At 40.7% G+C, this 239,642-nt stretch overlaps 4 protein-coding genes and 1 pseudogene across 6 annotated transcripts; 3 read left to right on the top strand and 2 right to left on the bottom strand.

Moving 5' to 3' along the window:
* Nucleotides 1-3,543: 3,543 nt before the first annotated feature.
* FIG4 (FIG4 phosphoinositide 5-phosphatase) lies at nt 3,544-102,935 on the bottom strand. The gene is made up of 23 exons (XM_081093863.1): nt 101,776-102,935; nt 88,207-88,305; nt 86,098-86,221; nt 83,186-83,342; nt 81,057-81,107; nt 77,503-77,651; nt 74,192-74,320; nt 72,315-72,415; nt 70,939-71,101; nt 70,448-70,545; nt 66,485-66,618; nt 64,928-65,044; nt 62,449-62,494; nt 61,621-61,769; nt 60,478-60,644; nt 55,671-55,809; nt 49,560-49,618; nt 47,719-47,866; nt 44,706-44,789; nt 42,735-42,930; nt 41,581-41,663; nt 37,511-37,597; nt 3,544-3,871 (listed from the first exon to the last, which is right to left on the bottom strand). Exons 1-23 carry the CDS (start codon nt 101,839-101,841, stop codon nt 3,694-3,696), a joined length of 2,724 nt encoding a protein of 907 aa, XP_080949989.1. The 5' UTR covers nt 101,842-102,935; the 3' UTR covers nt 3,544-3,693.
* Nucleotides 102,936-110,154: 7,219 nt separating this feature from the next.
* On the top strand, nt 110,155-209,155 carry AK9 (adenylate kinase 9). The gene is made up of 40 exons (XM_081093563.1): nt 110,155-110,278; nt 112,879-112,942; nt 114,580-114,632; nt 114,727-114,823; nt 116,970-117,082; nt 122,741-122,929; nt 123,786-123,914; nt 125,850-125,924; nt 128,179-128,277; nt 132,994-133,133; nt 133,215-133,395; nt 138,795-138,939; nt 146,010-146,093; nt 146,184-146,282; nt 151,283-151,387; nt 152,746-152,882; nt 155,935-156,091; nt 157,220-157,334; nt 164,376-164,452; nt 167,654-167,803; nt 170,383-170,463; nt 170,953-171,156; nt 171,511-171,632; nt 176,434-176,646; nt 178,471-178,731; nt 180,024-180,148; nt 182,178-182,397; nt 182,857-182,922; nt 188,265-188,468; nt 188,832-189,050; nt 193,254-193,467; nt 196,660-196,861; nt 198,759-198,905; nt 199,014-199,234; nt 201,797-201,993; nt 203,007-203,176; nt 203,386-203,484; nt 205,494-205,596; nt 207,951-208,065; nt 208,466-209,155. Exons 1-40 carry the CDS (start codon nt 110,162-110,164, stop codon nt 208,666-208,668), a joined length of 5,712 nt encoding a protein of 1,903 aa, XP_080949689.1. The 5' UTR covers nt 110,155-110,161; the 3' UTR covers nt 208,669-209,155.
* A 2,695-nt stretch (nt 209,156-211,850) lies between these two features.
* Nucleotides 211,851-231,027, top strand: ZBTB24 (zinc finger and BTB domain containing 24). Of its 2 annotated transcripts, XM_081094382.1 has the most exons (6): nt 211,874-212,028; nt 212,925-213,907; nt 216,234-216,401; nt 216,893-216,976; nt 218,012-218,192; nt 228,743-231,027. In XM_081094382.1, the coding sequence occupies exons 2-6, from the start codon at nt 212,953-212,955 to the stop codon at nt 229,461-229,463; spliced, it is 2,109 nt and encodes a 702-aa protein (XP_080950508.1). In that variant the 5' UTR covers nt 211,874-212,028; nt 212,925-212,952; the 3' UTR covers nt 229,464-231,027. The 2 variants fall into 2 exon arrangements, with proteins under 2 accessions (XP_080950507.1, XP_080950508.1); XM_081094381.1 differs by lacking the exons at nt 216,234-216,401; nt 218,012-218,192; nt 228,743-231,027 and having other exon boundaries at nt 211,851-212,028; nt 216,893-217,039.
* On the bottom strand, nt 222,202-227,968 carry LOC308521504 (phosphoglycerate mutase 1-like; annotated as a pseudogene). Its single transcript has 2 exons — nt 227,957-227,968; nt 222,202-222,969 (listed from the first exon to the last, which is right to left on the bottom strand). The product of its transcript is annotated as a phosphoglycerate mutase 1-like (transcript).
* A 3,370-nt stretch (nt 231,028-234,397) lies between the features above and the next one.
* On the top strand, nt 234,398-235,650 carry LOC308521807 (large ribosomal subunit protein uL29-like). The gene has a single exon (XM_081094914.1). It carries the CDS (start codon nt 235,169-235,171, stop codon nt 235,616-235,618), a length of 450 nt encoding a protein of 149 aa, XP_080951040.1. The 5' UTR covers nt 234,398-235,168; the 3' UTR covers nt 235,619-235,650.
* The last annotated feature ends 3,992 nt before the right edge of the window (nt 235,651-239,642 follow it).

The raw sequence follows: 239,642 nt of genomic DNA, 5'->3' as shown, positions 1-239,642 counted from the left end.
CCCTGCTACCCTCCTGTAGGTTGCCAGGGCTCGTATGCCAGGGAAGACCCCAAGCTCAGGTGCCGGGTGCCCGTGAGGAGCCTGCCCCGCACCTGCACAGCCTCTTCCGGGTGAGCAGGGCTGCAGCCACTGGGGACTGTAGGGGCCGGTCGGGCGCCCTGTGGGTTTGCACAGGGGCTGGTCTGTGAGGCTGGCCAGGAGAGAGCATGCTGTCCACCTGGCTTCTGTGTGGTGCTGGGTGGCCCAGTGGCCCACACTGTGCCCGGCCTGTAGCATCTGGCTGCACTCACTGCATCTCTGCATGGGGACTCGGGCGCCGTGACTCAGGTGGAGGGGGGTGCACGGGGGGCCGGGGGCCCAGGTGCTGCCCAGGGCCCAGTGATCAGCTGGGACCTGCCCTTCCACGCCAGACACTTGCACTTTGATCGCCGGCCAGGCCTAGGGACTGCATCCGTGCACATATTTCGTGCACCAGGCCTCTAGTTTGAGATATAAAAGAATGCCAATCATTATTATTATTGTTATTTTTTTAAAGTTACTTTTCACACACAAAATAATGCTATTTGACATGTGATGGGTTTATTATGTTTTGTTATGGAGAAGTTATTTTTTATAAAAATATGCTGTTTATATTAAGATGGGTTGGGTTTATTATTATCTTAATAAATTTATACATATTTCAAAGTATCACTTTCAGTTTTTATATGTGATAAATATTGGTAGATAGGACCCATATAAACAAGAGCTCTTTGGGATCGTCAATAATTTTTAAGATTGTAATGGGGTTCTAAGAGCAAATGTTTGAGAACTACTGAGTGAGCCTATTAGGTCCTTCATAATCTCACCTGACTTATCTTTCCAACTGTATTTGCCAACCTCTCCCTCCTCATCTATCTTCCCCTCTTTCCTCCACTATCTCCATGCCCAGCAGTGACTAATGACTTTCAGGCCCCCTAACAGTCTGCTTGTTTCCATGGTTCTTTTGCATGCCTTCTCTGCTACCCTATGTGTCAAGTTTTTAGTCCTTCTCTTACAACCAAGTTCAGTAGAAATTCCCCTGGAAAGTTAGTTACACCCTCCTTGGGGCTATGTGCAGAGCAGTGATCTTGAGAAATTATTTTGTATGAGATTGTCCACAAAACTGCTTTCTCTCTATGCTGCTGAGTCCTCAGGGCAAGAAGCAGTCTTCCTCCCGCTTAACTCTAAACTCCAGCAGCCAGCGTGGCTCCCAGTACATGCCGGTGCTCAATAAAGTCAAGAAAAGAAGAAGCAGGGAGGAATTTCAACTCTCTCCTGCTCTGACCTAATGACTCTGGGTCAGAAGGAGGGATCACAGTGGGTAGTGTGCAGGGAAGGCACTCCACAGAGATGAGATGTACTAGACAAAACAGCAGGTGCACACACAAACCCTAGCTGCCCAGCAGACACACAAACCTTCTTCTTTGCCCCAAACACTTCCAGAAATGTCTTCTAAGATAACCAGAGATCCCCTCTCACACACGTGAGCATGCACCCCCTCCCCTCCCAACAGGAAATCACTCAGAATCCAGCTGGTGTAGCCCCAGGTGGCACCATGAGGCCACTGCTCCCTGAGTGCAGGATCTTTGGAATGCACCTGTCTTAGCTATTCTGCCACCTTGGGACCAGATGGTAAATTCTATCACCAGCCCAACCACCTCTAAAGTACAATTATTGTGGTGCAGGGGTAGGGGGAGGCAGGGGACAAGGGAAAAGAAAACTTTATATTTAAATTATAATTCCCATTTTTTTAAAGGAAAAAAAATGATGGTAGGGGAGTGCTGGAATAATTTGCTTTTTAGCAGGAAAGAAAATTGCAGACAGAGGCACTTTCCTTATTTCTACAACTAACCTGGAGGCCAAAGTGTTTGTGACCCTCCCCCCCATCATCCAGGCCAGGTTTCTCTTGCTTTTCATCAGCATTCTAGCTGCTGCCTAGTTTAGCAAATCCTGTTTCCCAGTCCTCTTTCTCTACAAGCTAATGCAGGTGGTTTAGTTTTGTGTTTTTCTTTATGAAAAAAGTCTTCTTCAACTACTGAGGATGAATTTCAGACTACAGTTCTTATTTACCAACTGGATGGCAATTACATCAGAGTCCACTCAGATGAATGTACCAAAGAAATGAACCCGTACAAGTATTTTGTGTGGGGGTAGTAGTTAAATGATAGCTGACTGTTCTTTATTAGTAAACTAGTGGCCCTGTGCATGAAATTTGTGCACATTAAAAGGAGATTAATTAAAGGAAATATTTTACTATTGCTATTTGCCCTTTCTCTGTAGTACACGTGCCATTTCCAAAATAATCTACTGCCTCTTCCAAAGGGAGCCAATTCAGTCTCAATAGGGAAGTAAAATAGATAATGTTCTCTTCAATAAAGGATCCATTTAACTGTACCAATCATCAGTTAGCTCTATTGTTTGTGAGGCAGGAGAGATTGAGAAAACAAATAAAAAATGCCAGGGGCAAACTAGAAAGAGAGAATATGTTTTAAAACGTGAATGTATTTTAAATGAGCAAAACATGACTTCAAGAAAAGCATGTTTGGGACATTGGGCCAGTTTCGCCTCCTCTGGCCACGCTAAGCAGTTTTATTCTGAGCAGACAATTTGGTGTCTGAGCAGACACCAAATTCCTCTTGCCTATTATTTTGCCATTTTTTCATCCTGGCTTTTTGATGGCATCAACCAAATGTGTCTATTCTTAGGGGCTTAACTTTTATCTGCAATGTAGAATCTTCCACAGAACCCCAGAATCTCAGGTTTGCAGACACCTTCAAGGTCACTCGGATGATCAGTTTCCTTCTCCCATTAGATGCTTGGTTTTCTTCTCTATTTTATTTATGAGGAGGGAGAACTGAGACAACTTGGGGGAAAAGCATAGACATAATGAGATCAAACCATTTGTGTTAAACTACTAGAAAACGCTGAATGTTGCCCGTGCGATGTTGAACTGAACAGGAACAGACCGTATGTGCACGTGATGAGTCAACCCCGACTGGACACCCAATGTCAAATCCTGTAACACAGTGGCACACTATAAAACTTATGCAGGTCACTGCTTTTTCATGTTTAATTTTACATAACTTCATATCTATAGAAAGTTGGTCGGGATAGTTCAAAGACCTCATGTTTACTTTTTCCCAGATTTACAGTGACTAGTATTTGGCTCATTAGAGAGCACTTTGCTGACATCTTTATCCATAAATATTTAAGGGCTTCAAAGTAATACACTTTTTTATCAAAACACAAAGTTAACATAAAAACCATCAGAAGAAATTTTAAATACATGTTAACTACAAAGAAAAATAATCTGACTTCATTTTGCAGGAATTTATTGGTCTCTCATTTTTTTTTTATTTTTACTGTGGTTACTCCCAGACCCTACTACAGTGCCTGGCACACAGCAGGTGCTCAATAAGTACCATTAAATTAATTTCATAATGTGATGATGTGATACTATATTGACCGCATTTCTAAGCAAAGCATTTTTAAAATAAAGCAAAGACAATGACAGCAAAAATAGTCAGTCATTTCTTTATAACCTATAATTTATAATTCACCAGTTTCAAAAAGAGGAAAACCCTTTAGATGAAAAGGACTGCCAGGAAATCACCCTTTTAAAATGAGACAAAGCAGATGACAACATAAGCAAACAGACTTGGTTGGCCTCTCTCCTCACAGGTAGCGGTTTCGGATGTACTCCCGGTACACGAAGGAGTCTTCCTTCCCCAGGGGCTGCATGATACCTTCACTGGCCTGGATGTGGGCCTGGAAGATCTCAGTAGATTTTCTGTCCACTCTTGGTGGTTGAACTTCATAGATATTATCTTGTGAGAAAGCTGAGATGGGTGTTCTACAACAGAGAAGAGAAGAGAAGATGGCTACATTAAAGAAAATAAAGGAAGGACCACAGGGAGCAGGGGTCTCAATGCATCTGAGAGCTGCTGACCTTGAACATGCGGACTTAGCAGTAACGAGGGGGCTAGAGTGACCTCTGTCCCTCTGGGCTGGCTTCCTCCCCTGCCTAGAGGACAGAGCTGGGCCAGCACCTGCCCAGGGAGCCTTTCCTGAAGCACAGGCTGGGCAGGCACCCTCCTCTGTTCCCACAGCTGTGGGCACACCCATGTCTCTGCACCCGTCTCCCCCCTCACATGACTGGAGAAACTTCTGGTGGGGGCTGTAGGGACCATTTGCTCCTTGGCCACATACAGGCACTCTATCATTTTTTTGTATGTGTATATTGATTCTGTATTCTGCAACTTTATTAAATTTTTTTATTAGTTCTAACAGGTATCAATAGTTTTTTAAAGGAAGATTTAGTAGGAATCTGTGAAGTAGAAGATACTAGTAATTCCCATCTCACAGGCTGGTAAGAGGAATAAATGAGTTTATGCGTGTGAAGTGCTCCATTAGCACAGTGCCTGGCACACAATAAGTGCTCAGTAAACGTGAGCCATTGTTAATAACTATAGGTACATAATTCCTTGTCTGCAGTTCTGAAATCCTAAAAGCTTTAATGACCTAATGTTACTTTGCTGGTAGAACCTGACCCAATGGAAACTCATTTGGAGGCACAGCCTAACCTGAACTGACAATACTCATCTCACTTCTTCATGGGACTGTTACGGTATATGATGATCAGACAAGGCCTCGAATCACACTGGGGATATTATTATAAGGCCTATGTACCATCTTGGTATGCGAACATCCCCCAAATTCTGAATTCTGAAACACATCTGGCCTCAGGCTTTAGGATGAGGGATTGTGGATCTGTCATAGGCAGCTTCCTTCCTTTCTGAGGTGATCTGAAAAGCACCCAAGAATCTCTCTATTCAAAAACACTCCTCCATTCCCACCCACCTAGACCGCTATAGTGCGTGAAATTGCCATCCACCCCTTGGGGAAGGCGCTGCCTCCAAAAAGGCCTTGTCATAATGCAGCCAGGAGTCTGTCACACCCTCCACTCAAAGAAGGCTGGGCACCCACTAGTTATTACATTCTTAACTAGAGGCAGGTCCTCAAGGGATGAGTCAACCAAGTCAGGTGCGATGCGGAGTGAGTATGTGCAGAGGGTGGGTGGAAGGTTACGAAGAGGCCACCGATGGGGGAGGATGGTCATCTAAAACGGCGCCGTGAGGCACGGGGAGTGCAACTGCAGCACCCTGGACCGCTCAGCCCAGGCTGGGCCTCCACGGGGAGGGGAGCTCTCCCCATCAGGGCACCAAGATGACACAAAGACAAAGTCATCTTTGTCCAGGCTGGGGTCCCAGGAGCTAACCTCCGTCGTCTGCACCTTGGTAACATATTTAAACTCAAATCTGATATATAGTTTATGAAATACTCCCTTTTTTTCAAAGCACTCTTGGTAATGTCACGTAATCTCAGACTGGATCCTCATTTAATTAAACAAAAACCAAAGGATGAAATGGTTTACTCACAGTTTTTTTAAAAAAATCAATGGCCAAGGTGAAAGAATCCTGAGATTCTGAACCTCAGTCTGTACACCAGCCTGGCACCCCTGCTCTTCTTCAAGATAACAAAAGTCGCTGCTATTGTAATTGCTGTGGCTGACACATTATAATGGTGAGTAATTAGGATGAGTAATATATGAACTCTTCTCAGTTTTCCCTCACAAAAACACAGCAACTCTACCGTCATTTACATAATTCAAAGTGAGATGCTAGAATCCTTCAACGATTGATAATATTCAGTCAAATCATTGTAACCTGACCTTTAAAAAGGAGGCTCCACTAGCCTTTAGAGAGATTGTCATCAGAGCGCCAGCCACAGTAACGCCTCCTGAACCACACCCTCTCCGCCTGTCTGTCTCCTCCCTCTCACATCCCTCACATATATTATTTTGATTTTCGCACCCATCCTGGAATTATACTCTCCATCTTACAGATGGGACATTTAAAGTTCATTTTTACATAGGACGAATGGTTTCTATCCTGTCTTTGAAGCCAGGCCTTTGCCAGGAACCCTCTCTGGGTGAAATCACACCAGACGTCCAATGAATGGAGCAAGACACGGTCTGGGAACTAAATCTTAATGTAGCCAAGAAGGGAAAATGCCAGGTCACCAAAGGCCTCTGCTGAAGACACAGGCAGGCAGGCTGCAGGAGGTAGAGCCTGGAGCCCAGCGACTGCCTGGCCACGCACGGCCAGCACAACACAAACAGGGCCACAGACCAGCCACTGCCACCGGGTGCCTGGGCTTTCAGTGAGCAACCAGGAGTCCTCACCCTAGTTCTCAGTAAACTGCTTCACTGCGCATGGAGTCAAACCATTACAAACACTCTAAATACGAAATGCCGAACATGGGCCTTAAATGGCACCAGGCTGAGTGCTGGTGGAGTGTGTGTGTGTGGGGGGGGGAGGGGCGGGGGGGCGGGGGAGGGGGCGGGGGGGAGTTTCAGGGCTCCAACACTACCTCATCACAGTTTCAAAACAGTGTAGGGAGTCAGCAAATGTATCAACCTGCCCGCCCCCCCCACCCCCCCCCTCCTTTTTATTCTTCTAGATTCAGAGTCTATATTAAATAACAAAACTGTAATGTTAAAATGTTTATTAATGGATTTGGGCCAGAAAGAAGCTTAAGGCATATCTATAATGAGAATGAGATCCTCAGTCTTTTTTCTTTTGTTTTTTCAGAGAGAGGACAGGAGAGGGAGAGAGATACAAACATCCATGAGAGAGAAACATAGATCAGCGGCCTCCTACATGCCCCCACCTGGGGATCGAGCCCGCAACCAGGGCATGTGCCCTGGCCAGGAATCGAACGGGTGACCTCCTGGTGCATGGGTTGACACTCAACCACTGAGCCACACCAGCCGGGCGTGTTCCTCAGTCTCACGACAGCGGTTTTCCAAGTGTGGTCCCCAGACCGGCAGCATCACCTAGAAACTTGTTAGAAATGCAGGTTCTCAGGCTCACCCAGACCCACTGAATCGGAAACCCTGAGGGTGGGGAGCAGCAAAGGTGAAACAGGTCCTCCAGGTGGTTTTGATACTTGGTAAAGTTTAAGAATCTTTGGTCTAAGGAGACCAAAATTATCTAAAATGCCACACACACAAAAAATCTTTTTGTGGACAATGAGCAAAATTGAATATTTTAAAGCAAGGTATATCTTTTTGAATGATATATTATAACTAACTCTACTGAGAAAGCATCATTTAACATTTGTAAACATAACAATTATAACAACTATAAAGAGAAGCAGCAATATTAGATTCACCACACATTTGCTAATGATTTTTTTGTTGGCTTACACATATCCAAGGTGGGGAAAAAATACAAGAACATCCAAGACCCTCATAGGGCCTGCTGGTTGGCATTTTGTCTCTGAAGACACTGGGCAGAGATGGAAGTAAAACCACTAACATTCCCAATACTACTTGGAATTGCCTTTTTATTAGCTTACATGGCATCTGTTTCTGTATGGAAAAGAAAAAAAACAACAGTATTTAAACACTAAATGATGTGAAAATTTTCAGGCTCATTTCTTTTTATCTACAACTAGAGGCCTGATGCACGAATTTGTGCACAGGTGGGGTCCCTCTGGGTGGCCTGCAGGGATCGGGCCGAAACCCTCAGTCTAATGCTGCCTGCAGCTCCTATCAGCCGCTCCAGTCCCAGTCAGGAGAAGCTTGTGCTGCTGCAGCAGCACTTACCAGCCATGAGCCCTGCAGTCTGGTGTTTTCCCAGTGGGAATGGCCTGTGGGATGGGGCTGAAATCAGCTTTCCAATATCCCCTGAGGGGTCCCGGATTGTGAGAGGGTACAGGCCAGGCTGAAGGACCCCACTGGTGCACGATTGGGCCGGGGAGCGACCAAGGGAGGGCTCTAGGGTGTGTCCAGCCCATCTCACTCAGTCCGGATTGGCCAGACCCCAGCAACAAGCTAACCTACCATCTGAGCATCTGCCCCCTGGTGGTCAGTGCACATCATAGCGAGCGGTTGAGCAGCCTTACCATATCATTAGCATGTTACACTTTGATTGGCTGTTCTGTTGTTCTGCCGTTCTATTTGCATATTATCCTTTTATTATATAGGATACCTAGGTCCATCTTTGAAGAGAGCTCTGCATTTACCCTCAAGGAATGTTACAGTCTTGTTTAGAATAATGTACTTGTCAGCTCATTTGTGGGCTGCTTACCCCATACTGCTGGGTGCATTCAGACAGTGAGGCTGGATGGCACTTAGCCTTGACTGCAGTCCCCATTCACAGAAGGGCAGCCCTTCAGACAGAAATCCATTAGACACACCACATGTTTTTAAATAAAATCTTACTGGTGCCCTGCCATGCTCTTTCTTAAATGTGGTATTACTCACTTGGTTAAAATCTGACCATGTCTGATAATAACCATATCTCACACTTGGATGCAGAACTAATATTTGAGTCCCTTGTAAAGTTCAATTCCTGTTGAAGTAAAACTTTTTTTCTGACTTATACCCGGTAAACACATGTTGGTTTCACAAGAAAATATTTAATTGGTCAGATTGAAATGTCTTCTGAATTTAGTAATGTCATGATGATTTGCAGTTGGTAACAGAAGAACTAGATAATATTTGTATAATTTCAATAATTTTATATATGGTATGTGATACTTTTTCATATGTTAAAATCGTGCACTTTTCCTATCATTAGCATTTTGGCATACATCAAATCCCATGTGGCGTTTCCAGAAAATTGAGTAATGGTTCTAAATACAATATATTTCCCTTCGAGTGGTCCCTTCTGTTGCTACAACAAACTCCAAGTTTTCTCCCAACATGGCTGTTTTCACCTCACCAAATCATTCTTTGTCGGTCATGACCAAGTCACAGAATCGAAAGAATATCATAGCTGAATAAGACCTTACAAAATACCTCGGCCAACTCCTTTATTTGCAGATGACGGTCATCATTAGGTCATTTCTCTTGTTACTTTCTAGGAGAAAACTATAATTAAGGCATGTTCATGGCCATCAGATGCTGTGGGCTCAGTGGAACAAAACCTCAGCAAATGCTTGACTAGTACGAGCCCTTGATCATGAGTCTATTTGTCTTTCTGCCAGTTTTGTAATTTCTATTAGGAAATAATAACCCTTATCATCAAACAGGCAGATGGGCCTATGGTACACATTGCCATGAAATGGTTTTCTCTCTTTCTAGCCTTTAATATTTCTCAGGCCCTTGAGCCCTTAGTTTGTGGATGCCATTCTAACAGCTTATTTTTGTGACCATCCATTGCTTCTTTTGAGTCCCCTTGTTAGGATGCTTTTATCTTCACAAGTTACACATATACACAGAAGTCTAGTCATGAATCTATTCTACCAAGGTGATATAGTTGCTTTTTCATGTTGAAAAAAAATCAAGCTAATGTGCTTAGAGGTGGTGCCTGTAGGGCAGCAGAAGTACAACTAGCCTTCGGGACATTAAAACATGACTGCCAATCAGCTATACTGTTACTGCAGCGCATGGGAGACGGCTAGTATACCAAGGACCTTACCCCACTATCCAATTCGGGTGCTTTACTCATTCTTGCCTAATGGAATTTCATCGCTGCTAATAGCAATGGCAGTTGTATGTTTCCCATTCTCTCCCTTTTGGAATGAGGGTTTTTCTCTCCTTTTGCCATTGTATGTTGGGAGCAGACAGGCAATCTTTTTGTTTATAGGTCACTAGATTAGAAGCCCTCATCTGGGCCTGGTAAAGACAGCTGCATTAACCCCAGAGATCCTGGACTTTGAGTGGGATGCAATATCTTAGTGGGAGGGGGAAGGGGGTTCTACTTATAGCAAGAACATATTCATGGATAATTGGATAGTTAGAGAGGTAGACTGTGACAGATAACAGATTACTTTTTTAAAAATTCTTTATTGTTTAAAGTATTATATATAGTATTACCTATGTCTCCTTTGACCTCTCCCTGACCACCCCTACACCCTAGCACATGCCCTCACGCCCCTAGTGTCTGTGTCCATTGATTATCCTTATATGTATGCATACAAGTCCTTTGGTTGATCTCTTACCCACCCCACTCCCATGCCTTCCCTCTGAAGGTTGATGGTCTGTTCCATGCTTCTCTCTCTCTGGATCTATTTTTGTTCATCAGCTTATGTTGTTCATTATATCACACAAATGAGTGAGATCATGTGATATTTATCTTTCTATGACTGGCTTATTTCGTTTAGCACAATGCTCTCCAGGTCCATCCATGCTGTTGCAAATGGTAAGAGTTCTTTCTTTCTTATAGCAGCATAGTATTCCATTGTGTAGATGTACCACTTTTTTAATCCACTCATCTGCTGATGGGCACTTAGACTGTTTCCAAATCTTAGCTATTGTAAATGGTGCTGCTATGAACATAGGGGTGCATATGTCATTTCTGATTGGTGTTTCTGGTTTCTTGGGATAAAAAATTGAAGTTCCATTTTGAATTTTTTGAGGAAACTCCATACTGTTTTCCACAGTGGCTGCACCAGTCTGCATTCCCACCAGCAGTGCACGAGGATTCCTTTTTCTCCGCATCCTCACCAGCACTTGTTGTTTGTTGATTTGTTGATGATAGCCACTCTGATGGGTTTTGATTTGCTTCTTTTGGATGATTAGTGACTTTGAGTATTCCATATAATAAAAGCCTAATATGCTAAGTGTCCGGTTGTCCATTCAACCAATCAAAGCATAATATGCTAATGATATGCTAAGGCCGCTCAACCGCTTGCTATGATGTGCACTGACCACCAGGGGGCAAACACTCTGGTAGGTTAGCTTGCTGCTAGGGTCCAGCCAATCGGGACTGAGCGAGGAGCAGGCCCAAGCCATCAGTCGGACATCCCCCAAGGGGCTCCCGGACTGTGAGAAGGCACAGGTCGGGCTGAAAGACCTCCCCCATCCCCAACACACACACACACACACACACACACACACACACACGCATGCACAAATTTCGTGCACTGGGCCTCTAGTGTTTTCATGTCTCTTGGCCTTCTGTATATCTGCTTTCAAAAAGTGTCTATTTAAGTCCTTTGCCCATTTTTTGATTGGATTATCTTCCTTTTGTTAATAAGATGTATGAATTCCCTATAAATTTTGAAGATTAGGCCCTTATCGAATATAACATTGGCAAATATGTTCTCACATGCAGTGGGCTTTCTTATTGTTTTGTTGATGGTTTCTTTTGCTGTGCAGAAGCTTTTTATTTTGATGTAGTCCCATTTTTTATTTTCTCTTTAGTTTCCAATGCCCTAGGAGCTGTATTGGTGAAGAAATTGCTTAGGAATATGTGTGAGATTTTGTTGCCTTTGGATTCCTCTAGTATTTTTATGGTTTCCCATCTTACATTTAAGTCCTTTATCCATTTTGAGTTTATTTTTGTGGGTGGTGTAAGTTGGTGGTCTAGTTTCATTTTTTTGCATGTATCTGTCCAATTTTCCCAATACCATTTATTGAAGAGACTGTCTTGATTCCATTGTATACTCTTGCCTCCTTTGTCAAATATTCATTGAGCATAATGGCTTGGGTTGATTTCTGGGTTCTCTGTTCTGTTCCATTGGTCTATATGTCTGTTCTTGTGCCAGTACCAGGCAGTTTTGAGAACAGTGGCTTTGTAATACAGCTTGATATCTGGTATTGTGATCCCTCCAACTTTGTTCTTCTTTCTCAGGATTGCTGCAGCTACTCGGGGTCTTTTTTTATTCCAGATGAATTTTTGGAGAGTTTGTTCTAGGTCTGTGAAATATGCCATAAGTATTTTAATGGGGATTGCATTAAACAGGTTAGATTTCTTAATAGCCACTTGAACTCCCCTTCTAGCGTGCAGAGGCTCTAAAGCAAAAAATAATTTTGTTCCCTTCAATTCAGGTTCAAAATTTGATTTACATTCTACCCACCACTTGTACTACAGAAGGCTAAGATTTGGAACTGAGTCTTATGTAGAGAAGCAAGATGTACAGTGTCCGTTTTGCAGACTGTGGCAAAGGTGACAAGGTCCTGAGTTGGCCCCTGCAGTGGCAGCTTCCTGGTTATGGCTGGGGTGGCTGGTTTTTCAGCCAGCAGCCACGGTGATAGCTTCCTGATCAGGGCAGATGTAGCAGCCACTTCAAGAGTTTGCCACGTGGTTTTGGGAGTTGTTCCTGGAAGTTGGTCTACAGTCGGTTTCTTTGGCCCTCCTGTGATTCTGAGAACCACCTAAAACCCTATAATAAATCACTTTCTGTATAATAAACTACCTGGAGTTGATTATTTATTCCTGCAACTGAATTCTGACCACCATAGCCAGCCAAAGAGCAAAGCGAATCAGCTCCAGCTCTCTCTTGCTTTACCCAGGAGCAGGCAGCCAGGCTAGTGGGAAGGGGCCACTTGCAGCTACTGAAGGGACAGGCTGCCACAGCACGTATATGGATGGCAATGGAATACTTTAATGTCTAATGTCTTGGCCATAGTCATATATATTTTTATTGGTCCAGGTACAACAAATGACAGTGGTTTATATTCTCTTTGAAAACGAAAATGTTATTTGTGTTTCTAAAACAAGTTTTGGTTTTAGGGAAATAAAGCAGAATGCCTTTTGGACTTGAAACAGGTAAAATGTTGTCAATTTAGAGTGCAATTTATAAACTGTATGGTTTCCCTCCATCTGCAGAGCATATTATCTTTCTAGTTGTAAAATGAAATGCAGTTTTCCTCTGTTTTCTGTTTTGATGACAAAGACCGGGGAAGTGGCCAACAGTATCTGGTGCCACTGGCCACGGGGACTGGTTATCTTACACATCCTGGGTCTTTTCTGCCAATAAGGACAGGCTGCACATCACAGGCATAACAGCTGTTCTCAAAGGACAAAGAATGAGGAGAGCATCCGAACAGAGGACAGACCCAGGTGGGGAGTTAAAGGCTGAGGGGTCAGCAGGGCTCCATGTGCAAGGGTAGCCTGAAGAGGTATGTTGGAACCTGAGCAAGAAGAGACAGATGTGGGTATCCCTATGGGGGAGGGGTCTGCAGCCCAAGGGGATGAAGCAGGCATTCATGAGGGTGGGTGTCTCGCAATAGAGTCAGAGCCTGAATGGAGGGCATCCACATTTGGGAAAGGGTGGATGCAGTGGAGATGGGAGACTGGGTATGTACGGAGGAATGAATCAAATAAATAAATATAATATGGGTAACAGGAGCTCAATCTCTCACTGGAGAAGAAAACACTAAAATGGAAAGGAAAAAAGGTAGAAAAAAATGCTGGATACCTATAATTAGAGGTGTCAATATGAACTTAGAGATTTAAATATCCTCCTATATAATAAAAGGGTAATATGCAAATCAACCAAACAGCGGAACGACGGGTCGCTATGATGCACACTGACCACCAGGGGGCAGACGCTCAACGCAGGAGCCACAAGTCAGGTTGATGGCTGGCGAACACAGCAGCGGTGGTAGGAGCCTCTCCTGCCTCCGTAGCAGCGCTAAGGATGTCTGACTGATGGCTCCTGGACTGCGAGAGGGTGCAGGCCGGACGAAGAGACCCCACTCCCAAGTGCACAAATCTCGTGCACTGGGTCGCTAGTATTATATAATATACTATATATATACACATACACACACACATACATATATACACATACAAATATATAGTATATACATATATATGTACATATTTACATATACAGGTCTGCATATACTTACATATATATGTATATGTAAATGTGTGTATGTTCTATGAATGGTCCTGGCAACAGCAATGCCCCAATGCAATAGGCAAACCTAATGCCCAGATCTTGGCTTTATTACCATTTTCCACTAAAAGAAACCAGAGATCCTTAGAAAAATTACTGATTTCAGGGTTAGAGCAAGTACAGGACATGATGAGATTAGAACAACTTGTGCCAGAAATCAAGGATGTGCTCAAAAAATGATGAGGACATGTCCTAAGCACACACTAGCCAAGTTTAAGGCATCTTGTGAAATTTGGGACAATTTGAACATCAACATAAAAAATGATAGCAACAAATTATCCCCCATTGAATAACACAGGAGACCAAGATCTCACAATCAGAAATATAAATAAATAAATAAATAAATAAATAAGTTTAAAAGATCGATGAAGGAATATTTACATAGTTTCAAATTAACTCCCATAAAATATTCACAAATTAAAAGAGAAAATAAAAGAGAAACTGCAGAGTAGAAAAGCCCAGGAGATATCACTTTAATCAAGGGACTGAAATAAAGACCATTAATAATGGGATGAATTGAAATTGTGTGTCACCTGATAGGATGCAATGAAAAGAGCCCATGCTGCCAACTGGTGTGGCTCAGTGGTTGAGTATCAACCCATGAACCCAGGAGGTCACAGTTCAATTCCCGGTCAGGGCACATGCTGGGTTGTGGGCTTGACCCCCAGTGTGGGGAGTGCAGGAGGCAGCCAATCAATGCTTCTCTCTCATCATTGACGTTTTTTTCTCTCTCTTCCCCTTCCTTTCTGAAATAAATAAAAATATATGTATAGAAAAAATAAAAATTAAAAAAAAGAGGCCAGGATCACTTCTGTGCTATTCCTGCCTGTATTCATTATGTACTGTAAGCCAACAAACACTTATGTCAGAGTTTCTGGGGGTCAGGAATCTGGGAGTGGCTTCGTTGGGTGGTTCTGGTTCAAGGTTTCACAAGGTCAAAGTTAAGTTATTTGCCAGGGTAACAGTCAACTCAAGGTTTAACCGGGGCTGAAGAATCTACTTCTAAGCTTACTCAACATGGTTGGCAAGGCCTCAATTTCTCACTGGCTGTTGGCTAGACGCCTCAGTTTCTTGCCATTTGGGCCTATCCAAAGGGCTGCTCACAAGATGAAGCTTGCTTCCCCAAGAGCAAGTGATCCAAGAGATCACTTTTTAAAAAAAATATATTTTATTTTTTCTATCACCTTTTATCCCCTCTAGGTCCTCTTCCACCTCACCCATCCCCCTCTGCTAGAGATCACTTTTGTAACCTAATCACTTCTGCTATATGCTCTTGATACAAAAATGAACTCTGGCACGACGTGGGAAGAGACTGAGGGTGTGATAACAGGAGGTAGGGCCCATCTGAAGGCTGGCTAACACACTGCCAAAGACACACTGAAGCATGGTGGCAACCATGCCTGGTGGGAATTGCTGCTTAATATTTTAACCCTGCTGACTTGGCTTCTGTCGTTATTTGCTTGCTAAAACAATAGAAAAGTTACTTTGATTTTCTGAACTTATGTGTGCTATCCCAATCGATTGAATACTCCATTGTTGGTGGTTTGAATATCCCATTGATTGTGATCTTACTGGTTATCGAAGCACATTCTTCTGTACTTGGAAACCAGAACAGCACAATTATTCTAAATTGCCTCAGTGGCTCCAGATAATGTGTTTCCGTTGATTCAGTGATCCGAAGACCCAAAACTATAATTAATCTTTATAGATAACTAACTTGCTCAATTTTGCTTCTGTAACTGCTTTGTGCAAACCAGGTTCCTCATTCCAAACCCAAAGATGTAATCAATACCTTTGTGATTTTTGCCTATATAAATCTGGTGTTGCGGCTACTTAATCACTACGAGATTTGCGAGAGCAAAATGCCCCCTCGTAGTCCCGGATTTGAAATAAATTTGACTCCTTAATTCGACTTCTTGAGGCATCCTTGTGTGATTTGCGGGGTACATTACAACAACATAACCTGAAGATAATCATGGCAAACCCAGATTGAGGGCTATTCTACAACATAATTGGCTTGTATTTTTCCAAGTGTCATGGTCAGACCAGATGGCTTCACTAGTGAATCCTACCAAGCATTCAAAGAAGATTCCTGTCTTTCTCAAACTCTTCCAAAAAATTGAAGAAGAGGCAATACTTCCTAACACATTTTATGAAGTCAACATACCCCTGATACCAAAACGTGACAAGGATAACAAAAAAGAAAACTACAAACCAATATCTCTGATGAATATAGATGCAATAAATCCTAAACAGAATACAACAATATATTAAAAAAAATAATATGCCATGATCAATTGGGGTTCATTCCAGGGGCACAAGGATGGTTCAACATATGCGAATTGATCAATGTAATACTCCACACTAACAAAACAAAGGATAAGAATCATATGATTTAACAATAGATGCAGAAAAAGCATTTGACAAGATACAACACCTATTTATGATAAAAATACTCAATAACATGGGTATAGAAGGAAAGTATTGAAAGGGGGCAGAAATAGAATGTTAGGGAACCAGCTAGTATTTTAAGAAATATTAAACATGCTCTGTTAACTGTGATTGTTTTATTCTGATTAAAGAAGACACATTCTACCCTGGCTGGAGCTGACCTGGAGATACAGCCCTTCCGCCCCATTTGGAGCTGCCTATTATCATGGAAAGATGAACAACTTTGCTGCAGAAACCAGAATCGACAGCCCTTTGAAGGTCCCCAGCCCTTTTTGCACACCTGCAGGCCTTTGCAAACCACCGGCCTGCTTACCTGTTAATTGTCCATCTGGCACTCTCTTTGGCTATTTCCCTGTGTAACCCCAGCCCTTGCATATCACTAAGCCCTCTGAAGACCCCTAGTCCTTTTGCATATCTGTAAACTGCCCTTTTGCCTACTTTTCCTTTGAATTTCTATGTGTATATAAGCAGCTGGCTAATGGTGGGCAGCAGAGCAGATTTTTGTGGATAACCTGCTGCTCTCCCATCCTGCCAGCAGTATTGGAATAAACGCTCATATATGATTCAACCCTGTCTCTGCTTAATTGGCTCAAGTAGTGACAGGCAGCATGGACCCATTGTTTGTCCGGTTACAGTATCTCAACATAAGGTCATATATGAAAAACCCTTAGCCAATATCATACTCAATGGTGAAAAACGGAAATCTTTTCCTCTAAAATCAGGAAAAAGACAAGGATATCCACTCTCACTATTCTTATTCAACATAATTCTGGAAATCCTAGCCAGAGCAATCAGCCAAGAGCTGGAGGTAGCACACTGCTGGCTTCAAATTATACTACAGAGCTACTGACAGTTTTAGTTTGAATTTCCCTAACAACTAGGGAAATGCAAATCAAAACTACAATGAGATACCACCTCATACCTGTTAGAATGGCTATTATCAACAATATGGGTAATAACAAGTTGGAGAGGTTGTGGAGAAAAAGGAACCCTCATTCATGCTGGTGGGAATGTAAACTGGTACAGCCGCTATGCAGAACAGTATGGAGGTTCCTCAAAAAAACTACCAATACAGTTACTATATGACCCAGCAATTCTTCTTCTGGGTATCTACCCAAAAAACTCAAAAACACTTATTTGCAAAGATATGTGCACGTCTATTCACTGCAGCCAAGATATGGAGACAACCAAAGTGTCCTTTGAGAGCGGATTGGATAAATAAAGTATGGTACATATATACTATGGAATACTACTCAGCCATAAGAAAAAGTGAAATACTGCCATTTGCAACGACATGGATGGAACTTGAGAACATTATGCTAAGCAAAATAAGTCAGTCAGAAAAAGCTAAGAACTACATGATTTCAGTCATATGTTCCATATAAAACTGAAACTCAGAGACACAGATGGACAACAGAGTGATGGTTGCCAGAGGGAAGGGGGTGGGAGGGTAGTAGAGGGTAATGGAAGAAGATTTGACTTTGGATGGTGGGTCCACAATGCAATGAATAGATTATGTGTCATAGTAATATATACTCGAAGTCTATATGACCCTGTTAGCCAATGTCACCCTAATAAATTTAATTAAGAGTCATGGTCCTGAAAATCAGGGAAGACTGGGGGACTGTTCCAGAAGGAAGGAGACTACAGAGACATGACATTTAAATGCAACATGAGATGTTACACTAGAGCTTTTGGGGATTAATGATATTAATGAAACAACTGGCATAAACTTGAATGGGGTTTCAATAGCTTCATCAGAGGATTGGCTGGTAGTTTTGATGTTAATTTTCTGATTTTACTAGATTGTATTGTGATTTTGTAGAAGAATGTTCTTATTTACAGGTAGTACCGTAATACCTACTCAAATGTTAGGGAGAGACAGAATATGAGGTCTACAACTTACTCTCAAATTGTTTGGGGGGGAGGGGAATGTTCTTTGCTCTGTAATTACAGCTTTTAGATAAGTTGGAGATTGTTTCCAAATTTAAAATGTATATAAATGATAAAGACCTATGAGAGAAATTTTTTTTTTTATATATTTTATTGATTTTTTACAGAGAGGAAGGGAGAGAGATAGAGAGTTAGAAACATCGATGAGAGAGAAACATCGATCAGCTGCCTCCTGCACATCTCCTACTGGGGATGTGCCCGCAACCCAGGTACATGCCCTTGACCGGAATCGAACCTGGGACCTTTCAGTCCGCAGGCCGACGCTCTATCCGCTGAGCCAAACCGGTTTCGGCCTATGAGAGAAATTTAAAATTGTCTAAGTTAAAGTAGAAAATCGTACTTCTATTAGGTAGAATTATGTAACATTGATATTTTTGTAGGTCAATATGTGTGCATATTGGTAATTTCATATGGTTCAACTTAATACAGAAACTCCCAACAAACTAATCAACATCAAAGATAATGAAATTACGGATTTCAAAAAATGTAAAACAATGCTTTGTCCAGAATCCCCAGCATCTGCATCTCTGCAGCCCCCGTTCCGTCAGCACAGAGAAGCTGCTGGAGACTCAGATCTTAGAAACAATATCTTAATTTCATATTCCCTTTCAGGTCCTATTTCTTTGTACCCCTTTATAACATTTTTAAAAGAATGGTTTCTACTCCCCATGTCCTCTCAATCACTTCCCATTTTTTCCTAAATTCACTCCAAGTGGGCTTGCAAAGTTACTGCCCATAAACATTTCCTCATAAAGGCCATCAACAGCCTTCCAGTTAATTTTTCTGTATTCAACAATGCTGCCCACACCTTCCTTCTTTTTTTTTAAAATCCTCACCGGAGGATATGTGTTTTTTAAATTGATTTTAAAGAGAGAGGAAGGGGGGGGTGAGAAGAGAGAGAGAGAGAGATATGTTAACTCCCATGTTTGCCCTGATGGGATTGAATCTTGAAATCTGGGTATGTTCCCTGACCAGGAATCAAACCTGCAACCTTTTTAGTGTGTACGAGGAGGACGACGCTCCAACCAACTGAGCCACCAGGCAGGGGCCCACTCCTTCCTTCTTGAAACATTTTCTTCTCTTGGCTTCTGTAAAACCACACTTCTTTTCAATTTCTTATTTCTCTCTTTGTTTACTTCCTTGCCCCCTATAAGTTATCCTCCAGAAAGTACCCATAGTTATCTTTTAGAGATGTGAATCAGAGCCTTCCACTCTTTACCGAAAATCCTTCAGCGTCTTCCCACTGGACAGAATAACGGCTAAGCTCCTGAGGGCTCTGGCCCCTACCTGTGCCTGACTCCATCCATGCACACTCCTCTGGGCCTCTCATTCAGCCTTCTGCTTGCATCTCAAACATGCCACGCTGGCCCTTGCCCTGGTCTTTTTGTGCATGTTCTCTCTGCTTCGAACACTCTTCCCAGTCATCTCTGGCCTCCTTTTCATTCAGGTCTCAGCTTGAACGTGACCTCCTCAAAGAGACTTTCCTTCACATCCTAATCTAAAACAGATCACTCTCACATATGAAAACATGCTCAAAGTCACTAATCATCCGAGAGATGCAAATCAAAACAACAATGAGGTACCATCTCACACCTGTCAGACTGGCTATCATCAACAAATCAACAAACGTCAAGTGCTGGAGAGGATGTGGAGAAAAAGGAACACTTGTGCACTGCTGGTGGGAATGCAGACTGGTGCAGCCACTATGGAAGACAGTATGGAGTTTCCTTAAAAAACTGAAAATGGAACTCCCATTTGACCCTGTGATCCCACTTCTAGGAATATATCCCAAGAAACCAGAAACACCAATCAGAAAAGATATATGCACCCCTATGTACATAGCAGCACAATTCACCATAGCTAAGATCTGGAAACAGCCTAAGTGTCCATCAGTAGATGAATGGATTAGAAAACTGTGGTACATCTACACGATGGAATACTATGCTGCTCTAAAAAGGAAGGAACTCTTACCATTTGCAACGTCATGGATGGAACTGGAGAGCATTATGCTAAGTGAAATAAGCCAGTCAATGAAGGAAACATACCACATGATCTCACTCATTCATGGATAATAGAGAACATTATAAACTTTTGAACAATAATAGATACAGAGGCAGAGCTGCCTCAAACAGATTGTCAAACTGCAGCGGGAAGGCCGGGGAGGGTTGGGGGGCAGGAGGTAGGGGGGTAAGAGATCAACTAAAGGACTTGTATGCATGCATATAAGCATAACCAATGGACATAAGACACTGGGGGATAGGGGAGGCTGGGGGACTGTCTAGGGCGGGGGGATAAAATGGACACATATGTAATACCCTTTGTAATACTTTAAGCAATAAAAAAAAAAATACTAAAAAAAAAAAATAAAACAGATCACTCTCTTCCATCACCCTGGTTTGTGTTGCTCAGGGCATTTATTGAACATGTAATTGTCTTCTTTATTAGTTCAGTGTTTGTCTGCATACCCCAGAACATAAATCCCCTGAGGCACCTTGTCAGGCTTGTTCTTTATCGTATCTCCACTGTCTCTAAGAGTGCCTAACACATAGCAGGTACTTAATAAATATTTGGTGACTAAATGAATCACCTATTTTTTTGTTTCAAACTGCTAATGATCCCAACCACCGGATGTCCCATGGCTGTGACACTGGTAACTGCAGAATCTTAGCGATGACCTTCCTTCCGAATCATCTTGTCCAACCTCAGGTCAATGAAGAGACTCTCCGCAGCAGTGCTGACGGGCCATCCAGCCTCTGCTTTAGGCCGCTCGGCTCTGGGACAACTCATGCCTTTGACCTAATGGAAGGTTTACACACCATTGTTGACAGCTCTACTTATTGAAAGATTTTCTCTTCAGTGGCCTTCAATCTTCCTCCCTGTATGTTCCCCATACAGGTCCCAAAGTAACTCAAAAAGGCCCTGCCTTCACCTATTACTTGAGGGACTGATCACACGATTTCTAATTCTCTTTGCTGAGGTAAATACTGCCAGCTATCTCAGCACTTCACGTGACATGAAAAATGAACCAACACTGCACATGAGAAAGGTCTCCAAAATTTTAGCGGCTTAGTTCTAAAAATAAAAAATAAAAATAAAATAAAAATTTTCTAAGCATTTTATCTAAATAATGAAGTGTAAGAGTGCTTTTGGGTATTCGGAGAGCATGATCTCATTTCTCTCGACTGTTTTTCTGTTCTCTTGATGGCTGGCTTCTCTACAGCACACTCTTTAGAAGGGCAACAATCACACAGCCAGGCCCACAAGCATTTTTCCTGAGGACAAAGACTTATCTTTTCCAGAATACAATTTGTGGGTCTTCATTCTCACCTCTGAATACATTTTACATTTTACTAAGATGAGAGAGAACCCTCCCCAATGTAACTGTCTGCTAATGAGCTTTGCGGAGGGCATTAAACAGTTTATTCTACAAGTAAGGAAAGTTTGGATATTACTTCTCTTTGGGCTTTCAATGCATGCCTAGTGCAGGAGGAAGCACGTCTGCTGTGGTTAGGCATCTGGTGCAGATCTGTATCCTGCCTGTGACTTCCACAATAAAGTAAGCACTCTAAGTATTATAGCATGAAGGAGTTAGTGGGTGAATAAAGGAAGCGATGAACCAGAAGATGTCAGAACGAGTGCTCTAGTCCAAGCCCTCATTTTACAGAGGGAGCATGGGAAGGACAGGGCAGGACCATCGCTCAACAACGTCAGATGTGAGATCAGACCCACTGGCTCCCGATTCTCAGGCTCTGGCTCCTTTCCATAGGTTCGTGCTGCCTCTCCTATGGGGCACCTGTGCGAATGAACTAACAGTTTACTGGGAAAGTATAAAATTTGGGGGGGGGGGTTGTTTTCAATAACTAAATCATTGTGAATGACTTCTTCACATCCAGGTCCCCCAGCATGATCATTTTAAGCCAATCACAGCCCATGGCCCTTGGCAATGACAAGTTTAGGGATGAGCACGTGACCCAATCCTGGCCATTGAGGCATGAGAAGTCCGCTGGGCAGACGGTGGGACTCCTTGCTCCCAAGGAGGAGACACAGGGAAAGTGTCCCTTTCTCCCTTAGGCACGGCCGTGTCTGACTGTGGAACCTGGGCCTGCCCTAGCCATCCTACTAGCAGTCTGAGGACAGGAGAGCAAAGAGATGGAAAGACACTGGGCACTTTATGATCCTTTGAAGCTCCTGAATCAACCAGCTCTGGAACCTGTGTGTAATCTTCAGTGAAGTCAAAGCTGTACATTATCCTAGAGGTGAAACCAGCTGTTAGATGTTCTGTTATTTGGAGCAGAAAGTATCTTACGAGGCCCAAACAATTTTTTGATAGAAGCCTTTTAAAATAATATTTGCTTCTGCAATTCCTCTAAATAAGCATAAAAAATAAACATTGATTCAACCAGTCAAGAACATCGTTTTGCTGGCAAGGACTGAGACAGGCTAGAATGTGGTAGTGCCTTGGCTGCCTCAGTGCTGCATACTGACATAAATGGTCACCTATTCGATGCCTTTTAGTGTCAGGACACTTTATCTCTCAAAAACATTACCAAGGACCTCAGTAAGCTTTGGTTTATGTGATGTTGTATCTACTGAAATTTACTGTATTAGGAATTTAAAAATATTTATTAACGTCTTTAAAAATAACAATAAGCCCAAAATGGACATAATGTGACATATTTTAAAGAAAAATAACCATATTTTCTAAAACAAAAACAAAAATTAGTGAAAGGGATAGCAATGTTTTACATGTTTGCAAATCTCTTCAATGTCTTATTTAATACAAAACAACCAAATTCTCAAATCTGCTCTGAAATGGTCATGACATGTTGTTTTGGTTAAAGTATATAAATTAAATCTGACTTTAGAGGGATATAGCTGGAAAAGGAAGCATTTAGTAGCCCTTCCAAATGACCGTGGATACCTTTCTTTGATATTACACCAACATTTGACATGTTTCTGAAAGGTTAGTTGCAATGTGGAATCTGAAACCATACCAATAAACTTTTCATATGATTTTATCTTAAAATCCACTGGTCTATCTTGCACTTGGAATACATTTTCTTATCCATGGATGATTTTTAAATAGCATGCATTGGTCATTTGAACAGTATTGGTTCATGGAGTTATGAACATCTTCCAAATGGTAACAATTTCATTATACAATACTAGAGGCCTGGTGCACAACATTCGTGCACTCGGGCGGGGGGAAGGAGGTTGTGCTGCTGCAGAGGTGGGGGAGGCTCCCACCACCACCGCTGCGCTCACCAACTGTGAGCCCTGCTTCTGGCTGAGCAGTGCTCCCCCTGTGGGAGCACACTGACCACCAGGCGGCAGCTGCTGCATTGAGCATCTGCCTCCTGGTGGTCAGTGCGTGTCACAGTGACCGGTCGTTCTGCTATCAAGCTGAAACTGGCTCTCCAACATCCCCTGAGCGGTCCCAGATTGCGAGAGGGTGCAGACCAGGCTGAGGGACCCCACTGGTGCACAATCGGGGCCAGGGAGGGATGTGGGAGGTTGGCCAGCCAGGGAGGGACTGTGGGAGGGCTCCAGAGTGTGTCCGGCCTGTCTCGCTCAGTCCCAATAAGCTGGACCCCAGCAGCAAGATAACTTACTGGTTGGAGCATCTGCCCCCTAGTGGTCAGTGCACGTCATAGCGACTGGTTGACCAGTCAAGTGTTTGTCCCCTAGAGGTCAGTGCACATCATAGCAAGCAATTGAGTGGCCTTAGCATATCATTAGCATACTACACTTTGGTTGAGCAGTCGACCGGACACTTAGCATATTAGGTTTTTATTATATAGGATTTAAAAAATCACACTTATTAAGATTGCTACCAATCTCATCAGAAAAACCTTCAAGTAGTGTTCATGATGGTGGATACAAGTTTTACAAAATTTTGATTTTGGCTTATCGTTGTAGACAAAAACTCTCAATTGGTTTTCTTAAAGTAAAAGGCTTATTTTGTTCATTTCTTTAGAAAGTGTCTGCCAAATACGTAAGTCTGAAGAACCACAGCTTGTCTGTCATCATTACTTCAATTGGTGTTCATGAAAAAAGTAGCAAGTCCAGCTCACAACTTTGACAATCTTACAAGTGCTTTTCCTTGAGACAACCATCATATTTTGATAGTCAATCAGAGTATTTTATGTAGTATGTTTCCTGTTTTGTCACAATAAATACTAAAAAGACATGCATTCGAGAGTTGATACTTAATTTTTATTGCTTCATCAAGGACTTGTCAGTGGCTAGCCTGCCTCCCTCCCTTCTCTCTCTCTCTCTCTCTCTCTCTCTCTCTCTCTCTCTCTCTCTCTCCTATAAGTGTGTAGCAGTGAAGATAATGATCGCCCACTGAAAGGGTCTCAAGACCCCCAGGAGTTTGCAGATCATACTTTCAAACTCACTGCTTTATGTTTATCTTTCCCCTTTTTTCTTTTGGTGACAACCAGCTAGATGTCACTATTTGTTACTGTCCATGCCCCTGTGGGAGGCTCCCCCAGTTTTAGCTGCGGCCAATAGCAGTATGGGTTGGGGAAATTCCAGCTGTCTGGCTCAGGAATCGCATGTTATTGCACTTAGTGTTTAAGTCTCAAAGAAATGAATTTGAGTCCTAGCTTTGTCATTTAAAGGTTTTATAACTCTGAGCTGCTGACCTATTCCAGGCTTTATTTTCTTATAAAAATCAGAGGACTGAATCCAAAGATCTCTAGGCATTTTCCAGTTCTCGGATGTGATGGTCCTGATAGGTGCTAAACGCATGCTAATAAGATATTCTCAGAACAGCATCTAGCCCCTCTCTACACAAGTTTGATTATATATTTGTATCTCTAGAAGCCATTATAGGCAGGCTTTGGGAAGAAAGATGTATATGAAAAATCCAGATGATACCAATTCATGTACTTATTATAAGACTGTTGAGAAACACCCAAGATTCCAAATGTGTAAAAAAAAAAAAAAAAAAATTAAAGGCTAAGCTGAAATAATAAATTTAAACTAGTAAACAATAAATTCAATTTAATTATATCATCAACATGATCTATAAACAAACCAACCAATAACTGATTTTGCTTCAGGAGAAAACTGAGAAGAGTATTGCCTACTGTGTTAAAAATGTTCAAAACAAGTAAAAACAAAATATTTGGGCCAATAATAATGAGTTGAAAGCATGTGTGTGGGACAAAGTTACTAGTCTGAGAAACTTCAAATATAATCCTTTTTAGAGTTCCCCAAAAGATACCTAAAATAACATTTTAGTTATCTGCCAAATAACTTCTCCAATCTGCTAAATATTTACTGATGCTTCTGAGATTATCAGAATGTTTTTCCTACTTCTATTCTATTATTAAAATTAAATGTATCCAAACACACTAACTGTTTTAGTCAATCTATTTTCCTGTTTTCTCACCACCTGATAAAGAAACTACCAATTTAGCTATTCATCTTTTGAAACAAACCTAAAGGAGTTTTATTTTCAAAAAGTATTCCTTTGATGTACAATGCTTAAAAAGCACCAACTGACTTTATTTTGACATTAAGTAATGAATTTTAATAATTATAAGTGACAAAATAAAAAGGTTAACAATATCAGGATAGTCTCAATCCCTCTTTGTTTTTTTCTAGATTAAGAACAAGATACATTTTATTCAGATATTTTGGGGCTTAATTGTGTTTGGGTGACACCATGCACACAGAATAGACACTGTGACCCTTCACTAATGGATGTAAACCACCTTACAAAGAGTGTTTTGCAAGCTAATGAGAAGTGTGCTTGAGAGGGAAGATTTTTAAAAATGTAAAAATTTTCATTCTTTGCAACTGAGATCAAACTGCCATAATTTTTTTATTATAAGATTTCAAGCGTAAATTACATATAAAAAATAAAGCAAAATTTTTAGAGCTTCTTGTATTTGGAAACAACAGGTAAATGAAAATCAGGAAATCAGGGTTTTAATTCTAGGTATGTTGTTCAAGGGACTCCGAGAGCTAGTTACATTACAGGGGAAACTAGATAATCACATGTAAAATAATGAAAACAGACCCCAAACTTACACCTCACACAAAAACTAACCCAAAAGAGACTAAAGACTTAAATGTAAGATGTGAAACCATAAACTGCTTACAGAAAACGGAGGGGGAAGGCTCCTGGAAACTGGTCTTGGCAATGAATTCATGGATATAATACGAAAAGCACAAGCAACAAAAGCAAAAATAAACAAGTGAGACAACATCAAATTAAAAAGCTTCCGTGCAGCAAAAGAAATGATCAACAAAATGAAAAGGCAACCTAGAGAATGCAAAAAACCCCCACAAAACTCAATAGCAAAACAACAAATAATCCAATTTAAAATTGGCAAAGGACTTGAATAGAAATTTTTCCAAATAAGACATAAATGGCTAACAGGAACATGTAAAGGTGCTCAACATCACTAATCATCAGGGAAATGCAAATCAAAACCACCATAAGATATCATCTAACAATTATCCAAGTAGCTATTAGAGAGAGAGAGAGAGAGAGAGAGAGAGAGAGAGAGAGAGAGAGAAGGAACAAGTGCTGGCCAGGATATAGAGAAAAGGGAACCCTGTACACTGTTGGTGGGAATGTAAACTAGTACAGTCACTATGGAAAACAGTATAAAGGTTCCTCAAGAAATTAAAAATAGAATTATCATATGACTCAGCAATCCCATTCCGGGTATTTACCCAAAGAAATAACACTAACTTGAAAAGACATATGTACCCCATGTTCACTGCAGCATTATTTACAGTAGCCAAGACATACATGGAAGCAACCTAGGTGTCTGCAGATGAATAAATGGGTAAAGAAGATGTGATATATGTATTACTCAGCCATAAAAAATAAGGAAACTTTGCCATTTACAACAACCTGGATGGACCTTGAGAGCATTACGCTAAATGAAATAAGTCAGACAGAGAAAGACAAATACTGTATGATCTCACTAGTATATGGAAATAAAACAAAAACCCAAACTAACAAAAACAGAGAACAGGTTGTTGACTGCCAGAGGCAGGGGTAGGAGACAAGGAAAATGGGTGAAAGTGAAGGTGGTCAAAGGGTACAAACTTCCAGTTATCCTATATAGTAAAGAGCTAATATGCTAATTAGACCAAACAGATGACCTTCCAGACAAAGCCAGGGCTGCGAGGGCCGGCCGAGGCTGCGAGGGCCGGCAAGGCTGTGAGGGGCTATGAGAGCTAGCCAAGGCTGCAAGGGCCGGCTGAGGCAGCCGGGGCTGCAAGGGCTGAGCTCCTTGCACGAATTTCATGCATCGGGCTTCTAGTAAGATAAATAACTTCTCAGGATGAAACATCCAGCATGGTGACTACAGTTAATCCTGCTGTCTTGTATATTTGAAAGTTGCTAAGCAAGTAGATTTTAAAAATTCTCACCACACACACACACACACACACACACACACACACACACACTATGTGAGGGGATGGAGATATTGATTAACCTTCTTGTGGTAATCATTTGGCAGATATCCATACTAGAAGCCCAGTGTACGAAAATTCCTGCACTCGGGGGGGGGGGGTCCCCTCAGCCCGGCCTGCTCCCTCTCACAGTCTGGGACCCCTCGGGGGATGTCCACCTGCCAGCTTAGGCCCGCTCCCCTGAGGGATTGGGCCTAAGCTGGCAGTCAGACATCCTTCTGGCAGCCCAGGAGCCTCGGAGGATGTCTGACTGCAGGCCTAAGCTGAAGTCAGACATCCTTAGCGCTGCAGAGGAGGCGGGAGAGGCTCCTACTACCGCCACTGCGCTCGCAGCTGTCAGCCCAGCTTGTGGCTGAGTAGAGCCCCCCTGTGGGAGTGCACTGACCACTAGGGGGCAGCTCCTGCATTGAGCATCTTTCCCCTGGTGGTCAGTGTGTGTCATAGCAACTGGTCATTCCCAGTCACTCTGCTGTTAGGGTCAATTTGCATATTACCCTTTTATTATATAGGATATCACATCATTACATTGTACACCTTAAACTTACACATGTTATGTCAATTATATCTCAAAAAAAGCAGGAAAAAATTAAATTTAACTTTAAAAATCATGATCATATTTTAGCCTGTCCTAACATAATGTATAATCTTATATAATAAAAGCCTAATATGCTAAGTGTCGGACCGTTCATTCAACCTTTGGACCAGTCTCTATGACTCGCACTGACCACCAGGTTAGCTTGCTGCTGGGGTCTGAATGATCAGGACTAGGCGAGACAGGCCGGACATGCCCTGAAGCCCTCCCACAGTCCCTCCCCGGCCCCGATTGTGCACCAGTGGGGTCCCTCAGCCTGGCCTTTGCCCTTTCACAATCCGGGACCCCTCAGGGGATGTCTACAGGCCAGTCCGAGGGACCCCACCAGTGCACAAATCCATGCAACAGGCCTCTAGTTAACTAATAAGGACAGCAATAGTTGGTCAATTAAAAAATCCTGAGATACCTGCCAAGAACTCTGAGTTGTTACATCTACAACTGAAAATAAACTACAGTGAAATAAAAACTTAAAAACATTTATCATTTGCCTTGCCATTTGCTTCAGTTTGTTAACCCTGGCATTTCTCTCTTTCTCCTTCACAATTAATTTTGTACAATATTCCTCCAAAGAGGTAAAAATATTGAATATCAAATATTACTCATTTGTAATTTACCTAATGCTTACTGTGTACCTGGTATTGAGCTATGGTCTAGGGATACAAAGCCCTGGACTTAAGTAACTTAAAGTCTTTTTCTATTTGTTTTAAATTTAAAATACCACATAGTAGGTTCTAATCAAGGATTTCCTATTCCTATAAAATTGGGAGGGATGACAGAAAGATGTTTATAGAATATGAGCAGCCTTTTAATTATGGAGACAATACAATTAATTTTCACAGTAGTATTTCTCAATTTTTTTCATAAGACCATATGAAAAGTAAATAGCAATATTACAATATTAAACATGAAAAATTACTTATACAACATTAAAAGACTATCGGTGAATTTTATTTATTTATTTAAAACATATTTTTATTGATTTCTGAGAGGAAGGGAGAGGGAAAGAGAGATATAAACACCAATGATGAGAGAGAATCATTGATCAGCTGTCTCTTGCATGCCCCCTACTGGGGATCGAACCCACAACCCAGGCATGTGCCTTTGACTGGAATCAAACCCAGGACCCTTCAGTCCACAGGTGAATGCTCTACCCACTGAGCCAAACCGGCTAGGGCAAAAGACGACTGGTGAATTTTAAACACAATTAGGACTTAATGGGATTTGTATTTTATTTCTAAAATCATGTTTACAAGCCCCAAGGGGTTCTGAGTCACACATAGATGGTAAAGCTACATTTAAATATAAAACTGAAATGTCTTTTTCTTTATTGTCACCAAAAATTTCTCTTAACTGTAAGACTTCTCGTATATGGTCAAAGAAAACAAGGGCAAAGAACATATCATACCTGGGCACACATCTTCATTGTGCAAAAGCAATGCTTGCCGGGAAGCCACACTGACATAGCACAGCCTCAATAATTATTCTATCTGCCCCAAATCTTCCCACCCACCTTCCATACATAAATGGATGATCATTCAGCAAAGTAACAAAATATCAAAAGGTTAAACAGTTACAAAATGTGTTTCTTGTATACAGAGCTAAAAAAACCAGTGAGTAATACCCCTCACATGCCATATCAGCTATCCAAATCTGTTCCCACAGGCTTATCCGGCTTGCTCAGATAAAAAATAAGAGTGTTTTATGGGCTAAAAATACACTTAAAACCATAATAAGTCCTTCTTATCAGTAATTACAGGATTGTTTTCCTCTTTAAACTGACTGTGAATCTCCAGGAAATTTCAAAGCACCTATAATAATCTATTTAACTTCGACCCTCTTCAGAGAAAGTTAAGAAATTCCACTTACTTGCTTTTTAAATCAAGAGCAGAATAAAACTCAGTTACTGAATCTGCTTAATCTAAAACCTCTTTAGCTCCAGAAAATCATGCCGGATGTCCTATAATCGTCACAAAAAACCACCTGAGCCCCCAAGTTTGGTTTGTCATGTATTTCCAATCCTGGTGGGTGACCCATCACCATAGCTAGTTAACGAAGCTAAAAAACTCCTGCCTCTCACATGTCCTTCACACACAATCTATCACCAAGTTTCACCCAGGCCTACAGCAGCGGTTCTCAACCTGTGGGTCGCGACCCCTTTGGCGATCGAACGACCCTTTCACAGGGGTCGCCTAAGACCATCCTGCATATCAGATATTTACAGTACGATTCATAACAGTAGCAACATTACAGTTATGAAGTAGCAACGAAAATAATTTTATGGTTGGGTCACAACATGAGGAACTGTATTTAAAGGGCCTGAAGGTTGAGAACCACTGGCCTACAGAGTGTACGTTTACAAAATAGCCCCTTTCTTTATTTCAACTGCCGATGGTACTCTAATCACTTTGTCCCATTTCCTACAGATATGTTGTTTACCTCCCTGCCTCCAATCCCTTCTCCATGCTATTTCCAGAGTGACCTTTCTAAAATGCAAAATATAAGCCTCTCACTCCCCTGATTAAAACAGGCTTTTAATAAAATAAGGGTCACTCTCTCTCACTTAGCACCTCCTCCTGATCCTGTTCCTGCCTGCCTGCGTCTCTCGCCTCCTCCTTGATTATCCCTGGTGTTCGACACACAGGATTGATTATGTACGGGTCTCAAAGTGGTACCCTCCTAGCCTTCTTCAACCAGACAACTTCATCGTCCCCTTAGGCTTCCCCCTGCCCAGGAGCCTGTCTGATGTGTATTCTTCCCGTAGTCCCACAGCCTGCTCTGCTGACACCGGCACACCTCCCCACCGCCTGGAGTAACGCCGATGGAAACCCAACAATGTACACCACAGAGGCAGGAGCTTTACCTCATCCAACCATGTCTCGGAGCACTCAGCCTGGCACGGAGTGAGGAGCGCTCAATAGCTACCTGTCATTCAGTGCTTTTAGTGTCTTACCAGTAAGGCAAGTACATCTTACCTCACAGAGATCTATGCTCCTGAAACAACAACAAAAACCCATGTTAAGGGGAGGGGGAGGGGGAACCTAAGACCTCCTGTGAGCCTGTGACAGCTTCCCTGAATGGTATGCTTTGTAGTCACCAAAATAAAACAGGCAATACACGAAATTAAAAAAAAATATATATATATATATATATATATATATATATATATATATATATGAAAGTCATTGTAGATACCTTCAATTAATAACACCAGCACCTACAATTTAATTTACATTTATTATTCCTTATAGGCTAGAAACCTTTCAGGATAGCCCTCCCTAAAAGTTACAATGAATTCACGGGTTCACTAAACTTACCTTGTTTAACACAGGATGCAGATGCCATTGTAGATAATATTCACACAAAGCAGCATTCACTTTATGGAATAGCTTTTTCGTTCTGACTTCCAGCTGTAGCTCCCTGCTACCTCCATCCGGTGCATGCTCATCCCCGCTCTCAGTTCACGCTGAGTCACGAGTGTGTTTCCTAAGACCCACATTTATTTCACCCACGATGGACATACCACAGAACCCTCTTGTCTCTTCCTGTCCCCCGTCCTGACCTATCTTCTCCTTTTCCAATTATTCCCCATAGGAATCACTCACACATACTTTCATTCAATCAACAAACATGTGTTAAGTGCCTAGCTGCCAGGAGCAGACCCTAAGTTTTTAAACTCGTGTGGTTCCAGAAAAGATGCATTCACATAAATCCAACCGGTGACTGCCACCCAAAGTAAGAACTGCACTTCCCATGGCAAATCGGCACGCACCTCGTTATGTGTATGTATTGATGAAGCTGCATTTATGCACAGAAACAAAATTTCATGCAATAAGGCTTAACCATACTACATGCCACACACGGGAACTTTCTACTGGATTTAGTCCGTTGTACCTCGTTGCACTGTGCGGAGGCCTACTAAGTCAATTTCATGACCCACTAATGAGTCAAGAATGACAGCCTGAAAAGCAATGTCCTAGAATACAGGAAGGAAACTTGTGTTTTTGGAGATATTACTATATTTCAAAAACAACAACAATAAAAAACTTGCCGGAGGGAATGGAGAGAGGATGGTGAGGAGAAGGAAGGAAAGAGAAATAGAAGTAAAAGAAATGGGTTGGGGGAGCGGGGATGAGACAGAACAAGCTAACTTAGAAATAGAAAAGATAAAAGGGAAAAGCCAGAGAGGGTTAAAGAGAAAGAGAAGAAAAGTAAAAGCCAGAATGAAAAGAGAGACAACTGTTGAGGTAATTTCTGGGGTGAGGGAAGACATCACCACCTCCTTGGGCTGAGGACTGCCACCTATCAGCTCCTGCCTGTGGGGGGAATTAGCAGATTAATCATTGATCATGGCCTCCCAACTGCTCTAATCCTTAAGCCTTTAAAGACTGTACTCCCTGGTGTCTGGGAAAGATAACAAGGTTTACCCATTAGGGTAGACATGATTCTGCCTGCAGCACAGAAGCCAGAGCGCTGTCTGCAGAGGACTAGAGGAAATCAATGGGCGGGGGGGGGGGGGGGGGGTACCCACAGTGACTTGGGTTTGGGGCACATTGTTGGAAATGCTTTCACGACGAGTGAACAACGTGGAGCTCATCAGGGCCCTGGTGTGACACCCATCTCAGCCGTGTGTGCTAACTCTGCCTGGAGTTAGCACACACTAACTGACTCATGACACACTTCCTGGCGAGAGCCCATCCCCAGGGGCATGCACTCTGTAAGGTGTACTTAGGGAATAAATTCAATGTTCAATCCTATGACATACTTATGTACCTTATATTACCTTTCACCTCATCCTGCATTGGAAAAATCCTAAGTTAGCATTTATCCAAAATCTACGTGTCACATTTTGAACCATTTCTTGGAGATAATTTCTAAATGAGTGAGACATATTCCTGGAAAAGGTGAGCCACCAGAATAGCAGGCACTAATAATATGTGTGCTCATGTTCTTTTTAACCTATAATGATTGGCATGTGTTGCTTGGCCAAAAACTCCCCAAGAACTGGTAGGAGTATAGAATGAGCACAGGTTGGTCCCGCCCGCCCCTGCACAGCAAGCCCTGCCACTCAGGCCTTCTCACTCTGCACTTGCTTGTAGGTGCAAGTGGAAGCAGAATAGAGAAAGAAAAAAAAGCTACGCTCAACCAAAGGACTTGTATGCATGCATATAAGCCTAACCAATGGACACAGACACCAGGGGGGTGAAGGCATAAGTGGGGGGGAGGGGGGAAGAGGGAGAAGGACACATATGTAATACTTTAATCAATAAATAAAATAAATAAAAAGTTTTTTAAAAAGCTAAAAACTTGGCGTGCTTTTTTTTCTCTCTCTTTTATCAGAAGACAGTAGGGGAACCAAAAAACAGAAGAGGGCAGAGAGTGATTCTGAGCAGAAAACAGAATAGGGGAAGAACTAGAAATGTTCAGGGTTGAGGGTGGGAGGAAGGAACCCCTAGAAGGATGGCTGAAAAAAGGGAGACACTGGGTGAGGTTGCTTTCTAGGGATGCTCAGGGGGCCTCATACAGACTGTGACAGCAATGGAAGGGATGGGGGAGGCGGGAGAGATTCAGTCCATTTCAGTAAATATTTACTGAGCCCTCAATTTCAGGTACTCTTCTGAGGGCAGCAGGGGACACAAAGATGGGCTACCCTCTAGGAACTTATAACCTATAACTAGGATGGCAAGAGCCCTAAATAGCAGCACTGTTCTAATGATGGCTAAGCCAGCTCTACACCATGTCCCGAATCAAGCAAAGTATGCTTGCCCAGAAAGTGTGTCCACATTAGGGACAAGATGCTGGGGACTGGGAAAAGAATAAGGTATATACTACCTTAAAGTTTCTTTTAAAAGTCAAGATCAATAGAGCAAAAATATTGTGTCTGCATATAGATCATGTCAGAGAATCAAAGGGAGAAATGTTCACACTAGTGATAAAGTATTTTTACCATTGTGGTTTTAAAAGTAACTGCTAACCCTAGGCATTTATAGCTTAGTGATGGAGAGCCAGCCTGCCTGAGTTTAAATCTGGGTTCCTTCACTTGCTGTTTGACCTTGGGCAAGTCACACACTTCTCTGTGCTTCAGTTTCCCATTTGCAAAATGAAGGTAATAGTAAGACTTACTTGATGGATTATTGTGAGGGTGGAGTTAATACAGGTGAAGGTATGTAGAACAGTGCCCATAACACTGAGTGCCCTGTAAACGTTGGCTGATGTCACTTCTCGCTGATCACCAAGTGGAATGGATCAAAGGCAGGGGTCACACTCAAACAAAATACAGCTCTGAGCAGCTGACAGTGCAGACAGTGTTTGGGTTTAACATCTACTTCTAAAACATGTCCTGCAAGACCTTGGGTGATAGTTCCCAGCTCCCCCATCCAGGTTTCTGTACCTCTGTTGCTGTATTTATCTCATATTTAGAAAAAAAATAGTGGCTGCCTCATGATTTCAAGAAAAATTTGTTATATTATGAATTATCCAGAAATGAGTAGATACATCCTATATAATAAAAGGGTAATATGCAAATTGACCGAATGGCAGAACAACAGGTTGCTATGACACGCCTGACCACCAGGGGGCAGATGCTCAATGCAGGAGCTGCCCCCTGGTGGCCAGTGTGCTCCCATAGGGAGCAGTGGCGGCAGCGCTAAGGATGTCTGACTGACGGCTTAGGCCTGCCTCACCAGGAGCGGGCCTAAGCTGGCAGTTGGACATCCCCCAAGGGCTCCCAGACTAGGAGAGGGCACAGGCCGGGCTGAGGGACCTCCCGAGTGCCCAAATCTTGTGCACCGGGCCTCCAGAAGGTATATAAACTTAAAATAAACTTATTACCATTTTAAAATCTACTAGAACTTAACACGTAACAAGATGAGAATTTTGATTATCTCATAAATCTTAATTCTCTGGGTTTTGTCATAGCTTTAGAAATCTAGAAATTATTAGTTGACATTTTAAGAACTAATTTGCAGTTTCAATTTAAAGTGTACACCCATGCACACACACAACAACACTCTTGAGCAGTTGCCATGACAACATAATGCCGAGCCTACCAGGCTCTCTGTTATCTTGCTGCTGATGCTGTGCAAAAACACACTCACATTAGATTCTTTACCAAGTAATTGGAAAAGGTTAAGAAAATCTACATCTACTAGTACATGGTTCTCACATGTGTTAGAACTCAGAAAAGCAAGTACTAAATGTTTTAAGAGAAGAATTTAAAATTAGTAACTGCAAGCTCAATTGTGGATCAAAGTAGCCCCTATGTTAAAGAGAACGGGGAAAAGGCTTTTCTTGTATTTTGTATGCTATATCCATTTCATCAGCTCCTCCTCCTAAATTGTGCCATATTTTAATGGAATAATCAATTTGTATAATACAATTTGGTTAACAGAGTCTCTTATTTTACTAACACATTTAAATACTTTCCTTCTTTGGCCACATATATTTCAATTCATATGGGAGCCCACACTTCCAAATGCTAGTTAGACATAAGAAAGAAAAACTGTCTCTAAGTTAACTGGAGTCTGTATGTTTATAAAAAGAAGAAAAAAGTAAAAAAAAAAAAATAGTGTTGAACAGACAGTCAAACCTCAGAGGGAAGGCAGGGGAGGGTAGAGGGTAAGAGATCAACCAAAGGACTTGTGTGCATGCATATGAGCATCACCAATGGACACAGACACTAGGGCAGTGAGGGCATGTGCTGGCGGATGGGAGTGGCTGGGGAGACATCAATGGGGGAAAGAGGAGACATATGTAATACTTTAAACAATACAGGATTAAATTAAAAACAAACAAATAATTAGTGACAGGGAGAGAAAGAAGGGATAAGCAGCCGTTTTGAAGGTTGTGATAAAACACTGCCTTGGTTCTCCTCCCCACCCCCACCGGTTCTGCCTCCCTTGCAGGTCTCTGTCTCGACTGATAGACCCAGACCCCTCAAGACTCAGCTATAGCTCTTTTCTCTCTCTACTCTCATTCCCGAGGTGGTCTCACCCTTAGACAATAGCTTCAATGGTCCCCCAGGTGCATTTACAGCCCCAGAAGGCTCTCTGTGAGTTCCAGGTCAGCTGAGTCAACTGCTTCCCAAACAGTCCACTTGGAGGCTACTTTAAAGACAAACCGGATCCTTCTGTGGTGCTCCGTACCTTGGCAAATGGCAGCTTTGAATGGTCCTAACACAGGTATACTCTATACCTATCTGCTAAATGAATAAATGGATGAATGAATGAATCAATGAAACCTGTTACACAAACCAAACCACCTAAGGGGCATCCTTGACACGGCCCTCCTCCTCCATGATGGGTCAGTATCCAAGTCCTGTCCACTTCACCTCCTAAACATTCCCCAAACCCCTCACACCTCCAAACTCCTCCCAGCCACTGCTCTCTCAGGCACCAGCCTCTGCCTGGATTGCCACAACAGCCTCTCCACTCTCAGTCAGCAACACACGATGTAGTACACAGTCAAGTTGGGCTGTTCCTATCTGTTACATAATTTAGTGAACTGGTGAAGTTGGTCAAGAAAGGGGAAGCTCATCTTTACTGAATGTCACCTATATGCCAGGCACTGATCTGAACACCTCGCACACACTAATCTCCATACGGACCCATTTCCTGAAAGACCTCAACGGAGCATATGACATCTGGAGCCTCTCCGGGCCACAACCTTTGCTGTGTCCGGAGCCAACAGGCAGAGAATGATGACAATGATGATCACTGCTTATGGAGAACTTTTTCCAGACACTGGTCTAAGTGCTTGGTATTCTTTCATTAAGCCCACCTACAAAGCAGGTGTGATTATTGCCCCACTTTGCAGATGAGGAAACTGATCTACACAAGACTGTTATTTGTTCAAGGTTAAAAAACAACACAACAACAAAACAAGTGGTAGATCTGCGATGCTGTGATTCAGGATATGAAACCAGTTCTGTTTAAGAATTTACTGAACACCTGTTTAACTTACAGTAAGTTATCTGAACTGGTGAGGATATACAGTTAGAAGAGACAGGCATCCCTGCCTTCAAGGGTCTTGCATCAAACGTGAAGAGCCCGTCTGCAGGGTCAGAGCTGCTTTGTCATCTCAGCTCTCCCCATTGGAGAGCAGAGTTCATAGAGAGATGCCTCCTTCAACTCCAATCTCACCTCCAAAGGGTGCACTTTAAGTTGAGGCTGCCATCTCTTCTCCGCCCGCACAGCTACCCAGTTTTCCTCAGATAAGGTACCAGGAGAAGATGTTTATGCTTATACTAACATGGTGACAAGATGTTTTTCTTACAAAATCTTTATAAAAAAGCACCGTGAATGGCATGAATATAGGTGTTTTTTAAAGGTCTAATCTAGTACTCACAGTTTTATAACTCCATCTGGGCACCTGGAACAGAGCTGCTGGCTGCTCTTGTCCTGCGGATGTTGACTCTGACCCAGCTGAACGAATCTACAAATTACAATGGATAAAAAGTGAGCTAGGGAAGAAACTATTGGCAATACAGTCAGTAAAGCATGGGATGAGCTTTCAAAGGACAACAGTGTGCTTATGTCAGAAAAGCCCACAAGAGCACCCCATGTAACACAAGACTGCTCATAGATGGTTGCCTGATTTTAGAGTGGGTCTGTGAAAAGGAAGAGAAATTCTGCTTAAAATATATCAGAACCATAGATATAAGAATGATAAGAAATGTGTACTACATTGCATTTCTATTTATTTAAACATAATTAAAAAAAAAAACACAGAACCAATTGTTCCTGAAGCTAAGCAGCTGATCTCTCAGGGCCTCACATACCTGAGGGTGGCCGTGGCAGGAAACATGGGGAAACAAGGGGAGAGGTTTGCGGTGAGACAAATGACAAGGACAGGGCGGGACCAGGCTGGGGACCCATCCCCTGCAGCAGATGCTGCTGAGAACCCAGGATTTGGACTCAGTTTCCACAGTACCACAAGAATCGCCAAGTATTCCCCAGTCACTGCGAAGAGTACTTTTAACACAGATGGAGAGGACTGACTGCCACTGTATACCACCCCTCCTTAGAGAAGACTGGGGCAACACCAAGCCTGTCTTAAGGCTGAGAGCCACAGGGAACTGCCCGGGGCCTCAGCCCGGTAAGAGGATGCCATGATGGCAGAGGGCCCCCAGCTATTTCTCAAGAGCAGACCTGCCTGAAGCGTGACCTGCAGTTTTGCTCTACGTGCCCCGAGGAGGTCACAGGGCAGGATACAGGGCTGATTCCCTTTTCACTTTTCTACTATTTGAAATATTTTCTTTTGATGGCTCAGGATACTTTTATAATTTATTTTTTTAAGTAGCTTTTTTAAAGGTCAAGCAAAGTGCTGTAGAAACCAGCAATTATTAAATCACGGGCTACTGAAAAACTTTTAAATAGCTTACTTTTAGCCAACTTTATACTTTTACCAAGCGAACATTTTGGATGCATTTTTTAAAAAAGAATGCCACATAGCATTTAATATTTGTACAGAACTTTAAACTTAGCAAACCATGTGCACGATCATGGTCAGAATTAAAAAAAAAAAAAAAAAGATTTGGCAAAGGTCTGAGGCTTTGAGGAAGTCAGTAAACTTCTGAGTCTGGTCAAAATAGCAAACCAAAGATATCAGAAAAGATGTGGGCAAAGGGAGGTACAAAGAATAGGGCTCAATAATTAGAACAAAGCTATAAAACCGAGAGATCTTCAGGAGTCTGAAGATGGTTGAGGGTCAGCATAAGAAAAAAAAGGCAGGAGAGCAGGTAGCAGGAAGATGGGCCGTAGAAGCCAGTTCTGGCTGCATCGCCTCCCTCCCCACAATGTCCTGTGGTCGCCCAGGTGGCGGCTGTGACAGGCAAGCCAGGCGACCGCACCATCTTCGCATGCACAAACTCTGGTGAGTCAAGCCGAGTGGGTGCAGAACAGCAGTGGGAGAGGGCGCCTCACAATACAGGGCAGAATCCATGGGCTCTCGCCCTGCCCTGGAAGCTCCACTCTCTGGGTCAGAGGAGGCAGGAAGAGCCCCAGGACCCAGCATCATAAGCAGAGGCAGCTGATACGATCACGAGAATGAAGAGAATGGCACAGACTAAGATCACAGACACCCCAGAAGCACAGGACAGGTCTCCTGGGTAGGCCACTGCATGGCTCTTCCCGTGCCCTCAGCCTTTAGAGGGATAATAACATCTTTTCAGTCTACTACAGAGCTGTCTAAAGAACAGGTAAAACACTGTGAAGTGTTATACCCCTCAAAGGAGGAGGTGTTGAATTTCAGAACACCAAGCATAGAATCTCATTCCAGAACATGGGCTCCTTCCTTCCTGCATAATCACTTCCCCGCAGGCCTGCCCTGGCACCTTCTGAGACTGTTTCCCAGGGGTGCTGTGGCTGAACAAGGCTGGATCTCACTCCCCAGAAGGGAGAACTAGAAGTGGGCCTCAGGGGCAATCTGAGCTACAAAGGCTGCAGGTGGAAGTCATGCCTGCAGCAAGAGACACTTTTTGCTTAATTCACATGAGCCCACATTTCAGTCCTTGACATGTGCACTCACGCTCTCTGCACTAGGCAAAGTCATATTCATTCCTAACCCCCCAGATAATGCATTCTTCCAGCCGTGCTCCTGACAAAGGCCAGCCTCAACCGGTAAACAGTTCAGCTGCACTGCTGACAATGTGAGGAATAAGCCACTGCATGTCTGTGTCGGGTGAGGAGGGTGTGGCTGAGTCCTGAACGACTCAACTTGCCTCTGGTAAGACAGCGATGCAGTCACACCAGTGCCTTTGCGGTCAAGAAAGACTGTGCATTTTTGTATTTTACATGTTATATCAGTGATGGTGAACCTTTTGAACTCGGCATGTCAGCATTTTGAAAAACCCTAACTTAACTCTGGTGCCGTGTCACATATAGAAATTTTTTGATTTTGCAACCATAGTAAAACAAAGACTTATATTTTTGATATTTATTTTGTATATTTAAATGCCATTTAACAAAGAAAAATCAACCAAAAAAATGAGTTCGCGTGTCAGAGGTGTCATAGGTTCGCCATCACTGTGTTATATAGCAGGTCTTACTAGCTTGAAGGAAAAAGCTGACAATATCTGGTACAACGGATTCTATAAATGCAATACCCTCCTTAAAAAGGAATGGTAGGTCAGTGCTCATATATAATACAGAGTTTACATATGTCAAACTTATATGAATGAAGGACCTCTTTATAGAAGTATCATAGCTCTATATTTAATGAAAGCCACTGTGCTTGTGTTTTGATTGGAAATTCCTTTAGCGTCAGATGTTTAAAAGTTAATAATATCTGCCACTGAAATTCACATCCATAGAAATGTTATAGTTTCACAGAACTTTGTTTTAAGAGGCACTGTGCATGCAGAGTTCATTTCCAGTTTGACAGAACTGTATTTAATTCTCTATTATCCTTCACTTTTTAAGGGCTGTCCTCTAATGAGAATATGTTCTATCTTATTGTTAAAATCTAATTACATCTGCTTTAGAATTTTCTAAGACAGACCTTTGCGTCCTATACATGTGAATTTTGACACAATTTCTACTAATAAAATTCCACTGAAGCAGTGAAAAAAACAAGCCTTCTCAAGGCTTGTATTAGGCTGAGGGGGTGTTTACAGTGGACCCATCAGTTTCCTGAGGATTTCCAGGTGAGGGATTCCTTTGATTTTTTTATAGAGAGGAAGGGAGACGGATAGAGAGTTAGAAACATCGATGAGAGAGAAACATCGATTAGCTGCCTTCTGCACACCCCCTACTGGGGATGTGCCCGCAACCAAGGTACATGCCCTTGACCAGAATCGAACCCAGGACCCTTCAGTCCACAGGCGCTCTATCCACTGAGCCAAACAGGTTAGGGCAAGGTGAGGGATTCTTTTGAGAATCTCATAACTACTAATCTTCTCAGAAAAACACACTTACATGCAAAAGTATGCATGTGATTTCAGGGAATGCCTTTTGGGGAATCCTCTCCCCCAGCTGGACCTGCCTACCCAAGGGCTATAACATCCTGAATCAGCTCCCTTATATCGTTGCTTCCTTTTTCCTCCTCAGACACCCTTCCCACCAGCAGCCCAGAGCTAACGTGACTGCAAGGTCCTCAATCGGCAATATCCCAGGTTTATTTTGTACCTGATCTTGAGGACTGTTTACTGTAGAACTGTGTTTGTACTTCAGTTTACAGCTTATATGTGGGCAGTGAAAATACATGTACTCATCATAAATTTTTATCTCAGGCAGTAGGTCCTATTCAAATATAAATCAGTGTTTCTGAATTTGACCTTCTAAATGCTTTTACTATATTCCAGATGGAATTCATTTCCTTCTGTACTGACTATTTTAATTTTTTAAAGTTATACTAGATATATTATTGCAGTGATACATTTGCATTTTTTTCTCAGTCTCTACATGGAAGTAGTTTACCTTGAATAAATGGAGAGATCTTCCTCTGAGATACCATCGAAGAGGTTAATCCCATATACCTCTTTCATGGGCTGGACCACATTCTGGGGTTAAAAAAAAAAAAAAAGGGACCAGGAAAATTTTTAGACATCTAGAATATAAATTATTTCCAAAGATGAAGAAAATGAACCTGTGAATTTTCCCACTAAAGGAATCATAATGTTTCTTCAATCTATTCATTAAACTTCTCAGTTAATGCTTTTTTAAATTTGATTTTATTTCCACTAAAAATAGTTTGTTTTAGGGTAAAAAATAAAACACTGCTAAATAATTATTAGTGGTGTTTATATAATAAAGGAGTTAGCAAAAATTTCTGCAAAGGGCCAGGTAGTAAATATTTTATGTTCTTTGGGTCATACCATTTCTACAGCTACTCCTCACCTCTGCTGTTACAGATAACATATAAGCAAGTTAAAATCAGTGCCAATAAAACTTCATTTACAAAAACAGACAGTGGGCTGGATTTGACCAATTGTTTGTAGTTTGCCAACTCCAATAAAACTTTATTTACAAAAAGAGACAGTGGGACTTGACGAGTCATTTGTAGTTTGTCAACTACTAGGACAATAGATTCAGTTCTTGCATTATCACACTTTGTCATATCGACCTCTAACGACTTCCAGCTATGTCTAAAAATCAAATTTCCCCCAAAACTAGATTAGTTTCTTTTGTTGTTTACTTTTATTTTCCCTTACTGTACTGGTAAATATCAAATTGAGCAGGATGAACTGCCCACTGGGGCTACACAGAGATGGTGAGGCCCAGGTCCAAACCCTGCATCCCAACAGTGTGCTGAGCAAGGGAGTGAACGAACCGCAAGTGGGTGGGCTGCCCAAAGAGGCACAGGATTCTCTTAAAAACTCGGAAGCAATAAGAATTTCACTGTTACATCTGGGAGCAAAATGGCAAAATGAAGCCATTTCCATTTTGTCTGTCTATGCTGGATGTCTTTATCTGCGCAGCGCCTCCAGCACCACACATTACACGTGATCTCATCTCAATGGTGTGAGTGAGATAATGGGACCTTTTCTCGCTCTCAGCCTTCCTCCTGAGTGGAACTTGGGGATCGTTCCCCAGTGCCTCACGCTGGACCACGCGCGCTCCTCTCCCCACACCTCGGTCACTTTGGCGCTGTCCCCCGTGTCAGTCATCTTCACTGGGGTGGAGCGCTGAGACACAGAGCCCTCCTCCTCCCGGTCGGTCCCGGAGTCGTCATCAGAGCTGCTGGACACGGCCTCCTCGCTGGGGGGAGGCGGGGCGCTGGCTGCTGTCTTCCGCTGTAATACAGCCTCTTCTCTATTGCTTTTGTTCCTTTGAAACGATAAGTATGAAGGTGAGCATCTTTAAACAGAACCCTCAACATTCACTGTGCATCACTCTGTCCCAAAACCTTGGTCCTGGTGAAGCATAAGAAAATGACTGTGAGAAACTAGTTTCTGAGATCAAGTTGTGCTGAAGGGAAAACCTTCATATTTTACCATGTACAAGTATGGGCCCTATATGAATTTCAATCCTGTTATAAGTTCTGGAAGAAAACAAGTACATGCGTGCAAACCTCTGCAGAAAAGTCTTCCTGGCCCCTTGGCTATTGTGCCTTCTTTTGGTAACTGAAATCGGTACATTCAAACTTTATGGTACAGTAATAGGCTATATGTGTTGAGATATTAGCAAAATTACCTATAATTTGTAAAAGCTTCAAGAAAAGGTCAAAAGCCAAATCCATGTATATTTTCTTCCCTCCTATGATTTCTCTCAATCACAGTATCAGCTAATTATTTGAGAATATGAATAACTGATGAACATGAACTAAATTTTAAAGTTTATTGTGTTATTAGTAAATAATTATATTTGCCGAACATCCCTTCTAAGAGTAGGGAATAGATTGGGTGGGGGGAACAGAAAAACTGACACATAAAAATATTTACTTTTATTTTACTTCCAAATTTGAGAATTGTAAGAATATTGTTTTAATTCAGAAAATATTTTATAATAATATTTTGGCTGTTATGAAAAATGCTTAATATTTCACTCTTTGAAAAAATTATCTACAAGGGACTTAAAATACCATAATATTCTGAAATGTTCTAGGACAGGCCATGGGTTAGATATTATAGAAAAATTAGTTTCTGACTTTCTGCAACTAAAAATTAAAGTTGCTAGCACTTCTGTGGCATACACTAATATAGCTGCTCATTTATGTATTTGTGCCAGGAAGTCCTTGAATTCTAAACTCCTGAGGACATCCTTTCTTTTAAATGCCTTAGCATCTGGTCCAGGGTTTAACATGTAGCTATTTAAAGTTACTTATTTTAAGCCACAGAAATGATGTGTCTAAAAAATACTAATAAATACCCAATTTTATAAATCACATGTAGCTAAAATCCAATTAGGACCCCATGCACACACTAAATACAATTAGGACTCAGTATCTACAGTCTGGCCAGGGTTTCTGGTCAGAGTCATGAGAAAACCTTATCACTGGGATTATTCAGGTCCGTGGCAATAATAGAGATTCTTATGCTAGAACACAACACATTTCGCTCCAGTCTCTAAGCATGAAGATATAAACATGATTTGTCCTCTTCCCTGAGTAATTGGATATAAAAAAAAATAACTGTCTTCCCCAAAACAATGCTACAGTAATACACAGAAAATCTATTAATCTCTGAGCATTTTGTTTTAATGCTTCTTCAGGATGCAAACAAAAATAAATACTATGAATAAAACAAAAAACAAATACTATGACTATAAAATTTTACCTAAGTATTTTATGTTGAGGGAAATAGAGGATGCTGAGTTACTTATAGGACATAACACACAATATCTGCTACCAGTCTTTATGCCATCTGTGATAGTCCTAATTTAAAATAATGAAATGCACCATGTTGCTAAAATTTCCGTAAATTCTACTCTCCATGTTGAACACTTTAGTGATCCCAGTGCTATAAATAAACTACCTGTATAGATGCAATAAATGGACTGTGTCCCAAACTATGTGAAGTTATTAGTTTTTGTGGAAATTATATTGCAAGTGCTATATTATTTTACATGAATCTTTAAAATTTCATTCTATATGCAAATCTTACCCCAATACTGATTTTCCAGTTTCATCTGGTTTACGCACAGTAAATGGACTTGGATCAATGCCAACAGTCTTAGGCATAAAGTCCCTGAAGAAAGGGGAAGAAAATTCCAAACAAATCACTATACATCCAGATAAGGATGACTTCCATTCAGATCACATTTTTATACTATTCCTTCTTAGCCTTTGCAGCCGCATACAGGGGTGGGGCAAAAGTAGGTTTACAGTTGTGAGTACACAAAACAGTTTATTCTTGTGCCATTATTTATTAATTATGGTATTTATTTGTATTATAACTATAAACCTACTTTTGTCCACCCCTATATATTCGGAGCCAAATGTTCAAGGGAGCCTAGGTGATCTGGGTCATAAAACCCCATGAACTAATGGCACTTGGTGACTTCAATGGTATCGATCTTCAGCGTGAATTTTCTTTATGATTCTGAGGCCCAATGGTTATGGCTTTAAGATTTTGTTTACTGGAACAGAGTTGATATCTGAATTACTGCTAAGATGTATACCTTCCGGTTATGGATCATGATTAATTTTCAGGTAAAATTAAACTCATAAAAACCAATGATGAAACACTAAGCCACTCAGTTTATGGACAATGTTTTTATTACACTATCCCACCTAAAGAGACTGACATAATAATAAAAAACACAGTGGTGTGAATTAAGTATCAACTTCTACACCATTAGGCTACGGTTAATTCATTAAAACACCGTTGGAACTCTTCAAATAGAAACGTTTAATTTACCACCAACTAAGAAGCTGAAGCTGGTTCCTCACCATGGATGTCAGGCCTACCAATCACTGCTGAGGCCAGAACCCCCTCCTCACTACATGCCAAAAAGGCAACAGTTATTGGCAAGGACGCTGCGCCAAGTATGACCCAGCATTACATTTTTTGAAAGAAAGTCATCTTGAATCTGACTCAAAATGTCTCTTAAACAGTTTGATAATATTTTTAAAAATTTAAGTGGTTTAATATTTCTTTCTTTTGAACATATACAGTTGATCCTCATTTGTCGACTCCATATCTGAGAATTTGCTTACTAACTAAAACTTATTTGTAACCCCCAAATCAACACTCAGAGCTTTCATGATCACTCCCAGACATATGCATGCACAGAACAGTGGAACATTAGAGTAACCCAACACTCATGCTCCCAGCTGAGGCCGAGCAAGGTGACACCCTGCCTTCTTATTTTAGCTCTCATGCTGTAAACACGCATCCTTTCCATAGTCTACTTGGTGCCATGTTCTTCATATTTTTGTGCTCTTTGTGTGTGTGTGTGTGTGTGTGTGTGTGTGTGATCTCACTGCTAAAATGGACCCCACACTTAGTGCGGAAGCTGTCTTGTGTCCCTAAGCATAAGCAAGTTGTTATAGAGAAAAGAGTGTGTTGGAGTAGCATCACTCAGGCATGAGTTGTAGTGCTGTTGGCTGCATGTTCAATGTTAATGAATTGACTATTAAGTAAGGTATCTTTAAACAGATACACACAAAACACGGTTATGTATTGAACGGCTGACAAAGTGGTGACCAAAGGCTTACAGAAACCTAACCCTATTATTTCTAGGAGCAAAGGTTCATTGTTCTTTAATTTAGTATCTGCAGGAACTTCACAGAACATAATTCCTGCAAATAAAAAAATCAACTGTATATCTGTATGTACACATGCATACAACATCCTTCATACTTCCTTGAACTTGAAAACTTCTAGAAATGACAATGACCTTACAGTTAAAACTGCTAAACTTTAACATGTTTAATTGAAAATCAAGCAAGTAAGAATTCCAAATTTCCCATCTAAAACTGAAGCAAAATGTAGAGTAATTTCTAGAAAAAAAACACACACATAAATTATGTTTCTACAGCCCTAACTGGTCTGGCTCAGTGGATAGAGCGTCAGCCTGCGGACTGAAGGGTGCCAGGTTCGATTCTGGTCAAGGGCATGTACCTTGGTTGCGGGCACATCCCCAGTACGGGGTGTGCAGGAGGCAGCTGAATCGATGTTTCTCTCTCATCGATGTTTCTAACTCTCTATCCCTCTCCCTTCCTCTCTCTAAAATATCAATAAAATATATTTTTAAAAAAATATTATGTTTCTATATGTACCATGTGAGGCTTAGGTACATATATGTCACATTTGAAGAGACTTTAAATACAAAAATATAAACTTTAGTATTAAACATAATAATCAAGAAGTAATTTGCTTTGCCTGATTTTCTTATTGTAGTCTCATCATTTTTTCTCAAAGTCTCCCCGCACCGCCCCCAGCCTAAAAGAGACACAGAAAACTGAAGTATGTTCAAAGGTGACAGACCAGGATGGAAAGTCTGAAAACATGTCACATGAGTTATGAAAAAGAATGAGGACTATTTACCTGAAAAAAAATTGGTTCCTCAAGTATTGTAGAACTGTCATATAGAAGAGGAACTAGACTTGTCCTGTGCCTAATAAAAACTGTAATATAATGATAGCCACCATTTATCAGTCACCCACCTGTGTCAGGTACCATGTTAGGCACCTGGTATATGTGTGAATATACATGTGTGGTGTCACACGCATCCCTATTGATATGAAATGAAGGAACTGAGACTTAGATAAGTTGAATCATTTTCTTAAAGTAACACAGGTAGGCAGCGGCTGGTCTAAGATTCATATCCTGCCCTTTCTAGTACCAGCGACTATGGTTTTCCACTAATTTTGTTTGCTCTCAATTTCGAGGTTCACATTTAAAAATTGAGTTTATTTCAAATGACAAACTAGGACCAATGGGAGAAAGATTTCAACTTATCAAAGGGAAGAAGTTAAACCCAGTTTTCTAATAATAGAAAGGATTGCCTCCTGAAGTAGTTGGCTCCCAATCATGGGAGGTATTCAGAGGCTGAACAGCCACCTGCTAGCAGGCTTCCAAAATAGATTTCTGGTAAAGTAAGACAGATCTATATAAACAAGGAAAAGTATACTTCCCAAATCCTTACAGTGTCAGAGTACTCACAACATACCGTGCGGAACTTGTCATAGCCAAGCAAAAGGTATCATCAAAGCTACTCAGTTCATATGGGCGGAAGAACTCATTGTGGATGTCAATCTCTTCTTCGTATCTGTGAAATTTCTTCACTATCAACTTCTTAAAGTTCGCAGCACAGATAACTAAGAGAGATACTGCCTGTTACTCTTGAAGCCCTTAGATTACACGCGGCAAACATTTCTGTAACATCAACAGTGTTCACAGAAAGTGCACTGACCGGAGTTCAGCTCCTGCCTATGGCACGCACACACTGGGAAGAGAAGCGATATGGGCACAGAATATACAATGCAAAGCTGAGCGGGACAAGGAGGCAGGAGGGCCTTTGGGAGTCAGGGTGGAGGAGGCAGTTATTTTAGAAGCTAAGTTACTCAGCTTTTTAAATTATTTTTTGTTCTTAAATACCCTCTCCCTTCTACGTAAAAATCATGTAGTTATTTCATTTAATTTTCCTTTACGTTTCAAATCCTGTTTATGACCAATGTTAGTTAGACTGTTAAAGTCCTTTCCATTGTTCTAGAACAGGGGTGGGCAAACTTTTTGACTGGAGGGCCACAATGGGTTCTTAAACTGGACCGGAGGGCCGGAACAAAAGCATGTATGGAGTGTTTGTGTGAACTCATATAAATTCAAAGTAAACATCATTACATAAAAGGGTACGGTCTTTTCTTTTTTTTAGTTTTTTTCATTTCAAACGGGCCAGATCCGGCCCGCAGGCCGTAGTTTGCCCACGGCTATTCTAGAACAACCAAGCCTTCATAGCAATGAGTTATGATTTTATTCGGAATTTCAGGGTTACAAATAATTTAAAAATCAATGAACAATGTATTAAGAACAAAAAATCATTTTCAATCTTTCTATTTCATGGACTTCACCACCCAAAATTGGAATGGTTGACCATGACTAGACGGAGTCCTCAACTCGAGTGTTCCAGGTTGGCAGTAGATCTTACAAGTAAGAAAACAGGCTAACCCAAAGTCCGGGAAATCAGTCAGAGCCAGGATTAAACTCTCCTTAAAACTGGGCAATTAGCCGAAACCGGTTTGGCTCAGTGGATAGAGCGTCGGCCTGCGGACTGAAGGGTCCCAGGTTCGATTCCGGTCAAGGGCATGTACCTGGGTTGCGGGCACATCCCCGGTGGGGGATGTGCGGGAGGCGGCTGGTCGATGTGTTCTCTCTCATCGATGTTTCTGACTCTCTATCTCTCTCCTTTCCTCTCTGTAAAAAATCAATAAAATATATTTAAAAAAAAAAAAAACTGGGCAATTATTTAAATTTGGAAACATTATCCTAATGTACTGTACATTTGAGGGTATTCTTTTAACACAAAAATATTCCTGCCTTTCTGACAAATTAACAAAATGTAAACTTTAGTGACTAAAATGTACTTTTATACACACACTTGTACCTTTTTTCACTGCTTAGATATAGGAAAAGTTTTTATTTCTCCTTGTGAATGGTTTTCACTTCCTCCCCATTCTCCCCAAATATCTAGAAATATAGTCAGTACTAATTTAAAATGACAAACTAGTATATCTTGTAAATATTTGAGGGACATATGTAATAATTGAAAGACACAATACAAGACTTTGACCAACTTAGTAGACACAAGAAGTACAGCACAATCCCTGTCCTTTAAAAACTGAGATCTCAGGATATCTTAGCTTATCTATTCTAACAGCAGCATATGATACTGAATAGGCATTCATTGCTTTCTAATAAGAAATTATATGCAAAGAATTTAATGCTTTGAGCTCATTTAGCAATAATTCCAAAATACGTTAGTATAAAAACTAAAAGAGAAAACAGTGTACCTACCTTCATCATAAGGCAGTGGCAAATATTTTATTACCTCTGGTGTCCACCAGTGAGTATAACTATAAAATAAAAAATAAGATAAGATGGACCCAGATGTAAATGTTGGTTTTCTACAATTCACTGGATAAAAGGAACTGAACAGCCTATAGTGAGATGCTGCCTCATATGTCAAAATCAATTTCTTTTTCTTTTTAAAAATGTTTGTGAAGCTTTTGGCACAGTGAGTCTTCAACATGTCAATTCTTGTCCCAACCCCTTTCTTGTTTCAAATGTGTCACAGATCTATAAAAATCCATAAACATATCGGAGGGTCAAGATGCTCTGATGTACTTACTTTTAGATGAAACAGATTTGGGTTACTCCACCAGGCTCTGTGAGCTGCTGTGTACCCTCCCTGGGCCTGTGCTGCATTACTCTGCCACCAGGTGAGGAGCAGGCCCTGTCCCAAGTCCCACAACCAGGATTCTCTTGCAGGTAGTTCTCTGAGAGTTAGATTACTTTTCTGTTCTGCTCTATGTGTGTGGGTCTGTGCACAGTTAATTAAAGGAGTTAAGCAAAGTCATTAAGTGAATGGGTAGCCCTAGTCAACAAGTTCCTCAGAAACTAGAATAAGCTGTGCTAACCTCCAGTTCTAAGTATTCACTACGTGACCACAGAGGCCAGTCAGAGGGAGGTAGGGAATTTCAATCATACAGATTTTTGCTAGAACACTCATCCAACATGAGCAGAGAATCTGAAAGAATCCTGAACTGCCTTCTCTCTGACTTATGAATTTAATTCTAAATCAAATTCTTATGAAATGAGTATTTAAGGGGTAAATGCTATATCCAAGTTCATAAGGGCTAGGCAGGGGAATGATATGAAATGGCTTATCAAAATTTTCAAAAGGCTCAGAAAAAAGAGCCTATAGCCTAAACTGCTAAAAAAAATGTAATTTTAAAATAAATGAAAGGCTTTCTAAAAATAAAATGCTGACATCAAAATTTTGAATAACTCCAATTATGAAGAATGGGGAAGTATTTAAATGAAATAGGCAGCACAGAGAACTCCCCTAGAGATGGCAAGTGGAATACATAACCACGGATGACGAAGAAAGAAGCCTGAAGCCTAATGAACTGTGAGGGAGGAAAATGTTGCAATCACAGGAAAGGCTCCTAAAGTTTTGCTTGAGATTAAAGTTGTGCTTTAGAGCAGTATCTCTCAAAATGCAATGCACACACAAGTCATTGGGAGAGACTGTCAAAAGGCAGGCTCTGATTCAGCAGGTGGGGCCTAAGACTCTGCATTTCTGACAGCTCCCAGGTGATGTCAAAAGGGCTGGTCCTCAGACTGCTTTTTGAATAGCACGGCGCTGGAGCATGAAAAGAACAGAAAAGGGATAAGTCGGCTGCTTGCAGGCTTACTAGTCTTTCAACATTTATTAAACACCTGCTTTGTGTCAAGCACCACTCGGTGTGTTAGAAAGGCCATGTTAAAAATAATGACAGAGAAAGTAGAGCTGCTCAGCTCCAGTACTGTTTCTATCTTTACCAGCCATGATGAGTTTCATGCTGGAAAGAGAAAAACACAAGATGAGCAGGAACCATACGCAGCCCAAGGGACAGAAGGAAGCGATAGGGCATCTCTAACAGCATTCAAGTCTTGGTACAGTTGAGATCAATACTCTTCTAAGGAATAGCAAAGAATGGGATTTAACTGGAAACGGGCAAATGTAGTCTTGATGCTCAGAGGCAAGAGGGTGATACATTCCAAAAGATAAAAAAATCAAGTATTACCCTAACCGGTTTGGCTCAGTGGATAGAGCATCGGCCTGCACACTGAAAGGTCCCAGGTTCGATTCTGGTCAAGTGCATGTACCTTGGTTGTGGGCATATCCCCAGTAGGAGGTGTGCAGGAAGCAGCTGATCGATGCCTCTCTCTCATCGATGTTTCTAACTCTCTATCCCTCTCTCTTCCTCTCTGTAAAAAATCAATAAAATATATATTAAAAAAAAATCAAGTATTCACTAGAGATATTTTGTGAGTAACCTAAAATGATGACCAGTGACTTCTACGAATCCACATAAATTTACTCAAACAAGTCACACCAGGCTAATCTCATTTCTTTTCTGGTAGGAGAATCAGACTATCAGATCAGGGGAATGAAAAAGACATGGGTTAATTGTTTAAGAGGGGTGTGTGTGTGTGTGTGTGTGTGTGTGTGTGTTTGTGTGTGTGTGTGTGTGTGTGTGTGGAGAGAGAGAGAGAGAGAGAGAAAGAGAGAGAGAGAGAGAGAGAGAGAGAGAGAGAGAGAGAGAGAGAGAGAGATCTAAGTTCTATTTTCCAACCTCGGCAGATGAGGAAAGCACAGAAAGTACCAGCTAGTATATGAGGAATTTACTAAAGAATTTTGCTCACAATTGTCTTACTTACAAAAAAAAAGAAACATTATATAAAAATGTGTTTTAACTCAAAATGCACCATGTGGAGAAAAATAATTAAGAGAATTGTATTAGCGATTTGAGGCCAGGCCACACATTTTTAAAAAATATTGCTAAATTGTGTTTCCCTAAGCAACACAATGCAATGTAACAATACTTTTTAAAAGTCCAACTCCTCTGAGTGGGTCTCAGAAGCAAAGAAGCCCAGGAGAACTGCCTTCCCTGGGGGAAGATGAGCGGCGTTGGGTGGAGGATGAGAACATCTGAGAGGACTGAACCTGGGGCGGGGAATCTTCAGTACCTCCACCATCGGGCACTGCACCGGGACAGAAATCTGCTTTGGGACCAGGGGTCAGAGGACAGAGACGCAAGTTGGTGCTCCTTCTTCCTTTGCATACCAACAAGTAAGCGTCTTTTCTCTTTTTCATTCCTTAGTACTAAGAGTGCTCAATGCCACCAGCACACATGGGAAGGTTAGGGAGATTGAAAAGACCAGCATTTGATTCCCCTAGCTAGCTTGAGAGTCCTCTGAAATAACGTATATGGACTTTAGCAAAGCAATTGGTATCTGTGAACAAGATAGAGACATGTGGGCAGAATGACAGCATGGTGAAATGATGACAATATAGTAAGTTACAGCTGTTTAAATGATTGCAACCAACTATTATGAAACAATTTTAAAGTGGAAGAAGGTGTCTGGTGCTATCTCACAGGGGCCTGCCAGCTACCCTATTCTATACGACACTTTCCATCCAGGACTTGCATTAGGATTAAGATGGCCCAGCTAATTAAATCTCAAGAAGCGCCCTAACTGGTTTGGCTCAGTGGATAGAGCGTCGGCCTGTGGACTGAAGGGTCCCAGGTTCGATTCTGGTCAAGGGCATGTACCTTGGTTGCGGGCACATCCCCCATGGGAGGTGTGCAGGAGGCAGCTGATCGGTGTTTCTCTCTCATCAATGTTTCCAACTCTCTATCCCTCTCCCTTCCTCTCTGTAAAAAAAGCAATAAAATATGTTTAATAAAAAAAAAATCTCAAGAAGCTACAAATCTAGAGGTGAACAACTAATAAAAAGGATACACATTTCAATACTTTTGTTTGGAAGCAAGCAGAGCGTACATGAGCATGACACAAATGGTACAGAGAGAAGGTATGGCAGCAGGACATGTTAAAAAAGACTTGGGAGTTCTGGACAGGGAGCTCAGAGAGTTAGCAATGTGACCGCAAGACACTGAAAGCAGCTAACGGAAATCTAACACTTAGTGATAGAAACAGGATACCCAGGACAAAGGGAGAAATGGTCCCAGTGCCCACAATAGTTGGCACAAATCAGACCAAACTCTACTGTCAGACACAGACCTGGGGACCACAGTTTACAAAGACCCTGGTATTGACTAGAATACATACAGGAAAGGGCATTCTGAATGCTAAAGAAGTTATAAGTTAGAGAAGGTGAGATTTTGAAAATGTGTGAACTTGTCTTCAAACAACATTTCCAGGGGTTAAATAACAGGTCTAAAGTCACACACTTACAGAAATTCCAACTCAGCTCTACAAAATGCTGAAGTTCACGCTCTTGTCTTGTTAATGCCTTTGGTAAATTGTTCATTTCATCTGAGAATTATAATACTCATTTAACTGTCACTAAAATAACCAGTATAGGTGAGTAACACTAGCAAGTCCAAAATAAAACACTGAAATTTATCTTACAGTATTTATAAGTACTGCTTATGGGTAACATCAATTGTTGATACCATTTTGGTTACTAACATTCTGGAGGAAGAAAAGCAAAAACAGGAAATCAAATCAACTGAGAGCCATATTATCTACTTTGATAAAATTTTGTTTTCAGTAGCAGGCTTATAGCTGATGCTTACTGAATCCTCTAACTAGCTGAATAATCTCAGTCAAGGCACATTCTCTCTGTACCTCAGTTTCCTTTGTTTTAAATAAAATGGATGTAACACCAGCTTCTTTTTATCCCCACAAATAAGCTCCAATACTGCCTGCCTTAGGAATGTAACTCAAGATAATATCCTGGTTAATTTTTGCAGTAGAAAAATCGAGTTTTGGTTGTTCCCAAGTTGTGTAGTAATATCTTCAATACTTTAAAGGCAGTGATTTTCAACTGATGAGCCATAAGAATTTTTCTTTTTTTCTTTTTTTCCGAGCCACAAGAATTTTTAAAACATGCAATACCTGACTTTTTAAGTCAGGGTAACTGATTTATTTTCCCTTAGATTGTCAAGTTTTAAAAAAATGACAACAGCCAATACAACAATAACTGTCTGGTGTGAATGAATAAAAATTATCTGTCAGATTGGCTAAAGATGTAACATACTTTTTGGTGTGCCACAGATTTTTAGTAATTAGTTTAGGTGTGCCATGAGATGGAAAAAGTTGAAAACCGCTGCTTTAAGGTAAATTTCAGAAAATGAACCACATTTGCTAAGAGTCAATTGCATCACCAAAGCTAAATACAGGTATTTACACTCATCTCTCATGAAATAAACATAATTAGTTCTAAATTTTCTATCAGCAAAAATTCATATAGACAAGCATTTATTAATATTAAAGTGAATGTAAGAACCAGCTTGCTTCATTAATAGGGAAAGTAAGCTTAAATATTAAATTGGTTATTTCAATAACAAATTTGAGAAACATATAAATTCTGACACTTCCTTAATATTTTAAAGATTCCTGAAGTAACAGAATTTGATAATAGCTGTAACACCAGCACATAATTAGCACAGACTATCAATGACCCCTCTCGTGTTTAGGAGGCATCGGCACACAAAATAAAGGCTATGTCAAACTGATGCTAGGAGAGAAGAGCATTATTTTAGAGAAATTGACATGTGAGCAGAATGGACCAGGCTCCAACCTCATAGATGTGAAAACGTTGCTCCTGTGGCCAAATGGATTATATTAGTACATGGCAACTCATGAACAAGTCTTCTCACTAAATCCTCACAATGACTCTGTGAGGTATGTCCCAACGTATTTTGCAGACCACGAGAAAGGTTAAGTAACCAGTCCAAGATCACACAAATACAGAGACTCCAACTCAAGTCTACCTGACCTTGAGGACCACGCTACAGGGTGTGCTGTTAAAATGTTTCAGGTAAACTGTTCATTTGTTTTGAGAATATTAATTCCAATTTTACTGTCATCAAAATAACCTGTACTGGTGAATGACTCCAGAAAGCCCAAATTCAGTGGTAGGGGTGACGGGCGTGGCATCTGCCACGACAGTCACTCTCTCGTCTCCTGTGCTTCCTAGAGGAAGGAACACCAAAGTGATGGTACCGAGACCCCACACTTGAAAAACCAAAGACTGACTCCCTAGATGTCAGACTTGTGTAGAGTCCCGAGTTTGTAGGAAGCACTCAACGATGATGTTGATGGTTGGCTGTAGTGGAGCTATAACTTACATTCACGGATGAAGTTCTGGAACTTTTTATCTTATGGAAAATGCAAGACACCAACTGTTAACGACAATTTCCCAAAGCTACTATAAGGGCCTCAAAGGTGCCAAATTTCTCAGGGCAAACATGTAGGACTGCTCACTACTTAGCCTATGTGATTACTTCTCACACACACACACACACACACACACACACACACACGTGTCTCATTTTCAAAATAATGTCAAATCTCTGAGTTTACATAGTAGAGCAGGAAGAAAAGTACCTTCTTCTTGTTGGTAAAAGTCTCATGGTGTTTTTATGATGCAGATAGAAATCTGTTGGGAGTTCCCAGAGATGAGGTTTTCCTTCAGTGGGATGGAAAACTCCCAGGAACAGATTAATGGAATCCTGTCTATCAGCATCTAAAAAGCAAAAATATGTATTTCATAAATTCCATTGCCGACATATACAACTCAGAGAATGTTTTCTCAGGAGGATATGGGAACAACTGTGATTTCACAGAATATACCTTTGAAAATAATACTATTTATACTTCAAAAGTCACACACACAAACAAAAGGTAAACCGTCACCAAGTTTTTGAGGAGAATTCAAAATTTGCTTCAAAATGTATCCTTTTACTCCATACCTCTCATAATATAGAGGATGGTGCATAAACACTGCTTTTTGAATTTTGAGAGAGTCTTAAAAATCTTTAAACACTGCCATAATACCATAGTGATTTTATTTTTAGAATAAAACATATTCTCACCATTTATTAGTTTTTTGAAACAAATACATCTGCACTTTATTGCAAAGACAAGCAGAGATAGCAGAGACTAATAAAATAACCCAATTACTACCCATATTCTGTTGCACAACCTTGAATGAGTTGGTTTTGCATAGTTTCCACTTTTAATTCTCGGAAAGGCATTGTTCATTTCTTTAGCAGAGAATATGTTTATATTTTCTGTTTCTCCCCCACCTCCAGCTGTCGACCTGGGCCATCCCTTTTGTGTTTGATAATGAAGGCAGAGTGGGCACACCGATAATAGCCGCGTTCTAACTATTCAACCACTCCATAATTACTGCAGAAAAAAAAAAAAATATATATATATATAGTATTTCCTCTTCCTTTTCTAATTAAGTCTTGGTAAAAATGATGCTAAGCACTGAGGTGATCTCATGAACCACCCTTCCCCTTCTGCACTCTTTTCTCCTAGCATCTTTCATTCTTTCCCCTCATTTCCTTCTGTCCATTCTTGTCTCAGAGCCCTGTGTATTCAAGTTTGGGGCAGGCATCCACAATGCAAATAATGACCTCTTTCTAAAAATGAGCACGGAACTCAAAAGATAGCACTGCAGTAATGACTGCTTTTGAAATAACATTATTTCATAAAATCAACTTTCTTCCAACAGCAGTGTTGAACACAGCTATATCTGAAATTAGCAACATTGTTCTCATTGGGCTATTTGGTCGTTTCAGTAAAAGCAATAAATGAAATACGGTACATCAAGCATGTATTCGAGTTATTAGTATTTTCACAGGAAGCATCCCATTAAAACACCACTTACCTGTCAGGCTAACACTAGTACGTAAAAGGCATGTTTTTATACACTGAATACATTTGGGGGATTTTTGTCATTTGTTGGGAGAAAACATCAAATATTAAATGATGCAGGCATTCTCGCATCCTCTTTACACAATACAAAAGTAAACATACTGCTCTCACAGTCCTTATGTTCTTTATGCTTCTCGAATAGCTTTAATGGCTCTTATCAACTCATCTATGCGGTATCTCAAAATATCTTAATTCTATCTAGAGAAGCTTTCCGTTTTTCAGTCATGTTTTCAAGGCGTTTCTTTCATCCTTTAAAACTAATAGTAGCTTCCTTTAATTTTAAGCAAATATGATAAAATGCAGGATGTGAGAAAAATAACTAAATAAAGGATATTCTTTCAAAGGTTCATAATGAAGACTTCTTGAATGCACTGCTGGTTGGTTTGTTTTGTTTTTTACTATGGAGTTTATGGTTCCTTTTTAAGCCTCAGCAATCACACCAGCCCTCATGAACCTGAGGATCTTTTCCTGGCTACTTTCAAATGCAAACAAGACATTCACCCTCAGGAAGACAGTAGTACATTGGATGTGGACAAGAGTTTAAAACAGATAGATTCTCAGTAGGACAAAATGATTATCTATTTGTGTACTCAATCATGCTTTAAAGGAAAAAAAAAAATATGTGCCATTTAAACTCCATTCAAACAGCTAAACATTAATCAGTTTTATTATGCACTGTATCTAAATCAGTGGTTTAGATGCCGCGACCCTTTAATACAGTTCCTCATGTTGTGGTGACCCTCAACCATAAAATTATTTTCGTTGCTACCTCATAACTGTAATTTTGCTACTGTTATGAATCGTAATGTAAATATCTGATATGCAGGATGCATTTTCATTGTTACAAATTGAACATAATTAAGCCATAGTGATTAATCACAAAAACAATATGTAATTATATATGTGTTTTCCGATGGTCTTAGGTGACCCCTGTGAAAGGGTCATTCGACCCCCAAAGGGGTCTCAACCCACAGGTTGAGAACCACTGATCTAAATAGATCAGGCTTGCCATGATTGGTGTGGCAGTGGTTAGAGCATTGGCCTGCATACCAAAGGGTCTCCAGTTCAAGGGCACCTATGTGGGTTGTGGGTTCACACCCCGCTCCTGGTCAGGGCGAATGCGGGAGGCAACCAGTCAATGTGTCTCAATTCCAGGTCGGAGCATATGCCCGGGTTGCAGGCTCCATCCCCCGTAGGGGCATGCAGGAGGCAGACAATAATGTTTCTCTTTCATTGATATTTCTCTCTCTCCCTCCCTCTCCCTTCCTCTCTCTCTCTAAAATCAATAAAAGCATATTTTTAGAAATGGTTGGTTGTTTTTAAAAAGTGCATGTGTTTTAAGCTACTAAGCTTTTAGTAATTTTTTATACAGCATAGAAAACTAATACACTTGAACAGTTGTACAGAAACTGGCTTTGCATTTTCTCTGGTCATGAAAAAAATATTGAAAGATGACTCTTTTGTGGCTGCTTCCATGCCCACTTCAAAATTTCCCATCACCAGAGACTCTCTTACAGTTCCCGTGGTGTGGGCACACGCATCTTTTCATATCAGTCAGTTTCTTGCAATTCCTTCTTTATGAATTCAGTGGTCACCCACTGGTTCTTGCTGCTAGGTCCCTCTGACCAGGACTTAGGCCAACCCCATGCCAGCAGCCTCCCCCGTGGCCACCAGTAAACATTCAAGGACCCTTTGGTCCAACCAACTTTATGAGGGTAGGCATTTCCAGCAGGGCAGCCCTCTCCTCAGCCTGTCCCTCTGCTCCAGCTTTGCTGCACAGCAGCGCAAAGCCAGCAGCTCCCTGGGGTCCCTCCAACAGCAGGACGCTGCAGCCAGCTTGCCAGAGTCCTGCTGAAGCCTGGTCTCTCCAGGCTTGCGGTAAAGGAGTCGGGCAGTAACAGTCACTACATGGCAACCGTTCCCTTCAAAGAGTGTCTTCACCAATCTTTCTTCTCCACATTCTGTACACATTTTTATCCCTGATCTGGTTCATGAGCCTAAGACTCACAGAATCAGTCACTGCACATGCTTCTGTAAATTCTGTGCATGGGGATTTGCCTCACAATCACTTTAGTCTGTGAAATCTATTGCATTGGAAATTCCATCAGCATGGAGGCGGGAAAAGTGCCATTTTAACAACTTGTTACTTTTAGTATTTGCAAGTCATTAAATAAGAAAATAACTTAGTGTTAATGTTACCATTCATTTCTAGCTATTTTTTTTTTTAAATCCATGATATTTACATTCTTAGGCAATTGTCAAGACTATGAATCCCATGTAAAAGATAATGATTTACCCTGGTCGGCATGGCTCAGTTGGTTGGGTGTCAGTTTGATTCCCAGTCAGGGCACATGCCCAGGTTGTGGGCTCAATCCCCAATTGAGGGTGTGCAGGAGGCAGTAGATTAATATTTCACTATCATCTCTCTCTCTCTCTCTCTCTCTCTCTCTCTCTCTCTCTCTCTCTCTCCCTTCTCCCTCCCTTTCTCTCAAAATCTATTTTAAAATCTTTTAAAAATAATGATTCAATGCCCTCAAACATTTTTATCTACATACTAGAGGCCCAGTGCACGAATTTGTGGATGGGTGTGGTCTGACTGGACTGGCCCTGATTGGGGCAGATCTGAACTGGGCTTGTCAGGAGGAGAAGATGGCAGGTTGGCCAGCCGGCCCACCCCAATCGGGGCCCAATCGGGGCCAGGCCGGCTGGGGGCAGGGAGGGGCTGCAGACCGATTGGTGGGTGGGGGCCGGTCAGGGGCGGGGCCATTCAGGGGGAGGGGCCACGAGCCAATGGGGGGGCAATCGGGGGCAGGGCCAGGCAGTTGGAGGGGCCACCAGCAGTTGGCCGGCTGGCCCCACCCCTAATCAGGGTGGGGGGGCCGATCTGGGGTGGGACCAGGCAGAGGGAGGGGCTGCAGGAGGTTGGCCTGCCAGCTCCACCCCCTATTGGGATAAGGGGGCAATTGGGGGTGGGGCCAACCAGGGGGAGGGGCGGTGGGAGGTTGGCCAGCCAGCCCCACCCTGGAATGGACCAGTTCCCTGGCTGCAGTGGGTGTCATAGAGACTGGTTGTTCCGGTTGTTACAGCATTCCTGTTGCTGGCTTTTTATATATATATAGATAGTAAACAGAAATACAGAGACAGAAGCCAGGGAATCAATATATTTTGTAAATAACTTTTGCATTATGTAAAAGTTCCAATTATGGGTGGCAAAATGCAAACATGCCCTATTTAAAATACAAAGTTTATTCATGCATTTATTGAACGAATGATTATTGAGCATCTTCTAAGTGACAGATTCTATTTTACTTAAACTTTTTAAACATTTAATTTTGAATTTTACTTAACCAGATAGCTAAATAAAAGTATATATGTATGTATACACACACACACACACACACACACACACACACACGGAAAAAATGCCCACTGGGATAAGTCTTAGAAGTGCCTGATACTACAGAATTACCTGAAAAAGCATTGCTGTAATACCTAGACAGGGTCTGCATGATATCTTTTGAGTGTTGGGTCCATGGCGCTATTTTCCTGTAGGTTTTTACACGATGAACAAGTTGAGAGCCACCATACTGAAGGGACAGGGTATCCCCATGATCTTCATAGAGTTCCTCAAATAACCTAAGCAAAAGAAATACAAACACTAAAGAATTTTAGAAAAAGTACTATACATTATTCACTAAGTCACAGACTCAAAACAAGGCTTTTACTGTATAAATTCTCTGAACATTCCTTTCAAGTAGACCCTTCAACATTTTGAAGAGAAATACAAATGCAAAGTATTTTATATTTTATAGGAATTATCTAATGAGCAACAAAGTCACAGAAAACACTAAAAAGGAAGCAGGGACACCAAGAACAACCCACCAAAGCCAGACGGTTCTACCTTATTACAAGATGTCTAACTACCTGCAGCCTGCCAGACCAATTTACCTCCCACGGCAGAATTTTCTGTTCTCTCTGAATTGCCTTTTGAGAAGAACATGTTCTGGTCACAGACAGATAGGCCATATTCTTTCATGAAACTACATGTTTGAAACGTATGTTTCTTCAGGTGCCTCTTAAAGACTTTCAGTGCAGCGATGCCTGCGGATCTGGCTACTTGTAAGCTGATCACTTCCCTTGACAGCCTTTCTGACTGTTGCAGATGACCAATAACAGCTCTCACTGTATTTTCAAGAAACAATACTTTATGCAATGCCATGGATCCAATGCACAGTGAAGACAACAATCCTTAATGAGGAATCAATTATTTATATGTCTTCTATTTTAAGTTCACAATGTATGAAGGCACATTATTATTTTTCCTAATGTAGTCTGGATTTGTTTTTGTTTTTTTAAAAAAAACCATTAGTTAGGATTTATTTACTTTGGATTTGTCTAAAGGACACAGTGTTTATTGATAATTAACACACAAAACAACCCATACCAACAATACACAAGTATTTAATAGAAATAGTACAGAATTAACTTGAATAATTAGCAACATAATTTTTGAGAAGCTAAAAGGACAAACAAGTTCAAAAAAAGTCCTTATTATTAATCAGGTTTGCTTTCTGTCATTACCAGCATTCGAAAGGCAGAAACTAAGGCTTACCTGACTGCATCTGTATCAAACTGCAGGTTAGGCTTGTCAATCAGTCCCAGGGAATACAGCTGATAAGCCAAAGCACATTTTCCCACCATGAACTGTGCCGTGTTGGTGCGATCCAAACAGTCCACACAGTTGGTTCGAAGAACACCAGTCTAAAAGAGAAATACCTTAAGACTTTTAGTCATTATTCAGTCAGCAAAATGACTTCCATCCTACTTAGATCTCTTTTCTTTAAGAAGTAGAAGAAATCTGTAGGCAGGGTATTATTCCTGAATAATGAACACGTCTTAAATTATGAAAGCCTATAGTTGCTGCTCACTTATTGCTGCAACAGCATCATTACACCTTCCAGTCTATATTTGAATTTTCTTCCTTAGTTTAACAAAACACATAACAAACGTTTTCCACATGTACCAATTAGTAAAATATGTGCTTTTTTCCTGATATGTTTCCTTTACTGTACAAATCAAATATTCAGTGGTTGAGGCCATATTACCCTTAAAGCAGAATTAGTGTATATAGTGATCATACCTGGATCATTTTCCAAAGTCATTCTAACTTATTCTTTTCACATTTCGGCTATGTTTCTATTTCCAATAATAAAATTTATAATATATAGAAAAAATCTGTAGGCCATTATTATTTTAGCTGTACATATCCTCTGCAGCTTTGTAGGAGTTAAACACCAGCAGTAAGGCTTTTAAAAATTACTCCCAAGTAACTAATAATTCTGCATTAAATAAGAAGTATGTCTCTCAATGGTTGCTTTCAGAAAACATCATATACTACGATACAGATTCTATTCATTATTTATATAAAAGTTGTCTGTACCTGCAGGCGACCAGTGGGGATCACACATCCTCCCAGATCATTCCACCTGTTTAAAAATACATGCTTTTAAAAAAATTTAATACTATAACCTGTATTCATTTTTGTTCCTAGATCGTTATTGAGAATCAAACCAACAGAGCTAAATGAGCCAACATCATCAGCTGATTCTGCTTACTTTCATCTTTTGGGAAAGTTAATATGCAAATTACTGAGATGGAAGGCTCCCCTCTAAGCAAGGAGCATCTGGCTTGTCCCACGGCCCCACACTCCGGCGTTCTGTCACCCATCTTCAACCAAAACTTCTCTTGCTTTAACTGAAGCTGATTTCTTGCTTGCATCTATAGAGATGAGTAACAATTGCAGGGCATCTTTCTGATAAACTAAAAATAAGCTCTTCCAAGCCTGTCTTCTCCCCTCAATGTGCGGATTCTCTACCTCCTCCAGCTTTTCTTCATGGAGCTTCGTTACATTCCGTTGGTGGTTTTTGCAGACTTCCTTATTATTTTCCTTCCCGCTTCCATTCTTCTCCATGTGCTAGTGACTGCATGGGCATATGGTCTAAGTATGCTATCATGATATCAATATTTTATTTTAATTATTTAAAAGAAGACAATGAAGAAAAGAGTTAGCATAGCAGGCCTGACTGCTATCCTCAGAAAGGCCTGTGTTGGGGGCCAGATGTAAGCTGGCAAGGTCCTTGCATCTGAAGGGGCTAGCAAGGCTGGGGGGACCCTTACCCACACAGTTTTCCCAGACTTGTTTGGATGGCGGTTATCAGTAGAATGAGAACAGCCTTTCATGGCTTACCAAGAAGTCTGTAACTATTTACTGAGATATGCTGTACCGAGAACTTGTCCTTCTGCTGTGTCTCTCCCGGAGAGATTAAGAGGAACAAAGAATACATTCCTCTTGACAGACCTCCTATTCAGTGTCTTGTGTATAAATAGGATTGTGTGGCTAATAAACTTGCTTCAGTTCCTCGAGAGCTGCAGTCCTCCCGATCCTTCTTTCCTGTCTTTCTTTCTTTTCTCAATTCCCACCTCCCTGCCTCAGTCCGGCTCAACCTGTCAAGCTGGCCCTGACAGGCCTGCTTACAAGGTTGGCCATTGGCTGGTTTTAGAGAAGTTGAGTTCTCACCATCCCAAAACAGACATGAGTGACTCACTGGGTCTAAACTGTTTGTAGAAACAATATGGTTTTGCTGAGTATCCCCTTTCCTTCTGGGAGTCTGGAATGTTGGTACATGCAAAGTAGACTGCCTACGGAACCAGCCTCCAATACAAACAGACAGACAAAAAACCTGGCACTGCTTGGTCGGTGTGGCTCAGTGGTTAAGGGTCGATCTATGAACTAGGAGGTCATTGTTTGATACCTGGCCAGGGCACATGCCCAGGTTGCAGGCCCGATCCCCAGTGTGGGGTGTGCAAGAACAGCCGATCAATGATTCTCTCATGGTTGATGTTTCTATCTCTCTCTCCCCATCCCTTCCTCTCTGAAATAAAAATATATTACAAACAAACAAAGAAAAACCTGGCACTGAGTCTCAAATAATCTATCCTCATTGGCAACACATGCTGTCATAGTAAGCTGCCTGGGGAATTAAGCATGTTCTGTGTGACTCCCCTAGGAGAGGACTCCGGAAGCTTGCGTCTGATTGCCTCTGGATTTTGCCCAGATGTCTTTTCCCTTTGCTGATTTTGCATTGTATCCTTTCTCTGTAATAAGTCACAGTCATAAGTATAATGGGCTAAGTCCTTTGAGTTCTTAATGATGAGAGAGACTCATTAACTGGCCGCCTCCTGCACACCCCCCACTGGGGATCGAGCCCATGACCTGGGCATGTGCCCTGACCAGGAATCAAACCATGACCTCCTGGTTCATAGGTCGATCTCAACCCTGAACCATGCCGGCCAGGCAGTTGGTTGTTTTTTTTGCATTGTTTTGGCTTTTTTTTTTTTTTTTAACCGTTATAATTAACTTTGTTAACTGAAAATATCTAACATTGGTTCCTTAAAAGGTAAATTAAACATAGATCCTTGATCTGAGATGTTCACAAAGTATTTTAGTACATAATGGTAATGAAGAAATATTTGTGAGCAAATGACTAACTATAGTACAATGATAAGTATTATTTTCATAAAAATATTAGTACTTCATCTATAAGAAAAAAATTTTCCTGCTCCTATTTAATACTGAAAAATAGAATTCTCTGTAGAAAATTTTACTTTACAGAAATATTTTATATCATGTTTATTCCATGAAGCAAGATACAAAGACTCCATGGCTCCCATGTCAAGGCATAGAGCCCTTGAGGAAATCTGATGCCCACAGTGAGCATCCCTTAGGACACTTGTCTCATCTCCCCAAAGGAATAAGTTCACCCATCTTCCAAGTAGTATAAACTGTTCATATTTAGCACATTGTAACCCGTAGAGAAAAATTCTTTAATGTATTTTAAGGTTTTAAATGCCATACATACTTTTCATCTGGCCGCAAAATGCTACAGTAAGAATCGGGGCGGTTTACAAAGAAACCTGTTTTCTTCACCACATTCTCTGCGATCACATTCAGTCGATCAAGAACATTACACAGCTTGCTGCGGACAGGAGGACGAATGAAAAAAGTGAGAAGAACCCAAGTTTTAATACCTATTTATCCTCACATCTAAAGCAAATAAAGTCTATAGTAATGATATTCAGGGATTTCCTCTTAAAAATCTCTGGTGTGTACTCAATAGGGACACTGTAGCAATTTCTAGAATATAAAGTATATTCAGTAACTAATAAGATTTGGTACAAAGGGACATGAAGGGCCTGTACGTTAGTATAAACTATTGGCAAACCTTCCTCTTGGCATAGTACATCCCTGCAAGAGCTTCCCCAAAGCCTCGCACTCCTCAGATCAGTCACATCAATGCGTGTTCACAAAATGACTACAATGACTGTGAAGACAGCACAATGCATAGTGTGGGTGGCGGGTGAGGAAAAGGCTGGGAAATTAATTAACATGAGTGGCACCACCCTGTAATCAGGCTTATTATTATACTTAGGGAAAGTGTGTTGTGGGTGCATCCAACTACATTTAGAAAAAGGTATTATTTAGAAAAAGGTGTAATGAGTTAAGTGCAAAACAATAAAGCAATATTTTTTTTAAAGACCTCAAAACAAACCCACTGTGTATGATGCCTAGTAAATGAGTAAAAAGACAATGCAAAGTTAATGAAAGAAAGTTCCTTGGAGATGTTCTGAATCAGATCTCGACAAGGAACAGACGTGGGGAAGCACTCTTGGTAGAAGTGGAGGAAAGGGAGGAGGGGGAATAACAAGAACAAAGACTCAGGAATGAGACCCTGGCTGCCGCATTAGGGGCAGAGCATGAAGTTCAGTTTTTCAGGAACAGAAGAGCCCAGGGAATAAAAACATTATTACATTCTGGAACCAACCCGGTGATGGGTTTTAACATTACACCTAGGAGTGTGGATTTACTATAAATACTGGGGAGCTACTGCAGGTTCATCCATGAGTGAGATCATCTGAAAGGTGTCAGAGAAAGTGACTAAACAGGGCCAGAGAATAAAATAGAAAAAGGTGAAATGAGTGCCTTTATGGAAAGGGAGTGGAGTAGAGATCTGAAACAACTAGCTAGTTCAAAGAGAATTTATAACTGGTATAAAATGTGGGCCAGAAGCCCTAGCAGGTTTGGCTCAGTGGAAAGAGCGTAGGCCTGTGGACTGAGGGGTCCTGGGTTCGTATCTGGTTAGGGGTACATGTCCGGGTTGCAGGCTCGGTCCCCATGGGGGGAGGGGATGTAGGAGGCAGCCAATAGATGATTCTCTCTCATCATTGATGTTTCTATCTCTCCCTCTCCCTTCCTCTGTGAAATCAATAAAAATATATATATATTTTTTAAAAGTGGACCAAAAAAATAATCGGTCTATTAATTTAAGCTCTCAATAGCCTTTCAGCAGGTTCATAAAAGGAACTGAAAGAGTTACGTTTACTTTACCATAGAGACCCATTTTCTGCTCTCTGCTCACCTTTTGGTGTACTTGGCCATATCCCAGGGAATGTAAATAATGGTGTGCTCAGGAGGCAGAAACTGGTTGAGGTACGTCACAGCAGCTACGAGTTCTTCACTCAGAATTCTCTCATGTTTTCTTTTCTCTCGTTCCTTTGTCAAATATTAAACATTTTCAGTGTTCTAATTACTTTAAATCAGAGGAACGGAGTTTTAACATTTTTACTTTTCAGACAAGACAAGACAAAAAGCCTACATCTTAAATATAGTGACATGAAACCTACCTGAGAAAATTGAAAGGCTGCAGTACATTTACACAATGGAAGACTATGTGGCTGTGAAAAGGAAGGAGCTCTCACCCTTTGTGAGAGCATGGAGGGACCTGGAGATTATTATGAAAAGCAAAGTAAGCCAGTCAGAGAAAGGCAACTATCACATGCTCTCACTCATATGTGAGTACTTTTTAGTTGTCATGAAATTAATTAGATGACCACTGTGGAAACCAAAAAGAGTATCTATTTTGTACAGCTAAATAAATCAAATGGAGAAAGTAGAAAAGAGTTGATTTAAAAGAGTGTTATATCAGTTTAGGATACACATATTTAGCTTATTTTTGCATCTGAGAAAATGAAATTATATATCTGGAATTTTTCTCAAAGCACTTACATCAACTAGGGAAACAAAAACTTTTTAAAATTCTTATGTCAAATCTGACATTTTATGAGATGGAGAGAAAAGATTATTTAATCAACCTTTGATCATCTTTATGCAAAGAATCTGCTTTATGCACTGTCTGCCCACCGTGGTAGTGGATGGGCTAGTCAACCTCCTTAGGGCACAGACCCCTTTAACAACCAAATGAAAACTTCACATATCACTTAGATTTTGCATCACATTTCAAAGGATTCAGAGCCCCTCCTAAGGACCATCCAGGGACCCAGATTAAAATCCTCTGATGTACAGTTATGCTTGATCTCAGGTTGACTTTCTATGGACCCCAGTAGCAGCACTGAAGGTGTATGGATTGCTGCAAAATGTCTGTCAACCAGTGCCTCAAATTTCCACAGTCAAGATTTGGGGGGTTAGGGGTGGGTAGCTCACAACACAGGGTAAGAGAAAAGAAATTAAGGAAAGTATTTCACTTTAGTAACTTCATATAGAGGCAGAATAAAGAGTAAATATCCTTGGTATCATTCTACACACACACATTCTTTGATTCCTTAATCACAAGTTAATACGGATGTCTTCCTAATGAACCGAATAAATATCCTTTTATCCTATGAATAAAATAATGACAAAAACAACAAAATTTTATTTCTATTCCACAAGACAGTTACTTAATCTCCAAACTATTTTTAGTTAATCTCTAGTTACTGTCAGGATTTTTATGACAATGGAAAAATAGACTGGCCTTTCAATATTAAAACAAAAACAAAAACTAAATGTACTTTTGAGAAATCTGGGCAAGAGAACACTTTACAAATCATATGTATCAGATATTATTTCCTGAATCTGTATATTTAATAGAGAATTATTTCAAAGGTCATAGACTGAATCTCCATTTAACTATAGCTTCTAACCAACTATCAGTACTCTATAACATGAAGAATATCTACAATTCAGGTGAATATTATATTCCAATAATACCTTATAATTTAGTGCTTTAGCAATAATTTATTTTTATACTATCAACATTTTATTTTCTATACACTTGCTAGAAAAGTGTTCATGATGTTCTTTTTTACTAGAACTGTCTTACTTTAATTTTTCAATTATGTATATTATAGCTACTGTTCAATACTAGGCTGAGGTTACAGATCATCCAGCTATTGCCTTATATTGTTCTGAGTTGATAGGAGGGAGAGACGTGAAAATGAAACTTCTGAATTAATGTGAACAAAAGTCTAGAAACTGATGCATCTACTATCTGAATGATTTATTTTACAAAGTCAACCCCTGGTAGGATGCAATAATTACATAAACCAAGGAGCAACAAAGGGAGAAACGAAGCTGACTGCTCATTGTCCAAGGCTTCCCCTCCCTACCATCCTCCCCCTTAGCCTGGCCACTTTTAGGCCATGTTCCTCCAAACCCTTGATTTAAAACACACACACACACACACACACACACACACACACACACACACTCACACTCACACACACACTCACACACTCTCAGCCCTCGCCCTGCTATTCTCTGAAATCCCATGAACATAATTCCTCCCTCAGTGTTTCAGATTTCCTCCTTTCCTCCGTACCTGATGCCACAGATCATCCCTTTTCTCTCCTGTGCTTCAGAGGGGATCTCAAATGGATCCTCCCCACCGTCTTTTAAACACATCATCATGATCTCTTTTATAAAAGTGATAAAAACACCAACTGTCTTCATTTTTCACTAGATACTCCCCCGGCAGGAAGTGCTCCCTCGGCAGGGGCCGCGTACTGTACTCACTGCCACCGCTGCTCACCGTCACCCCACGCCTCAGGCTGCTTCCCTCAGTCTCCTCGGTGCTGCTAACACCAATGAGCATCTCTGCCCTTTTCATCTGACTTGACCCGTCAACATTTCCCACTGTTGACCACTTAGTTTCCTCATCATAAAACATCTCTTCTCTTGCTTTTCATGACATAGCACTCATTTGCTTTTCCTCCTACTTTTATGTTTTTCCTCTTATTCCCTAGTAGACTCAGACGGCTCTCACTGGACAGTAAGAGCTGGAGGTCCTCAAGACTGGACCAAAGGCCCTTTCTTCTTCCCACTCGATAGCCTGCATGTGGGCATCCCATCTGTAACCACGCCTCAGAGAGCACCTGCAACAGATGAATCACCAAAGTCACATCTCGGCCAGACCTCTCCTCCGAGCTTCCGACTCGCAAACTGAACACCTATGTGCACCTCCTTTTAGAGGACTCCGATCCACATAAACCTCAGCATGTCCAAACCATACTCACGATCTTGCCCCACAGACTGTGCCCGCGTTCCCTATGTCAGTGGACGGCATCCCCATCCACCCACCCGAGTAAGTAAAAAACCTGAGAAGCAAGCCTGACATCTCTCTCTCCCTCGCCTTAAATCCTGCCCGTCACCAAATCCACCTCCTCCATCCACTTCTCTCATCTCTACCACACCAACTCTAGGAGAAACCAGAGTCACCCCTTTTCTGGATAATTATAATAGCCTCCTATGCGGTCTTCCAGCATTGCCTTCAGCCTTGTACCATCCATTTGATCTCTATGTGGAGGTCAGGACAATCTTTCCAAAAGATAAATCTAATCACAATCCTCTCAACCATGCAGAACCTTCTATGGCTTTCCATCGCTCTCAGGATAAAGACCAGCCTGAACGCACCCTACAAGAACTCTCTCTCCAGTCTCAGTTCACAACCGGCTCTCCTGCCCTCATTCTCTGGGCCCCAGTCACACAGGCCTTTTCTTCCTCAAACACACCATATCCGTTCCTATTTCAGGGGCTCAGTACCTACTGTTCTGAGTTGAATACTATTCTCTGGTTTTTTGGACTAGTTAACGCCTCTTCCTTTGGGCTGCACTGGCTCATCGCTTCCTCAGGGAAGACGTCTCTGCCACTGTAAGCTCTCACAGCACCATCTACCCCGTCTGGGTATCTCTGCATTACTTCATCGTCTTTTCCAACAGACTGTTAGCTCTGTGAAGGCAGGAATGGTTTCTATGGTTGCCCCAGCACACAAAAAAAGTTCAAAAATACTTGTTAAACAATGGACTACATGAACACAGGATTCCTTGGGTTTGATTAAGATGAGTTATATTTACTAACCAACCTCTCAAGCCCACAGAATAGGCCACATGACTTGAAGTCAAAGGACAGCAGCTCAGACAGCTCAGACACAGTAAGCCATCAGAGCATGTTAAGTCTACAAGTCTCTCCTCCGGGGGAAGGTAAAGCCAGCCTGCCAAACCCCTTGGTGTGACTGAATTTCATAATCGCAAAGGTGAGCACATCATACCTTCACTAAATTCAAGATGATGATGGGGGAGCCAAACCTCTGAAGCATCTGGTCAAAGTGAAGGGCAGCCACATGTGCAAATGGATCTGCCTGATCCACTGGGGAGAAAAAGGGAAAAAAGAATGAATATCAGAATGGAAACTATAAAGCAAGAAACAAGTATAGGGTTTTATTTTGTTACTTAATGTTTACAGAAATGCAATTCAACTAATCCACTAGTTCCATTCCCAAATTCCTCTCCAGCTTATCAACACACTCATTCACTTATTGAATTTGAAAGATTTTTACATTTCTGAAGTAATTTACTAGCAGCCGAAATAAAAGAAAAATATAAAGTTATTGTATGAAATAATATAATTATCTTCTAAATTATCTTCTTTCAAGTACTAAAATGTTGTCAAAACAGAAGCATTTATGAGATTTCTCTAATAGTCAATTATCTCTAAATGTGTATAAAGAAGAGTAACTATTAAAAATATTGTTCCACGCACATGTAATAGGTGGCTTAGGCATCATAGTTGAAATGTCCTGAGACCAGTACAAAGGAACTGATCCTCTAACTTGTACATAAGAAGAATAACTTCCTGCAGTAAAAGACATCACAGAAGCATCGCAGAGTATTTGTTCAGTCTCCACTTCATTTGCAACATCCCCCTGTAAAGAAAGGTACATGAACGATATCTTACGTTCTCAGACATTTTTAATAAAAAAAATTTCAAGTACACATTTAAATTATAATTCCTATTCTTAGAATGTTTTGAGAGAGATAAATGTTGATAAGGTTTCATTGTGTATATTAGAAAAGGAAAACCATATAATGCAATAAAGTAAGGCAATTAAAAAAAAAAACAGAGAATAGACTAGGAAAAATGAAATGAAATAGCCAGTAAGACTAATAGTAGAGAACATCTTGAGTGATACAAAAGGCAGAAAGGGAGAGAAAAGAAAAACAATTACAGGGAGTTATATAGGTTAGGAAGACCAGTGGAATATAAAAATCCAATTCTGAGAACCAAGGAGGAATGAAAGGACAAGAGTGAGAGTCACACAGCGTGTGAAGGACAGAAGAAATAAAAAAAGGGTCCTGCGGTGGCTTTATCTATAAAAGTTATATAAGGATATGACAAAGAATAATTTCGAAGGCATTAAAGACATGTCTGTTGGGTTACCCTATGAATATTCCAAAGTAAATATTATAGCTACCAAATTCTGATTTTTTTAACTATTTTCATTGTTAATATAATTTTTAAAACAATGTTGCTGTTTTAAATCAGTATCAAAATCCAATGTCTCACTCACTCTGTCTACTCAATCATACATCTGTCCAAGACAAGTTTTCTATTGAAAATAGAGAAGGAGCACTCAGTGGGGATTCCATGACTGATGGCAGGACAGATGAATTTCTGTTGTGTGAACAGAATAAGGAGTCTGCCTGGAGCCAAGCTAGAGCAGAGAGAAGGGGGTGAACAGCTCCCATCCCTCCTCTCCTTATTCTTCTCAACCAGGATGCACTTCCAACAAGTGCTCCCTCCACTTACTCGTTGGGTGCAGGTGCTTTGCTATTTTAGCCTCTACACTAAATATGTACTACAGCTTTCATATAGGACAGAAGTGGTTCACCTCCAAAGCATTAGACATTTCATAACTCCCTGAGGTATTGCATAACTCGCTCTAAGACAGCTGATTCCTCAGCACATGTGCATATGTCACATTTCTCACAAATTGTCGATACCCTGGAAAACTATTCTCTTGATAATGTCCCACACTAAGACATCCCACTTTCTAAAATTCTGCTTTGCTTCATCTGTCAGGAAAGTTGATTTAAAAGGCTAAAATGCCAGCAGCGCTGTTATTTTTTCCATCTTACCTCACAGTTTGCACCTCTCTTGAGAAAACGGGTCCCCGCAAACTTACTGGATCTTCTAGCTATTAGAGTGACATACACTGGTCGCCCATAGATCAATAGCTCTTAGAAATCAAGTTAAAGCTCTTCAGCATTCATGACAGTCACGCCAAACCAAGAGAATCATTATACCTTAAATACACATTTAAATACATCTTGTCGAGTACCCAAAAGCTACACCCAAGAACAAACTGCATTGGGTCCAACTGTCCTTCTGAATTGTGCAGGTATATAAGGCAAAAACAGACTCCCCTAAGGAGTGGTTTCTAAGAATTTCAGAGGAAATGGTAACCAGGTGTAGGGATACTGCTCAAGGGAAGGCCTGGTCTGTCCTTGTACCAACTAAAGGGTCTAAACAGGTACGACTCCTTCCTTAGTCTTCAGAGGCCATACACCTCTGAGAGAGCACACGTCACCTACCAGCTGGTTAAACTATGAAGCAATATATCACCCTCAGGAATGGAGTATGAAAGTGACTCAAATTTGTCACCTAACTGCAAAAACTGAATGTGAACTGTTCAACCAACGTACAGCTTATTGCTGTGTCACCTCGTTAAACTTTCTAAGCCTCAGCTTCATCTTCTGTGCAATGGTATAAGTACTAATAAAGTAACTAATTTTATTAAGTTGGGAGGACTAGGCCAGGTAATGTATATAAAAGTAATGTGTGGCCTGTAGTAAATGCTTAAAAGTACTAATTACTTTTATCATCATATAGACTTCTAGAATTCATTAAATGCTTGATAACTAGGAGACTAGATTCATCATTTAAACTAATGAGCTTTAAAATTATAATCTATTATGCTAGTTGCTACTTGAAAACAGCAAATTTTTAGTCTTTAAAATACGTCTTTAAAAATCTAAGACACAAGGAAGAATGTCAACTGGACAACACGCTAGGTGCACAAACGCCCTACGTGATTTCAAAAGGGTGTGGGGAAAACCTAAACACCACTTCTAGAAAGTGTACACACTGCCTTTCGAAACCTCACAATAGCGCTTAGTTGAAAGGTTTCAACATAGCTAGGAAATTAAATAAAAGGGGGGAAAGTATAAAATTGAACTCATCAGCTTAACCCAAGGCTACTTCTATTTAATCTATCATACCCCTTTCCAGTCAGGCTTTCATTACCTTACGCCTGAACCACTGCAATTTTTCCTAACTCATGTCCCTTATTCTAGTCTCATTTCACTTAACAGCTTGAAAATGGCTATCAACTCAAGCTTCCTAAGTACTCCTTTGTACACCTTCTTGGAAAAAAACTTTCAAAAGTCCTAGCACCAAACCCGAAGTCCTTAGTTCGACCACCAAAGCAATCTGGTGACGGACTATTTGAGTCCCTCCTACCAAGCCCTTCCCACTACATTGTACTTCCCGGGTTTTAAACACAAGCCACAAGAACACACCCATGAACTTTTCCACCTCTGCACTCACGGTGCTTCCCCAACCCACGCTCTCACTCCCTGCTCACTGCTAAGGCCTGACTTTGTTTAGGGCCCAGGCCAAGTTCAGCTTCTCCTGTGAGCCTGCCCCGTCCTCCCCACCGGTAAGTGATTCTGCTCCCTTTCTCAAATAAGAATGGTACTTCTCTCCACGTAACTTACAATGCACGTAGCATTTTCTTCCTTATTTTTTATCTGTCTGTGTACATAATAGGTCTGTTCAAGGGATCTGAATGCCTCTTTGTACTTTTACTACATGGCATTGTGGGTAAGTTTGCCAGTTGGGCACACAGCATGATAATTATAATCTTATAATTTGTAGATAGCTGTCTACAAGTTGGCACAGCATGAGGTTAATATTGCATGTCTTAAATTTTTTTTTAAAAAAAAAAGGATACTTGACTGCCCACAGAACCCATGAATAATATACAATAGCCAGTCACGATGCACAGTAGTCTTAATTATATCCAGAAGTTCACCATTCCACACATACTTCATATAAGGCTCACCACAGATCCCAAATACACCTGAAAAATAAAAGTTGGTGTCAGAAAGATGAGGAAATTGGTTGACATTCAGCTCATTTTTAAGACCTTAAACTTCTGTTTTTAACTTCAAAATAAAATGGCTGATTAATAGCGTTGTCGTTTTCAGTGGATATCATTCATATCATTGTCTGGAACGCTGTGCTCATACTGCCCAAATATACAGATTTTCTGATTTGTGAGAGTTTTTAACCTAAGAGAAAAGACAATGATAGGGAAATTAAGGACACGAACAAATGTATGAACAAGACTGAGAGGTAGCTCAGAGCAGGGTTTGGGAGCACCGCCCTGGGGTCAGAGTGCCTGGGTCCCAGTCCTGGCTCAGCCTCTCATCAGCAGGTGACGGGTGTGACTTGCTATCTCAGTGCCCAATTCCTCACTTGGACCTATATCATGTGGTTGTTGTAAAGATGAACTAAGTTGATAATGCACATAACGGCCTGCGAACACGCCTGGTGCCTTAGTGATACTTTCATAGTGATAGTCATTATACGAGGTTTTTTCTATATAATGTTTAGTTTCATCAAACACGATTTCAGCATATCTAGATGCATTTATTGAACATCAAAAGTTCTATGAAATGCAAAATAAGAAATAAATATATTTATAAGATAATCGTTCAAAAGATTGCAGCAGTTCTAGATAGCAGGGAATCAATACTATTTTTCTTCTCAAAACAGGATACACCAAGAGTGTTTATACACTATGACAAATACACTTGTTTTGATTCACAAAAATGAACTCTTCTCTGACCTTTTAAGGCATTACACAGAGCATGTATAATGCAGACATGGATCGGAGTTCTGCCTTTGCCACTTACCAGCTCTGTGACCTTTGGCAAGTTACTTAACATCTCTAAAACTCAATTTGCCAAACTGTAAAATTATAATACTAGGTACTGTTCAGATTAAATAAAATAATATATGCTAAGTGACTAACACGCTGCTTGAAACAGCAGAGACTTTTAAAAAAATGTATTATTTTCTTTTTCTACCTACCCCCTATCTTCTACCCTTGCTCTCTGTTTCCTGTCAGTTTCCCCCTGTGGTGGGAAGTAATGATCCCCCATGTATTTGTCCTAATCACCAGAACCTGTGAATATGTTACATTACACAGCAAAGAGGAATTAAAGTTGCAGATGGAATTAGGTTGCTAGTTGGATGACCCCGAGATGGGGAGATTATTTTGAATTACCCAGGAAGGTCCACTGTAATCAGGGTCCTTATAAATGAAAGAGGAAAACAGGAGTGTTATAGCGATGTAACATGAAAAAAACCTTGGCTGACCATTGATGGCTTTGAGGACAGAACAAGGCCATGAGCCAGGAAATGCAGGCAGCTTCTGGAAGATGGAAAGGACAAGAAAACAAACTTTTCCCTATATTTTCAAGAAAAGAATGCAGCTCTGCCCACACCCAAATTTTAGTCCACTAAGAACTACTTTGGACTTCTGACTTCCATAAGATAATAAATCTGTATAGTTTTAAACCATTAAGTTTTTGGTAATTTGTTACAGCAGCTATAGAAATCTAATACACACTGTTACTCATAACTATGGAGTACAATTGCTCTAGAGCAGTGGTTCTCAACCTTCCTAATGCCGCGACCCTTTAATACAGTTCCTCATGTTGTGGTGACCCCCAATTTCATTGTTACAAATTGAACATAATTAAAGCGTAGTGATTAATCAAAAAACAATATATAATTATATATGTGTTTTCCGATGGTCTTAGGCGACCCCTGTGAAAGGGTCGTTTGACTCCAAAGGGCTCGCGACCCACAGGTTGAGAACCACTGCTCTAGAGAGTAAAAAATGAAGTGGCTTCAGAGGCTTAATTCAGATCCTAGGCAGATAGTCAATTTTTATTTAGGATGACATGTAGTGCAAATGTACTACTACTACTTTTAGATTTTCTATTACTAAGGGTGATATGTACAAGAAATAATATAAGCAAATATTCAGGCACACATTATTTTACCCTCCACCTGTCTCTAATAGTGTAGGTTACAACTCACATATCTGAATCAGGGCAAATTTATGTGATCTGGATGTTCTGGAGTAGGGAGGGTGCACTGGGTTTGATCTTTGCTCAAGTGATAGTCAATCCAATAAACTAACCACAATTAAGGGCAATGACAGAAATGACATTCAGTGTTAGTAACAGGCTAAGTCTTCTTAGAGTGGACCAGAACCTTTGGCAAAATGTGAATAGAGCACAGCCTCTTCTTGAGGGTCCTGCAAGGACAAACCTTCTGGAACTTTACATTACATTCTACCTCCTGCACCCACATCTTCATCACTCTCACTTGCGCTGCATAGAACCGGGCATCCAAGACACTACTGACTTACTACGTATCCCATAATAAATCCAATTCAGCTAAACTGCCTTAGCTTCAGGACTGCAATGATTCCCTCACAACATTCACTTTAGCAATGCCTCTGGCTTTAGAGTTCTGGACCAACCCAAAAATCTAGGGGTAAAGCTACGGATCTCCAGGGTCACCCTAGACCGGTCACACAATGGTCCTGCAGTGGTCCTGACGGAAGCAAGGCCAATGAGAAACCAGTGGGTCAAGCTGGGACCACAGTAAGAATAGCCTCTGACCTGCTGCACGGGCTCCTCTGGACACTGGTCATGTGATGTTAATCTCAGGCCTCGGTTTCCTACTTAGTCTTTATTTCTTTAACCGTGCATTTTACCAACTAAGCAGTTTTTATGAGGATTAGGGACTTTGTATATAAATGTCTAGGACACAATAGACAACCCATGGTGATTTTTCCCCCCTAAAACTCAGCCCATATTTAACTGGTCACTATGGGGGGTGTGGGGGAAATTGGTAGTGAGTTTTCTCCAATATTTAAAAACAAAATTCCTTATTTTAACTTCATCGAAGTACTGACCTGAATGCATTCCATAAAAAAGTACATAAAAATTTGCTACAAAATGTCAGCATACAATTTTCTGGCTGGCTCACAAAATCACCTGGTGATTAATGATCTCTATGAAAATGAATTGGTCAAGTTCATATATCCGAAACAACCTCATGTAAGGACAAAGAGCAACGAGGGACGGAGATATAGGAGGGAAATGTGAGTGAATTTAATGAGATGCCATTTCATGGAGGCTACATTAACATACATTAGATGTGCTGAAAACCACCTACCACTTCCACCCTGTGTAATTAATCCTTCATCTTCAAAGATGTCAAAACTCTCCGAGCGAGTCTGGGTCGTTTCTGACTTCAACATCTCCAGGGGCATTCGCAAGACAGTGAGATTATATTGAAGCGAGTGGGACAAATCATAGCTGTAACTGAGAACAGAACCGAAACTTAGTAAGAATTATAAAAGCAAAAGATATTTCACAGCCTTGGCTCCCATATGGAATTAAAAACTGTGAACTAAATTACTTAGCAACTGTGACTATACCTAAAAGCAATGCTGTCCAAATAAGCACTGTAAAACATAGTGAACCATAAATATAATTGGAAACTTAAAAATCATTGCATGTTTGAGGCATGTGCATGTCTAGAATCGTACAATACAACACGAGTAACCTACACTCGCTGATCTGCAATGTGCATTTTTTGCTTCACACTGAAATCAATCTAACTACCTGGCCTTATGCGAAGGTGTCACACTCCCATGTAGATCTGAATGTAGCTCTACAGATGTTACAATATCCACTACCACAGTGCATGGTCTGTATTCTAGTTTAACTGTGAACAAAAATAATTCTATTCATTATTAATGATGGTATCCTAACTAACTTTTTGATTAAACAGGAATAAGAATGTAGCATAAGCCATTATAATGAAATATGTTTTAGAAAGTAACAGCCACCCAAGAAATTATAATAGCCTGAACAGTCTGTGTAAATAAAATTTGACTTTTAAGCCAAAAGAAACCCATTAATATTTATTTGACATAAGTAATAATTTTATGAGTATCTCTAATTATATGTATTTTAGCAAAGAATTTCAAAAGGTATCAAGACTTCTTTACGTTTATACAAATTTGTAAAATATCTGTCATATTTTAAGATGGTTACAATTCTATCTGGAGACATTATTTCAATTACCACTTTATCTTTAATTTTTCATGTAATTTGTTGAAATTGATTTTGTTTCATCTGTGAAATTCATATTTACCATAATTGTTTGATGATACCACAATTCTAATTTTACTAGCATGTAATCTCACATGGATAAAAACTGTTGGTTTTTCAATCTCAGAAAAAAAAAAAATACTTAGGAGTACATTTAACCAAGGAAGTGAAAATTCTGTCTGCTAAAAATTATGACATTGATGAGAGCAATTAAAGAAGACTTAAGTAAAAGGAAAGATATCTTGTGCTCATGGAACAGAAGAATTAAAACTGTTTAAATGCCCCTATTACTCAAAGACATCTATGGATGCAGTGCAATCCCTATCAAAATTCCAATGACATTTTTCACAGAAATATTAAACTAAAAAGCTCTGCACAGAAGAAACAGTCAGCAGAATAAAAATGCAACCATGGAAGAGGGGGAAAAAAATCTGCAAACCATCTATTTGATAAAGGATCAATATCCAAAATAGGGAACTCATACAACTCAATAGCAAAAAATAAACAATCCAATTAAAAGTGGGCAAAGGATCTGAATAGACTTGAATAGACAAGAATACACATGATCTACAAAAGCCAGAAAACATGCTCAACATCACATCAGAGAAGTGCAAATTATAACCACCATGAGCTATCACCTCGCACCTGTTAGAACGTCAAAAAGACAAGAAACAAGTGTCGGTGAGGATGTTAAGGGAACCCTTTGCACTGTTGGTGGGAATGTAAATTGGTATAGCCACTATGGGACACAGTATGGAGATTCCCAAAAAAAATTAAAAGTAGAACTACCATCTGATCCAGCAAGCTCATATCTGGGTACATAGACAAAGAAAATGAAATCACTATCTCAAAGAGACATCTGCACCTCCATACTTATTGCAGGATTATTTGCAATAGCCAAGATGTGAAACAACCTGAGAGTCCATTAACGAATGAATATATAAAGATGTGAACAAACACACACACACAGGCACACGTGCATGCATGCATAATGAAATATTACTCAGCTATAAAAAGAAAATCTTGCCTTTTGTAGCAACATGAATGGATCTTGACGGCATTATGCTAAGTGAAGTAAGTCAGACAGAGAAAGACAAATACTGTATGTTCTTACTTATATGCAGAATATAAAAGAACTGAGCTATAGATAGTAGAGTTGTAGTTGACAGGGGTGGGGGTTGAGGGAATAGGAATGGGAGATGTTGGTCAAAGGGTAAAAACTTCCAACTGTAAGACAAATTAATTCTGGGGATTAAATGCACCGCACAGTAACTATAATTAATGATGCTGAATTATATACTTGAAATTTGTTAAGAGTAATCTTAAATATTACCACACACACAAAATCAAAATTATGTGAGGGGTAACATGTATTAACTAACCTTACTGTGGTAGCCATTTTGCAGTATATACATGTATGTAATCATCACATTGTATACTTCAAACTTACATATGTTTACGTCAATATCTCAGTGAAGCTGGAGGGTGGAAGAAGGTTTTTTGCTTCACACTGAAGCAATAGCTACTTGAAGCAATCAATTCTTCCTATTTAAAACAATTGCTTTATGCTAGCTAAATCTTAAGAATGTAGTATAGTGTTTTTATTTATTTTTTATTTATTTATTTTTAATCCTCGCCCAAGGATATTTGTTCATTAATTTTTAGAAAGAGTGGAAGAGAGAGGGAAAGACAGAGAAATATCGCTGTGAGAGAAACACATTGTTTGGTTGCCTCCTGCATTAGCCCTGACCAGGGCCCAGGCCGGGGAGGAGCCTGCAACCGAGGAACATGCCCTTGACTGGACTCGAACCCGGGACCCTTCGGTCCACAGGCTGACGCCCTTAGTATAGTGCTTTTTAAAGCTTACTTATGAGACACACAAACTTTACCCTACCTATTTTTACTACTGGAATGACTCGATCACAAGTCAAAATGGGAATGCAAAGTTGAAAAACATGAAGAGAAGACCACCAAACTTCAGAATTAACTCAAGATGCTATAAACATAAAATTAAGGACTAAAGACTGAAAACAGATGATTGAGACAAATACACTGGAAATATACACCCAATAGACATTTGTGGAAGTGAAAATTATTTCTTTAGGAGCCCTTCACGACACAGTACTACTGTTAAAATAATTAACTTCCTTCACGGTTTTACATCAATGAAGACATAATCCACTCTTACATAGGAGATATGTTTTAGTTATTTCATGGGTAAATGGTTCATTACAATTTTAAAATAATGCGAAGTACCCCATTCAGTATATGACACCAATAGCTACAGCACTCTAGGTCCTCTGTCAGTCCCTGTGACTCACGTCTGTACTGCTGCCTGCTATTTTGTGTTCTGCTTTTTAGTTTTGACAGTATTCTGATAGGTTTTCCCACTTAGCACAACTCTGTATCTATTAGGCCACTGGTCACATCAGTGGAAGTATAATACTCTATCATAATGCTCTACTATAATTTAGTATTGTTTTACTGTTGGCCACTTTAAAAAAAATACAAAAAGTACTAATGTGCCCTCTGATTCTGTTTTTACCTCCTAGAAAATAATGTAAACATTTAAGTGGCTGAAAGGAGAAAAACTAGGCGGCTCAAGCTTACCTAAAGTAAAAATTGCTGGATAGATCCACATTTTGAAATATTCGTAGGTACCTTAAAAAAAGCATATTACTATTATTTTTTCATAGCTTAACATATACTCAAAAGTACATTTATGTTTGTAAAATATACTCATTAAAACTGAGGAATTCAATCCATAACTGGATTAAGGATTTCATCTGAAGCAATTTCTATGTGTGTGTGTGTTAATCCATACCCAAGGATATTTTTCTATTGATTTTTAGAGAGAGGTGGAAGGGAGGGAGGGAGGGAGGGCTGGAGGGAGAGAAGAGAGAGAGAAGAGAGAGAGAGAGAGAGAGAGAGAGAGAGAGAGAGAGAAAGAAACATCTATGTGAGAGAGAAAAACATCAACTGGCTGCCTCCTGCATGCACCCTGACTGGGGATCAAGCCTACAACCAAGGTACGTGCCTTTGACCAGAATCAAACCCGGGATGCTTCAGTCCTCAGGCCGATGCTCTATCCACTGGGCCAAATGGCTGGGGTTGAAGCAATTTCAAAGTTTGTTGGCCATCCCTTCAGAGAACCTTAACCTTACATTTGATCATTCCCTCAGCACTGATTATGCCACCGAAGGAAAATCATGTACTTGCATGGGGCACTTTAACTTGTTTTTACAATGTGCTTTGCAAATGCTATAAGGTTGGAGACAGGAGCGTAACTAAAATAAATAACCGAAATGTTTGTGAATCACCATAATTTTAAATTGGAAAGTGTTTTAAATTGAAAAAAAACATATGTAGAAAAAATATCCACATATCTACCACTCACAATAAATGTTAAAATTTTTCCATATTCTTTTTAAAGATTTTTGATTATAAATTTTTCTAAAACATTTTTAGCAAGTGGCAGACATGATGACACCTCACTCCTAAATATTTTGGGACATACAGGGTGTCCCAAAAAATGTATACACATTTTGAATGATTATAAAATCAGTGTTTATTAACATACAGTTCAATTTTCAAAATTTAGAAGAATCTACAGAAATGAGTTTTGTTTTGTTTTGTCAATGCCTGTTTCCAAACTGATGACCATTCTGGTCCAGGCACTATTGATAATATGAAGCAATGGAATCGCAAACATCAAGAATAATTTCATTCGGTATTCGTGTGCCCTTAATTCATCAACTGTTGCCAGTTTTGTACTGTAAACTTTATATTTTATGTATCCCCATAAAAAAATGTCTAGTTGGCACTTTAGGATAAATTTTCATTGTTCAAAGCTTAGTCTGGCTTCACCCATTATTTCAAATCACTTAAACCTGAAAAGGAGTGAATATTAAGTGAGTTATCAGCTGTTAAAGTGTATTTACATTTTTGGGGACACCCTGTATCTATTCTGATCAAAACCATCTTGTAAATAATCACAGTATCGTTATTGCAACCAAATTTTAATACTGATTCAATTTTACCTTGTCTAACAATCCATATACAAACTATTCCAATAAATATCTTAATAGTTCTGTGTGTATGATTACATGCACATGCATGCATGCACATGTTTTAATCCAGAATTCAACAGAAATTCAAGTACATTTGGTTGTCATGTCTGCTCTAAATTCTAGAACAGTCCTCTGGCTTTTTCTGTCTTTGTTGACATTGACATTTTTGAAGAGCCCCAACCAGTTGTCTTACCAAATGTCCCACAATATGGATTTGTCTGATTTTTCCTCATGCTTAGATTCAAGTGAAATATTTTAAGAAAACTACACAGGTAATCTGAGTCCTTCCCATTTTTTCACATTAAGAGGCAAATAATGTCAGCTTTGCCTCATTATTGGTAATGCTACGTTTGATCATTTGGTTAAGTATGTTTGCCATTTTGTTCCTCTTTGTAAATAATAAAGAGATTCATATAGTATATGTTGAGACTGAATGAATATTCTGTTTATCAATAATAACTTCCTACCTAATGCTTTCAGCAGCCATTGTTGATCCTCACCTGAATCAACTGTTATAATGGAGGTTTTTAAGAGCTCTTGAACAAAAGTTGTAGAATTATAAGCCAACTTTTTACATTTTTAACATAACATTTGTAATCTGTTGACTATATCTTGCTTTCTATTTGATCTACAACATTTTAAAAAATAGTAATTACCACAAGTACATACCTAGCTTCATCTGGATGAGTAATTCGTACAGAATCATTGGGTATGTAGATCATATTCGTATCTTCAATCTTATATATTGCATGACCTCCAATATCTGCCATCTTCCTCCTTTTAGTTATTAACACAATATAATAGCCTTCTAAAAACCTGACAAAACCTACAAACAAAATAAATGTTTCCTAAACTTAGTAATGCTTTTATATACACATTTAAAAGGCAAAATAATTTTGACATATTTCCAACTTTATTTCACTCTTTGATTTGTAACCATACAAATTTTTAGTCATCTTAGAATTATTCTCTAGGAATATCTATATTAACATTTATTGCACTTAAAATCTTACTCTAGCCGAAGCCGGTTTGGCTCAGTGGATAGGGCGTCAGCCTGCGGACTGAGAGGTCCCGGGTTCGATTCCGGTCAGGGGCGTGTACCTGGGTTGCGGACACATCCCCGGTGGGGGATGTGCAGGAGGCGGCTGATCGATGTTTCTCTCTCATCGATGTTTCTAACTCTCTCTATCTCTCTCCCTTCCTCTCTGTGAAAAATCAATAAAAATATATTTAAAAAAAAAAATCTTACTCTAGACAATTTTATTACAATCATTTACTCTTTTATACTTAGTTTCATTTCAAATAGGACTGAGGTGCTATTAGCAAATATATATATATATATATATATATATATATATATATATATGATTAAGAGGAGTTGTTGTTCAATGGGTATGGAGTTTCAGTTTTGCAGGATGAAAAGTTCTAGAAATCTGTTGCACAATAAGGTACAATTAGGTAACACCACTGTACTGTACTCTTAAAAATGGCTAATACTATAAATATTATACTCCCCCTGTCCCATAATAATAGTAGAAGTTGATGAATGTAATTTGTCCCATAATAATAGTAGCAAAAGAAAATAAATATAGAACGCAACATTTATTATCAAAAAACTAGATTAAATTAAACAATAAATTAAAAATAGTACTCCTAATTTTTATTTTGAGTGTCCAGATAGTTTCTGGATTTTTCAATAATTTCATTATTGCATTTTAAACTTGTAGGTAAGATCCCTTGGCTGCGAAGCTTTGCTTTCCCTATATGCGTGAGCTTAAAATTATTGGAGCCATCATTCTTCATTGCTTCCAGCATAACGTGTTGAAGTGACAGAAACGTATTATCCAGAATTTCGGGAGAAATATCATCAAAGGCTAACATGGCGCCTCTTCTGCTGAGAGGAATATGTCTGAGTTTTTCAAGTTTTTCTGCATAATCTTTGCATTTACGTCCACAGTTTTGTGACTTAGATGGGGTAGGGGGGGCGGACCCAGAAAAGTGGAGGCATTGAGCAAACAAAACAATATACCCAGTAATTGCATAGCCTTCATGCAATCTTCCACAAATACCACTTCTGATAGGTAAACTTTTTATGAATGTTGGAGCATTATAAAGTTATATTTTACGTCAAATTAATGGAATGCATGTTCTATATTGGTGGGGAAGACTATATGTACTAATGCTTAGTAGGACTAAATTCTCAGCAATACACTAGTTACAATATAGTCTTGGTCAAAAAAATTTTGCCCCCCACCCCCGATATTTTGCTTTGGAGAATTAATACTATCTCTCTAGGTGGTGGCCAGGGCTCCAAGCAATCTGGCCTCATCCAACAACTAGCCAATGTTCCAGGACCCGCGGGCATCTTCATGTCTATGCCTCTGCTGTTACCCCTACTAGAGTTCTCTCCCTCTCTTCCCTACATCCACCCGAATCTTATTCCTCCTTTAGCATCCAGCCCGAGTCTCATCTTTTCCAGGAAATCTTTCCTGGCCATTCCAGATCAAGTAACCTACCCCCCATGTGATAGTCCCCAACACCATTTAACTTCTACTACATAGCGTGGCTCTTAATTACATTCTTGGAATTGTTTCATGTGCATTAGTTTTTGTCCCTCATCCTAGTCCAATTACCCTAAGACCCCCACCCCCAGGGACAACTCCACAGTACAGCAGAAACAGATCTATTAACTCACTGCAATGAGGAACAATGCACACCAGAGGACCTGTGGGCACTCATAAAGCCCCACAAGCCAGAGCGCAGACTCCCTAAAGGCCAAACCCATATCTATTCATGAATAAATAAAGGAGTTATTACAGGGTGTAAGGGAAGAGGTCAGGTAACATTTAAATGAAGAGGCCCCAACCAAAGCAGGACTGTATGTAAAGAGATCAACTTCAAGTCTGGACTGTGAAGCCAACTTGGGGTACCATTTCCTTGAAAAAACAGCACAGCTGTGGACTACTGTCCCCAGAAACCCTTATCCGAAGCTCTGCATCTGAGCTGCACATCAAGGCTGCTTCTCCGTGTCAAAGGGACTTACGCCATCCAGGCGAGAAGGGAATGCTTTGTCTCACTGGCTAATTTCAACAGCAACGTTTCGGATAGTCCGTGATTCCAGAGGACAAAGTTTCTCAGTGAATAAGAAAGCAGTAGTCATTCAAAGACGGGGTTATGACACCTGAGGCTGCAGCAGGCCCTGGGGAGAAATTCCTGTCCATTTTAAAGCTGGTTTTACCTGTATCTGTTTTTTCCTGCTGATAAATGACAGGGCAGCTGATCACAGTCCAAGCTCATTTTCCCTTTTTCATTCCTCAACTAGCCAGACAAGCAGACCCCTTAAAGGCCCAAACCATTTCTATATTATTTGTTCGTATCCTACATAAAACTGAGTACAGTGCTGAGCACATAGCATATGCTATATAAAGGCTGTTTTGTATCTGCTTGGTGGATAATAAAGATTTAAACAACCAATGCCACCGATGATGGGTTATAATTATAAAGCTACGTAGGCTTGCAAACTATAAGTAATCTATGTAGATTAAAAAAAAAGAGGTAGAAGAGGGAGGTGCATTTCTTACCTACAACACCAAAAGCTGAAACAGCCCGGAAGAACCCGGAGGACCCTTTCTGGCCCATCTTTGTTCTGTTTCCTAGATCCAAGCGGCCAAGAAGCTCCCTCACTTCTTGTGGCGTATATACATGCTGAAAATAAGCAAACTTAATCTGTAAGGTTGTGCTTGCTTTTTCGATTATTTATTCTTTACCCCTGAAAATTAAAAGTTGCCCATATGAATCATTAGCTATTTCACAGAGAAGAATATAATAACTGCAGGACTAAGCTACAATTTTAAAAAGCAAACAAATTCTTCAATATTAGCAATTAAGAGTAGTTACTGGATCATGTTGCTATACTAAAAACTAGTAAAACCCTAACTTCTGAACCAGAGATTTAAAGGATCCACAGACAAATTTCAAGAAGTCTGTAAACCCCTTAAAATTATATGTCAAGTTTTGGTTATATGTGTAGATGTGCATTTTTTACAAGAGGGCCCATAGCTTTTCTTAGATTTTCGAAAAGATCCCGATCAACCACTCCCACCCCCAAATAAAGCCAAGAATTATTACATTATATTACTAAAAACTACCATATTTGGGGGTGGGAGAGACCACAACACCAGGAGTGCAGGAAATCACAAAATCAAATGTATCTAAAATTATTATACACAGAAAATAGTTTTGCAAGAGCCTAGTGAAAATGGGTTCCAAACTGCAGCTACTAATATATTTGAAAAAACAGGAAATTACATGGATTCAGAAGTATTCACAGACAGGAAATTTAATACAAAAGTAAGTTAGGCTCTCTCATTTGAAAGAGTTAAAATTCACTGTTCAACAGCATCATATTGCATTTCTCTTTGGACTAACAGCCTCATGTTTTTGTGCCACCTGAATTGAGTCTCATATTCCTGACTCTGGATAATGTAACATCTGCAAAGAACATTTCTCTAGTGCACAACGAGTCATCAGAAGAGGCCCTACAGGTGATTTTTAGCAGCATCATAAAGACTGCAGTATAGAAGTCCTCTCTGACTGCAAGTACCTTCATATTAAAGCACTAGAGGCCTGGTGCACGAAATTTGTGCACAGGGGGTGGAGGGTGGGGAGTGGATCCCTCAGCCCGGCCTGCACCCTCTCTCAATCCAGAACCACTGGCTCCTAACCGTCTCTGCCTGCCTGCCTGATCGCCCCTAACCACTCGCCTGCCTGCCTCAGCCCCCTCCACCACCTCTTCCTCCAGAAAGTCGTCCAGAAGGATGTCAAGAATGACATCAGTGAGGTCATTCAGCTGTCTGGTCTAATTAGCATATTATGCTTTTATTATTATAGATTATTATAGATAGTAAGAAATAATCTGGTAGATGGATTATTAAGAGTTATTTGAATTATTAAAATGTCATCCCTTTAAGAAAAATATACTTTGATCTTATCCAAAGAGTTTGCTTTGTAAAACAAATCAAAATGAGAAGTAAAGGTCTTGCCCCAGGTTGTGTGGCTCAGTGGTTGAGCCTTGACTTATGAACCGGGAGGTTACAGTTTGGTTCCCAGTCAGGGCACATGCCCAGGTTGCAGGCTTGATCCCCAGCGTGGGGCATATGTAGGGGACAGCTGATCAATGATTCTCTCTCATCATTGATGTTTCTATCTCTCTCTCCCTCTCCCTTCTGCTCTGAAATCAATAAAAAAATATTTTTTTAATGAGAAACAAACTTGCCATACTATTTGACATCAGTAATTTCTAGAAACCACATTAGAGATTCAAATTCTAGCCAAGCATGAAAAATAATTGTAATTTTTAGATACATAATAAAAAAATTGCCGAAACCGGTTTGGCTCAGTGGATAGAGCGTCGGCCTGCGGACTGAAGGGTCCTGGGTTCGATTCCGGTCAAGGGCATGTGCCTGGGTTGCGGGCACTTCCCCATTGGGGGATGTGCAGGAGGCAGTTGGTCGATGTTTCTCTCTCATCGATGTTTCTGACTCTCTATCCCTCTCCCTTCCTCTCTGTAAAAAATCAATAAAATATATTTTAAAAAAAAATTATATATCACTAGAAGGTGTAAGGATATTTGATGCCCTTTAAACAGGTACCAACGTTTCTGTTTGGATTCAGGTTTGTAAGATACTTACCCTATCATCAATTATGACCAAATCCTTTGGTTCTGTTCTATCAATTTTCAAAACACGGTATTTTGTTTCTGCATGGTTGCTCCCAACTAGAAAGTATCTCTATAAATAAAAAGGAATGACATTAGTTTTTTAAGGCATTCTGCTTTACACACATTGAATAACCGCATCAGTTTTTGAAATTAAATACATTAAAAAAGTGAGGTTACTTTTTAAAAGAAATATTTCTATTAAGTATAACTGGCAGATTAAAGAAAGGCTGATTCAAAAGGTCAATTTTAGAAATGAAATATTCTTAGTGGTGCAAGCATCAGTCTGATATCTGAAAGGTGCCCAGTAACCAGGTCAGATGAATTTAATTATATTATATAGAGATTAACCTAACTGATGGGAGGCTGATGATTGAACTCTGCCAGGAAGGAGCAGCTCTGGTGAGAATTAGAAAGCTCCGCATATAATTAGGAATGCTGACACAATTATCACTATTAAAATATTGATATTTTATCATGTAAGTCTTTACAAATTTTCTGCAGATGGCTAAAAATTACTTTAGTATAGCAACTCTAGAAATCCACCACGAAGTTCTATAAAAGATTAAAATGAGTGTACATTTCCTAAATGGCTTTTTATAGATAAGCTACAAGAAATAATTAATATTCTTTCTCTTCTGAAACACTCCCTTGGAGCATTATACCTGAGCACATTAGTCTTCTTATATGAATACTGAGAACAAAATGAATAATAAAACTGTGGAAAATAATAATCTTATGTTTAAATGAGAATTCATTCAAGAAAACGTAAACAAGATAATTTTACAGTTGCATTTCAGAAAGTAAATAAAACTCCAATAGCAAAGATAAATTATTTAGAGATATTTTGCTTCAAAAATGTCCTTTAAAATATGGTACATTTTCAACATTGCAAAAACGGAGAAAACACTGCCACAATCAACTGGCATCTTACCATCTCATCGGTCAGCGGAGATTATAGACACACAAAGCAATTAAATAAAATTCTCCAGATAAATGACCAAACTAAAGTTTGTGGACCACAGCAACTCAGAACAAGAAAGGTTAATGTTGGTTACTATAGATGTGGAGAGTGTCAGTGGCGTCAGGACCTGAGCTGAACCTTAAAGGATCAATAAGATTTTTTAAAGTATGATTTTACTATATATCAGAATATGAGCACTTGGTTTCATTGTTTCAACACTAAATCTGTAGAAATAGATGTTTTTTCTTACTAAGTATATATCTGTTTATAAAGGTCTGATCTAGACTTCCAAGTCATAAAGAACAGAACCATGTTAAAAGATACTGGGTTCACCCATCTCAAGAGGAAGGATAGCCAAAGAACTGAATCAACTCCTTATCCCCTAGGAGAGGCAGAGTCTGAAGGCAATGCCAGTTATAATGAGGTGGGGAAAAGCAATTATAATAAAAATTAGTAAACTACCTTGAGGCATCTTGGACTAGCAGGTGACCAGGACTTGACACTGGGGAGCAGGAGAAGGGGAGGGAGGAGGTCAAAGACTCTCAGCTGGCCTCAGCTAATTCCTTCCCTGACGGCCTGCCCACCAATGAATCAACGTAATAAAACTAACTTCAGAAGAATGGTTTGTAAACTATACATGTTTGTTAGCAGAAAAAGGAGCCACCTTCCTGAGGACTTCAGGGAAACAGTTCCTGGAAGAGGAAATAGCAAGTGCAAAGACATAAGAGGCGGAAAGCTTGTGTGTTTGTTAGAAGAACAACAGTAAGTGACAAAATGCTCATAAAACACCTGACAGTCAACGGTGTTCAATACAAAGGAAGCACTAGAAGAGAGTTCGTTCCCTCCTCTCCTTTGTGTGTAAGACATCAGCAAGTTTATGTCACTGTATTTGGAGAAAAGAACCAAAATAAACAAACGCACAAAGAAGCAAACCCAAAACCCAGGAAGGAGAGTACCCCAGAGGAAGAAGAGCATATGCAGAACCAGAATGCGACCAGAAAAAGGAAGAATGTACAAATCTATTAGTAATCAGTCTTTCTCCTCAGGAGAGAAGAACATGCAAATCAACAACCATGCGTAGTGCGTTATAACAGAGGTATGGACTGGGCAACACAGGAGGGGCACTTAATTCATTTGGGGAAGGTCAGAGCAAGCTATGCAGAGAGGCTGATGCTGTCCTAATATTGATACGCACGACTTAATATATTGAGCCCAAATAGGACCAATGATACCCACCATCTCCACCTACAACAATCCTCTCATCACCTACCCCACCCAGGCACTTTTATGTATATCTCAATGTAATGCTTACTCCTGAAGGCATTGTCTGAATTTGCTTGGGGCCTGTCTGCTTCCTATGCAGCTCAGGAGACGGGCTAACACCATAAGCTCTGTGATTTTTAATTCTAGCCCCGTCGCACAATCTGATTCCACGGGTTAGGTGAAAGAACAACCGCCTGCCACAGGCTGATCATTCAATTTGCTGGGTAACTTTCTACAACATTTACACTAACCCATCTTTTTTTGTGTAGGCACACAGAAAGACGGCCCTTTTTAGTCAGCCACTCAGCAAGGCACATCACAGCTCTAAGGGAGGTAAAATCCCTGACTGAAATTCCTAGAATTTTAATAGATCCTGGGAAACCTAAAGATTAAGTACAGTAGGATTATGATTTGCCAGTTTGTAATTAAAAGGTATAATTCCTGAGATCCTAGTGGGCACATACATTACTGGCTTTTGGAGCAGACACACAGGAGGGCAGACCTATACATCTCCCATATCCACAGACCCCTCCAAAGCCTCCAGGAAGCAGAGGAACCAAAGCTAAAATCCACCCAATTCAGAAGCAGCTCTAGGTGGGAGAAAGAAACAGGAAGCAGTCTGACATGCAGTGTAAGACTCCTAAAGATTTTTTGTGCAGAGAAGAGCGACCTCGTGTGTAAGAAAACCAGAGTCCTTAGAAGCCTCCTGTGGACAGAATCACTCTCACGCACTGCCCTCTAGTGGGCAGTTGGCCATCAACTTTCACACCCAATTTTTTTTTTAAAAAAGAGGTAACTTTTCCTGAAAGACTTTATTTCTACTCGACTTTATTTCCTTCCTGTTAACTATATCAGCTCTAGAACTATGTGTATTCTTGGACTTTGTTGCATTTAATATTTTGCTGCAAAATGGATTTCAGCATTTGGGGGAGGGCCTAAAAATTGTCCTGAAATATCTTTTCCTTAAATTCTTCTCCACTGTTGACTTTTTCTAATTTTTTACTTTGAAAATTTTTCAAACATACAGTAAGATGAACAGAATATACAATGAAAACCCATATACCCTTCACCTAGATTCACCAATTGTTAACATTTTGCTACATTTGTTTACTCCCTCCTCCCTCTTGAGATAAGCTTTTTTCTTCTGAACCATTTGAAAATGAGTTGCAGGTATCATAACACATCATGATAAAAAGCTCAAATTTTATTTCCTAGGAATAAGGACCTCCTCCAAAATAATCATAAATCTGATACAATATTATCTGCATACAATCTATATTCAAATTTCCCCAAGTGTCCCTATAACATCCATAATACCTGGTGTGTTTTTTAAAAAACAAACAAACAAACAACAGAATTCAATGCATTGCATTTACTTACCATGTATTTTTAAAATATTTTAATCAAGCCCTAGTCAGTTTGGCTCAGTGGACAGAGGTTGGCCTGTGGACTGAAGGGTCCCGGGTTCGATTACAGCCAAGGGCACAAGCCTGGGTTGCAGGCTAGATCCCCAGTGTGGGGGGGTGCAGGAGGCAGCCAATCAATGATTCTCTGTCATCATTGGTGTTTCTATCTCTCTCTCCCTCTCTCCTCCTCTCTGAAATCAATTTAAAAATAATAATAAATTAAAAATCAAATAAAAATTATTTTAATCGAGAATAGTCCCCCGTCCTTGTCTTTCATGTTTAAGGAGTCCACATATTTTTACACCAATTTCCCTGGTTTTCTATTGACATCATTCATTTGACTGTTTACCAGTGAATGTCTCATGTGTGCCAGGCACTGGGCCAGACACCTGAGGGGAAAGGTAAATTGAAGATAGATTTTGGAGATATAACTTGCTGATGGATCAGCCGTGGGCAAACTACGGCCCGCGGGCCGGATCCGCCCGTTTGAAATGAATAAAACTAAAAAAGAAAAGACCGTACCTTTTTATGTAATGATGTTTACTTTGAATTTATATTAGTTCACACAAACACTCCATCCATGCTTTTGTTCCGGCCCTCCGGTCCAGTTTAAGAACCCATTGTGGCCCTCGAGTCAAAAAGTTTGCCCACCCCTGGATTAGATCAAAAAAGGGACTAATTGACCCAATTACCTTTGTTTGAGCAACTAGCTAGATGGTGGTCCCACTTACTGATGTAGGGAGGGTTAGAGAAGAAACAGGTTTGAGGGTAGTAAACCAAGAGTTCTATTTACAACATGCCCAAAGAGACCAAATGGGAACTTTGTATAAATCTGGAGCTCAAAGGACAGATCTCAGTGGGTGTTATCAGCACACACATGACATTTAAAGTCATGGGACTGGCTTAAACCTACTAGGGAGGGTGGGAGTAGAGACAGCGCCCCCAAAACTAGGCTGAGATACTGCATGATTTCGAGGCTGGATGTGGGGAGGAACGGGCTGAGAAGACTGAAAGGAAGGGCCAGTGATGTCCTGGAAAAACCCAGGACGGCGCAGAGTCATCAAAGCAAAGGGGGGAAATCGTTTGGAAAAGGAAGGAGTCAAGACCACATCAAATGCAGCTGAGAAATCAGGGCGGCTGAGGAGAGAGAAGAGCCCAAAGGATCTGACAGCAGGAACATGTGAGTGGCCTGTCCGTGGGCAGTCTCGGTGACAGGGGAGGCAAAAGCCATGACAGAGCTGGTTGGAGAGCAAATGGATCGTCTTCTGGGTAGAGATGGAAGAGTGAACACCTCTGGTCCCCCCCAACACCTCACAAAAACTACAGTAAAGTTTTTTATGTGTTTTTTTTTAAACACAGCCTGAAGGACAAAAGAAAGCGTGAAGGAGTTATGGGATAAAAAAATAATTATTTAAAACTGGAAAACAGCCCTGGCCGGTGTGGCTCAGTTGGTTGGGCATCACCCCATGCACCGAAAGGTTGCCGGTTAGATTCCTAGTCAGGGCACACAGGTTGTGGGCTCAATACTCAAAAACGAGCATGCAGGAGGCAGCCAATCAATGTTTCACTCTCATCTCGATGTTTCTCTTTCTCCTTCTTCCTTCCTTTCTCTCTAAAAATCAATAAAAAATCTTAACAAAAAACGAAACTAAAAAACATGCCTAAGTTGGCAGTGGGGAAGCCAAGTAGAATCCAATTAACACCACAGAACATCCAAATATGTGGAAATTTGTGGCATCTCTTTTTTTAAAAAGTATTTTTTAATTGATTTCAGAGAGAAAGGGAAAGGGAGAGATAGACACATCAATGATGAGAGGCAATCATTGATCGGCTGCCTCCTGCATGCCCCCTACTGGGGAACTAGCCTGAAATCTGGGCATGTACCCCAACGACTGGGATTGGAAACATGACCTCCTGGTCAATGCCCAACCACTGAGCCACACTGGCTGGGTTGTGGCATCTTTTATCACTGAAGGTAGAAATGTGAAATTTCAGAAAACTAAAGACAAAAAGAAGATAGCACAGTTTCTAAAGAGGAAACACAAACCTCAAACTAAAGATCAAGTTAAAGTAACAGAAATTCTCAACAGCAACACTGGAAGGTGAAAGACAGAGACATAATCCCTTCAAAACTTTAAGGGACAATTCATTTCAAACTTTAATATAACATTAAATCTATGAATCAAACATGAGGGTAGGATGAGGACATCACACATGAATGGGCTCCAAAAAATTACTATCCATGAACCCTTTCTCATGAAACCATTGGAAGAGGTGCTCCACCAAAATGAGGGCAAAAATCAAGAAAGAGAGAGACACGGGATCTGGGAAAGAGACTGTAGGATGGTGGTGAAGGGAGCAGAACACTAGCTGTGCCACAGGCCGCGGAAGCAACCAGTCCAGGCATCAGCCATGGCTTCCAGAAGATGGAACTGATAAGAATCCCCAATGTGAATGAATGTGCTGAGAGGGGCTTCCATATCTGGGAAAGCTGAGGCTGAATTCATTTTAAGTTCTTAGTAAGAACCAGGGATTATAGAAAGAAGTAAAGGACCTCTCAAGTACTAGCAGTTTGAAGTTCAAATAATGAAGATGGAAAGGGAGGTAAACAAAATGCCCAAAAGCAACAGAAAAAGAGAGCAGTAATTGAAGTGTACAGGACTTCCATAAATCAGGCTTGCATCAGCTGGACTGCCTGAATGCACTCATACATGAAGGTGCGGATGGATCACCTCTGGGGGTCATCTCTGAGTGTGTGTTTGCAGATGCGTTGAGGGGAGGGGGCTGGCAGGAGTTGGGGTGGAGAATTAGTATACCAAAAGAAGCTGCATTAAAAATGCCCCTTTAAGACAGAAAATGATCTGAGCATTTAAAGGCAGAACAACAATGTTCAAGAAAATGCTTAAAAATTCAATATATAACTTTAACAGTGGTGACTTAATATAAGATGAATGTATTTCAAAAATATATACAGGAACTCCAAATGGAATACAATAGGTAACCCATTTAATAGGAAACTCAGTATCTACTAACATTATTATCTCCTTTTGTAACAATAGACTAATTCATCACCCACTTTTTATCTGAGGGAAGAAAATCAGCCTTCTTAAAAAAGAAGAAATTTTAGGTTGTCTGACAGCTTCAGTTAATGTTAACCTTCACTTGAACTTTCAGAATAAAGGTATTATTTTTAAAGATCACATTGAGGTTCCTTCTCATAGTCTAACAGTGTTTCAGGCCTGCCTCCTCACTTATTCCAGCAATCCCACAATCAGTAATGCTGCCTGGACAGGGAAATGGGCCCTTGATGGTCAAAATGGATTCTGCAAATTCACACTTTATAGATTCAGAGCTTTACTGATGGGGACGCTTCCAATCCCCTCCAGAAACAAGTGTGAAACTTTGGCACCTCCAACCACGCCTTCCACATCAACTATGTTTCTCTCTCCCACTTACATGATTTAGTCGCCTGCGCCAAACCCTTAGCCAGCCACATTCTATATTGTTCTATTCCATTCCCTAATTACACAGATCAAGGCTAATTAAGTAAGTTGCATTCCTCATGCTGTGGTTCTTACTTGCTTTATTCTATTTTGCATGATGGGGTGAGGAGGAAGGAGAAGCTTTCTTTGGAACAAGGCAGGAATTACATAAACGCATACCTACTTACCTACCTGCATACATACATACAAATAATTTTGAACTAGCAAGAGTAAAGATTGTCCTAAAATCTCATCCCTACAAAATACACATGCATACACAAAAATTTGCCACCATTCTATTCAGCTACCAATTTTAAAGTCAACTGCTATATTTCTTTGTTACAAAATGGTCAGTTATTGCAATGGTAAGACCCCTAGGGCATCATACATTAACCAACGGCTATAAATTGGAAAACATCTAAAGTAAACTGCTATTTCACGCATGATAACTTCAGGTTGTTAAATCTCCTGTGGATAACTCCTAGTTGCACTGAGCTGCACGAGCGTTAAGGCTGGACCTGGCCTGAGTTTATTTATCTATAGTCTTGGGTCCCAGGACAGATGAAGGCCAGAGAGGGGTCACAGGAGCCAAAGGGCAGCATGAAGGTGGTGGGTGCCAGAGCGAACAGGTAGGTCTGGGAGGGAGCAGACCCTTCACAAGGTAATAACTACACCTCCTGCATGCCATCTACCAAACTACCTCCCTTCCCACTCCAGACACTCCTCAACTCCACCTCTAAACACAGATCACAACGACAGCCTGAACTTCACCCAATTATCCTTCTAAATCAGTGGTTCTCAACCTTGGCTGCACATTAGAATCACCTGGGAATCTTTTTAAAATCCTGATTTCTGGGCCTCATCCTCCGGAAATTCTGTTTCTTTGTTACTAATGCTGTGGCCCCACCCCATAACAAAGAAACAGAATTTCCGGAGGATGAGGCCCAGAGATCAGGATTTTAAAAATATTCCCAGGTGATTCTAATGTGCAGCCAAGGTTGAGAACCACTGTTCTAAATGAAGGCTTAAGACAAGAGACAGCCCATCTTGTCCACTGTCTCTTTTGTTTCCTAATGTGTACCCTGATTCCTTCATAGCCAATTAATACACTCTCTCCAACCAAAACAAGAATGCCATTTCTTTCACATACTTGCTGACAATGACTTTGGTCAATCTTTCAAACCTCTGCCATTCTGACACATAACAAATGAAAATCTTTTTTTTCAATTTATTGCCTTAATTAATAGTAAGTTGAATATATTTTTATAAACATACTTCCTTTTGGGAAATTACCTATTCATGCCCTTGTCCTTTTTTGTCAGGCATTATTTTTTAGACTAATTTACAAAAGTTTTTGCATATAAGGACATAGTGTTCAGGCTACTAATACTTTCTCCATAGTCTTTTTTTGACTATTCTCCTATTTACATGTATAGTTTTAAATGATTTTCTGCTTGTTTATTTGTTTATCCTCACCCGAGGATATTTTTCCATCGATCTTTTAGAGCAAGTGGAAGAGAGAGGGAAAGATAGAGAGAACATCAATATGAGAGAAACACATTGATTGGTTGCCTCTTGCATGCACCCTGAGCAGGGGCCAGGCTGGGGAGGAACGTGCCCTTAACTGGAATTGGACCCAGAACCCTTTGGCCACAGGCCAACACTCTATCCATTGAGCCAAACCAGCTAGGGTTAAATGTTTTTATTAGAAAAGAAAAAAATTAAGTCAATGATCTAAATGTCTACCTTATGAAGCAAAAAAAAAAAAAAAAATGAGCCGGTTAATTTAAAACTCGTAAGAGATAGAAAGTAATAAGCTTAAGAACAGAAATTGATTAAATAAAAAACAATCAATAGAAAAAATTAACCAAGTCAAAAGTCAATTCTTTCAAAAGAGTAATAAAACTGATAAAACACCTAGCAAGATTGGCAAGAAAAGAATGAGCACAGAATAACAATGTTAGAATTGAAACAAGGAGTTTCACTACAAATCATACAGACATCAAGCAACTGGAAAATCAAATTAGAAATTCCATTTAAGCCCTAACTGGTTTGGCTCAGGAGATAGAGTATTGGCCTGCGGACTGAAGGATCCCGGGTTCGATTCCAGCCAAGGGCATGTGCCCGGGTTGCAGGCTCAAGCCCCAATGTGGGGGTGTACAGGAGGCAGCGGATCAATGATTCTCATCATTGATGTTTCTATCTCTCTCCCTCTCCCTTCCTCTCTGAAATCAATAAAATATATTTTAAAAAAATAAAATTCTATTTAAAATAGTATTAAAACTCATAAAATACTTAGGGATAAATTTTTTTAAATATATTTTATTGATTTTTACAGAGAGGAAGGGAGAGGGATAGAGAGTTAGAAACATCGATGAGAGAGAAACATCGATTAGCTGCCTCCTGCACACCCACACTGGGTATGTGCCCGCAACCAAGGTACATGCCCTTGACTGGAATCGAACCTGGGACCTTTGAGTTTGTAGACCAACGCTCTATCCACTGAACCAAACCAGTCAGGGCAGGAATAAATTTGTTTAAAAAACTTAAATTTCTACATGAAAACTACCATGTATTGCTGAGAGAAAGAACTAAATAAATGGAGAAATATAGCATGAATTGAAAGATTTAATATTATTAAGATTCACTTCTTCTCAAATTGATCTATCCTATATAATAAAAGAGAAACATGCAAATTAACCATCCTTCCCCAATGCTCAAGCCACACCCACAAACAATGCCCACAAGCCAATCAGGAGCGAGTATGCAAAGTAACCCAACTAAGATGGCGAAGGCCACAGAGCTGGAGCAGCAGGAGGCTTGGGTTGCCCCCAGCAATGGAGGAAGCCAAGCTTCTGGCCAGCCCTGGCTGGCCCTGGGCTACGCTCAAGGCTACAAAGTTTCAATTATAGAAGATAAATAAATCCCAGAAAGAAAAAAAAAGAAAGAAAAAAGGAGAGGCTGGGAGCCTGGGTAGCCGGAGAGCGTGGCCAGCCTGAAAACAGCCCTCAGTCCCTCACCCAAGCTGGCCAGGCACCCCAGTGGGGACCCCCACCCTAATTCGGGACACACTTCAGGGCAAACCAGCCGGCCCCCACCTGTGCACCAGGCCTCTAGCCTATATAATAAAAGGGTAATACGCAAATTGACCCCAACAGCAGAATGACTGGGAATGACTTGTCACTATGACACACACTGACCACCAGGGGGCAGATGCTCAATGCAGGAGCTGGCCCCTGGTGGTCAGTGTGCTCCCACAGGGGGAGCTCTGCTCAGCCACAAGCCAGGCTGACGGCTGGCAGCACAGTGGTGGTGGCAGGAGCCTCTCCCACCTCCTAAGAAGCGCTAAGGATGTCTGACTGCAGCTTAGGCCTGCTTCCTGCTGGCAAGTGGCTATCCTCCGAGGGCTCCCGGGCTGCCAGAGGGATGTCTGACTGCCAGCTTAGGCCCGATCCCCTGGGGAGCCGGCCTAAGCCAGCAGGTGGACATCCTCCAAGGGGTCCCCGACTGTGAGAGGGCACAGGCCAGGCTGAGGGACCCCCCCGAGTGCACAAATTTTTTTTTGTGCACCAGGCCTCTAGTATATTCAATAAAATCCAAATCACAATGCCAACAGGCTTTTTAATAGAAATTGATAAGCTGATTTGTAAAATTCATATGAAAATGCATAGAATCTAGAATAGCCAAAACAACTTTGGAAAAGAATAAAGTTGGAAAACTTACACTTCCTGATTTCAAGACTTGTTATAGAACTAAAATAAACAAGACAAGGCGTAATGACATAAAGAAAAACAAACTGATCAATGGAATAAAATAGAGAGTTTAGGAATCAACTCATATTTATTCAATGAATTTTTCACAAGAGTGACCAAAAAATCAATAAATAATCTTTTCAAAAAATGAGACTGTATAAATTGATGTATTTTTTTAAAAGTGAACATCAATCCCTAGTTGCCAGCCTCTAAGAACCCTTATCTCCTGGTATCATTACCCTGGTATAGTTCCCTCCCACTGAACTGGGCTGACCTACATAACCAGTAGGATATTGCAGAAATGATGGAGTGTGGCTTCTGGGGCTAGGTCACAAAGACATTGCAGCTCTCTCCTTGTTTCTCTTGAATCACTTTCTCTAGGCAAATCCAGCTACATGTCACATGGGGATGTCCGTGAGGTAAGGAACCAGCTCCACTTACCAAGCACAAGAGCGAGCCATCTTGGAAGTAAACCCTGCAGCCCAGTCAAGGCTTCAGATGAAGGTGGCCCAGTTGACATCTTGAATGCAACTTTTTGAGACCTGAGCCAGAGCTACTCAGCTGAGTGACTCTCAGACTCCTGACCTACTGATACTGTGTGAAGTATTAAATGTTTTCTTTTAGTTCAAAGCCCTCATGTTTTGGAGTAGTTTGTTACAACACTGAGTAAGTAATATAACCCCTATATCACACCACACACAAAATTAATTTAATATGAAACACCCTTAAACATAACACTTAAAAGCATAAATCTTTTAGAGGAAACAGGAAAATATATTTGTGATCTGGGAATAGGCAAAGATTTCTTAGATAGAACACAGAAAGTAATGACAAAGCAAAAGAAAAATAGATACATTAGACTTTATTGAAATTTAAAACAACTGCACATTGAAAGATCATTAATATAATGTATACATAGATCAAATCATCTCATTGTATACTTTAAGTATTTTACATTATTGTCGATTATACCTCCAAGAAGCTGAAGAAAATGGCCATAAAGAAAATGAATAGGCACGCCACTGACTGAAAGAAAAATTTACAAAGATATAAGCAGAAAGGTTTTTTTTGAGTAATAAGCTCAAAGGTTAAGGGATGTCAATAACTTAGAAAAAGGCATAAGATTAATGGCAACTAAGTAGATCCTAGGAGCTAAAAAAAAACAAACAAACTACAAGCCCAGCCAATGTGGCTCAATATTGAGGGTCAACCCATGAACCAGGAAGTCACAGTTGGATTTGCACATGCCTGGGTTTGGGGCTCGATCCCCAAGAGGGGATGTGCAGGAGGCAGCCAATCAATGATTCTTCATCATTGATATTTCTATCTCTCTCTCCCTCTCCCTCTCCTTCTCCCTTCCTCTCTGAAATCAATATATATATATATATATATATATATATATATATACACACACATATATATATATATATATATATATATATATATATATATATATAGTAGCTGGATTTGTCTAGAGAAACATATATATATATATATGTTTCTATATATTTTTTAAACTGTAGCCGCTATGAGGACCAGCAGTTTTGACAAGAGAAGGGTTGGGACATTACTAGATGAGAGAACAGCAAACACAGAGAAAGGGAACTGGAAGAAATACAATTTTACTGCAGAATAAGGCACAACAAAGAACATATCCAATCCTCGGTAAATGTTTGCTGAATTGATATTAAGTTAGATATAAGACTGGAGAGAGTAGTTGAGGACCAATCATACATGGCTTTTAATGACAAACTAAGGAATCCAGCGTTTACTCTCCTCAGAATGGGGACTCCTGAAGGTTCAGAGCAGATGAGCTCTCTAGTACTAATTGTGCTTTAGAAAGAACACTAACACCTCAGTCAGTGCTCATGAATGCTCAGCTTACTAATGAAATTTCTGGGTTTTCGGTATAGTATTATATTTTTTAACTAATCTGTCTCTATTTGCCAGCCCATTGTACAGAAAGCAGAAGGTTTGGCTTCAATGTCAAAATGATACTTCTGTATGACTCTACTCAAAGAACGGAAATATTTGCAAATGCCTTATATTAGATAATTTCATCTTCTGGTCTGGATCCAAGCAAAATTAATTTGGAGTCAACAGTGTTACTACACTAATGATGACCTTAGGCAGACATGCTATTAGGACCATGTTAAAACTGAGAAACTGTTAAGTACCTTCTTGCACTCTATCTAGAGAAGACAACCCAAGTTCCACTTAATGTGCCTTATAAGACATTCCAAAGCATCAGAAATCTTGTTATATGCAATCTTGTTATCATGAAGTGTAATTTTAAACACAGACCCTAAAACCCAATTTTAAAAGCTATGCTTTATTTTCCAACCACACAATACCCATGCCTGTGCCGTAACTAGAGAACCAGAGAACTCGAATAAACTTTGGAAAGTTGCAAAGAATCCAGTAACTCCTACAGAGCAGCATGAACAGTGTCTGAGATGCCACAAGCGCCTCTTTTCAATGTGTTCCCACCGCATCTTGTAAGCGGAAACACGTACCAGCAAAAGCACCAGCGTCTTGGGTGCTATCACTGGGCAAAGCCCATTCCGCAAGGCTGGGACGAGGGACCTGGGGGTAGGGGGTGCTGCCTCCGCCCTAACCGGTCCACTCGCACTCGCCCTCCATCCTCCCGCCCGCGCCCCGCGCGCCGGTACTCACAGCTCGGGTCTCATACAGAACCAGCTTCTGGACGGAGCTGATGATGGGGGCGGCGGCCACGGGCATGGTCCCAGCAAATAGGAGCCCCCACGGCAGGGCCCCAGGCCGCAGCCCAGACTGCGGCAGCCTCCGGATCGCCCCAGAAGACCAGAAAGAAGACACCTCGGACCCTAGACACCAGGTCCAGACGGGAAGAACCCCTCCTGGGCACTAAAGATAAAGATGTATTTGACTGGCTTCAGCGCAGGGTTTCCGGATCCGACGCCCCACCTCCAGGCAAGCCCCGCCCCAGGGCCAGCGGGGCGGGGGTGGAGGCTGTACCATCGGGAGGCGGGCGGCGGTGCCCGGGCCTGCGTGCTGCCGGGGAGGGAGCGAAGGGCGCCGTCTTTGGTGCGGGCGGAAGAAAAAATGGGCGGAGACGGTGCCAAGTTAGTGCAGCCCCCTGTTTGTCTGACCTTCTCTTTGGGAAAAGGGAAGGCTTGGAACTGGGTTGCTTCTTTTGAAGTGCTTCTCCGAGTTGCAGACAGAGCCATTCCCGAGTCGGTCTGTTTTTTTCCGGGTCTACGTCTGCCTTTATGTTCCTGGGAACCTGCTTGGTGATGGTGCTTCGCTGATGTCAGCGTTTTCACCTCACATCCCTTTGTTGCCTGTTTTACCCTCATCGTCCGGAGGGTGCATGCTCCAAGGACTTTTTTTAATCACATGAAGTTGGCAACGTTGGGCTTGGCCATCTATTTGTGCCGGAGGCTACCCATTTGTAAATTCTGCAAATGGACTGGGAGGCGGAGCGGCGCGGCGCAGGGCAGCACCGCCCTGGGAGCCCCGCCGCTCTGCGTTAAGGTGAGGTTCCTTCCACCTGGTGTGTGTGACCATAAATGGGCAGTGCATGCGCCCTCTCTGGTCATCGCCTTCTGTATTTGCGAAAATATAGTGTGTTGTAATTATGAATACCAATTTAGGTACAAAAGTGAATATTTATAATAAAACAAATTACAGCCGCACCGCCGATGCCCCGCCCCCAAGCCCTGAGCCCCTCCCCGCCCCCTCCCAAGCGTCCTTGCGCGCTGCCCCGCCGGGGTTCCCCGGGCAACCGCTCAACAGATCCGAGGGTTCCCGGAGGCGGCTGTAGCCCACCAGTGGGGTCCTCTGGGGTCCGTTGCGGCCAGGTAAGTAGGGATGGTAGTTTATTGACCCAATGCATTTTGGTACAGATTGAACGGAAGTCCACCTCCTGCGGGGACCCCAGACCAGTTACTTTTCTTGCAAAAGTAAACTTCGAAATCTCCACAAATTCCGCTTTTTAAAAATTTTTCCCCTTTCAAAGACTAATGTTTTCATTCAAAAAACATTTACTGAGCACCTACTATGGGAGCATAAGATGAATACTGGAGTGGCAGCTAATCTGGCCTAGGCAGAGTGCGAGGTTTTCCAGGAGTGGGGCCCCCGTGTAACCCTCAGGACCCAGTGCTAGAGGGTTTTTCAACTGCTAAAATTGTAAGGACACTTTAAAAATGTACATTGAGTTATAGTGTAAACACATAATGTGATATTAGAAATTATATGATATAATGTGACATTAGAGATCATATAAATTCAAAGTTGAAAAATTACAGAACTTTTAAAATAAATATTTAATCATTTTAAATTTCCTTTCACAGTTTGGTACTCCTATTATTAAGAACTAGATAGGTGCCTAACCGGTTTGGCTCAGCGGATAGAGCATTGGCCTGCAGACTCAAGGGTCCCAGGTTCGATTCCGGTCAAGGGCATGTACCTTGGTTGCGGGCACATCCCCAGTAGGGGGCGTGCAAGAGGCAGCTGATCGATGTTTCTCTCTCATTGATGTTTCTAACTCTCTATCCCTCTCCCCTCCTCTCTGTAAAAAAATCAATAAAATATATTTAAAAAAAAAAAAAAAAGAACTAGATAGGTGACCATGTCAGTTTTGGTATTTTGCATTGACTTGGATCTTTTAACTAGGGAAAAATATTTAGCTCTGTTCCATTTATAATGGAAACCAACTCTTCTGAAAATGAGTTAAATATATGCATAATGTTTTTATTTAGGATAACAACTCTTAAAATATTTGTTGAATTCTGGTTTTCCAATATTTAGTTTTCAATTATCCTATATAATAAAAGCCTGATATGCTAAGTCTCCGGTCGACCAGTTGGCCATTCAACCAATCAAAGTGTAATATGCTCATTATATGCTAAGTCCACTCAACTGCTTGCTATGACGTGCACTGACCACCAGGGGGCAGACGCTCCAACCGGTAGGTTAGTTTGCTGCTGGGGTCCAAGATGGGCTGCACAAGCCCTGGAGCCCTCCCACAGTCCCTCCCTGGCTGGCCAACTGCCCACGTCCCTCCCCAACCCCTGTCATACACTAGTGGGGCCCCTCGGCCTGGCCTGCACCCTCTTGCAATCTGGGACCCCTCGGGATATCGGAGAGCCGGTTTTGGCCTGATGGCAGAATGACCGGTCGCTATGACGTGCACTGACCACCAGGGGGCAGACGCTCAATGCAGGAACTGCCCCCTGGTGGTCAATGTGCTCCCACAGGGGGAGTGCCACTCAGCACAGCAGCAGTGGCGGGAGCTTCTCCTGCCTCCGTGGCAGTGCTAAGGATGTCCAACTGATGGCTAAGGCCTGCTCCCCATGGCAGAGGGAACAGGCTGGGCTGAGGGACCTCCCCCCACCCCCTGCCCGAGTGCACGAATTTCATGCACTGGGCCTCTAGTTATATTATAATTAAGCATTTCCATTTGAACTTTGTCTTAGTTTGATTCAGCCAAAAACAGATCCTGAGACAAAAATTTGAATACAAATATTTCCTATTGGGAATACTCCCAAAAACAACAGGGAAGTGAAGGAAGCTAATAAAGGGAATATTATCCAACAAATTTCTCTGTGGGCTGAATTCACTGGGGAATTCACATGGATGAATGGATGTCTCAGTTATTTCCTCTTAAGGGGCAAAGGAGCTGGTGTATTCGTTCATCAACCCCCACCAGTTACTGGCTGATTGTTAATCCCCTGGAACTTCCACTCTGCCCTGTGCTCAGGCAGAATAGGTTTTGGCAACCAAAAAGAGCCATTAGGCAGAGTCACACATGCCAGCCAGCAGTTGGAAGTTGGGCTGGCCATGCATGGAAAAGATGTATGTCAAGTAGATATGAACAGGGCAGTAATAACTTATGCTCTGTTCCAACCTTTGCACCACTCATATCCACTTCTCCTCCATATCCCCAAGTTCACACCATCTGTCACTGATTCTTCAACATGGTGTCTGGTCCCAATTTCTAAAAGAAATGGACTCACAAAAATATGATTAGCAGGACAGACTACAGAATTCACTATTGCAATTAATCCTAAGTCTATGACTGATAATTTATCACTTCCCTCTTCTACCACTCCTTCTAAATTTTCCTTACCTTTGGCCAGCATGTCTGCTGGTTTAAATTGTTTTACCAGTAGAGTAACCAGCCTTCATCCCTGAAGAGTATAAACCCCTGGTTATTATGTCCTTGTCAGGTTGTGGGTGGTTGCTACAGTTATCCAGTCACTGGCTGTGACAGCATCAAGAGGAGTCTCAGAGAATCCCCTGCATTCAAGACATACATTTCCCTGTCCTAATTATGTAGCAGCAGCTCTACCTCCACCAGTGTAATAACTCCTTAACAGGTATGTGGAGCCAAATATAATCAGGTGGCAGCAGCAATTTTAGGTTTAGTGAAACCTAACTAAGTGGGTCCTTTGGAAGAAGCATCTCTCCTCAGTCAAAACCAGGGCTTCCAATCCAGCAGAGCCTCAAGTTGTGAAGAAGGTTGGTGCAAACATCAAGCACAGAGTGATAAAGGGGAGTCACTCTTACCAAATCCTTGGTCCAAAGCATGTTCCTCATCTTGAAGCACCGTGTCTCAATGCCACACAATCCCATACTGGTGCTTTAGCTGTACCTTTAAGAGGCCATTTTAACAATCTGACAGACCAGCAGCTTCTAGGTGAGGTGGTATGTAGGAGTATCCATGGATCCTCCTTACATCTTCATTACCACAAAGAGGCTCCTTTGATCCAAAGCAGTATTACATGGGATCCCCTGATAAGTGCTACAAGTCCAGGCCACAGAAAGTGATGCTGGTCAAGGCACTGCAGGTAGGAAAGGCAAATCAACAGTTTGTCACTGAATGGGTGTATCATATTGGGGCTCAGCCTCAGTCTCTGCAGCAGATAGGGAAGACATTCAACAGAAGTACTAGAGGAGCCTGAGAGGGAGCCTTGTTGTTGAGCGCATGCGTAGCCTCCATTGCCTCCATCCCTGCCACATGCTGACTCCATGTCTGAGCCCATGAGGCAAGCACTGCGGTGACCAAGGACAAAGACTAGTTGGCATTTACTGGATAATCGCCCTGACCACCTGGTTGGTGACTGCCTCTTCTGAGATGGATGCTTTGTGAGAAAGCTCCACATATTTTGTGTTCCTTTGTTTAGTTTTTTATGCAGTATAACAAATTACCACAAATTTAGCATTTTAAAACACGCATTTGCCAGCTGACATGGCTCAGTGGTTGAGCATTAACCTATGAACCAGGAGGTCAGGGTTCAATTCCCAGTCAAGGCATATGCCTGGGTTGCAGGCTCAATCCCCCAACAGGGAGCGTGCAGGAGGCAGCTAATCAATGATTCACTGTCATCACTGATGTTTCTCTCTCCCTCTCCCTTTCTCTCTGAAATAAATAAAAATACAGTATGTTAAAAAAAATACATTTATTATCTCACAGTCTCCATGTTCAGGAGTCCTGGCATGGCTTAGCTAGATCCTCTGCTCAGGGTCTCACAAGACTGCAATCAGAGTGTTGGCTGAGCTGCATTTTTATCTGGAGGTTCAACTAGGGAAGAATCCACTTCCCAGCTCAGTCACATTGTTGGCAAAATTTGTCTCTAGGATGGAGGTCCCAGTTTTCTAACTGACTGGGGGCCAGTGGCTGCACTCAGTTTCTGAAGCCACCTACTGTTCCTTGCCATGTGGTCCTTTTATAACTTATTTCTTCAGAGCCAATCAGGAGGTCTCTCTCCAGACCACTAAGATGGAGTCTTCTATACCATGATGTTATGGGAGTGACATTTTTATTACTTTTGCTATATTTAGAAGCAAGTCACAGACTGCAGTCAGAGAAGGAGAATTACACAAGGGTGTGACTCTTTAGAGATCACCTTAGGGCCTAAGGCCCAGGGGTGGGCAAACTTTTTGACTCGAGGGCCACAATGGGTTCTTAAACTGGACCTGAGGGCCGGAACAAAAGCATGGATGGAGTGTTTGTGTGAACTAATATAAATTCAAAGTAAACATCATTACATAAAAGGGTACGGTCTTTTTTTTTTTTTTTAGTTTTATTCATTTCAAACGGCCCCGGCCCGCAGGCGGTAGTTTGCCCACGGCTGGCTTAGGCAGTGGTTCTCAACCTTCTGGCCCTTTAAACACAGTTCCTCATGTTGTGACCCAACCATAAAATTATTTTCGTTGCTACTTCATAACTGTAATGTTGCTACTGTTATGAATCGTAATGTAAATATCTGATATACAGGATGGTCTTAGGCGACCCCTGTGAAAGGGTCGTTCGACCGCCAAAGGGGTCGCGACCCACAGGTTGAGAATCGCTGCCTTGGAGTGTGATTGCCATACCACTCTTATTTGTCCATTCACATGCTCTTCCCCCAAACTCCTTTATCTTCTGATCTTGTTCCTTACAGGCCCTTGACCAGGTGAATTAGGACCCACTCCAGGTCTCCTAACCAGATGTTAAAGCATGAGTCCTGGGAGAGAGCCCACATGTCAATAAAGTCTTATCCAGTCAACATTCCCCTTCCCAGCACTCTCAAGATCTCCCAGGATGTTTTCCTGGTCTCTACTGGCACATTATAGCCAGGCCCTTCAGCTCTTTAGGTGCCTAATACCTATTTTTCCTGTATCAGTGCCTCACCAGTTGGACTAGGCCAATGGTCAGCAAACCGTGGCTTGCGAGCCACATGCGGCTCTTCCACAAGATACCACGTGCAGACACACACGTACAGTGCAATTGAAACTTCGTGGCCCATGTGCAGAAGTTGGTTTTTGGAAAGGAGATAAATGAAACAAGTATACAAGACAAGTGTGGATGGGAGAGTTGCAAGGGGTCAACCTCAGCGAACGTACCTCAATCAGATTGAGGACGTTTTTAGCAAAGGCCAGCTTAGGAGTACCCTAATTAAGTTAATAACAATGTACCTACCTATATAGTTTAAGTTTCAAAAATGTGGCTCTCAAAAGAAATTTCAGTCGCTGTACTGTTGATATTTGGCTCTGTTGACTAATGAGTTTGCTGACCCCTGGGCTAGGCTAACATTTGACCCCAGCTACTGCTCTAGAAGCTATGAGGGAGGGTGAAGGCAAATCTTGGTGGAAGGCAAGCATTGTCTCCTGAGGCATCTCCATTAGGCCAGGCCAGAAGAGCCTGAAATCTTCCAGAAAGGAGGAGGGACTACTTCTGTTAACGCAGAGCACTCAGGGGAACCTGGGGATTCAAGGTACTTTTGACATCCACCTAGGTAGTCTCATCCCAGGCTTTAGTATTTAATAGAGTCTTAGTACTTAATAGAGTTTTTTTTTAATAAATGCACCATCTTTCTAAAAGGTATAGATGCATTTTCCCCTTTAAAACTACATTTCATGGTAGTGTGACTTATATTTTTGGTATAAAAAGCTTAAAATTTCAGCCCTGTCGTTCATGAAGTATTTATCTTAGGTATTTTTAATATACTAGGAATATTTCTCGCTATGTCTTGTTTCATAATGACATCTTAAAATGATGTTAGTTATATTAAGCCCATTTGGAAATTCTTAACTTCCATAGAGAAGTATAATCAGATTCCATGTACCTGGAAGCATATAATCCCCTCAATCCATTTTTTTTTTTCCCTGAACGGTGTCCCAGACCACTCTGACATAGTTTTATTCCATTTTTGAAGTTTGCTTATTAAATTCTTTTATAAGGTTTTGTAATTTTTTCATAAAGGGTCTATCTATCTTTGATTATATTTAATCCTGGTTACTTATATGTTTGCTGTAAAGTCATATTTATTTTTTGTTAAAATTTTCTAGCTGTTTTTTGGTGTATAGAAATGCAACTGAATTTTGTACAATGATTTTGAATCCAGAAAGCGGATTATCTCATTAACTCTTAAAATTTATCCATGATTGAGTTTTCTGTACAGGTAATCGGATGAACTGAGAATAATTACACATTTTTGTCTTTGTAATGACTTTAAAAAGAACTTCTTAAATATTTAATCATTAAATGTGTTTGTCTTGTTTTCATACTCTTTATCAATTAGGGAAGTTTCCTTTATTCCTAGTTTATCTTTTATTAATAATTAAAGGGTGTTGAATTGTCCAATACTTTTTCCATTAAGATAATCATATAGTTTTTCTCCTTTATTTTAATGTGATAATTTAATGTTCTCATATTAAACCAGCCTTGAGTTCTTGAGGAAAACCCAACTTGATCATGATGTTGTTATCTTTTTTATATATTGCTGGATTCAACTTGCTATTATATTGATTAAGATTTTTAAAATCTTATTCATGAATGAAATTGGCACATAATTATGCTTTTTCACACTGTTCTTTTGTTTAGGTATGGAGGTTATATGAGACCCATAAATTTATGTAGGAAGTCTATACTACCTTTTTTCTGAAAGAGAATCTGTAAGGTTGTAAGACACGGAGCTCTTCAACAAAACCATCTGGTTTCTTTGTGGGAAGATTTTTAATTACTGACCCCATTTCCTTAATGGTTAAAGAACCACTTAGGTTTTCCTTTTTCTTTTTTTCCCTTAAGAAACTGATTTTTCTAAGAATTTATCCATTTTGTTTGTTTTAAAATATATTTTGGATAAATGTGTTTATGATATCCTTTTATTATCTACTAGAGGCCTGATGCACGAATTCATGCACAGGTGGGGTCCCTCGGCCTGGCCAGTGATCAAGGCCTATTGGGGGGCCAGTTGGCTGGGAGGGGAGGGACTGCAGGAAGTTGGCCAGCAGGCCAGTTGTTCAGTCATATGACCTGCACTGACCACCAGGGGGCAGACGCTCAATGCAGGAGCCGCCTCCTGATGGTTAGTGCACTCCCACAGTCCCTCTCCCTGGACCCCTATTATTATTTTAATACATGAGTTTAACTTATTTGCAATTATTAGCAAAAGCCATGTATTTAGTGGTATGAAACGGCTTCTGGGCTAAGTAAATTTATAGGGTATTTTAGTTTTCCCTAGCCTACCTACTTATTCCAACTAAATTAGGCACTTTAACAATCTTACTCTTTCTTATTGCAGTATTTTTTATTATGACTTTTCAAGAGAAGACAGAAGAACATCCTTTTGTGGATATATTTAATGAAGATGAAGCTGAAAAACACTTTATGTTATCTAAACCTGTTTGCTTTGTTGTATTTGGGAAACCAGTAAGTTATCTCTTCTAACTTATTTGGTATAATTTTAAAAAACACTTTATTGAAGGATAATAAGCATACAGAAAATGACTCATAGATGTACATCTGGGTGCATTTGCATGGACTGCACACACTCAGATAGAGGCACTGAGCATGACAGCACTCCAGACCGTCACACTCTCTCCCTAAACACCACCCTAGAGTATCTAACAACTTAATTAATTTGGCCAGTTTTTGTTCTGTGTTTTTTTCCCCCATTTCTAAATAATTTTTATTTTTCAATTACAGTTGACATACATTATTATATTAGGTTCAGGTATACACCCCAGTGATTAGACATTACATAACTTACTAAGTGATCATCCCAATAAATCTAGTACCTATCTCACACCATACATAGTTATTAGAATATTATGGATTATATTCCCTATGCTGCACTTTACATCCCCAATAACTATGCTCTAAGGACCAATTTGTCCTTCTGTTTTTAAATTGAATTTATTAGCGTCACATTGGTTAATTAAGTTATATAGGTTTAAGGTGTACAGTTCTATAATACATCATCTGTATATTATATTATTTTCACCACCCCATATCATGTCTGTTCCCAACACCATTTATTCCTCCTTTACCCTCTAATGCCCCCTCTACACCTAGTTTGCTCTGGTAATGACAATACTGTTGTCTGTCTATGAGTTTTTGTGGTTTTGTGGGTTTGTTTGGGGTTTTTTTGCTTAATCCTTTCACCCAGCCTCCTTACCTCCTCCCTTCTGACATCTATGAGTCTGTTTCTATTTTGTTTGTTAGTTTATTTTGTTCACTAGATTCCACAAATTAGTGAGATCACATGGTATTTGTCTTTCTCTGACTGGCTTATTTCAGTCAGCATAATACTCCCCAGGTCCATCCATGCTTTTGCAAAAGGTAAGATTTCCTTCTTTTTTAAGAAGTATTTATTTAGTATACTTTTTTAGTTTTTAAAGTCATAATCTTATGAATCTTATGTTACCAAATAAGAATGAAAATCACAGTGTACTAATTTTTTTGAGTGTTTGTTAGACTTTCATTGTATGACTTAAAACCTGATACAATATTGGTTGTAAATGTAAAACTTTCTCTCTTCTTGTGCATTATAATTGGAAAGGAACCCACATTATCTTTGGTTTTGTATTACGAAGAATTTAACTCCTCAAAGCACTGTACAATGACAAGTGTTAGCTGTATGTGATCCAAGGTTACATCAGACTCAATCTGCATGTAAAACTTCCAGTGGAATTTGTTGTGAGCTTCTCTGGGTATGTGAAGGGGGACAATATTAGGACAAATGGGAAGTTCTCCCATTAATATCTGAAGCTACTGGGAGGCAAGGTGCCTCATCTTGGCCCATAATGTGTCAGTGGACCTAAGCATTGTCTTTCCACAAAACAGGAAGGACCCAAAAATGGCTGTCATAAGACAGCTTGCCTTTCTAGGCAGCTCCAGTAAGGCCCTCTAGATGAGAGCTCTTTGCAACCACAGAGCTAGTTGGTAGTCACCATTAGGGGCCAGAGCTGGTTAGAGCCTCTTCAGAACAGCAGAGACCAAAGGCTGGATCCTGCTTTTTAACCTAAAGTTACATGGATCCTAGGACAGATACCAAGAAATGGTTCTAATAATTTTATTATGTTTCTAAAAACATAACAGAGTTTAAAAATCAACAATGAAAGTAATCAGAGCTGTTACTTCATTAACGTGATCTTTTATCTTAGAGTGTGATACTTTAAGATATTCATTAAGAAGGACTTTTTTCGCCCTAGCTGGTTTGGCTCAGTGGATAGAGTGTCAGCCTGCAGACGAACCATGTACCTTGGTTGCGGGCACATCCCCAATAGGAGGTGTGCAGGAGGCAGCTGATCGATGTTTCTCTCCCATTGATGTTTCTAACTCTTTATCCCTCTCTGTAAAAAATCAATAAAATATATTTTTAAAAAAAGGACTTTTTTCTATTGGGAGTTACTAAATAAAAGTCTTATGAAGTCCAAGTCTTGTAAGACATGGAGCTCTTCAACAAAACCATCTGGTTTCTTTGTGGGAAGATTTTTAATTACTGACCCCATTTCCATAATGGTTAAAGAACCACTTAGGTTTTCCTTCTTTTTCGTTAAGAAACTGATTTTTCTAAGAATTTATCCATTTTGTTTGTTTTAAAATATATTTTGGATAAATGTGTTTATGATATCCTTTTATTATCTACTAGAGGCCTGATGCACAAATTTGTGCACAGTTGGGGTCCCTCGGCCTGGCCAGTGATCAAGGCCTATTGGGGGGCCAGCCGGCTGGCCGGGGGAGGGACTGCAGGAAGTTGGCCATAAACAATTCATGATTATGAACTTTAAGAAGGAACTAAAATGATGAATCTCAGTATAATCACAATGATTTGACATTCAAAAGTGTTTACTACATGGAGTATTATTTTGGTACAGTTTCCTGATTTTTCGGGTATACTCTTCATTTATTTTGGAAAATAGTTCACTTGATAATAGTAACTGTCAATAGACTCTTTTAAAATAAGAATCTCTGTTCCACTGGCAAATAGCTATTTTATTGGGTTTTAAATAATCTTTCTTTTTAAGGGTGTTGGGAAGACAACATTAGCCCGTCAAATAGCACACGAATGGAAATGTATTCGTGTAGAAGGTAAATTTTACTCCCCTCCCCCCAATATTTTAGTATAATAACTTTCAAATATTACACAATGAACACTCATATAACCTATCTATCGTCTGTGACTAACATTTTGCTTTATCACACATCACTATCAACCCAGTGAATTATCTTTATAATAGCGTCAAACATGTTTTGCCCTTTGGTAAGTCCTAGTTTTGTTCATAAAATGTAGGAGGGTTTATGAAGGGTCTTTGACTCCATTCTGTCGCCTCCAGTTCTCCGGTTTCACCATTTAGAGCTGTTGCGGATATGTGTCTTTGGAGTGTCTTCCTATGAAACATGAATAGAGAAGAAACTCTCACAACTGCTCTTGGGAATATTTCCCAGCACTTCATTATCTTCAGTGAGAAATTTATTTTTTATTATTTATACATTGACTTACATTCTTTGCAATATATAAGGCAAGGATTGATGTCTTTATATATAAATTTTCTGATAATCAATACAACTACTTATGGCCTCTTTGAAAAACAATTCATAAAGGTAGAAACAATAGGTAAATATAAGAAAAAAAGAGTTTAACCTCATTGTTATTCAAAGAAATGCTAATTTAAATAACACGGATCCATATTTGCCTATCAAGTTGGCAGTAAATTTTTAAAGTTTCTACAGTCATTGTTTGCAAGAATTTATGAAATGAACATTCCATGGGCTGTTAGTGAAATTGCAATTGAATACACGTTTGGAGGGAAACAATTCAATAAATATACACACAAAAACTTTAAAAAAATAAAATTTTCCTTTTTGATCAAAAAATTCATTTGTAGGAAATCTTAAAGAATATCAAGTGTTCCATAGGCTATTCGCAGCGAGGGGCATAATATAGCTCTGGGTCCTCCCTGTCATTTCTGTCCCAGGACATTTTCCAGCAAGAGATGGAATATTTCCTCTTAAAAAGGAAGCACTTGCCCAGCTGGTTAAGCCAGCCACTGAGCTGGTTAAGCATCGACTCATAAACCAAGAGGTCACTGGTTCAATTCCTGGTCTGGTCACATGCCTGGGCTGCAGGCTCGATCCCAAGTAGATGGTGTGCAGGAGGCAGCTGATTGATGTTTCTCTCTCTCTATCCCTCTCCCTTTCTCTCTCTAGAATCAATAAAAACATTTTTTTAAAAAAAAAAAAAAAGGAAACACATTATTCAAATTTCAGCTTTAGGACCCTTTTTCTATCTGTTTTTATCTATTTTATAATTTCTTGATGCATATTTCCCTTTTTTACAACCAGCATACAAAATTAATGGGCTCTGGATATAACGGTATGGTTATAAGTAATATAGTCCAGATACTTTTGTGCAGTACTTCACCATTTCCAAATCATTATCACATACACAGCCTCATTTCACGCTCATATTCTCTTGCACATTATACAGGGCATAAGCGCCCGGGGCATGGCGGTGTTGAGGAAGTTAGCTTCCCCAAGGTGGCAGAGATGGGTTCTCCGTGGAAAATACTCTGCTGCTTCTACGCTTGTGTGTAAACATGCTTTGTACACTCTAAAGTGATAAACAAATGTTCATCTTTGTTACCAGTTACAAAACACACAAATGTGTTTCTTAATTTGACAATTCTAATACCACTTTGTGCTAATATTTTGAATTCTTATTTCAGCTCTAACAATTTTGGAAGAACATATTGCCAATGAAACCGAAGCAGGGGTTATGGTAAACAAATCTAAATTTCAAAGTTATTATTTTTTTAAAGCACTGTATCACAGGTATATTATACAATAATGTAAAATATCTGTGCTTTTCTTAGTTGCAATCAATGCTGATGAGTGGTCAAAGCATTCCAGATGAACTTGTCATAAAGCTAATGTTGGAGAAGCTCAGCTCCCTAGAAATCTCTCACTTTGGTATGTTTATTTCTGTGCATTGGTGGTTATCAGAGCAGCCTTAAAACTGCTTTTCCCAGCCAGTGTGGTCCGATGGTTGAGCATGGGCCCATGAACCGGGAGGTCTGCTGGCTTCATCCCCAGTAGGGGGCGTGCAGGAGGCAGCCCATCGATGTTTCTCTCTCATCAATATCTCTACCTCTCTATCCTTCTCCTTTCCTCTCTTTAAAAATTAATAAAAATATATTTTTTTAAAAATGCTCTGTCTGAGCAGAAGTAATTTCTGGAGTTGCTCTTTCTTTTGCCCTGGCACAGGTCCTAGAGCCTGAATTCAGTCCAGCACTTCAGATAGTTTTGCTTATTTACTTGTTTTATTTTTTTATACTCTCCTTTTGTATGAATTAACTTTACATGATCCAATCTTCTTTTAGCATTGTTTTTTTCAGCAAAAGCTTCAAAAAGCTGCTGTGATCCTCCTCACAGTGCTGACAGCTTCTGCTGACTGCTTTCCCATTCACCCTGAGTTTGATTACTAAGTCCTGTCAATCGGTTATTTAGGTTTCTCCGTATTAATCCACACTTCTCAGGCAGGAACGGAAACGAGAATAGCCCCAGCTTGTCCTCTGGCTCTAGTTATTGGCAGGCTTCAGTCTGCTCACCCAGTTTACCCCCTGACTGTGGACCCGAGAAGTCTCCCTGCATTCCAACAGGTTGCTGACCAGGGGCTTTGGAATTGTCTGATGGGAGGGGTGAGCTGGGCCAGGCTTGAATTCAGTCTAGGGTTGGGCAAGCTGCCCCATTCACCACAGCACCCACCTTTGTGATGTGTCAGACCTGGACGTTAACACGTCCAGAGGAGGCACTGGTCAAAGCCTTGAAAACAAGTTCAAAAGAAGTTGTTAATCAAGTGAGGACTAGATTAACGACAGGAGCCAGACCAAACTAGGGGAGTGCTGAGACAAGAAAGCAAAAAAGGCACAACAGCAGGAGGAGGCAAGCAGAGAAAGACCCGGCTCAGGCTCCAATTCCTGAGAAGGCGCAGCTGCATGCATGGCTGTATTTTTGCAGTGGTGCCTTGGGCTCGCTTAAAGAGCCTCAGATAGAATGAATGCCTCGGGATCCACTCCTCTTGCAGAGTGTTTCAAAGATAACAGCAGGAACAAATAAGGAAGGGAAAGCCAAGTTGGAAACTAAGGATTATAGTATAACAGGAGAGAATCATGGTAACACTCACATATCCAAACCCAAGATAACAGATCTCCCTTTCTGCTTAGGGTTGCTTCTCTGGACAGCGTCCAATGCATAGAGGCAAAAAGTAAAGTGAGAAAGTATAGGAGAAACTGACATATTTAATGAGGTTTTGGATTACCATGAGAGTTGTTGATCTGATTTTTTTTAAAATAAAAGATTGTGATCGATATCTTCTTAAGTGGGGATTTTGAGGTTGGTTTATGAGACACATTTATTCATCTACCAACAGATGCTTAGTAGCTTTTTTTATTACACTACTCTAGGCATTGTATAGGATAGCAGTTCTCAAGATTCCATTACACTTATGAGAATTGTTGAGGCTCCAAAGGAGCTTTTACTTATGGGTTATATCTATCGGTATTTACCATATTAGAAATTAAAACTAGAACATGTTTAAAATATTTAAAAAAAACAGTTACATGTTAACATAAATAGCATATTTTATAAACATAATTATATTATTCAAAGCACAATATTTAGTGATATTTTATTTTTGCAAATTTCTCTAGTGTCTGGCTTAAGAGAAGACCTAGCTGAATTCTCACATCTGCTTTTGCTTAGTTTGTTGCAATATATTGTTTTTGTTGAAGTACATGAAGAAAATTCAGTTTCACACAATGGTAATTGGAAAAGGAAGGGTATTTTAATGGTCTTTAGGATAACTGTGGATATTCTTGATCCTACACCAAAACTTGATAAGGAGCCCTGGCCAGTTTCTCAGTGGTTAGAGCATTGGCCTGTGGACCCGAAGGTTCTCAGATTTGATTCCCTGTCAAGGGCAGTACCTCTGTTGCAGGTTCCATCCCCTGCATTAGTGTTCATCAGAAATTAGATGACATTTTGTTAAGCAATAATAATAATTCCATGCTCTCACATGGGTAATATAACACTTTAAAAATTATATTTTACTCTACAGGTTATATTATCACTGAACTACCAACACTTCCACAGGATGCCATGACTACTTTGCAGCAAATAACCTTAATTAAAAATCTAGATTTGAAACCTGATATTATAATCAATATTAAGGTAAGAAGTTGTTTTCTAGTATAGTTAACCATTCTCTTTGATGGAAGTGAAGTTAAAGGACTGTTTATAAAAATTTTAATAAATTAGGGAAATACTAATTTATGCATCAGTCATAGGGACTGAGCTATACACTCTTAAACCTCTGTGCTTTTGCACCCACAGCTCTATCCACAGTGGACACCGCCTTGTCTCTTGTCATCCTTTGAAAGTCAGTCAGATATCATCTCTTCAGAACTTTCCCCCAGGGTGACCCCCTATACACCAACACACCCATTAACTAATTCATTCTCTCTCCCCACATCCCCAACACATTACTACAGGAAAGTTAAATACATCTCTGATGACCATTCACATTAATCTCATCTCTCTATCACATTACCTCACTATATTGTCATTGACTATTTTCCTTCTGGACTCGGCCTTACTTGAAGGCAGGAGCCATGTCTTACATAAACTAGCTCAATATCTGGCACCTAGTTGACACCAAATACATTTTCTAGTTAAATAACATAAAAGAACAAACAAATGATTTGGACACATGAATGTTAAAGAAGTAGATTAAGAATCAAGGCTGGCTCCTGTTCCCAATTCTCTCCTTTCTCATTGGTAAGAACATTTAGGAACCTCAGTTCCTCTTTACAAAGATGATGATAACTGCCTCATGAGGTTTTGATAAGAATACAGTGAGGTGAGGACTACTTGTTTATATAAAAATGAATGATGCCCTAGCTGGTTTGGCTCAGTGGATAGAGCATCGGCCTTCGGACTGAAGGGTCCAAGGTTCGATTCCAGTCAAAGCCACATGCCTGGGTTGTGGGCTTGGTCCCCAGTGGGGGGCGTGCAGGAGGCAGCCGGTCAATGACTCTCTCTCATCCTTGATGTTTCTGTCTCTCTCTCCCTCTCCCTTCCTCTCTGAAATCAATAGAAATATATATATTTTTTAAAAAGAAAGAAAAGAAAATGAATGATAAGCTTTTGTATTCATACCCTGCCTGATTCTCCAAAAGGCTTGACAGCTCAAAATAAATTAGATGGTTCTTAGCTCAGGTGTTGGGACCCAGTGGTATGTGGAGGTCAGCGTGAGAGAGATGTGGCATTGCAGTGCTGAGCACACAGCCCCAGCCACAGGTCATGGTCAGAGACCAATCGAAATCCCTGTGATCTTGAGACTGTCACATACGTGAATGTGTGTAATAGAGAGAAGAAAAGATCTCAAACAATTAACTGAAGCCAAACATAATGTCTAAGCCATGGAAAAGATAGATTGTATAGGAATTTTAAAACATGGTGGAACAAGAGCACAAAGGCTATAGTGCCAGATGCTTACTAAATTTCGGGCATCAATTTGGTTCTAAGTTTGATGAGCCAGAGTAGAAGGGGAAGTGTGGCCAGTTACATAAAATTTACATTGACCATGAAAAGGCAAGCAAGCCATTCCCCAGGGAAAACGAGTCCTATTTAAAAGGAGAGAAATATCTTACATGGATCTTACTGTAAGCGATTGTTAATGCAGAGGATGAAGTCCTGAACCCCATTTATAAGTGTGATAGTGAGTGCCCATGGCAGTTTCTGCAGTGCAATCAGAGGTCCTAATGTGAGACTGAACTCAGTACAACACACAGTACATGATGGTTTAGTCCAGTGGTTCTCAACCTTCCTAATGCTGCGACCCTTTAATACAGTTCCTCATGTTGTGGTGACCCCCAACCATAAAATTATTTTCATTGCTACTTCATAACTGTAATTTGGCTACTGTTATGAATCATAATGTAAATATCTGATATGCAGGATGTATTTTCATTGTTACAAATTGAACATAATTAAAGCATAGTGATTAATCACAAAAACAATATGTAATTATATATGTGTTTTCCGATGGTCTTAGGCAACCCCTGTGAAAGGGTCGTTCGACCTCCAAAGGGGTCGCAACCCACAGGTTGGCAACCCACAGGTTGAGAACCGCTGGTTTAGTCTTATTTGGGGACAAAACCTGGAATTTCTAGAGCAGAAGTTCTTAGCCTGGGATCCATAATTCCTTCAGCATTTATGAACCTCCTGAAATTACGTACAAAATTTTATATGTATGTGCATTTTTATGAAATAAAAGCCTATGTCTTTCATCATATTCTAAAGAGTCTGTAATACTATATATATATAGTATAACCATATATATATGGTTAAGGGCCAGTGATCTCCTGCAGCAGTGGTTCTCACAGTATGGTTTCCAAACCAACTGCATCAGCAGCACTCAGAAGCTTGTTAGAAGTGCATATTCCTGCTGTATACCTGAAACTAATATAAAATAATATTGAATGTCAACTGTAATTGAAAATTCAAAAAAAAAAAGAAAGAAATCAAATTCTGTGTCCCCACCTCCAAACTATGAGTCAAAAACTCTGGGGATGGCCTCCAGCTATCTGTTGAAAAGTCCTTTAGGTGACTGCTGAAGTTTGAGGACCACTGCTCAGAGACATGTCCTTCAGACTGATCCCCTTGTTAATCAGTTTCTACAAGTGAAAACAGGAGACAACTCAAGGCAATAGTCTTTGTCAAGGACCTGCAATGTGGGTATTCTGTGTTGTTGATTAAGAGCATAAACATTTTAAAAATTACCTGAATGGGTTGAGATTTTTTTGTGAAAGATGTGGAAGTCTAAATAGAAGTCTTGCCTCAATAAATAGCCCTCCCATTGCCACATCAAGGCGGCCTGAAGAAATCAGAAAATGAGCAAGGAAGGTCCTAAACTTTCTTGCCTTCTTTGTTTCTCAAAGATGTGGTACATGAACTGCCACATGAGAGTCAGTGAGAATGCTTGTTAGAATGTCTAAGCCTCACTCCAGACTTAAATCACACAGGGGAGCAGGAATGTCTATTTACAGTTCCCTATATACAGTTACACCATAATGTTTGAGACCATAATGTTAAACCATAATCCAGAGTTTTTTATCCTAAAAATTATTCGGAGCAGGATATGTAGCCCTAACCCCTATTATCATTATTAGTGTGCCACGGAACGTGGGCTATGGGCCAGAAGCCTGGCTCCAGGTTGTGGTTTGCCCTCATGACATTGTGATCTGAGACCATAGTCAACCTGCCAGCGCATTTCTTCTCTGATCAGCAGAATGACTTTCATCGTAATATGGGATTGCTTCTCTTACACGATTAATTTGAGAATTGAGTCAAATATTACACATGTGAAAGCACTTTGAAAGAAGGAAATTACTTATAGACTTTGATTTTGGTTTGTTTCTCTTTACTATCCAGACTCAGTTTTCTCATTTACAAAATGAAAAGTTTGGACTAGAATAAATAACCTTTCAGGCCCCATTAGTGATTGGCATTTTATGAAATACTTCACCCATAAAACTGTAAATATTGTCAATGCACAGTATACCTTTTGGTTGAAAATATGTAGATATTCCCCCATTTTTCTCCATTCTCATCCTTTTCTTAACTTTTTTCAACTTGACATTTAATATCATTTTCTACTAGTGGCCCGGTGCACAAATTCGTGCACATTGAAAGGAAATTAATGAGAAGAAATATTTTAATATCTCTATTCACCCTTTCTCTATAACAGAAGTGTCAACCAAATTCACAATCAACAATGACAGATCAAAACATACACGTGCGATTGGCGCCAGAGAGAGCTTTAAATATATAGATAAACTTGCTTAATTAGACCTGCTTTCTGATTTAGCTAAACTTTTTCCAGCCCAGTGAAGCACCCCAACTTCTCTTTCAGGTAATTGTCAGCAACACAGCAGTAAATATCAACACAAAGCAGATTATTATTGTAGATCACGCAGGGAGAACAAAGGGCAAAATATTTAACTGTAGCAGTGTTTGATTATATTCTGCACAGTGAGAAAACCTGAAGTCATTTTCAAGGTCCACCATTTCTTACTTTTCAGTCGGGTCAAGTTTCTAAGCTTTCTAAATCTCCGTTTTCCAGCTAATGAAAAGAAAATAGGCTTCTACCAAGTCTCCTGTCTACCTACTCCAGGATTTCTGTGGGGATCAAATGAGATGAAGCACGGAAAAACGCTTCACAGACATTTGGTTAAAGTGTAAAATGTTTGTACCTGGCTATAAAGCAAGTCAGGTTCTTGGGCTAAAGAAACTCCAAGGAGGCTAGTCACTAGGGAGAGGAAGCTGGACGTTGCTACATGGCATCATTACCCGGTGCCCACAGTGACTGTTTCCCGGCTGGGCTGGGCTGTGGGCCACATTTTGCGCCATGGAGTCTTGGCAGCGTTGGCTGCAATTTGGTGGGATGCCACTCTGGGGTGGTGGCAGGGACAGTGTCCCACTTGGGGGAAGCCAAGTGTTGCTTTGTGGGCACCAGATCGATGGTGCTTTTTCTCTGTAAATGGCCAGTGCGTGTCACAGCAGCTCCTGCTTTGAACGTCTGCCCCCTGGTGGTCAGTGCGTGTCATAGTGACCAGTCGAATGGTCGGACACTTAGCATATTAGCCTTTTATATATATAGATTAGTTTCAGGTGTCCAGCATAGTGGTTAGACATTTATACAATTTATGAAATGATCTCTCCAATAAGTCTAGTACCCACCTGACATCATACATAGTTATTACAATATTATTAACTATATTCCCTATGCTGTACCTTACATCCCTGTGACTGATTTGTAACTACCAATTTGCACTTCTTACTCCCTTCATCTTTTTCACCCAACCCCCCCCCCCCCAACTCCTCTCCCTTCTAGCAACCATCAGTTTGTTCTCTGTATCTATGAGTCTGTTTCTGTTTAGTTTGTTTGTTTTGGTCTTTTGATTCCACATATAAGTGAAATCATATGGTATTTGTCATTCTCTGTTACTTCTTTCACTTAGCATAATATCCTCTAAGTCAGCGGTTCTCAACCTTGGCTGCACATTAGAATCACCTGGGAATCTTTTTTTAAATCCTGATTTCTGGGCCTCATCCTCCGGAAATTCTCTTTCTTTGTTACTAATGTTGTGGCCTTACCCCATAACAAAGAAACAGAATTTCCAAAGGATGAGGCCCAGAAATCAGGATTTTTAAAAGATTCTTAGGTGATTCTAATGTGCAACCAAGGTTGAGAACCACTGCTCTAAGTTCTTCCATGTTGTTGCAAATGATAAGATTTCATTCTTTTTTATGGCTGAATAATATTCCTACACACACACACACACACACACACACACACACACACCACATGTTCTTTCCTTATGAAATTAATTTGACAGAATCTTCCTGTGCAGGCTAAACTGACTTTCTACTGTATTTCTCTAACTCTTTTTACTGTTTGTCTAACCCTCTTTTTTATCTTAAAACTTCTGACGTTTATTACATATATTAATTTTGGATAAAGAAAATTGTTGATGGGGGAGGGTTGGAAGAGGTCAATGGAGGAAAAAGGAGGCATGTAATACTTTCAACAATAAAAAAATTTTTTTAAAAAAAGAACAAAAAACAAACAAAAAATGTTGACATACCATAAAGGTTGTTGACATACCATAAAGGTTATATAATGAAACCTGACACAAAATAACACTTAAAATACTACATTTGCTTGGGGTTTTAAAGAATTTTTTGGTATATGTATTGCATAATATGTGAATAGGAAGTAAAAGCATATTCAACATGTTTTAAATGATTACTAATGTTCCTTAGTGCCCTGACTATGATTTATGCCAAAAAGTTTCTGGGCAAAGGCAGCACAGTACTACCGGGTACATTTACACAAGAGAGCAGTGGGATCCGGAAGTCATTGAGAATCGAAGGAAAAAAAAGAAAGAAGCCCATAAAGAAGGAAGAGGAGAAGAGGAAGGGGAAGAAGAGGAAGAGCAAGAAGAAGAAGAGGTAATATCCCAGTACCATATACTGTACTTTTTAACATTCATGAGAATTACATTAAATGATCGCATGGATAACAGAAAATAGCAGATATTACATAAAATAATAATAGGATAATAAGTATGATATTGAACATTTTCAGGCCTTGGGCTGAGAACTTTTACATGCGTTATTCCCGCTGCCTTGAAATACTATTTTCCAGAAATCTGTGTGGCTCTCTCCCTCATTTCCTTCTGGGTTCTACTCAACTATTACTTCTTCAAGGAACTCTTCCCTGACCACCTGATTAAAATAGCACCTTCTCCCATTAGTCTCCCTTCCCTCTATCCTGCATTATCTTTCTTCCTCGTACTGAACACCACCTAACCTGTTATATGTGAATTTGTCTACTTGTTTATGCTCTTTATGCCCCAACTGGAATGCATGGTCCATTATCCCCAGCGACTTGGTTGGTTTTATTCACTTTAGTATTTCAAGTTCCTAGAGCTGCTTGCACATAGTGGGCACCCGATCAGTCTTTACTGAATGAGTGAATGAATGAACTAGTAGCTCAGGTTTCAGAGGAAATCTAATTTCTTTATTTTGTCTCTAAAAAGATGATGTTCTTTCCCTGCTGTTCCATACTCATTGAGAAGTACAAAGACATTACTAAATACCAAAATCAACCTCAAGTTTTATTCCATCTGATAAGGGCCCCATACGGTGTTTAATCTCTCTTAAATAAAAATCCTCAGACTTTAATTTTCCCTTCTGTCTGCTTCTCACACCAAAATGGCATCTAGATGTAAGGAGGGAGGGATGTGGCTTATAAATTAAATAATCATTAACATAAAGTATTTAAAATCTTTTATTTTCCATTTAGGCATTTATTGCCGAAATGCAGGTGGTGGCTGAAATTCTTCAACATTTAGTTCAGAGGCCAGAGGATTATATGGAAAATATTGAGAATATCGTTAAACTTTATAAGGATATGATTCTTCGTGCTTTAGAAGTAAGAACAAGATATATTGCTAAAAATGGGAATATAGATACTTGTATTCTATCACTAGTTAAATAGCTCTCACACTTATTCACCCCCATATGTCACCTTTCTGGTTCTCCTTCACTTGAATTTGGTAGAATGCTATTAGAATAAGGCTTCCTTCCCAAAGGCTGTTTCACAAAACAATATTATTTTACTCTTACAAAGCATCAGTGTTGCTGAAACATGATAAATGAACTGCATTTTTTCAAAAGTTATTAGGGGATTCATATATGGTTGGAGATTGGAAAACCCATGCTAACAGACTATTTTGTGAAATCATTTTCAATCTGTAATTTATGGGTTTGTCAAAACAAATGTACACTTAAGGTACATCTTTTATTCTAAAGTTAATTTAAATTGCAATCTAAAGAAGCATTACCCCCAGATTGGTTTCTGTGAGTATCCTATTCCAAGTTGGTTATATGTAAACATGATAAAGCCATCATTTTTGTAATTATTTAGCATTAAAAATATGATTACTAAGATTACAATTATGTGAAAAACATATTTTATAGGCCAAAAATCCAGGGGAGATAGCCAAATTGTGTTGAAAATTTATTCAACAAGAATAAATTTATTAAACTTGGGTATTTGGCTAGACATCATGCTAAGCAACAACAAAAATAAATAAAAAACAAGTCTTCAAGTTGCCTCTTCCCATCGGATAGAGAAACTAAAATAATTTGTTTTATGCTGTTTTATACTGTTCATATATTTTAAAGACAAATATGTGGATCATTTTAATTCTCATGATCTACCCACCAAAATGAGAAATTTAATTGTTTCTCCTGTATATCTTTTATTCCTCTCCTCCTCCTCTCTGTCCATGGCCTTTAAACTTAACTTCTTAACAGCCATTTACATGTCTGTGTATAACGTTCTTTCCTCCTGCACAGTCCTTAGCACATTGCAGGCGGCGCACCAGCATTCTCGTGTTTTTATATGACACAGTGTTTTACATAAATGTTAAAGGCACGTCTTAAAATTAAATACCCATTGCATTTTGAAGTTATTTATTACATGTTGTTACAAGCTAATATCTTTTTAAAGTATGATACTTTGTAAAACGTTTTTTGTACTCGTTCAATAGAAACTTATCTGGCCGTTGAGTAAAGCTAGCAAGAAAACTACTGGTGCACAATGTGTTAAGTGAAATAAAGCATAATTAAAATCAGATTCAGAAAATTAGAAAACTGTATTTACAGGGGAAAATAAACAGAGCTAGTCTCTTCAAGGGTTGGGACAAGGTCTTACATACTAGCATCCCCGATGCCCAGTGCAGTGCCCAAAGAATGGCAAGTGGTAAATGCTTAACACATGTTCAGCCGTACAAGTGATGAGATCACAAAGGGAAAAAATGATAGCTTCAATTTCATTACATGTAAGACTTCGAGAAATAAAACAATTAAAAACCTTACTCAAAAGATAACCTGGAAATATACCCACATCAATTACGAAAAGGTCATAGAAATGATTTTTCTTAACCTGTAAGTTCTCACCCTTCTGAGATAAATAGACCACAAATATGAGCAGACAGTTCACAAAAATGAAAGACAAAAGAGTAACAGGCCTCTCAAAATTTTTTAACTTCTCTGAGTATGAAGAAATGCTAATCTGAATAATGAAGTATCATTTTCATGATCAAATTTTAGAAGATGAACAAGGAATAAGACTTCCTAATGCTAGTGAGAATATGGTAAAGCAAACACCCATACCCTGCTGAAAGGAATAGAAGTCAGTATGGTCATTTTGAATAGCTCGAGCACTGAAAACAACATATATTATGTCATGTGTAACACAATTTAGACTTCAAGATTTCCTCATAGTATATTAAGATTCTGCTCTTGTATTCAGTTTTCCCAATGATCCTAGATTATAAGGTTTCTTTTCTATTATCTGTAGGAAATAATGGCTGAACACAATCCCCAGTATTTCATTGAGCTTGATGGAAATAAGCCCCCAGAGGACCTCTTTAATGTGAGTGCAATTTTTAATAAAAATATCCCACAGTTTAGAAAATCAAAAAGTTGTTGACTGGCTTGTACTTATTTTAACAAACATCAGAAAGATATTTACATGTTTAACCATTTATTGTTTGAAACATTTATTTTGACACTTAAAAATTTGGTGTTGTATTTATTCATTTTGTTTATATTAAAATCAAAACTACACTTAAATCTAAAATCTCTGTATGGCAAAAATTGCCTCAAAGAAAAGTTAAAGCAAATAGCAGCAATAAGCTCATGATGATGCTCAACATGAGTCATTAGAGAAATGCAAAACAAAGCCATAATGAAATACCACTTCACACCCACCGAGACAGCTGAAATTAAAAAACAGCAACAAAAGTAGACACTAACCAGTGTTGGCAAGGTTGTGGGAAGATCGGAACCCTCATACATTGCTACTGGGGTTGTAAATTGGTGTGGCAGAAGGGCAGAAGCTAGTCTGGTGAGAGATAATCTGAAATTATTTGAAAATTGAAAGTCTAAGGATGAGCAGCCGGAAGGATGGATTTGACGTTACTGAGAGGGGAAGACTGGGAGGAGTGCATTTGAGTTGGAGTGGGTGTGTGTAGTGGGTCATGAGTTTTATCTTGCATGTTTAAAACTGAGGTGACTATTAGATATCTGTGAGATAATAGAAAATATATATGGGTCTCTGCACAGAGACCAAATATATATGGTTCCTGGCACAGAGTTCCCAAATGCTTGTGGTTTCCTAAGAGATAAGAGCACTAGAAGCATCTTTGATTCTTTTGAGGTGACTCCAAGTCAGCTCCTGGATGGCCTCTGGATGGTGGGTGGGCACCTGAAGGACTAGTTTGTTAAAGGACATGATAAAGGATACAGATGAACGGCCAGATGAAGAGATACATAGGGTGGGGTCTGAGAGGGTCGCGGAGCTTCTGTCCCCGTGGAGTTGGGGGGTGTCAACCTCCTGGTGTAGACATGTTCGCTAACCTGGAAGCCCAAACCTCATACTATTGGGATTTGATGGAGGCTTTTTTGCATAGGCATGACTAATTAATAACTCTGTTTTAGCCCATCTCCCTTCTCTGGAGGATAAGGGATGAGCTGAAAATTCCAAGCTGCTCTTATCTTTCTCTCACATCCTACATTCAATCCATCAAGCATCCACAGCAGGCTTCTGCTTCAAAATGTATTCAAAATTTGAGTACTTTTTGCAACACACTTTCCTCAATTCGAAGGCAGAAACTCCAGTAGGTCTGGTTGAAACTTGACAAGCCTGTTAAGGCCCCATTTGGCATGGGACCCTAGCCCTTCTGCCCACATTCCACTGGCCAAAACAAGTTCCATGGAGAAGCTCAACACCAATGGGATAGGGAGTGTCCTTTATCCAACATTAACTAGGGAACAAGCAAGGGAAGGGAGGGGAGGGTGAACTGTGAACTCACAATACAATCTACCACAGATTACCATGTACCATCAGGACTTTGTCTACCTCACTCTCTCTCATCTCAGACTCTATGTTTCAAATTCTTCCACCGAGTGTCTGTATTAGTTGCTTAGTGCTGCCATAACAAAGTACCATAAACTAGGTGGTTTAAAATGACAGGAATTTATTCTCTCAGAGTTCCAGAGGCCAGAAGTCCAAAATCAGCATGTTGGTAAGGTCATGCTCCCTCCAAAGCCTCTAGTGGAGGATCCATCCTTGCCTCTTCTGCCTTCTGGTAGCCCCAGGCCTCCCTTGGCTTGTGGCAGCATAACTCCAACATCTGCCCCTGTCTTCACATGGATGTCTTCCCTCCGCCCGAAGAGGTCCCGTAGAGCTAGACCTCTAAGGACATGAATATTTGAGGACCAGAGGGAGGACTGTTGTGGGTTGAATTGTGTCCCGCCCAAAAGATATGTTGAGGTCTTAACCTCATATGAATGTGACTGTATTTGGAAATAGGATCTTTTCAGATATAATCAAGTTAAGATGGGGTCATACTGAAGTGCAGTGAGCCCTATTGCAATGTGACTGGTGTCCTTATAAGAGAAGAGACTCAGACACACAGGGAGAAGTTGGCTATGTGACAACAAAGGCAGGGATTGGAGTGATGCATCTATAAGCCAAGGAGCACCATAGATTACCAGCAAACAACCAGAAGCTAGGAAGAAGCAAGGATGTATTCTACTCATGAGCTCGTCACTTTTTCAGAATATTTGAAATCCTCAAATGCCAGTTTGAACAATGTATTTAAAGATCTGTTCCTTCCATTTAGACGGTCATAGAGCGACTTAAATATCTGAACCTAAGAAGAGCAGCTGTTTTAACTAAACTTCAGAGTGCAGAGGAAGAACTGAATGATGCAATGGACAATGTAAGTTATTTTTAACTGTTTGAAAGTGAACCTTCTTACTATATATTGTTACCTTAATTTGTATCCAAGGTTTAAAAGGAGTTTTGGAATGCCTCTTCTAAAAATGAATTTGATTTCTGGGAAGAAGCTGTAATATTATCACAATATTCTTATAGACACCAAACACAACAAAAGTTATGAAACAAAGAAAAACAATAAAAGCAGAACAACCAAATCACAGGAATAATGAGAAAGAAGAAACCAAGTTCACTTTTAAAATTTTGCAGCACCAGAGAAAGCAGAGACATAAAATCCCTGAACTCTATAAGCACACATTCATTTCTTCAATCATTCAACCAGCATTTTGGAATAATTGCTGTGTTCCAGGCACTGATGTACTGTGCATATGATGGTGATCAAATTATAAATGCTAAGTGCTAAGGGGGCCACAGGGCTTTAACTGGAGATTTAATCCTACTGGAAAGTTCAGTTTCCCCTATATGAATGGAAATTAAAAAACAAAACACCTGAATTTTAAATAGATGATATAATTCAAATAAAGCAATCTTTGAAGGAAGGTCCTTATGTTATCCTGTGACATGTAATCCCTAGATCTTCATGGGTAAACATAGCTGGAATATGTGGTGGGACTTCGGTAAACAAACTGGTGCTGGAAGGGAAGACAGGGCCTGAGGGGCACAGAGGCTGTGTTCTGAGCTCCCTCTTTGAGGTCATCAATGAAGGAAAAATTTAAAGGACCCATAAAACTGGAAGAATTTCCCAGCCGGAAAGGTTGTCCTTAGAAATTATTGCCTAAGTTTATATAGTTCATATGATATATGACTAGGATGCCTGCCCTCTCTTTCACAAAAGGGCAGAAGTTGTGACTGTGTACAGTGGAGTCACTATTTATATGCCTCAAGCCGTGTTTCTCCCTGGCAGTCCAGACCACCTCCAAAGAGTCACCTGGGAAGCTTACCGCAAATACAGATTCCGGAGGCCCACATCCCAGAATGACTGAACCAGAATGTCTGTCTGTAGGTGGGAACTGGGAATGTATTTTTACAACATCCAGAGAAGATGTCTATCCCTGCTTAAGTTTGAGGAACCCCACTTTAAAGTTTGGGACATTCAAGAACCCTGGCTTATCATGCTTGATAAATCTTGAAGTTTCTGCACGTTTTGAAGGACTTTAGATGGATGCCCTTCAGCTAAAGGCAGGTGAACTTTAGAAAATCAATATAAAGGAGTTGGATATAAAGGACTGAAATCTCCAAAGGTGATTTATAAATGGCTAATAAACACACGAATAGAATCTCAAATCACTAGTCATTAGGGAAATACAAATCAAAACTCCAAGATTACCACCATTAAGTATTAAAAAGTACATATATGTATGTGTGTCCAAGAAATGGAAAATAACAAGTATTGTCGAGGAAGGTGCAGCTCCTGTGTAAAACAGTTTGGTCTTTTCTCAAAATATTAAACATAAATTTACCATAAGAACCAGAAATGTTGCTCCTGTGGATATACCCAAAAGAAGTGAAAGCAAGGACTCAGACAGGTGTTTGTACACCAATATTCATAGCAAACAGCAAGGAGGTGAAACAACCCAGATGTCTGTCAATGGACATGTGGATAAACAAAGTGTGGCATGTAGACACAATGGAATATTATTCAGACTTAAAAGGAAATTACATTCTGATACATGCTAAAACATCGATGAACCTTGAAAACATTTGTGCTGGCAAAATGAGCCAGAAACAGAAGACAGATACTGTGTAATTACACTTGGGCACCTACCAGTGGTTGGCAAACTGCGGCTCGGCAAACCGTGGCTCGCGAGCCACATGCGGCTCTTTGGCCCCTTGAGTGTGGCTCTTCCACAAAATACCGACTTCTGCGCATGGGCCACGAAGTTTCAACCACACTGTATGTGCACGCCTGCACATGGTATTTTGTGGAAGAGCCACACTCAAGGGGCCAAAGAGCCGCATGTGGCTCGCGAGCCACAGTTTGCTGACCACGGACCTAGACTAGGCAAATTCAAAGGGGCAGAACGTAAAACAGAGATTGCGAGGGGCTGCGGGGAGAAGGAGAAGGGGAAATTACTGTTTAACAGGTGCCGAGTTTCCGTTTGGGTTTTTGAAAAAGCTCTGGAAATGGAGAGTGGTGATAGTTGCACAACATTTTGAGTGTATTTAATGCCACTGCATTGTACACTTAATATGGTAAAAATGGTAAATTTTAGGTTATATATGATTTACCACAGTTAAAAAAAAAATTTTAAACCAAAAACATCCTTGCAGATTCTACTGTGCAGCCAGGAATGGGAACCACTGGCATAAAGGGGTGAGAGGCACGGGACCTCAGTGTGAACTGGCACCTGCTGGCGAGGAGTGTGAGGGCTGGAACGTTTGATGCGCTGTGAGAGAGGAGTGGGGTGCGGGTGGGGGTGGGCATGAGAGTTTGTGGTGGGAGGAAGGGCAGGGCAGGCTGGCATCCGGCACAGTAGACAGTGACAGGACCGGTTTTCAAATCAGGCAGATTTGAATTTCAGATCGACAGCCTACCAGCCTGTGACTTTGCTTAACCTTACCTTTTGTTCAATTGTTTGAAAAAGGGAGGCTATCCCCTGCCACATGGTGTCATTATAAGTATTATATAAAATGACGCTTGTAAAATGCCTAAAACCAACGGTAATACTCAAAGTAGCTAACATCTGTATTGAAGGGGCAAGGCTGGCTTGGTGGGCTAGCAGCCTGTGCGGTCACATGGGCCCCATGCTTAGAAGGGACCCACAATTAGTTTAATGCTGAGCTGTCAGTCTTGAAATGTTGAATCACTTTAGAACAAAGGCTCTGCGTTTTTATTTTGTGCTGGGCCCAGCAAGTTAGCTGAGCTGTGCAGGGTCATTCACCCAATCACAGCAGAGCTGGCAGCAGCGCTGAAGAGCCACGGCTGTGCCAGGCATTAACCGGGCAGCTGCTGGATCATGGAACGGCCCAGAGGTTCCTCGGCTAGAGGCTCAGGAGGCGAGCTTGAGTGTGGTGGCTGTAACTGTCAACTTTCCTGTGCCTCCTCTCACCGTGGCTGGGTCTGGGGTCCCTCTTACAAGATCCTCTGGCCGAGTCTCTCCAAAGATGAAGCCTCTGGTTGCAGGAGAGGTGGTGGTGGTGGGGCTGAGGGACAGAGTTGGCTGACTCAGAGTGAGATGGAGAGTGGCGTTGGCCACTAGCACCTCCTTTTAAAGATCTGCGGCCAGTCTCCCTATCTTCTGCTGTCCATTCCGCGTCTTCGGAGGTGCCTAGTGTCAACAGGTCACGAGCTTCTGGAGGATTCTGAAGAGTGAATGAACTGGATCCTTGTTGTCCCCCTCCCCCCCCCCCCACACACACACCCATCCCTGTCGCCGCACTGAGCCTTTAGCTTTTTCTGATGTAAGTCAGCGACCACTCATCCATCTGCTTTCTAGCTACAAAAATGTGAGGCCGTGGAGGGTCAGCTATCACTTCCCCTGGTCTCTTCTCCCAGTCGGTGTCCTCGTGAGTTTATTCCTGTGTTCATTCCCCTGCTGTCATTTTCACGAGGCTTTAGGGAAGCAGCAAGCACAAATGCATGTGTTATCTGCCTTGTTAAGCAGAGGGAGTCTGATAGTGTTTAAGACTCTAACATCCAGCTTATTTGAAAGCTCATCTTCTGGTAGCCCCTCAGCACCTGTACACATGTGGCTTCAGAAACATGGTCGGCTATTAAAACATTTTTCCCAAGTTGGGACAGGAAATAAGGATGATAAGGAATGAGTGACTGCCTCCTGACTGGTCCGAGTACATCTCAGTCCCTAGCTCATCTGTGGATTCCGTGGAGAAGGGGCGGGGAGAGGGAGGGCCACCAACAAGGTTCTCGGTCTCATGTAGCTCCCCTACGCATGGGCAGTTTCCTTTGTCCTTAGCTACTTCTCCCAGCCTTCAGGTGGGGACACTCACGCAACATCTCTGTACTGTGCCTGCCTCTCTGCTCTGGGATGCGGCAGTGGTCCAGGCAAGACCATAGCTCCCACTCTCATCTATCCTCCACTGTCACCTCTGGAGCAAGCAGCTAGTGTTCGATCCACATCGGAAGGTGGGAGGGAGCCAACGTGGACCCTGTCACCCTTGGCAGTGCCCCCCATGCCTTCTCTCCCCAATTCTCTTGTCCCTGCTAAGGTAGCCCAAGGACAGTGAACCTCTCAGTAATCTGCAGCCTGTAGAGAAGTAGTTCACTTCTCTGGAGATCATCAACATGGGGCCCATGTGACCGCATTGCTGAGGGCAACTTTACATTCTAGGAAGAGCTAAATAAATGCAAAAATAATTTGTATATAGCATCTTACTATTTAAAAACTTAGGTAAATTGACTAAGAATTTGGTACATTTTCAAATCTTTTCAATAATCTTTTCAGTATCTGTTTTCTTAAATCATAGAAAACGCTCTAGCTAGCTTATGCTCATTCTACCTTATAAGAGAAAATGCTCAGTAAAATTCAAACAAGGTCTTATAACAGAAATGAAAACTATATGCCTATTAAATTTTGGACAAGTACAGAATGGTTGCAATTAAGAAAAACAGCCAAAATTTGCCTTCTAAATTTTTTCTTAGAAAGTTACAGCACTATCAAATAAGAAATAAAATAATGCCATTAATTTCAGCAAAACTTATGCCCACATATTTAATGTTTTTAATGTTTGTTTTTAATAGGATGAGCTGTTTCGTACTCTTGCATCTTATAAACTTATTGCACCAAGATATAGATGGCAGAGAAGCAGATGGGGACGCTCATGTCCTGTGACTTTAAAAGAAGGTAACATTTATCCAGGAATGGCTGACCTTTCTGTAAGGTAAGTAATAATTTTCAGAACTTAATTTCAAAACTTCCCCATATCTCTTTTCAGTTGTTTATGATTGTGGTATATTTTAAGTTTTCTAGGTAAAATGTACTGTCTGGCATCAGAAGAAACATTAAGAGCATTTTTATTGAACCCACGCCCCTATCTTCTTCCACCAATGCCTGCACCACCATTCAAAGTATTTGTATTTGGACCTCCATCTTCAGGGAAAACAACACTTTGCAATTTGCTTGCAGAACATTACAAAGGAAAGGTAGCTACTTAACCTAGCTAGCTGGCTAGCTTTCTACCTATTTAAACTTGATTATAATTTGTAGGATTTGTGAATTTGTAGGATTTGTACTGACTTTTCTTAATTTTTACGCTGTCATTTGGGTCATTGTCCTTTGGGCTTGGAGTGGGAAAGGCATCCCCCTTGCTGTTCATTGTCGCTTCCAGACCATAGCCCCTCCCTGCTCCCCCAAAGCCCCAGATTTGACTGTTATGTCGTACAGATGACACCACCCATTACCTCTCCTGGTTCCACGGGTCTCCTGGGTTATACCCCTCCTGCTCACTGTGGACTGAATATGTGGACAGTTCTCTACAACGTACTCACTCCTGTCATCATTCTTGGTGGTTTCAGTAATTACTAGGATGACCCTCCCAGCTCCCTGGCCTGCCAACTGCTTGGCCTCCCCCCTCAGCGGTCTTGTTCTCCACACTCAGTAACTGAAGAGAAGCTGTGTTTAGCTTGGACCAGAGAGATAGCAGTGGAGGTAGGAAGAAGTGAGCAGATTTGGGATGTGATGTGAAGACAGAGCCAAAGCATTTGAGGAGGGATTGGTGTGTAGAGGAATGCTATGAAAGCCGGCATGGCGAGAGCGTAGGGCGTGAAAGGAGGAGTGGCCCAAGATGAAGGTGGCTGAAGATGTAGTCAGAGCTATGCAGGGCCTAGGAAGGAGTCTGAATTTACTTCGAGTCCTGTTGAGTTCTTTTAAACACAGGGGTAACGTTTTCTATTTGCTTTGAACTGTTTTATTGTAAAATATAACAAGCATACAGAAAAGTTGAAACTCGCTGAACTATCACAAAACAAACCCCCATAGAGCCACCACCCAGGTCAAACAGAGAATGTTGCCAGCATCCCAGAAGGCCCCTCATGCCTCTTCCCAACACCAGTTCTCTTACTTCTCCACAAAGGGAACCTCTGCCCGGAACTTTATAGTGTTCACTTCGGTGCTTTTCTTTTATGGTTTTACCATGTAACTATATGTCTACATACCACAGGTTATTTTTACATGTGTTTCTTTATGGATGTAAACAGTTAATGTTATTTGTGCCTGGTTTCTTTTACTTAACGTTATGATTGTGATATGTAATGCTTCTTATTTATGCATGGTGTTGCATATAGCTATATATTTTTTATTTTTATTGTTTTACTAGAGGCCCAGTGTATGAAATTTATGCACTTGGTGGTGGTGGTGGTGGTGGGGTCCCTCAGCCCAGCCTGCACCCGGCCTAAGCCGTCAGTCGGACATCTTTAGCGCTGCTGCAGAGGCGGGAGGAGCTCCCACCACTGCTGATGCACTTGTCAGCTGTGAGCCCAGCTTCTGGCTGAGCAGCGCTTCCACTGTGGGAGTGCACTGACCACCAGGGGGCAGCTCCTGCGTTGAGCATCTGCCCCCTGGTGGTTAGTGCACATCATAGAAACAGGTTGTTCCGCCTTCAGGCCAAAACTGGCTCTCTGACATCCCCTAAGGGGTCCTTGATTGCGAGAGAGCACAGGCCAGGCCAAGGGACCCCACCGGTGCATGATCGGGGCGGGGAAGGGATGCGGGAGGTTAGCCAGCCAGGAGGGACCGCAGGAGGGCTCCAGGGCATGTCCAGCCCATCTTACTCAGTCCCAATCGGCTGGACCCCAGCAGCAAGCTAACCTACCACCTGGTGGTCAGTGCATGTCATAGCGACTGGTTGGCCAGTCAACTGTCTGCCCCCTGGTGGTCAGTGCATGTCATAGCAAGCAGTTGAGTGGCCTTAGTATATCATTAATATATTACACTTTGATTGGTTGAATGGCCAACTGGACGACTGGACACTTAGCATATTAGGCTTTTATTATATAGGATTGTATTATATTGATTGAATTATATTACAATTTGTTTATGCAGTTGAGTGTTAATAAAACTTGGGTTAACTCCAGTTTGGGGTATTAGGAATAATATTGCTCTAAACATTCTTATGCTTGTCTGTTAGTGTACACATGCATATCTTTATATATTTTGGAGCTATATCTAGGGGTAAAATTTCTGGGACATGGGGATGTATGAATATGTTCACTTTGTGTAGGTAATGCCAACTGTTTTCCAAATTAGTTTTGCCAATTTATAATCCTGTCGGCAGTGTATGAGAGTTCTGTTAGTCCACATTCCTGCCAACTTTTGTTAGGGGCAGTCTTTCTAACTTTAGGCATTTTAACAGGTGTTTCTCACGGTGGTTTTAATTTGCACTTCTTTAATGACTTCTCTCATGTTTATTGACCATTCATATATTCTTTTTTAAAAGTATTTTTTCAAGTCTCTTGCCCATTTAAAAAATTTTTTGCATATTATCAGTAGGAGTTCCTTATATTGTCTACATACAAGTTCTTTTTCTTTTTTATTTATTTTTTAAATGTTTTATTGATTTTTTACAGAGAGGAAGGGAGAGAGACAGAGAGCCAGAAACATCGATCAGCTGCCCCCTGCACATCCCCCACCGGGGATGTGCTCGCAACCAAGGTACATGCCCTTGACCAGAATCGAACCTGGGACCCCTCAGTCCGCAGGCCAACACTCTATCCACTGAGCCAAACCTGTTTCGGCTTTTTTCTTTTTTATTGAATGTATTGGAGTTACATCAGTTAATAAAATTACATAGATTTAAGGTGTACAATTTCATAATACATCATTTGTATATTGTATTGTGTGTTGACCATACAATTTTTTTTTCTTAATCTTCACCCAAGAACATGATCAGAGAGAGAAAGAGAAGGAGAGAGGGAGGGAGGGAAGGAGGGAGGGAGGTAGAGAGGGAGGTAGAGAGGGAAGAAGGGAGGGAGAGAGAAAACATCAATTGCTTGCCCTCTGTACATACCCCCACTGGGAATCAAACCTGCAACCCAGGTATGTGCCCTGCCTGGGAATCAAACCAGTAACCTTTCAGTGCACAGGACGATGCTAAATCAACTGAACCACTTCTGCCTGGCTACAAGTTCTTTTTTTATTATAAGCATTATGGGTGTGTCCTATCATTGTGGTTTGGCCTTTCACTGCTTTAATGAAAAATGCATCATACTCTTTCATTTAAAGCTAGTCATTAAGTCCTGCCTACATGGAATGTGAGGGGAATTAGATTCCACCTTCTGTGGGGAGGAGTATTAGAGGATTTATGGACATGTTTTAAAACCATCACAGTGTGTATCAGACAAAGGAATTACAATTTTAAAATATAAAGAGTTCTTAAAAATCAATATACAGAGGAAGCCGCAATGGAAAAAATATATAGCCAACAGACAATTTACAAAATAGATACAAATAGCCCTTAAGCGGAGAGATGACAAAAAACTAGAGATATGTCATGTCAGCTGTTAGAGTTGAAAGATCACTATTAACGACCCATTTGTGATTAGGATGGGGAAAAGTACGTTCTCATACACTGCTGCTAAGGGTATAACCATTAGAGATGGTGATGGAAATATGTATAAAAGCCTAAAATCCATGCATATCCTTTGAACTGTCAATTCTATTTTATAGAAACTATCAAAGAGATATACATAAGCCCTAGCTGGTTTGACTCACTGAATAGAGCGTCGGCCTGGGGACTGAAGGGTTCCAGGTTCGATTCTGGTCAAGGGCATGTACCTTGGTTGCAGGCACATCCCCAGTAGGGGGTGTGCAGGAGGCAGCTGATCGATGCTTCCCTCTCATCGATGTTTCTAACTCTCTACCCCTCTCCCTTCTTCTCTGTAAAAAAATCAATAAAATATATATATTTTTTAAAAGAGTTATACATAAGTATATTCATCATAGCCTAGTTTATAATATAAAAAACATATATACTTAAGTACATATTATTGGTATTTTAGTTAAATAACTTGTAATATATTTAGCTAATACAGTACTGCACATCCACTAAAAGTAATGGTATGAATGTATATTTATTGGTATGGAATAAAATAATGTAAGATATTGAAGGAAAAGCAAAATGGAATCTAGAGGTATGAAAATATTATTTAAATTTAAATGGCACGTAGAAATCTACTTGTAACAGTTAAATATGAAGAATATTACCTACCTGATGAAAGACTTACGTTCAGAATATATATAAAATTTTAATCCAATTTTTTAAATGGACCAAAGTTGACACATGCTTAAAAAAAGAAGGTAAGTGAGTTACCAAGAAGTGCTAAAAAAGAAGCTCAAAATTACTAATGATTGAGGCAATGTAAATTTAAACTACATCAAAGCCCTTCTTCACACCCATTAGAATGGTTAAAATTTAAAAGATTCACAAACCAAGTGTTGGTGAGGATGTAGAGTAAATGCAACTTTCACACATTGCTGATAGGAATGCAAACTAGTTCGGCCACTCTGGAAACAGTTTAATTGCTAATTATAAAGTCAAATATATGCTTACCATATGACCCAGTAATTCCACTCCTAGATATTTACCCCAGGGAAATGAAAACGTGTGTTCACAAAAAGACTTCTTCAGAAATGTTCATTACAGTTTTACTGATAATAGCCAAAAAGTGGAAACCACCCAAATGTCCATCAATAGATAAACTAAAAAAAAAGATATATTCTTACAGTGATACCACTCAGCAATAAAACTGACAGATTATTGACATAAACAATTATACTGATGAATCTCAAAAACATTACGATAAAGGGGAAAAGCTTGGAAAAGATTACGTAGTAACTTATAAGGAAGCATGAGGGCACTTTGGAGGCGATATAAATGTTCTTATCTTGATTGTGGTTGTTGTTATGTAAACTCATCAAGCTGCATACTTAAAATGGTCACCTTTTATTATATGTAAATTATACAAAGTTGATTTTTAAAATATATGTAACTTGAAGATACATTACATGATGCATTCATAAATAGATATATAGTCCTACATGAAAAATATGACTGAATTTCTATGAAAGCAAGTGTTGAAAAATAAATGAATTCTGAAAATAACAAAGCTCAAGTAGCATTAAAGATTTGTAAGCTAGCCCTGGCTGGTGTGGCTCAGCTGGTTGAGTGTAGTCCCAAACACCAAAGGGTTGCCAGTTTGATTCCCAGTCAGAGCACATGCCCACGTTGCTGGTTCGATCCCCTGTCAGGGTGCATACAGAGGTAACTGATCAATGTTTCTCTCTCACATCAATATTTCTCTCTCCCTCTCCCTTCCTCTATTTCGAAAAATAATCAATAAAAAAACATATTTCAAAAAATAATATTAAGAAAAAGATTTTTAGGATAGATAGGTAAAGATATAGAAATAGACACAGATACAGATACATAAATATAGATATAGATATAGATATAGATATAGATATAGATATAGATATATAGATATATACTTATAGATGAACAATGTGTAACTGTGCTTATGTTGGTTTTCTCAAATATTCTTTGCAGGTAGTTGACTATGCCAAACTTGTTCAGCCACGTTTTGATAAAGCCCTGGATACGTTAAAAAAAAATACTATAGCTGAGGCCACTCAAGAAGCTATTAAGACTGTGAGAGAACGGCTTCTCACAGAAGCAGAAAATAAAAAACAAGGTGATCTGTCTTTTTTATTTTTTATTATTATTTTTTTAAAATTAAATCTTTACTGTTCGGATTATTACAGTTGTTCCTCCTTTTTCCCCCCATAACTCCCCTCCACCCGTTTCCCACCCCACCCTCCGCCCTCACCCCCCCCCCCCCCCACTGTCCTCATCCATAGGTGCACGATTTTTGTTAAGTCTCTTCCCGAATCCTCCACACGCCTCCCCCCCTCAAGAATAGTCAGTCCACTCCCTTTCTATGCCCCTGATTCTATTATAATCACCAGTTTATTCTGTTCATCAGATTATTTATTCACTTGATTTTTAGATTCACTTGTTAATAGATGTGTATTTGTTGTTCATAATTTGTATCTTTACCTTTTTCTTCTTCTTCCTCTTCTTAGAGGATACCTTTCAGCATTTCATATAATACTGGTTTGGTGGTGATGAACTCCTTTAGCTTTTTCTTATCTGTGAAGCTCTTTATCTGGCCTTTAATTCTGAATGATAGCTTTGCTGGGTAAAGTAATCTTGGTTGTTGGTTCTTGGCATTCATCACTTTGAATATTTCTTGCCACTCCCTTCTGGCCTGCATAGTTTCTGTTGAGAAATCATCTGACAGTCGTATGGGTACTCCCTTGTAGGTAACTGACTGTCTTTCTCTTGCTGCTTTTAAGATTCTCTCTTTGTCTTTTGCTTTTGGCATTTATTTATGATGTGTCTTGGTGTGGTCCTCTTTGGATTCCTTTTGTTTGGGGTTCTCTGTGCTTCCTGGACTTGTAAGTCTATTTCTTTCACCAGGTAGGGGAAGTTTTCTGTCATTATTTCTTCAAATAGGTTTTCAATATCTTGCTCTCTCTCTTCTTCTGGCACCCCTAGAATTCGGATGTTGGTACGCTTGAAGCTGTCCCAGAGGCTCCTTACACTATCTTCATATTTTTGGATTCTTTTTTCATTTTGCTTTTCCGGTTGGGTGTTTTTTGCTTCTTCGTATTTCAAATCTTTGACTTGATTCTTGTGAACCTCTAGTCTGCTGTTGGAACTCTGCATAATATCCTTTATTTCAGTCAGTGTATGCTTAATTTCTAGTTGGTCCTTTTTCATAACCTCGAGGGTCTCACTAGATTTCTTGAAGGTCTCACTACATTTACTGGCAGTCTCACCAGACTTTTTGAGAGTCTTACCAAATTTATCGGCGGTTTCTAGAAAGTTCTTGAAAAACCTTAAGAGTGTGGTTTTGAACTCTATATCCAGTACTTTGCTTTCCTCCATTTCTGTCATTTGTGTCCTGTTTCTTTGTCTCTGCATTTTTTATGCTTCCCTGTGTTGATAGAGTGGCTTTGTATGCTAGGTGTCCTATAGGGCCCAGTGGCTCAGCCTCCCCAATTACCTGAGGTGGACACTCTTGGTGCACCCCGCTGTGGGCTTTGTGCACATTCTTGTTGTAGTTAAGCCTTGATTGTTGTAGGTATCACTGGGAGGAATTGACCTCCAGGCCAATTGGCTGTGAGAATCAGCTGTGTCTGTGGTGGGAGAACTTCTGTGCTGGAGACACCCTTCCAAGGCAAGACTTGCTTCAGTGAGGCTTTGGTGCTCACTGAGTCTGCCCCCTGAATGTGTCCTTTATGGATCTGAGGAGCTGCAATCTGGATGGTCCCACTCTGACCTCCAGGCACACTGGCTCCTGGATCTCTAAGGAGGTGCTAATCTAGCCTCTTCCTGAGGCTACCCAGCAGGAACTCAGCTGTGAAGCAATGCAAGTTGCCCTGGGGCCTTGGGCCAGCTGTAGTTTGTTAGGTAATTTTCCGATTGCAAAGGGCCAGGCCTTTCATATGCAAAAGCTGACACACAGCTTGAGTGAGGCGGGGGTCCCAGGGGATCAACAGGGTAGAGCAAGCAGCTATGCGTGCCCTCAGAGGCCCCGCTTCTCAGTGTCCCGGCAATCGCTGCAAGCACCTCCGAGAGAAAGCTACACTCGAGTTCCAACCAATCCCAGACAGTCCAGTTTCTCCCGTATGAGTCTGGGTCCCCAGAGACTCGCCCAGAACTGGAGCTCAGAGCTTGAGACTCCCTACCCATTGAAAAAGACAACCATGTCCTCAGCCGCTAGCCCTCTCCACATGCGCCTCCGTACCTCTGTACTTTACTTCCGCACCTCCTCTGAGTCTTGGTATGCTTTTCTCTTTCCTTCTAGTTGTAGAATTTCCACTCAGCCAGCCTTCCTGTGGTTCTGGATGATTTCCATTTTGTCTTTTAGTTGTTTTTTTGAAGTGGTTGTGTGAGGCAGCAATTTCTGCTGTTTACCTATGCCGCCATCTTGGTTTCTCCTCTGATCTGTCTTTTTAAAATGTGTTTTTTAAGTTTGGGTTAACAATTAAGCCTGGTTACCTGCTGGCAAGGACTTGGTTTGCTCATGTTGATATCTCTGGTACCTTACACCTTAATAAGTGATTGAATAAATGAGTCTACATCAACTTGATTCATAAACAGAAAAGATTTCAATTCTAGACTTCTAAGGAAAGGAAACAGAAAGAGCTTCCAGATTTAGATTGCATTCCTTTTATGAGTCTGCCAGCTGGCCAGAGACTGAGCATAATTTATACCTTTATCTACGCCAGTCATGACACCACCCTCCACCTGACTCATGGAGTTTGAGTTGTTGCTGCTATCGTTGCTGTTTTAGGCTTGTATGTTAGCTCTGATTATAAATCAGATTGTCCTGTTTGGGAACTATTAATTTTAAATTCAAAAGGCCATAAAGCAGTGAAACTAAAAGAAGCCTTAAGATCAATTAATGTAACTTTACAGATGAGAAAACTAAGATGGTTGAAGGTTAAATGGCTTCCTGAAACTCACCCAGATAGTAGCATAGCTGAGACTTAAACCCTGGTTCCCAAAGTTCCAGTGTTCTTTCTCCTGACCATGTGCTTCTTCCTATACCTCACTTCTTATTATATATTTAAGAATAGACACAGGTTTGGGGTTTTTTATTTTCTTTTTTATATATATTTTATTGATTTTTTACAGAGAGGAGGGGAGAGGGATAGAGAGTTAGAAACATCAATGAGAGAGAAACATCGATCAGCTGCCTCCTGCATACTCCTCACTGAGGATATGCCCGCAACCAAGGTACATGCCCTTTACCGGAATTGAACCTGGGACCCTTCAGTCCGCAGGCCGATGGTCTATCCACTGAGCCAAACCAGTTAGGACGGGGTTTTTTATTTTCTGTTTTTCTTAAGGAAGAATGAGATTTTTCATTTCATGGCTCTTTTTGAAATTCATTGATTGGTTTTGGTAGAATTTATGTCTATAGGTGGCACCCTTGTAATTAGTCACATTGGAACACATGGAAGTTGCTTAATATCTAAACATCTCACTTAGTGGAATACCCACAATGCAGCACTTGCTATATAATACGTGGGATATTTCTCACTTTCAAAGACCTGGAAACAAAATTTGAGATTAGCTCCAGTGTTTTAGACTAAATTTAGCCTCCACTGTTTGGATTTCCAGAAGCTGTGGCAATGTACTGTACTCTAGTAGAGCCATCACTGCCTCGATTCCAAATATTCTTTTTCTAATAAAGTTTTTCTCATTACAAAAGTCATATCGGATCTTATTTATTGGGCATTTTCTGTACATTGAGTCTATGCTCAATGCATTGCATGCATTCCCCTACTTAATTCTCATAACAGGCCTATGAGGTAGGTATTTTTATCTCCACTTTCAGTACATGAAGAACCTAAGGATTAGGGGGGTTAAGGTATTTGCCCACAGTTGACAGCCAGCAAGTGATTGGAGTTCAGATCTACTGGGATTCAAATCAAATTTGTGCTCCTATCCTCTATGTCTCTCAAGGGCTCGCAGAAAACTGGAAAGAGCAGTGATACCCCAGAGCTATCCTGTTAAGAATTGGATGCATTCTTTTATTTTTAAATATATTTTATTGATTTTTTACAGAGAGGAAGGGAGAGGGATAGAGAGTTAGAAACATCGATGAGAGAGAAACATCGATCAGCTGCCTCCTGCACACTCCCCACTGGGGATGTGCCTGCAACCAAGGTATATGCCCTTGACCGGAATCGAACCTGGGACCCTTGAGTCCGCAGGCCGATGCTCTATCCACTGAGCCAAACCGGTTAGGGCTGGATACATTCTTTAGCCTTCTCTTTTTTCTATCCATATTGCTAATAATTAATTGTGATTCTATGGTATATGTAAAATTGCATCCTTTAAAAATAATTCTTTCTAATTAATATGTAATTATTGTAATAAATTATATGTTAGATGAAGATTTAAGTTAATTATTTCCAGATGGTGGTAGGCCAATTTTATAAATAACATTTACTAAATTATGCATATTTTTACTACAGATTTGAAATGCCATCTTATTAATATTAAGCTCATTGTAAAATTCTGAATTTTCTATTCTTTTCCTCTTTCTATTACAACCTTTAATATAGAATATAGGTATTAAAACTTTATGATGCATTTTAATCTAGAAATATAAGTTTCTCCTCAAAACATTTTGTTTTGAAATTATTCCTGGGTATTCTTTCACTTATTCCATAAAATGAGTGCTTAGTGTGTGCCAGGCTTTGGGATATATGTAGAATTTTGTCAAGTTCTACAACAAATCCCAGTGGAAGAAATTGTTTTCCATTAAACAATAATCGGACAATAATTAGCATCTTTATTAGTAAATCTTCTCATAGAGACAGATGAAATATCTTTTTTGTCTAATATTTGTATCCTTCTTTAACAAAAATATACACTTTTCTTAATTTTATTCCTAGATATTTTGTTACTATTGAATGAGATAATTTTTCTATTCATTTTCTAGTTCATTACTACCAGTATATTAGAAAACGTTTAACATTTGTTTGTAACTGCCCACCTTATTAAATTTACTTGCTGGTTCTTATAGATTTTTTTAGTGGAGTCTCTGGAGTTTTGCAAATAATCAGTTATATCATTTAGAGAAGAGGTATAGTTTCAACTCCTCCTTTCCTGTTATTCGTGCTTATTTCCTTTCTTGACTAATTATGTGCTAGGAATTCTAGAAGGATGTTATTAAATAGTGGGAGTGACAGAGGGCCTCTTCAAATGGGTCCTTTCCAATGTTTCTTCCTAAGGTTATTAAGTATTTTCATCTGGAATGGATGCTGATTACCAAGTGCCTTCTTGGCATCTATCAAGGTAATCATGAAGTTTTTAATCTTTTGACCTATTGATTTCTCAATTATGCTAATGTATTTTCCAACATTAAACCATTCTGATAGTTCTGAAATAAACCTTACTTGGTCATGGTATATTATTCTTACAAGATACTTTTTCTCTTGATTTTTAATCTAGGATATTTTTTCTACACTTACAAGTGTGGTTGTATATAACATTTTCTTTTTTGTGCGCTCTATTTTCAGATTTTACTATCAGGGTTTCAGTAGCTTTTTAGATAAATTGAGAAGGTTCCCATCATTTTTATGCTTGAAACGATTTAAGGAGCAAGGAAGTTACTTCTTCTTACCTGGCAGTGTGAGCTTTTGCTACGCAAGAATACAGCATTGCCTAATAAATCTGCTTCTCTTCTTTTTCATTAGCCTATAAACAAATGAGAGTCCAGCATGGTGCCTAAGGGGTTATAAAAAATAACAACAAAAAGACCAGCATTGAAATTGCATGCCATCCAGATGATCATCCAGATGACGCAGAATAAATTTATATTTTTAGTATACCATCTTCAAAATGAAAACCTAAATTAAAAAAAAAAATACGCATAGAGAAGTCACAAAACAAAGCTTGAGACTATTTACCCAGACTACTAAGATGGCTTGCTATTCACCCTATTTGAGGCTGGACAAGATGAATTTATTAAATCCTTCAACAAATTCTAGAGTACCTACTGTGTGTTGGGCACTGACCGACAAGAGGTGAACAAGACACATGAAGCTCCTGTCTTCATGGTGGTTACACATTGAAGGGGGTAGAGGGGCAAAAAAAAAAAACCCCACAAACTGGTAGAAAAAATATATAACACAGTCATGGGGTAGGTGGTGATTGGGGTAGGAGTGCTGGGGTATTAGGGCGACTAAGGAAGACCTCACTGAAGAGGAGACATTTAACAGAAATCTAGATCAAAAGAGGAAGTTAACCAGGGTCCTAGAGGAAGAACAGTGATGTTATGTCTCTCAAAATCTATAGTGATTCCTTTCACATGACATTATGGCATAAAATCATAGATTTTAAAGCATTTCACAAATTGCCTTTTTTCACCAGAATATAAAAATAGATGCTATCTCTCCATGATCTCACTCATTCATGGATAATAGAGACCATTATAAACTTTTGAACAATAATAGATACAGAGGCAGAGCAGCCTCAAACAGATTGTCAAACTGCAGCAGGAAGGCCGGGGAGGGTTGGGGGGCAGGAGGTAGGGGGGTAAGAGATCAACTAAAGGACTTGTATGCATGCATATAAGCATAACCAATGGACATAAGACACTGGGGGATAGGGGAGGCTAGGGGACTGTCTAGGGCGGGGTGATAAAATGGACACATATGTAATACCCTTTGTAATACTTTAAGCAATAAAAAAAAAAAATAGATGCTATCTCTCATATGCTACAAACTTAAAAGCTTCTTTTGAAATTCACTAATTATTCTAAATCTAATAGGGTTAGCCTTTCTTAAAATTTAAAAAATGATAATACTTTTGCTAGTGAATGTTACTCCAATATATGAAGAAAAATTCACAAGTGGAGAGTATTGAGGTTTTCAAACATAGAAAATTATAGACTAATACAGAAGATGGCAGCTAGCATGGAGCAGGCTTCCTGAAAGCCAAGCATTTTCTAAATTGCCATCATCCATTCTTGTATTTAATCCTCACAACATTGCCTTGGGTTGGATGGGGTTCATTGTGCAAAGTAGAAATTGAGACAAGGAGATCAAAGCCATGCTGACTGAGTCAGCACTCACACCCAAGTCTGTCTGACTTTAAAGCAGAGAAGTGAATCATTATTCCTGTCTCCTTACCCCAAGCTACCTTCTGCTAACACAGCCAATTACTATCTTTCAGCTTTAAAAGACAAGGAAAGAGAACTTAAAATGAAGGAGTATAATAAAGGCTTCGAAGAGGCACGCTCTTCACTTGATGTCGATGGTAAAGAAATATATTGCTACTGCTGTATTAGCCAAAATGTGTCTAATATAAACAGGTTAGCTGATAAAGCATGTTATTCTTCCACTGCAGGGCTCATTCCGGAATCCCAAAGAGCAAGCACTGTAGAGGACAATGAAGAAGTCAAAATGAAGTTGGATAGTGATCCAACTGTTAAAACTGATCAAGATGGTAACAAAATGAACTGTTAATGCCATGCTTATGGGTCTAACTTTCCTTTTATTTCATATTTTCTCATGTTTAGATTGAAGCTTAAAATACCCCCAAAATTGGAACATTCAGGAAAAAGACTTAGCTTCTCTGTTACAGATTTAAGCTGTAGAACCAAACTAGATTTACTGGGATGAAGAAGAAAATACAGAAACTGAGGAGTCTAATATGATTAGAACCGCCCCAAATTTCTCAAAATGTTTCTAAACATAACACAATTATTATTATGTAACTAGAGGCCTGGTTCACAAAATTTGTGCACAGGTAGGGTCCCTAGGCCTGGCTGGTGATCAAGGCTGATCAGGTTCCCTGCCTCCCTGCCTCCCCGCCTCCTCCTTCCCTTGCCACCCACGTGGTTCCCTCCCTCCCTCCCCACCTTCCCAACATCACCTTCCCTCACTCCCTCAGTGCCCTGCCACCACTGGTTGCCTGCCATGTTCTACGCTGCCCCCAGTGGTCAGTGCATGTCATAGCAAGCAATTGAACTCCTGTTGTCCCAGTCGAACTCATGAAGGGACACTTTGCATATTAGCCTTTTATATATATAGACTAGAGGCCCGGTGCACAAAAATGTGTGCACTCGGGGGGGGTGTCCCTCAGCCCGGCCTGTGCCCTCTCACAGTCTGGGACCCCTTAGGGGATGACCACTTGCTGGCTTAGGCCTGCTCCCTGGAGGATTGGGCCTAAGATGGCAATCAGACATCCCTCTGGCAGCCCAGCAGCCCTCAGGGGATGTCCACTTGCCAGCGGGGAGCAGACCTAAGCTGTAGTCGGATATCCTTAGCACTGCTGAGGAGGCAGGAGAGGCTCCTACCACCACTGCTGTACTGGCAGCCATCAGCCTGGCTTGTGGCTGAGCAGAGCTCCTCCCATGTGAGAGCGCCCTGACCACCAGAGGGCAGCTCCTGCCTTGAGCATCTGCCCCCTGGTGGTCAGTGTGTGTCATAGTGACCTGTCATTCCCAGTCTTTCTGCTGTTAGGGTCAGTTTGCATATTACCCTTTTACTATATAGGATAGAGGCCTGGTGCACGGGTGGGGGCCGGCTGTTTTGCCCTGAAGGGTGTCCCGGATCAGGGTGGGGGTCCCGCTTGGGTGCCTGGCCAGCCTGGATGAGGGTATGATGGCTGTTTGCAGCTGGTCACACCCCCTTCAGGGTGGGGGTCCCCACTGGGGTGCCTGGCCAGTCTGGGTGAGGGGCTGAGGGCCGTTTTCAGGCTGGTGGGTGACTGAAGCTCCCAACCTCTCCTTTTCTTCTTCTTTTTTTTTTTTTTTTTAATTCTGGGATTTATTTACCTTCTATGGCTGTCACTGGAGCTGAGAGCGGGCTTTAGCTCTGAGGCCGGCTCCAGCTTGAGGCCTCTGCTGCTGAAAGCAGGTATCTGGGGTTTGTTTAGCTTCTATAATTGAAACACTGTTGCAGCTCCAGCTCTGAGGCCTCTGCTGCTGAAAGCAGGTATCTGGGATTTGTTTGGCTTCTATAATTGAAACACTGTTGCGGTCCTGCTCGCTGAGGCCTGGATGGCTGAAAGCAGGTATCTGGGGTTTGTTTAGCTTCTATAATTGCAACATTGTTGCTTAGAGTGCAGCTTAGAGCCAGGCTGTGGCAGGCGGGGAACCTTGGCTTCCTCCATCACTGGAGCAAGCAAGCCTCCTGTTCACATCAGCTGCGTGGCTGCCGGCCACCATCTTGGTTGGAAGTTAATTTGCATATTGCCCTGATTAGCCAATGGGAAGCGTGTTGGAGGTATGGTTAATTACCCTATTTGTCTTTTATTAGATAGGATAATAAATTATTTCATAAAAGTTTTCTACTTCCTTTATTGTGTTCAAATCTAACCATCATAAACACAGAGTTTTAGCTGTGAAGTGTTATCATTTGGTGCTATTTACCCAGATAAAGTTTTTCCATGCATATCTTTTTTTTTAATATATATTTTTTAATTCATTTCAGAGAGGAAGAGAGAGAGAGATAGAAACATCAATGATGAGAGAGAATCATTGATCTGCTGTCTCCTGCATGCCCCCTACTGGGGGTTGAGCCCACAACCTGGGCCTGTGTTTTGACAGAGAATCAAAACTTGGACCTCTTGGTCCATGGGACGACACTCAATCCACTGAGCCACCACAGCCTGGCTCCGTGAATATCTTAACATAATTGAAAGCAAGAAGTGTAAACTATTTTCACCTTTTTTGATTTATAATGTAACATTTAATTACATTATTTCATTAGGAGATATTTTAACCCTCATTTTCAATTGCTGCACGATTTCACTATTTATAGGTAATAGTTCTAACTAGTTCTTTATGTTGGAAACTGCTAATTTTTCTGATTCTTTTGCTCCTAAAAGTAATGTTGCAATTAATTTTTTTACATAAAGTTTCACCTGCAAGTTGACATAAGTGGAGTAACTGGTTCAGTGAGTATGAAACAGAGTCAAATTGCTTTGCATAAAAGTTGTTCCAACTTATGTTCCCCTCAGTAATATACAAAGTACATGTCATTGTTTCCTCAGTATTTTCTCTTTTTAGATACTATTTTAATTTTTAAATTCTTTCTGAAGTTTAATATTTGTTAACCATTTATATTTGTTCTTTTCTGAGGTGACCATTTTCTCTTTGCCCATTTTTATAAATTGTATCGGTTATATCAGTGGTTCTCAACCTTCTGGCCCTTTAATTACAGTTCCTCATGTTGAGACCCAACCATAAAATTATTTTCATTGCTACTTCATAACTGTAACATTGCTACTTTTATGAATCATAATGTAAATATCTTATATGCAGGATGGTCTTAGGCGACCCCTGTGAAAGGGTCGTTCGACCGCCAAAGGGGTCGTGACCCACAGGTTGAGAACCGCTGAGTTATATGGTTTCTATATAAGCTTTCTATATTAGTCACTTATTTTTCATATTCTTTTTCAAAATTGGGTGGTTTGTCTTTTAAATCACCTTGCTGTTTTTGAAGTAGAGGAATGTTTTATATTTTCGTGGTCAAATCATCTTTCCCTTTGTTGATTAATTCCATTTACTTTCAGGTTTAAAAAGTCTTCCTCTCAACCAGAGGTGTAATATATACTTACACTCCTTTTTTCTTAAATTCATCCAACCTCTTGTGGGTAGTTCTTAAGTATATCTACTATTTATTTTGTTCTATAATGTAGAGCTGATATCTTTTGTTTGGTTCCTGCTCCTGAATCAGACAGACGTGTGCTTGTCTGGTGTATATTTCAAGCTTAGTAGGAATTGAACCAGGTACTGTCAAAAAGTTAGGTATGGCCCTCTTCCTCCCCTAACACACACACATACACACACATCTTAAAAGTTTGGCCAAGTGACTTCTGGGAGTTAGTTGCCAGCTAATACAGTAAGTGAGCCCCACCCCCATACTGTCCATTTCTTTCTTGGGGGAGGCAGTCCGAGGTAGAAGCAGACATCAGTGCCTCTACCCACTGCTGGAGGGATGTCAATACTGCCAAGGTTCCCTTGTAAAAACGCACCCTCTCTGACCCATGCATCTGAGATAAACACAGCCTTGATCTCTGGAAGGGAGTTGATAAATATTTATTTCAATTTAGATTCACTGACATTATTGGAAACTGAAATTCCTCTTGATTTTATTATTGGTTAATTAAATCATCTTTATTTTCTACTGCTGATAGATATGTTTACCTGTTTTATTATTATGGTTATTATTTTAATCATTAAAGATTTAGGAACATAGTCTTAGCTAGTTTGGATCAATGGAACGAGTGTCAGCCTGTGGACCGAAGGGATCCCGGTTCAGTCCAGGTCAAGGGCAGGTCCCTCGGTTGCAGGCTCCTCCCCAACCTGGATCCTGATTTGGGCTCATGCAGGAGGCAACCAACTGATGTGTTTCTCTCTCATCGATGTTTCTGTCTTCCCCTCTCTCTTCTGCTCTTTCTAAAAAAATCAATGAAAAAATATCCTCTGGTGAGGATTAACTACAACTACAACAAAAATTAGGGGCATAAATCCTGGATACCAAGACCCATGATCTTGTTTGGGAATTGCCGGGGTCCAACCCCAGCAGGTCCAGGGGTCCCCAAAGGTGTGGACGGAGTCGGCGAAGAAGGAAGGACATGGAGACAGCGTTCAGTTGATCAGCAGCCTAGCCAGGATCTCCAGCCAAGTTCTGGTCTGGATCTCCAGAGAGGTTCTGCTTAAGATCTCCAGCCAGGTTCTGTGTCCATGGTCTCTTGCTAGGTTCTCCAGCCAGGTTCTCCAGGTTCTCCAGCCAGGTTCTGTAGCCATGTTCCCTCGCTAGGTTCTCCAGCCAGGTTCTGTCCAGGTTCTCCAGCAAGGTTCAGTCACCAGGTTCTAGTCAGGTTCTCTTGCCAATTTCTGTAGTCAGGTTCAGTCCAGGATCTTTTGCCATGTTCTCTCGCTAGGTTCTGTCTCTAGGTTCTGAGGCCAGTTTCTATCCAGGATCTTTTGCCATGTTCTCTCCAGCGAAGTTCTTCTGTCTCTAGAGAACGTTCTGTGTAGGTTCTGTGCCAATTTCTGTCTCTCTCTCTCTGTTGTTACATCTGTATTTATACCAGTTGATTCAAATCCTATCAATCTCTATTTCAAAGGTTAGAGCGTTTCTTATCTCCATTCCAGGGAGTAAAGATTATGTAGCTTAAGCATGATTATTCATAGTTAAAGTGATTAATTTCCCACCTGGCACTTAGTTAAGAGGTTTTATTCCCTCCCTAACTTCAGGGGAAAATCCCTACCTGGGGAAACAACCTTTCTCAGAGAGGAGACCTTGGTTAAAACACATAGTGCCTAGAAGGTGAGCAAACATATTAAGAACAGTATGCCATATATGCCAGGTCCTTTGAAACAGCAAGGATGGACCGGCTCCCGGCAGGGAATCACCTACAATTTAATAATGTTCTTTAGGGGGTTTTTTATTATTATTTATTTATTTATTTATTTTGTTATTGTTCTTTAGGTTTGAACAATGTTTTACTCACAGATGAAAGAGAACCCAGTGAACCACCTGTAATTAAAATAAGTTCACAAGACAGTCAAGATCTAAACTTGGATTTTAAAAAAGGTAAATTAATATTTGGGTAATTTGGTTCTCTTAGGATTGTGGATCTAAAAATTACAATAATTCCTTCAGAATTTGGAAGCAGAAATATGTCATTTTTTTTTAAAAAATCATTAATGTGCAACTTACTATATCTTCAAGGCTACACTATTATAAACAGATATGCAGGAACACAGAAAAATATGATGTGTTATATTGTTTTGGTGAAAAAGAACATTGGGAAGACAGGAGATCTGTCTGTCTGATCTGTCATCCCTGGCATGTGGCTACCATGCAGTTCACAAGATGGCTGCTGGTGCTCCAGCCATCACATCAGTGTGCCTCACAGGAAGAGAGAAAGGCAAAGAGCACAAACTGGCACTCCCCCCAGCTGAGTGATTCCACTTTAAAGAGATTACAGAGAGGTTCACCCAGTAATTCTGCTTGCATCTTAATTATGGGCCATCTACGTTATGAGGGGAGTTGGACGATGCAGTGTTTCTAGCTGGGCACGTTGCTGACCCCAACAAAATCAGGGAAGTTACTAAGGAAGAGGAGAATGGATGGATATTGAGTGGATAGCCAGCAGCTTTTAGCACATTTAGTACCTTTACTGGCTACATCTGCCTCACCAGCCCCCCTTCCCAAGACCACGGGTTCTTGCTTCTCCATCACTGAGAACAGACGTCTCACTTCATGGCAGGGCGGGCAGCAGGCAGCTGCTCTTCAAAGGCCCTTTGGAGGTTTTCTGGGCTGGGATCCACTGGGCTCTGGCGGGCGACTCTGATGCAGGGAGCCTTGGGGCAGCAGCTCAGGAGGCACCCCTGGAAAGACAGAGGGAGAGGAGTCAGGCCAAGCTGCCAACCACCTGTCTCACTCACATCATGCTGCTGCCTGTGAGCCAACTCAGCCGTGTAAGGAGACACTCGGATGCCAGGAGGGCAAGAATCAAGTGTAACACTTGAGAAGCCAGCCTGTGTCACCCTTTCTTCTGTCCCTTGAACTTGCCCATTTCCTGTCCTCTTATTGACCCGTGTAGTCTCATGCTTGAAGTTGGAAGTATTCATCTAGAAGTTCCCTAGATACTTCTGTTTTCTGGAACCGTTTGGTGCCTGCCCCTTCTCCCTGGCTTTCTGGTTTTGACTCCTGTGACTTCATTCACTTTTATTCTGATGTATTGGCTGTAAGCCACTGCTCTAATTTTTTGTGATTCCTGACCTGACATTTCCTTCCAAGTCTATTTCCCCTTTCTTCTAGCATGTGAATGATAACACAAAGATAGCACTTTGTTGGGTCAGGTATTAGCAATCATGCTCTGTTGCAAATAGAATTGTCTGCTAAAAGTATTAATAGCGTTAGCTTATTAACTTGTTTTATGTTAGACTCAACAGAAGAGGTAACTGCAGATCATCCAGAGGTTCTTTCTGTAATAAATGAGTTGTCGAAAATGACAAAGGATATGAACTTTGAACATCCATATGAAAAATATGCTGAAATCTTAGAGGAAGTCCTGGAAGAGGTAAGAAATCTAGGCTGTTCATTTATATCATTAATTTAACAGAAACGGAGAAAATGTCAACCTAGTATATGTATAATTAATTTAGTCTCATTTGACAGTATTAAAATCTGTAGCTTTCAAATTCATGTGCATTTTATAGTCAACATTGTTATGTGTAATGTACTTCAGTTTATAATTGCTTAGGCTCTTTGGTAATTTTTATTTATCAACAATTATGCTATATCATTTCATAGCTTTGAGATTAATTCTTTTTATTTTAAATTCTTTATTGTTGAAAGTATTACATGTCACCTTTTTTATTTAATATATTTTTTTATTGTTGATAGTATTACAGATGTCTCCTATTCTTCCCTTGGACCACCCCTCTTCCCAGCCCCCACCCACCTCTCCAGATCTTCACTACCCCATTGCCCGTATCCATATGCATAACCCATGAACGCAGTCAATAGGGTGGTGAAGGCTGGAGCAGGACCCCGGTGGAGGAGGGCAATGAGGCGGAAAAAGAGGGGACATCTGTAACACTCTCAATAATAAAGACTTTTAAACTTTTTTGAAAGTTTATTCCTGCCCTGACCAGTTTGGCACAGTGAATAGAGCGTTGGCCTGGGGACTGAAGGGTCCCAGGTTTGATTCCAGTCAAGGGCATGTACCTTGGTTGCGGGCACATGCCGGGTGGGGGGTGTGCAGGAGGCAGCTGATCGATGTTTCTCTCTCATCGATGTTTCTAACTCTCTATCCCTCTCCCTTCCTCTCTGTAAAAAAATCAATAAAAATGTTTAAAAAAAAAAGTTTATTCCTTATTCTCTTTGACCTAAAAACACATTTTCTAGGAATCTAACCTAAAGAAATATATATATTTGGACAAAAATTTATATATACAGATATTCATCACATGAGCTCAATGTTATAATAAAATTATAAATTATATAAATGTTCAACAGTAAGAAGATGATTAAACAAATTAAGACTTAACTCATTACTCATTAGATAAAATATAATAAAATCATTAAATTTTTTTCCAAAAAAGTGAGATGGGGAAACTATATGTTGATATTGGTTTAATTTTCTTATCTTTGAAACTTGGATAGTAAAATTTTTATGAATCATTTCTATTTTTTCCATATTTATTGATAAATAATTGACATATAATATATTAGTTTAAGGTGTACAACATAATGGTTTGATATATACTAGTATATATACTAGAGGCCTGGTACACAAATTCGTGCATGGGTGGGGTCCGGCCAGCCCGCCTCTGATGGGGGGGGGGAGGGCCAATTGGGGGCAGGGTCGGCTGGGGTGTGGGGCCACAAGCAGTTGGCCAGTCTCGCACCCTGGTTGAACTCCCGGTCGAGGGGGAAATTTGCATATTAGCCTTTTATTATATAGGACTGGAAGCCTGGTGCACAAAAATTTGTGCACTTGGGGTGGGGGGAAGGTCCCTCAGCCCTGCCTGTGCCCTCTCGCAGTCTGGGACCCCTCAGGGGATGACCACCAAGTGGCTTAGGCCCACTCCCCAGGGGATTGGGCCTAAGCTGGCAGTCAGACATCTCTCTGGCAGCCTAGGAGCCCTCGGGGGATGTCCACTTGCCAGCAGGGAGCAGGCCTAAGCTGCAGTCAGACATCCTTAGCGCTGCTGAGGAAGCGGGAGAGGTTCCCACCACCACCGCTGTACTGGCAGCCCTCAGCCTGGCTTGCGACTGAGCAGAGCTCCCCCTGTGAGAGCGTGCTGACCACCAGGGGGCAGCTCCTGCATTGAGCGTCTGCCCCCTGATGGTCAGTGTATGTCATAGTGACCTATCATTCCCAGTCTTTCTGCTGTAAGGGTCAATTTGCATATTACCCTTTTATTATATAGGATAGAGGCCTGGTGCATGGGTGGGGGCCAGCTGGTTTGCCCTGAAGGGTGTCCCAGATCAGGGTGGGGGTCCTGCTGGGGTGCCTGGCCAGCCTGGGTGAGGGGCTAAGGGGCTGAGGGCCATTTTCAGGCTGGCCACACCCGCTTCAGGGTGAGGGTCCCCACTGGAGTGCCTGGCCAGCCTGGGTGAAGGGCTGACGGCTGTTTGCAGGCTGGCCACAGCCCCTTCAGGGTGGGAGTCCCCGCTGAGGTATCTGGCCAGCCTGGGTGAGGGGCTTATGGCTATTTGCAGGCTGGCCATGGCCCCCAGCTACCCAAGCTCCCAGTGGAGGCTGGCTGGAAGCAGGTATCTGGGATTTATTTATCTTCTATAATTGAAACTTTGCTGCCTTGAGCGGAGGCCACAGCCAGCCAGGGCAGGCAGGAAGCTTGGCTTCCTCCATCATCAGGGCAACCAAGCCTCCTGCTTGCTCCAGCTCCATGGCTGCCGCCCGCCATCTTGGTTGGGTTAATTTGCATATAGTCGCTCTGATTGGCTGGTGGGCGTGGCTTAGGGCATAGCAGAGGTGTGGTCAATTTGCATGTTTCTCTTTTATTAGATTAGATGTGCAAAATGATTATCACAATAAGTTTAGTTAACGTCCATCACCTCACATACTTTTTTGTCTGTGTGTAGTAATAACTTTTAAGACCCACTCTCTTAGCAACTTTCAAATGTACACTGCAATATTGTTAATTATAGTCACCTTGTTGTACATTACATCCCCAGGACTTACTCATTTTATAACTGGTCGTTTATACTTTTTAACTCCCTTCACATATTTCCCCCCACCCTCACCTTAACCTCTGGCAACCACCAATCTTTTCTCACTTTCTATGAGTTTAGTTCTTTTAAATTCCACATATAAGTGAAATCATACAGTATTTGTCTTTGTCGTATTTATTGCACTTATATTTCTTCCCTATCACTTTTTTACTTACTGATTCTCTTATGTTACACATTTCAAAGTGTTTAAATTTTTTTTCTAAAGACTTGCTTATAGTTTCTCTTTTAAAATTAAGTAGGTCTCTTTTTTTTTCTGAAAGTCAGAAGAACTCAGAAGATAGTTAAGGTTCACAGAAAGTGATGTATCAAGGTAGTATCCTTGACTTGCCTAGCTATGATGGTAATATCGGTGTGTCATTTTTTTATAGGTAGTTGAACAAACCAAGAACAGGTTTTCTGGTGCCCCAAAATCTGGAGGATGGATAGTGGACAACTGCCCTGTTACGAAAGAACTGTGGACAACCTTAGTGGAGAAAGGAATTACACCAGATTTAGTCATCTATTTGTCAGATACAGAAACCAACGGTTGGTAAAAATTTATATAAATTTGAAAGTGAAGTTTTTATTGCTGGTAATATTTTTAGTTAAAATATAAAGTGGAAAACTCTCCACCCTCACTAGGTTCAAATACCACTCCAGCAATCACTTTATGCCCTGAGGGGTACACAAAATGAGGCAGCCATCCATGGAGTAGGTGACCAGGATAGAGTAGTAGGGCACTGGAGATCCCAGCAAGCCCTTGTAATTATGCTTTGGAGCTGAGAATTTAGCACCCCCCTCTCAGTCAGCACTATAAATTCTAAATGAAATATATATATATATATATATATACTAGAGGCCCAGTGCAAGAGATTCATGCACTGGGGAGGGGGTCCTAAGGAGAGAACGGGCCTAAGCCAGCAGGCAGACATCCCCCGAGGGATCCTTAGCACTACCGCAGAGGCAGGAGAGGATCCCACCACCACCACTGTGCTCGCCAACCGTGAACCTGGCTTCTGGCTGAGCGGTGCTCCCCCTGTTGGAGCTCACTGACCACCAGGGGGCAGCTCCTGTGTTGAGCGTCTGCTCCCTGGTGGTCAGTGTGCATCATAGCGACCAGTCATTCCACTGTTCAGTCCATTTGTATATTAGGGTTTTATTATATAGGTTGTATATTAGGCTGAGGGCAAAGACCATTTATTAATCCTTCTTCATCTCAAATGGGACATATTAAGCACATAAAGACAGCAGAACTAAATTTTAATTATTCTGTTACTTTGTACAAAGCTATAATAACCAAAACAGTGTGGTACTGGCCTCAAACCAGATGCATAGGCAAAGGGAACTGAATAAAGAGCCCAGCAATAAACCCACATATATATGGTCAACTAATCTTTGATAAGGAGGCCAAGAATATTCTGTCATATGCATTTTAGGAGGGAAATATATTACATTTTTTCATGTTTTTGTTATTTATGACATGCCAATATATATATTTTAAAAATGATTAAAGGTGGTCTTTTAATATTTTCAAGAATCTGGGCTCTACTTAAATAAATGCTTAAAGAAAAATATATTTGGATATAGGCAGAATTCATTTTTGTCAATTTTCAAAATGTATCTCACTATACTTTATAGATTTTCAAAATTAATATTATTCTGTTTATATTTCAGGAAAATATTTACTTAATAGATTGTATTTAAAGAATAAAGCTGAAATTGATGCTAAGATATTCGAGAGATTACTAGATGAAGTAAGAAAGAAAAAAAGAGAGGAAGAAGCATTAAGGTAAATTTGCCTGGCATAGTAAAACAGGTTAATGAATCTTTTATGAAGCTGTTAAGTATCTACTCATAATTTATATATGAAATTTCCTTAATATCAAAATGGTGATCTAATTGATCCAATCCTTCCTATGTAATAAAAGGCTAATATGCAAATTGTCTCCTCGGGAGTTCAACTGGGAGACCAGGAGTTCAATCACTCACTATGACATGCGCTGACCACCAGGGAGCGGCACAGGACATGGCGGCAACCAGTGGCGGCAGTGGGGTGCTGAGGGAGCAAGGGAAGGAGGAGGCGGGAAGGCCGGGAACCTGATTGGCTCTGATCACCAACCAGGCCTAGGGACCCTACCCATGCATGAATTTCATGCATCAGGCCTCTAGTTGTAAATAATTCCAAGAAAAACAGTGATTTCACAAATACTTCCAGAATCTGTAAAGTACAGAGTTGTGGATGTTTTCATGATGCCAAATCAAATTTATCCTAAATCAAATATCTACTCTCAAGAGACATTGCAAAAAAAATAAATAAATGAACAGATAGGATTTTTTTCTTTTTACCATATTTATCTGTGATTTAAAAAACTTCGCTAACTAGAATCCATAAATTGAAAAAATAACATGCTAAAAAGCAAATGAAAATACACTTGTGTGATATGACTAAAATCCAAAGCCCAACTAAGTTCTAATAAGGAAAACAAAAGACTAGTTACTTACTACACAGGTTTAACATTGAGTTTATTCTCCAATCAGGTTGCGATGAAAAAGGTTTAGGAATGTGAACTCATATCTCTCTCTTCATGACTGGGGTCAAGACTAAACTTTAATAAACTATAAGTTCTTCAGAATCGGGACTAAAGTATAATTAGGAACAGTGACTTGATTTGCTAATTGTTCTTCCTTGCTGAAATATGCTGTTAAATACTTTAAGTTTTACCCCTGGGTTTCTTACTTCTCAGTCACAAAAGCCAAGACATTTAAGAACTAAATTTCTTTATGTTAATCCACCTGTAGGAGCTTTCTCAAATGCTATTTCCTTTTCCCCTTCGGATATTAGCAATTTGAACTGGGATTTAGGAGAGCTCTTTAAACTCTTAAAATCTGAAGATGTTATCTAGGTTACTGGGGGGTAGGAGGCATGTAACTAATAAGTGTGTGTCAGAGGATTTTCTTCAGGGTTCATTGTTCATCTACATCAGCAATTTTCAACCTTCTTCATTTCATGTCACACACAAATTAATTACTAAAATTCTGCAGCACACCAAAAAATATATGTTTTGCTGATCTGACAAAAAATAGGTAAAATATTTAATCATTCACACCAGACTGCTGTTGTGTTGGCTATTATTATTTATTTATTTAACAATCTAGGGGAAAAGAGGTCAGTGCCCCTGACTTAGTTGGGTATTGCATTTTTTTAAAATTCTTGCAGCACACTGGTTGAAAATCACTGATCTAAGTTAACCATTTCTTTAGGAACTTAATACAAAAATATACAAAGTATAATTTAGTTAGATTAATTAATGACATTATTTGATATGTGGAGTAAAAAGTATTATTAATTCAGAGAATAATTACAAACTGATTTACATTTATTTATAGCATCTAAAATTTTTGTTTCAAATGGAGCTACAATATTTAGGATTTAAGAGATTACCTAATTTCTTTCCAGTGTATGAGAAATAGTCAAATATTTGAGAACAGATGAAGATGTCAACATAAGAATAAAACAAAGTTTATGTGATTTCTAGACTGAGGTCTGCTACATTTTAAATAGACAAAAAATCCATACATCTATACTCTCTTAAAAGGGAAAAGAGATCTCCACTTTCTCACAACTATCTACCTTCACCTTCCTATTACCATATGGAATTTTCTGAGCTATCTCTATAGTCAATTTTTACTTCTTTTGATTCTACATTTTTATATCTTTATAAAGTTCTTGATATCAAAGACTTACCCAGACAGAAGCAGACTTTTCTATGTTTCTATATATCACCTTTTAAAATTCAACATAAGTATTTCAAAAGTCAACTTCTTTTTCATATAATGCAGAAAATGAAATCTGAAATGGAACACACACAAAAATGGCCAGAGTCTCATGCAAATGCCTTGCCAGTTGGTTAGGAAACAAATAAACTTAACAGGCTTAATTAAGAATTTCATCTTGAAGCCAGATATCTAAAGACATACAGAATTCCACAGCTTTTCCAGCTCAGTTTCCAAATGTGCCCGTCAAATGCAGGATAATGTCTGTCATCATCATTAGTTTTTGACTCGTATGTCTGGTTTATCAAAGTGTCTAATAACGGGCAGCAAATTCTTCTTCATTCTTGTCAGGTGTCAGGTTCTTAGCAGCATCATTCCTCATCTAGGTTTTGGATAAGGGGACTCTCACAAAAGAGCCCTGTTTGAACTGCCGATCACACAGTTAAAATGGGAAAGGAGGGTAGAAACAAGACCCAGCCATCTCAGAGGTCTGGACACAAACAAAGAGAACTCAGATTTCACTAAGACTGTAGGCTGGATAACAAGAAATACACCTGTTGGGAGAAGAGGTGTGGTAATGTTGTTTTTTGGGGTTTTTGTTTTGTTTCGTTTTTTAATTAAATCTTTATTGTTCAGATTATTACAGCTGTTCCTCTTTTTTTCCCCCCATAGCTCCCCTCCACCCAGTTCCCACCCCAGCCTCTGCCCTTACCCCCACCACTGTCCTCATCCATAGGTGTACGATTTTTGTTCAGTCTCTTCCCGCACCCCCCACACCACTTTCCCCCCGAGAATTGTCAGTCCATTTCCTTTCTATGCCCCTGATTCTATTATATTCATCAGTTTATTCTGTTCATCAGATTTTTTCTTCACTTGATTTTTAGATTCACTTGTTAATAGATGTGTATTTGTTGTTCATAATTTGTATCTTTACCTTTTTCTTCTTCGTCATCTTCTTAAAGGATACCTTTCAGCATTTCATATAATACTGGTTTGGTGGTGATGAACTCCTTTAGCTTTTTCTTATGTGTGAAGTTCTTTATCTGACCTTCAATTCTGAATGATAGCTTTGCTGGGTAAAGTAATCTTGGTTGTAGGTTCTTGCTATTCATCACTTTGAATATTTCTTGCCCCCCCTTCTGGCCTGCATAGTTTCTGTTGAGAAATCAGCTGAAAGTCGTATGGGTACGCCCTTGTAGGTAAGTAACTGTTTTTCTCTTGCTGCTTTTAAGATTCTCTCTTTGTCTTTTGCTCTTGGCATTTTAATTATGATGTGTCTTGGTGTGGTCCTCTTTGGATTCCTTTTGTTTGGGGTTCTCTGTGCTTCCTGGACTTGTAAGTCTATTTCTTTCATCAGGTAAGGGAAGTTTTCTGTCATTATTTCTTCAAATAGGTTTTCAATATCTTGCTCTCTCTCATCTTCTGGCACCCCTAGAATTCGGATGTTTGTACGCTTGAAGCATTCCCAGAGGCTCCTTACACTATCTTCATATTTTTGGATTGTTTTTTCTTTTTGCTTTTCCGGTTGGGTGTTTTTTGCTTCTTCGTATTTCAAATCTTTGGCTTGATTCTTGCAATCCTCTAGTCTGCTGTTGGATCTCTGTATAATATTCCTTATTTCAGTCAGTGTATGCTTAATTTCTAGTTGGTCCTTTATCACAACATCGAGGGTCTCACTGGATTTCTTGAGGATCTCACTAAATTTATTGGTGGTTTCTAGAAAATTCTTGAAAAACCTTAGAACTGTGGTTTTGAACTCTATATCCAGTAGTTTGCTTTCCTCCATTTCTGTCATTTGTGACCTGTTTCTTCGTCTCTGCATTTTGGCTGCTTCCCTGTGTTGATAGAGTGGCTTTGTATGCTAGGTGTCCTATAGGGCCCAGTGGCTCAGCCTCCCCAATTACCTGAGGTGGACACTCTTGGTGCACCCCGCTGTGGGCTTTGTGCACATTCTTGTTGTAGTTAAGCCTTGATTGTTGTAGGTATCACTGGGAGGAATTGACCTCCAGGCCAATTGGCTGTGAGAATCAGCTGTGTCTGTGGTGGGAGAACTTCTGTGCTGGAGACACCCTTCCAAGGCAAGACTTGCTTCAGTGAGGCTTTAGTGCTCACTGAGTCTTCCCCCTGAATGTGTCCTTTATGGATCTGAGGAGTTGTAATCTGGATGGTCCCACTCTGACCACTGGGTACACTGGCCCTTGGATCTCTAAGGAGGTGCTAATTTAGCCTCTGCCTGAGGCTACCCAGCAGGAGCTACAGAGAGATCTACAGATTCTTCTTCTTTGTTTGGGGTTTGGAGGTGCCCAGATGAGGCCCAGCTGTGAAGCAATGCAAGCTGCTGTGGGGCCTTGGGCCTTCTTTTGGAAGTTCTGGGTCTCTCTGACCCAGCTGCAGTTTGTTAGGAAATTTTCAGATTGCAAAGTGCCAGGCCTTTCATATGCAAAAGCCTCTGAGCACAGCTTGGGTGGGGCGGGGTCTCAGGAAATCAACAGGGTGGAGCAAACAGCTATGGCTGATCCTCGGCCCTGCTCTAAGAGACCCCGGGTCTCAGTGTCCCACGGTAATCGCTGCAAGCACCTCTGAGAGAAAGCCGCCCTCGAGTTCTGACCGATGCTAGACAGTCCAGTTTCTCCCCATATGTCCCCAGAGACTCGCCTGGAACTGGAGTTCAGAGCATTTGGGAGCTTGTTACTCCCTCCCGATTGAAAAAGACAACCGTGTCCTCAGTTGCCAGTCCTTTCCGTGTGCGCCTCCATACCTCTGCACTTTACTTCTTCTGAGTCTCAGTGTGCTTTTCTCTTTCCTTCTAGTTGTAGAATTTCCACTCAGCCAGCCTTTCTGTGGTTCTGGATGATGTCCGTTTTGTCTTTTAGTTGTATTTTTGTCTTTTAGTTGTCTTTTAGTTGTGCGAGGCAGCAATTTCCGGTGTTTACCTATGCCGCCATCTTGGTTTCTCATCAGTTATGTTGAGTTTTTTTGTTGTTGTTGTTTTTTATATATATTTTTATTGATTTCAGAGAGGAAGGGAGAGGGAGTGAGCAACATCAGTGATGAGAGACAATCATTGATTTGCTGCCTCCTGCATGCCCCACACTGGGAATCAAGCCCACAACCCGGGCATGTGCCCTGACTGGGAATCAAACTGTGATCTCCTGGTTCATAGGCTGATGCTCAACCACTGAGCCACGCCAGCCGGGCGGTTATGTTGTTTTTTAAAATATGTTTTTATTGATTTCAGAGAGGAAGGTGAAGGAGAGAGAGATAGAAACATCAATGATAAGAGGAATCATTGATCAGCAGCCTCCTGTACACCCCAAACTGGGGATCGAGCCCCCAACCTGGGCATGTGCCCTGATGGAGAATAGAACCATGACCTCCTGGTTCATAGGTTGACGCTCAAACACTGAACCACACCGGCTGGGCTGTGTGGTAATGTTTTTTGAAGAGAATATATGTGACTAGATTTTCAAAGGAAGGGGAAAGGGATGTAAAGAATGCTGAATGTAAGAGAATGACAGGCCTATCGAACAGTCTTTTTTTTTTCTTTGTTGATTAAGGTATTACATATGTGTCCTTATCCCCTCATGGCCCGCCACCTCCCCACTCATGCCCTCAAGACTGCCCCAGCCCTGGCCATTGTGGCCCAGAGCATTGGCCCTTGCACTGAAGAGTTACAGGCTCAGTTTCCAGACAAGGGCACATACCTGGGTTGCAGCAGGCTCGATCCCCAACCTGGCTCTCTCACATTGATGCTCTCTCGCTCTCCTCCCTCCCCTCCACTCTCTCTCTAGAAATCAATGCAAAAGATATCCTCAGGTGAGGATTAGCAACAACAATAACAAAAGACCGTCCTAGAGTATGTTGCTGATGTGAATGGGCTCTACTTTACTTACCTAGTCCCTTATGACCTAGTCCCCTATTGAATACTTGGAACAATTGTTCTTAATGTTATTTTTTAAAGATGCAGTCATTTTTAAAAGAATGCCACATTCTTATACATGTTTCCTTGTGCAATAGCAAGCTGATTCCTGAAGGATAAATTCCTAGATATAAACTTTCTAAGTCAAAAGTATACACATTTTCATTTTTAATAAATATTGCCTTTCTGCACCATTTCACTAACTTTTTTATACCTGTCTTCACCATTAAGCAGGTTTAGTGCTTACATTATAATGAAAAACAGATTCCCTCCAGATACTGAAGTTTCCATATTCTAAGTCTCTTTAAATTTCACATAATTGCTCTGACTACAAAGATCAACTTACAAATTTTCAATTTATTTAATATAGAAAAAAATTTTAATGCAAGAAAATTAAATAAAATTTAAAACTCATAATGCCATCATCCAGGTAACTAATATTAGCAATTTGATTAGTTTTCTTCTAATGTTTTCATCATTGTTTACATACATTTAAAACACAAATTTAAAATTCTATTATACATAGTTTTATATTACACTTTTTCATTTAAAATTATATTGTGAACATTTCTTATTTAATCAGAAGGAAAAAGTGGTACAATTTCTCATATTTTCTTTTTCAACTAGAGAGTACTTTATTAATTTTTAAAGGTTTATTAATTTTTAAAGGTTTCCTAATATGCTTGACTGGCATAGCTCAGTGGTTGAGGGTCGACCTATGAACCAGGAGGTCACTGTTCGATTACTGGTCAGGGCACATACCTGGGTTGCCGGCTTGATCCCCAGTATGTGGCGTGCAGAAGGCAGCTGATCAATGATTCTCTCTCATCATTGATGTTTCTTCCTTTCTCTCTGAAATCAATAAAAAAATATTTTTTTAAAAAAAGGTTTCCTAATAAATACAGCTTTTCAAAGTGCAACATTCCAAATTGTCTTAAAAAAAACCCAAAAAACAAACCATGAAAATTAACTGACCTCTATATGAAAAAATTAAACATTTACATTATGAAGTAAAAATATAATGAATTTTATGAATGGTTTTCTCTTTATTTTTACCACTCAGCCTTAAATTCTGTAATTTTGTGAGATGTCTGAATTTCCAAAGATAATTAAATTTTGAACTTTTTTTAATTTCAGAAAAATCAAAGAAGAGGCATTGAGAATAGAAGAAGAAAATCAAAAGCTATTGGCAGCTCTGAATGTGAAAACAAAAGGCAAACATAGATTGATATGGCTAATAATGTGTTATTTAATTTTGTTTTATTATTGCAAGCAACCTCAGTATTTTGGTGAATTATAGAAAGGGTGACCACATTTCTTTATTTGCCCATGAGAGTCCAGGTTTATGGCTATGGTCCTGAAGTATTTATTTGACCCGCTTTCATTCTCAATATGTTCCAATTTGGATAAAAATTATATGGTCAATGGAGTAATGGATCATAGAAAAAAGACTCCTGACACAGATGCCTACTCATGCGCATTAAAGAGTTTCTTTTAAGAGTACAATTCTTAACTTGGAATCTATGGATAAAATTCAGGAGTCTATGAAACTGATTGAAAAAATAATTACAACTTTATTTTAACTAACCTTTAACTAAAATTTAGTTTTTCCTTCAACTAGTAATTCATATAGGTAACAGACCACAGTAGTATTAGTGATAATTTAACTTTGTCACCAGTCGAAATGAAGACATCACATTACAGTTTTATATATCTTGTTTATGCTTATCCTGATTCCCAAATTATGGTAGTTGTTAAACCAGCTTCTGGTTCTTGTTGTTTAATGAATTAGTAAAGGTGCACTATTTTCTAATAGCACAAGTTATTTTTGAAATCTTGATGACTTACTTCAATGTAGTTGACTTCTTATGTATTTTGTTTTATGAGATTGAAAGCATTAATCTAAAAAGGTATCCATAAGCTTTATCAGACTGCCAAAGGAATCCATGGCTCAAAAGCGTGAGGAGTATCTGTTTCAGTTTTCCATTGCTGTGAAAAAGCCACCCCAAAACTGTAAAACAACCCACTTTTTATTATATACAAATTCTGCGGGTCAGGAATTCAGGCAGGGCTTATCTCTGCTCCCCAAGGACCTCGTTCTGACTTAAGGAGCCACGTTGGAGGTGGATCCTCTGGCCCCACACACACCTTCACATGACTGTGGCCCTGATTAACATCTTTCTGACGACTTCCTGAGAGACCCAGGGTCAGAACCACCGATAAGTCACTCCCAAATCCCTGACTCCAGAAACTAGGATAATACATGACTATTGTTTTAACAACTGTACAGTAACTTTATTGATTTCAGAGGGGAAGGAACTCAGATTATCCACGAGGGTACTAGAAAAAAAGTATTAGAACTTTTTACTTTTTTTTTTTTTTTTTAACCAAAAGAAAGAATTTAGTTGAAAGACATTTTGAGTTTCTGGTGTAGAGTACTTAACTTCCAACCCAAACCCTGGTAGGTTTTAGCAAATTATGCTTCTTCCTCTTGTGTATCACGATCAAACTCCCCACGTAACACAAAAGACTCACCACATTCTAAGTCACGTATTTGGAAGCCACCGGCTCTGCGGTTCCAGTCAGACCTTGAGATCTAAGGACATTTCAGGATACTCTTCTCTGGGGACTTCATCACCCAAATTTAGATGAAAATTCTGGTTCCAGAGGCATCACACGCCACTACCATGGGATTCTGGGAAGGCACTCACTGGGAGGAAGGAAGTCCCACAAGAATCCAGAAGTCACGTTCATTTATTTTTTTCACAGCATCTTTGCATATAAATTACCTTGTTTTTCAGTCAATTTCATAATATGGTAAAGGAATTGGAAGATGGATTTTCTGACTCTACCATTCACCCCATCTTTTTCTTGAAAGATTTCCATGCATATATTTCTGATAATGGTCATCAGCAACTACAGAAAATTTGAAGTTATGCTTTCTAAATTTCCATTTAACATGTGGACTGGCGCACTCTATTACTCGTTATTAGCTAAAAGAAAATATAGAGTCTATCCCAGTGCTGCATAATGCAAGCCACATAGGTAACTTTAAATTTTCTAGCAGCCAAATAAAATGTAAAAAAAGAAACAGGTGAAATGAATTACATTTAATACGCAATATCCAAAATACTATTTTGACATGAATGCAAAAATTATGTATGCTATAGTTTACATTCAATTTTTAATATCTTTTTTAAAAGATTCTTTTATTGACTTTTAGAGAGGAAGGGAGAGGGAGAGAAATAGAGAAACATTGATGTGATGGGCATGGACAATAGTGTGGTGATTGCCAGAGGGTGGGATGGAGGTGGAAGAGGGCATGGAGGAGATAAATGGTGATGGGGGAGGATTAAAAAAGAAAAAAGAGTCCTGCTGGTGTAGCTCAGTGGTTGAGCATTGACCTATGAACTGGGAGGTCACAGTTCATTTCTGGTCAGGGCAAAAGCCTGGGTTATGGGCTTGATCCCCAGAAGGGGATATGCAGGATGCAGCCAATGATTCTCTCACATCATTGATGTTTCTCTCTCTCCCTCTTCCTTCCTCTCTGAAATCAATAAAAAATATTTTTTTAAAAAAAGAAAGAAACGCCGAAACCGGTTTGGCTCAGTGGATAGAGCGTCGGCCTGCGGACTGAGAGGTCCCGGGTTCGATTCCGGTCAAGGGCATGTACCTGGGTTGCGGGCACATCCCCGGTGGGGGATGTGCAAGAGGCAGCTGATCGATGTTTCTCTCTCATCGATGTTTCTAACTCTATCTCTCTCCCTTCCTCTCTGTGAAAAATCAATAAAATATATTTAAAAAAAAAAAAAAGAAAGAAACATGGATGTGAGAGGGAAACATCACAGCCCAGGTACGTGCCCTGACTGGGAATCTAACCAGCAACCTTTCGATGCACAGGACGACACCCAACCAACTGAGCCACACTGGCCAAGACTACATTCGATGTTTCATTCTAAATCTTTGAAATCCATTGTGTATGTTATGCTATGATGCACCTCAGTTTGGACCAGCCACACATTTTAAGGGCTCAATAGCCACATCATGCAGTGGCTGCATATCAGACAGTGCATGCAGTTCTAGCCATTCCCTCTTTGAATGGACATTTGAGCCGTTGCCATCTTTTTACTGTTACAATACTTAGGGCTACTGAGAACATTTCTTGTTTTAAATGAGCCCTTAGGCTGGTGCTCCCATAGCACTCTGAGTATATGGCTATCATCTTTTACCACTACATTTTAATAGGTAGAATATATGGAAAATGTGTCTCTCCCTCCTGAAACCCCCTGTGCCAGAGGACAGGGCGCCACTCTTTACTCTTTGTGTAGGTCTCAGCACTTATCAGAGTGCCTCGCACCCAGTTAATATTCCTGACCTAATCTGAACAATAATTTGTTTCTTCTCATTTTCTCTAGGGGTCGACGAGACTGACCTTGAGGCTTATGGGGATATTGAAGGTGAGGAGAATGACATTCCTGAAGTGTCTGAGGCCCTTGAGGAGACCGGGGGGCTCTTAGCCGAGGAGCCTGAAGCTTCTGAGGTTCCGGAACCAGAACCTGAATCAGGTTAGACTTCATTGACAGTCATGTTCTTAGTTCTACGCGTGTCCATTGGGGTGTGTGGGTGCGTGCGTGCATGTGTATACTTGTGTTTATGTTAAGAAAAAGGAAACAGACTAAAAAGGAGAGATGAGCCCACCCCCGCCCCGAGAGTAGCCACTTATTTCCAACCCCACGGTTTGAAGTGTCCCAGGAAAGCCGACGCTGCCCCACCCATCCTGGTGCTCAGGAGCAGTGCTGCCTGCGTCATTGGTGGGGTATGTTGTCAAAAAGCAGGGAATGTGCCACTAACGGTACTAACATATAAAGCTTTTTTTTTCCTTCTACAATCTCTCAATTTGTCATGGATTGATTTTTATTGCTATATAATGTCATTCTAAGTAAAGAAAAATTAAAAATTAAATTATTAGCATGAATTTTACCATTCATCCTTATATTGTGCAAGGTCATTTTTAAATAAAAATACAAGAGCACTTAACTCATATGCAGAACCACTGGAATTAACACAATTCATATTTGGCAGCTCGTACATGCATATATATTTCGTTCTTACCAGATTACTGGTAAGTTTTGTGTATAAAACTAACTGAGTTTTTTATTTCAGTTCTTAATATGCACATATTCTACCAACACTCTCGACCTTTAGCTTCCATCAGAAAGGATATATGCACCCCTATGTTCATAGCAGCACAATTCACCATAGCTAAGATCTGGAAACAGCCTAAGTGCCCATCAGTAGATGAGTGGATTAGAAAACTGTGGTACATCTACACGATGGAATACTATGCTGCTCTAAAAAGGAAGGAACTCTTACCATTTGCAACGTCATGGATAGAACTGGAGAGCATTATGCTAAGTGAAATAAGCCAGTCAATGAAGGAAAAATACCACATGATCTCACTCATTCATGGATAATAGAGACCACTATAAACTTTTGAACAATAATAGATACAGAGGCAGAGCTTCCTCAAACAGATTGTCAAACTGCAGCGGGAAGGCCGGGGAGGGTTGGGGGGCAAGAGGTAGGGGGGTAAGAGATCAACTAAAGGACTTGTATGCATGCATATAAGCATAACCAACAGACATAAGACACTGGGGGAAAGGGGAAGCTAGGGGACTGTCTAGGGCGGGGGGATAAAATGGACACATATGTAATACCCTTTGTAATACTTTAAGCAATAAAAATAAATAAAAAAATTAAAAAATAGGACCTAAATAGACACTTGTCCAAAGTGAATATACAGAAAGCCAAGAGGCATATGAAAAAAAATGCTCAAAGTCACTAATCATCAGAGAGATGCAAATTAAAATGACAATGAGATATCACTTCACACTTGTCAGAATGGCTATCATCAATAAATCAACAAATGACAAGTGCTGGCGAGGATGTGGAGAAAAGGAACCCTCATGCACTGTTGGTGGGAATGCAGACTGGTGAAGCCATTATGGAAAACAGTAAGGCATTTCCTCAAAAAATTAAATATGGAACTGATATTTGATGCAGCAATGCCACTTCTGGGTATATATCCTAAGAAATCAGAAAAACCAGTCAGAAAGAATATATGCAACCCTATGTTCATAGCCCATTTTACAATAGCTAAGATTTGGAAACAGCCCAAGTGCCCATCAGCAGATGAGTGGATAAGAAAGCTGTGATACATTTACACAATGGAATACTATGCAGCTGTAAAAAAGAAAGAACTCTTACCATTTGCAACAGCATGGATGGACCTGGAGAGCATTATGTTAAGTGAAATAAGCCAGTCAGACAAGTATCACAAGATCTCACTCATGTGGAATCTAATAAGCAAAATAAACTGTTGAACAAAATAGATCCAGACATAGGAGCATTGAATGGACTGTTGAATCTCAGAGGGAAGGGAGGATGGGGGAATGGGATGGGAAGAAATTAACCGGGAACTTATGTGCATGTATGCGCAGCCTATAGACACAGACAATAGTATTGGGAAGGCCTGGGAGGGGCAGGTGCAGGGTAGAGGGAGTCAATGGGAAAAAAAGGAGGACATCTGTAATACTTTCAATAATAAAGACAAATTTTTTTATAAAAAGGAAAAAAACACACCATAAAATACCAAAAATGAATAAGAGAAACAGACATCCATTAAATATGACACATCAAACATATTAGAGTTCTAATATCCACAAGTATCTCATAATTAGTATTTACTAATGTAACCGGTCTAAGGGATGATTTAGTTGTATTGCCTTTTATCTCCTTACTGTTTCTCTCAGGGAACTTCCTTTTGCTATTCTAAAGCCAGTCTCCCACTCCTTTTAGGGTCAGTTCTAGCTCATGTAGACATAACTGTTTTCAGTCAGAATTGTATGTCCCATGTGTCAGTTATCCTGGTCATGGTCCTTTAGTATATTTAAGAGTATTCTTCATTTTCTGCCTTATACTATTAGATATTGTATGTCATACTTTACCTAACAAGAACTATATTTTCAATTAGACATAGTATACACAATTTAAACTATGTTTAAAAATTTTCTTTGTGCCAAAACTTTCATAAAGAAACAATGTTTTAAAATTCAAACACTAACTATTAGTTTTCTTTCCTCAGAGTCTACTGAGGAAACTACAGTTGGAACAGAAATTCCAAAAGAATCCAAAGAGGGTCTGGAAATTACATTATCTCAAACAGGTTAGTTTATAAAATAAAAGTAGTTAGTGATAAAAGTGCTTTTCGTATTCTCCCACGAGGGTCTAGTAGTCCCTTATTTTAGGCATAGTACCAACTTCCTACTTATTTCTTTGTACATTATATGCCAGTTGTGATGTATTGTTTGATTTAGCTTATTACATCAGAAGTATATCTAGCCATCTAATAACACTGTTTTTTCATTAAATTTTATTTTATATATTTTATTATAGTTAAAGTTGCCATATGAAATACATAGTAATTATCCAAATAATTTTATTAATAGGTAATAATTCATCTACAGCCAATCCATGGAATGGAGCATAATTAAAATATGAATTTATAAATATACATTATTGCTGAGGACAATATGTGTATTTCTTTCATATGTTTTTAAAATAGTATAAAGTATAAATTATTTTGGCAATATGGGTCAAGATACCATGTTTGAAGCCGCTTTTTTTTTTTTTCTTTCCCTTAACCTTTATTCAGAAGTTGTACTACCTGAGTTTCCTGAAGACGCTTATCCTGATGTTCCTGAGATGGATCTACTTAAAGACGAGATGAAAAATTACGAGGCCAACTGGAAAAATCTGGAATTAATCATCAATGACTCTTTCTTTCCAATTTTCAAGTTGGAGATTGCTGGCCAGACTCCAGAGGAGCTATTTCAGAAAGCCGTGGAGACTATGGAAAGTAAGGGCTGTGATCCCACCATTGGCTGTCCAGAGCGGGTGATAGGAAAAGCACTGTGCAACTTTAAGGTCTCTCTCGATGGCCCATAAAGGAGAACATTCAGTAAACCTGGGGATGATGTTAAAATATTTAGCAGTTCTCATAGCACAGGCACATGCCAGTCAGAACGGCTGAGGCGCACAAACAGCACTGACCAAACTGGCCGGTTGTCCCTTTAAAAATGCTAAAGGCCAGTTTGCATACACATGTAAACTCAGAGCTCAGCCACTGCAATTAATTCTCCTAGTCTTTGACTACTGCAGTATGCGCTAATGTTATTATTCTTTCAGATCTTCCTTTTTTATTTTTTTACAGAACCTTTTCAGTATGTTGCGTGGGAGTTCAATATAGAAGATTATGAGGAAGAAACGGAAGACCTCCAGGCCGAAGCGGAGATTGATGAGGAGCTAGAGGAGGAGGAGGAGGAGGAGGAGGAGGTACGAGGCAGTGGGCCCTGCTCCCTCGGAGGCTGGGGAAGTCTTTCCTTTCCGCTCCAGCTCCTTCGCAGGGGTCACAGCACCGAAAGTGCGCGTGTCCAGACTGGTAGTTGGCGCTCTTGGGCCCCAGGAAAGCAAGCAGGCTTCCTCGGTTTTACACCTGAACGTTTTCGACGCACTTTGCCTCCACCCCAGCTTCCCTTGATCCCTGAAATGCCAGGGCTGCTTAGACAGTATGAAAAAATACGCCCATGAAAAAATAGAAGGGAAACCTTTTCCATTTTTTTCCATGGAAAAGCTATAGATATTAGAGAGAGAAATATTCTGTACGTTCAACAGAAGTGGGTGCTTTATATACAATACAGCAGTGGCATCTTTGAGGGGCTGCTTGCATGATACTAATGAGTGGTATTTTCAAACAGGAACAACTCATTTGCGGCCCCAGCCTACTCCCTGGTCACGAGAATTTTGATAACCATTCTCAATTGATAGCCACCTAATTCAGGCATCTATCAAATATAAAATAGGAAGTGATTTTTTTTTTAAATTTGGGGCTTTATGAAGGAAACAAAATGATGTAATAAGTTAGATAATCATACAGCTGTAATTAAGTTAAACCCAAATATATGTGTGTCAAACAACAAATGTCATGTGGTGTGATTCTGATAACGTTCAGCACTTTTGCACTAAGGAACTGCTGAGCCCTTCAGTCAGGGTGGCTAACAGGTGGTGGGCTTGTCCTGCCTGTACTGTGTTCAGGTTTTCTCCTTCAGTCGTCCTTCTGCCATTCTTCTGTATCCTGTTTTGTTTTGCAAGAGAATGTCTCTTTCTTGTGTCTGCAGACAATTCCCAAGCTGTCTATAATATTCAAAACTTGTATTTTTAGGTACGGTCTTCATTGAAAATAGTGTCCTTGCCTCACTTCCACTCTTCCTAATTTACCACAACACAAATCAGTTTTTCCTGTTGTAGTAGTTTCCTCAGGCTGCCATAAGAAAGTGCCACAAACTGGGAGGCTTAAAATAACAGAAATTAATTCTCTTATGGTCTCGAGGGAGAATTCTGAAATCCAGGTGTCAGAATGCTCCCTCTGAGGCTCTAGGGACAATCCTTCCTTTCCTCTTCCGTCCTCTGGTGGCTCCAGATAGCCCATAGCTTACGGCTGCTTGACTCCCCTCTCTGCCTCTGCCTGTGCATGATGGCCTTCTCCTCCTCTGCATCTTTTCCTTCTTTTAGAAGGACACTCGTCATGGGACTTAGGGGCCACCTGGTAATAAATTGTAAATATTATCTTGAGATCCTGAATTACATCTGCAAAGATGCTTTTTTCAAACAAGGCCAATATGGCTGCCAGGAGTTCTTAGAAATTTTGACCTAGGAGGCAAAAGAACACTCTATCCTGCCATCCACCTGGAAAATAGCAAGAAAGAACTTTGCTTCTCCCATCTCAGTCAGTTGCCTGACTAATCATAGTAACTAGAGGACTTAGTGTGTGAGTGAGCCAGCCTTGGTAACATGCCCACCCAGTGACTATGAAGTGGGGAGTTCCTGTGATTGTCTGGGCCACTTGAGTTCCTTGGAATTCGGAAGAAGCAGTCCTCCATGAGAAGAGGGAGAAAGGTTCTGTGTCTAGAAAAAGGAAGAAAGTTGTTATACAAACAGAAGCAAAAGATATACACATCATAAGAAAAATTCTGGGAAGATATGTACTAAAATCTCAGCAGTCTTTCTGGAGAAGATGGAGTAGAGGGCATTCAGGTTACCCTCTAGCTGAAAACAATGGAGAAACAAGATAAAATATATGAAACTGTTTTCAACACATGGCGTGACTCAGTGAAGCACAGTGGTCCTAGAGATGGGAACAAATGAGGGACACCCCACGGTTTCCCCACCTTATTGTCTGTAGGTCATGTGCCTTGTCCAGGCCATGGTCCAGGGAGGAGCACCTAGGCCAGTGATGGCGAACCTTTTGAGCTCGGCGTGTCAGCATTTTGAAAAACCCTAACTTAACTCTGGTGCCGTGTCACATATAGAAATTTTCTGATATTTGCAACCATAGTAAAACAAAGATTTATATTTTTGATATTTATTTTGTATATTTAAATGCCATTTAACAAAGAAAAATCAACCAAAAAAATGAGTTCGCGTGTCACCTCTGCCACACGTGTCATTGGTTCGCCATCACTGACCTAGGCAGAGACTTCCAGACTCCTTTATTGGAGGAGACAGGGCAGAGAATCCCAGGACACAAAGCAGTTAGAGTTCACAGGGAAAAGACCAGAAGAAAAGATGTGCACACAGGAAGAACTCCAGAGACCTGCAGAGCAGAGTACTGGTCAGCCCTTTGCCGGTTAGAAAACTATTGGAGAGGAGGAGAGGGCAAAGGAAGTACCAACTGATGAGATTAGAGGGACCAGTACTGAGATCTCAAACAAGGCCAGAAATAATGCCTGTTCCCACTAACCACTGGGTATTACTCAAAAGGGTCTAAGCCTCAGGGATGGGGATAATTAAACCTGGAATAGTGCACAGCAAAAAATAAATAAAAAAATAAAAGAAGAACTGCTGATACATGTAACAATCTGGATGAATCTCAAAATTATTATGCTAAGAGAAGCCAGACAAAAGAGAAAACATACTGTATGAGTACATTTGTATAACATTATAGAAAATGTAAACTAACTATAGTGAGAGAAAACACAGCAGTGCTTGCCTGGGAGTGGGGTGGGTAGGTGGCAAATAGGGTTAGAAAAGAGGCATGAACAATTATGGTCTTGATGAATATGTGGTGATGGTTTCAGAGATAAACACATATGTCAAAACTATCAAATAGCATACTTTAAATATGGACAGTGTTTTAATGGCATTTACACCTCATAAAGCTGTTAAAAGTATTAATGGTGGTTATAACCACCATTATCGCTAAATGATGGACATATAAGTAATTTTTATTTTTTAAATTAATTAATTCTTGCCTCTCCTCCATCTCTTCTTTTTTCTCCTTCCATAATACTTATTATTGGTTAGGTCTCTTGGATCTATCCTCCCAATATCTTATCTTTTTCCTCATATTTCTCTGAAATCAATAAAAATATATTTTTAAAATATATTTTTATTGATTTCATAGAGGAAGGGAGAGAGAGATAGAAACATCAGTGATGAGAGAGCCCACAACCCGGGCATGTGTCCTTGACCAGAATCAACCCAGGACCCTCAGTCTGCAAGCCAACACTCTATCCACTGAGCCAAGCTGGCTAGGGAGATATATATATACATATATATTATTTTTTTTTAAAGAGAGAACTCATGGACTTGGACAATAGTTTGGTGAAGGCAGCGGTGGTGATAGAGATGTAAGAGGGCAGAGAGGGGATAAATGACTTAAATTTTTTAAAGAAATATTACGAGTGTTAATATAGTATTGGAAGGAAAAGGAAAGGCCGAAGCCGGTTTGGCTCAGTGGATAGAGCGTCGGCCTGCGGACTGGGGGGTCCCAGGTTCGATTCCGGTCAAGGGCATGTACCTGGGTTGCGGGCACGTCCCCAGTGGGGGATGTGCAGGAGGCGGCTGATCGATGTTTCTCTCTCATCGATGTTTCTGGCTTTCTGTCTCTCTCCCTTCCTCTCTGTGAAAAATCAATAAAATATATTTAAAAAAAAAAAAAAAGGATAAGAGAAAATTTTTATTCTTTATGCACTGTGATGTGTTTTGGATAATTTTATAATAACCATGTATTTTATAATAGAAAATTACCTTTAATGTACTTCCATTGCTTTAAATAAATTGCAAGAATTCTTAAAGAACTTTACAGTTTCTTTATTTTTCATAAATAAAAATATGTTACATATTTCTAATTGTAATGAAATAAAATATTTTCAAATTATTCTCTTTTTTAATTGAATGTATTGACGTGATTACATATTCACTTAGTAGAAAACAGCAAATCCTGAAGCATCTCCCATCTGATTTTCAATGGGTAAGAATTTGTGACCCTGGCTCAGCTTTTACTTCTTAATTTTATTTTAGAAACTGATTCTGTACCTAGCACAACCTGGGATTTTTCATTATACCTATGTCTGTGGAGGGCTGGGGACATCCTGATTCTCAGTGCTACTTTATGTTCTTTATGAAAATAAAGAAGCTTGGCTCTTGCGAGTTTGGCTCAATGGATAGAGCATTGGCCTTCAGACTGTAGGGTTCCAGGTTTGATTCCGATCAAGGGCATGTACCTTGGTTGTGGGCACATCCCCAGGAAGGGGTGTGCAGGAGGCAGTTGATCGATGTTTCTAACTCTCTATCCCTCTCCCTACCTCTTTGTAAAAAATCAATAAAATATTTTGGGGAAAAAAAGTAAAGAAGCTTGAGATGTGAGCTTAGAGGGATATAAGAAACTGATTTTTTGCCAAAACTGGTTTGGCTCAGTGGATAGAGCGTCGGCCTGCGGACTGAAAGGTCCCAGGTTCGATTCCAGTCAAGGGCATGTACCTGGGTTGCGGGCACATCCCCAGTAGGAGATGTGCTGGAGGCAGCTGATCGATGTTTCTAACTCTCTATCTCTCTCCCTTCCTCTCTGTAAAAAATCAATAAAATATATTTAAAAAAATAAAAATTAAAAAAAAAGAAACTGATTTTTTAATTAATTCATTAAGTGGCCAGTATAAGAACTGGCCTTTACAAATTGTTTTAAATAGGTATTGTTATGGTTTAAATACTATTCAAGAGACATTTTTAAGTTCCCCCTTTAGTATTGCATCAAAATACTTTTTAAAAATATTCTCCAAATGTTAAATAATATTTCTAGAATGAAGACAGAATGAAAGAGAAGAAAAGACATTTGGGAGACACAAAGCACTTTTGTCCAGTAGTTCTCAAAGAAAACTTCGTCCTACAACCAGGCAACACAGAGGAAGCAGCTAAATATCGAGAAAAGGTCTACTACTTTTCAAGTCCCGAGGCTAGAGAAAAATTTATGGAGCGTCCTCAGGAGTACGTGGCTCACCATGAACCATTAAAGGTGAAAACTACATTATTCTTATCCTCATGATTGCTCCTGTTACCTTTTTAGGGACTTATTATATCCACCATTTTATTTGGTAGTGAAGTTCCCCATCTGATATAGCAATATAGTGAAAACATCTAAGTTCCAAGAACAACTTTTTGGACTATAACCCAAAATAATGATCAGTTTTGATTTCTACTGTAATGCCGTGTGTCAAACCAGTACTTAATAGCTGTCTCTCTAGCTGAAACAAAAAGACACAGCTGAATTTATTGCTTATAAATCTGTTGAATTTATTGTATTCCTTAACCGGTTAGTCTCTCTGAGCAGAGCAGTCTGCTGATCATAAGACAGGATTCGGGCAAGTATGGGATTCAGAGGTTCGTGGCCTTCAATGGGTTGACATCCTCTGTGGAAGGGTGATTACTCAGGTGAGACTGCTGTTAATCTGGTTCCACCCAGAGGCATGATTATAGGGGCAAATTCATGCCCGATTGCTTGACTCTCAAGAGCAGGGACGACCCTGATTCAAAAGATGGCAAAAGAGTGTTCCGAAAGGTGAGTGGTCCTTGTCGGTTAAACTGTTTTAAACTGGTTTAAGTAGCTATAGAACAATCAATCTTTTCCTAAGTTTGTAGGGACATTTTTATCCTTACTTATTTCCCACTTTGGAACAATTTTCTACATTCTTTAAAAAGTATTTTATTAAAGTGCCCAGCTGGCTTGTCTCAGTGGTTGAGCATCAGCCTATGAAAGTGGAGGTCATGGGTGGGGGCACATGCTGGGGTTGTGGGCTCTGTCCCCAGTAGGGGGTGTGTGGGGGGCAGCCAATCGATGATTCTTTCTCATCATTGATGTTTCTATCTCTCTCTTCCTCTCCTTTCCTCTCTGAAATCAATAAAAATATTTTAAAGTATTTAAATATTTAAATTAAATATTTAAGTATTTAAAAATATTTTAAAGTATTAAAGCCAAACACAAAAGAACAAGTACTGTACAATTCGACTTATACAAGATACCTAGAATAAATTTATAGGGACAGAAAATAAGAGTGGTTGCCCCAGGCTGGGAAAAGGGGAGAGTAGAAGTTGCTGTTTGATGGGTACAGAGTTCCAGTTTTGGGTTAATAAAAAAGTTCTGGAGAGAGATAGTGGTGATGGGTGCACAACATTATGAATATACATAATGCCACTGAATTTACAATTAAAATGGTCAAAATGGTAAGTTTTATGTTATGTATATTTTAACGCAATAATAAAAGAACACATTGTGGCAATATTTTATTCATTTTTAAAAACAAAGCACACACATAGTAACACCAGCTCTAAACAAGTCTTCATATATAGTATGAAGTGTATATAGTATTTATATATACTTATATATATTTATATATATATATATAGTGTATATAGTATTTATAATATTTTTCTCTTAATGTTATATCATAGAAAGTTTTTGTATTTCTATAGAGCTCATAATGGTTTGACATATCATTTTAATATAATTTGTTAGACTTTTTATCATGCTAAAAATGTATCTTTCCATTCGTTGTAAATTAAAACTTAAAAAAAACCCCAAACTAATTCTATTTTACTAAATGCCTTTTGGCACAAGATATCAAAATAGTCTTATGATTGTTAATGCTCCCTAAAAACTACCATTGATGTAATGCATCATGTCAATTGATCTCCTAATGTCAAAACAGCCCTGAATTAGTTAAGTGATAATTCAGTCTTAGGGAAGGCAGTTAATTAGCCTCTTTTTTTTTAAATAACTCAAAACTTTCTTTCCTTTATTCTCCCTTACCCCACATCTCCCTGACCCATCCCCCTGTGGCAGGCTCCTCCATTAAGAATATGCCTTCTGGGTCCCCATGGCTCTGGCAAAACTATCTGCGGAAGACAGTTAGCAGAAAACTTGGGCATCTTTCACATTCAGTTTGAAGAATTTCTACAAGAAAAAATGATGCTCAAAACTGAAAAGAAAGTTGGACCTGAATTTGACGAAGAGGCTGAGGAAGAACAACTTGCAAAACAAGAACTTGAAGAGCTTGCAACTGAGGCCAATGTCACACTTGAGAAAGAATATGCAAATAAGCCGGTAGTAACATTATAACTCTCTTCGCAGATAGGTAGTTGTGTGTGCTGGTATTACTTTTGGAACGTAGGCTATAAGGGGTATAAAACTCTATAAAGTTTCCAAGAAAAAGAAAAATATTAGCCCATAAAAGTCATTTAAGAGGCATCCTCCCCAGGTTAGATACAAATCTTACTGCTAATCTATAATTAGCAGTGAGGGACCCCCACCCACCCCAGGGCACGAATTTTCGTGCACCCGGCCTCAAGTCTATAATACAAAATTACTGTTTCGCATGACTCCAAGAAAAACCAGAAACACTTTCCCTAACAAGGCTGTTGTATAGCATTAATTTGGGGCTACGTTATTTGATATATCTGAACTAGACTCTAAGGCTTTTTATTATTGTGTTCTCTGTATTTTTGCTTTGTCATAGATATAGATAGATAGATAGATAGATAGATAGATAGATAGATAGATAGATAGATAGATATAGATACATAGATATGTATATTTTTAGAGAGAGAGAGAGGAAGGGAGAGGGAACAAGAGAGAAAAACATCGATGTGAGAGCAAAACATCAATCAGCTGCCTCTTGCACACCCCCCACTGGGGATTGACCTGAGGCCTGGGCTTGTGCACTGACCAGGAATAGAACCGGCAGGCAACCTTTCAGAGCGCAGGACGATGCCCAACCAACTGAACCATACCAGACAGGACTCTGTTTTTGTCATCATGTATCATAAAAATCTGCCCCAGTGCCAATAGGAATCTCAAAATATTAATTTCTCATGATGCCTCATAAGAAAGTTTGTATGGCGCTCCTAGGTGGTTTCTATCTAGGGTTGTAATTCTAACTCACTTTTTAACCATTTCCGATATAGCAAGACCCTTTTCTTCTCAAAGGACCCACTGTAATTGGATCCAGGTACAGACTGTATTTCAGATGACTCCCTGCTAGCCCATCCTTCAATCAGGATCTACTTTTAGTAACTATAAGATAGATGACAAAAATCAGTTATAGATTGAACAAGGTTTTAGCAAAAAGTGATGAGACAGATATCCAGAGGTCATGTATGAAAATCAGTTATGCTAATCGCTAGTAGCTCCTCTTAGCTACAGTAGATATAATTTAATATTTAAAACCATATAAGATATTGGTTTAAAGAAAAAAGCATAAATATTAAAAGGTTTAAAAGCAACAATATAAAAAAATGTCCTGAGAAAAACAGGTGTCATCTTAATCAACTATGTAATAGAGTATTGTTTATTAATATAGTTCTGAATTTGTTTTGTTTTCTGATTTTTGTGTTCAGCCTCCAGAAGTGCAATTTACAGAAGAAGAAGAAGCAATCAGATTATATTTAATGGAAAATGAACCATTGCCTCCCGAAATTCTAGAAAACATTCTTTCTGAGTGGTGGCATAAAGAACCAATACGGTATCTTAATTTATATAGGATTATACATTGATTGACTTTTATTTGCCTTATTCTCAAAACTCTAAAACAGTGATGGCGAACCTTTGAGCTGGGCGTGTCAGCATTTTGAAAACCCCTAACTTAACTCCGGTGCCGTGTCACATATAGAAATTTTCTGATATTTGCAACCATAGTAAAACAAAGATTTATATTTTTGATATTTATTTTATATATTTAAATGCCATTTAACAAAGAAAAATCAACCAAAAAAATGAGTTCGCGTGTCACCTCTGACACGCGTGTCATAGGTTCGCCATCACTGCTCTAAAACGTAATACAACATAAATTTTAAAATGTTCTTCTTTACTCTCATGTAAATTAGTGATTCTATACATTAAAAACATCTGGGATATTATTATTTTATATATTTATTTTTATTGATTTCAAAGAGGAAGGGAGAGGGATGGAGAGATAGAAACATCAATGATGAGAATCATTCATTGGCTGCCTCTTGCCCCCTACTGGGAGTTGAGCCTGCAACCCGGGCATGTGCCCTTGACCAGAATCAAACCTGGGAACCTTCAGTCCCCAGGCCGACGTTCTGTCACTGAGCCAAACTGGCTAGGGCTGGGAAATTATTTATAAAATACTGATACCAGGCCCCAACCCAAAATAACTGAATCAAAATCTTTGGGAGTGTAGCCATTTTTATGGAAATTTGCCCGTTTAATTAAGGATAGAAAACATTTTATTTTATTTATTTTTTTAAATATATTTTATTGATTTTTTACAGAGAGGAAGGGAGAGAGATAGAGAGCTAGAAACATCGATGAGAGAGAAACATCGATCAGCTGCCTCCTGCACATCCCCTACTGGGGATATGCCCGCAACCCAGGTACATGCCCTTGACCGGAATCGAACCTGGGACCTCTCAGTCCGCAGGCCGACGCTCTATCCACTGAGCCAAACCGGTTTCGGTGGAATAGAAAACATTTTAAATGCCAGTTAAGGGCTGAAACTGTCAAATGTTAATGAAAGCTCTGTTCATATTAAGAAAACATATCTAAATATAAATATTTAAACAAACCAAATTTTAGGTAAGCATAATAAACTTTCATTCACAAGGGTACCAATATTGACTTTCTCAATTAAGCAAGGCCAAGTTCTCAAAGCCTAATTATTTGTTTCGTGTATGTGCGTGTATGTGTGTGTGTGTGTGTGTGTGTGTGTGTGTGTGTTTAAATATATTTTTATTGATTTCAGAAAGTAAGGGAGAGGGAGAGATAGAAACATCAATGATGAGAGGGAATCATTAACCGGCTGCCTCCTGTACGCAACCCGGGCATGTGCTCTTGACTGGAATCAAACCTGGGACCTTTCAGTCCGCAGGGCAATGCTCTATCCACTAAGCCAAAACAGCTAGGGTAAAGTCTGATTGTTTTATAGTTAACTTCACAATGAACATGTGTTAGCATTCTCGTTATTTTCATGATTCTTCAAGTTTCATCATACTTAAACAAGTTTGATAAGCCTATTTGGTTATAATCATCTTAATATATATAAGCCAGGGTACATACATACATAATTGTCATGAGTTACAAGGGGACCCAGGGAAGGAAGTATGAATTGTCTCATGAAAGGAAGCATCATTAAAAGAAAAACTACTGAAGGGTGGCTTCCCACTAAAGGTCAGCTGGTCAGACCTACCTCTTTATAAAGGGTAACAAGTTCCTTAGGCTGGGCATTCCTCCCAGGAAGAGCATTTATTTTCTCTTAATTTTCATCAAATATTAAGACTATTTATAATTAAAGAGAACTTATCTACATTATAAATATAAGAATGAAATATAATTTTAATTTAATTCAATACATTTGAGAAAAGACACATCATGTTTATGCAAGTAGAAATATTAAAAGAACTAAGAGAGATTACTTTTTAGACTACTCATTGCACATCTTATAGGAAATTGAGATTTATCAATACTTTTTTCATTTTTAAACTAATATTTATAATGTAATATTTAAAATAAATTATGCAATTCATGCCTAGTTCCACAGGTTTTATATTAGAGGGTTTCCCACGATATCCTGATGAGGCCCAGCTTCTAGGGGAGCATGGATTTTTCCCAGATGCTGCTTTTTTAATACAAGTTGATGATCAAGATGTTTGTGATCGGCTCCTGCCTCCCCAAATTGAAAAGTGGAAACTGAAACAGAAGAAGAAATTAGAAAGGAAAATGCTCATTAAAGAAATGAAGGCAAAAATCAGGGTATGTATCTCGTAAAACTTTTTTTTTTTTATTGCTTAAAGTAATACAAAGGGTATTACATATGTGTCCATTTTATCCCCCCGCCCTAGACAGTCCCCCAGCCTCCTCTATCCCCCAGTGTCTTATGTCCATTGGTTATGCTTATATGCATGCATACAAGTCCTTTAGTTGATCTCTTACCCCCCTACCTCCTGCCCCCCAACCCTCCCCGGCCTTCCCGCTGCAGTCGTAAAACAGTTTTAGAGTAAATTTTTTCTGTGTCCTATATTATAATCCTATATAATAAAAGGGTAATATGCAAATTGACCCTAACAGCAGAACGACCACGCAACCAAGTCACTATGAGGCGCATTAATCACCTCTCGGTCCCTTTCCCTTGCCGGCAGGCTCTGATCGCCTGATGTGGGCTCATTAGTTTCCATTATTCATTACAATTTTTTAATGTCTGTTTTTTTATAGGATGATATGATTGCTAAAAGAAGGGCTGAACTTATAGCAGAGAAAGAGAAAAGAAGGAAAGAGGAGGTAAGTAAAACATTTTTTTTAAAAAGCAGGACAGCCATTGTGTGTACGTGTCAACAGTATAAAATAAAAAGAGGCATTAAAAAGTACTGAAAGAAATAGAGTTTATGTGCAAGTAGTGAGATTATATATCATTTTAAATTTTTAGAGAAAGAGGGAGAGGGAGAGAGAGAGAAACATCAATGATGAGAGAATCATTGGTTGGCTGCCTCCTGCACGCCCCACATGGAGGATCGAGTTTGCAACCGGGCATGTTCCCTGACCAGGAATCAAACCGTGACCTCCTGGTTCATAGATGGATGCTCAACCACTGAGCAACTCCAGCCAGTCTCATTTTTATTTTTTTTATACCTTTTGTTATTCCATGACTGTTTACAATGACCTCTTATTATTTTTGAAATCAGAAAAAAAAATGAAAGAAAACCACTAGAAATGGTTGAGTAATCTAATGTAAAATATAACACTGCTTTAAACTATGCTTCTTTTGGAGTTTTAGTTTTGCTTTCTCACTTCCAGCCATGCCATAGGAGATGGGCTGGAGTTTGGGATTGAGGTCCAGACAGGGAGCCTGGGAAGCTGCTGCAACTAAAATATAGATTATCTTGCGATAAAGGATGCAACAGGGCAGAGCCAAGTGAACCCTGGGTCATGTTCTGTGCAGCGTGCTCAGTACAGCTCCTCTCCATCTGCTGATTTTTTTAAAAAACATAAACCTTGAAGACTATGGATTTTTTTGTTTAGAGAGGAGCTATTCCCAAATTGACCTTGCTGACCCAAATGCTACAGCCAAACTAGTTCAGAGGAGGTGTAACTAGACCAGCTAGTTCTGTAAAGGACCCAAAGGTCATTATACAGTCAACTTACAAGTAAACCTGGTAACCAAGGCAAACAATAAGATAGTCTCTGCTTCCTTCCATTTTTTTCTGGTTTAAAGCACTCTTGTATCATCTTTTCAAGGCTGACTCTTCTGTAATCTGATTTCCATCTACATAAAAATTTAACTCAACAAAAGAGGAAAAACAGAAAATAGGGCTGGCTACACATGCCACCATATGTCACCCTGGTGTGGACATGCTCGAAGACTCCTGATACCATCCAACTGTAACTGTGGGTCAAAACATTGCAGAAGAGGGGGCGGAAGAATTATTTCTTTGTCCGAAGTATTTACAACCAAAAGTTGATCTTAAACTATTAGACGGAGAAAGTTATGGCACCATCTAAGAAACAAGAGCCCCCTTCTTTTGTTTTGATCTTCATTCATGCAGTCAGTTCATCAGTAACCTTAATGGAGCACTTACCACCTGCCTGATGCTATTTTAGCACTGGACAATCAACCCTGAACAGAATTTACAAAGTCTCTGGCCTAATGTCCATTCCCTGAACAAACATGTTCTGAAATTCTACTCTGTCAAATGAGTCATGCTAATGTTTAGGATAAAAAAGACAGGCACCCTGCCCAGCTGGTGTGGCTCAGTGGTTGAGCATCCACCCATGAACCAGGAGGTCACAGTTGATTCCCTGGTCAGGGCCCATGTCCAGGTTGTAGGCTCTATCCGCACTGGGGGACATATAGGAAAGAGGCAGCCAATCAATGCATCATTAGTGTTTCTATCTCTCTCTTCCTCTCCCTTCCTCTCTGAAATAAATAAAAAACATATGTAAGCCCTAGCTGGTTTGGCTCAGTGGATAGAGAACGTCAGCCTGCAGACTGAAGGGTCCCAGGTTCAATTCTGGTAAAGGGCACATGCCTGGGTTGTGGGCCTGTTCCCTAATAGGGGGCATGCAAGGGGCAGCCAATCAATGATTCTTTCTTATCAATGATGTTTCTATCTCTCTCTCCCTTTCCCTTCCTCTCTGAAATCAATAAAAATATTTTTAAATATATATTTAAAACACACACACACACACAGACATCCTAACCTGGGACCAACTACAGTTAACTACCTCTAGCCCTTGGGAGTCCTTAGTAGTCCCCTTAAGAATCACCTCAGATGCCTCAGGCATATTAATTACCAAAGGATTACAGACTTTGGGATGGAATTGATCTAAACTGGGATAATCTCTACAGTTCTTTCTGAATTTGTTCATTGATGGCTACCCAGTGCCTAACATAATGCTGACACATAGCAGGCACTAAACTTACAGTTGTTTTGTTGCTATTGTATAACATTGAGCATTATTTAATCTCTCTGAGCCTAGGTTTTTTTCATTAGAAAATGGGAAAATTGCCCTACCAGCATGGCTCAGTGGTTGAGTGTCGACCTATGAACCAGGCTGTGGGCTTGATCTCAGTGTGGGGTGTGCAATGGGCAGCCAATCAATGATTTTCTCATCATTGATGTTTCTGTCTCTTTCTCCCTCTCCCTACCTCTCTGAAATCAATAAAAATTATTTTTAAAAAGAGAAAATGGGAAAATTTAATAATACCTAGTTTCCCTAATTAATGGTGCTTTAACTTACCTTCTTTGCTAGTCTTCAGTTACATTTTCTTTTCCCTAAGAGAATTAGTTTCCAGGATACATTTTATAAATTCATAAATCTTATAAATTTTCTTAATTTATAACTTTCCCATTTGTTAATATTATAATGTGAAGTTTCTTAATATTTTCATTCTAAGATTCACTATTCCATCTTATAAATTAAATAGGTTTTTGTAAGTTAACTCTCCTGAGACTTAATCGATATATTTTGCCTAAGTGACTGAACGACAGGTCGCTATGGCGCGCACTGACCACCAGGGGGCAGGCGCTCAATGCAGGAGCTGCCCCCTGGTGGTCAGTGCTCACTCCCACAGCCAACCTCCCCCGGCAATCCAACCTCCTGTGGTCCCTCTCTTTACTGCCTGTCTTTTTAGCAGCAAATAAAACATGTTAGCATTAGAAATAGCTTCAGTCTCAAGGTGACTGCAGGCATTAAATTCGTAGGAAAATGTTGCCTTCGTGTGGAACTTTAGTCTCCAATTGTGACTAAAGAATATTTTATAAGCCAACCTTCATCTCGAGATTTACATTGCGTCTCTCCCACCTCCTCAGAGGCTTTCCCTCTGCTCTTACTCCTCGCTGCGTAGTCTTGTCTCTCTTCCTGTCCACTGGCTCCTTCTCTGGTGCCTGTGTCCCTTCTAATTTATAAAATGTAGAGCAGTCACAGGCAGAAGAAAGATAGGCAGAGCCAGGACAGGTAGCCGGGCAGCACATAAGCATAATTGTGCTTATGTGAGTAGTTAATAGAGAGATACATACCCAAGTACTCAGGTGAGCACAAGTTCATCTGAAACTAAAATGTCCCCAGCTGGTAGTGTGGGCTCATCCCACCCCACTTCCAATGATCCGTAGAAAATAGAAGCTCAGGATTAAAAATTGTTGAAGTATAAGAAGAAGAGAAAAGTAGCAAGAGACCAAGTGGTTTCAAAGTTCTAATAAAAAAAAAAAGAACCAGAACTGAGAAACACTATCCCATTGCCAAGCTCCTTTTGTAATGAGAGGAGGGAGTGTAGACAGAACAGGAATGGGCCCTTATCCTCTCATCTTCCTCCCTGCACCTTACAGTTCAAATCCCAGCTCCAGACACCTTTTAAAGGCACCAGGGTCTAACCCAGCATGTCAAACTCGCAGCTCCCTGGCCGCATGCAGCCCACAATGAATATTTTTGCAGCCCAGCCAACATAACCGTATGTTTTAATAAAAACTTAAAAATTAAAAAATTAAAATTTTAATAAAAATTTCGTAAATTGCTCTAGCCAGTTTTGCTCAGTGGATAGAGTGTCAGCTCCCCAGGTTCGATTCCGGTCAAGGGCACATGCCCAGGTTGTGGACTCGCTCTCCAGTGGGTAGCATGCAGGAGGCAGCTGATCAATGATTCTCTCTCATCATTGATGTTTCTCTCTCTCTTTCCCTCGCCCTTCTTCTCTGAAATCAATAAAAATATATTTTTTTTAAATTTCGTAACTTAATTTTTACAACATCCTGTTATACATAATTATTAATAACGAACTACAACGTTCACTAATGACTGATTACTATAATCGTGTTGCATTCATTTCCCTACGCACCTTACACACAGGTGCACCATTTCTCTCCCCTAATACTAGCAGCGAATATTTTAGCAGCCGACTGCCACGTCATTAGTCTTGGACTGACTTGTTTGCTGTGCACAACAGGAAATATTTCGCTTTCGGAGAACAAGAAAATAGGTTTATTTGCGTTATGCTTATTAATTTGTGCAGTTATTCAGTGTCTGGTAAGTTAATGTTCAAGAAAAATGCTAATTTTTATTAAAATGTTCTATTATTTTATGTTAACAACTACTCATTTATTTCAGCTCTTTGTTTTCAGCACGTCTCTATCAAAATAAACCTACATTTCTATGAAAATTGAAGCTTTTGCTTTTTGTGGCCCACATGAACTTAAGCCTTGTTTATTTGGCCCATGTGAGCCTTTGAGTTTGACATGCTTGGTCTAATCAGTTAGAAAGACTAGGAAATATCAAGCTACTCAGAAGACTGCAGGCAAGAGGTGAGAGAGCAAACAGTGGAGTGAGAGCAGAAAGGATGAGCATTATTTCAGATGACAGTCCTTGGAAACCGGGTGTGCAGAGATGGAGTGTAAGAAGTCAGAATAACTTTCAGGTTTCCAGCTGGGAGGCAGTGTTTAATTGAGACAGGGAATGCTTCTTGGAGAAGAGTTTGGAGGCAGTGCAAAAGGATCAATATTATGAGGCTCAACAGTATGCCAACTGAACTATAGCACTTAAAGCCTATACAACACCACCTCGTATCAATATTCTGTCACTCTTTAATAATCACTTATGTATTATCTTGTTTCCTCAGATAGGCTATTAGTACAGTGCTTTATGCAAAGTAACAACCATAGCTACAACAGCAATAATAGCTATCATTTGCATGCCTACTATGTGCCAGACACTCTCCTAAGGACTTTACATGTATTAACTTTAATGTCCACAACAGCCTCGTGAGGTGGGTCATTTTATTATTCCTATCTTACAGTTGAGGAAACTGATCTTGTCCAAACTAACACAAATAGTGAGTGCTTTAGACTCTATGGATCGCATTAAATATTTTTACTGAAGACCATCAAAAATATACCATTCTGACAACCATACACAAAAATAGCACTTAATATCTTGTCAAATGTATTTCTTTATGGGATCTATGGTGTCAGAGTCTTAAAGGTATTACATTTCTGGGTGCCAGACATTTAAAGTTTTACTATGTTATGAGATGGATGTTGCTATGCCACACCAGCTGAAACCCAGCTATTACAGAATATTCCAGTGAGCGGTGTCACTTCTCACACACGTTTAGTAAAAGTGACTATTTCCTCCCTTAGCTTGCTAGAGAAGATGAAGAAATGAGTGACGAAGAGACAGAAGATGATGATGATATTGACAATATCCTTGAGGAAGAATTTCCAAAAGAGGAGGAAGTGATGAGCGAGGAAGAAGAAGAACCGGAAGCTGATGCGATTGAGCGCCTGAGAGGTGACCTGTTAGACAAATTTGAAACAGATACACGTTATTTACAAGGAATACAGGTTATTAATTTTTCTTCATTCTTCATAATTCGTAAAGTGACGTTTGAGCATGAAACAAAAGAAATTTGGTTTATGCCTTAGTTTCTTTTGAACATTTCTAAAGAAATGTCTATTTTAGGGCCATATTTCCTTTTGCCAGCACTACTTAGAATTATGAAAACAAGTTAATTTATTTTCTTAATAAGGGCAACATGGGAGCCACAGGGTCAAAGGTTCTAGCTGCCAACATGCAGTCACACAGAAGCTGAAAAGTATTTGTGCTCTCAACTCGTGTAGACAGCCACCAGCAATGTCTGTCTGCCACTGAACGCTATCAGCCTTCTTCCCACTAAAAATATTTGGCTTTATGCTTTTTCTCATCAGGATGAATTTGAAAAGTCTTTGATACCACTAATTGTCATTAATGGAGCTCGGAAAATCCACATTGTACAATATTTATTGAATAAAAAACTGAAACCACTGGTGGAAAATCGGGCAAGCATTTTTGAGAAGTGTTATCCAATATCATCACGCCTTGCCCAGAAACTGCTCAGCTTTACCTATAAATATATTAGCACATTCGGCTATTGGGACCCTGTAAAGGTAATGTCAGGAATGTGATGTCTGAAAGCCATGTTCTTTTATTTTATTTCTTAAAGTATTTCTCTAAGAAGACAGTGGATAATTTAAACAATTGTAAGCATTGTACAGCATTCTTTTTCTTTTTAATCCTCACCCAAGGATATATTTTTATTTATTTTAGAGAAAAATGAAGGGAGAGGGAGAGAGGCAAACATTGATGTGAGAGAGAAATATTGATTGGTTGCCTCCTGCAGACACACCAACTGGGGATCGAACAGACAATAGTATGGTGAAGGCCTCGGAGGGGAGGATGCAGAGTAGAAGGGGTCAGTGGGGTTGGGGGGGGGGGACTTCTGTAATAGTTTCAACAATAAAGATAAATTTTAAAAAATAAAAGCTCAAGGACAACCAGAGATTCAACCCACAACCTGGGTATGTGCCCTGACCGAGAATTGAACCTATGACCTTTCAGTGCATGGGAGGAACTACACTCCAACCAACTGAGCCACACCAGCCAGGGTCAGAATTCTTAAGGAGTAATAAATATATGTAGTTATTTTGCCTTTCTATAGTGGGAAAAATAGTTGAAAGGTTTAATTTCTTTTATTTCTGTAGAACTAACCCAATTCCAGCTTGGTTTTAACTTTGCAGCAGAAGATGGTAGTGGGAATATTTGAAAACTAAACATCTAGAGCTGAATTCTGATACTAATTTGCTATCTAACTTTAGACAAATCATTTAACCTCTTTGAGTCTGTTTCCTCGCCTGTAAGATAGAAGAATAATGTCACCAGACCACTGTGATCAACTGTAAGAGTATAAAGTCCTATGGAAAGTGTGAGACACAATACAAAATGAGCCATTGGTGTTCATAACAAAATTATTTCCAAGTACTTTGTTTTTATGCAGTGTGTACAAATAGATTTAATCCAATTGGAACTCAATAACTTCAATTGTGGCATTTTTTTATTTTAATTTTTTTTCAGTTACAGTTGACATTCAATATTATATTAGTTTCAGGTGTACAGCATAATGGTTAGACATTTATGTAACTTTCTATGAAGTGATTCCCCCAATAAGTCTGGTACCCACCTGACACCCTACAGTTATTTCAGTATTACTGACTGTGTTCCCTATGCTGTCATTTACATCCCTGTGATTACTTTGTAACTGCCAATTTGTATTTCTTAATCCCTTCATCTTTTTCACCCAGCTCCCCAACTACTCCCCTCCCATCTAGCAACTATCAGTTTGTTCTCTATGAGTTTGTTTCTGTTTTGTTTGTTCAATATTTTGTTTTTTAGATTCTATATATAAGTGTAATCATATGGTCTTTCTCTGTCTGACTTATTTCACTTAGCATAATACCCTCTAACTCACAAATGGTAAGTTTTCAATAATTTTAACAGCCACATAGTATTTCACTGTGTATATGTGCCACATCTTCTTTATCTAGTCATCTATTGACGAGCACTTTGATAAATGTTAGGAAGTGGAATTTCTGGGTCATAGGTAGTTCTATTTTTAATTTTTTGAGGAATCTCCATACTGTTTATCATAGTGGCTGCACCAATTTGCAATCCTACCAACAGTGCACAGGAGTTCCTTTTCTCCACATCCTTGCCAGCATTTGTTATTTGATGACTTATTGATTATAGTCAGGATGGTTTTCAACATATATTAATCAAGAACATGCCAATTCTAGTTCCTGGGAATAAAATAGTGAACGAAAAAGACAGGGTTTCTGCTGTTGTAAAGCTTATATTCCAGTTAGGTTGGTGGGGAAGGATAGGCAATAAATAAGTCAACAAGCAGATTCTTATGGGATGGCATCAAGCATAAAGACAATAAAAGAATGTCATCTAGTAGTGATTTGCTCACTCAACCAGATTACCTTCAAATTTCTATTAGTGATGTGGCACAGTGGAGAAGACATGGCCGGTGGAGCCAAACTGAGCTCAGAACCACTGCTCAACAGCCGAGTGAACTTGAACGCATTGCTTAACCTCTCTGAGTCTTTCAGAGAGGTTCAATTGTATTTAATACAATTGAATAAAAATAGTCCCTACCTTAAAATATTGTTACAGTGATGTAATGAGTTAATTACTGTAAAGTGATTGCAACAGTGCTTGGTTTTTTGTTTGTTTTTTGTTTTTAAATATATTTTATTGATTTTTTTACAGAGAGGAAGGGAGAGGGATAGAGAGTTAGAAACATCAATGAGAGAGAAACATTGATAAGCTGCCTCCTGCACACTCCCTACTGGGGATATGCCCGCAACCAAGGTATATGCCCTCGACCAGAATCGAACCTGGGACCCTTGAGTCCGCAGGCTGATGCTCTATCCACTGAGCCAAACCGGTTAGGGCAGTGCTTGGTTTTTTGTATGTACTCAATTAGTATTAGTTATTGTTATTAATATATACTACTATTATTGGTTGCTAATAAAAAAAAAAAGTATTATGGAGGATAGGTCCAAATGAAAACCATATGCATGTTACTTGAAACCTCCTTCTTGATTGTTATTGACACAGTCAGTTTCAATTCTACTTAATTTTGCTATTTTCTTTATCTTAATCATAAGAGAAACCTTTTCAAATTTCATGCTAAAAGGTAAAAATACTGTGACAGTTCCCTGCATAGAGGATTGGATAGAGTTAAGCAGGTACTAGAATCACCTGGAAAGTCTATGAAAAATCGACATGCTCTAATGTTCTCTGAGATAGGTAAGATAGGAAAAGAAGCAGGCAAAGTTAGAAGCCTAATTAGGGAGAAAAAAGGGGCCCATGTCCAGACATAATTAAGATTGGATAAAAATGCCTTGTGGAGAAATGAGTGCATGGTCATAGGAAGGGTTCAAGCATATAAGGAATCATTTGTCAGGCTGTTAGGAATCTTCCTTGGCACCTGACAATTTGATATTTCTGATTTGATGGCACCGTGAGTATTAGTGTCATCTTACTGTAAGGATTGACACTTAATTTGGTAATTTGAAATGGAACCATTGAATGTTCAACTTTTCTTTTATTACCAAATTTAAAACATAGAACAGACATTTCCACCCCATTCCATAGCATAGCATTCACTCCCAGCCGTGAACTTCATTCCAGCCCAACAATGATAATGTTGACAATACCCTGGACTGCTGGCAGCTGCCCTGGCGTAGCTCTGGGGGAGGAACAGTGTTGCCATACTGTTTCACATCTACCCTGTCAAGTCCAGGGATGGCTGATGCTTGGCCATCTGATGCTGTAAAAAAAGACATATAAACCTAGCATCAGTTCATTACCCAGTTCTCATCAACAATGCAAAGATGTGGGATCTCTCCTCCTCCTCCATTCCTTCCCTACTCCTTAGGCTGCCTTTTACCTGGATAGTTTTCCTTTTGTGGCTCCTGTTGATTATGTGAGTGGGAATTTGTATAAAAATATGAAAGAGAAGCCTGTGGGATTTGTCCTACCGGTATATCCTAAAAGATAACTCAGCCCCCCACCCCCGACTTGTCTACTCAGGCTGACATAACAGAATACAACAGACTGGTGGCTTCAACAACAAAAAATTAATTTTCTCACAGTTCTAGAGGCTGGAAGTCTAAGACCAAGGTGCCAGCAGGGATGGTTTTCTGGTGAGGCCTCTCTTCCTGGCTTGCAGGCGACCACTTGTTGCTATGTCCTCGCACAGCCTTTCCTCTGTGCTCATGCACTCCTGGTGTCTCTTCCTCTGCTTATAAGGACACCAGTCCCATTGGATTAAGCCCCCACTCTTAGGACTCATTTAACTTTAATTACTTCCTCAAAGGCCTATCTCCAAAGTCAGTAACTTTGGGTGTTAGGCTTTTGAACTTTGCATTTGGGGTAACACATTCCTATCCATCGCCTTACCTGAGCAATGGACCTGTTTGTAAAGATAAATGTGCCCATGGATATATCCCAACAACTTAATACTCCTTGGCAGAAACATTGCATATTCACACTAAAAACATTATAAAGGAAATCAAAGAACTCTAGTAGTCATAAACTGAAAGCCTCTTGAGAACGTTGACGTACGGGTATAAAATAATTTGTTCTTTGTTCACAATTTTTAATATTAATATTTGAGTACAATTAGTTTTCTTATTCTATAAGGAAGATTTTCTTAATCTACAAATTTTATTTTTAAATATATTTGGGGGAAAAACTATGTAAATTAAAACTAACTTTCAAATTTAATTGTGTATCTATTACAGCTAAGTGAAGGAGAGACACTCAAGTCAATTGAAAGTCCAGATAATCCATTTTATCCTGTAATCCATCGTCAGTATATTTACTTTTTATCTAATAAGGAAACTAAAGAAAAATTTATGAAGAACCCAATCAAATATATTCGCCAACCCAAACCTAAGCCTAATATGCCCATTAAGATCGCAATTGTGGGACCTCCAAAATCTGGGAAAACTACAGGTAAGGATGTGTTTGTCTTTGTTATCCATAAGCATAAAAGAATGCACTGAAAAGTAGTGCCACATCACCAGAAACCACCTATCCGAATTAACTCAAAAAGAGATAGAAAACCTAAATAGACCAATAACCATTGGAGAGAAGGCTTTCAAAAATATACCCCCACTCCCAAACAGCCAGGGGCCAAATAGTTTTAGAGGGAAATTATAGCAAACTTTCAAAGGGCTAAAAACTCAAAAGATCTTTCCTGTGGCTTTGGGTGTTTTTTCCATCTTCACCCAAGAATGTACTTATTGATTTTAGATATAAGGGGAGGGAGGGGGGAGAGAATGAATGTGAGAGTGAAACATCAATCTGTTACCTCCCACACACACCCCTACTGGGGATCGAGCCACAACCTAGGCAAGTGCCCTGAACAGGAATCGAACTGGCAACCTTTCAGTGCACAGGATGACGCTCAATCAATTGAGCCACACCGGCCAGGGCCTTCTTGTGGTTTTATAAGCTTTTCCAGGTCAAGGAAAAAGACAGTTAGCTTCCTGATTTATTTTCAGTTTCTTTTTATTAAGGAATATGGTCCATATAATCTAAAAGGTATAAAGAATACAAATTACTTTTTACATTAGCATAATCCTGATATCAAAACCTGACAAAGATAACATAAGAAAAGAAATTACAGCCCTGATCAGTTTTTCTCAGTGGTTAGAACGTCGGGTCTCAGGTTTGACTCGAGTCAAGGGCATGTATTTCGGTTGCAGGTTCTAGCCCGGGCTCTGGTTGGTGTGCGAGTGGGAGGCAATTAATCGAGGTGTTTCTCTCACATTGATGTTTCTTTCTCTATCTCCCTCTCCTCCCTCCTTCCACTCTTTCTTAAAAAATCAATGGAAAAAAATATCCTTGGTGAGGATTAAATAAAACAAAAGAAAAGAAATGAACATAATCAAATAATAGCATATTAAGATTATAATAGCATAACAAGTATATTAAAATATTTTATAAGTATAATCTACTGTATTAATAGTTTAAAGAGTAAAAATCCATTATATTAATTATTGCTGAATTGAATAAGGCACTTTGTAAACTATATTCCTATAATGTTTGAATTTTTTATATCTTTGGACTCTGTGTGTGTGTGTGTGTGTGTGTGTGTGTGTGTTTGTGTTTAAAGGCAAATAGTTCAACAATAGGTTCCTGTAATATTTCCAAATGATATGGTAACAACACAAACAGTGGTTGTGGCAATAAGAATAGAATGGACAGACTGGTGCAGCCACTGTGGAGAACAGTATGGCGTCTCCTCAAAAATTAAAAATGGAACTTCCATTTGACCCAGTGATCCCACTTCTAGGAATGTATCCCAGGAAAACAGAAACACCAATTAGAAAGGATATATGCACCCCTATGTTCATAGCGGCACAATTTACAATAGCTAAGATTTGGAAACAGCCTAAGTGCCCATCAGCAGATGAGTGAATTAGAAAACTGTGGTACATCTACACAATGGAGTTCTACGCTGCTGTAAAAAAGAAAGAACTCTTACCATTTGCAACAGCATGGATGGACCTGGAGAGTATTATGCTAAGCAAAATAAGCCAGTCGGAGAAAGAAAAATATCACATGATCTCATTAATTTGTAGAATATAATGAACAACATAAACTGATGAACAAAAATAGAACCAGAGACAGGGAAGCATTGTACAAACTATACAACCTATGAAGAAAGGCGGGGGGCGGGGGGAGGTGGTTGAGGGGGTAAGAGATCAACCAAAGGATTTGTATGCATGCATATGAGCAAAACCAGTGGATACAGACAGTAGAGGGGGGCGGGGGGCGGGTGTGAGGGATTGTGCTTGGGGGAGGGGGTGGCGGGGGAGAGGTCAGTAGGGGGGAAAAGGAGACATGTACTACTATCTGTAATACTTTAAACAATAAAATAAAATTTTAAAAAAAGAATAGAATGGAAAGGGATGATACAGGGGATATTTAAAAGAAAAACAATGGACTTAATGACTCATAGACTAGAGAATGAAGGGAGGAGATGAGGGCAAAGATCAATTTGTCAACAGGAAAAATAAAGGGGAGTTCTGTGTCCCACCTCTACAGATGAAGTTTGTTTTGCTCATTTAAACTTTTTAATGTGACAAGAGCCTTTAATGGTCCTATTCTATATGTTTTACAAAGATAATGATATTTCCCAAAGTGAGCAGAACATGGGCATTCAAAATAAGATCCCACAACCACAGCAGAAAATGAAAATGGAGACAAGACCTTCTGATTTCTCATTTCTTTGTGGAAATAGAGGTTGATTCTTTAACAAAAATGTCAAATTGTAAAAGCTTAATTATTTTCAGAACTTTAAAAAAATAGGTTTGATTCTAGCATTTGTGGCAAAACTAAGACTAAGGGTTCTGCCAGTCTCTGTTTTGGGTGATCTTAACTGTAATCAACTAATCTGCATTCCTATGGGATGAGATGGGCCTCTACACACTGCTATCTCTAGAGGAGGGCAAGGTATATGGACCCCAACAGAGCACTCCCACCTGTAGTACTCGTTCCTGGAAGCCATTGCTTGGTCTCATTCAGAAGAAGCATAGGCCAAGGTGAGTCTTCTTTCAACCAATGGCAACTTCTACATGACCTTGGACAAATCACTCCATTTAGTTGGGCTTCAGTTGTCTCATGTATAAAATTAGAATTTCAATATCCATGCTACCCATTAGGTGGAATAGTTGAAAATATCAGAGTTACAGAAGAAAAATGGCCTCATAATCTGTAAATTACTATTTAAATGTCTAGTATGCCATTATAATTTATGAAAATTATTTCCTAGAGGATTAACTGAGTTATTTTGGACATAATACCAAACATTAATAGTTCACATAAAATGTAAAGCTCTCAATAATTTTGCTACCTCATGCAAAAGAAGGCAAGGAAAACTTAAGTGTTGGTTGAGTTATGAGAAAAACCCACAGTTGGTTCATTACCCAGATTCATCAGTCACATACCTGAAGTATTAATAATAATTGACCTTTGACAGTATTAATTCAGTAAAATGTAACAATTTTAATTTTCCAAATTTCTTTGAGGGATGTGAAGATTAGTTTGCTGTTAATATTAACTGCCCATAATCTGCCACTAAGGTTAACTGATGACTTTGTGAAATGGAGTAAGTTTAATGTTTTTAATGTTTTCCAGTTGCAAAAAAAATTTCAAGTGAATATGGCATAAAGCGTTTGTCAGTAGGAGACGCTTTGCGTTCCGTGTTAAGCAACCAACCAGACACAGAGCTGGCACTTATGTTAAATTGGCATCTTCATAAAGGATTGACAGTACCTGATTCTCTGGCTATTCAAGCCTTAGAAGTATCTATGATGCACAGTGCATGTAATACCGCAGGGTAAGCGGGGAACTGGAGGGGGTGGTGGACTCATTCAAAAAATTCCTCACTGGAATTCAAAACACTTGTCTTAAATAGGGTCTAAAGCTCTTATAAAAGGTGTGTTCTGCTTGTCAAACTTTGGGTACCTCTATGGTCACATATTTTAGTTTTCTACGGAGCTAAAACTTGGCTTGGACACTGACAGGCCAGCATAACAAGCTGGCCACTTGACTCTCTGCAGCAACCCTGAGTCATCCAAAAGTCTCTGGGCTTGGCCTTTCCCGTTGACTGGTGACAACTGTCCTGATCTAGCTCTGGGGGAGAAGTGATATTACCACACTGGTTCATAGTGTGACCTCCACAACTCAACAGAGCTTCGTCCTGCCTCCTGGAGCAGTGCCCCTTCCCTGCATGCTACGTTTGGACGGGAGGGCTGTCTGTACTTGAGTTATGCCTTCAACTTAAACTCCTCTGCCCAGCCATTGCTCCCTCCGGTGCAGGCACTGGTCACACCCCGTAGTAAATGACGGGGAAGCCCAAGGCCCGGCTCTTGAGCCCAGGTCACTGACCTAGATTCCCTGATTTACTCAAGGTGGTTTTATGTTAAGGAGTCTCTGCCCTTCCCTGCAGCTGCTGCGTAACCAAGTCCTTGGAGAGTTCTCCTAACTTCAGTTATGAGGGAGCAGATTCTGGGATGTGGATATCCTATAACTATGTATCAAAGGAGTCTTTCTCTCCTCAGAGAAGATCCTGGGGTTTATGCAAATTGAGTTACCCCTCCCTGGAGGTCAGCTTTGCACACAAGAAATCTCAGTAAGAGCAATCTCGTTTGAGTCGCAAAGGTTTTCTATTTCACCTTCATACCAGGAGAGTGACTACCTATTTTCCCTGAATTTCCCCAATCCGGAGGGCCCCTCAAGTAACCCTTCACAGGAGAGAGAAATTGAGCTACTCTCCATTAAAGACAGCGACAAGGGCACCCCCATACACTGTCTGTTAAGCTTGCGTGGCCAGGTTAATTCACACTCTGCTGGGCCGGGAAACGTGGAACTTTTTAGTGGCTAGAGAGTTGGCTGGGAGTATTGAAGAAGGCCTCCTGTGACTTACTCCAAACTATCCCTTCCTGATGACCATCAGCCGGCATCTCCCTATTTGGGGGACCACTCCTCCCAGAATTTATGAACAGCCTTTACTCCTCCTCCCAGTTTGATAGTAACACTCCCACTATTTCAAACTGTTGGACTAACAAATTCTCCTTCATTTCTGCCCAGTGGCGTGATGGGTCCTGATGGAATGACTCTCTCCCAGAAATATAGGGCTTCTCTCACCACCTCTTCATCTCCCCTTCCACACACCCTAGCCTCCCCAATTGAATAACACAGTTTTTACGGTATTGATGTTATCTCTCGAATCCTGCCAAAACCTAGTTCTCTGATGCTAAGTGTATGAGTTCAGAGCTGTGTGCCTGTGTATGCTGTCTTCCTCCTGAGCTTTGAGCTGACTAAGATAAAAAAAAATAGAGAGAGAGCCCCATCGGGTGTGACTCAGCAGCTGAGCAGCGACCCAGAAACCAAGAGGTCACCAGTTCAATTCCTAGTCAGGGCACACATGCTTGGGTTTGGGCTCGATGCCCAGTTGGGGGCATGCAGGAGGCAGCCAACCAATGATTCTCTCTCATCATTGACATTTCTATCTCTTTCTCCCTCTCCTTTCCTCTCTGAAATCAATAAAAATATATTTAAAAATTTTAAAAATAAAGAGAGATAAAAAGAGTGGAGTGCAAAGAGGATAGATCAAGTTACTTAAGGAAGAGCATAGAGCTACTCATAAAGAGATAAACTGGTCTGGTAGAAAGAAAGGAAGGTCTGAGAGAAAAGAAATCTGGAATTTTTATTTTCATGTTTCTCCTTGTTAGTGTTATCATCGATGGATATCCGGTGACCAAGTATCAAGTGAGTCTTTTGGAGGCCGAGTCAATCATTCCCCTGATCATCTTTGAGTTGGATGTACCTTCCAAGGAGATTTTCAAAAGATTGCTCCTGGAAAAAAAAAAGGAACAAAGGTAATGGGATGGGATGAAAACAGCGATTAAGGAATGAACTTTAATCATCCAGGGGGAAAAAGTATGTTTTAAACAGCGTTTTCCATTCCTTCTCTATTTCTCCATTAGTTTGCCTTATCCATTACACAATAGCTCACAGATTATAGCTGTCAAGAAGTCCAAGTACCACAAAAATATTGTTGAGATTAGGCAATATTACCAAGAACAACATCAGAACTGGTATGTGATTGATGGTTTTCACAGCAAATGGTGGGTATGGAATGAAGTCATTACGAATGTTAAAATGGTGAATCAATACATGCAGACATACCTGGAAAGAATAAAAGAAGGTAAGAAAACAGTTAAATAACTGTTAAAATAAAATAAAATATGAATTTAAAGTCTACACACACGGCTCATCTTACTATAATTCATTCAATTTGAAAATTTGTTCCCACATTTTTAATCAGTATTTTATATATATAATAATTTCCAACTTTTGTGGGCATATATATTTGTTTTAATAAATTACTATCATCTTTGAGTGCCTGTGTGAACCGAGCACATAAAATTAATGCATGGTTTTCCACTAGAAGAGTTCATGGTGTTTGGGATGCTATGTAAGAAGCTCTTTTCAAGATTGCCAGTTATTGAGGGCAGTAATCTGTGGAGTGACACTTGTCAAAATTTTGTTTAGGAATCAAGAATTGAAGTTATCCTTACTGTTTACATTTACTATGGTATTATATAAATGTTGAGTCTGTCACACTCAAGGCAGGGTCGATGGGCAGGTTGCGGCGCCACCCCCTGTCATGCACAGAGCAGGGCCGATCAGGGGGTTAGGGTGCTGCACCCTGTCACACACAGAGCCGCAGGGCAATCAGGGGGTTGGGGAGCTCCCCCCTATCAGGCACAGAGCAGGGCTGATCAGGGGGTTGGGGCGCCTTCCCCTGTCACGAACAGAGCAGGGCGGATAGGGAGGTTGTGGCCCCGCCCTCTGTCACACACAGAGCCGCAGGGCAATCAGGGGGTTTGGGCGCTGCCCCCTGTCACGCTGATCCCGGTGCCGGGAGACCTGTGGCTCTGCTGATCCCGGTGCTGGGAGGCATATTACCCTTTTACTATATAGGATAGAGGCCTGGTGCACGGGTGGGGGCCGGCTGGTTTGCCCTGAAGGGTGTCCCAGATCAGGGTGGGGGTCCCCGCTGGGGTGCCTGGCCAGCCTGCATGAGGGGCTGATGGCTGTTTGCAGCTGGTCACACACCCTTCAGGGTGGGGGTCCCCACTGGGGTGCCTGCCCAATCTGGGTGAGGGGCTGAGGGCTGTTTTCAGGCTGGTGGGTGACTGAAGGTCCCAACCGCTCCTTTTTTTCTTTTTCTTTTTTTATTCTGGGCCAGCTTTAGCTCTGAAGCTTGGCTCCAGCCCTTAGGCCTCCGCCGCTGAAAGCAGGTTTCTGGCCTTTGTTTACCTTCTGTATTTGAAACAATGTTGCAATCCTGCTGGCTGAAGCCTGGCCGACTAAAGCAGGTTTCTGGGGTTTTGTTTAGCTTCTATATTTGTAACATAGTTGCTTAGAGTTGCAGCTCAGAGGCCGGCAGCAGCAGGCGGGGAACGTTGGAGTCCTCCGTCACTGAAGCAAGCAAGCCTCATGTTCGCTTTAAGCTGCCTGGCTGCCAGCCGCCATCTTGGCTGGCAGTTAATTTGCATATCGCCCTGATTAGCCAATGGGAAGGGTAGCGTTCGTACGCTAATTACCATGTTTCTCTTTTATTAGATAAGGATTACCAATAACTTTTAGATAACATCACACTAGTAATACATTCCACAACAGACTTTGAAAGCCAAAATCATGCCTCATTTATTTTTCTGTTACCTTATTTTACCCTTTCTGCCTTAGATTAGGTCCTCATTCCAGTGAAGTATTGGGAAGAAAACTCTCAAACTTATCCATTTAAGGAACTTGAGCTTTTAAAAATAGACTCCTTAGGATAAACCTAGTCACTTTTGAATAAATGTTTCTTCACTTCTTTTGGGTGGCATCTGGGTATAGGGCAGGGGTGGGCAAACTTTTTGACTCGAGGGCCACAATGGGTTCTTAAACTGGACTGGAGGGCCGGAACAAAAGCATGGATGGAGTGTTTGTGTGAACTAATATAAATTCAAAGTAAACATCATTACAGAAAAGGGTACGGTCTTTTTTTTCAATAGTTTTATTCATTTCAAATGGGCCAGATCCGGCCCGCGGGCCGTAGTTTGCCCACGGCTGGTATAGGGGGAAGTTTGTGTTAGTAACATCATGTCAACAAACTATTTGCACTTCCTAAAATCTGTCCATAGAAAAATCAAAAATATGAAGCAAATGTATATGTGTGAGTGGGTGTATATATGTACATATGCATACATGTACATATATGTGTGTATATATTTTAATAATATATATAATTTATAATAGCTAAGAATTAAAAACAAACAAAATAGTCATGAACAGATAAATGGTTAAGGAAACTATATGTATATTTATACAATGGGGAATGCTATGCATCAATTTTAAAAATTAGGTAAATCATATAACTGATATGGAAAGATGTCAAAGACCACAGCTAACTGATAATAAGTTTTACAGTATAGTGGCATAAGCATACTGTATGCAAAAAAAATACAATACACTTGTGTACATGCAGCTATGCAGAGAAAGCCTGAAAAGGATGCAAACAACAGTGATTACCTCTCTTAGATGGAACTGTGAGGACAGAGGTGTGAAGAGAAACTTTCTTTTTATTCTATTGTTCGGAAATATAGAATGTGTATGCATTTGTATAATGCTGTGTAATTGAAGTTATTTTAATTTTAAAAATCATTGTGTTTTCTATGAAAAGGTGTATGTATGCTAATAGTTAATCTCTTGATACTAGGGAAAGCTGCCTGCATTGACAAGTTATGCATCACACCTCAGGAACTGATTTCTCGGCTGGGCGAGTTTGGACAGTTCTGCCCGGTCAGCCTGGCAGAATCATATGAGCTAGTTGATTGCTCGGAAATGGAGAGCTTGGAATTTGCCGCAGAATTCAGAGGGCATTATTATAAAATGGGTTCTCGGGAAAAGCTGAATGTAAGTTTATTCCTAACTCCCAATATTTCCTAGGGAAAGAAAATTCCTGTCTCAGAACTCATCAGCTAGGAAGGGGTGGGCACAGTTGTGAACACCAGGAGCTGGGCACCAGGAGCCTTATTGAACCTGTGGCTTTGGGACCAATGAGGCAACTCAGAAGCCAGTCCTGAGACTGCATCCCAAACATATTGTAGCACAAAGTAGATGTTCGGGGTCAGTGATAGGCCCTCAGCCTGGGCCAACTTAACAGGGAGGGAGACCCAACAGTGAGTGTCACCAAAGGAGGGGACGCTTGCTGAGCCACAGGAGAGCACCCAGGGGGTGGGATTCAGCTCCAAGAGTGCAGAAGGGAAGTCCAAGTTAGTAGAAGTGAGCAATGTTTCCTGTTTTACACTTTTTTCTGTCACTAGAATTCTCTGTATACCTTATTTTTCTGTTTAATGGGACAGAATGCAGATTTATTCTAGTATTATGATTGGTAGTTGAAAACTAACCAGATGCCTCTGAACATTTTCTTTGCCTCTGAAGAATTAGAGTTTTTTGATCACTTAATTAAGGAGGCATTCTTTCTGCTTATTTAAATGGTAATCACAGAATTTAAAAACCAGAAGAATGTGCATCTGCTCCGCCCCTCCATTTTATAGCGTGGTAACTAAAGCAAAGGGCATGCACGTAGTTCATTATACTGCAGGACAGGGAGACAAGTGGGCAGGGACAGTGTGCTCTCCAGTGCCTGGTACATAGTAGGAACTCAGCAAATGTCTTTTTATGAATGGAAGAGCAAGCGAGTAGATTAGGGGAGACCTTACATGTGATCACTTGGGAGTATTACTGTAAGGAATTTCCAGCCAAGGAAGGAGTTATGGTAGTGCTGAGAGCAACTCTCAGATGGTTTGAGGGACCAAATGTTGCTTCTGAAAATGGAGGGAATACCAGGAGAGCCTCAGTGGGTTTTTGGTTGGCATGGTATTCCTGGTTTAAATGGTCTTATTGCTGTAATCCTGTCTTTATAGAAATTTTTGGAGAACCCAACATTATATGTGCCTCCATTAGCACCTCATCCACTCCCATCTGCCGACATGATCCCCAAGAGGCTGACCCTGTCAGAGCTGAAGAAGCGGTTCCCTAAGTGTGCTGAGCTCCACGGCTACTGTCCTGTGTCCTATCAGGATGGAAACCAAAGGCAAGTCCTCGTGGAAGCACAGGATGAGATCTCTACTCGGAATAAGTGGTTCATTTAACAGTCTTAACATTGTGATCAAAAGGTCACTACTGTTTAACTGGAAAATATTCTTTCTTTCTTGAGTTGCATAGCTAGAAAAATAAAACATTTGACATTTTATTGACACAGTCCTGCATATTAATTATACTATGAATTTTTTTGTCTTTCAGATATGAAGCCCTAGTACCTGGGAACATTAAGTATGCCATAGAATATCGTGATCGTATATACATTTGTGAGAATAGTGAAAAACTTGAGAAATTTTTGAGGTGAGACCATTCACTAAGTCACATATTTCTTGAATATCTTCTTATGTTCAGTGTACTATGGTGGGATAGATATGTGTGCACACACATACATACACATATACATGCATATGCACACACATATACGTACATATATGATGGTGAACAAGGTCTGGTCCCTGCTGTTCCAAAGCCTGAGGCTCAGAGGTAAAAGAGATGCTAAGTACCTGATAAGAAAACAGGATATGATGGGGTTTAGGGTGGGGAAATACCAGGAGTTGTGGGAAAGCGTAGCCTGAAAGTCTGACCAGATTGTCTCTTTGTGAATGAGGAGTGGGACTTGACTAGGTAAAAGAAAAAGGGACAGGCTTTAACCAGAAGGACCCGCTTTAACCAGAGGGACCTACAAACCTGGCCCAGGCGATAACAGAGCTGCAAGAAATTCAGCATGGCTAGATGTGATGTGGAGAGGGAAAGGAGCAGGAGGGGAGGCTGGAGATAGTGAGCCGGGCCCAAGTGTGGAAGGTCACGTAAAATCACCATCAACCACTTAGACTCAATTCCATGGGCAGTCGAATACACTGACTGGTTTTCAGTGCTATAATCAAATTTGCTTTGGAAAGAGATCATCATTGGAACATTGATGATGGATTGGAGGCAGGAATACCAGCTATGAGGCTGTTGGAGAAACCCTGTCCAAAAGACTATAGCAGGTTTGAGGTCACCCGTGAAGGGTAATGTGGGAAAATCAGCAGGCTTAGAGCAAGCCCAGAGAAACACCGACAAAGGAATGTCAGCAGAGCCTACTGGGGAGAGTGAGAAGGAAGAACCCACCGAGAGGTGAAAGGAGAGCCAGCAGGGGAGGCTCAGAGGTGAAGGCCAGAGACTCTCAGGGAGGGTGTGGCCAACAGGTGTAAATGCTGCTTGGAGGTGAAGCAAGACAGCATCTGAAAGTGTGTCAGATTTAGGTTATAATGGTCACCAGTGACCTTGGCACGAATGGCTTCCGTCGAATAAGGTGAGTAGTAGCCAATTACAAAGTGTCAAGGAGTGGGTGCGAGGTGATGAAATGAAGGCCTTGGCTGCAGCCCAGAGTTTACAAGCACAGATGTCTACAGTGCCAGGAAGGTGATGTAAGTGAGGCAAGCAGGTTGGAGGTGAAGCAACAGGAAGTAGTGGGGTCTGCTGCCCACTCAATGGCAGGCGCCCCAGTTAAAAGGGCAGCAGCTAGTCATCTACTGACAGCCATTTCTGTTTTTCACAAGAAGTTGGAAACCACAGTTCTATTAATTTTTCCCTGATTTTTAAATGTTTGTGACTGATTCAACATTTTTAAAAAATAATGTGTGGATCAAATCACATCTGCAGATGGAATCTGTGCAATAGTCTGTGATCTCTAGTGAAGTACACTGTTTGAAGAAGTTTAACTGTAAAAAAAAAAAAAGACATTAGTTGCTGGAAGAAATTTGAGATTGAAGGACTGAGGTGGTTTTTCTTTTTTATTTCTTTTTTTTCCCCCCTAATGTGGGAGGTTTGAGCATGTTTAAAGGCAGATGCATGGGAAGATCCAATGCATGGGAAAGAAATGCCAAAGGTGAGAGGGAGAGAGGAATGCTATAGTGAGATACCTAGGGAGAGGGGAGAGTGGGGATCCAAAGTGTGGGTGGAGAATGATGGTAGGTGAGAAGGAAGCTTCACCATGCAAAGAGGAGCCTGTGTGGGGCTTTGCTGGTGATAAACAGTTTAGATATCTTCTCTTCATATAGCATGGCATCTGTGTAGGGGATTATTTGGGAGAGTTAGAAGTTTGAAGAGAATAAAGAAAATTGTATATAATTGCTGTGAAAAATGAGAAAACTGAGAATAGGTGAGCTAGGGACTAAGGCAAACGTGATGGTCATGCATTTCTAAAAGCTCCACTGGAGAAAATGGGTAGTGAACATATCTTTTCATTGTCTCTCCTGTGTCTACATGCCTGTATACACACAGTGAGTCTATCTGTGACCATCATCTAATGAACCTTGTGTTTTCAGAACGCCACTGAAATACTGGAATCAGAAGCTTCCATACAAACTTCCTCCACTAAAGGAACCAATACATCTCACTAGTCTTCCTTTGCCTGGATATCTGGAACAGGTTCAGTTACACTATTTTCTTTCTCTATATATATACATTGGAAGAGTAAAATTTTTTTAAATATATTTTTATTGATTTCAGAGAGAGGAAGGGAGAGAGATAGAGGGATAGAAACATCAATGATGAAAGAAAATCATTAATAGGTTGCCTCCTGCATGCCCCCCACTGTAATCAAGCCTACAGTCTAGGCATATGCCCTGACCAGGAATTGAACAGTGACCTCCAGGTGCATAGGTTGGCACTCAGCCACTGAGCAATGCCGGCTGGACACAATGACCTTGTCTTTAACAGTAATTTTTATTTTGGTAGATGAAATTCAAGGTAGAGTTTTCTGATTTTAAGCTGCAAATCCACTTTAACCATTTTGTTTATGGGTGCTTATGAAAAGATGTATGCAATATCTACTTTTCAAATACCTGCACTAAAGTGGAGAGTAGATTGTCATAAAATTATTTACATTTGACATATGGTTTGGTTTGTATTTTGAATTTCAGTATCTGTAAAACATTTTCTTATTTTGAAATGTACAGATCCAGTGTCTGAGAGGTTTATTTCCAGCTTCAGAGTTATAGTGTCTTTGAAGCTATCTACTGAAGTCACACTTTATTTATCTAATCTAATAAAAGAGAAACATGCAAATTGACCATACCTCCACTACACCCACAAGCTACGCCCACAAGCCGATCAGAAGCAAATATGCAAATTAACCCAACTAAGATGGTGGCGGCCACAGAGCTGGAGTGAGCAGGAGGCTTGAGTTACCCCCGGCAATGGAGGAAGCCAAGCTTCCCGCCTGCCCTGCTGTCCCTGAGCTCCGCTCAAGGCTACAAAGTTTCAATTACAGAAGATAGATAAATCCCAGATACCTGCTTCCAGCCAGCGTGGCCTCCGGGCGTGGCCTCCACTCAAGGAGGGGCTAGGAGTTCCAGGACCTGGGCTCTGCTCAAGGATACAAAGTTTCAATTATAGAAGTCAAATAAATCCCAGATACCTGCTTCCAGCCATGGCTGTGGCCAGCCTGAAAACGGCCCTCAGCCCCTCACCCAGGCTGGCCAGGCACCCCAGTGGGGAACCCCACCCTGAAGGGGATGCAACCAGCCTGAACACAGCCATGAGCCCCTCACCGAGGTTGGCCACACCCCCATGGGGTGAGGGTCCCCACTGGGGGGCTTGGCCAGCGTGAAAACAGCCATCAGCCCCTCACCCAGGCTGGCCAGGAACCCCAGTGGGACCCCCACCATGATGAGGACACCCTTCAGGCAAACCAGCCGGCCCCCACCCATGCACCAGGCCTCTATCCTGTATAATAAAAGGATAATATGCAAATTGACCATAACAGCAGAACCACTGAGAATGACTGGTCACTATGACACACACTGACCACCAAGGGACAGATGCTCAATGCAGGAGTTGCCCCCTGGTGGTCAGTGTGCTCCCACAGGGGGAGCTCTGCTCAACCACAAGCCAGGCTGACGAATGCCAGCACAGCGTTGGTGGCAGGAGCCTCTCCCGCCTCCTCAGCAGCACTAAGGATGTCCGACTGCAGCTTAGGCCTGCCCCTGCTGGCAAGTGGACATCCCCCGAGGGCTCCCAGACTGTGAGAGGGCACAGGCCGGGCTGAGGGACACCCCCCCACCCCCGGGTGCACAAATTTTTGTGCACCGGGCCTCTATTCTAAATATAAATCTTTTTAAACATAGTAAAACTTAACAGCAGCCAACTACTGTTTTGTACTCTCTCACAAAAATTCTTGACCACTCGGTTTTTTTCAACTCTCCTGGATATTTCATCTTCAATCTTGTTTAATATCAAAATGTAAGATGAGGCTCACCCACAGAGGGTTTCGCATAAAGGCCCAAGTTTCATCAGGAGGACCTCAAGCCTTATTTGCCTGCCCCAGGCTCTGGAATATTGACTGCAGTGATCTCTGTGGTCTCTGAGAGTCCTGGTCAGGTGGCCAAAGGTCCAGACAGTGGAGGCAATCTGGCCAGTTCTGAGTAATGGAAGCAGAGATGGGCCAAGACAACTCAAAGCCCAGTGTCCCCTTCTTTCTGTTTTAATGTTGTGCTATGGAAAATGCCAAACATATAACAATAGAGAGAATTGTGTAATGAAGCCCATGTAGCTATCACCTCGCTGGCACTACTAACCCAATTTATAATTTTCATTTTTCTTAACCAAACATATTTTGGCTTTCTTTTATGTTGGCTAAATGGTCATCTAACCATCTTTATAAGCTCCATTCCTAACCCCAGGAGATTATTAGAGGCAAAGAATAGCCTCTTTATCTATTTGCCACTAAGAAAATAAATCACTCAAATATACACACGATTTAAATTGTTTCCTATCTGCAGGGCATCGCAACTTCTCTAATTAAAGCAATGAATGCAGTAGGATGCTTAAAACCCAAATTTCCTTTCTTAAGTATAAAGAAATCCGCGCTACTCTATATAGCATTTCATCTAAAAGGTATGTCTTTTTTAATGATATCTTACTCAGAAATAACACTAATTGTAGTATCTGTGATAAACAGGATTGTTGAGCTGGGTTGGTCTCTTGAATGGTGTGTGTGTGTGTGTGTGGGTGTGTGTGCGCGCGCGCGCGCGTAAATATTTTTACAAAAATACCAAAACTTAATTTCTAGTTTTTAAAGCAGGGACTCTGAGTAATATAGTCAGCTCTCAAAAAGTCATGCCATAGAGGAAGGTGAAAAGGCTATTATGGTCTGAAATAGAATAATCCCCAAATTTTGCTTGGGATTTGGATATCTTCTCAGCTCAATCACAGATACACAGTTTCTCTTTTTCTGTAATTTAATGATTTACTAACCTAACAGAAAACATTCACAAGTCTGTGAACTTTTCTACAGCCTTTAATCCCAAAGGTTCTGAATATACAAGAAAAAAGTATAAGAAGAAGATGGAGCAGTTTATAGAGAGATGTGAACTCATTACATACCTGAGTGCCCACATGACCAGAAAATACAAGGAACCTCAGTTTAGAGCCATTGACTTTGATCATAAATTACAGACCTTTCTCTCTCTCAGAAATATAGACCCAGTTAAAGAATAGTTTGGTTGGGTGACTGCAACCAGCATCTCAAGAGTTAAAATCAATTGAAAATCTGGCCTCTGATGAACTTCTCCCTCCTGAGTGAGACACCATGGCTGCCAGACCCCAAATAGACTCAAAGCTCTGCCATCCAGGAAGGAGTGCTCTTCTGTAAGCATAAGTTTTAATACCATTTTAAAGTTATTGCTCTTGGTCTGAAATTTGATGCTTTAACAAAATGGTTATTCCATTTAGAATTCCATTTAGAATATTCTGGTAAATCATTTTACTTAATAAATCTGTTGTTCATTTTCCTTTTTAACACTTGCAGTTAAAAAGTCAGTCTCTGTTAAAGAAAATTACTCAGTAAATGTTAGAAAGCTTCAAGAAACAAAATTAACATTGATATCAATAAAATAGAAATGTTGGTTACACTTTCGAAATAAGTTGTTTTATGAACATGAGATGCTTTATCATATTCCCAACAAAAATAAATGGCTTTTGAGATAACTAAATGGCTACCTCTTTTTTTTTCTTTAAGTATTCATGAAGGCATGCTTTATACATTATTCATAATTTGAAATCACCTGGAGTTTTGAGAAGAATGAAATCGAGAGTCTTATATTACATTATCAAGAAGTATATGCAAGAGGAAAAGTTACTAAATTGAATTTGAATGAGATCTAAAAAGTAAGATTATCAGTTTTTCAGCAGTAGCATAAGAAATCTAGAATGTGAAGTAGTGAGACTGGCTTTTTAAAAAATAATTTTTAAAAAAGCAACCTGTATAATCTTAGGTAAATCTCAATTTCTCTGAGCCTTTGTTTCTTAATCTCTAAAATTACAGATTTAGCTATTTTCAGCTTTATTGAGGTATAATTGACAAAATCATATGTATTTCAAGTGTCCAGTGTGGTGATTTTGATGTGGGTATACATTGTGAAATATTTACCACAATCAAGTTAATTAACACATCCATCACCCCACATAGTTATTTTGTGTATGTGTGTGTGCGCGCGCGCGTGCAGTTAGTACACTTAAGAACCAAATTTCAAGTATGCAGTACAGTACTGTTAACTATAGTCACCACTGTAATTGAGTCAGTACAGTATTGGTGAACAAATAGATAAATCAATGTTAACAGAGAAGCCACCAGAAATATACCCACATAAATATAGTCAATTGATCTTTAACAAATGAGCAAATTGAACATCCACATGCAAAACAATGAAACTAGACACAGACATTTTACCTTTCACAAAAATTAACTCAAAATGGATCACAGATCAAAATGTAAAATGCAAAACTATAAAACTCCTGGAAGATAATAGATAACTTTGATTATGGCAATGACTTTTTAGATATCTCAGGCATGAAGCATGAAAGAAATGATTGATAAGCTGGACTTCATTAAAATGAAAAACTTCTGGTCTTCAAAAGACACTGTCAAGATAATGAGACAAACTACAAACTGGGAGAAAATTCTTGCAGAAGACATCTGATAAAGGACTGTTATTCAAAATATACAAGAACTCTTAAAACTCAGTCAAATAACCCAGTCAAAAATAGGCAAAAGACCCGAACAGACACTTCACTAAAGAACATATGCAGATGGAAAATAGCATATGAAAACAATGCTCCACACAAATATGTCATTAGGGAAATGCAAATTAGAACAATGAGATACCACTACACACCTATTAGAATTGCCAAAACTGCCCGACTGGCATGGCTCAGTAGTTGAGCCTTGACATATGAACCAGAAGGTCATGGGTTTGATTCCCGGTCAGGGCACATGCCCGGGTTGGGGGCTTGATCCACAGTGTGGGGTGTGCAGGAGGCAACCAATCAATGATTCTCTCTCATCATTGATGCTTCTATCTCTCCCTTTTCCTTTCTCTATGAAATAAATAAAAATATATTTAATTAAAAAAAAGAATTGCCAAAACCCAGAACATGAACACCACCAAACACTGGCAAGGACGTGGAATAAGAGGAACTCTGATTCATTGCTGGTGGAAATGCGAAATGGTACAGTCACTGTGAAAGAGACTTTGATAGTTTCTTACAAAACTAAGCATATTTTTACCATCAATAACACTCCTTGGTATTTACCCAAATGAGTTGAAAACTCATGTCTACACAAAAACCTACACAAAGATGCTTATAGCAGCTCTAGTCATAATTACCTAAACTTGGAAGCAACCAAGATGTCTTTCATTAGGTGAATGGATAAATAAATTGTGATACATCCAGACAACAGAATTTTCTTTCCCCAGTAAATCTTTAGAGTTAGGCATTAACTTGAATTTGCTTTACTTTCCTTTAAGCTCAGTTATGCATTTTCTGTTGTCATTTCTATCTATCTCATTGTGGAAAGCGTTTTCATAATGTTAACTTTCCATATCATCAGAATCAGGCATCTTTTCCAAGGAGGGTTGTCAGATAAAACACATGATGTTCAGGTGAATTTGAGAGATCGCCTCTACTCCTGTGAACTGTTGGGAACAACACTGCAGCTAAGACTAGTTAGAACCCTTTAATAGTCTACTGAAGAAAAATTATGAACGTCTGAAGAAGAATTTTAATCACGGTAGTCAAGAATTAAACCAGACACTAAACGCATTACATACTTAATCTTGTTTGCCCCACAGCAACCCAACTTAGTAGGCACTGGTGTTAACATCTCTAATTTCCAGGTAAGGTTTGAAGACGCTGAAGATCGCTCAGTGTCCAGTCTCACTAGAGCGCTCTCTTCAGTCCCTTGGACCAAGGCATTGGAAGTAGGGGGGTAGGTTAGGGGGTGGGGAGGAGGTTGCAGAAGGCAGATGTGAAACAAGTTTGAGGCCAATCATGGAGGAGGAGGGGAGGGAAGGAAGAAGAGGGAAAGGAAGGGAAGAAGGACGAGGACATAAAGGCGATTTCATTCATTCATTCACATTCGAGACCTTAAAGGGAGCTTCGGCGTCTGGGGTGAGGAGCTAACGGTCTAGTAAGATAGAACTTCCACAATCGCAGGGTGACAACGTCATTCCTGCCCACCTCTCCCAATTCCCTGCAAACACTGGACCTGTCTGAGCTCTGCAGGAGACACCGCCCGGGACCTCAGGCCCCGCCCCTCCCCGCCCCGCCCCGCCCGCCGGGGGGCGTCTCCGCAGGCCACGTGGTCCGCCGTCGGCGCGCGGCCGGCTCCCGGCGCCGGCGCTTCCGGGTTGGCAGCATTTGAGGCGGTGGCGGCCCAGGAGCTGAACCCCGGCAGGCGCAGGAACGCCAGCTGCAGGCCCGGGGGAGCTGGAGACCACGAAGGGCCCGGCGCGGGCGCGCCCGCCAGGCCACCCGATTGGCCGGCCGCGATCCACACCTCGCCGGGCGCCCCCAGAGGTAGGTCCACCCCGGACCCACCGTCCGTGTCCACCCCTCCCTCCTCCGCCGTCCGCTCCCTGGCCCTGCCCGAGGGGCTCGGCCCGGAGGCGGGGTCCCTCCCGCGCCGGCTCGCAGCTCAGCCGTCTCCGGATCTGGCATCGTCCACCCGCCCCTGCGCCGAGCGCCGCCTGCCGCCAGCCTTGGGCGTCCCACGCAGCCCTTCGGAAGCGAGGCCCGGCTCCGGCGTTATTATTTAATTGCAACTACCCCCCCAACCCCCCCAAAATTCACTTCGCACATGCACGTCTTCTTCGCCCTTTTCCTATTTGTTTTCACAGAACTAAATGGCTCATACTCTGTGAAATCTAGACACTGTAGTTCTCATTCTGATGTTTGTGCAACTATGGAAAGTGAGTGCCGGGAAGGACTTTCAGGGTGATTGATCCCAATCCCTTCATTTTGCAAAGGAGAAAACAGACCCCGAGGGGTAACATGTATTGGCCCAGCTAGATAATAGTACAGCAGGAATGAGAACCCAAAGCTGAGTTGTTGGGGGTTTTTTTATATTTCTTTATTGATTCAGAGAGGAAGGGAGAAGGAGAGAGAGAGAGAGAGAAACATCAATGATGAGAGAGAATCATTGATCGGCTGCCTCCTGCACACAGTGGGGATCGAGCCCGCAACCCAGGCATGTGCCCTTGGCCAGAATCGAACCCGGGACCCCTCAGTCCGCAGGCTGACGCTCTGTCCACTGAGCCACGCCCGCCAGGGCCCAAAGCTGAGTTTTTCCATAGACTTACAAATGGTCAGTAGTGAGTGTCAGTCAGCAAGGTGAGGTGAATGGCAGGTTCGTTTGGTGTGGGCTTAGCCTTGCTAGTGCTGCCCCCTCTTTAAACGTCGCTTTCTTGTTTCAGGCTTCATGCTTCTTGGTTTCCAAAGAAAATGGCAGAAGCAGCAGCAGAGCCCCCCGGGCAGCTTGTTGTGCACTCAGACACTCACAGTGACGCTGTCCTGGCCAGCTTGGAGGACCAGAGGAAGAAGGGCTTTCTCTGTGACATCACTTTAATCGTGGAGAACGTGCATTTCCGGGCCCACAAAGCCTTACTGGCGGCCAGTAGTGAATACTTCTCCATGATGTTTGCTGAAGAGGGGGAGATCGGCCAGTCCATTTATATGCTGGAGGGCATGGTGGCCGACACATTTGGTATCCTGCTGGAGTTTATCTACACGGGTTATCTCCAGGCCAGCGAGAAGAGTACAGAACAAATCCTGGCAACTGCTCAGTTCTTAAAAGTCTACGACCTGGTAAAGGCTTACACGGACTTTCAGAATAACCATAGCTCTCCAAAGCCAGCGACGTTGAACACAGCTGGTGCTCCAGTGGTGGTTATTTCTAATAAGAAAAATGATCCGCCGAAGCGGAAACGGGGAAGACCAAGAAAAGTCAACAGTTTGCAAGAGGGGAAATCGGAACTGGCTGCGGAGGAAGAAATACAGCTGAGAGTGAACAACTCAGTTCAGAACAGACAAAACTCTGTGGTTAAAGAGGGAGACAATGGGGTACTGGATGAACAGACCGTAGCGAAAGAAATGGAAGAATCTGAGCCTGCTTGTGAGCCAGGTAGAGGGGAGGGAACACCCGCTGAAAAAGATGAGAACTGTGATCCTAAGACCCAAGATGGGCAGGACCACCAGACTCGGTACAGCAAGCGGAGGATTCAGAGATCCATCAAACTGAGAGATTACAAACTTGTTGGGGATGAAGAAGATCAGGGGTCAGCCAAGAGGGTCTGTGGAAGGAGAAAGCGCCCCATTGGCCCTGAGGCCCGTTGTAAAGACTGTGGCAAAGTCTTTAAGTACAATCACTTTTTAGCAATCCACCAGAGGAGCCACACGGGTAATTATACTTTCACAGCTTATTGGAATGTGTTTTGGAGTAGTAATGGTAATAATAGTTTTCATTTATTGTGCAGCTTCTAGGTCATGGGCATTGTAATAACGCCTTTACACGTGTAATTGCATTTAGTTCTCACAACAGTCCTGTGAGAGAGGTTATATTATCCCCATTATACAGATGAAGAGACCAAGTCTTAGAAAGCTTAACTTGCCCAGGTTACCCATGTACTGACAGAGCTGGGATTTGAACTCAGGTAGTCTGATTCCAGAACCTCTTACTTATAGTTGTTGCTTCCAGGGTATAATATTCAGGTATCGAACTCTAGCCAAATGCATCTGCTTTCTGACTCTTGAACATTCCTCATCTTGGCCATAGCTATGCTTTTGGTCTGTGTGGACAGCTTTCTCACTCAGCCATTTAGCTGAGTAAATGTCTTCTTTCTGGTCCCTCTAGCCCAGTACTGGTCAAGAGACCCTTCAGTGATAATGGGAATATCATCATCAGATATAGTGGTGGCCACTAGCCACATGTGGATTTTGAGTACTTAACATGTGGTATGACTAAGGAACTGAATTTTTAATTTTATCTTAAGTCATTTAAATGGTCATTGTATTGGACAGTGTAGCCCTAGCCAGAAATCCCTTCTTCATTTGAACCCTCTCTTATACATACACCTACCTAACTCATTCTGTTTTGGATTTGATTGTAGTACCACTTAAATACCCTTTAACTTAATTGTAAGCTTATGTATAGGACTGATGCTTAAGTCTTCTGTCATTCAGCAGTTTGCTGTCATTTGACCCAGTAGTTCTGATTGTGGTTCTGAACCTGGCTGCACCTTAGAATCACCGAGGGAACTTCTAAAACTACCAGTGCCTGGGCCCCAAGATTCTGATTTAATTATCTGGAGATTTGGTGTTTTTAAGATCGATGAGAACCCTGAATTCTGGTTCTTTGAACAAAGTCGACACTTGAGGAATACTTGTTGAACTGTAATACAGCATAGTTTAAAGAGTTACGTAGTTCTATGAGATTTTTTAAGGAAAATAACACATAGGATCTTCCCTTTTGCCCAGTATTCAGAAAGTTTCCAGTGAATCACGTTAGAGTGCATCTCTCTGTAAACTCATAACTTTCAGTTCCAGAAAGTTTCCTGGAATTATTTCATAGATGATTTCTCTTCTCTGTTTTCTCTGCTCTCTTTTTGAAACTCCTGTTATCTGATTGTTGAACCTCCTGGACCCATCCTCTAATTTCCTTATCTTTTTTTCTCCTATTTCCACCTAGGAGATTTCCACTTCCTATAGTGTGTGTGTGTGTGTGTGTCTACTCTTATGTTTTTTGCTTCTAGGTGCTTATTTTTCTCTAAATTCTTTTTTGTATTGGAGTTCTTTCTCTTTGTTTCACAGTGTAATATCTTACCTCTGAGCATGTTAATAATAACGTTTACTTATTTGTTAGGTTTTAACATTTTCATCACCTTAGGCACTTTCTGTTTTCTGCATGTTGCCTTTTTTCTTCTTGTTTGGCATCTGTTTCAACTACTGGAGGCCTTCTTTAAATGATGACTTAAAAACATAGTTTTGTAAGAATGGTTTTCTAAAAGCTACTGGCAACTCTGCAGGTATGGAGAAGGCCTGCAGAAAGCAGCCTTGCTGGGGGTGGCGTGGCTGGCCCCCGCTTCCTTGCTGATGCTCTCTTGCCTTGGGCTCTTTGACATTGTAGGCAAAGACTTTCCACTCTCCCACCTGGAGGCTGTAGGCTCCTTGCTGCCAGGATCTAGAGCAGGAGGGAGAAGAAGGCTGGCGGGGGAGGGGGGTGGGGGTGTCTCATCATCTCAAACACAAAGTTTGACCTGTTCTCCCTGTGGTCGTCCCACTCCTCTGGACTGGGAGACCTCTAGTCCAGAGACCCTTTGCTTTACCCTCTGTGGAGAACAGTCTCCATCTTCTTTTGAGAAGAGGGCCAATCTCCTGGCTCCGTAGGGTAGGACGCTGAATCTGAGGGGTCTAAGCACCTTTGAAATAGACTGTCACTTATCCTCCTTACCCCCATTTTCAGAGAGAACAGGTGCCACCAATTCCTGAGTCTTCTTGGAGGCTCTGTCTTCAAAACTAGGTTGTATCTCAGCATTCCTCACTGCTGCCATCAGATTCATCTCTTTCAGCTTGCAAAATTGTATTGCTGATATACTGTTTCTCCAGTTCATTGGCCTTTTGGATGTGTGCCTTTTAAGAGAAATCCCTTTATAGTTACTTTAATTTGCGAGTGAACAGAAAGATGTGCAGATTCTTGCTTATACAATTTTCTGGGGCTCTTATTCTAGGGGAGCGACCTTTCAAATGTAATGAGTGTGGAAAAGGCTTTACCCAGAAGCACTCCCTGCAGGTCCACAGCCGGATTCACACAGGCGAGCGGCCATACACCTGCACTGTGTGCAGCAAGGCTCTCACCACCAAGCACTCGCTGCTGGAGCACATGAGCCTGCACTCAGGTAGCCGGGCTTGCACAGGAGGGCACCAGGTTCCCATTCCCCGGGTGGGCATTACCATGATCTAACTAGTCTCTTCCCAGGCTGGTGCCATTTCCTGCATGGTGTCATTGAACAACACTTATGCTTTTGTTAGAGTGAAGTTTACAGTTCTGCACAGCATCGAGCCTTAGCGAGGACTTATTATAAACTGACTGCAGATGTGTTTCGTTTAACCACCAGAACTTGGAATTATTTTACTTCAGATGCCTTTGGGGGACACTTGAATTCTCCAGTTCTACCCCAGTCTCCACCAGTCCCCATTGTCTTCCATGCCTTTGTAACATGTATGTTACTGGGGTAGACTCTGAAGGCATTTGGGTTTGTAGACAAGTCACTTGTATCATTTGTAGAAAATGGGGACCTGGGCCCCCTATGGTATTTACCATATTAATGAGCATTCTAGTTCTTTATAGTTTTTTGCATGTTTTAGTGTTTTGTTTTTTATTTGGCAGGACAGAAGTCTTTTACCTGTGATCAGTGTGGAAAATATTTCAGCCAGAAAAGACAACTAAAGAGCCATTACCGAGTCCATACAGGTACAATAAAGTGAGAGAAAATTTGGATTGGTGGGGGAGAAATGCAAATAAAAATTATTTCTGAAACACTGGGTTTATATTATAGAAGATAAATTAATTAGTATTCAGGAAAAAGCCTTAAAAGCCATCTAAATTAGATGTTCTTGTGTTTATTCTCACTACCTTGTGGTTTGTGTTTAATTTTTATTCCATAGTTTTGTTGCCACACACAGAAACCCTACAAATTAGTACCTTTCAAAAGTGCAGCTTGACTGTGAGGTCCCAGTGGATTAATTGTTAGTGGTGCCTGGAGAGAGATGTCACTACCCCATAGCTGTCGTCCAGACTTTCTCCAACCTGGCTTCACCTACTGGCCTTTTTTTCCTGACAACCCATAAGAAATGAATGGGAGGTTTGGAATGTCATTTGAGATTAATTGGCCATAGTGTACCAGTGCTTCAAGGGGAAAAGGAGATTATACTTAGGAAGATTGGAAGGGTCCCAGCTTTCTTAGGAAGCAGTAAATTGAAATGCAGAGGAAATTTTAACTGTTACCAAATTAATTAAAAATTATTGTGGTTTTATTAAAGTACCATATTTAAAGTGGTTATCTTTCAGGAAATTGTTGTAACACAAATCTCTGAAGAAATGTAGGGAGAGCATATATGCATTAACACTGTGTTTTTTTTTCCAAGAGAACAAATCTATTTTATTTATTTACTTTCCAATAAGTTTAAATCCACGAGGGGTACTGCATTATACTGGTGCTGTATCCATTGGCCTTAGCAGGAAGGTTGCTTTGAAATTTAGCACGAACCTTGTCACTGTTTCCATGAGCATGAGTTACCTTCCCCAGGCGACTCTGGTTTTGTCTGGTTTGCCAGCAGGTGTCACTGTTGTTTTTTGTTTTGCACACATAGGCACATCTCTCGCCCAGAGAGAATTCAGTTTCAGGTCGAGCACAAGCACCTTCAGTTTTAAGAGCTGTGTGTTCCCTCTGGGTCTGGAGACCCCACTTATAGCTGGCAAAAATGGCCTTGGCCCACAGCCTTCCAGACGTATTTGTCGTTATAGAAGTCCTGTTCCCAGCAGGCCTCCAGGGCTCCAAGATGGCGGAAAGAGGCACTGACACTTTTTTTATTGTTGCGACAAGGCCACTCATTACCGGAATGCAACCACTGCCATCGCAAATTCATGGACGTGTCTCAACTAAAGAAACACCTACGAACACACACAGGTAAAACACTATCTCATCCTTCCTTTCTAATATACTTTATATTTTCAGGAGAGTTAGGAATAAAATACTTGGAGTACCCTCCCCAGATAGTTCTTTGTAAATTGGGTGGGAATTTTATAATCTTCTAGTGGCCCGGTGCATGAAATTCGTGCATATTAAAAGGGGATTAATTAGAGGAAATATTTTAATAAGTGCTATTTGCCCTTACGCTATGATAGAAGTGTCAGAGATGAAAGAAAACTAGTAAAATGTATATGAAAATCTTCCTCCTGTCAGAGTCTGGGGTACACCGCGGGACCCAGAGTCAAGTCCCTGCCTACCCGCGGCACCTCAAAATTGCGTGAGACCCAGACCCACCTGGCACCACCCCCATTGGGCGAGATCCAGACCCGGCCGGCCCCACCCTTGTCAAGCCCCACCGGGTAGGGGGCGCAGCCTCAGGTCCCCTGGTCTGGTGCCGGGGCGGGGGACACAACCTGAGGTCCCCCATCAAGCCCCGCTGGGTGGGGGTTGCGGCCTGAGGTCCCCCGTCAAGCCCTACCAGGCGAGGGGTGCAGCCTGAGGTCCCCTGGCCTGGTGCCAGGGTGGTGGGGGGAGGTGCAGCCTCAGGTCCCCTGCCCCGGCCCAGCACCCCACAGCCTCAGGTCCCTGCTGATTGCTCGTTAAGGCTTGTTATAGGAACTCAGCCTCTGCTGTGGGTGCAGCCATTTTGTGTTACGGAAACCCCCGCCTCCACTGTGAGCGCAGCTATCTTGTGTTATGGAAACCCCACCTCCGCTGTGGGTGCCGCCATCTTTGTGATGGCGTGATGGTTAATTTGCATATTCCCTCTTTATTAGATAGGATAAGCCCAAGCAGAATGCTGTCAGCATTTGTGGGGAAGTAACATTTCTGTAGATTAGCAAAACAGATTACTTACTGAGCACTTTTTCTAGGGAAATTTATCTAATACCACAAAAGAGTACAAATCAGAGTCTGGTTCCATGTTTCACTCTTAACCCTATTAGACCGCTGTACCGATTTTCGGTAATTTCCACACAAAGGTGGAATATTGGTGCTAGATGAAAGGTAGATGAAAGGTAGACCTATTTTCTACAATGTCTCCAAGTTCCATCTTATTCTAACTACTTGTTTGCATGTAACTAACATTTTTCTATATCATGTTGGTTTTTTCTCTTTAATGCTCAGGAGCCCAGGTATAGGGGACAGTTAGGTTCAGGGCCTCAGGTCTGGTAGGATTAATTTATCATTCAAGATTATCAAGATACTTTTTTAAGAAAAGGAAGTAAAATGAAATATACCAAGGTGACATAGGCACTGAGGATTTTGTTTTTGTACTTTCTCGCCTAGAATCAGTATTTATAACTTTCTTTTTATTAAATTGATTGGGGTGACATTGATCAACATGAACATATAGGTTTCAGGTGTGGATTTCTATGTTATAAGGTCTGTATATTGCATCGTGTGCCCACCATCCAAAGTCAGATTTCCTGTCACCTCATATTGGGACCCCTTTCTCAAGTTTTCACAGCACCATTTAGTGAAGAGACTGTCTTTACTCCATTGTGTTTCTGGCTCCTTTGTTGAAATTCATCTGTCCATATACATGTGATTTTATAGCTGGGCTCTCTATTCTGTTCCATTGATCTGTGTCTGTTTCTCTGCCAATACCATGCTGTTTTGATTATTGTAATTCTGTAGTATAATTTGAAGTCAGGTAGCGTGTTACCTCCAGCTTTGTTCTTTTATCTCAGGATTGCTTTGGCTTTTTGGGGTCTTTTGTGGTTCCATACAAATCTGATGATTTCTCATTCTACTTCTTAAAGACATGACATTGGGATTTTGATGGGGATTGCATTAAATCTGTATATTGCTTTGGGCAATATGGCCATTTATGTTGATTCTTCCCTTCCATGAACACAGAATATTTTTCTATTTTGTTGTGTCTTTTTCAATTGCTTTTAAATAATGCTTTGTAATTTTCAATATATACGTCTTTCACATTCTTTGTTATGTTTATTCCTAGGGACTTTATTCTTTTGGTTGCAATTACAAAAGGAATTGGGTTTGTTGGGGTTTTTTGTGTGTTTTTCTTTTCATTTCTTTTTCTGAAGTTTTGTTGTTAGTATACAGGAAGGCAGTGGATTTTTGCACGTTGATTTTGTATCCTGCAACTTGACTGTATTTGTTTATTGTTTCTAATAGTTTTTTGGTGGAGTTTTTAGGATTTTCTATATACAGAATCATGTTGTCCACAAAAAGTGACAGTTTGACTTCTTCCTTCGCTATTTGGATGCTTTTTATTTATTTCTCTTGCCTTATTGCTCTGGCTAGGACTTCCAGCACTATGGTGAATAAGAGTGGTGAGAGTGGACATCCTTGTCTTGTTCCTGATCTTAGAGGAAAAGCTTTTAATTTTTCACCATTGAGTATGATAGTAGCTGAGGTTTTATCATATATGTCCTTTGTTATGTTGAGGTGTTATCATATATGGCTTTTATTATGGCCTTTCCTTTTACTCCTATTTTATTGAATGTTTTAATCATAAATGATGTATTTTATCAGATGCTTTTTCTGCATCTATTGATAAGGTCATATGATATTTATTCTTTCTTTTGTTAATGTGTATTATGTTGATTGTTTTGCGTATGTTGAACCATCCTTGAGACCCTGGAATGAACCCCACTTGATCGTAATGTATTATTTTTTGGATGTACTATTGTATTTGATTTGCCAGTATTTTGTTTAGAATTTCTGCATCTGTATTCATTAGAGATATTGGTCTGTAGTTTTCTTTTTTTGCATTATCTTTGCCAGATTTTGGTATCAGGGTTATATTGGCCTCATGGAATGTGTTGGGAAGTATTGCCTCTTCAATTTTTTGGAAGAGTTTGACAATGACAGGTTCTAAATCTTCTTTGACCGTTTGGTAGAATTCACTGATGAAGCCATCTGATCCTGGACTTTTGTTTTTGGGGGAAGATTCTGATGGTTATTTCAATTACTTACTGCTGATTGGTCTATTCAGGTTTTCCAGTTCTTCATGATTCAGTCTAGGTAGGTTATATTTTTCTTTTCTTGTTTATTTTTTATTGCACATTACTCCTTTATTATACTGATCTGGAAAAAACATTTAGTAGTTATGTTTCAAAATGCTTACTGGGCCCAAGTGGCAGGGCCACACAACTGCAACATGATTCAGAACTTAGACACAGTGAAAGACATCCCTGGACATGATCAAGAGACATTTCACTGCCATGAAACAATAAAGCAGAGGAGGGATTCTAAAATACACAGCAGGGTAACTCCTACACCTTACAAGTCAAGGAGCTCATCCCACCTTGGTGTGAAGAATGGCTTATATTGTGATGACCACATGTGGGAATAGTTCAACTGCCACTCGAAACCCCAGTAGGGTATTTGTTTTGTATTATTTTATATAGATACACTTTTTTTTTTTTAAAGTAAATGCAACATGTAAATATTCAGTATTGATCCCAATCTTCTAGAGCCAGCTTTCCTGGGGTTCGGGAGAAAATGTTTGTTTGAATCACCAGGCACTCATCTTCCACTGGGATGACTGGAGCCCCCACTCAGTCACCTGACTGCAGAATAGCACAGGACTGCTGGGGGAACACCAATAGGCTCTCCTGCCTCTCCTCATTGGTCACGCTTCAGCATGGCTCCTCCCTACCCGCCTACTCAGGCAGGTCCCTAGTAATAAACAAAGCACTATCCAAAATGCGGAGTTACTACCTCTGGGCGCCCTTAGATAAGAGTCTTCCCTCGGCTTAGACGGAGGACCCGTGCCCAGGGGTGCTGTTCTGACCAGATTGCATGAAGGGAGTGAGTGCAAGAGACAAAGTGGCTAAAACAAAATTGGGAGCCACAGTGCCCCTCTGCAGCTACAACCTTCAATGCCAGCAGATGTAGTCAGTGTGGCATGTGCCACAGAGAAGTGGGATGGGCAGGGAGGGTGTCCTTGGGAAAGTCGTCTACCTGCTCGCCTTCACTTCCTGGCCTTGTCCTGGGCAGCCGCAGCCTCCACGGCTTTACACACGGTCTCTTCATCTCCCAGGAACTGCGTGGGCTCGATGGGCTTCACGTTCTTATCCAATTCATAGACGATGGGAAAACCCTTTGGCAGGTTCAGCTCCGTGCTAGTCTCTTCAGAAAGACCTCCAGATGTTTGACAATGCCCTGAAGGCTGTGGCCATGGGCTGCAATCAGTACCCATTTCCCCTCCTCAAGCTGGAGAACTATTTCTTCATTCCGGAGGGCAGAGCTCTGGCACTAGTGTCTTCAGACTCTCACAGGAGGGTAGCTGATCTTCAGTGAGGTCTGCATACCTGCGATCCTTACTGATGTTGCGGTAGAAGGGGTTGCCGGGCTCCATCGGCAGTGGTGAGATATCATAGGAGCGCCTCCAGATTTTTACCTGGGCCTCGCCATGCTTGGCAGCAGTTTCTGCTTTATTAAGAGCGGTCAGATCCCCCATAGTGCTGCTCATTGAGACGCCGGGGCCTCACTACAGGCTTGTCCAGAGGGTCCGAATTGCTGTCTTCTGCACGGAGGTAAAGCAGAGGTCAAACTCATAGCCAGCATCTTGCAGCACCTGCCCCCCACACTTTCCCTCCTCGTGCCCTGCTGTGCTCAGGGTGGTGGTGTGCCAGCACCGCGAATCCAGGTTGCATACGCTCTCGCCATGCCAGATCAGCACCAGCTTGTAGGCGGCCGTGGTGGTGGTTCCGAGTACCGTGCAGACTGGCAAGGCTACCTATTTCTAGAAATTTATTCATTTCTTCTAGTTATTGAATTTGGTGGCCTATAGTCTTTCATAATATTCTAGTATGATTCCTTGTATTTATCTGTGATGTCTGTGGTGACTTCTCTCTCATTTCTGATTTTGTTTATATGGATCTTTTCCCTTTTTTCTTAGTCTAGCCAGGGGTTTGTCGATTTTATTAATCTTTTCAAAGAGCCAGCTCTTTGTTTTATTAATTTTTTGTATAGTCTTTTTGTTCTCTATTTCATTTCATTGTGCTCTGATTTTTATTATCCTTTCTTCTGCTGACTTTGGGGTGCTTTTGTTCTTCTTTCTTAGTACTTTAAGATGTGATGTTGGGTTGTTTACTTGGAATTTCTCTTGTTTCTTGAGATAGGCCTGTAATGATATAAATTTCCCTCTTATTACTGCTTTCGCTGCATCCCAGAAGTTTTGATATGTTGTATTGTCATTCTCATTTGTCTCTGTATATCTTTTGATCTCCTCTTTTATTTATTCTTTCACCCAGTCATTTTTTAGTAGTATGTTGTTTAATCTCCACGTATTTTTGGGTTCCTTTACTTCCTTTTTGCAGTTGATTTCTAATTTCAAGGCATTGTGGTCAGAGAATATGCTTGGTATAATTTCAATCTTCTTGAATTTGTTGATGCTAGTTTTGTGACCCAACATATGGTCTATCCTTGAGAATGTTCCATGTGTACTGGAAATGAATGTATAATCTAATGTTCTGGGATGCAAGGTTCTGTAATGTCAATTTTGTCCATTTGATCTAGTGTTTCATAAGGTATCATTTATTGATTTCAGAGAGGGAGAGAGAGAGATAGGAGCATCAATGACAAGAGAGAATCATTGATTGGCTGCCTCCTGCACACCCCCCACTGGGGATTGAGCCTGCAACCCCTGGCATGTGCCCTTGACTGGAATTGAACCCAGAACCCTTCAGTCTGCAGGCCGATGCTCTATCCACTGAGTCAAACCAGTTAGGCCCCAAAATTTTTTTTATTGATTTTCTAGAGCTGTCAATGGAGTATTGAGATCCCCAACTATGATTGTGTTTTGATCTGTTTTTCCCATTCTGTGAGTAGTAGTTTTATATATTTTGGTGCTCCCTAGTTGGGTGCAGAAATATTAAGAAGTGTTATGTGGTGTTTTTTTTCTTTTTAAATATATTTTTATTGATTTCAGAGAAAAGGTAGAGGGAGAGAGAAATGGAAACATCAATGATGAGAATCATTGATCGGCTGCCTCCTGCATGTCCCACACTGGGGATTGAGCCTGCAACCCACGTATGTGCCCTGACCAGGAATTGAATCCTAGTTCATAAGTCACGCTCAACCACTGAGGCACGTTGGCTGGGCAAGAAGTGTTATGTTTGCCCTAGCTGGTTTGGCTCAGTGGATAGAGCATCAGCCTGTGGACTGAAGGGTCCCAGGTTCGAATCCGGCCAAGGGCACATGCCTAGGTTGCGGGCTCAATCCCCAGTAGGTGACCTGCTGGAGGCAGCCAATCAATGATTCTCATCATTGATGTTTCTCTCTCCCCTTCTCCCTTTCTCTCTGAAATCAATAAAGAAATATATTTAAAAATTAAAAAAATAAGAATGTTATGTTTGATGTAGTGTTCCCTTTATCATTATAAAGTGTCCATCTTTGTCTCTTGTTATCTTGAAATCTACTTTGTCAGATATAAGTATGACTACACCTCCTTTTATGGATGTTATTTTCTTGGAGAATCATTTTCGACCCTTTTATTTGAATCTACCTTTGTCTTTATAGCTTAGATGTGTCTCTTGTGTGCAGCCTATGGTTGTGTTCTATTTTTTGGTCCACTGCGCTACTCTGTCTCTTTATTTATGAATTCAGACCATTTACATTTGGGTTTATTATTGATGTATGAGGATTCCTATAGCCATTTTATCTTTTTTTTCTGGTAGCTCTGTGCCTCCATCCATTCTTTTCCTTTATGTTTCTGTCTGTTGTTTTTGTTTGGTGGTATTCCACACTTCTTTCCTCTGGTTCCTCTTTTGTTAAGCTATATGACCTGGTTTGGGGATTTTTGTGTATGGTTACCATTAGGTTTATAAAAAATGAAGTTACATACATACTGTAGTTTTTTTCCTTTTGAGTGTTTCTGATCTTCATCTTCCTTTGCCAGTTCACACCTTTCTCCTCTCCCCTTTTATGTTTCTGTTGTCACAAATGAGCCCTTTTTATGCTGTAAGTTTTTGGGTGGTATTGCTCGTTGTGCTGTGACCATAATGTTCTTTGTTTCAGGTAAAATAACTCCCTTAACTATTTCCTGCAATGGAGGTTTTCTGGTGATAAAATTCCTCAACTTCTATGTCTAGGGACAACTTTATTTCTCCTTCATATTTAAAGGATAATTTTACAAATTGCAATACTATCTAAAGATTAAAAAAAACAATACTCGGAGCACATGAACACATGGACAGGTGCGAACAGAGGCCTCGTAGGCTTTGTTTTAAATGTTTAGTCAGGAGACTTGTGATGAGTTAAATTTATCCACTCAGATAAACTAAAGATTTTTCTTACTAGAATTTGTGGAGAATACAGTCTTATAGGGCCTATAGGCTAGATTTGGGACCAGGGTGTTTCTATAGTCATTTGTATTAAAAACAAACAAACAAAAAAAAAAAAAACCCACTTCTTTTTCCTTGTTTTTTTCTTCAGTCTTAGGAATTGAGATGATAAAAATGGGTGGGCTTTGAACTGCTTCTACAGCTGCCTTTCTGGTTTTGCAAAGATTTGTAAGATAAGGATAATTGCTTTCAATTCCCAAAGAGCTGGGTTGTAACTTAAATGACATCATAGGTTAGCTACCCATCCAACTACATCATCCCTGAGTTGCTTTTTCCCTCTGGTTATGTAGTTTTATTTTTAATTGTAGTTAATCATGTTTCAGCTTGGATAAACAGTAATTATTTCTGACAGTGTTAAAGTATTCTATGGACTCGAGAAGGTGCAAAGGTTATTCCCTTCCCAAGTCATTCCCTGTGATAGCCTGCATGTCACAGGGAGGCAGAAAACGAAGCCCAGCTCTTAGGACAGAGGTAATAGTTATCCCTGGGAGAAAGGATCAGTAGCCATTTGGCCTGGATTTGGGAAAGAAGGAAGGGACGATGTGAAATGATCTCTCACTGCGCTCAGGTAATCTATTTACAAAAACTTTCTTTTTCATTGAATTTATTTGGGTGACATTAGGTTAATAAACTTATATAGGTTTTAGGTGTACAATTCTATGACACATCATCTGTATATTGTATTGTGTGTTTGCCACCCTTCAAAAACTTTTGGGGAATCCTCCTTGGGTTTAGGAAATTCTGTAATTATGGTCCTCAGATTGGCCTTAGACCAAGGAATGAAAGATATCCAAGGATAGTCACCTGTAAGGGGTACCATCAGACTTACAGACCATTATTTTAGGCTCCTCTTATATCTTTAATTTTTATTAGCCTATTAAAACAAAAATCTTCTACAGCAAATGTGTTAATGAAGCTTTTTAAAAATTTTTGAAGCCTTCTGGTGGCTCTTGCATACAATGAAAAATACTGTATCTTATTCTATGTATTTGATTTGGAAACCCTTGCTTTTAAGTGCACTTTTAAAAATGATCTAATCTAATTGAAGCATTCCTCATAATTGCTATTGTAATTTTAGGTTTAATTTCTTTCAGGGTTAGCAGCAGTTTGATTGGCTATAAATGTTCTGAACTCCTTTAGTCCCACCTTTGACACTTCCTGACAAGTTTCACATTCCAGATGTTGGGTTGATAGATGGTACCATATCTCATTAAACCTGTCTCAGTCGTTCCTAGAGGGTATCACAGTCTGTCACTGTAGGTGCAGTATACAAACTAATGCTGAATAAACACTGCCGAAGCTTTATTGATTCTTGTGAGTCTTAGTCACCATCCTGTGAAATTCTTTCACTCAGCGAGGATTTCTGGAATAGTGTGCCAGGCCTGATGCTAAGAGTGAATCAGCCTATAAATTATCCTACATAAGAATGGGGTGGGGGCGGGGCTAGATAATAAATAACATGGCAGCATTGTGGGAAAACTGACTCGGGGAAGTGGACCAGGAGTGTTGGGCTGAGACAGTGCTTTCGGTGGTGAGGTGGCCTCCTGGTAAAGTGGCATTTGAGCAGAGATTTGGGATGAGTGGCTCATGCTGGGAGACCCCTAGGGGAGACCTGCCAGGGCCAGGGGATGTGAGTTCAGGGACTCTCCAGGACCCCTGAGAGGATGAGTCAGTGAGCAAGGGGAGAGGGCTGGATGAAGTTAGGGAGGCTTCGGATGAGAAGTAGAGGTGGTCGGACAGATCTGATTCCTTGTAGGCCCAGGGCTTTGGCTTCTCTCTGGATGGGCACCATTAGAGAGTTTGCACAGGATTGTGAAATGATCTGACTGTTAGGACTGGGCAGCAGGGACAGAAGGAGGGGAGGGGAGAGAGACCCATGAGGAGGCTGCTGCACAGAGATGCCAGTGGCCTGGACCAGAGGTGGCAGTAGATATGGTGAGGAGTGGTCAGATTCTAGATATATTTAGAAAGCAGATGTAAATGTAAACAATACGAAAGTCACCCTAGTGACGGGTGTCCTTATGAAGGTCAAGAGGGCTGCTTAACCCAGCAGTAAGGCATGAGAGTCTTAAGCTATCCAAGGGTGTTTCCCACCGATAGTCGCTTACCTCCTTATTTCAGTTTTTAAGCTTAAGGGAAAGAACCATACCTACACTTTCTCTGCATCCTCCTGCCACCCAGCACATAGTAGGTGCTTATTGAGGATTCAAGTGGTTTTGCCTTTGTTCTTTTTTACATTGTGAAACTATGGGGTGATGTTTGCCTTTGTTTTACATTGAATGTATATTTCTAAATGCTTTTCCTTTTGTAGGTGAGAGGCCATTTACGTGTGAAATCTGTGGCAAATCTTTCACAGCAAAGAGTTCTCTTCAGACCCACATCAGAATCCATCGGTAAAGTTATGCAGATATGTCTCTTGTGTAGAGTCCTCATTCAACCCTGGCATTCAGTAGGATGACATTCATTACATATATAATTCTTTTCCCCAAATTATTACTCTGGTAGAATTTTCTGTGTAGTTTATAATTTTTAAAAATCTTTTCAATAAAGAATTCCTCACTTAGGCAAAATCAGGAAAACCGATGTTGGCCAGCAAAAGTTTGCACTGTTAATTTCATTTCTTGAATTTTGGTTTGGTCTGGGGGCAGGTCCAAAGCTTAAATCTTCAGTCAAAATAAATATTAAATTTAATGTTTTCTGAGTGAGTGTTTTGTTCACAAGACTTACTTCTAAATTTGATTTAGTATGTCTTCTAACAGCTTCACAACTAGGGGCTACTCATTTTAATGTTGAAATTAGTTATATACTTACTTGGCCATCAGAGTAAAATGGCTGTGAGAACTAAAAGCAAAAAGGAACTAAATATGTAATATGTAAATATTTACTTATCTAAAATAAATACTATGGAATCATAAACTTGTATCACATCTAGTCCAACCCCATCCACCCCCCTTCCTCAGACACCACCCCCACCTTTTTTAATAAGATTAGAAACTGAAGCCCATGGAAGTTGTGAGTTGCTCCACATCCTTAAGTGAGTAGGAGAACCCATGACTTATGGCTCCCAGTCTGGTTTCCTCTATTCTTGACTGCTTCTTCCTCAATAATCAGGAAGTAATACATAGATCTTTCTGTTTTTAATATAAAACATGTGTTTCCTTATAGAGGAGAGAAGCCGTACTCCTGTGGCATATGTGGCAAATCCTTCTCTGACTCCAGCGCCAAGAGGAGACACTGCATTCTGCACACGGGCAAAAAGCCTTTCTCCTGCCCTGAGTGTAACTTACAGTTTGCTCGTTTAGACAACCTGAAAGCTCACTTGAAAATCCATAGCAAAGAGAAACATGTAGCGGATGCCAGCAGCATTTCCAGCAATAATAATACTGAAGAGGTCAGGAATATTCTTCAGCTGCAGCCATATCAACTCTCTACGTCCGGAGAGCAGGAAATACAGCTTCTTGTAACCGATTCTGTACATAACATCAATTTCATGCCTGGTCCTAGCCAGGGAATCAGCATCGTCACTGCAGACAGTTCCCAGAGCATGACTGCAGACCAGGCTGCTAATCTCACGCTGCTCACACAGCAGCCAGAACAATTACAGAATTTAATTCTTTCAGCTCAACAGGAGCAAACGGAACACATCCAGAACCTCAGTGTGATTGAAAGCCAGATGGAACCCTCGCAGAGCGAGCCAGTGCACGTAATCACACTTTCCAAGGAAACCTTGGAGCATCTGCACGCCCATCAGGAGCAAACAGGGGAGCTCCATTTAGCAAGTGCTGCACATCCGGCTCCGCACCTGCAGCTGACGCAGGAGTCTGCTCCGCCACCACCCAGCCCCCACGGGCCACAGCCCACACCGCTGAGCCAGGAGCAGAGCTGACCTGGAAACACGTCTGACTGCTCTGCTGCTCTCTTCTCCAGATGCCAGCTGTACCTGGATTGTGGGCTTGACGTCAGGCTTCCTGAAATGCTGGCTTCCAGGCCCTTGCAGAGATATCGCCAGCTGATAGCTATAATGCTTTCCACCCAGGCAGCAAGATGTGTGTATCATGTCCCATCTATAGTACTGATAGAGATTTAGCATTTTACTATGACGAGTGGTTTTCATTTCATCTACTACATCTCATTAAGACTTGGGTAATTTTTCTTTGGGATATCAATTTAGACTTTTCCATAAGTACTAAGAGCTCACAGCCATAGGTTCTTGTCTTGCTGACCTTTCCAGTTACATTTTTTATTTTTTTAGGGCAAGGAAGTCATATGTTGAATTAGGTAGAATGGCTGGTTCCACTTCCTTATTTCTCATAGGCAGCACTATTGCCTCTACAAGACAAGTCGAACTCCCAGACCTGCAAAGATACTTGATCTTCATAATGAAGTTAGAGCTTTCTTAATTGTCCTGGAATAATTTTATTCGACATAATTTGTGTTAAATATACTGAATTGTAATTGACCTCTGAATATGTTGACCTGTGTATTATGTCTGATAAATTTCTGGATAGGAACCTATAAGCTATTTTTATTGCAAAGTAGGTTAAATTCCATAAAATGGGTACATTATTTTTAAAAATAAATATTTCTTATCTTAAAATCATTGAGCCTCAGAGAATTAGTAGCCAACATATATCTGTAATTATTATATGACTTTAGATAATTGTCAAAAGATTAAATTATGCTTGGGTTAGATTTTCCCAACCCAGCATATTTTATTTTATTGACTACTTGGACTGCTTTCTCTCAAGTAAGTTAGTAGAGAATTTTTGAGAAACGAAGTGGGCACTGGTATATGTAAGTTAATGCTGGTGGAGAGTAGGGGTGATTTACCCTAAAATTAACAGGATCATCACATCACCTGTTTTCTTATTTTAGACACCTTTGATTTCCACCTGAATCAAATTAAGTTTGGAGGTTAAAGTAATACAGAATTGCTCAGGTTTGAGAGGAGGTGAAAGCATTTTTCGAACATATTTGCCAAAATGTGTTTTATTATATATAATTGACAAAATGATTTATATGTATCAACCAAAGTATCTTAAAGTTCGATGACTGTATCCAAAGGAAATGTTAAATCAGACCTGACTAGAGCAAAAGTATTTTTGCAAATATAGTTATGCCTTAAATATTATTTCAGGTTCTCACCTTAGTTATTTAAACTGTTTACTTAAACCTTATTCTTAAAATTCAAAGCCTTTCCCAGCTGTTCAAAGCCTACTGGCCCACATTTTCTCCAGGATATAAATAGTATTCAAGTAAATGAATTTTTAACTACTCACTCTCGGTAGCTGGGTAATTATTCAGGAAATATGGTGAAGTCATATTAACTAGCTATATGACAGTCTACCTCTACGCTATGAGAAATTTAATGTGAACCACATATGTAATTTTAAATTTCTAGTAGCCATAATTAAAACAAAAAGAGGGGAAATCAAGTTTAATAAAATATTTAATCCAACATTTGCCAAATAGTATCATTTCAACATGTAATCAATATAAAAATGGATTAATAAGATTTTATATCCTTTCTTGTGTATTAAGTCTTCAAATCTAGTGTGTATAGTATACTCACACTCATTTTGGATGCTAATGTTCATTGGGCATGCTTGATCTATATTTAGAGTTCATGCATTTTACAGTTAAAACTATATACAATTAGTTGTGGACAATTTTTTCAATAACTGAAATGAGTATCGGTTTTTTTAATATAGTATAACTAGGGGCCTAGTGCACGAAATTCGTGCACTGGGTGTGGGGGTTGGGGGGAGTGTCCCTCAGCCCAGCCTGCCCCCTCTCACATACTGGGAGCCCTCAGGCGTTGACCCCCATCACCCTCCAATCACAGGATCGGCCCCTTGCCCAGGCCTGACGCCTCTAACAGAGGCGTCAGGCCTGGGCAGGGGACCCTCATTTCCCCCCATCACTGGTTCTGCCCCCAGCCCAGGCCTGATGCCTCTGGCCCAGGCATCAGGCCTGGGCAGGGGACCCCCAGACTCCTCCGATTGCTGGCTCTGCCCCTTGCCCAGGCCTGATGCCTTGGCCAGAGGCGTAGACCCCCATCACCCTCCGATCACCTAATCGGCCCCTTGCCCAGACCTGACGCCTCCGCCAGAGGTGTCAGGCTTGGACAGGGGACCCCCATCTCCCCCCCCGCCCCCGATCACTGGCTCTGACCCCCGCCCAGGCCTGAGGCCTCTGGCCCAGGAATCATGCCTGGGCAGGGGACCCCCATCTCCCTCTGATCGCTTGCTCCACCCCCAGCCCAAGCCTGATGCCTCTGACCCAGGCTTCAGGCCTGGGCAAGGGGACCATCATATCCCTCCAATCCCGGCTCCGCCCCCCACCCAGGCCTGATGCCTCGGCCAGAGGAGTTGACCCTCATCACCCTCTGATCACCAATCACCAGATCGGCCTCTTGACCAGGCCTGAGGCCTCCGGCAGAGGTGTCAGGCCTGGGCAGGGGACCCCCAGCTCCCTCTGGTTGCAGGCTCCGCCCCTGCCCAGGCCTAACGCCTCTGGCCTAGGTGTCCGGCCCGGGCAGCGGGAACCCGCAGCTGCAGCGGCCCCCGCGATCGTGGGCTCCGCTTTAGGCCCAGGCAAGGGACCCCTAGCTCCCAGGACTGCCAGCTTCGACCATGCCCAGCTCCCATCGCTGGCTCCACCCCTACTTCCTGCTATCACTGGCCAGGGCGGCAAAGGCGCCTGATTCTCCAATCATGGCTGGGGGGCAGGGCAAAGGCGGCCCCAGGGCCGCCTTTGCCCTGCCCCCCAGCTCTTAGCTCCCCCCTGGGTTTCCGATCACTGTCAGTGGCAGGGGGCTTCTTCCTGCTTTCCCTTTCGCCTCCCTGCATTGTGCCTACATATGCAAATTAGCCACCATCTTTGTTGACAGTTAACTGCCATCTTAGTTGGCAGTTAATTTGCATATAGCCCTGATTAGCCAATGAAAAGGGTAGCGCCGTACGCCAATTACCATTTTTCTCTTTTATTAGTGTAGATTAATTATAATTCAAACCTAGTTCCATGGTCACACTCGCCACGTGTGGCTAGTGGCGTGTGGCTAGTGGCTGTGTCTTGTACAGCACAGGCCAATCTGTTTCTAACTTGAGAGCCAGTCTCAGCCATAAAAATATCTTCAGGAAGAGTTCCGGGTTGTTTGACCATCTGTGAAAGGTAAATGAGAAAATGATAGCTTTATATATCTAGCCTTGCCTCAGTGTCCCAAATATATATTCTGCCCCTTTGAATGAAATTCTGAATTCTTTTTTTTAATCCTCACTTAAGGATATGTTTTTATTTTTGTTATTGATTTTAGAGAGAGGGGAAGGGAATGAGAGAGAGAAACATTCATGTGTGAGAGAAACATCAGCCAATTGTCTTCCATATTGCACCTTAAGCAGAGATTGAACTGCAGCTGCAGCCTTTTGGTGGAAGGGACAATGCTCCAATCAACTGAGCCTCCCTGCCAGGGTGAAATAAGTATTTTAAAGTTCAATGACCGTATCCCACGGAAATATCGTGTATGTAAAAACATTGCTATTGTATATATGAGAAATTTATGAGTGTTCCACAACTCATTTTTACTAAAACGTGCAATTTTTTAAATTGACTTAACAAGTACAGAAATACAAATTGTACTTCTTAGGAAATCTATATACAGTGGGGCCTTGACTTACGAGTTTAATTCCTTCTGAGACAGAGCTCGTTAAGGAGCTTGTTAACTCAAATTACTCTATCAACTCAATGCAAAAAATCGGCCAAGAGACAGCTGGTATCTCAAAAAACTCGTTAGTCGGGACATTCGTAAGTCAAGGCCCCACTGTATATAAAAGCCTAAGCAACCGTTATGACTGGTCGACCAGTAGCTATGAGACTGACGCGCTACCTACTGCGCTAAGGAGGCAGCTTCGACCAGTAGCTATGATGCGCACTGACCACCAGGGGGCATACACTCAATGCAGGAGCTGCCCCCTGGTGGTCAGTGTGCTCCCACAGCCGACCTCCCATGGCCAGCCAACCTCCCCCTGCCCGGCAAACCTCCCGTGGTCCCTCACCCCATCCGGCAGGCCCCATTTGGCAGCCAGCAGACCCCAGCTGGCCCGGCTCCGATCAGCACTGGGCAAGATGGCCCTGATAGGCCCTGATTGCTGGCGCGGCCTAGGGACCCCACCTGTGTATGAGTTTCGTGCATTCTAGTAGTAGAATGTTATGCTTTTGGACTACTGAAATGACCTTTTCACTTACAAAAGTGAATCTGGTTTTCTCAGTAGTAGGCTATCCTTGGAAAGCCTTGAGCTCTTACCATCAAAATAAGTTATTCTTATGCTTGCCAGTGTTTCTCCAAACACCTCCTTATACCTCTCCTATGTATTTTCTGCAGTTGGTTCTTGTAAGTTTTGTGAGCAACCAGTTGAATAATGCTGAGGAATATGAGACTCATTCTAGATGCTTACATTTAGATTTTCATAAATTGGAGTAATAATTTCTGTCACGTATGCAGGCCAGGAGCAAAACCGGCTGCATTAAGTCTAACTCTTGTCTTAGTGCTTCTCAAATTTCTTCCATGTCACAGTGCACAAAAAGTAGGCTTTGTACAGTACCCTGCGGTTAGAGGACTCCAGTCACCCCTTGCCATGACTGGCATATTAGCTTGCTAGAGCAACATAACAAATACTACAGACTGGGTGACTTTAAAAAGCAGAAATTTATTTCTCATAATTCTGGAGGCCAAAAGTCCAAGATGAAGGTGTTGGCAGAATTGGCTTCTTCTGAGGCCATCCATTCCTCCCTCTGCACATGGTCTTCTCTGTGTGTGTGTGTCTTAATCTTATAAGGGTACCACTCATGTTGGATTAAGGCCCACCCTAGTGACCACATTTTAACTCAATTACTTTTTTAAAGAGCCTGACTCCAAATAGTCACATTCTAAGATACTGGGGGTTAGAACATCATTGAACTTATGGGGGACACAATTCACGCCATAACCACTGGCATTTGGAATGTGTTGGGAAGCAGTGTCTGGGACACACCTGTAACCCATTAGAAGCACATCTTATTTTACTTAATCTTCATGACATTCCTGTGAGGTTAGTAATATTATTATGACTGTTTTACAGATGAGAACACTGAAGCCCAAACAGATGAAGTGCTCAGGGCTGGGAGACCCCACTACGCTGCTTCCACCCAATAGCAGCTATCACCAGTCTGAAACGTTCAGCTGGATTTCTCTCTACATAGGATTTGCTTAATGGAATAGAACTTTTTAAACTAAAATTTAGGGGTTTTGTCTGAAATGTTAGCATATAATCATAAACTTCTTACATGATACAATAGTAAAAGTTATATAGTCTTTCTCCTACAAAACACTACCATATTAATTTGTTAGTATTTTACCATTCATTTAAAGCTTTATCAAAATTTATCTATTAGGTGAAAGTTACTACTAAAGTGAAAATGTCTTACCTAACTTGAAACCTCTGTAAGTGAGCCGTTTTGTCAAACTTCTGAGGATATTTTACATTCAGGGCAGATTTTTACTTTTGCTGCCCTTATTTGTAAGTATTGAGGTAAATTTTCATCCATTTCCAAATTATGCCTAAATTTTTAAGAATTGAAAGAACAGCTCTCTCCAAGAAGGCGGCGGGGGCGGGGGGGGGGGGGTGTTCAGCTATGGCCAAAATTAAGGCTCGGGACCTTCGCGGCAAGAAGAAGGAGGAGCTGCTCAAACAGCTGGACGACTTGAAGGTGGAGCTGTCCCAGCTGCGCGTAGCCAAAGTGACAGGCGGCACAGCTTCCAAGCTTTCTAAGATCCGAGTTGTTCGCAAGCCTATCGCCCGTGTTCTTACCGTCATTAACCAGACTCAGAAAGAGAACCTCAGGAAATTCTACAAGGGTAAGAAGTACAAGTCCCTGGGTCTGCGGCCCAAGAAAACACGCGCCATGCGCCGCGGGCTCAACAAGCATGAAGAGAACCTGAAGACCAAGCAGCAGCCGCGGAAGGAGCGGCTAGACCCACTACGGAAGTACGCGGTCAAGGCCTGAGCATCGCGGCGTCCATAAAGCCAAACTGGCTGACTGTTAAAAAAATAAATAAAAAAGAATTGAAAGAACACTCTGTCTTACTTTTGTAAATAGGGTTGCAGGAATAACCTTTTTAAAATTCTCCCTTGCCTTCCTTTTGTAAACAGCACATATCAAAGAATGACCTCCAAGAGAAGCTGGAAGGTCACTGCAATAGTTGTCTTGCTTTCGTATTCTTTACACGTAATACAGGCAGCAAACACTTTTGTTGATGAATATATATATATATATATATATATATATATATATATACACACACACACACACACAGTATAATTGTTCTCACTTTTATTTTTTTAAAATATATTTTATTGATTTTTTACAGAGATGAAGGGAGAGGGATAGAGAGAAACATCGATGAGAGACATCGATCAGCTGCCTCCTGCACGCCCCCTACTGGGGATGTGCCCGCAACCCAGGTACATGCCCTTGATCAGAATCGAACCTGGGACCCTTCAGTCCGCAGGCCGACGCTCTATCCACTGAGCCACACCGGTTAGGGCTGTTCTCACTTTTAAAACTTACATTAATAGAGCTTTAAAATTAAAGCTCATTCAATCACATTTTTAAATACAAAATGTAAGAATTTTATCACATTTAGGTAACATTTACTAGAGATCTTACCTTTATTTATTTATTTATTTTAAGTGAAAAGTACTTTTCTACATTTGCCAAATCCAATGTGATGTGTAGAAGGGGGAAATTTTGAGCAGCAGTTAGGTTGGGGAACTCCCTTGGTTTCAGAACATGGATTTATTATTTCTTTTGAATTCTTAATATCTATAATATTAGATTCTTTTAAAAATGGATTTGAAGATTTTCCAAAAGAAAAGTTTGGCTCTTATTTTTGTTTTTTTTTAGTTCATTTGTATACTTTTATCCTTATAGCTTCCTTAGGCTAAAGTTGAGTTAAAAATAAATGTACATTTTTAAAATTCATCTCTCAATTCTAGTATGCTTAAGTGGCTTGCAGACAAATTTTTCCTATAATTTTAGCATTTGATGTGTAAAAGCATTCTCATGACAAAAATGCAGAAAAGTATTTAAATTGATCCTGAACCTATTTGTATTTTTAATCTTAGCAGCTGCAGGGGGTAGAGGCTCTTGTGTTGGAGTCTATGCTTTGACTTCAGGGGAAGGTACTTGAATAAAAAGCAGCGTAAAGAGGGATAAGGTTGCAGGGAAGAGTGAAAGGAGGAGGAACTTAGTTTTGTTGTGATTTATTCATCTTATCAGCCAAGAAACAATCCTGGGAGTCATTCTTGATAGAACCCTCCTCAGCCCCCTGCCCACCCAAGCCATCACCAAATTATCACTTGCACCTCAAACTCTGTTTAGAATCCGTCCACTCCCCCCATCCCACAGCTGCACCAGGTCCTCTTGCCTGGACTCCTGGCAAGGCCTTTCTCCCCCTCCCCCAAACCCTTTCGCTGCTGGAAGTGGTGCTTTGGGCTCGCCATTGTGATTGGATATTGTATTATCATGGCAAATATGACCATGTGTCTGTTCTATTTTAAATCCTCTGCAGTTTCCCATTGCACTTAATATCTCCAGTCTAGCTTCCTCTTGGGCCCCTTTCCCATTTATTTAAAAATATATTTTTTTTTATTGATTTCAGAGAGGAAGGGAAAGGGAGAGAAAGATGGAATCACCAATGATGAGAGAGAATCACTGATTGGCTGCCTTCCGAACACTCCCTACTGGGGATCAAGCCTGCAACCTGGGCTTGTGCCCATGACCGGATTCGACCCCCAGGACCCTTCAGTCCGCAGGCCAAGGCTCTGTCCACTGAGCAAAACCAGCTAGGGCGGCCCCTTTCCCATTTTAACTTTCAGCCACCCTGGCTTCCTTGTTGTTCCCTCCCCACCTCCCCCCCCCCAACACACACACACACACACACACACACACACACACACACTTTCCTGCCTTAGGGCTTTGAGGTAGGCATTTTCTCAGCCTTGAAAGGTTTCTGCCCATACTCTCTGACTAATGTCTATTCATTTGTCAGAATTCAGTGTAAGTGTCACTTCCTCAGGGAGGCCCTCCCTGACCTTCTAATCTCAATCAAGCCACCCTGTCCTATCTGCGAACAGCACTCGACACACTTGGCTTAGTTTGTAACTATTTTTACACCAGGAGCTATGCCTGTCTGGTCACACTGCAGCCACAGCTCCCAGCCCAGGCACAGGGATGTGCTGTTTGAACGAACTGACCATAGGTGCAGGGTGTCTTAGACATGCCACCTGCCCTGCCAGGGCCCTAATTTCTGGCCCCAGACTCAGGAAATGAGAGGTTGGGAGGTGAGGTATGGATGGCATGGAAGGAAGATAGAACATGGTGTGAATTAGAAGAAATGGGTCCTGTCTTAATAGCTTAGGTTTTTAACCGTGGCCATTGCCAGCAGTATTATTTGCAAAAATATTAAAATCAGGTTCCTTTAAAACTGATTTTTCATGTGTCAGTCACTTGTTTGCTGGCTGATGTGACTGTGCCAGTATTTTTAGTTTATATACGACACATATAATATGGATAATGACTCAAGATTCTAATTAAGAAGAGAAAGACTTTTCGATTAATAATCAATTTATTATTTTAGTTTTAATAGAGGTCATTTTTTTTCTTTGAAGAAACTTTAAATAGAACTTGCTTTGGATCTTCTAGTCTGTACATTTCTTAGAGTCACTGACATTGAATAATAGGATTTTAGAATCAAATGGGCTGAGGAGGTTGAGTAATTATACAGTCTCCGTTTAGAGATGATGAGACAGAAGCATCATGGTTGGTGACTTTCTCAAGGTCATACGTGGATCTCCTGGTGAAGCAAAGCTGGAATCTGACCAGATCGTCTGGATTACAGACCAAAATAGGCCTCATTGCTTTCTGCTCCTGTGTGTATCTTTAACATAAAGTGAAGCTTCAAGTCAGCAGTTTTTCAGTATTGATGAAATCATTATTGTTCTGTGATCTTTTTTAAAGACAAATCTTACCATTTGCCCTTCAGAGAGCCACATAACCCCGCCTTTGACTGCAACAGAAGCTACTGAGTCAAGGGCCAGACCCAGCTGGCGCTTTGCAAATGCGCTAAGTCCAAGCAGTTGGTTGTTACCCTCAGCTAATGAAAGGGAAATGGGTGTCTGTAAGGGCCTGGTAACTCATTTATAGTGGACTGTAGAATGCTTCTAATAATATGTACTTAAAGATGGGCGTGCCTGATGTTTGGCACATTCGTTTCAAGCCAAATAACAAGTCACACTCAAGAGCCAGGATAGGCCCAGCTGGGAGGCTGCCCTAGTTTCCTGAGCGTGACCTGGCTGAGTTCCCTGCCTCCCTGGCAGAGCAGGCGTTTTCCCCCAGCCTCCCTTCCCCTGCTGGCTTAAAGCTCAAGCTGGGAGCAGAGTATTCAAGTCTGACTGGGTCTCCAGACAAAACACAAAGTGAGAATAAAGAGAAAGAGCCATAGGGCACCCAGGTCTTCCTGATCCCTGGATCTCAAAGAGAGCAAACCTCCCATTCACTCCTCTGTTTTGTTGGTGTTTCTGTAACAGTGTCACTTGCTCTCAACAAGAAACAGCTCCTTATAATGCCAGCCTTTCATTTGTCACGTTGTTACAACACTGATGTCGTGGAGTCAGATAGACCTGGGCCCCATACCAGCTCCGCCACTTGCGTGCAACTTGTTGCAGGTCCCAGGACCGCTCTGACCCTCGGTTTCCTTTTCGGTAAAATGGGGTTGCTGTGATGACGGAGATCAGGGGATTCTCATAGCAGACGCTCAGGAAGTCAGAAGGGGTGTTTTATTAGCTGAATGAATGACTTCAGGCTGTCTCCTCTCCCGGAACAGGAGGAGGCTGATCCCATAGGTCTCTCCAGCCCTTCTCAGCAGGGACAGTTCTGAGGGTCCTCACTCCTAGGCACTCTTGAGTCCTGGGACTCTCGTCCGCCGCCCACACAGCCCTTCCATTGGCTCCGTTCTCGGTAGCGAATG

This window comes from Myotis nattereri (genome assembly GCF_964212035.1).
Source record: "Myotis nattereri genome assembly, chromosome: 6".
In the NCBI taxonomy this organism is placed as follows: Eukaryota; Metazoa; Chordata; class Mammalia; order Chiroptera; family Vespertilionidae; genus Myotis; species Myotis nattereri.
This window is presented reverse-complemented; position numbering and strand designations above follow the sequence as displayed.

Bases quoted from the DNA above. Each gene is read 5' to 3' on its own strand.
- AK9 (XM_081093563.1), top strand. From the start codon at position 110,162: ATGACTTTTCAAGAGAAGACAGAAGAACATCCTTTTGTGGATATATTT. The intron at 122,930-123,785 runs GTAATATCCCAG...TTTTCCATTTAG, and splicing joins AAGAGCAAGAAGAAGAAGAG to GCATTTATTGCCGAAATGCA. The intron at 171,157-171,510 runs GTAAGGGCTGTG...ATTTTTTTACAG, and splicing joins AGCCGTGGAGACTATGGAAA to AACCTTTTCAGTATGTTGCG.
- FIG4 (XM_081093863.1), bottom strand. From the start codon at position 101,841: ATGCCCGTGGCCGCCGCCCCCATCATCAGCTCCGTCCAGAAGCTGGTT. The intron at 70,546-70,938 runs GTGCGTGGAACA...TTTTCTCCCCAG, and splicing joins GCCTAAGCCACCTATTACAT to TGGATCAGGCAGATCCATTT. The intron at 66,619-70,447 runs GTATGATGTGCT...TATTTGACAAAG, and splicing joins TCATCTTGAATTTAGTGAAG to GAACGAGAGAAAAGAAAACA.
- ZBTB24 (XM_081094382.1), top strand. From the start codon at position 212,953: ATGGCAGAAGCAGCAGCAGAGCCCCCCGGGCAGCTTGTTGTGCACTCA. The intron at 216,402-216,892 runs GTAGCCGGGCTT...TTTATTTGGCAG, and splicing joins GCACATGAGCCTGCACTCAG to GACAGAAGTCTTTTACCTGT. The intron at 218,193-228,742 runs GTAAAACACTAT...GTTTCCTTATAG, and splicing joins ACACCTACGAACACACACAG to AGGAGAGAAGCCGTACTCCT.
- LOC308521807 (XM_081094914.1), top strand. From the start codon at position 235,169: ATGCCTAAATTTTTAAGAATTGAAAGAACAGCTCTCTCCAAGAAGGCG.